Source organism: Lepidochelys olivacea (assembly GCF_965140295.1).
Source record: "Lepidochelys olivacea isolate rLepOli2 genome assembly, chromosome: 2".
NCBI lineage: Eukaryota > Metazoa > Chordata > Testudines > Cheloniidae > Lepidochelys > Lepidochelys olivacea.
This window is the reverse complement of record NC_140412.1, coordinates 227,148,844-227,437,201: the sequence shown is the minus strand read 5'-3', so window position 1 is coordinate 227,437,201 and position 288,358 is coordinate 227,148,844. Positions and strand designations below refer to the sequence as shown.

General features: G+C 43.6%; 1 long non-coding RNA gene across 1 annotated transcript; it reads right to left on the bottom strand.

The window, feature by feature from the left end:
- Positions 1 to 69,753: 69,753 nt before the first annotated feature.
- Positions 69,754 to 252,848, bottom strand: LOC311516726. The gene is made up of 4 exons (XR_014710494.1): positions 252,773 to 252,848; positions 73,536 to 73,871; positions 72,720 to 72,858; positions 69,754 to 69,975 (listed from the first exon to the last, which is right to left on the bottom strand). It is a non-coding gene; the product is annotated as an uncharacterized lncRNA (long non-coding RNA).
- Between the last annotated feature and the right edge of the window lie 35,510 nt (positions 252,849 to 288,358).

Sequence of the window (288,358 nt, the reverse complement as noted above, 5' to 3'; positions counted from 1 at the left end):
CCAGCCTTAAACTGGGCACAGCCCCTCGTCCCTGAGGTACTATCCCTTTCTGCTCTCTGAGCCGCTGGAGAAGAGACAAGATCTGGCCTGCCTTCCTTGCCTTCTCCCAAAGGAAACCAAAGCCTTCAATTTGGTCTTCTTACCCACTCCCAACTCCCTTCTTCAGGGACCACTGCAGGAGACCTTCCCACCCCACAGCTTTACGCTGCAGTTCCCCGTCTAACTCTGCCCTCCCTGAATTCTCCCTGACCCTTGATAGTCTAGGTGCAGCCCTGCCCCCTTAATTGGCTCAGTTGGGAGCAGCTGCTCTGGCATAGGGCTGCTGAATTTATTTCGAACAGAGGGGGCCAGCCATCTTGTGACTGCAAGTTTGTCAAACCAGCACCATTCACAATCCCTAAATTCACTTTTAAGAGAGTAAAACGTGTAAAAGAATGTGCTACAGCATCTTCATTTGCATTAATGTCATTAGCTACTTAAACAGCTCCCTCGCTAAGTGCTCTGATGGAGCACAGGAAATGTCTCCGTCAAGAGCTACAATAAGCAGTTGGGAATAAAAGCTATACAAGCAAATTGTACCTTTCTAGTGTGTTTAAACAAGACATAAAACATTAATCTGAAACCTGTATTCAGGACAAGGAATATATATTATTGATGCTTGTAATGTACACTAAAAACTTCTAGCACTGTATAAATGCCTTAAAATTAATTTATAATAATATCCTCCCTTTAATGCACACCTGTAATTCTTATAAGTGTAAATGGAAATTATCTGTGCATAGCAAAAGGAAAACTGCTCTCCCAGTAGGCCTGGGTGCCCCAAAGGTCCTGAACACACTTAACTCTCATTAAAAAGAAAAGGAGTACTTGTGGCACCTTAGAGACTAACCAATTTATTAGAGCATAAGCTTTCGTGAGCTACAGCTCACTTCATCAGATGCATATCGTGGAAACTGCAGCATACTTTATATATACACAGAGAATATGAAACAACAGCAACAGGTGATCTTCCTGATAACACCATCCTGGCCACTATGGATGTAGAAGCCCTCTACACCAACATTCCACACAAAGATGGACTACAGGCCGTCAAGAACACTATCCCCGATAATGTCACGGCTAACCTGGTGGCTGAACTTTGTGACTTTGTGCTTACCCATAACTATTTCACATTTGGGGACAATGTATACCTTCAGATCAGCGGCACTGCTATGGGTACCCGCATGGCCCCACAGTATGCCAACATTTTTATGGCTGATTTAGAACAACGCTTCCTCAGCTCTCGTCCCCTAAAGCCCCTACTCTACTTGCGCTATACTGATGACATCTTCATCATCTGGACCCATGGAAAAGAAGCCCTTGAGGAATTCCACCATGATTTCAACAATTTCCATCCCACCACCAACCTCACCCTGGTCCAGTCCACACAAGAGATCCACTTCCTGGACACTACAGTGCTAATAAACAATGGTCACATAAACACCACCCTATACCGGAAACCTACTGACCGCTATTCCTACCTGCATGCCTCCAGCTTTCACCCTGACCACACCACACGATCCATCGTCTACAGCCAAGCTCTGCGATACAACCGCATTTCCTCCAACCCCTCAGACAGAGACAAACACCTACAAGATCTCTGTCAAGCTTTCTTACAACTACAATACCCACCTGCAGAAGTAAAGAAACAGATTGATAGAACCAGAAGAGTTCCCAGAAGTTACCTACTACAGGACAGGCCTAACAAAGAAAATAACAGAACGCCACTAGCCGTCACCTTCAGCCCCCAACTAAAACCCCTCCAACGCATTATTAAGGATCTACAACCTATCCTAAAGGATGACCCAACACTCTCACAAATCTTGGGAGACAGGCCAGTCCTTGCCTACAGACAGCCCCGCAATCTGAAGCAAATACTCACCAACAACCACATACCACACAACAGAACCACTAACCCAGGAACTTATCCTTGCAACAAAGCCCGTTGCCAATTGTGCCCACATATCTATTCAGGGGACACCATCACAGGGCCTAATAACATCAGCCACACTATCAGAGGCTCGTTCACCTGCACATCCACCAATGTGATATATGCCATCATGTGCCAGCAATGCCCCTCTGCCATGTACATTGGTCAAACTGGACAGTCTCTACGTAAAAGAATAAATGGACACAAATCAGATGTCAAGAATTATAACATTCATAAACCAGTCGGAGAACACTTCAATCTCTCTGGTCACGCAATCACAGACATGAAGGTCTCTATCTTAAAACAAAAAAACTTCAAATCCAGACTCCAGCGAGAAACTGCTGAATTGGAATTCATTTGCAAATTGGATACTATTAATTTAGGCTTAAATAGAGACTGGGAGTGGCTAAGTCATTATGCAAGGTAGCCTGTTTCCTCTTGTTTTTTCCAACCCCCCCCCCCCGCCAGATGTTCTGGTTTAACTTGGATTTAAACTTGAAGAGTGGTCAGTTTGGATGAGCTATTACCAGCAGGAGAGTGAGTTTGTGTGTGTATGGGGGTGGGGGGATGTGAGAAAACCTGGATTTGTGCAGGAAATAGCCCAACTTGATTGTCATGCACATTGTGTAAAGAGTTGTCACTTTGGATGGGCTATCACCAGCAGGAGAGTGAATTTGTGTGGGGGGGTGGAGGGTGAGAAAACCTGGATTTGTGCTGGAAATGGCCCACCTGATGATCACTTTAGATAAGCTATTACCAGCAGGACAGTGGGGTGGGAGGAGGTATTGTTTCATATTCTCTGTGTATATATAAAGTCTGCTGCAGTTTCCACGATATGCATCTGATGAAGTGAGCTATAGCTCATGAAAGCTTATGCTCTAATAAATTGGTTAGTCTCTAAGGTGCCACAAGTACTCCTTTTCTTTTTGCGAATACAGACTAACACGGCTGTTACTCTGAAATCTTAACTCTCATTGACTTCCATGGAAATTGTAATGTGCTAAGCACTCTCAGGAGGTGTTCAGTACTTCACAGGATTGGGCCTGTCGAGGCTGAGACAATGGGAGTTGCAGGCACGCAGCACTTTTAAAGTTCAGGCTGTTGTTGTCCTTGATGATTAAAGCTGGCAAACAGAGTGAGTCATCCTCTCTAGAAATATTCTATGCTGTATTCTTGATACTATCCCCATTTTTTAGGCATGTATGAGACATATGTGCCATTGTTGCCTGATCATGCAGGACATTGCGCTGCTTTAGTTAAACGTGGGAAAAGAAGCTCCATGTGGAGCGCTACAAAATAGCCAGTAATGCAATGGACAGAAATGTAGTGGTAGTACCTAGAATGCAGATAGTAAAGCCATCTTTCACATTGGGCTTGGGCCTCTCTTCTTATGTACATGCAGTAGTGCTAACAGGAAAACTGAAGTATCTCGTGAAGAAAATATTTGTCAATATACGATGACAGGCTAAGTTGAACCTTGCTTTAATATATTATTTTTTTTAAACAGGGAACATTGAAATTTCTTATGTATTGATTTCAGTCACGTGGTATAGAGACTGGGTAGTTCCTACACAAACACGCCAAGCTTTACTTCCAAGGGCAGGGGGATTTGTCCTTAGTTTGGACTAAGGCTGTTGCATAATCACAGTTAACTCACGTGATTAACTTAAAAAAATTAATCTTGATTAATCACATTTTTAATCACACTGTTAAAACAATAGAATACCAATTGAATTTTATTATATACTTTTGGGTGTTTTTCTACATTTTCAAATATATTGATTTAAATTACAACACAGAATACAAAGGTACAGTGCTCACTTTATGTTATTATTTTTATTACAAATATTTGCACTGTAAAAATGATAAACAAAAGAAATAATATTTTTCAATTCACCTAATACAAGTACTATAATGCAATCTCTTTATTGCGAAAGTGCAACTTACAAATGTAGAATTTTTTTGTTACATAACTGCACTCAAAAACAAAACAGTGTAAAACTTTGGAGCCTACAAGCCCACTCAGTCCTACTTCTTGTTCAACCAATTGCTAAGACAAACAAGTTTGTTTACATTTATGGGACATGATGCTGCCCACTTCTTATTTACAATGTCTCCTGAAAGTGACACTAATTTCAAAAAGTATGTGTTAATTAAATTTTTACTGAACTCCTTGGGGGAGAATAGTATGTCTCCTGCTCTGTTTTACCCACATTTTACAATGTATTTCACATTATAGCAGTCTCAGATAATGACCCAGCACATGTTGTTCGTTTTAAGAACACTTTCACTGCAGATTTGACAAAATGCAAAGAATGTACCAATGTGAGATTTCTAAAGATAGCTACAGCCCAGGTTTAAGCTACAGGTTTAAGAGTGTGAAGTGCCTTCCAAAATCTGAGAAGGACAAGGTGTGGAGCATGCTTTCAGAAGTCTTAAAAGAGGAACACTCCAATGTGCAAACTACAGAACCCGAACCACCAAAAAAGAAAATCAGTCTTCTGCTGGTGGCATCTAACTTAGATGTTTAACATGAACATGCATTGGTCTGCACTCTTTGGATCGTTATCGAGCAGAACCCATCATCAGCATGGACACAAGTCCTTTGGAATGGTGTTGGAAGATGAATGGACATATGAATCTTTAGTGCATCTGGCACGTAAATATCTTGCGAAGCCGGCTACAACAGTGCCATGCAAATGTCTGTTCTCACTTTCAGGTGACATTGTAAACAAGTAGCAGGCAGCATTATCTTCTGTGAATGTAAACAAACTTGTTTATCTGAGTGACTGAACAAGAAGTAGGACTGAATGGACTTGTAGGCTCTAAAGTTTCACATTGTTTTATTTTTGAATGCAGGCTTTTTTGTACATAATTCTACATTTGTAAGTTCAACTTTCATGATAAAGAGATTGCATTACAGTACTTGTATGAGGTGAATTGAAAAATACTATTTCTTTTGTTCTTTGCAGTGCAACTATTTGTAATAAAAAATAAAGTGAGCACTGTACACTTTGTGTTCTGTGTTGTAATTGAAATTAGTATATTTTAAAATGCAGAAAACGTCCAAAATATAAATAAATGGTATTCTATTTAACAGTGTGATTAATCGCGTGATTAATTTTTTTAATTGCTTGACAGCCCTAGTTTGGACATTTCAGTATAAAATCTGACTGTAAGCACAAACTATAGTTCTCTTTCTTAAGAGATGCAATGATGAATCTGGCTCTCACTCATCACTGTGTCTTTCCAGAAGGAACAGCAACAACTACGTTTGCAGAACTCGGGCTAAATTCTCTTCTCATTTACTCTGCTGAGACTCCATGGTGGTGCACTGTCATAACCCAGAGGAGAATCTGGTCCCTTGTTCCCAGTGTCTTTTCCCAAAAGCCTATGTCAGGATGGCAGTGTTGCCTCTTTCTCTCTCTGATGCTTGGTTGTGGTGGATTTTTACACTCAAATTCTTTTGGAATCAGGCTGTTGCTTCTAGGATGCCATGCACTCTATGAAGTCTACGACTTTTAAGGCCTCATGCCCTCCGCTGTCCTTCACCCAATCTATCTGTCCTACCATTCCTTTTATGAGCCCAAGCAAAAACCAAATGAAGTCAACTGAGGACTTCCCATTGACTTCAAAGGCCAGTGGATCAGGGCCTAAATGCAGCAGTTTACATTTCTGGAAAAGTTTATTGAGCTAAAGAGATTGCAAGAACAACAAAATGTCAGGTCAGATTACTTGTGCTGAACAGTTTAGGATTGTGCTCCTGCTGCTTTTCTTTTAAAAACAGGCATCTAAAGCTGACCTAGGCAAAGAAAGGGAGGAATTTTGTGCTCCATTCCCCAGAGAGCTCTTCTCAAGACTCTACATTTTATTCATTAGTGGTGGCAAAGATAGTTAACATTTAGTTGATATATGCAGGCAGGAAAGCAGTGGCATACACAAAGAAGCATCAGGATGTTTTACTGCTAGGGATTGGGAGGTTTGAGGTTTTTAATTATTACTTTGTATCAGGGATTGCAATGTAAATGTCATCAACAAAAAATGATTATATCACTCTTTTCTCCTTGTAAATTGGTACAAATGTGATCAATTGCTGGTTTGGAAAAATGCCTTTACTGCAACCAGAGGAGTTAGCAGTGGTGTTGGTGTAGCGAAGAACTGTGATATAGATGCTCATAAAACTAGAAATCTAAACAGCCTCAAAGCTTTATAAATTACAATTTCTGATCAAGTTTAATGCACAACATATTTCATGCTCTCTGCTCCATTTCTCTGTTAACACACTTTTATGCTGACTAGATGAAGCTGCAGATACAGTAATGGTTATGGCACATTCTAAGGATATTCTCTGTAGCTAACTTCAAAGCTCTTCTAGTGCAGCCATAAACCAAAAACTTAATGCTAATGGAAGTTTTCAGCCTTTTGCCAAGGTTAATTTGATATTTTTGCAAAACACCAAATCATAAGGAAACTCTGAGTTAACTGCCCATTAATACAGGCCTGCTTTTTCCTCAGGACTAATTCTGCAGGCCTTACTCAGTCTCTTCCTAATTAAATCTCCCTTTGGGCCAAATTCTGAGATCCTTACTTATTGAGGTATTTTTTTCCAAACTCAGTCCTTTCTCAGGCAAAACTCCCAGGTCTGGATTGTCCCTCCTCAGATCTGTTAATAGATGCCAGTTTCTGTGCATGAGTCTCCCTCTTCCTGCAGGTCTGGGAGGCATGGGACCCAGGGAAGTGTACATCTTTTCTCCTTTTTCCCATGAAAAGATAGTACAACGGGGGAAAAATTATTGCACTATCTGCAGAGTCCCCTCCCTTGAGGATCTGGAGAGCAGCTGCAGGCAGTACAAATTCCTGACAGCACAGCTCCAGCAGAACCTCACTGTTGAGGGACTAGGGATGAGACAAGAACTGGTGGAAAGGCACAGAGGCTCAATGTGGACAGCAGTGGCCTCCCACAGATCTGTACCAATCCTGCAGATTTGGGGACAACCCTTTCCTCCCCACTCCCAGTGGAATGAAAAGGGAGGCTCTGTGAGATTTTCCTTCTCAAAGTCCCCTCTTATGGATGTTGCCATGCGATGGGATGATCAAGACCCCAATTTTACCTGATTAGGCATTGAGAGAGGACTGCAGGATTTGGCTCTCAATTATAAAACAAATGGCATCCTTGAAAGGTTACGGACTTCAGGTATATATACACATAGGTGCTGAACTAGGGGTGCTCGGGGTGTTACCGCACCCCTGGCTGGAAGTGGCTTCCATCAGATACAGTGTTTACAGTTTGGTTCAATGGATCTCAGCACCCCCGCTACACAAATTGTTCCAGCACTCCTGTATATACAAGAAAGTCAATGCAATCATAGAGAACCTTTAATATTATCTACCAGCCACCACTTCCAAGTGAACATCATTGTTTTTACTGAAAAATATTTAATGTAAAAAGAAAATTTACAAAATAAGAGAAAAATCCCATAAACAGAGGAAAGGGAGAGAGAGAGAGAGAGAGAGAGAGAGAGAGCGGGGAGAGAGGAAGGAGGGGGAATAGAAGAGAAGATCTCCCATATGGTAAAAGGAAATGAAGTTCTAGACCTTGACTAGTTGACCACATTGTTCACTTTCTCTCTTTTGTACCCATCCTGAAGTGCACCTGATCAATTTGTATGACAATTAAAAAATAAAACCAGGGTCCAAATTCAACCCTACTGAAATGTCACTGCCACGGGTGGTGGTAGATGTACACCACGGTTTAATGCGGCATCAGATATCTTCAAACATGTTGATTCCATTTAGTCTTTTATAAGCCACTCACTCCAAGACTGTCAGCTCACTGAGGGCCTGATGCAGAGTCCAATTAACTCAATGAAAAGACTTCAGTGGGCTTTGGATCAGGGCCTAAGTCGTCTGTCTGTCTAGGGAGCTGAAGACCTTCCCTACACTTAGACACTGTCTTTGACTTGGCCACCAAGGACAAGGAGAACTGCTGGAAATATCCCTCAGCAGAATGCATGGGCCAAATTCTGCTTTTTTCTTCACTAGTATAACTATCTGGATTACCTCTTTTTCCACCTCAGTAACAGTCCCCACAGAGAACATGGACCCTCTGTCTCCAATTGCACTGATCATGATACAGCTGTAAATGTTGAAATCCTATTTAGTTCCAGCCGTGCCATCCAGCACTCTAAGTGCTGTGACCAGTACTTACTGGGGAATTGTCTAGTGCAGTGGTTCTCAAAGCCAGTCCGCCGTTTGATCAGGGAAAGCCCCTGGTGGGCCGGGCCAGTTTGTTTAACTGCCACGTCCACAGGTTCGGCTGATCGCGGCTCCCACTGGCTGCAGTTCGCCGCTCCAGGCCAGTGGGGTCTGCGGGAAGCGGTGCGGGCCAAGGGACATGCTGGCCGCCCTTCCTGCAGCCCCCATTGCCCTGGAGCGGCGAACCGCGGCCAGTGGGAGCTGCGATTGGCCCAACCTGGGGACGTGGCAGATAAACAAACCGGTCCAGCCCACCAGGGACTTTCCCTGAACAAGCAGTGGACTGGCTTTGAGAACCACTGGTCTAGTGGGCAGAGTATGGTACTAGGAGTCTGGCTAGGGGGGTACTTTTCCTAGGTTGGATTTTTTTTTCATTGACTTGTTGTGACCTTGGGCATGTCACAATCTCTATGCCTCAGTCTTCCCATCTCCAAAAGGGAATAATGACAGATATATGACAGATTGTATCTCCCACAATGCACCATGGTCTCTACTCTTAGAGGGGGGGTGGTGCATCCTGGGAGATGTAGTCCAGCTGGGGAGCCTCACACATAAAGGAGACTGGGGACATAAGGCAAATTGAACTACAACTCCTATCAAGCACTGTAGCACCATATCTAAATCAAAATATTTTGGTTTTCAGGCATTGTTTTTTAACCAAAAAAAAAAATCAAAATTTTCCACAGAAAACAGACACTTCAGCAAAAAAATTGAAAACCCAATTTTGCACAGTTTTGATGGAAAAATTTAGACCACTCCACTCCCGACTGAATCAAATTCATCAAGAGAAAAATCATTTCTCTTCTGCATTCTGGTAGGCCTTTTACTCAGGATGTATAGTGAGGGCTGACTCCCACTTTACTCAACAGCAATTTGCCTGGGTAAGAGATGAAGAGAATAATGAAGGCTAGATTGCACCATTTAGCTCCAACTCTACATTGGGGGGCAGCATGGGGTTGCACCCTTACACAGAGAGCAATAGAATCTATTCAGAAATCTTGCAGTGCTCCCCAATGCTCAGGAAAAAGGCAAATATAGTGCCCATCTTTAAAAAGGGGGAAGGAGGAGAATCCGGGGAACTACAGACCGGTCAGCCTCACCTCAGTCCCTGGAAAAATCGCAGGGCAGGTCTTCAAGGAATCCATTCTGAAGCACTTGGAGGAGAGGAAGGTGATCAGGAACAGTCAACATGGATTCACCAAGGGCAAATCATGCCTGACCAACCTGATTGCCTTCTATGATGAGATAACTGGCTCTGTGGATATGGGGAAAGCGGTGGACATGCTTTTAATACGGTCTCCCACAGTATCCTTGCCAGCTAGTTAAAAAAGTATGGATTGGATGAATGGACTATAAGGTGGATAGAAAGCTGGCTAGATTGTCGGGCTCAATGAGTAGTGATCAACAGCTCGATGTCCAGTTGGCAGCCAGTATCAAGCAGAGTGCCCAACAGGCCTGTCCTGGGGCCAGTTTTGTTCAACATCTTCATTAATGATCTGGCTGATGGGATGGATTGCACCATCAGCAAGTTCACAGATGATACTAAACCGGGAAGAGAGGTAGATATGCTGGAGGGTAGGGATAGGGTCCAGAGTGACCTAGACAAACTCGAGGATTGGGCCAAAAGAAATCTGATGAGTTTTAACAAGGACAAGTACAGAGTCCTGCACATATGCCAGAAGAATCCCATGCACTGCTACAGGCTGGGGACCAACTGGTTAAGTGGCAGTTCTGCAGAAAAGGATCTGGGGATTACAGTGGATGAGAAGCTGGATATGAGTCAACAGTGTGCCCTTGGTGCCATATTGGGCTGCATTAGTAGGATTATTCCCCTCTATTCAGCACTGGTGAGGCCACATCTGAAGTATTGCATCCAGGTTTGGGTCCCCCCACTACAGAAAGGATGTGGACAAATTGGACAGAGTCCAGCGGAGGGCAACAAAAATGATTAGGGGTCTGGGGCACATGACTTATGAGGAAAGGCTGAGGGAACTGGGCTTATTTAGGCTGCAGAAGAGAAGAGTGAGGGGGGATTTGATAGCAGCCTTCAACTACCTGAAGGGGGGTTCCAAAGAGGATGGAGCTCGGCTGTTCTCAGTGGTGGCAGAGGACAGAACAAGGAGCAATGGTCTCAAGTTGCAGTGGGGGAGGTCGAGGTTGGATATTAGGAAAAACTATTTCACTAGGAGGATTACCTAGGGAGGTGGGGGAATCTCCATCCTTAGAGGTTTTTAAGGCCCGGCTTGACAAAGCCCTGCCTGGGATGATTTAGTTGGTGTTAGTCCTGCTTTGAGCAGCGTGTTGACTAGATGACATCCTGAGGTCTCTTCCAACCCTAATCTTCTATGATTCTAAAACCCTTTGTGGGGAAAAGTATACTGGCCTGATTCTGTCTGACCCTTACATGGGCGTATATACATGCAGGGGGAGAAAGGAAGCCAAAATCTCCTTTGCCTTGTGGAACCTGTGTAAAGGACGGGCAGAATTGCTGTCTGTAAACTAAGGGATTGCTCCCTCACAGTTACATGATGATCCAAAGGGACAGAGATGAGACAGCCCTTTCTCTTCTCCATCCCACCGCCTATACAGCTGGCTAGCTTTGTTGGCTGGCTTGTGGGTGATTTAGCCCTTGTTTAACCCTTATTTTCTGTTTTATAGAGCTGCTTTGTAATGACAACATTTAGGCTTCTGATTTTATCTTTTCCCCTATGAAAAATATTCAAGATAAATGGGTGCCAGCAATATCATATTTCTATACACTTATTCTAAAATCCTTAATACTGGAGAAGATGAGTCATATGATCTATCAGTCTTAAACAGGCAAGCCTTTCTGTCTGTCACTTTTGATCAGAGAAAGCATGCTTCCAGTACTACTACAGGCCAATAAAACATACCGTTTTAATTTTAGTAGTTGCTGGGAAAAAATCCATAAACTGGGGCTGATCTGCCTGTGGCATAAGGAAGTAGAGGGACTACACCTTTTATTTCTCTTCCCAACATGTACACACAACATGAAAAAAAAAAAAAAAGGTTTTGCAGTAAGCCTCTTAGAGAAAGTAGATCCTTGCCATTTACTTAAGGAAACAGTTTAGACTCGTGCTGAGATGTTTTATTTATTGATTTGTGCACTTATATTATACAATGCAATAACTCAGGTGTATTGTATCTGGCTATTATTGCTGGGAATCCATGCCAGAGACCTGGAGATTCTGTAATAAAGCACATGGATTTCATGTTGCATTTGACAGCATGGTAGTCTCCAGGAAGCTAGAATAATAATTAATAATTAACAAATGACCATTCATTTACAAGGTAATGAAATCAGTCTGAGCCTGCTTCTCCCACAGAGATGCAGGCACTGTTCCTACCACCATTAGCTCTTTCAGTTGGCTATAAAGACATTTCAAACATGTGATCACATTTAAAACATGGACTGCAATTTCTTTTTTCTCTGTTCAGATTTTGTATTTGGTCAGTAAATGGCATTAATGAATGAGCCTTTTTGAGATTTCTGATTACCAGCTGTCCCTGGAGTGGGTTTTTTGTTTTGCCAAATTTTATTGTTCATAAAATAGACACTGGTCTAGTGATTTTGTCTACTCTCAATACTATTCTTCTTTCTGGTGTATCTTGTATTAGCCATTGAGACAGCCCTATCTGTAAATACATTTGAGATCAGTTTCTGTAGTGTTGGCTCTGCCCTGGATTGCTCTCTCTCATCATTCTCTGCAGCTGTGTTGGAGTGGTGTAGTTTTACCAGGCTGAAGCGACACTTCTTCACCAGTAGCATTTCAGTTTTGGCTCAGATAATGCATGTGTAATTCCCAGATTTGTTTTTCACAGCTGTAGCTTCCATTGGGAACCTTTAAAAGTGTAGAGCAGGGATTGGCAACCTTTGGCACGTGGCCCATCAAGGAAAGCCGTTGGTGGGCCAGGACAGTTTGTTTGCCTGCAGCATCCGCAGGTTCAGCCGATCGCAGCTCCCACTGGCCGAGGGACGTGCTGGCCGCCGCTTCCCGCAGCCCCCATTGGCCTGGAACAGCAAACCGCGGCCAGTGGGAGCTGCAATCGGCCAAACCTGTGGACATTGCAGGTAAACAAACCGGCCCGGCCCAACAGGGGCTTTCCCTGAACAAGTGGTGCCCCTAGTTTGAGAACCTCTGAGCTAGCTTTTCCTAACCAAGCACAACTATTCTTAAGGTGAAAGCATTACAGAGAAATCATATGAAAAAATCATATGAAAACAATATAAGAGCCTACACAAATGCTAATAAGCTTACCAGCGATCACCCCAACAAGGGCTCTGGTAGGAGTCAGTCCTTCAAACCCCACAAAAGGGTTTTTCTGTGGATACAAGCTCATTGGCTTATAACACACTTGCGAGCCACTTCTTTATATAATTTGGCCCTCTGATCTTGTCCTCATGTAATAGGTGATAAGCAGACAAAAGGCCCCTCCTCATGGCAAAGCTTCAAATGACTTGTTCTTGCATAAACAGAAGGATACATTTGCACACACCTCCCCTGAGGGATTTCCAGGGAAACCCACTTAACTTTAAAAGTTCATTCTTATTTGAAACATTGTTTCAAATTGTCCTTTGAAGTGCGTAACACTTCTTGGTGTTTACATCAGTCATATATTCCATATAGAGACGTTACATATAATCCCTCAATAATAAAGAAACATTTATTAATACAATGAACTCCTAAGAAGATGATGGACTCTTCCATCAAGTTCAATGGATGAGCTACATGAGCTAGTCATCAGTTTTTGTAGGTCCTGAGATGAGAACAAAAACCAGTTTCGGACCTCCAGCCACACAAGTGAAGACAATTGTAGATGAATGTGCACTGAAGACCATAGATTGGCCTTGATAGTGTCCTTGTAATTTTTTTTTTTTTGGTGTGCCCCTAAAATGAGTTTGAGTTTCCCATTCTCAGTAAAAGATAGTCTTTGGTATTTTACTATCAAACATATGGCCCATATGACCACTCCATCTCAGCTGCACTCTAACTATAAATGCTTCAATGGGGTGTTTGGAACCAAATCATGCCATTTAATTCCCATTATCCACTGTAGACATCGTAGGTGGAATTGGTACAAGAGTTTTATGTGGTATCGATAAGTAGTCAACATATTGCAGTCACAGGAGTGTGATAGCAATGGCACAGTAAAAATTAATTTTTGTTTGTAGTCTGACACCATGTTCATTCCAGAGAAATCACTGAAATATACTGAAGGCATCACTGGCTGCATCAGTGCACTCTGAATTGTTGTTCTCAATCATTGCATCTCATAAAACGACACTGCCTAGGTAGCAAAAATTTGTCAATGACCTTGAGTGGCATGTAGTCAATGGACACAACTGGAATAGTTGCAATACTTCCCAGTTGAGGCTGGACCATAACTGCTGTGGCGTTGATCATTAAACCAAAACTTTTTGCTGCACATGCAAAGCAGTCAGTGAGCAACTGAATGTCCTTGAGGTTATGGACCAGTAAAGCAAAACCATCAAACAGTGATTTGCAAACAACTGTCTTCATACAAACATAGTGAAAGAGACCATCACTGCCCTGAAGAATTTACAGTCTAAATAGATATGACAGGCAAATGATGGCTGCTGTTATATCCGGACCCAGCAGAGAAGGAGAAAGACACAGAGGAAGCTGATAGTATCACAGCTGATGGCTGTGTTTCTACCTTTATTGTTCAGGCAACAACACTGAAACCAACAAGAAAGTGAGGTTTTGTGCTTGGAAGGGGGCATTGCTAAAATATTTAAAGGGACAGGACATCACATTCCTCCACCCTACTTTAAAAAACTTCCCAAATAGATAGATAATCATTTACATGGCTAACATGAAACACTATATAATCTAACTAAAAATTGTGGGTGGACTACCTCAGACTCTCAAATTGCAAGGGATTATTCTGCCCTGGATTAGCAACTCACTAACTAATTAATTTATAAATTCAAGTGCACAATTGGTTTTCACACTTTCTTGGAATATCATGGTGATGGAGATGTGACAGTGTTCTGAACAATAGGAACACTAGAGGTAAGGAATCAACTGGATCTGGTACCAAAGTTTCTTCCACCAAGTTGTAAAATTAGGATTTATAATGGAAGGAGATTCAATTGGAAGAACAAAAGGTCTTACTGGAACATCCCTGGAGTCTAGTGCCTGCTGTACCTGCAATGTGTCCATATGTTATTTCCATAAAATGCCATTGGTCATTTTAACACAGACAAAACAGGTTCCATGCATTTTACAAGTAATCCAGGTACCCATTTCCACAACTATAGTTGTGAGTCCAAACTAAGTCTCCTACTTGAAAAAAAGGATGACAAGTCTTACATCAATCAGTTTTCATATCTTGGGATTTGTTCCAAGTGAGACAACATCAGGACATAGAAGGTACTCAAAAGATCACTTCAAGAAAAGAGTTGCATGTGACTGCTGGGTAGTGGCATGAGTTGCATTCCCACAGACAAGCAAGAAATGATTCAGTTTCTTTTGAGAGCTAACAAATCTATTTTCAGTCATCAGGAAATGCTTAGGTTTTTGTCCAAAGCGTTCTGCTAGTCCATTTGTAGCAGGATGGTATGAGGCCAAACATATGCGCTGAATTCCATATGAAGCTAGGAACCTCGGAAATTCTTCAGAGCAGAATTGAGGTCTATTGTCACTCACTAATGGTAAAAGTAAACTAAATTGGCTAAACACGGTACGGAGATGTTCAATGCTCTTGGCAGCTGTAGTAGAAGTCATTCTGAAAATTTCTGGCCATTTTTGAATGGGATTCAACTACAACCAAAAACATATAACCTTCTAAAGGTCTAGCAGAATCAACATGAATACGTGTCCACGGAGTCGGAGGCCACGAGCAAGGGTATACGTGAGCTGGGCCACGACCATGCTAATTTGCTGACACATAGTACAGGACTTCCTTTTTCTCTCAATGTCTTTGTCAAGCCCTCATCACCAGGCATGATGCTGGGCTATGGCCTTCCGTACAATGCCAAAATGACCTTTGTGAAGAGCTTCCAAAACCTTACTGAAGTGATTTCAGAATGATCACTCACATTGCCCATACAATGCAACCTTAAATTACAGATAATTCAGGTTGACGTGACATCAGCCAAGTAAACTAGGGATTCTTATAATCCAACACTGTACCTTGTAGTACGATTATCTTCACAAAAGAAACCACATCATCCTTAGTGGTTTATTTGTTGATATCTATGATAGTGATGGGTAACCCATCCATCCAACTGAGATAGAATACTTCATCCAACATTTCTTTGGATTAACAGGAGCTTGGGCATGGCAGGCACAACAGCCCATCAGCATTCCTAAGTCCCTTTATGGAATAGAATAGTATAGGAATGAGCTGAAAGAAGCGATGCCCGTCGTTGCATATGAGTAACAGCTAATGATAGAATTTCATGTTTTGGTCCAAAAAACTGAAAGTAACAGGCAATGATCCATCAGCAAGCTAAAATGTCTACCACTAAGACAGGTACAGAATTTCTGAATTCCAAAGATAATGCTGACAGCTTCTTGGTCTATTTACACCAGACAAGCCAAACCCATGGGAAGAAAAAAACCCTGCAGAAATTGGGCTTAATTGGCTTGTGAGTTGCTTGTTGGCTAGTTTTTGTCTTGTAGCTGCTTTTTTTTTTGATTGGCTCCCAGCAAGCAGGGGCAAGGGGAAGGAGAGAGTCATGGGTTCACAGCGGGCCCACAATCCCAGACTGCATGCCAGGAGGATCTAGTTACATAGAGAGTTGGGGTTCTTAGGGATTGGCTTGTTATGAAATGGGACTACCTTGATTTTTGGCTTATTGTGAAAGCCGGGGTGCTTGTTTACTGTGTGAAAGTTGGCAACTGTGATTTACACACAGTTCTTCTCAGAAGTGGTGAGTGTTTGTGATGCAAAGACAAGAAGATTATATATATACACATACACACACACACACACACACACACACACACAGAGAGAGAGAGAGAGAGAGAAGGTGGAAGTTGCCATACAAACTGTAAGAGGCTAATTAATTAAGATGAGCTATCATATCATATGATGCTGATAATAGCTCATCTTAATTAGCCTCTTACAGTTTGTATGGCAACTTCCACCTTCTCTCTCTCTCTGTGTGTGTATATCTATATAAATAAAATCTTCTTACTATATGTTCCATTCTATGCATCCGATGAAGTGGGCTGTAGCCCACGAAAGCTTATGCTCAAATAAATTTGTTAGTCTCTAAGGTGCCACAAGTACTCCTGTTCTTTTTGTGGATACAGACTAAGACAGCTGCTACTCTGAAACCTGTCAATATATTTTCAGTCCATGATCTTCCAAATGTTGCAAGACAGCAACCAAATTCTGAAGAAGATTATCTTGACTCTTTCTCATAACAAGATCATCATCCAAAAAGCACTTAATTCCATTCAGTGCCTTCAGAATCTCATCCCTGGTTTTCTGGAACAGTGCAGGTGCTGATGTGGTACTCAAAGGCAACATGTAACAAAATAAGCTTTTTTTTTTTTGGACTGGAAGATATTTACATGTGCCAGGTCAATCTCCATTTGTAAGTATGCAATGAGCAAATACTATCTTCCTCTAAGAGTAGTGAACAAATCTTCAATATGAAGTAGTGGATACTGGTCTGAAAATAAAACTGCAGCATCACTGTGAAATCTCCAGAAGTTTTGACTGAGCCATCCTTCTTTATCACTGGTAGTGATGGGTATAGCCCACTCACTATGTGAAACCAGTGACAAGACTCATGTGGTCACTAAATTGGCCAAATTAACTTCTATCAGAGGCTTCCAAGCATAAGGCACAACTTTGCGCTTGCAATATTTTGGCTGGCTGTCAGACATAACAGTGAGCTTCACTGACATATTGCTCATCTGTCCAAGTTCTTTTTCAAAACCCTTGAAGCATCTGTCCAGTATTTCTTGAAGATTTTGAAATGCTTTCATGATCACTGTGATCTCGGTCCAATTCACCTTGAGCTTCTCAAGCTAAGATTTGCCAAATAATGTTGGATGCTTTTCTTCAGTCACGTACAAGGATAAAATGACCAATTATCCTTCTAATTGACCTTTCACCTGGAGTATCCTGTGACGTTGCACTCTATATACAGTCTTCCTGTATACGTGTATGCTGGTAAGTGGGTAATGAAGTCTTACAGTGACATGTGATCATGTCACCTGAGCTGGAATCCATCTTTAACCTGGTGCTTTCCATTGAGAAGGAGGGGTTGGGAACCCAGAGAGGGACGAAGGATTCCTGCTTTATGCAAAAGATATATAAGTGGGTGGAACAGAACAAAGAGAGGTAGCCATCATGAGAAATCTCCTAGCTACCACCTGAGCTGGAACAAGGGCTGTACCAGGGGAAAGGATTGTGCTCAGACTAGAAAGGTGTCCGGTCTGTGAAAGAAACTTATTGAAACATCTCTAAGGGTGAGATTTTATCTGTATTCAGTTTTTATTACTGTACTAGACTTAGACTTACGTGTTTTATTTTGCTTGGTAATTCACTTTGTTCTGTCAGTTACTACTTGGAGCCACTTAAATCCTACTTTCTGTATTTAATAAAATCACTTTTTACTTATTAATTAACCCAGATTATGTATTAATACCTGGGGGGGAAACAGCTGTGCATCTCTCTCTATCAGTGTTATAGAGGGCAAACAATTTATGAGTTTACCCTGTATAAGCTTTATACAGGGTAAAACAGATTTCTTGGGGGTTTGGTCCCCATTGGGAGTTGGGCATCTGAGTGTCAAAGACAGGAACACATCTGTAAGATGCTTTCAGTTAAGCCTACAGCTGTTAGGGGACGTGGTTCAGACCTGGGTCTGGATTTGCAGCAAGCTAGTGGGTCTGGCTCAAACCAGGCAGGGCACTGAAGTCCTAAGCCGACAGGACAGGAAAGCAGGAGCAGAAGTAGTCTTGGCACATCAGGTGGCAGTCCCATGGGGGTTTCTGTGATCCAACCCATCACATATCCCTATTGGGAATTTCTCTGGTATAGGTCTTCAATACTACAGAGGTTTCCTCTAGAGTAACCTGTGACAAAGTCTGGTGATAGGTAGATGAAGTAATCCGTGAGACAGCAGCTCCAGTATCAAGCTCCACACTTGGAGGAATGCCTTTGATCAAGGGTGTGACCCAGATGCCATCTGACTCCAGCTTCTGGCAACATTTGTAGTCCTAGATCTTGGTCAGTGTCTGCAGAGCTCTTGTCTTTGTCCACATTATGAATTCCCAACTTCCATCCTTTGTTAGGTTCAATCTTCATTGGTGTCTTCTTGGATGGACAGTTACTCTCTGTTGCTGGTCACTGAGCTGAGAGACAGGTCATGGCAATGTGTCCATTCTTCTGGCACTGTTTGAGATAACCTGGTGTGCCCAGCGATCCTTCTCAGCATGCCTAGTTTGTGCACAATGGACCCTGGAAATTCCTTTCTTTTACATGGTCCTCTGTCTCACTGATGCAGGAGGTGAACTTCTAGGTTCACACTAAATTCTGGAGAATCCTTCTGTGGTTTCCATGACAACAGCCACCTCAACAGCCTTGTTGAATGTAAGCGCTGATACAGTCAGCAACTTTTTCTAGACCTGGTCATTGGGTAATCCAGAGACAAATTAGTCAGGCAGGGCATTGCTTAATCTTTGTCAGAATTGATAAAGGTCTGACAACTTCTTTAGATCAGCAACAAACTGTGCTACAAACTCTGCACTTCTCTGTTGTTGTTGATGGAACCGTTATCGTTCTGCTATCAGTGGGGCAGAAAAAATTTCCTTCATTGCTGCAATAATGGCAGCATACATATCCGTGCCAGACACAGTAGGTTACATAGCAGTGCATACGCCATCACTGTCAACGAGGTTGAAACTCATTATCCATCTGGAGTGGTGTTGCAGGTTACAAATTGCTCAAAATATTTGACGTACTCCACTCGTGATTCGTGGGTTTCATTAAACTCATCAACACTGCCCAGAAAAGTTGCCATTTCACTGCTCTCCTGCCTCCTGGATGTCTTCTTGCTATCTGGACTTGATCTGCCTCTTCTGGTTGTGTGCCAACACTGCAGATGGCAGAATTCTTCCTTTGGGTGTACTTGGGCTCCCTCTGCTGGCTGTAGACCCTCAGTGCAGGCTAAGGTGTTTGGGCGATTCATGAGGTCAGCCAAGATGGCAGCTTACTTGCCCCTAACTGCTTATTTGTAGTAGCTCCAGGAAGCCGCCTATTCCTGTATTCTGTTTTTAGTTGCCTACTCTCCTCTCTTTAGCTAGCTGCCTCTCACTGTCCCAGCAGCAAAAAGCAGCAGTCTGTCCCCTTGTGTCTCTAGTGAACTTTTTTCCTCTTGTTTTTCCTCTTCAGACAGAGGCAGTGCTGGACACTCATGGGCAGAGGTGGTGCTAGCCCATTGGGGGCTGAAAGCAGGAATAATCTCCCCTCCCCCAGCACATAATAGAAAAGTGACTAGGGGGGCACCTTGAGCTGCTTGGAGCCCTCACCAATTGCTTACTTTGCTCATATGGTAGAAATCCTTCATCGCCAGTGTTATATCTGGACCCCACAGAGAAGAAACTAAGCACAGACACAGAGGGTGCTGACAGAAACACTGCTGTCTGCTGTGTTGGTAAACTTCATTGTTCCTGCAGCAAAACAGAAACCAACATGAAAAGGAGGGTTTAGAGCTGGGGAGGGGGAGTGCTCAAACATTTAAATGGACAGGACATCACAGCTTTAAACTTGGGTGAAGATAAAAGGGAAAACCAGGAGCAATGTCATAATAGGGGTCTACTGTAGACCGCCAAATCAGGAGGAGGTGGATAAGGCATGTCTAGAACACATAACAGAAATATCCAAAACACAAATCACATGCAAGCTAGTAATGGAGGACTTTAATTACCCAGACATCTGTTGGAAAAGTAATACAGCAAAACATAAAACCACCAATAAGTTCTAGGGATGTGATGGGAACACCTTGTTGTTTCAGAAGGTGGAGGAAGTAACCATAGGGGCAGCCATTTCAGACTTCAGACTAACAGGGAAGAATTGGTTGCAAATCTGAACGCTGAAGTCAATTAGGATGAAAATCTTCAAAAATAATAGATTTCATGATTCAAAGGAAAGGAAGGAGTGGGAGCTGCAGAATAAGGACAATTGACTTAAAAAAAAGGGAACTTTACCTACCAGTTCTGAGTTTGTCAAGAGCCCATGGAAAGAAAATCTAAGCGAAAAAGGAATTCAGGAGAAGTGGCAGTTTCTCAAAGAGACAATATTAAAGGCAAAACAGCAAATTATCCCAATGCAAAGGAAAGATAGGAAGAATAGCAAGAGACTAGAACAGCTGCATCAAGAGCTCTTTAATGACCTAAGAATCAAAAAGGAATGGCAAAATTACTAAGGATGAATACAAAATAATTGTGCAAGAGGGTAGGGACAAAATCAGAAAGGGTAAGACACAAAATGAGTTACACCTAGCAAGGGACATAAAGAGGCAATAAGAAGAGGATCTATACATACATTAAAAGCACAAGAATGACAAAGGAAAGTGTATCACTTCTACTTAGAGGGGAAGAAGTGCACCACATGACACCAAGAAGGCTGAGGTGTTTAAACATATTTTGCTTCAGTCTTCACTGAAAAGGTAAATTGTGAGCAGATGCTTAACAAAATTAATATTAACAAGGGGGAAGAAACAAAAGCCAAAATAGTGAAAAACAAGTTAAAGAATATTTAGATGTTAGATGTATTCAAGTCAGCAGGGCCGGACGAAATTCACTTTAGGGTATTTAAGGCACTAGCTCAAGCAATCTCAGAACCATTAGCGATAATTTTTGAGAATTCATAGAGCTCTGGTGAGATCCTAGAGAATTAGTGAAGAGCAAACATAGTACGTGTCTTAAATAAGGAGAACAAAGAGGACCTGGGGAATTATATACCACTCAAGCTAACTTAGATACCTGCAAAGATATTGGAAGTAATTATTAAACAATCAATTTGTAAGCACCTAGAGGATAATCAGGTGATAAGTAATACCCCACATGGATTTGTCAAGGATGAATCACATCAACCTAATGTTGCCGGCACCCAGTGCCAGAGGCAAGCAACAGCAGGGGTTCGTTGCCCAGTGTGCATCACCCAATAAAAACAATGGGGTGGAGAAGCAAAAAAGTTTATTTGAAGCTTCAAAGAAGGTACAGGGAGAATAGAATCTCAAATCCTGCACGCAGAGCAGGAAGTTACACAGGCTTTTATACATCCTTTCTTCAGCATACTTATCCAATAGCAAGCTGACTTAAGTATCCATATAGCCAGCCAATCCAGTTACCAGCTAGTTCCCTTGTTCTCTGTACCATCTATTAAACTATAGATATAAAGCTGCTTTGTTCAGCATTGTTCTGCCATATCTGCCCTGTTTGGCCTTGTTAGTTTCAGGCAGTCTGATTTTGCAACATATTGTTGCAAAAACCCCAGCATAACTGCTGCGAGTGCCACTGGGTGCGGGGGCCAAGGACACTTGGGTCTAGTGCGAGGGGGCTTCATCGACACTCGTGGTCTTCCATCCCCTCAAGTTACCTAGTGGCCATGCCCAGTATCCCCAACAACTCCCTTCTTTGAGAACACTCAACAGCCTTGGCTCTGAGTTTTCTCACTTGGGCTACTTATTTCTTTACAATAGGACTTTGCATAAGCACTTTATGATAGCCCTGAAGAGAATGACTTATTAACTTTTGCAAAAGGGTCCTAACACATGATACTGCACAGCATAATACCATTAATACAAGCAATACAGAAAAGAGAAGTTTCAATAACAGGCTAAATAAACCACCAAGCCAAGACGACAAACCCCAGCCTGAAAACAAAGCTTGTTAAAGTAGCAACATGGTGCGCAAGCGAAACAAAGGAGTTATGCTCCCGATATGCACAGTTTGGAAATAACAATACAGAGAATAACAATGTTACCCAATTAATTATTACCAGAGTCTTCCCAACCCATCTCCAGTACCTGGGTGGGCCCATTTTGGCATTAAGGTGCCCGCTATTTGTGTCTCTTAAACAGTAGCTTTAGCCCGAGATCATAATTAGATGAGGAGTCAGCAGGTTGGACAGTCCACTGTTCTGCTGAGGAGGGGGCGGGTACTGCCTTTAGATGGGAGTGATGAATCCAGTTCTTGTGTCCCTCGACCTTTGCTGCCATGTGGGAAACCAGCAGGACGGTGTGGGGTCCCTTCCACTTCTCTTGGAGAGGCTTGTCCTTCCAGGTACGAACAAGCATGGAGTCACCGGGCTGTAAGGAGTGGACGGGAGAGTCCAAGGGGAGAGGCTGGGAATCCTTGGTATACCTGTGAAGAGAACAGCAGACAGGGAACACATATACTGAGACAAAAAACCATTACCCAACTCCCATTCCCCTGACAGAACCGGGGTGCCATTCATAGGCCATGCCCTTCCAAACATAATTTCAAAGGGACTAAGCCCTAATCTACCCTTTGGGAGAACACAGATACGGAGTAGGACGAGGGGCAAAGCATCAGGCCACCACAGGGAGGCTTCTTGGCACACTTTTGAGAGATGCCGTTTAAGGGTCTGATTGGTCTGCTCCACTACCCCACTGGCTTGCGGTCTCCAGGGCGTATGGCATTTCCAGGGGATCTGTAAGGCATTTGAGATGCTTTGAATGATTTTTGATGTGAAGTGTTTCCCGTTGTCAGATTCCATCCACTGGGGGAGTCCAAAGCGAGGAATGATCTCCTTAACAAACTTGAGGGCCACTGTTCTGGCAGTGCAGTTACTGCAGGGGAAGGCTTCTGGCCATCCGCTAAATCGATCCACTATGACAAGGAGATATTTGAGCCCTTGGGTCCGGGGAAACTCGGTAAAGTCTATTTGCCAACCCGTCCGGGGCCTGGAGTGGGTTCCAGGGCAGCTGGTGGCACTGGATGTCCTGGTCGGGGGTTATTCTTTGGCAGACTAAACAGTCAGCTTGTACCTGGGTAGCCAGGGGTCGCAGTCCAGAAGTTAGGAAGTATTTTCCCATCAGTTGGGTAAGTGCTTCCCTGCCAGCGTGAGTGGTCTGGTGCAGTTTCTGCAATACTGGCCGGATCAGGCCCTTTGGTAGAAGGACCTTCCCTTCCGGGGAATGGAGCCATCCCTTCTTTTCCTGAAGACCGAGTTTGTCAGCTAATTTTTTTTTTTTTACTAGAGTACTGAGGAGTTGGAAGCTCCCCCACTGATGGGATAAGGGCATTCTCAGTCTGGGGGGATGTCAGGGTGGCAGCACGCTTCGCCTCTCTGTCTGCCTAGCATTACCCCGGCCACATTTTGATCCTCCCTCTGATGGGCTTTACAGTGTATCACCGCCATTTCTGAGGGGAGTTGCACTGCTTCTAGAAGCCGGAGAACTTGGGGCCCGTACTTCACTGGAGAGCCTTGAGCTGTCAGCATTCCCGTCTGCTTCCACAGGCCAGCATGAGCATGCAGCACACCAAAAGCATATTTTGAATCAGTAAAAATATTGACTCGCTTCCCTTTTGACAGTTCAGGTGCACGGATCAGGGCTACTAGTGTGGCAAGCTGGGTGCCAAGCGGGTGCTGTGTGAGAGGGTGGAGGGGACCTGATCTCTGTCCTGCCAGATCAAGGCTGCCGTGTGGTCCTGGAGCTGAATGTTTTTCAGCAGGGGAAGATGTTGGGTTATAGGGCTCTGCTGGCCCCAGAGCAGGTCTTATATGCACAGAAGCAATTCACTGGCTGGCAACCCCTTGTGACTAGATGCAGGTTTGCTGGAGTCTTCCGTTTAGTCACCTCCTCCTCTTGGCTGCCTCCGTGTGGGTCTTCTGAGACCTAACCCTCTAGCCAGGTCACTTAAAGGTTCAGTCCCAAAAGAAACACACCCTTCAACAACAGCCCCATGTTAACACAAACAAAACATCTTTCACCCTGCTGGGCTCAACTCACTTAATTCCACTTGTGGAACACCAGGCCCCAGAACTGCTCCACTAGAGCCTGGGTAACCCAGGTAGTTATTAAAAAGAAAAGGAGGACTTGTGGCACCTTAGAGACTAACCAATTTATTTGAGCATAAGCTCACGAAAGCTTATGCTCAAATAAATTGGTTAGTCTCTAAGGTGCCACAAGTCCTCCTTTTCTTTTTGTGGATACAGACGAACACGGCTGCTACTCTGAAACCAGGTAGTTATTGACTCTCTCTTTAAGCCAGATGTCCCCAGCTCTCCTCCTGGAGGAGGCTGCACTTCAACCTGCTTCTCTCTCAGCTGGCCTCACTTAGCAGCCTTCTCCTGCTAGTGGCTGACCTGCTAGGAGGGAGGCAGCAGCATTTATGTTGGTCCCCTTTGGTGAGAGGTGAGCCTTGCCCTGCCCTCTCAGCAAGGCTCCTGGCTCTGGGCTCTGAAAGAGACAGGGGCAGGATCTTTTCCCTACCATCACTTATTCCCCGGTCTGGTTCCCCTCTATCAGTAACTCCGAGGTGTATATTTAAAAAAAACAAAACAAAAAAAAAAAAACCCACACACACACTTGATGTGACAGCTCAGGTCCCTCCACAGTTCCCCACTCACTTCTTCCCTCTCCCTGCCTCTGGGCCACTCAACCCACCTCTCTGTGATCACATGCCCCTCTGCAGTTTTACAGAGGAATTCTGAACTCACCCAGGGTGAAAGTAAGTTGAGTGACTTACCAGTACGCTGGGGCCAGCTCTGGCCCCAGAAGGGGCAGGGTCTAGGGCGGAAGGGGCGGGGCTCAGGGGGTCAGAGCCAGCCCCAGCCCACCCTGTAAGGTAAGTGCCACCCCCCCACCCCCTCTTCTACCGCCCCAGCCCTTTAAATAGCCGCCGGAGCCCTGGAGTAGTGGCGGTGGGACTCTAGCGGCTATTTAAAGGGCCAGGGCAGTAGAAGCAGGGGAGCCCCGGGCTCTTTAAATAGCTGCCAGAGCCCTGCAGCCACAATCCAAGGGCTCCAGCAGCGGGGCTCTGGAGGCAATTTAAAGGGCCTGGGGCTCCAGCCACTGCAAGGAGCCCCAGGCCCTTTAAATTGCCTCCTGGGGAAGCTGGGCTGCCCCAGTACAGCGCACTGGTTCTTGCCGGTATGCCGTACCAGGGCATACCAGCTTAGTTTCACCTCTGAACTCACCATCCATGATGTCTGGTGGCAGCTGGGTTGGGTGCGTGTTGCCTTGGGGAGGGTGAAGTGGTATATTTGAGAGGGGTGGAGATATCTCCTAAGTGTATCCTTGCAATAGCATATGCTTTAATCTAAAATTTGCACTGTGGGAGTTTTTAGAAGAAAGCATATGTGTCCTTGTGCTTTCAAGATGGGGAGCTTGTTAGAACACAGTTCACTGGAGCTACTGTTCTGCATAATCACCAGTGTGGGGTTAGGGCTTGGACCAGTCTGAGACATGGCTGCTATTTGGAGGCCTTGCTGCTTCCCCTGGGTGTCTTAGGCAGCTCACTGTCTAGCACAGCAGTTTTCAAACTTTTGCCCCACCTAACTCCCTTCATGGATCCTACCCTAGGCTACTTAGGCACTGTTGAAAATTGTATCCATACTAATTTAAACCAGCTGAGGATCTGACTGTATTGTATATACATTTATACTGTGCTCCTCAGTTGGATAACTGAGCTTTTATCAGCTAAAAGCAGCCCAGTATTAACCTGATAATGACAGTGATCTAGCTCTCATCCAAAATTTCAAGTTGGCTTGAGGACTTAATCCAGCTGAAGATCAATCTTAAACACTCCAGCAACCAACCCACTGTACAGATACCTGGAGAAGCTTTTGAATTAATTTTAATTGGCTTTTGGGGAGGTACTGTAGTTCAAATGAGCAATGCTTGGTAACTTCTTGATGAGAAGGTGTCAGTGGGAGAAATGAACACAACTGTGCTACAGAATATTACCAGTCAAACACTATTTCATTTCCTCTGTCACTGGTAGGAATTTGGGCAGACTTCTGGTGTCCTTGACATTGGGACCAAGTTAACAAGATATCTAAAAGCCTTGCTATCCCATTATTATAATACAGTTATCAGATGGGCTGAAATACGTTGTTGTAACTGAGAAAATGTTCTTTTTTTGTAAAAACAAAATCAATAATTTACAACACATCTTAAAATACAGGGAACTTATTATCCTGGATTCAGTTCTATAGTTCAGGTTCTTACACTGCACCCATCACAGGAGTATCTGAGCATCTAAAATAAGATTAAATGAAGTGTAACAGCTGAGTAGTCTTTATCCTATTTATTTTCCTTTAAAGATGAATATTCTGGCAGCAAATGTTCCCCCAATTAAAGCAGTTGGTTTCTCTGTTAAATCAATTCCTCCCTGAATAACTGCACAAAAATAATTGCTGCTTTTATTGTTGGTCCCAAATATAAACTATGGCCAATGTTTAAACCCAGGTGCCTAAAGTTAGGCACCTAAATCAACACCAAGGACTCTAAATGGAAGTGGGCAGATGTGCTGAGAACCTGCAGGCCTTATTGACTTCAGTATCTGTTACAGATACTGAGGCCAAATTGTTACAATCTCAAAACATTTATTTTGGCACCTAACCTTAGACTCACAGTTTTGAAAGCTTTGATCTGTACACCTTGTAATGATGCTACTAAGTTTGACCAGGATGATGTTCCTTTACATTAAAAGTTTCAGCTTGTGCCAATTAGAGAGAGCTTTGCTATTACTCTGACCTGTGACAGCAAGGTTCCATGTGACACATATTAATGCCACCTTCTCTTAGCCTTGTGAAAAAATATGCATGCAGTCTTGCCCCCAGTGAAGACAATGAGAAAATTCCTATTGATTTCAATGGGGCCAGGATTTCATCCTTTGTGTATGGAAAGTGACTTGATTCTGTCTGATAGTACGTAGGTCTGAAACTGGGAATCCAAGTGGATCTCTACCAGAGTGATGAGTTTTGTGGTTCCTCTGTACAAGCTACAAGAGGTTAGCCGAGGATGTAGGTCTGTCAAGAAACACCATTGCTTCTCATGTAATCTAGATACTTAGTTTTATGTAAAGAACTTACATTAAACGCTGTGATTGATTTGTTTAAAAATGATTCAGAGCTAGAGCCAATAGGTTTTTAAACCAAAAAGACATGAGTCTAAGCAAGTGTACATCAGATAATAAAAGTTTAAGTATTAAAGGTCTGTAACATCTAGGGCAGAGGTGGCCAAACCATGGCTTGTGAGCCACATATGGCTCTTTTACAGCTAAAGTGCAGCTTGCTGAGCCCCCCCCCCCGACATCTCCCCCCATTCTCCACCAACCATACTGCAGGGGGGAGCTTGGGACCTCTGCCAAAGTGGTGGTGCGGTAGGGGCTTCTGCCCAGCAGGGAGGGGAGTCTTGGGGCTTCAACTCCATAAGGTGTGCCTGCCAGGGCTTGGGGCTTCAGCAGGAGCAGGGCTGAAGCCCTGAGTCCTGGCAGGTGCTTCCCCTGGGGCTGACGCCTTGGGCCCTGGCAGATGTGTCCCGGCTCTCAAACTTCTGAAAATTGTTGTATGTGGCTCGGAGGGTCAGTAAGTTTGGCCACTCCTAATCTAGGTGCCAATTCTACTTAGCAGCATCCCTTTAATCGCCAGCATCATTTTAATGGAATAATGGAAGTAGGATAGTCATTGTTAGCTCAAAATGTGTGGTGGAGGAAGGAGAAGATGAGGTTTATCTGTCTAGAAGATTCTTCAGTCATTTAGAGTGGATCTATTTTTCCCTCCTAGAGAAACCAGTGATATGTTGATACTTTGGGCCAAATTCAGCTCTCCTATAAACTTGTCAGTGTCAAGGTTCCTCCCCCATTCTGAACTCTAGGGTACAGATGTGGGGACCTGCATGAAAAACCTCCTAAGCTTATCTTTACCAGCTTAGGTCAAAACTTCCCCAAGGTACAAAATATTCCACCTGTTGTCCTTGGATTGGCCGCTACCACCACCAAACTAATACTGGTTACTGGGGAAGAGCTGTTTGGATGCGTCTTTCCCCCCCAAAATACTTCCCAAAACCTTGCACCCCACTTCCTGGACAAGGTTTGGTAAAAAGCCTCACCAATTTGCCTAGGTGACTACAGACCCAGACCCTTGGATCTTAAGAACAATGAACAATCCTCCCAACACTTGCACCCCCCCTTTCCTGGGAAATGTTGGATAAAAAGCCTCACCAATTTGCATAGGTGACCACAGACCCAAACCCTTGGATCTGAGAACAATGAAAAAGCATTCAGTTTCTTACAAGAAGACTTTTAATAAAAATAGAAGTAAATAGAAATAAAGAAATCCCCCCTGTAAAATCAGGATGGTAGATATCTTACAGGGTAATTAGATTCAAAAACATAGAGAACCCCTCTAGGCAAAACCTTAAGTTACTAAAAAGATACACAGACAGAAATAGTTATTCTATTCAGCACAATTCTTTTCTCAGCCATTTAAAGAAATCATAATCTAACACATACCTAGCTAGATTACTTACTAAAAGTTCTAAGACTCCATTCCTGGTCTATCCCCAGCAGAAACCAGCATATAGACAGACACACAGACCCTTTGTTTCTCTCCCTCCTCCCAGCTTTTGAAAGTATCTTGTCTCCTCATTGGTCATTTTGGTCAGGTGCCAGCGAGGTTACCTTTAGCTTCTTAACCCTTTACAGGTGAGAGGAGCTTTCCCCTGGCCAGGAGGGATTTCAAAGGGGTTTACCCTTCCCTTTATATTTATGACAGTCAGTTTCAGTGACTTCAGTACAGCTATGTCCACTTATGCCCCAGGGCTATGAGTGTGGCCCTCTCACATTCCTTTGAGATTTGGAACCCTTTCCAGAATCAATCATAGATCTCTTGACCATGAGTTCATGAAAAAAATCTTTTTCTCTAAGCAATACCTGTGCAATCATGTTTCCTCCTCAGACAATGTTGCCATATATTGGTGGTAGAAGAGGAAGTGTGGTCAAAGCAGCCAGGAAATGCACTGATTTAACTCATCCCATGGAAGCTTTAGCTAGTGAGGCTTTGCCCGAACCCCATATTGGGATTTAAGCTACCTACCCAAAGAAGGGTGACACTATTGGGCAAAGGGCAGCAACCCATATGCCCTAAAATGAATCACTTTGATACAAATTATCCTTCAGTGGGTCAGCTTTGTATCTCCTTGTACCAGCAAGAGCTAACCTAGCCCCTAATATCAATCAGACTCTCAAAGGCAGCAATGGAAATTGCACCCCTGAACATACTCTAGGATCTTAGAAGACAAAAGCATTACAGGGTACAGATAATAGGCACTGGAGATAGAGACCTAGATGAGCTGTGTCATGTAGGAATATAATTTTCAAAAGCACCTAAATAATTTAGGAGCCTAAGACCCATTTTCTAAATGGAGTTAGGCATTTTTGTAGCCAACGGGGGTTAGGCTTCTAAGTGCCAAGTCACTTTTGAAAATGGGACAGAGGCACCTTTGAAATGTTTGCCCTAGAGATGGAAGTTTGTGCATCTTCATGCAATTGACAGCTACATAGTAAAGCACACACTTAGCGCAGCCTATTTTTCCTAAACCTGAACTGAAGGTTTACATGGAATTTAAGTGGTGCATCAAACTTAGGACTGGCCTTCTGGCCAACAGGGAAATTTACCTCTGAGTCTATCTTCCCTATACCATGCATATCACAGGTCACTCAGTCTCTTTCCATTAGTAAATATTAGCTGCTAGTATTCTTTTTCTAATTCTTTTGGGGAGTGTATTGTTCATTTCCAACAAATTCAGCATATTTGTTTAGATTTTAAGACCCAATTTAGCATAGGTTCACTGTTTTTCAACTGTATTGAAGACAATAGTACATCCTAAATTTCCCTACTTTATTCTCATGTTTATTGCAGAAGTTCTTGCTTCTGTTTTCCCTTATGGGATTGTTAGTTTTTACAGTTTCTAAGACTACTGAATAGCTGCTTAATTGAGTTTTCTAGGCAATAGCTTTCATTAATGTAACAGAAATATTATTGATACAGCCCATCCTCCCTAGTAGTAGTTATATCTCACTCTCCTTCTCTCTCCAGGTAGATTTTCTGACTCACTCACTCTATACTAATTTGACTGTATTTACAACATACATTCTGCTCATAACCAGAAATGACTGTTAAAATAACCACCTGCAATGTGAGGAGAATGAACAACCTTTATAGAAAGAATACAGTAATATATCTTAAGTAGAACTGGGTGATCTATTCATAGAGTGACTGAGTTGATTAATCTAGAAATTTTTTCTTTTTGCTAATTTGTAAATATACTTTGATTATTTTATGACTGTCAATTCCAGATTGTTCAATGAACACTGCAAACAAGTATATTTCCAGTTGTTCTCCAATTATTTCACTTTCTTCAACTGTTTCATTTTTGTGATCCAATTTTTCATTTAAGTTGCTGCAGAATTTCCTGTCTGTTACAACAGAATCTTAGCATGGAATTTAGGTTCAGCATCCCACAGAGTACTTGGCCTTATACATCTAATGTACATCAGATGTGTGTGTGTATATATACACACACACACAGTGTATACACACACAATTTTATTTTCATCCATTCACACACACACACACACACACACACTAAAAGCTGTGTTATCCAGCACTTTATCAACTGGAAAGCTTTAACAACAGACATTTCTGTATCTGTACCTCCCAGTACAAATCTTCAATCTAGTAACCAGCCCAGGATGTTATACAATTGCACATTCTGCACTCTACTTTTATGCAAAAGAGGCAGAAGACAAGCAAGCAAGCTGATATCAGAGATTCATTCAAAAAAAGCAGCTTCCAAGATGTGTCATAGCCTTGGTCTACACTAGGAGTTGAGCTCGAATTTAGCAGCGTTAAATCGATTTAACCCTGCAACCGTCCACATGACGAAGCCCTTTTTTTCCCCCCGACTTAAAAGGCTCTTAAAATCGATTTCCTTACTCCACCCCCGACAAGGGGATTAGCACTGAAATTGGCCTTGCTGAGTCAAATTTGGGGTACTGTGGACACAATTAGACAGTATTGACCTCCAGGAGCTATCCCAGAATGCTCCATTGTGACTGCTCTGGACAGCGCTCTCAACTCAGATGCACTGGCCAGGTACACAGGAAAAGGCCCGCTAACTTTTGAATTTCAATTTCCTGTTTGGCCAGCGTGGCAAGCTGCAGGTGACCATGCAGAGCTCATCAGCAGAGGTGACCATGATGGAGTCCCAGAATCGGAAAAGAGCTCCAGCATGGACTGAATGGGAGGTACGGGATCTGATTGCTGTATGGGGAGAGGAATCCGTGCTATCAGAACTACGTTCCAGTTTTCAAAATGCCAAAACATTTGTCAAAATCTCCCAGGGCATGAAGGACAGAGGCCATAACAGGGACCCGAAGCAGTGCCGCGTGAAACTTAAGGAGCCTACCAGAAAACCAGAGAGGCGAATGGCTGCTCCGGGTCAGAGCCCAGAACATGCCACTTCTATGATGAGCTGCATGCCATTTTAGGGGGTTCAGCACCACTACCCCAGCCATGTTGTTTGACTCCTTCAATGGAGATGGAGGCAACATAGAAACAGGTTTTGGGGATGAGGAAGATGATGATGAGGTTGTAGATAGCTCACCGCAAGCAAGCGGAGAAACCGGTTTTCCCGACAGCCAGGAACTGTTTCTCACCCTGGACCTGGAGCCAGTACCCCCCGAACCCACCCAAGGCTGCCTCCTGGACCCGACAGGCAGAGAAGGGACCTCTGGTGAGTGTACCTTTTAAAATACTATACATGGTTTAAAAGCAACCATGTTTAATGATTAATTTGCCCTGGCATTCACGGCTCTCCTGGATGTACTCCCAAAACCTTTGCAAAAGGTTTCTGGGGAGGGCAGCCTGATTCTGTCCACCATGGTAGGACATTTTACCACTCCAGGCCAGTAGCACATACTCTGGAATCATTGTAGAACAAAGCATTGCAGTGTATGTTTGCTGGCGTTCAAACAACATCCGTTCTTTATCTCTGTGTTATCCGCAGGAGAGCGATATCATTCATGGTCACCTGGTTGAAATAGGGTGCTTTTCTTAAGGGGACATTCAGAGGTGCCCGTTCCTGCTGGGCTGTTTGCCTGTGGCTGAGCAGAAATGTTCCCCGCTGTTAGCCAAGGGGAGGGGGGAGGGATGAGGGGCTAGCCACATGGTGGGGGAGGCAAAATGCAACCTTGGAACGAAAGCACATGTGCTACATATGTAATGTTAACAGCAAGGTTTACCGTGAAAGAGTGTACCCATTGTTCTATAAAATGTGCCTTTTTAAATACCACTGTCCCCTTTTTTTTCCCCTCCACCAGCTGCATGTGTTTCAAGGATCACAGGATCTTCTCCTTCCCAGAGGCTAGCGAAGATTAGAAGGCAAAAAATACACTCGCAATGAAATGTTCTCCGAGCTCATGCTGTCCTCCCACACTGACAGAGCACAGACGAATGCATGGAGGCAGACAATGTCAGAGTGCAGGAAAGCACAAAATGACCGGGAGGAGAGGTGGTGGGCTGAAGAGAGGGCTGAAGCTGAAAGGTGGCTGCAGCTTGATGAGAGGAGGCAGGATTCAATGCTGAGGCTGCTGGAGGGTCAAACTAATATACTCCAGCATATGGTTGAGCTGCAGGAAAGGCAGCTGGAGCACAGACCACCACTACAGCCCCTGTGTAACCAACCACCCTCCTCCCCAAGTTCCATAGCCTCCTCACTCAGACACCCAAGAACGCGGTGGGGGGGCCTCCGGCCACCCAGCCACTCCATCCCAGAGGATTGCCCAAGTAACACAAGGCTGGCATTCAATAAGTTTTAAACTTTTAAAGTGCTGTGTGGCCTTCTCCTTTCCTCCTCCACCACCCCTCCTGGTGCTTCTCTCCTCCACCACCCCTCCCAGGCTACCTTGGTAGTTATCCCCCTATTTGTGTGATGAATTAATAAAGAATGCATGAATGTGAAGCAACAATGACTTTATTGCCTCTGCAAGTGGTGACTGAAGGGAGGAGGGGAGGATGGTTAGCTTACAGGGAAGTAGAGTGAACCAAGGGGCGGGGGGTTTCATCAAGGAGAAACAAACAGAACTTTCACACCGTAGCCTGGCCAGTCATGAAACTGGTTTTCAAAGCTTCTCTGATGCGCACCATGCCCTCCTGTGCTCTTCTAACCGCCCTGGTGTCTGGCTGCGTGTAACCAGCAGCCAGGTGATTTGCCTCAACCTCCCACCCTGCCATAAATGTCTCCCCCTTACTCTCACAGATAATATGGAGTGCACAGCAAGCAGTAATAACAGTGGGAATATTGGTTTTACTGAGGTCTAACAGAGTCAGTAAACTGCGCCAGCATGCTTTTAAACATCCAAATGCATATTCTACCACCATTCTGCACTTGCTCAGCCTGTAGTTGAACAGCTCCTGACTACTGTCCAGGCTGCCTGTATATGACTTCATGAGCCATGGCATTAAGGGGTAGGCTGGGTCCCCAAGGATAACTATAGGCATTTCAACATCCCCAATGGTTATTTTCTGGTCTGGGAATAAAGTCCCTTCCTGCAGCTTTTGAAACAGACCAGAGTTCCTGAAGATGCGAGCGTCATGTACTTTTCCCAGCCATCCCACCTTGTTGTTGGTGAAACATCCCTTGTGATCCACCAGTGCTTGCAGCACTATTGAAAAGTATCCCTTGAGGTTTATGTACTCGCCAGCTTGGTGCCAAGATAGGGATATGGGTTCTGTCTATAGCCCCACCACAGTTAGGGAATCCCATTGCAGCAAAGCCATCCACTATGACCTGCACATTTCCCACGGTCACTACCCTTGATATCAGCAGATCTTTGATTGCGTTGGCTACTTGCATCACAGCAGCCCCCACAGTAGATTTGCCCACTCCAAATTGATTCCCGACTGACCAGTAGCTGTCTGGCGGCGTTGCAAGCTTCCACAGGGCTAGTGCCACTCGCTTCTCAACTGTGAGGGCTGCTCTCATCTTGGTATTCTTGCGCCTCAGGGCAGGGGAAAGCACATCACAAAGTTCCATAAAAGTGCCCTTATGCATGCAAAACTTTCGCAGCCACTGGGAATCATCCCAGACCTGCAACACTATGTGGTCCCACCAGTCTGTGCTTGTTTCCCGAGCCCAGAATCGGCGTTCCACAGCATGAACCTGCCCCATTAGCACCATGATGCCCACATTGCCAGGGCCCGTACTTTGAGAGAAGTCTGTGTCCATGTCCTCATCACTCTCGTCACCGCGCTGACGTCGCCTACTCGCCCGGTTTCGCTTTGCCAGGTTCTGGTGCTGCATATACTGCTGGATAATACGTGTGGTGTTTAATGTGCTCCTAATTGCCAAAGTGATCTGAGCGGGCTCCATGCTTGCCTTGGTATGGCATCTGCCCAGAAAAAAGGTGCGGAACGATTTTCTGCCGTTGCTGTGACAGAGGGAGGGGTGACTGACGAAATTTGGCTTACAGGGTTAGCTTACAGGGAATTAAAATCAACAAAGGGGGTGCCTTTGTGAGAAACAGAATGGCCCCCTCAAGGATGGAACTCAAAACCTCAACAATAGAACTCAAAACTGGGTTTAGCAAGCTGTTGATTTCACAGAGGGAGGGAGGAGACAATGAATACAAAACAAATCTGGTCTATTTCTTGTTTTGATCCACTTCATCTACCTTTATACATCTTGCTGGCAGCAGACTTTGCAGTACGACCACTAGCCACCATCATCTCCTGGGAGCTTGGCAGAAGACGGTACAGTATGACTGCTGGCCATCGTCTTCTGATGGCTACAGATTAAAAGACAGTGCACTGCTGGTAGGACTGAATCGCTATGAAACAAAACTTAAAAGGGAAATGACTTGGCTGAATCACTCCCATGTTTGCCCAGGCACCCCTGACCTCATCTAGGTCGGTTAAAAGAGCACCCTGGACTACATCAACAACGGCTACCAGTCATACTGCACTGTCTGCTGCCAAAAGGCAATAAACTGTTGCTGTGTAGCAATGCAGTACCACGTTTGCCAGTACCCAGGAGACATACGGTGATGGTTAGCTGAGCGGGCTCCATGCTTGCCGTAGTATGGCGTCTGCACAGGTAACTCAAGAAAAAAGGTGCAAAACAATGGTCTGTCCTTGCTTTCATGGAGGGAGGGAGGGAAGGGGGGCCTGACGATATGTACCCAGAACCACCTGCGACAATGTTTTAGCCCCATCAGGCACTGGGATTTCTACCCAAAATTCAAATGGGTGGCGGAGACTGCAGGAACAGTGGGATAGCTACCCACAGTGCAACGCTCCAGAAGTCGACAGTTGCCTTGGTACTGTGGATGCTCTCCACCAACTACGTGCACTTAGAGCATTTGTGTGGGGACACGCACAATCGGCTGTATAAAAACGCTTTCTACAAAACCGACTTCTATAAATTCGACCTAATTTCGTAGTGTAGACATACCCAAAGGGTCATTACAGGTTCAGCCCAATCACCTACATCTTCTACATCTACAGTGATAATTGATGTTGATGATCCTGAGGCACTGCAAGATCCTGAAGTGGCTTCTGATTCAAAGAAAGATTAAATTATGTTCAGCATAGTTTTAGTGTTAAGTGTATTTTTAGTGATCTGGGTGTACGCCATGCGCTGCCCATAGTGATATCAAGTGTCATAAGGTAACCCACTGTATAGAAAACTTTACCCGTATACGCCTAAGTGCTTTAAGAAACAAACCACTCTGCAGTGCAGTACTACTACTAGACTGGCGAGTCCCTCTATACTATTTTATACTCTATTCGTTTTATTGTATTCTAATTCTTTGAAAATTGGTATTCCATTGGTAATTATAACTCTTAGTTAACCGGAATTTTTTATTAACCGGCACACACACATACACCCCTATTCCCTCAGCATGCCAGATAACACAGCTTTTACTGTATAACTATATATAACATGCAGCATCCTACAAGTATTCCTTAAATCTAAATACTAACTACATTGTTATAACTCTCATGTCTAACATGTCTGCCAGCTTCACGCCTCTCTCTTGGTTAATGGAATACTCAATTGAATAAAATATTCAAAATAAAAACTCAGCTCCAGAAGGTAGTCACTAATTATAATACAGAAAAGCTTTTCAAAAAGAGACAAAAGAGAGTCATGTGAACTGCATAACAGTGACTCAACAGAACAATGGAGCATAAAAGAATTAAAGACATGACATAAAATAAAATCAGAGACCTAGCACTTTATTTCCTTTGATACAATCTAAATGCCAATGCATTTCTTCTCTGAGAGATCAAATTGTGTTTGCAACGGCCAGGAAAAACAAAGTAGCAGGAGAGCAAAGTAACATATTTACTAGCCAGAAGAGTCAGATAGATGAGAAGTTCTTGCATTATTTTCAATAATTAAGGAAGATCCTGACCTGAGGACACACGTGACTCTCACATGAAGACTTCTATCATAACTAAAAACTGGATCATAACAAAAAAACAAACCCCTATGATAGATATTCATTATGGGTAAACATTCCAGATAGCAGTATCACAGCTAGTTACAATGCCATGAGATAATGATTTCTTAAAATATGCTAGTTCTCTTATCAAACCAAATCTTATTACTACTGACCTTACAAACCCAACAGGTCAATCAGCCTGTTCTAATGAGAGGCAGCATGCTCCAGACTAGCTGAGGACTCCTGGGGTACAGTCCCAGTTCTGCCACTGGTTTGCTGTGTGATCTTGGGCAAGTCACTTCACCTTGTAGCCCAGTGGGCCAGCTTACCTCTATTATATTCACTGCTTTGCATTATAGTCTGCTTTATTATATTCAGCAGTAATGCAAGGAACCTACAGGCTTGTATCCTGTAAGACGTTGGCTTCAGCAGTTAGCATGAGGCTTGAGGCTTATGAACTTTGGCATAGATAAACTTAGATAACTCATAAGTTTTGGGAACTGAAAGTAGAATGTAGGGTGATTTTGGCCATAATGACATCAGCCAACCACAGAACATGAACTGATACCAGCTTCTGGAAGGTTTTGGATGGAACATCCAACCACAAGAGTGCCATGGCAACAAACTGACGTATATGATAATGGGGTGAAATCATAAATACACTAACCTATAGAAACCACCTTAACATTGGTAAGGGGAGGAAATATAAATAAGGAAGAGGGGAGAAACCCCTACTGAATATGCATTAGGCATGGTAACGTCAATGTAACATATAATAAAAGTGGCATCCCAGAACAGTAGAGGAGAGAGATGTCGCCCTTGGGAGGGGCCAGAGATGGCCACTTGTGACAGTGATGAGGAAGATAATGGATAACATTTCAGGTTGTTCTTCAAGGGATGGTGTGAGTATGGATGTTTAGATGTACTGTATGTAATATTTCGATCTATCTTACTGAGTTAGAGTATGTATGACACTGTTAAATGTATTAATAAATTTGTAAATGTAGGAGAGTTCCTATAGTGTGAGTGTTGCACCTGTGCACATTGGGGTTCCCAACTATATAATAATTTTAATATGGGCTTGATCTTGGGACAAGAACCTGTCAACCCTCAAAGTGATAACTGGGAATTTTTATTCATAATCTATAGATCAGGCTACAACCTCTCTGTGCCTCTGTTTCCCCTCCCACCTCTTGTCTATTTAGAATGTAAGGTCTTCAGGGCAGGGACTGTCTCCTACTAGTGTTTGTACAATAACTAGTACAATGCCCAGCTGAGACTGAGGCCTCAAGGTGCTACCATAATATAAATGGTTAATCACAACGGGCCTGATTCAAAGCTCACTGAAATCAATGGAAAAACTCTGTTGACTTCAGTGGGATTTGAATCAGGATTGACATTGAGATAGGGATGTAGCTACATAAAGAAATAAGCAGTATGGAAGTTAATGAAAACTGTGAATCATCTGAACTGGATTCCAACAGGCTCTACCATTCTGGCTCTGTTTCAGAGGTTTCACAAGCTAATCCAGACTAATACTCCTCAAATCAAAAGGAAGATGATATAGGTTTGTGCATAGCCTCTGAAAAAAAGCGTTAATACTACTTGTGTTTTTATATTTGCAAGTGATCAGTTTTGCAGAAATTTTAAAGATCTGTGAACATAAACCAAGAAAAACAACTTTATAAGTAATTTCTCCTTGAAAAACATGAGGGTCCTCTTGACTCTTCACTCACTTTTGTCGACATACCCATCAGTGCAAAATGGATGTAAAAATACCTTAGGTCGTAATAGGAAGGTTTTTCCACCCACTGTGCCCAGGATCATGGGGATGGTAAGCACAACTCAATTTTAAAGGGGGGTTGTTTTTGTTTTTGTTTTTGTTTTTTAACTGGAAACCCAGACAAATCGAATGGTTATCGACATCTCTAGTGAATAAGTGGTTTGTGAGTCAAAATAGTTGAATGGTAGAAGGAGTCAATAGATAATACTAAGAAAGGTCACAAAGCACAGATCGATAATCATCATGAGCCACACGCTCCGAACATTGATTCTAGTGAAACATGATGCTCTATATAATGCAACTTTCAATACGACCACAAAAGAGGATTTAAAATGTGTGCGTGCAAACTGTTCACATGCTTCCTTGTAATAATCTGAGAGGTGATTATCTTTGTAACTTCTTCCAAGAATTCTCAGAGAGACAATATGGGTGAGGTAATATCTTTTACTGGACCAACTTCTGTGAGTGAAAGAAACTTTTGAGCTAGCTTGTCTCTTTCTCCAGAACAGAAGTTGGTCCAACAAAAAAAAAAAAAATATTGCTTCACCCACCCTCTCTCTCATATCCTGGGACCAGCATGGCTGCAACAACACTGCAAACAATAGTCCTCATCTATATTTGTAACACACAGAAACGTAATTCTCAAATAATTCAGCATTTGAGTCTGCCAACCTTACTCCCCTTAAATTGTTTGATAGATTTTCCACATAAGCTCCAATTCAGCAAATTATTAAAACATGTTCTTAAATCCATCTTCAGCAAAGTACTTAAGCATGTCAATGGGAATTAAGTATATGCTTAAGTGCTTACCGAATAGGGATGGACTTCCGAGTCAGAGCCATAGTAGGGTATACTGGAGGGTGAATAAAGTGTGCTTTGCAGAACCTTGCCCATAATTAGCTATGTTAAAACATTTTTTTAAAATTCCCATATCCAAACCCCCCCCCACTTAGATAAATAACACAGTCCCAGCTATCTGAAGATGTAGAATTTATAAAAACAGCCATAGTATTCTATGTTAGGAGACAGAGTAACAGCCGTGTTAGTCTGTATCCGCAAAAAGAAAAGGAGTACTTGTGGCACTTCATCAGATGAAGTGAGCTGTAGCTCACGAAAGCTCATGCTCAAATAAATTGGTTAGTCTCTAAGGTGCCACAAGTACTCCTTTTCTTTTTATGTTAGGAGAAGGTCCGTTATTTATGTGATCAGCTTTTCAAGACATCTTTAAAGCTATTGTAACTTGTTCCTCCTCCTGAGGCTCCTAAATCCAAATATGAGGTCTGTGGTAATTAGTCTTAACTTTCTCTTGTATAAAATTGCCAACCTTTCTCTAATATGGCTGTACACACAACACCACTTTTTTACAAGGCTAAAAAGATGCCTTTTTCTGCACATTTCTTATATATTTATGAAACCTTTATTAGATTGTCGTCTTTGGGAAGAAAAGAATTAATGTATAATTGCATTGACAGCCCAATAGCAACAAAAAAGATGGAAGTAGGGGGACATAATCAGCTACCAAGCAGAACCAATTCAGTTCTATGAATGGAATGGATTTATCTCAGAACAGTTTATTTAACATAAAGATTGAGCAACTTGTGTGAGGTGTGGCTATTGGCACTTTCCTGAGGTCAGAGTGAACCTGCCTCTCCTGACCTCACACCTACCCCTCACTTCCCCTCCTCTTCCCTACTCACCCTCTCTCCCCCACTACCCATCTCACACCTGCTCCTGCCCTTCCTCTCTGCCCCCTCCTCACACCTGTCCCACACACTCCATTCTACACCCTCCTAGGCACAGGTGGCTGGAGAAAACTGTCAGACCCTGCTCTCCAGAGTGTGTGCGGGATTGGAGAGTGAGCCCAGCCTACCTTATCTACCCAACAGCAGCGGCTCCTGTCCCATGAGTCTGAGCCAGCTCCTCACTCCAGCCCATTAGCTGTCACTGCAGATTTGCTGTGGCAGGCTCCTCTGAATGTGGGTTTATTAGACAGGTGGGAAGGGGGTTGGGGTAGTCTGAGTTTGGATGGATTTAAGCAGGAGCTGGGAGTTTGGTGGAGGTTGAGGGGAGGTGGGTGGGAGCTGTGGGAGAAGTTGTGGGGGGTTGGGTAAGAGGCTGGGATCATAGGCAGTTGTGGAGTGGCGCAGGTAGCCACAGCTGGCAGTGGATAAGTCTGGTTCCCTCCTCCACAGTCCCATCCTCCTCTGTCTCACTCCCTCCAGCCCCAGTTCTGCTCAGTGGCACCAGGGAGGGACAGACCAAGGAGGAGGATGACTCACTGGGTGCTGGCTGCACTTAGGCCAGATTGTCCCCACAGCACCATGCTGGGTCCCTTGGACACTCCAGGCTTGTCCAGCTGCTGGGCTGTGCATGCAGGTGGCATGACAGCTCTGATTTTGAGCCCCATCTAGCCCTACCTACAGGCTGCTTATGCCCCTCAGACCTCTCCCACCTACAGCATCTCCGCAATGGACATTTCAGGGAGGAGAGTGAGCCTCAGAGAGAGCCAGTGGGAGAGGGTAAGGAGGGAAATTTTCAGTAGTAAACCCATTTATATAGAAATCTGCTCCCCTAGGCAGCTGCCCAGCTTGCCTATGCCTAGAGCAGCACATGGTAACCACCAGCCTATTGGGTATTCTGGGATGCATTTCAGTCTTTTCTGTTGAAGCTGTCCCACTTTGAATAAATCTTCACTGGAACTGGGATTGAAACCCAGGTGTCCCCCCACCCCCATCCCAGATGAATGCCCTAACCACTGGGTGATAGAGTGAGAATGACTCTTCCTTTGGATCCATGACTATTCAGGTATTTATATAAAGTGGAACAGCTTCAAGAGGAGAGATTGTCTTCAAGCATGCCTTACGCATGCCAGCTTTCAGTAAGCCTCTGAGACCTCTTTGCTCTCACTTGGTTTCAAAGGGGATTTTATAAGTAGAGTTCTTGTAAAATCAGGCCATATAGTAATAACCTAGGCTATACCACCTTTCAGTAATAATAACCCATGTGATATTTTGATCACCATAAGACATACATAAATGAAATAAAACATTGTATTAAATTGCTAAAGAACATAATTAAAAGATTTGATGTACTGGACATAGAGTTCAAAGTATTTCCTAATAAATACAGTACCAAGCATCCCATGAGGCAAAATGTCATGAAAATGGCGAGATTGTGATGATAAATTCTCCTATATTTTGACACTTTACTACCAAATATAAAATAATAATATCAGAACCAATACGTCTGCATAGAAAGACTAGGCAACTAGGGCTCGGTGTTGTCATGACAATACACAAGATTCCTTATTAAATTCTGGGTGGGAACTGTTGTGCTCTTCTTCTAATTTGGAATCACATCACCAACACTGAGTGACCTTTATTTAAAACAGAAACAGTATTATTTTTAAATTTTCAGGGGTTATGGTATCAAACATGGTACCAATCATGCCAAAGGCATACAACGAATTCTAAAGGTGTAAGGATCGCAGCTGTCCAATCAAAACACAGCACATGAAAAACATGTTGTGATTTGATTTTGCAAATTTATTGTCGACTTTATGATTCATTGTTTTAACTAAAGGCATTTCACAAAATAGCTGATGAGAAAACACTTCCTGGAATCTACTGATTAGTGGTAGGAGAGGTCGAAAACCTCAAAGCACCTTGGGAGAAGGCAAGATGATGAAGAAGAGGCCTTGACGATGTGACCACAAGCTGCCTGTTTAGTTTTCAGAGTATATCATGCATATCATCTTGTCGGAGGCTAGGACCTTTGTTGTGATGCAAGAACAATAAGTTAGAAGATGGAGTTTGTGACATAGGTGCCTCTTTGTGGTTCTTATAAATCTAAATAAAATAAGGTTACAGTAGTAGAGAGAAGTCCTTTTAAGATTTTTCTATTTTTAACTTCACAAACCTACCCAATAACAAAATATTTATCCACAAGGAAAGGTTTTAGTGTGATGGTAGCCATGTCAGCAAACAGCTGTCTGGTGTCAGAGTCACTGAAAGTAATGGAAGATAGTGGCCATTCTGAAAAAGGGTGAAAGTTTGTGAGACTGCTTTAGGAACTCATGCTATTCAATAAAAACACTAATCACAAGGTTTGGCATCTCTGAATCAATTAAGTTTCCTCAGTGAACTGAGAGGAGAATTTGCCCCCATATATTTTTAAAACAATTCCATTAGCCATTTTACTAATTATACCCTGGATCATTAAAACATAATTAAAAAAAAAAACTAAAGGGCCTTTGAATCTTTTATATATTTGTTTCTCTGGTTCTTTCAAAGAAGAGAGAGACTTGTCAGTTTCACTATTGTGGAAGGTCAGTTTCTCTTTGAGTCCCACGAGCTGTTACAATTGGGTTACAAACACTTCAGTGCAATATTGGAAAACAATTTGTTTGGATTGAATTTTGTATTAATTTCAAGAAAGCATTTCTGTTTATATTAGGTTTCTGAAACTTCCCTCCCCCACCCCCAACAGAACCTAAATTTAGAACTCAAGTTATCTGACGGTACTCCTTTCAAGAATATAACAGAAAATCTTCACAGGAACTTTGATTGGAGGTTCAAAAAAGTACAGACAGATGGTTCTGGTCTATTAGCTTTGTTCTGTGTTTTGCAACTGTATACGGAACAAGATCTGAATACACGCTTTAGAGTTGAACAAATGGAAGGTGACACACTGTTGGAAGGTGTGGTCTCGTTTACAGTCAGTTTATACTGCATTTTTGTAGCACCACATTTGACTTTATGGTTTCCTGTGGTTGTCAATTTCAGTCCTGCTGTCAGCAAGAGTAATTGCTTAGTGCAGAAAAACATTTTAAAAAGTTTAACTTTGTCTTCTTGTTCTGTTAGTATATGCATTCCTACAGACCAACTGTATGAGGATATAAACATATCCTGTGCTTACAATAACCAAAATAGTTTGTTGACAAGACAGACCAAGATCAGCTGCGCAACTCCAAGAAACTATAATAAAGGGAAGAAGGGATTCTTTGGAAACAATACATTTTCTACTTCCTTTTCTTTCATAATATTTCCTGTTGTTGAAACTGGAATTGTTGATTGCATTTTTCTGTCATTAAAAACGGGCTTGATTGGAAGTTGTGCTGAGTCTGCTACAGGCCTAAACCATGACAACCCTTGGTGGAGGTTCTGCGGAAGAAATCTCCATAAGAAACTCTTCACAATGAGACCTACTCATGGAGGAAAGGGGCTTTGCCCCAACCTCTGGAAGTCAGTAGGATAGATTCCTTGAGACCATTGTAGACATTATGAATCTTGGATCATCCACGTAGAGGCCTTGAGCCTCCACACCACCTTGTCACCCAGTGGGGCCTAATTTTCTGCTGGTATAATTCCATTACATTTGAATTACTACCTGGCAATTCCCAAAGCCTCCCCATGCTCCCAAACCATACCACAGAAGAGCCCCTGCCTCCCAAGATTGTATTGCTCTTCCCAAGGAATTTCCCAAGGCAGTGGTTCTTCAGTCCCACCTGTTCCCCATCCTGTGTAGTCATCACCCTTTCCTGTGTAACTTTGAGACCAATGGAGAGGCCTTCACAGGGTCTGGTGCAAAGATGATGCTGTGGAGGCAACTGAGCTCACCTGCACTGCTGAAATGGGAATAGATTCACGTGCAGAAGGGTCTCACCATGGGCAGAGCTAGAAGACATGACCTGAGCCACCATTTTCAACCAGAACTGTCTGACTCACAGGAAGATACAACAACCTCCTGCTTTCAGAGTCCTGGGAATGGGTTCAAGTGAATGTAAGTAAAAGTTGGTGCTTTCCCGACCTCTTTGTCCCTATTTATTGTTGGAAGCAGTAAGAGTGCTCACATGGGACCCAAGCCTGTGAGGTACGCCCTGAAAAGCTAGGCGAACCTTTCAGCACCTTCAGCTCCCACTGGAAGCCAAAAGGCCTCTGTCACCTTTAGAGAATGTGCTCAGCATCTTGAAAGATCAAGCTCATACAGAGCAGAAAATGGAAAAGGGTAAAAAAAAGTGAGCTCATGTGAGTGCTGTTCTTGGAAACAGAGCCTGCAAAAGATAAGTGTGCCGTTTCTTCACTCTGGTTTTGAGCTTTCCAGCCATACATATGGAACATATTCCAAGACTTTTGTGTATTTTGCAATCTGATGGTTGTGCTGTGAAGGCTGAAATGTGTTTCCTTTTCAGAAATGTGAAATAAAGTAGCCTTTGCCTGCAGCAAGGTTCTGAGGCAGACTTTGATACTCTACATCTGCACAACACTGGGAAGTGAATTAGCCAGGAAAATGCTTCTATAAAAATATTCAGCTCCCTGCTTATCATGTAGAGTCTGCTGGACTGTTGGGGTTTCATGGATGGTTTGTTTTCACTAATGTATTTAATTTTAGTTGCTAAACAGAACTGCAGTGATGTGTAACTGAGTGTTGATAACCGCTAAACAAACCCAGTTGTAGACTGCAGGTTAAAACCATGAAGTGCCGCATTCTCACGTGCGGCTGAACTCTGTTCACAGAGGATGGAAGAGCGGGGGCAGGGCAAAAGTTGGCTTTATGTCACCTGTGCTCCCCCAATCCTCAGAGCAACTTCAAAGCTCTTTAAGTTGCTTTCATGTTCTCCCAGCCCAGCTATTGGGGCATCCAGGGCAAATGAAGACAAAACGAAAACATAACTTCTGTGGCTTTTCCTCTGACAATCTAGCCGTAATCATTATTTCATAGCCTCCAATATTCAGGGTTGCATTTGAAGGGACATTCAGTATTTCTATTTTGCTGGCACCATTTTTGTGCTCAGGAGGCAGCCATTTTGGCACCTTCTTTTATTATGCAGCTTTTGAGTCACCCAAAGGGTAAAACAACATTGTCACCACTAACAGGGTCCTAACATACTAGATCATAGCAATCATTGGAGGATGGCTGTGGAGAGTGAGGATCGGGGCTAGATTCTGATGGGCTGCTATGCCCTTTGAATGAGATCACTTTATGCCCCAGCTCCCAAAGGAACACAACTGAGTCCTCAGCACCTAAAATTCTATTTATCAACTCACAGTTTTTTATATGAAATGGGTTAAAATGGAATGAGGGCGAGATGGTTTATCTTATCACAAGTTCTTTTTAAAATTTAATCTCATTTCCTATCACAGGTATGGTGGAGACTTTTTCAAATATTTCAGGCTTTTAGCTACTAAGGCAGCTAAAGCCTGGATATCTCCCATACTCTTCCCTCCATCAGCTGCCTCAGACCACCCTAAACCTCCTCTGTTAGGACAAGAACCTGAACAAGGATCTCTAATTCATCTTTCTACAATCATAGAAGGGTTCTTCAAAGCAGCCTAACTGCTTCTCTAACTGCTTTCTAGATATAGCATAAACACAATGCAGCTTTTTTTTTAAACAATAGCCAGGTAAAAAGAGCAGCAAGGACTGGTTTGGATATGAAATTTCATGTCATGCCAGAATTCCCCAACGGTAACGTAATACGTACAAGATACAAACAAATTAACCAAAGAGGTTGGGAATTTCTGAGTATTTTCAAGAAAAATAATCTTTGGACTTAGTTAACATGGAGTTTCACAATGGCCAGAACGGTGTATCATGATTTTCCAAGAGCCAAACTTGCCACAGCGGAGCAGTTTTTCCAAGCTCTACAAGTGGGTGAACAAGAAGGTAGTGACTGGAACCAGACCCAAGATCAGCATAAGCAAGGGGTCTGGTTTTGTGTTTGGACCTGATGGCACCAAAATCTCATGAACTGTTCATTTCCAAAATGCTGAACATCTCAAGAGATCAGCTGTTCCTACAAAATCTCCACCATCTTGCCTGAAATAGTGTGAGAACATCTGTTCCGCCAAGATTATAGGCACAATTTGAACCCAAATAAATCAAAATTGTTGGTTTGGCTTCAGTTATGGGGATGTAGCACAGCAGAGCACTCACCGGCATGGCACCTCCTGCTGGTTAGTCCGGGAATTAGCTCTTTCAGCCTCAGAGCACCTCCTGCTGGCCAGTGTCTCACTTGCTGCCACCTGCTTCTCCCTTTCTTCAGGAATCACCCTTTAGTTCAGGCCCCACATCCCTCCTGGCCCACGGTGCCCCTTCTCTGGGGTACTGCCCCGCAGCAGTGCTCCCACACTAAGGGATCCTCCCCTCCCTGGGGGAACCCCCAATTCCCTAAAGCCCACCTTGCCTCAGTGATCATCAACTGCCAGTCTTCATCTAGCCCCTTTTCTCAGGGGAAAACTATAGTCTGAAATGGCTGCTTATCATTGGCAGGGGGTTTGAACCTCCTGCCTTTTTCTAGCCTGGCTGCACTGCTGCAGCCTCAGTACCACCACAGGCCATTTTAGCCTGACCTCAGCCTGGGGACTTGCCTGGCTAGAGCTCCCCAGCTCTACCTGTCCTTACCCAGCACTGCTCTGTTTGAACACTTCTCTAGCCAGGTCCTTCCCACTCCACTAGAGTGAGCCTCCCCCTGCCTAGCTCCTAGCCCTTTCATCAGGGCCAGCTGGACCTTAATTGGGTGTGGCCACACCTGCAGTTGCCTACCCAACCAACCTCCCTTGGCTGCTTTCAGCCCCAGCCCTCTCCAAGGGCCGTCTTTTAACCCTTTCCGAGCCGGAGCAGGGTGACCTCCCTGCTACAGGGGATATGAACTGTTTGCAAACAACCAACAAGTCTACAACCATTCATAGAAAACATTCAGAGAAAAAGTGGCAAAGAGTCCTGTGGCACCTTATAGACTAATAGACGTATTGGAGCATAAGCTTTCGTGGGTGAATACCCACTTCGTCGGATGCATGTAGTGGAAATTTCCAGAGGCAGGTATAAATATGCAAGCAACATAATTGCTTGCATATTTATACCTGCCTCTGGAAATTTCCACTACATGCATCCAACGAACTAGGTATTCGCCCACGAAAGCTTATGCTCCAATGTGTCTATCTGTAAGGTGCCACAGGACTCTTTGCTGCTTTTACAGATCCAGACTAACACGGCTACCCCTCTGATTCAGATAAAACTGCTACTACACACAAAACAAATCCCAAGCTATCCAGGGACAACTCATGAACAGAAATAGAGGCAAAATTCCCTGTGAATTTGTCATTTGGCTCCAGTTAGCAATAGGACAGCACTCTAGTTATGGCTGCTTTGCTCTTTTCAGTCAGGGGAATCCCACAATCTGTTTCATACAGGCCCCAGATTCCTCAGGTTAAATCTGTTGCATGATCTGCAGCCTGGAAGGCTTAAATACTCACCTCTTCTCCCCAGGAAACAAACATATAATCAAATCTCATGCTTTAGGGAATAAGCCGTTGTTTCCAGGGTCTGCAAGGAATATTTTCAATATGTACAACATTGCACAAATTGAGGTATTTGACTTTCCTCTGACACATCGGGCAAGAGCCACTGCTGGCTACAGAATACCAGACTCGATGAATCAGTGTTCTGATCTGGTAAACCCAATGTTGTTACATTCCGAGGTCTGCAACTGTCTCTCTAGTTTACAGTCTAAATGCCAAGGAAAGCAAGAAGGATTAAGAAGAAATACTGACAGCTAATGTAAAAGGTATGTGTGATATTAAGTGTGTTGAAAACTGCACTTCACCACCTTTCAACATCAGGAGTCATCACTAAATTATAAGGAGGGGATATCCCATGCATAAGACCTCACTTTAGGGTCTGACTGTCTGCTGTGGGTAAATATAAGTCTAGCTTTGCAAATGAGCAGCCTCTGTGAATTTACTATAGCTCCAGAGTTTTGTTTGTTTGTTTGCAGGCCAGTGACCAGGCTCTAATTATAGAACCAAAAAAAGTAATGCAATTAATGTTCAGTTTGAAGACTTCCCACACAGTGCTGCAAATGAGTGCAAAGGGTTCTACCACAGCAACAGGAATGCAGTTCTAGAAATACCATGGCTAGGAATCAGCTCTGTCACACCACTAACAACCCAAGGTGCTGGGAGACAGTAATCTCTACCAAATTAGATTTCACTCCATCATTAGCCCTTGAGCACAAATTCTGTAATCTAGCCGGACAAGCTATGGGAGCCTGGTATAGACGCTGCTGCTGGATTGTCACATGCAAGATGAAGGGCTTGGAATATTTTTACCAGACTGGCCGTGTGGTTTGTCCTTGTCATAAGCAGTGAAAACCCAAAGCTGAGTTTTCAGATTCTAAATATACTGGAAACTGCCAAGGCAACAAATAAGATTTTCCAGTCAATAGCCATTTGGTGTTTATTCCTGTGATCAATTTGAGAGCTGGAAGGGTAATTCAGACTTGTCACAGTTGTGCTTAGAAGTAACCAAGAAAAGGATTGGTTTATGTCAGAAACAAGGCCACTTAAACTGACAGCATCTCAGAACTACCACTAAGGTGCAGATAGACAATGCTGGAATTACAAGGAAAAAGGGGGCCAGGAGAAGAATAGTCTTTACTCAATATGGATGGTCCTGGAGGCAACATGGAGTGAGCTACCAGGATATCCCTTGGCCAGCTCCTGTGCTAGCATCCTCTGCACTGCCGACCCAAGCCAAGTCCCGCTGCAGGAGTACTGTCTTCTCCCCTCTGCCCTTATCCCCGCCCCCCCCACCTTCTTCCCTGCCACCTCCCCATCCCCAACTGCCTCCTCCTATCCCTACCATTACCCCACATTTCTCCCCTCCCTCCTCCATTACCAAGATGGCTTCCAACCATCCTTTGAAGTAAATTTAATCTTCCCCCACCCCTCTTTTTTTTTTTTTGCAGTTGGGGAAGGTTGGTGTGACACATGCAGTGCTGTGGACATACGGGATATTCAAGACTGTTGAATCAACATAGGGTGGCTAGTTATTATATTCCTGGTCCAATGAGGGAGCTAAACAACACTTCATGCAGAAGATAAAGTTACTTTGGGGGTGTTTGAGTAATTAATGCAAATTCCTAATGCAGGTAATGAGACTGTGGAAGTTTCGCCCCCTGAGGAAAGAGCATGTACTGGTTTGACCGGTCCAAGAGGCCTGGCATACAAAGAAATTGACATGGTATAAAGTGACCACTCTAACCTAGGGACAAGAATTACTCACACTCACTCCAAGAACTGACATGAAACTGTGGCCAAGTGACACAGCTTCTGTAGAAAGAGCCTGAAGTATTTTGTTCCAATCAGGGTTTCCCTGTGGCTGATGGGTGACTGTCTGATAAGCTAGACCTGCATGGAGGCTGTTTATATGTTTTCTCTGTCATCCTTTAGCTCTGAACAAATAGTGCTTTGCTTTCTGAAGGCTAGTTGTCACTGGTGAACCCGGTCATTGCCCATGCGAAAACAGGATGGTAGGTGCTGAACTATATTCAGACCTGCTGAGATAATCAGTGAATTGCAAGAGTCTGTAGCCTACGTCTCCAGGGAGATATAGTAAAATCCTGCCTAAGAAAGGTGACAGGTAAGAGGCCTGGCATCAAGGAGGCCATGAAGGGCGTCAGAGGTGTAGTAGGTAAGTCTCCCCTCATCTTTTGCTACTGTGGTGTTGGAAGGTGGACTCATTACTGCTGCTCTCTGTGGCTTACCATTAAAAATGTGCCAGAGGGCAAAGTGCTTCAGGGAAGCCACAAGCCTTTCATGAGCTAAGGTTTCACAAGTGACCTCTTCCATTTGTGGAACCTTCCCTTAAAGGATGCTGGCTGTGACATCAGTGGAGCCACATTGATTTACACCAGCAAAGCAGTCTGCCTCCCCTCTAAGAGTGCTGTGGATAGGCTGTTGTCCCACCCACACGGAGTGCTACCAATGGGGGAAGAACGTAGGAGCTGCCTGCAAGTGAGGAGATGGCATGGTTTCCCTCACAGCACCTCCAGAAGGTTTGATGGCACAGCCACCAACTTTCTGCCAAGGGAGAATTGAGAAGAATTACCTTCAAACTTGAAAGAGTCATTTTTTAACTGGATAAAGGGACCAATATTGAGAAACAAAACAGTCTCTTCCTCTAGGGGCCTGATTCTCCACTGCCCTTTGCCTTGTGTAAAAATTTAAAAATGCTGGTAAAGATGGGATGTGAGGTGATGGGAAAAGCGCACACTGTGAAACCATGGTGACTATTCCAGAGATTTGATTACTGGATTCAGACCTCTCACATTTTTGCATCCTGAACATACACATGCAGAGATATTCTCTTATACCTAAGCTGCAGTACCACCTGGCTTGAATATTAGGGCAGGTCTATACTACAGCGGGGATGGACGCTCTGAGATCAATCCACTGGCGGTCAATTTAGCGAGTCGAGTCTAGTCAAGACCCACCAAATCGACTGCAGATCGCTCTCCTGTACTCTACCCGCGACGAGAAGAGTAAGGTACGTCAACGGGAGATTTTCTTCCGTCAACCCCTGCGGTGTAGACCCCACAGTAACTCAACCTAAGGCACATCAACTCCAGCTACATGAATAATGTAGCTGGAGTTGCGTAGCGTAGGTCAACTTACGGCGGTAGCGTAGACATAGCCACAGACAACATCTAGCTGTTCATATTGTCTAAGATAAGAGTACATTCTTTTGGTATCCACAAGTAGCAATTATTTTATTGCTTGCGAGACTGGCCAGGCAGAGACCAGTAATTCGGTTTCCTGGAGGATTTTGAGATTTTCAAATTTGGTTTCATTCTAATTCAGCACAAACTCCCAAAGTTTCAAAATCCTCCCTGAAACGGAATTATTGTTCTTTGCCCAGCTCTACTGGGAGTCCTGGCAGGCTCCCCAGTGCAGGAGCCCATGGGAACCCAGCTGCCAAGAAGCCATGCATAGGTGCCGACTCCATGGGTGCTCCTGGGAACAAGCACCCATGGAAGAACATAGGGGGTGCTCAGCATCCACGAGCCATAGTTTTGTACCTGAGGTCTGCTCACAGGGCATGTCCTAGCCCCAGATGGAGCTTGAGTGTAGAATGTGATAAGTTCTGTGCTCCTAACATCTTGGGGCAGGGAGTTTAAGGGTGATTAAGATAACAAAAGGCTTGTCATTAAATTAAGGATTATTAGATGATCCTGAAAGCATTACCAGACACTCCAGTTAAAAGATAGAAAACAAAAGGGTAGGAATAAATAGTTCATTTTCAGAATGGAAAAAAGTAAATAATGGTGTCCCCCCAGGGCCTGTACTTGAACAGTGTTGTTCAACATATTCATAAATTATCTGCAATAAAGAGGTAAACAGTAAGATGGCAAAATTTACAGATGATACAAAAATTACTCAAGTTACATCCAGAGCTAACTGCAAAATGTTATAAAGAGAACTGACAAAACTGGGTGACTTGGCAGCAAAATGGCAGATGTTTAATAAATACAAAGTAATGCACATGACAAAATATAATCCCGGCTATACATCCAAAACTTGGGGGTCTAAATGAGCTGTTACCCATCAAGAAAGAGATTTTGGAGTCATTTGCAGTATTCTGGAAGCATAGTGCTTCCAGAGTACTGCAAATTTATCAAGAATCCTTTTAATTGTGCCTGTATCATCCTGAACTGCAGAACATTCATTCTCCAGCTTCAGAAGACATAAAAATTATCTCTAGTCATCAATGGGACAGACCCAACTGAATAACTTAGCTGTCCTTAACATGCATGAGGACCATACCAGGGAACTAGATGTAGATAAGGTTGCTGACAGTTATCCAGAAAGCTACAATGAGGTGTAATGTCTTTAAACTGGGATGTTAGTGAAGACCGCTAGTAGGTGATTGCAATGATTTTAATTAGGGCTGTCCATGCTGATGACACTCATTCAAAAAAAAATGATATGTTAATTAAATTTGTGAATGAACTCCTTGAGGGATAATTGTATGTCTCCTGCTCTGTTTTACCCACTTTCTATCATATATTTCATGTTATATTGATCTCGGATGATGACCCAGCACATGTTGTTCGTTTTAAGAACACTTTCACTGCAGATTTGACAAAAAGCAAAGAAGGTACCAATGTGAGATTTCTAAAGATAGCTACAGCACTTGACCCAAGGTTTAAGAATCTGAAGCGCCTTCCAAAATCTGAGGGATGAGGTGTGGATCATACTTTCAGAAGTCTAAAAGGAGCAACACTCCAATGCGAAAAACTACAGAACCAGGAAAAGCAACCTTCTGCTGGTGGCATCTGACTCAGATGCTTAAAACGAACATGGATTGGTCCACACTGCTTTGGAACATTATCGAACAGAATCCATTACTGGCGTGGACACATCCTCTCGAATGGTGGTTGAAGCATGAGCAGATGTATGAATCTTTAGTGCATCTGGCATGTAAAATCTTGCAACCCTGGCTACAGCAGTGCCAAGCGAATGCCTATCCTCACTTTCAGATGACATTGTAAACAAGAAGCAGGCAGCATTATCTCCTGCAAATGTAAACAAACAGGTTTGTATGAGCGATTGGCTGAATAAGAAGTAGGACTGAGTGGACTTATAGGCTCTAAAGTTTTACATTGTTTTATTTCTGAATACACACACACAGCTGCATCAGCAAGCCTTCCAGCCTGGGCTGACAGACTCAGGCTCATGCTACTGTAACCCTTCTGCCCGTCAGAGTTGGCAGCAACAAGGGCCGGGTTCAATATCTAGGGGTTCCATTCCAATAACACAATGCAAACCGGCTCGAGCCCCCACCCAGTGACCTGGGAAAAATATATACCACCCCCGCTGGGCGCCTCCAAGAGGCAATACTTCCCCTCTCGCAAGCACATAGTCTGAGTGTAGCAAAAGTCTTTTAATAACAGAGAGAAACAATGTGGCATTATGTTGGGGAAACACCACCAACAGGATTCATAACACAACCCATGAGCAAAAACAACCCCACCCCAGGCAAATTGGGGCATGCCCTTTTCCCTTTGGTTCTTGAGTCCAGCAACCCCAAATCACCCAAAGTCCCAAAAGTCCAATGCCCCAAAAGTCTCTGTCCCTGGTCAGGGCAGCCCCAGAGTTCGAAAGTTTATCGGCGGAGCTTTACCTCCCAACCTGGGTGGAAATGGGACGGGGGTAAGAGGCACCTTACGTGATCTGAAGCTGACCGCCCCATAGCTCCATAGCGGCGCCCCGCCAGCCGCCCCACGAACTCCTTCGCTCAGCTGCGCTCCGCTCCGCCAGCCGCCCCACAAACTCCTTCGCTCAGCTGCCCCACGAACTCAGCTCCACGGCCCACAAGCAGCTCCTGCCATCCACACACTGCTCCGCTTCGAACTGCTTCACCAGCCGTCCCGCAAACTGCTCCACAATATATCTTCAGGCTCCCCCACTACTTAACACAACACTCAGTGATTTCAGCTCTTAGGTGAATTCAGCTTATAGTAGGGGAGCCCCAGTGCTGGTGCACTGTCAGCCCAAAGTGAGCTCAGCAGCCTATAACTAGACTTCTAATGAAATCAAAATTAGCTCTGATATTCCACAGTGGAGAGAGGAGGAAGTGCAATCAGCATGTAAGGCCCTCACCAAGGGGCCCATGCCACCAAGTACTACTACTTGTCCCCAGCCTCTCTCCATTCACACAGTTTTGGAACCCATGACCCTTGCCTAGCGAGTGCTACTTAGTTGATGGTGAATCCCTCCATCATAACAAAAGGCCACGTACAGTTCCAAGCACAGTTCCCATAATCAGGGTAATAACAATTTATTCTTCCTGCCCCAATAACAGAGACACTGGGGATCCCACAGCAGCCAAAGTGACCATTTGGGCAGCTATGGTCTCATTCTAGGCGTGGTGGGTGTGCCTATGCAAATGAGATCGGCCCCTGAAGTTCTTTTCCACAACTTGCCACACCTCACCACCAGATGTCAGGGTGGAGCTCATCCTGACACTGCTTACACTACCATGCTAAAAAAGAGATATATAGATGTTGCTGCTTGGGCTAGAGATCAGGCTCTGAAGCCTAAGGACAGGGATGGACATCAGAGCTTGAGCTCCAGTCCGAGCTGCAACTACAAAGCACTTGCTTCTACGGTGCTATTTTTGGAGTGTAAGCCCAAGATTGTCAACATGGGCTGGCTTGCTGCCACAGGTTGTATACACACACCCATAGTTATGTATTTTAAAGAAAGGGTTCAGAGTAACAGCCGTGTTAGTCTGTATTCGCAAAAAGAAAAGGAGTACTTGTGGCACCTTAGAGACGAACCAATTTATTTGAGCATAAGCTTTCATGAGCTACAGCTCACTTCATCGGATGCATACTATGGAAACTGCAGAAGACATATCAAACAAAGGGGTACTCAGGGTAGGACTCTAAGGAATGCTGAGGTATGCAGCAGCACCACCACCATGCTTGATAACTCAATACCGAAATTCTACTTCTCATGCTTCCCAGAAGTATCTACAAACCACCTCCTAGTCTACCTTTGAATCCTTCTGTGGAACAACCCATGGGTTCATGCTGTTTTTAGTCATTTCACGATCACCTTCTGTTTCCCCTACTTATGGTATGTTCTTGTTGTCTCCTCTTATACACGTTAAATTGTAGGCCCAAATGAGATAGGGATCCTGTTTTTGTTCCATGTTTGTACAGTACCTAGCTAAATGAGGCCCTGATCCCTGACTGGGGATAGTGAAGTCCAAATAAATAATAATGGAGGGGAAACAATGTGACACATGGCAATCTGTGTGCATAAGGTAATGATGAACAAAGAGTACTCTCCATTGAACAATCCAAACCATGCCATACATGAGGTAAGGCAAAAGCACTAATCTCAATCTCTCAGTTAATGGTTAAATGACATTAAGATACCAATGTAAAGAAGATGGAACACACATCCCATCATAGGAAACAGGATTTTAAAAGTAAATAAAAACAAATGATTGATGACCCTGATTCTCAAGCGATAAGAATGAAAGTAATAAAAATAGGACAGTGAAACAAGTTATACAGAACAAATGACTTTGATATTAGTTTGTAAAATAAATAACTTTCCAATAAAAATTGGAAACTGGAAAAAATGTGCATTTTTCACCCATAGCTCAGAAATCACATAAATGCCAAGTGACATGACAGTTGCTGAAATAAATGCTCTTTTTTATGAACAGTAGAATAGTAAAGCAAACAAAATAGATGCATAAAATGGGTAAATTTCCAGTGTATTAGTTACTGCTGCCTCTTAGCTGCAGTAAATTACAGACTTATTTTTTTAAAAAAAAAAGGAGTACTTGTGGCACCTTAGAGACTAACCAATTTATTAGAGCATAAGCTTTCGTGAGCTACAGCTCACGGATTTTTATAATTTTTGTGTGTGTTCAAGAATACATTTCTGGGGCTGTTCTCCTCCCCCTTTCTTCATGACTTCATTTTTTGGTAATTTATATTCTTCTTCAATGTCTATAAATAAGAGGTGACCAAGTCCTTTTTCGTATGAGAGAAAAGGGCTGAAACTCAGAAGAAACAATTTATCATCTGTTTTTTAAAAACTTTCTTTGCATAATTTCTGTATCTCAGCACACACCATTTCCACAAAACAGGCACTGAAGAGATGAACCACAAAGTTCCCTCTCCCAAGCCAACACACCTCAAATAGTTTCCTACATTTTTCTCTCTCTTCATGCTATGAACTAGAACTATGTTCTGATTACTTACTGCCACTTACCCTTATAAATAAGGGATGTGGAATGATCAAGACAGAGTGGACCTGAAACATTAGTTGACCCTCCTCCCAACAGAGAACAAGAAAATGGTGAGGTGAATTTAAAACCAAATGGAGTAAGAAAAGTTTGCAGAGGAGAACATTCATCACTGACTCTGATTACATCCATACTGTACCATCCCCAAAGAAAAGCAAGCAGGAGAACAGATAAGTGACACCCTGTAAATCAAAGGGCCTGAACTTCCATTGCCCCAACACCTTGTGTAATCATTAATACCAGTGCAAGGAGTTACCATTATTGGTAGCATTTCACATACTATTTGCACTGGTGTAAGAGACAACACAAGGCGCAGGGCAATGGAGAATCAGGTCCAAAATGTTTCAGTTTTTTTGTTATCAGTATATTTGTATTGAATTTCAAGGGTATGATTGTTTTCTGGTGACTCAAATAACATTTCCTGAGGAGGTGGCTTTGAAGGGGAAGACAGTGCTTGTGTACTTTGTCCTCCTCTAGTGGTAGCTAGACCAGGCAGACATTGATGACCGTGCTACAGCCTTGACTAAAAGAGAGGTGTGTTTTAGCTCAGGCAATAGAGGCTTGTGTATTTAGCACAAGAGGGCCCAGGTTTGATCCCAACTGCTGATGACTGGGGTCTGTCAGCGTTAGACTTGGAGGCCTTCCCTCCCCCCCCGCCCCCATGTGTTGGTGTGTTTCTTTGAATGTGCGAGATAAATGATTGTACATTCAGGTCAATCCATCAATATCTTTCTCCCATTTTTGTGTTGCTACTATTCTTTTAAACAAAGCCAACAAGGAAATCAAATGCTAAAAGTTATTTCAATGTTTCATTGGAAATCATCATTCCACAAGAGAGTCAGAAATTACAGTTATTCACATTAGCATTTGCAAGATGAACCCTATGGTATTTCAAAAGTGACTTTTGCTGTTGTATCTAAGTTCTTTGTTCCTTTCACTTACCTCCCTGTCTATGCTCCATATTCCTGCCCTCCAGTTCCCTCCTTCTCCGCCTCATAGCTAGTTCTTCCTTACCTCTGACTTTCTACTCTACTTTGTGGTACCCCCTTCCTCAGGACATGACTAGAAGTGGCCGAAAAAAATTGTCAAAATATTTTTCATGGAAATTTTTCATTTTGACTGAAATTCAACTACAAAATAAAAACTGAAACGCTTTTGGTAAAAATTTTCAGTGTTTATTTTTTTTTAAACTCACCAATACCAATTTCTGGGGAAAAAATAAAACCAAATAGGTTTCAGTTTTTCACTGAAAAACAAATTTTTTGTTGATTTTTTTTTTAATTCCCATGAAAATTTATTGACATTTTTCTACCAGCTCTCTGCATTGATCCTTTTAACACTCACCATGCTCACTCATCTACTTTAATCTTAAAAAGAAGCAGAGCCAGGAGTATGGATTTGATTAATACACATTTTAACTGGAGAGAATAAATAATACGTAGATTTTATGGAATGCTTTTCATCAGTAGATCTCAATGCACTTTACAAAAGAAGGCCAGTATCATTTTCCAGAAGGGGAAACTGAGGCAAAAAGTTTAAGCACCTTGCCTAAGGTCATCTAGCAACCACTAGCAGAGCCAGACCTAGATCTTCTAAGCCCCACTCCAGTGCTCAGTTCACTAGGCCACACTGCTCAGTCTGACTTTGATGTTTGTTTTCAGATTCACATCCAAATCTCAGCTTCCCCAAAGTTTGGGAGCTGTACAGATTAGGTATCACAGTGCAGCTCATTCTACAGATTGAACTGCATAGCTCTGCAGTTCAGACTTCTACTAGTGTTAACATTATATAGGCTTGGAAGGATTGGATTTGTATTGGTAATGTTGATTTCACCATACACAAAACAAACAAAAACTCCATAGGAAATCAAAATTTACAGATAGGTAAAAGAAAAATACTGCTTGAGAACTTAAGAGTTTGATTTAAGGATATTTACTCTGTGTATTTTGACATGTGATGTTGACAATTTATGTTTTAATGGTTATAAAACTCTGAATTTTTGAATCAACATCTGTCATTAATTATTGTCTGACACCTCCCCCTGTAGATAATTAAGTAATTGTCTGACACTTCCACCAACTGAAGACATGTACATAGATAAAATAGAAAAAAATACTTAAACCCCATAATTTCACACAAGTATGCAAGTCAAATCAATACTTTTAAATGCTTAAAAATAAATGTCCATAAAAATCAAAATCAAATTCTGTTCAAGCCTATTAATATTCCATGCCAAACTATAGTGTCAACATACTGTACCATACCCACTGCACCTAATCAGAACTGATTCGCCACATCATTGTTTGTCTTCCTAATGTATCCACAAGAGCTACTGGAATTAAGTAGGACAGTGTCTTATTGTGAAGTTTAACTTATCTATTTAGAAATTAAATATGGTGTCTCATTCAAGAAGAAAATTATTGGTTCACCTATAGCTGCGACTGCTTCAAAGAAGCTTCCTGAAGAGCGATAGCCAGTGTAGATTCAACAGAAAGGAAAGTGAAAGCTCATCCTGGCTTTAGCGGTTATAGGGTTCCCAAAAGGCAGCATCACAGAAGATTCATTTGTATTACAGTCAGTCAATAAGACTGTCTTTTCAATTAAGGAAAATTAGGAAGTAAACAGGAGGCTAACTTTTTTTTTTAGTGTCTTCATGGTATAATTATTATTGGCTCCACTCTTCTGCCATACACTGGTTTTCACAGTGGAAAGCTAGGAGGTTTAAAATAGTTGTGTGAGTGAGACAGAGTGAGAGAGAGCACACACATGAATGTATGTATTTAGGATCTCATTCTGCATTCTTCACACCCCCAATCGGGGATGCATGAGGAGTACAGAATCAGCTCCAAAAATAGTTATTGAATTGAAGAGGGGAAAGGAAAGGAAGAATTCCCTTGCCTCTGGTGGAATTAAATATTGTAACCAGAGATGCTTTTTATTATTGGCTGTTGAAGATACTCGGCCAGAGTCATGGGTATGCTCCGGCTGCCTTGTGGCACTCTGGCAACACAAAGCAGGCATAAACACACTGTAACTGGCCAGTTAAGATAGGGCTTATGGCTACTTTTCAGAACAGCACAAAGCAGCTAGTACATAGCAGAGACTCTGACCCAATAATAAAACTCTGCCCAGTGTAGCACCTTCCATCTGAGGATCTCAAAGCTCCTCACAAACGTTAAGGAACAAACCACCACATTTCACCTAGAGGATGAAAAGTACCATCCCCATTTTACAGAGGCGGAAACTAAGGTACAGAGTAGTCCCATAGGAAGAGTGTGTCAAAGGGAGGAAAATAATCTAAGATTCTTACCACAAGGCAGCTGGTATAGTCATCTACACATGTAAACAGTGAGTATAAAATACTGTCAAGTCATTCTACACCCATTTTGCACAGGAATAAGGTCCCAATTCAGCAGAGCACACAGGCATAGTGTTGAAGTTAGGCATATGCTTAAATGCCTTTGATTTCCATATTACCCCACCCACCTTGTCTCATTGATTTCAATGGCATTTGGTTATGCGATTAAATTAATCTATTTGGTTCATTGTTGGGGCCTAAATGACTACACATGGTGTAAGGTCCTGTTCTTTAAGCACAAGACAAACCTTCCTCCCATATACTTTTGAAGAACATTTTTTCCCCTTGTGCAGCGTACCAGATTACAACAATCTGTTATGGTCTATATGATCAAAACCAATTCCTGGGTGAAAAAAACAAACAAACCAGACATCCGTTTATACCTCCTTCTGCCAACAGCTCAGCACAAACCACAAGGCATATGCTTACGTGTAATGTCTTTTTGCCTAGTATTTTACTTTGGGGAGTTAGAGTGCACTAACCCAGGTCTTGGTCAGTGTCAGAAGGTAGATTTGCAATAAAAGACCTGCAACATGGCCACAGCTGGCCCAGGTCAATTTACTCAGGCTTGCTGGGCTAAAACTTGCAGTGTAGACATTCAAGCTCGGGGTCCGAGACCCACCCCAATCACTGGGTCTCGGACCCCGGGCTCCAGTCTGAGCCCAAAGGTCTACGCTGCAATTTTTAGCCCCACAGCCCAAGGCCTGCGAGTCCAAATCAATTAAGCCAGACTCCAAGACTCATTGCTGGGGTTTTCTATTGCAGTATAAATGTATCCTGAATGTCAATGAGAGAGATACTGACAATTCTCTGTAAATTAGGAAAAAGGAAACTCTGGAAAAGCTCAGTGAGCCCAAACAGCCCACAGAGATAACCAAAGCAGAACAATTATGGAGTTTCAGAAAGTTCTGAAAGTTACCTCTCTTCCCTACTAAAAAAAAAAGTTTCCTACCTTTGCTGAAAGTCTGCTCACTTCTTAGCGGACCTAATAATCTTTTCTGGACCCCACTACTTTTTTCAAATGTCATGAGTTTTGTGACTTCTCTAGAAAGGCCTCTTACCTGGCCTGGGTGAATATTATCTGAACTGAATTAAACCACCAAACCATTTGGGATTTATCCAGTATGGATTAATGCACAGTAACTCAAGCCCTATTAGAGCTTGCTACTTAACTCATTTTGTTCTATGCCTTTTATATTAAATTCAAAATATGCATTTTTTCAAAGCAGTCCAGATAATAAAAGGGAAGAATTTCTAGAATCATGATATATTTCATGAATTCAATACCAGTATGAATGAGATTTTTAATTAAAATAGAGAGTATGTCAAACTTTAAAGATATTTCCCCCTTCATTTTTGTCTGGTTTGACTGCTAATTACAGTTGCTACATGAACAATCTTCCTCACCACGTAACAAGTACAGTGTGAGAAGCAACCTTGTAAAGCTTTCCCATGTTCTCTAACTATAACCTGATTTGAAGGGTCCACTTTTAAGGGTAAGTTAGTTCACCAGACCCATTCAGTCTTTTGCTTGTGCTGAGCCTCCCAGCTAGTTAGGCTATGTTCACAGTACGGACCTTACAGGGACACAGCTGTACTGCTGCAGCAGCACCACTGTAAGGTCCCCCATGTAGCCGCTCTCCTGCTGGCATAATTAAACCATCCGCAATGAACGGCGAGGAGAGCGTCTCCCACCGACGTAGCGCAGTCCACGCCAGTGCCTTTGTCGGTGAAACTTATGTCAGTCGGGGCGGGGGGGTGTCACACTCCTGACCAACAAAAGTTTTGCCAACAAAGGGCTAGCATAAACAAAGTTTCAGTGTCAATGGGGCTGTTGGATCATGGAGGTGGTTTTTCTCCTAGGGTAGGATAGAAACTCAAATGAGACTGATATTCACTTCACGAGCACCAATTACAACCATCAGATGGTAACAACTTTTCAGTCATTATTGACTTGGACTAAAACCTGAACCCCATCTATTAATGAAAGCTGGGTATCCCTGAGACATTCAGCCTTCCTTCAGAAATCAATCAATTTAATGTTTAGTGGTTTGAGCTTTCTTTCTTGCTCTTCCCCTCCTTTGTTCTGGTTTGTTACTATCTTACTGATCAGGGAGGCATGAACACAAACAACATAGACTCTCATAGAACAATGGGGGTTTCGTCTGTTTCATTTAAGTTCTGCTTTCAGTCTTTGTAAATACATCCAGCCTTTCTAAATGTGAAAGCAAACAGTATCAGTGACTAAAATTAATGGAGATTAGAAAAAACATCTTTTTCTTTTGTTCTACGGCTGCAGGAAGGTTGTGCTTTATTTCCTCCTGATAGCTGGCTATCAATCATGCATGAGTCACGAAATGCTTTCATCGATATGACTGTCAATCATCAGACAAACTGGATATAGGAACTTACAGATCCAGCACAGAATTGATTCCCAGTGGTATTAAATTCATTGGAGGTTTCAAGCACTGTTACAAGCTGCATTATCAAAATCCCTTTTTCCCCCCCCTTCTTTCAGCTCAGATGACTGTTGCTTATTCTATTGTCTGCAGAAAATGTAGGTGGAATTACAGGCTCTGGTCACTTACCCTTCCTACTTGTAATGATTTTTTTTTTGTACATCTTTTAATTAGCTGTCCTGTCATCCCCAGCTATCCATCATTCATTTCATTTCTCCAGATTTTACAGTCCAACTCTGAAGCTAGACAGCAAAGAAGCTTCTTGATGGGTAGCTTCATAAAATTTATGATTCAGGATCTACTAATAATGTCTCTCAGGTCATCATTACTAGGATTTACAAGTATCAAAGATTTTAGAGGTGAATCCACTGCCAAAAGATATAGTTGTTTGTATGTCTGTTTGTATATAATATGACATCTCAGCCTTCTCTGCAATTCTTTGGTAGTAAAAGACATAAAAGATTTGCATACAATGAGTGAGCTTAACAAATTCACTAGCTCTGCTTCCATTATTTATTCTCATCATAGTTAAAGCCTTTAAAAGTCTTCCAAGTTTCATCTGCAGTTAAAAAAAAAAAAAACTAGAAGAGGCAAAAAAAAACTTTTCAAGCAACAGATTCTACTCTAGAGATATCTAATGTAACCCCAGTGATTTAAGATTTATAGGACTATCAGTTTGCCAGAAGATTCAAAATATAGGCTCTGAAAATTTCCAACTTATTTAATTCACTGCTGAATGGTAATAGATGTTCCTGAGGAAGTATTTAGGAAAAACTTAATATCCCCTTTATGAATAGGATACATTGTTCAGCAATTGGACTCCGTTTTAAAAGGGAGAAGGCAGCCTCAGACAATTCTATCTTGTACAGAGAAGCCTTTTAAATATGAACTTTGAAACTGAATAAAAACTGCAAAATGGAGCAATTTTAGCACTTCTGGAATAATCCGCTCAAAGTGATATTCTGTCTGGGGTAGTGTTGCCCTGCCCCCCACCTTTTTTGTTAATCAAAAAAAAGGTGGGGTGTGAAGGAAAGAAAGAAAACTGTTCCATTTCCAGAACCCGATTCAATGGAAATAGCAAATTAAATCATCCCACTTTATGTGGTTGTTTGATTACGTGGAACAGTGGTATCATAGTGAAACTCTGTAAAAGCAAACAAAGGAGGGCTGTCCATAAGTAGTTGTAAAGAAACAGTTCATTACAACTCTTTCATAGCTATTCTAAATGCCTGATCCAATCAACTTTTTTATAATCAGAAGATTATCTAGTTTCATTTGTCTGCTTTAGGGATGATCCTGAGAGGTGCTTGTGCCTTTAATTTTACTTACAATTATATCTTGATTTACAATTTTAAAACTGTATTGTAACCTCCAAAAATAAACCAGGTAAGGAAATGACCACCTTAGATTTCAGTTCCTCAGCTCAGATCCTGCAGTCATCTCTGCACAAGCAGGCCCTCGAGTCCATACAGAGACCTACTGATTTCCATGGGAGGCATTAACATTTGCCTGCATGAGCATAAAGATTGTTCTGTTAAGATCTGATGGTAGAAGTGGAACAGAAAAAAAAAATCTATTTCCCGTAATACATAGCAAGGAAGGTGTGCACAAAAGATGCTAAAAGTGACCCCCCAAAAAGGGCTTCCTCCCACCTCCCTTAAAAACACTTATTTAAAGAAAGCCTGAACTTGTACAGGTCCTGTCTCTCCCCGCCCATCCCCACCCCGCTTTTTCTTTAAGTTTAGAAATTCAGGTTCTATCTAGCCTGCAAGACTACTGTCACTGGGGAACTAATCAAATGATACCACAAGACCCAAGAGAGTGTAATTAGGGAATTTTTAGCCAGACTGTTCAGAGTTCTCTATTTTCTGTTTGCTGTTAACACTTATTGAACTTCAATGACTAAATTAACATTTTGAATAAAGAGAAAACTTGGTTAAAGGTTCAAACCCTCCCCCCCACTACAATTTGGATGTCGGAGCTCACAAAAATACATCCTCACAGACCCTCAACAAGTCTTCCCACAAAGCCAGGCAAGACCAGAGCTGACATATTGACACATTGAAGCAGAACCACCTCCCATCCCACTCAGCCATCAAAAGAAACACAAAACAAAACTCAGCAAGAACTTTGGCAAATGAGCCTTGCTAAAAACTGGGTGGAGGTTGGTGACACTAGAGGGATTTTCCAGTTGCTAAGAAACCCCAAGCCAGAAAGAGATTTGGAGGGGTTTTAGGTTCCCTAGTGACAGTTTTGCATAACTCCACTGTGCTCTTGCTGATGAGAGGGAGGACAGCTCATGTGCTTGCCCCTGAAAGAAGAAAGGAGACAAACATGGGGCTGGTTTGAAGAAGAGGGAAATGCAGCCACTAACAGCTGTTGGTAGCTATTGAAACAGAAACCATGTTTGAATGATTTCCCATAGTTTCTAAACAGAGAGTAAGTCAAGTTCTTGCTGATGTTGATTTGCAGTACAATAGTCCTTAGAGGACTCAGTGATTCCAGCATATAATTTTACATAGGAAACCACCCTGCCCACTCTCCCACATGCTCTATTTATATATTTTCTTTTGATTATTTCTTCACATTTAATGTTTAAGGACTCCTACCCTGTGCTGTCAGTGCTTTTTGCCAAACTACAAATGCATATTACCTTAGGAAACAGTCTCAATAAAACACCACCTATCCTTTTAAAAAAAAATACAGTAAAGCTGACTGACTTTTACAGGTGCTCAATACCCTGTGATAACAAAGAAATCCATTAATCTCTTGGCTCATCCACCCTAAATGTCTGAGAGAAAAAAAGGATGATCTTTGCATCATACATGAAAGATTAACAAATTCTGGTTCTGTCTGACCAAGGAAGGAAGCTACTTCCAAAACCAAGGCCATCTCCTGGAGAATGCCCTGCCAAAAAGACCTTCCCAGTGCGTTGGTTCCAGCTTTGGTGCATATGCTGAGTGCAATTGTGATTAAAAAAGGTGGCGAGCCTTTTGGTGCACTAGATCCATGTACAAACAATGCTTTTGACCCAGAAAGATCCCAAAGGCCTTTTCAAACTGTTATGTACTCTATGAAATATGCAAATGGGGCCCAATTCTGATCACAGTTATGCCAACATAGATACAGAGGAGTCAGTGGATTTATTCTAGATTTACACTATCCCAGGGCAGCGGTTCTTCACCCTGGATTCTTCTCTGCACCGGTCCTCATAGCCTCCTGTGGCAAGTTCAGCACCAAGGGCTTTCTTTACAGTGTTCTAGACAAGTCCTTGTGCCTCCACAACATGAGGCTTTTACCTTCTCCCAAGGCACAGGGTGAGAAGGGAGAGATCTCACTTCCCTGTAATCCTGAGCTTCTTTGCTCCTTCCTTCTGGCCTTCCCCCTCTTCTTCCTGCCTCTCATTTAACTGTCCTCAGCTGAGGAGCTGAATCACCTTGTGAATTGGTTAATTATCTCCTCAGTTTCACCCAGGTGGGGATACTTGCCAAGTTTACAGAACAGTGAGTCAACCTTACACTGCTGAGGTCTGATCTACACTAGACTGGTTTAACTACGTTGGTCAGGGGTGTGAAAAATCCACATCCCTAAGCTGTGCTGCTATGCCGACCCAAGTCTCCACATAGACAGTGCTAGGTCAATGGAAGAATTATTCTGTCCACCAAGCTACTGCCTCTCAGGGAGGTGGATTACCTATGCCAGTGGGAAAACCCTTTCTCTCAGCACAGGTAGTGTCTACACTGAAATGCTACAGGAGCGCTGAGCACTGTAGCATTTTTAGTGTAGACAAGCCCTCAGTGTCACATACACTGACTTCAGTGAGAACAGAATCTGGCCCATCAAATGTATATATTTTATATACTTAGTACATGTGTTTAACGATACATATTGCTTTGTCTAAAAATGTCTACACTTCATATACACAAGGAAATGCATTTGTAATGTTGGTTTAAAATTAAATCCATCTAATTTTAATTTACTATAAATGTATCACTGTGGTGAAAAACAAGCCATTCAATATATAAAAAGCAATGTAACAGCCTAAAATACTGTGGGGTTTAAAGCAGGATCCTCTTTATCCTGAAAGAAATAATTTAAAGAAACAGCACAGCAATTATCAAAAATTGAACAGACAAATAAAAATGTATAAGAAGTTGTAAGAGAAAAGGAAAGAGATGGTGGTGCAGTCTAACGGCATTGCTCATTTCAGCAGTGTGTTAGCAGGGAATAAGATCAAGATTTTTCCAAGGCCAAAAAGTAGCAAACTCAAAGAAGGACAATAAATAGCAGTAGCATTTGGTGTCACCTTTTGCAGGCAGCTGTTGATATTAATTTGTTTATGGCCCTGAAATATCATGGCTACCGGTATCTCATAGAAATGCCCTAGAGTCTCTGGTGAAGAATGTAGATTGGCTAGATCTGGCTATTATAGGCCAGGCAATCAGCCAGCCTGACACAGGGATGTCATTCTTTGAAATACTCCTGTCAGGGGCAGTGCTTATAGATATGTCTCAAAAGCTATACAGTATGTTACTCTGAAAAAGTAGATCTAGGCAATTGGCCTTCACTTGCTTATGAGGCTCTTTGTGATTCTATTAAGTTAGTCTGGAAAGTAATTTGTTTCTTCTCTTATTGCTCTATCAACGATGTTGTCCAGAAGTCTCTTATAAAAGCACATTTTAATCTGTATTTAAGATCCATTGTGACCTTTTGAATTCTGTGAATGAATCCCATAGAATAGATTCTATTTGCAGTCAAGGTGTCAGTGAAGTCTCCTGCCCTACCCCTTTCCTTTCAGTATCTTTTGGCTTGGAGTAATACCATCTCTGTAGAGCTTAGGTAAATATGTCCTGATTTTCTCCAACAGCACATTTCCTTTTCCCCAGTATATTCCAAAATGAGAAAAATTCCTCATCTTTCCTGTTACTAATATTTAGTATTAAGATCAATAGGAAAAACAAGGAATACTCTCATTCATTTCTCTGCTTTGGGGTTTTACCCAAACTAGTAAGTGGTTCTGTCAACACCTACCCTGTAACCAGGGGTGCTTCTGTGCTGTGCAGCTTTGGCTCAGAGCCCTGAAACCAGCAGCCTGCTCACAGCACGATGGCAACCCTGGCTGCCACCAGCCTGGTTACTGCTTGCAGGGAGTAACAGCCAACAGCCCTATCAATCCCGAGTCTCCTCGGAACCATCTCCCCTACAGCGTCCAGTCCCTCTAGTTGGATACTCACAGAAGTTCCTAAGTTTGCTGCCTCCAAAGAGACAGAACACACAGCAGCCTGTGAGTTTAGCTGAAAACTTTGCCCTTCAGTAAATATACAACACTGGCTTTGTAATAAAACAAGAGAGATTTATGTGATAACAAGATAGACAAGTTACAAGTAAAACAAAACAAAACTCACTTTCTAGTCACTAAAACTTAATTTCAGCAAGTTACAATCTTTGTCTAAGCAGGTTTCTCACTTGCATTAATGCCAGCAACTCTTGCCTTCCAGGACTCAGCATTTCAAAGGCTTGAAGGATGTATTGCCCTATCATTCCCTCAGTGATGGATGCCAAAATGGCCTTCTGCCATTGCTTATATTTCCTAAAGTCTGTTGTGTCTGTTTCAAGAGCAATGATGGCTTCTTGGGGGTTCAGGCTCCATCCCCTGTTGTGATTGTTAAGCGCGTTTCCCCATCATTCATTTAGCTTAATGGCTTTGTTTCTCTTACACGTAGATATACTTTTCACTGTCCTCTGAGGTATTACCTGACTCAAGTTACTTCGGAGACGCAAGAAAACGGGCAAAACAACATTCCTTTGTCTAGGACCGGTTGAGGTTATGCACTTCTGGCAAAATATCTTTTAAGAACAGATTTCCAGCACACATCTATAATTCTTTATACACCACCCGTGCACACATCATACGATAACATTAATGACTTGCATAATGGTTCACATATGACACCTTACATGGCACCTTTTAGAGAAAGATTATGACAGCAGCATAATGGGGCAATGAATGCGTCAGGCCTGACGAGAGTTATGGTATGGGGTGCCCTCTGCCACTTGGCACGGAGGGACTCCTTTGGTCACACTGCCCCCCTTAGTCATCTCATTGGAGTTGCTGTTATGGCAGCTGAACTCATGACAACGAGACTCATCCTCTTCAGAAAGCAGACAATGGACGTTGGGAAGTATCACCAGAGACCTTTTGTACAAAGCAAAAGTCAGAGATTAGTCCCCTCAAGTGGGGGGCAGGGGAATACAAGGCTGAGGAGAAGCAGTGCTGTAGTTTGGGAGTGGCAGCCGGGGGGCTCTGAGTTGCATGGAGAGCTCACCCAGAACTCTAAGCTTATCCTCCACAAACTCCAGTCCCTGCTGTGGAGACTGGTCTGGCAGGGGGAAAAAAGATGCTTGGATGTATTTTGTTCGGGAGATAGAATTTCACAATCCATGTAGAGTATTAACCCATAATAAGGCCTTATTATGCATGTAACGTGGCGGGACTCACCCCTGCAGTGCCTCCTGCTGGTCATCCTTGGGAATTAGCTCTTCCAGCCTCCGGAGCGCCTTCTGCAGGCCGGTGTCCCGCTCGCCGCTGGTCCCCGTGTCCCTCCCGGACCACCATACCCCTTTACCCGGGCTGCTGCCCCCTGCAGTACCCCACAGATTTGGGTCTCCCCTCCCCAGGGAACCTCCACCCTCTATCCCCACCTCGCCTCAGTCTATGGCCAGTGCCAATTCTCAACTAGCCCCCGTTCCCTGGGGTTGACTGAATGTGAATGCCACTCACTATAAGCAAGGGCGGTTTGGATCTGTTGCCTCTGCCTACCCCTTGGGCTACCCTCTACAACCCCAGTACCTATTTGGCCTTCTACTAGGCCTGCAGCCTGGGGGGTTTCCGGGCCAGAGCTCCCCAACTCCTCTGGCCTTCCCCCAGCCCATTTCCACCTCAGGTACTATGGTATGCTCCCCAGCAGCCAGGCCTATCTCCCTCTACAGATGGAGGGAACTCTCTCAGTGCCTGGCCCTAAGCCCTTTTATAAGGGCCAGCTGTGGTCTGCTTGGGGCGTAGACACAGCTGAGGTTGCCTCCTAATCAGTCCAGCTTTTCCCCTGCCCCAGCCCTCTCCCAGAGCTGTTTTAAGCCCTTCCAGGCAGGAGTAGGTGACCACCCCGCTACACCCCACCCCCTCTAAACCTCCATCCCTGGGGGTAGAGAGGCCTATTGGCATGGGCTCCTCGAAATTAGCCCTCCAGGGTCACCCCTCCAGGCTCACACACTTTTTCTCTGAGGCCTCCCAGGCTCGGGCCATCTCCCAGGCCTGGGCTTCTGCCTTCTGCTACAATGCAGTATGCTGAGTGCCCCTCCCAAGATCCATTTAAGTCAATGGAAGTTATGAGAGGGGGTGTTCAGCACCTGGCAAGAGACACTTGACACTTTTCAATATTAGACTCCTAGATCCCTTCTGCATGGTGCACAAATCAGGGACAAAGCCATAGACTGTAAGCTCTGTGGAGTAGGGGCTGTCTCTTTGTTATAAGTTTCCATAATGCCCAGTGCAATTGGGCTGGGGCCTCTATATGCTACAACAATACAAATATTAACGAAAGAACATGTACACAGTGTTGCTGTAATCGTGTTGGTCCCAGGATATTAGTGCAAGGTGGGTGAGATAATATCTTTCATTGGACCAACTTCTGATAGTGAGAAAGACAAACCTTCGAGCTACACAGAGCTCTTCTGCAGGTCACCTGAAGAACTGAAGAAGAGCTCCGTGTAAGCTTGAAAGCTGGTCTCCCTCACCATCAGAAGGTGGTCCAATTAAACATATTACATTACCCAACTAACAGACATGACAGTCTATGATTTATTAAACTGAATCCTCTAAAAGTCCATCTGGTATTATTTGAAAACAATGGCTTAGATCCACTGAAGTTGATGCAAGTCTGCTGATTCCAGCTGAGGTTCTTTCCCAGTGCATTGATTTTACTTTTCCTGTCTGCAGTCGCTTGCACACAGAGAAAGCCAAGTTGCTGAATACCAATCTGTGTGTAAAAAAGATAAGTATTACACATGCATTGCCAGATTGTAAAGCCTATAGGAGCATAAATAGCTTATGGATATCGTCCTTTCTGGAAATGATTAAACATTTGGAATATCAAACAGGACTGAGAATCAGTTGAACTCTCCACACTCAAAAAGCTTTATCTTAACTTTGTCTACTGGTAATTCAGTTCTTATTTGTATTGTTTTTTCCAATCACACTATGGAAGAAATGTGCTGAAACTTCAACCCCTATATCATATGTAGCTTAAGAGGAAGCTGGGTGCTGTCGAACAGTGGCCATACAAAAGAATAGGACTTCTTCCAAGGTTTTCCTTTTTCAATCCCAATGAGTTGGTTTGATCAGACATTCTTTTTTAATGCATGTCTTCCTTTAAGGGACTGAAAAGGTTATGACTATTCAGACATTCAGTCCTGGTTCACTCTAAAGCTGAATAAATAAGTAAGTATAGCGTTTTATTATCGCCTTTTCTATCATCCTCATCACCTTACCTGATCACTCTTGTTACAGTGTGTATGGTAACACCCATTGTTTCATGTTCTCTGTGTATATAAAATCTCCCCACTGTATTTTCCACTGCATGCATCTGATGAAGTGAGCTGTAGCTCACGAAAGCTTATGCGCTAATAAATTTGTTAGTCTCTAAGGTGCCACAAGTACTCCTTTTCTTTTTGCGGATACAGACTAACACGACTGCTACTCTGAAACCTCTCATTATCTTTGAAATTAAAACAGATATGAAAAACAGACATTTCAAGGACAAATAATTCTTTAAAGTGGCCTGTGTTGTCCAACCATGATAGCAATTGTTCAATTCCTGTAATTCACAAATAATGAACAAAAAAGAAAACTGCAGGAGAAATTTTCTATCTGTTCAATTAAAAGAAGTTGAGTCAGAATTAACTGACAGAAAAGGAATGTTACTAATGTGTGTGGGTGAACAAACAAACAACAGAAAGTGGCACGAACAGCAGAATTTTCAGGGTCTTGAGGATGGAGATCAAGGCATGGAATACAAATAACTTGTACTTAAAATATTTCTAAACTGCTTATAAACAATTTACATTGAATCTGCATTTTAGTCACAGTTGCAAGAAAAAATATGGAGGCTATGTGCTGTATTCTTTCTGAATAGGAGAGGAAAATAATTACTATATGCTTGTCCACAATATACAGAATCAGATTTTCAAAAAGAAAAGGAGTACTTGTGGCACCTTAGAGACTAAGGTGCCACAAGTACTCCTTTTCTTTTTGCGAATACAGACTAACACAGCTGTTACTCTGAAACCAGATTTTCAAAGGAGTTTCAGATAAACTGCTGAACTTGGGCCTCAAATTCTGTATAAGCATCTTTTAATGCTTACATTTTTGGATGCAGAAACCTTGATTTGTGTGTGCACCATGTCCATGTTAGAACACTAGCAGTCACTCTTTCCGAGATCTGGTTAATTCTCTATTATTTCAGCAACCAACTTAGAAGAATGAAGTATTTGGCAATAAGTGTACAACGCAAACTCACACATACCGTCTTATTGTTAATATCAGGGGCAAAGATTGGGGGAGGGCGGGCATTGCCCCCCCAAACCAGAGGAAATACAAGGGGGGCAAGCAGGTCATGTGCCTCCCCTTCACCCCCGATTTCTGCCTTCCATTTAGCACAGAGGTTTTCAGACTGTGAGGCAGGAGCTCCCTAGCAGCTTAGCCTATTGCTATAAGTAGAGCAGAGAAGGGATGTGGCTCAAGAGTGGAGAAGAAGCAGAAGCTGAGTTTGGAAAGCCCAGGGGAATGAGCACCTCATCAGACTCAAGACACATGTAGAGTTGGGTGACATTTTTCAGCCAAAGCTCTATCTTGGTGCAAAATGCAGATTCCCCAGCACTGAAATGGTTTGTAAATTCATGTCAGTTTCATCAACTTGTTTCAACTGGGGAAAAAAATTCCCAAAAGATGAAGTGGCTTATTTCAAGAGTTTTGAATCAGAGTTTCCTCTGAGTTTGTTTCAGATTTCCTTCAGTTTAATTTTTTTAAACAAATAAAAATATTAAAATGCTCACAATTGAAACAAAACATTGTTTGACCCCAAACAATTTTTCCAATTTCTTGGAATTGCCAGGGAACCCAAAAGTCAGTTCTTCACGCAGCTCTAGACACATGGTCCTTGAGCCATGTAACCACATCTCCCTCCTCATCACCCCAGTGACATGCTTCTTGCCTTAAATTTCAGAACATGATGATGGAGCCCTGAGGTTTCCCAGTCCTCCTACCTTTTTTGTTTGTTTGTTTATATCCATGTATTCTTAGAGACCCCACATTACAGCAATTTCCATCCTGCCCAAGAAGGACTAGCTGCAACTTCCTCTCGGGATCCATTACCGCAGCTCATGCACCCACCACAGGGATTGCCACTAGAGTCTATGAATTGGTCATAGATAAGGGGTGACATTCTAGATCCACTGAAGTCAATGTCAAAACTCTCCTTGACTTTAGTGGGGCAAGGGTTTTCCCCATAGGATATTTTATTGAGTAAAACTAACATTCACTTAAGAGAGGGTATATAACAAGTCCTCTCTGTTACATCAGAATTAATTATGTTCCCCATGTCTTTAAGCTTTTAAATCGGTCTATAGATTTTATATCCCAGCAGCAAAGACTCCTTGGTCCAAAAAGTGATTTACCTTTTAACGTTCTGAAATCAAAATGAAGAGGTATTGATGAAATACTCACTTCCAATGAACAATATGTTGATTTACACTTTAAAACACCAGTCTCAAAAATCCAAGGCTTTTATTTATGTTCCCGTTGGTGATTTTCATATCACTGAGATCACAGCAACAGATAGCCACAGTACCCTTGTGTCAATAGCCTGTGCAAAGAAAAATCATAGTTTTAAACCATTGCTGATGTTTACATGATATGGCAAATTTACAAAGCACTCACACACCTACTACTGTTTTTAAGAATTTCTGGTCACACACCATGTTTGTCAGGAGAGTAAACAAACTAGCTAATGGTTGAGAAATATCAAATCTTCCCAAGCCAAATCTTTTGATTTGCATGAAATCAATGACTTGCTAGAATGATTCATGAGGCTGTGTGACAAATTTTTACTGCATCCTATAAACACTCTATAGGCCATGAAAAGCACAGTAGAAAGTACTTATTTAAAATTCTAAATTTTTGCTTTTGGTACCTTGCTGTATAAATGACGCATTTGTCCACTGATAAAACAGATTTATGTAAAGCAGAGCTAATGTCTGCAAAAACCCTAACTCTTCTGCATACATTGATTAGAAACTAGGAAATTGATCTTGATTAAGCACCAAGGTTTTCCATACTGGCTAGCTTTAGGTTGTTAAGTCATTAGTGTCCTTCTGTGACAGGACAATTTTTTAAACAGCACACAAATGCCAGGATATAATGTAACACTCTTAGCAAATGTTGTTGCATGAGCACTGATCACTAAAACACTGTGTGAAGCATTCTGAAGAGCTCTAAATATGCATAAAAACAGTCCAGATTAATTAAAGTAACTCAATTCACCTAAATACATGGTAGCTGTTCAAACAATCTGGCCTCTCTGCGGGCAAGTATTATTTTTATCAGCACCTTTCAACAGTTACAATTAACGTTCTCTCCATCTGTCTGCTTTCCTGGATTAAGAGCATCTTATCCTTTGTCTACATGATCATTAGAGAGACAAGGTGGGTGAGGAAATATATTTTATTGGATCAACTTCTGTTGGTGAGAGAGACAAGCTTTTCAGCTAACAGAGCTCTTCTTCAGGTCTGGGAATCATCTTTGAGGGAGTGTATTTCCAGCGGAGTCCTGCAGGGATGGGTTCTTGGCCCGACACTATTTTATATTTTTATCAATGACCTGAAAGGAAACATAAAATCATCACAGATAAAGATTGCAGGTAACAAAAATTGGGAGAGTGGTAAATAGCAAAGAGGATAAGGCAATGATGCTGAGATCGCTTTATAAACTGGGCACAAGCAAACAATATGCATTTTAATCAGATCTAAATGTAAATAAATGCATTCAAGAACAACGAATGTAGCCTATACATACAGGACAGGGGAAACTATCTTGGGAAGCAGTGACTCAAACAGATATGGTGGTTATGGTGGATAATCAGCTGAACATGAGCTCTCAGTGTGATGCTGTGGCCAAACTATGATTCTGGGATGCATAAACAGGAGAATCCCAAGTAGGAGAAGAGAGGTTATCTTACTTTTGTATCTGGCACTGGTGTGACTGCTGCTGGAATACTTCATCAGGTTCTGGTGCCCATAATTCAAGGAAGATGTTAATAAATTGGAGAGGTTCAGAGAAGGGCTACGAGAATGATTAAAGGATTAGAAAACCTGCCTTATAGAGTTGGACGCAAGAAGCTCAATCTATTTAGCTTAATAAAGAGAAGGTTAAAGGGTGACTTGGTTACAGTTTATAAGTAACTACATGGGAAACAAATATTTAATAATGGGCTATTCAATCTAGTAGAGAAAGGTATCAGATCCTCCACTGACTGGAAGTTGAAGCTAGACAAATTCTGGCTGGAAATAAGATGTAAATTTTTAACTGTGAGGAGTAATTAACCATTGGAATAATTTACCAAGAATCATGGGTGGATTCTGCGTCCCTCACAATTGTTAAATCAAGATTGGCTGTTTTTCTAAAAGAAATGCTCTAGCAATTATTTTGGGGGAAGTTCTATGGCTCGTGTTGTACAGGAGGTCAGACAAGATTATCACAATGGTCCCTTCTCGCTTTAGGATTTAAAGAATTACTTCATTATAGTAATCTGGGGTTGGGTTTCCTGGTAGGGAATTGAACCCAGAACTACTGGCTATAAAACCATAAGACTCTACTACTTATGCTGAAATACCAGGGACCAGAGTCACCAATGGACTTAGGTACGTAACTCCAACATTTGGGCACCACTGACATTCACCAAACCACCACTCATCTTCTGCCTTACCCTGAAGGTGCTTAAATCCCCATGGATGCCTAAATTTTCATTCATGGGCATACACAAAGCTGCCTAAGTCCTGATACCACCCCACAGTTAATGAACTGCTAAGAGCCCTCACTCACACTGAAGTCCCGGCAGGATTTTCAAACTAGGTATTTCCCACCTAATTCCCAAGCAGTAGCTAATCCAGTAGGGGTGCTCAGGGCATACTTAACCCATACAAAAGACAGTGTCAAGGTTCCTTCCCCACTCTGAACTCTAGGGTACAGACGTGGGGACCTGCATGAAAGCCTCCTAAGCTTACTTTTACCAGCTTAGGTTAAAACTTCCCCAAGGTACAAATTAATTTTACCCTTTGCCCTTGGAATTTCCACTGCCACCACCAAATTTTAACTGGGTTTACTGGGAAATGTAGTTTGGACACATCTTTCCCCCCAAAATCCTCCCAACCCTTGCACCCCACTTCCTGGGGAAGGTTTGGTAAAAATCCTCACCAATTTGCATAGGTGACCACAGACCCAAACCCTTGGATCTTAGGGCGATGAAAAAGCATTCAGTTTTCTTACAAGAAGACTTTTAATAGAAGTAAAGGAATCACCTCTGTAAAATCAGGATGGTAGATACCTTACAGGGGAACTAGATTCAAAACATAGAGAATCCCTCTAGGCAAAACCTTAAGTTACAAAAAAGACACACAGACAGGAATAGTCATTCTTTTCAGCACAGCTCTTTTCTCAGCCATTTAAAGAAATCATATACACACACATACCTAGCTAGATTACTTACTAAAAGTTCTAAGACTCCATTCCTGTTCTGTCCCTGGTAAAAGCAGCATACAGACAGATACAGACCCTTTGTTTTTCTCCCTCCTCCCAGCTTTTGAAAGTATCTTGTCTCCTCATTGGTCATTTTCGTCACGTGCCAGAGAGATTATCTTTAGCTTCTTAACCCTTTACAGGTGAGACGATTTTTTCCTCTGGCCAGGAGGGATTTTAAAGGGGTTTACCCTTCCCTTTATATTTATGACAGACAGCAACTGGTGAGCAGCTTAGGAATGTTGGGGGCTGGCTATTATAGATGTGTGTGTGTCAGTGAGTGTCAGAATACCCAATAGTCCAGTGGTTGGGATATTCACCTGGGATGTGGGAAACCTGTATTTGAATCTTCCCCCACTCTATGTGATTTAGAGCTAGGATTTAAACCAAGTTCTCCCCTACCCCAGGTGAGAGCCCTAGCCACCAGGCTAGAGAAAGCAAGAGACTGAGTCTTTAGCCCATTGAATATTGAACATTTTGTCTAAATGCTACAATCTGGTCATAAGTACAGTGCTTCTGTCTGAGGTAGAGAATAACCTATTTTTTCTCTATACTCTAGTTTTCATAGAATTATAGAATATCGGGGTTGGAAGGGACCTCAGGAGGTCATATAGCCCAACCCCCTGCTCAAAGCAAGACCAATCCCCAACTAAATCATCCTAGCCAGGGCTTTGTCAAGCCTGACCTTAGAAACTTCTAAGGAAGGAGATTCCACCACCTCCCTAGGTAACACATTCCAGTGCTTCACCACCCTCCTAGCAAAAAACCTTTTCCTAATATCCAACCTAAACCTCCCCCATTGCAACTTGAGACCATTACTCCTTGTTCTGTCATCTGCTACCACTGAGAACAGTCAAGGTCCATCCTCTTTGGAACCCCCTTTCAGGTAGTTGAAAGCAGCTATCAAATCCCCCCTCATTCTTCTCTTCCGCAGACTACACAATCCCAGTTCCCTCAGTCTCTCCTCATAAGTCATGTGTTCCAGTCCCCTAATTATTTTTGTTGCCCTCCGCTGGATGTTTTTCAATTTTTCCACATCCTTCTTGTAGTGTGGGGCCCAAAATTGGAGGCCTCACCAATGTCGAATAGAGGGGAACGATCACATCCCTCGATCTGCTGGCAATGCCCCTACTTATACAGCCCAAAATGCCATTGGCCTTCTTAGCAACAAGAGCACAATGTTGACTCACATCCAGCTTCTCATCCACTGTAACCCCTAGGTCCTTTTCTGCAGAACTGCTGCCTAGCCATTCGGTCCCTAGTCTGTAGCGGTGCATGGGATTCTTCCGTCCTAAGTGCAGGACTCTGCACTTGTCCTTGTTGAACCTCATCAGATTTCTTTTGGCCCAATCCTCTAATTTGTCTAGGGCCCTCTGTATTCTATCCCTACCCTCCAGCGTATCTACCTCTCCTCCCAGTTTAGTGTCATCTGCAAACTTGCTGAGGGTGCAATCCACGCCATCCTCCAGATCATTCATGAAGATATTGAACAAAACCGGCCCCAGAACTGACCCTTGGGGCACTCCGCGTGATACCAGCTGCCAACTAGATATGGAGCCATTGATCACTACCCATTGAGCCTGACAATCTAGCCAGCTTTTTATCCACCTTATAGTCCATTCATCCAGCCCATACTTTTTTAACTTGCTGCCAAGAATACTGTGGGAGACCATATCAAAAGCTTTGCTAAAGTCAAGGAAGAACACATCAACTGCTTTCCCTCATCCACAGAGCCAGTTATCTCATCATAGAAGGCAATTAGATTAGTCAGGCATGACTTGCCCTTGGTGAACCCATGCTGACTGTTCCTGATCACTTTCCTCTCCTCTAAGTGTTTCAGAATTGATTCCTTGAGGACCTGCTCCATGATTTTTCCAGGGACTGAGGTGAGGCTGACTGACCTGTAGTTCCCCGGATCCTCCTTCTTCCCTTTTTTAAAGATGCGCACTACATTAGCCTTTTTCCCGTCATCCGGGACCTCCCCCGATCGCCATGAGTTTTCAGAGATAATGGCCAATGGCTCTGCAATCACGTGTGCCAACTCCTTTAGCACTCTCGGATGCAGTGCATCCAGCCCCATGGACTTGTGCTCGTCCAGCTTTTCTATATATGCTGGTTCCATGGTGTAATGGTTAGCACTCTGAATCCAGTGATCTGAGTTCAAATCTCAGTGGGACCTTGTTTGTGGAAGAGATAGCTCAGTGGTTTGAGCATTGGCCTGCTAAACCCAGGGTTGTGAGTTCAATCCTTGAGGGGGCCATTTAGGAATCTGGGACAAAAATTGGGGATTGGTCCTGCTTTGACCAGGGGGTTGGACTAGATGACCTCCTGAGGTCCCTTCCAACCCTGATATTCTATGATCTTATTGAATACGTCCAGAGCTCTCCCAGTCAAGTAGTTTTAGAGTCCCTTCCCTGACCCCCAGAGAGTTCGAGTCTATGGTAGAGCCACTGCGTTTGCATCTACTTCCCTGTCCAATCTGTTTGACACTCAAAAAATAACTTTGCTCTGCAGCTGTTTCCTGTATGTGCTTGTTGATTCTTAGGGTATGGAGGGCTTTAAATGCATTCTATACACCTACCCAGGCTTCCAGTTGCCTGCAATGAGTTTATTCTACTGAAAAGATTAGGAGTTATGACATGAGACCATAGCTGTCACTTAGAATATAACAAAAACAATGATGACCATGTGTGGATGGGTGAGTAGAGAACTAGATGGATTGGGGAGCGAGGGAGGATATATGGTTGGATGACAGTATGTGTGGGTAGGTGGGTGAGTGAGTGAGAATATGTCCTGTTTGCTTACATTGCCTTAGTTATGGTGTCACAAATGATGTCTCATTTTGACAAGCTGGTCACTGCCAGCAGCAGTCTCAGAAATGCTAACTGTAATTAAAACCTTTATTTTCTACAACACTTCAGATTTTATATGCTAAAATGGGCTGCTGACTGAATTTAAAGGGCCAGCTCTTGCTCTGGTATTCACAAGCCTCCTACTGCAGCCTGCTGAGGTCTCTACATATCAGAAAATAAAATATGAACCTAAGAATCTTAGTCTGAACAAAATGGGTGCATTTTTCCTCTAGCCAGGATGGAATATTAGATCTGCATTTTATTATAGCCATAGGACAGGGATGTGCACAGGACATTTGTTTTTATTATGACATTTGGATTGATGTATATTTGTAAATAGCAAAATTAGAGGCAGTAGTAGACAAAGAAGGAAAATATGTCACTTTTTAAAATTATGTGCCTTTCAGTGCCTCTCTGAGATACTACGACATTCTCAAGGTATCTTTTTTCAACAACAAATTTAGGGACAAATTGTGCAAGATAATGTTGCTATAAAGATGCAACTCTTTAAAGACACTCTATCATAAACTGAAAATCCCAGCATTGCTGGAGAACATCCTGTTCCATGAGCTGTTAGAATTAGGGCCAGACTCCTGCAGCCCTGCTAAAAAACCATTTGCTCCATACCGATCTCCCTTCTCTTTTGCTCCTGCCATTCACAAATGTCATCCGAGATTTATCAAGATGAGGTAGATGAGGTAATATCTTTTATTGAATCAACTTCCGTTGGTGAGAGAGACAATCTTTTGTGCCACACAGAGCTCTTCTGCAGGTATGGGAAAGGAACGCCCAGCATCACAGCAAAATGCATGATGGAACAGATTGTTTAGCATAGGTAAAGAGGCCTGTGGCATCTTACAGACTAACAGACGTATTGGACCATAAGCTTTCATGGGTGAATGCCCACTTCATCAGACGCATGTAGTGGAAATTTCCAGAGGCAGGTATAAATATGCAAGTAAGAAACAGGCTAAGGATAACGAGGTTAGTTCACTCAGGGAGGATAAGGCCCTCTTCTAGCAGTTGAGGTGTGAACACCAAGGGAGAAGAAACTGCTTTTGTAGTTGGCTAGCCATTCACAGTCTTTGTTTAAACCTGTGCTGATGGTGTCAAGTTTGCAAATGAACTGAAGCTCAGCAGTTTCTCTTTGAAGTCTGGTCTGAAGTTTTTTTGCTGCAGGATGGCTACCTTTAAATCTGCTAGTGTGTGTCCAGGGAGGTTGAAGTGCTCTTCTACAGGTTTTTGTATATTGCCATTCCTAATGTCTGATTTGTGTCCATTTATCCTTTTATGTAGGAACTGTCCAGTTTGGCCGATGTACATAGCAGAGGGGCACATGATGGCGTATATTACATTGGTGGACGTGCAGGTGAATGAACCGGTGATGGTGTGGCTGATCTGGTTAGGTCCTGTGATGGTGTTGCTGGTGTAGATACCATCAGCTCAGGATTAAACAAAGACTGTGAATGGCTAGCCAATTACAAAAGCAGTTTCTCCTCCCTGGGTGTTCACACCTCAACTGCTAGAGGAGAGCCTCATCCTCCCTGAGTGAACTAACCTCGTTATCCCTAGTCTGATTCTTGCTTGCATATTTATACCTGCCTCTGGAAATTTCCACTACATGCATCTGACGAAGTGGGTTTTCACCCACGAAAGCTTATGCTCCAATACATCTGTTAGTCTATAAGGTGCCACAGGACTCTTTGCTGCTTTTACAGATCCAGACTAACACAGCTACCCCTCTGATACATAGCTTAGGTAGTGTTAAGGAAAAGTTAGTATATGTGACTCCATTTTGGGTTTGGGGCCCACCATTGTCTAAAAGCAAGCACATCATGCACCAGGTGGAGTGTTCCTTAGATACTCTATTCCTGTGAAAACCCTCCTCCTTGTTTCCAGCTTGTCTCGACTCCCGGTTTCTGTTCTTTCTCTGTTCCTAACTCCCTGCCTCCTGGCCTTGTGATGTGGGCCTCCCATTCTGATAAGAAAAGTTACTGATGCATTGCTTTAGGGCTATGTTGTGTAGCTGAAGTAATGGTTTAGCACGGAGAATGTACCTAGCAGGGATAGGTGGTAGATAAGGAAAGGGTTTGTCTATTGGCTAAGGTTTCCAATGCATGAGGGCTACATGCTGTGCTAAAAGGTATATAATCTTTATATAACCTGCATTCGGGGTCCCCTTCTAGCTAGCAGGGGGGCACCACGCTCGAGCGTAATAAACTTAATATCTTTGAGAACTCTGCAGTTGTGGACTTTGTTCGTGTGCCTCAGCCTAGACTCGAACTGCGCGTGACCTATCAGGTATAATTCGCAACAGTAGTTAGCATAGATTGTGAGGGACCATTCAAGGTAGTGTGACCCATTAACACCTCTGCAGTCATAGGACAAAAGGAAGGAGTTAGTGGGTTACAGATTGTTCTAATGAGCCATAAATACAGTGTCTCTATTTAGTCCATGATTTTTAGTGTCTAGCAAATCAATGAATTTAAGCTCCCAGGCTTGAACACTTTTGAAAGTGTTGTGCAGGTTTCTTTTGAGGATGAGGACTGATAGGTCAGATATAGAGTGATCACTTTGTGAAAAGTGTTCACCCACAGGTAATGTGGTGTTTTTGTCTTATTATTTTCCTGTGTGAGTTCATTCAAGAGCATAGTGATTGTCTGGTTTCATCTATAATAGTTGTTGGGACGGTTAGTGCACTGGATGAGGTACACCACATGTTGTGCTAGGCATGTGTAGGACCCGTTGATCTTGAAAGGGGTGCTGTGGGGAATGCTGATCATTGTAGCCGTGGGGATATGTCTGCATGTTTTGCATCTGTTGTTCTGGCAGGGTTTGGTGGCACTCTGAGGTGGGGTATCCTGGTTTATGGAGAGTCTGCTTCTGATGATGAGCTTGGAGAGTTCGGGGGATTGTTTGAAGGCCAGAAGTGGGGTTTCAGGAAGCATTTCTTTCAGGATGGGATCCCCCTCGAGTATGATTTGTTGTTTGATGATACCCCATATGGGTTCCAGTGTAGGATGACAGATGACAACTAGGAGTGAACAATGAGAGGGGGCTTTATTTCTATACTGAAGTGGGTTCTCTGGGGGTATTTGGGTGGCATATTCCATGTTGCTATCTACTTCTCTGGTGGAGTGTTCTTGTTTGGTGAAGGTGGTTTTGAGTATGTTAAGGAGTACACCCCAGGCTTTGTCTTCAGAGAATGTTCTGTGGAATGTGAGTGCCTGGCTGTAGATAAACAGATTTCTTAGTGTGTTTGGCGTGGTTACTGGATCTGTGAAGGTAAGTATGGTGATCTGGGGGTTTCTTGTATATGGTTCTCTTTAGGGTTCCATTGTTCAAGGTGATTGTGGCATCCAGGAAGTTGATGCTGGTGTGGGTGCATTCAAGAGAGAGTTTAATGGATAGGGAATAGTTGATGAAGTTGTGGTGGAAATCTATGAGGGAGTTTAAGCTGTCTGTCCAGAGGATGAAAATGTCATTCATGTATCTCAGGTATATCATTAGTTTTGTGGTAATAAAAGACAAAAACACCCTATGACCTGTGGGTGAACAACCCCCTGTGTCTCTAATATCCTGGGACCAACATGGCTGCAACTACGCTGCAATTATGATTTATCATCCAACAATACACCTGGCACAGGTGGATATCTCCTTTAAAAGGTCCCTAGAGTTCTGACTCACCACTTCTCTCTCTCAATAAAGGGGGTCTAAAATATTTGTCTTCAGGTGAGCAAGTCAAGAATCATGGGTAATAGTGAACAATTTTGCTACCTAGCACTCACATATGGGTTTGGTGACTTGTCTTCGTCTATCCCTTGATGCGAGGTTGATGTCTGCCAAGGGGGTTCATTGGTGGGTTTTTAAGTGGTTGAGGAGCCCAATTCGTTCCCTACAGATTTTCCCACAGAAGTGACAGGTGTAATCTTGGAGGAGACATAGTTATTGGCTGCCCTTTCTTTCCTCCTTTGTCGCTTCTCAGTCTCATGAGAACATCTGTTCTCCTCAAAGTGAGTTGTGTCTTGGTGTATGGTGTGGCACTACTGTGTTCTGTTCTGCACCGAGTCCTCCCAGTTTGTTGGAATGATGCCTCCCTTTTTCACATGTACTTTCACTATGTCTTTGAAGTGCTTCCACTGCACTCTGTGAACCCTTCTTCCCTGACAGACCTGAGAGAAGAGTACATGCTTTGGGAGCAAAGTGTCAGCCATATGTACACAGTGACCGGCCCAGTGGATTTGGTGTTTCATGACCTGCGCTTCTATACTGCTGATGTTGGCTACAGAGAGAATGCTCATGTTAGTGCGTCGGACTTCCCAGCTAATCCTAAAAATCCTCCTGAGGCAGTGCTATTGGAACCACTCCAGCTGCTTGAGAGGTCATCTGTAGGTTACCCAGGTCTTACGCCCTAGAGAAGGGTGGGGATGACAACTTGTAAACCAAGATCTTGATGCCTGTTTGCAGATCCCTATCATGGAAGACTCGTTTGAGTAGTCTTCCAAAAGGTGTGCTGGCACAGCGGATCCTGTATTCCATTTCTGTGTCAATGCTGGCTGTTTAGGAGAGGTGGCTGCCAAGGTATGGAAAATGGTTCACATTTTCCAGGGATTCTCCACTGATGGTGATTTGTGTAGTGTGAAGAGTAGTTTGTGCAGGTGATGCCATCTGGACCTGGTGTCTGTGTGATGGCACACCAGATTTCCTCAGAAGATGGGGGATCAGCATTGCTAACCGTTGTGGAATAGACTAGATGGTGTCTTCAGAGGCTGTGGATTCGCAGTTTAGCAGGCTCTCAAAGTGCTCCTTCCAGCTTTGTTTAATGGCGACACTGTCCTTGAGGAGGGTGGAGCCATCCTGGGAATGTAAGCAGGTTGGGCCTTTGGAGCTTGGCCCATATATAGCTTTTATTGCTTGAAAGAAGCTTATGTTATCCTGGTCTACGAAACCCTGGATCTTAGAGTCCATCTCTTGCCACCACTTATTTTTTATGTCACCTCGCCTCCTTTGGACTTCAGCTTTGAGCAGGTGATAAGTTTTTGTTGGTTAGAGGAATCATTTTTCCAGTTACAGAATGCAGTTCTTTTCTGTTGAACTAATGCTAGGATTTTCTTATTATTTTTGTCAAACCAGTCTTGGTGCCGACGAGTGGAATATCCTACAGTTTCAGCCCATGCACTGTAAATGGTATTTTTAAGTTGATCCCAGTGCTATTGAATGTCAATGATATTATCAAGCAAGTTAGAGTTTTTCAGATCAGTGTTGCTGGAACATCTCACAGCTAGCTTGGTCTTGAAGTGCTTTGATGTTATACTGCTTTCATTTAGTCTTTGGCTGTTTGTGGTGGAGCGAGCTGCAGGTGACTTGTACCATGAAATCAAAATGCAAGATAATCAAAATTGCTCATCAACTAAGTTTTGCGGGACAGCTCTACTTTTAGACTTGGATGAGCTATGGCATGAGAGTCACATGCACTAGACGTAGAAAACAGAGCTGTACTCCCTGATGGCTAAGTCTCAAATAATGTAACTGAGTTGCAAAAGGGATGCAGAAGTTCGGTAGGTAGTATCTCCGAGCAGAGATACTCAGCTTGCCTCTTCATGGCGCAATTCCTCTCATGGATAATACAAGTCAAAAACCAAGACAGGAAAAGAAAAATACATCTGCTGTGGATAAGGAAAAAAATATAGCCAAGATGCAAGAACTCTGGGTTGGTCAGGCAATGGCTAGAGAAGGTGATACTGACCAAGAGAGGTTGATTGAAGGATGGCTTTTGCATGGCTGAGCTGCAGTGGCCTGACAGCAGCATTAGAAGAAAAAAATCTCTCCAGGACAACAGTAGCATTAATTGGATCATTCTTGTGCAAAAGAAGACTGCACAAAAGATAATGCTGTGAAGAGGAAATTGGAAGCCAGAGTGAAGAAGCTGTGACAAAGTAGACAAATCCTAATCCCAGACACTCCCAGATGTGCAGAGTCTTGTAGGTCTCTGCTCCTTCCATAGAAGGTTTATTCACAGATTTGCCAATATTGTACAACCAAAGATTGGCCAAGAAAGGGGACCCAACCGAGCACGACCTAGCATTTTCAGAAGTTGAAAGGCCCTTGCAACTGATCCTGTTTTAGGATTGGTCTATGCTAGAATTTACTTCAGTATAATTTGTCACTCAGGGCTGTGATTGCTGCTGTTAGTGAAATATATAAATAGTGAAGCTTGCATAATTTGTTCTTTGTTAAATTATTTCTTTTCTTTCTGTCTGGAGAGAAGTCATTCAGGATGTCAACATTTTAATCTCCATTGGGATAATGGGCAGAGCCAAGATGGGGGAGGGGAGTGTTCTTAGACTGGAAGGTCTTAATAGCTGGTTTTTGAGCTATACACAATCACCAACCACGTTAAAGCTGATGGGCACCCTTCTTTCAGACAATGGAAGGAGCAAATGAATATCTCTTTATGTAATGATAGCTGGAAACACTAGGAATTCACCACCTTGGCAATGAGCCACATGGCAAGCCCTACCAGAAGCTAAACTGCTTGGGCTGAGGACTGGATGCAAATTACAGGGGCTAGGGGATTGATTGGTTGCAGCTATGTGTGTTTGTGTGAGAGAGAGGCAGAAAGACAGCAGGAAGGCAACCAAGAGAAGCATAATGAGAGTGGCCCTGAGAAATAGCAGAGAGACAGAGCTGGTGTGGCCACAGAACCAGCTGGAAAAGCAGGCTTGGAAATTGCCAGCAAAGAAGTTGCCTGCTATTGTTTTTTTCTCCTGTGTTTGGGAATTTGTGTATATTTTTTAAAATGAAATAAGCATGCAAAGAAATATCCAACTAATATCCAGCATGATCCTGAATATTGAATAACCATGCAGGCCTAACACTGATAGCAACGACAGACAGAAAAAACAAATTGCTGTTGGAGGAACTCTGGTTTGTATTGACAATACAGCAGAGAAAAGACAGAACCAGGCAGACGAATGCATCCTCCACCTTACAGTCTGGTTCATTAAGAAATACCAGAGAGGAAAATAAGCAAGTTCTTTATGTTGCACAAAACCACAAAAGATCCATGAAGTCTGTTGATGGTAAAATTCCTTCAAATCTGGATTAGAGACACAGTTTTGTTTGAAGACAAAACTATAGTGTTATTAGCCCTTGGACAGTGCGTAGAGCATTGGAGTAAGGATATAATAATTGTCTTTTTAAAGACACTATATCATAACCTAAGAATGCCAGCCCTGTTCAGGATTTGTTTAGTGAAGCAGTCATTAAGAATTTGGAGCAGGCTGTGGAGCTGTACAGGAGACCATTTACCCTGAGTAGAGCTGGTTGGGAATTTTTCTACAAAACATGTTTTCCACTGGAAAATACCAATTCATCAAAACTGAAACTTTTCATGGAAACGTATTACCTTTGACAGGAATATTTCTCAGAAGTGTCTTCTCCAATAAAATTTCTGGTCAGAATATGGTGGGTTAGGAGGACAGTTAGAGTCTCAAAAGTAGCCAGGCGGTTAGGCTGCTGACCTAGGATATGGGTGACTTACGTTTGAGTTTACCTGATTTAAAACAGGGGTTTAAACCCAGCTCTACCAAATGAGATCCCTAGCCACTGGAATATTGGCTAGTCTGAGGTCAGTCTCAGTTGTGTGTGTTTCTCCATGAAAAAATTTGAAAGGTCTTAATTTTCATTCCAAAAGCAAAACAAAATGTTGAAACCTCAACATTTTCCATGAGCTGGAGTTCTTGTTTATCAGCCTGTCCTAACCTGCATGTGTGTACCTGGATTTACTTCCTCCAGACACTAAAGGAGAAGTTTGGGCCTCAGGAGGGATTGTTCTTCAAGAGGCACAAATACTACCCCTGTTTTCTTGTGCTCTTGTTACCCCAGAATTAGGCATTTCTGTGTGTACCCCACAATTTGACAGTACTGCAATAAGCAATTTTGTTTGTTCAGTCACTGCCAGCTGAAAACCAAACATCACATAAGTAGGAAAATCTTAGGCCTTGAGAGGCAAGGCCATATAAATGCATGTTTGCAGTTCTGCTATCAGAAGGGGAGGATGGACTAAGAAGTGAATGTAGTGTGAAAATAGAAGGAATGTTTGGATGGCCAATTTTGGTCTTGAGTGCCACTGACACCTTTGATATGTAAGTTTTATTTTGTTGTTATGACTAGAAATGTTTTGATAAGAGATGAGTAGTTTTGCTGAAATTAGGAGAATTGGTAACCCACTAGGGGTTACGATGGTGACCCACTAGGAGCCACTGTAGGTTATGTGCTTTGTTTGGAGTTAGCTATAAAAGATTAGGCGAAAGAATTTGCTTTGGAGCAGTCCAAGGAAGCTTTCTTTGGCCAAGGATCTGGCAGCTAAATTCCCTAGCGCCTAGATGGAAGGCAGGCAGCTGAAGCCTGGCAACTGATCCCTCAAAATCATCTTTTGACTTTAGGTAGATATAAATGTTTTGAAATGCTCTAAACCTACTGTGACAGTGCGTGTGTGTGTGTGTGTCTGCTTAAGAGCTTATAAAAAAGTAGTTTTAGATGAAAGCACTCTGGTTTGTATCAATTATATAGCAGACGGATGAGCTATGTCCCCCTTGATTTATTCTTGACACTGCCTGAAGAGAAACAGTTAAGTTACCACTGCTTTGGGTTCTGAAAACCCTAGGTAACACTCTGGGTGAATCCAAATGCTACAACAGCTGCTGGAGGATGCACACTGCTCCCACTAACATGCCCAGCCAGCTATGTGAACCAGGGGAAAGAGGAGGCAGGGACTTGGCCTCATCTCCTTCAGAGTGTCTTGTGCTCACTGGGGCATCCATCCCTCTGCTCCCCCAAGCAGAGACAAAGCTGTTGTGTGTTGAAGTAGCTAAGAGAGGGAAAGGCTTGTTGCATCCTCCTTGCAAGGGCCAAGAAATGACTGACATTCGTGTTTAACAAAACAAGGATGGCAAGTTTATTTTGATAAATATAAGGAGTCCCACCCTAGAACAAGGGCTCATCAACATATTCCTGCTGAGGGCATGCTCACTGGTTGACATGCAAATATCATTCGACCCAGGGGTGATGCCCAAGAGGCCAGTATTGTAGGTGAGAAGATACTAAAATATTCTAGTAGCATTTCAACATGTTCAGCGAATGTTTGGCTGAAAGTATTGCCTGCTGAGCCTCTCTGTTTTAGCATTATTCTCCAAGCTGTGGAGCTCACCTTGAACATTTGGAGAATGTTTCATCAGAAGCTGTAGTAGAACTACAAGTCGATATTATGCAGTTCCATTCAAGATACCATACTCATTCTGCCAATAATGTTTTCTAGAGGGTTAATGTTTTCTTTCATTTTAAAACCTGTTAATTTTACCATGTTACTTACAAGTCAAGTCATTGTTTATAATTGGGAACATGCACTTCACAGAAAATCTACTGCTCCAGCAGTTTACAGTTTAGCAGTGTTGGCAAAGTTACTATTTTGTTGTCCTGCTGCAGGGTTCCACTACTTATTTTATAGTGTTTTTCAGCAAATCCTGCTTCATATCATAGTGTTGCCAAAAAATCCCTTGCAGATGCCTGTTATGTTTATGGCACTATAAATCTGAATATTTGAATTTATGGTGGCCCAGGGCTGTGCTTTTTTATTGTTATAGATCGGAACTTGCTTGCATTGAGTGTGACTTTGTAAGTTTGCATCAATCTGCTTCAGCAGTTCAAGTTTCAGTATTGAGTCTTACTTCTCTGTGCACCAAATTCTGGATCCATTATTCACTTGTTACATTTGGAATTTTGTCTTTTGCCTTTCTTCAGGGCTTTACTACACTGAGAGTTTGCTAGAGTAAGGACTGAGTAATATCTGAATAAGGACCTTAGGATTTAGATCTATTACAACAGGGCAATGAACTTTAGACATATTTAACAGATATCTCCAGCTTTACTATTCATTCTGTGCATAGTGCAGCTTGCAGCCTTTGTTTCCAAGGGAAAAACTCAGGGGGCTGTCTGGAATAACCAGTTGTCAGAAGTAGATTGGTTATCCCACTGGATGTGCTCAGACTGTTAACCTTAAAATCAATGTACTATGAATTGTGAGTATTTCACTCAGCCCTTGCACAATTACATTTGAAATGTGAGGGTTTTATATTTCATTTGAATTTGTGAAAATGATCCAGTTTCACTTTTTAAAAAACGTGAAATTTTATTTGGCTTTTTAATAGAAAAAAAAGGAACAATTTTGAGTGAAAACAGGTCAATATTCATTCGAAAATGGTTGTGATTTTGAACAAAAATCCTGGTGTATACTTCATTTTGCAAGCATAGCGATGTTGGTTAGGAGTACAAAGTAAAAAAAAAACCCACCACCCCCATCACCCTACACCAGCAAAAGCCCTAGTATAGGCATGCTATACCATCAAAGAAGTCCTTTTGCCCGTATAGCTTCTTTCATCTGGAGAAGGGGTGTGAACTATACTGGTAAAGAGTCTTTTTATCAGTGTGTAAGTTGTGTCTCTAAAAAGGTATAGAAGAGTTGGTTCACTGGCTGATGCACCCTCTCATGGCTGGGCACGACATAGCAGACTCTCCTCCACTAGTGCTCCCTGCCCGCAGCTGCTTTAGTCCTGTGGTGGTCTGTCTTTTCTTGTGACTCTGCCCTCCAGGCTCATCTTTTTAGTCCCAGTCTTTCTGGTGTAAACAGAGTCCAATAAACAAAACTTGAACAAACATAACTCTTTGTCCCTATCCAGGCTCACTCCTCTGCAGAGTCTTCACCCCTTTCTGGGCTCTTGTCCTCCCACTCTTGGGCAGAGTGATGCTTCCCCAGGCTTTGTCCTTGGAGCCCCAACTCCAAACTCAATAGTCCTTCTCCCTTTTGTGTCAGGGCATTTCTGTACCACCTTTTTCTGTAGACAGGTAGGGAAATCTGGGTCCTCCCTCCCCTCTGGGTTCCCATCCAGGGACCCAGGGTAAGCAGCTAAAGTCTGCTCACTCAGACACCTCACTGCCTTCCTGGACTTCTTCCCAAATTGACCTTCCTTCAGGCTCTTTTCTATAGTACTTCCCTGGGTTCACAGTATGTCTGCCTCTCTTTAGGACTCTCTCTCTCTAACAACCAGAGTAAAACTGTGGAGCTTTCCCTGAAGCCCCCCTTCCCATCTTGGCTTCCTCCCTTTATGCTCACCACCCAGCTCTCTCCCAACTGAGCTTCATCTTCAGTTGGGCCTGGCTTACCATCCCGGTGCAACCAGGTGCATTAACTATGCTCTGTCTTCAGTTAACTCTTTCATTAACTGTGTGGAGTACATACCCCATCACAGAGTGTTTGCCATTATAACTCTACTAGTACAGCTATATTGGCAAGCCCTTTCTAGTGCAGGCAAGTTCAGAGGTCTATAGTACATCAGAAAAGAAAGGTCAAATATATGGTATTTTTCTTGTCAAGTGAAAGTAAATAAAAGCATCATTGTCCAATGTTTCTTCCTGGAGATCCAGGAGGATTCAGAGATCCAATAAGGCCCCAAGCTTGAAAAAATCTGTTTACAAAACTCAGGCATATCCCATCAGACATGGGACCAGATAGCACCTCTATCTTCACTGTTGGTTCCCCATCCAACCAACATACCTCCACTGAATTTCAGCCAATTTGATTTTATCCAAGCCCTGATCTTGGTCAAGCACATGGTCCAGATCCTACTGAAAAGGCAGGTAGACCTGAGCATCACCAGTGTAAAGATGGCTCAAGAGCCAAAATACTCTGACTACACGATCACTTCTGGCCCTACATAGACCTTAAGCTGGAAGGGAAACAAAATAGACTCTGCACTAATCCATGCAAGAAATCTCTCTCAGAAATGAGCAAGTATGCAGTATCATTTCCAGTGGAGACAATGGAGCCACACAACCTCAGCTCCTTCTCCATCTGGCCAGAGTTCACAGATGTGTCAGCCTTTCATGGACAAAGATATCAAGGATTTCTCAGAGATCTAAAAATACCAGTATGGAGTCCGACCTCCTTCCAATCAACGGAAGTAGAATAGATCTGCATAGTATCTCTACTATACCATATATTTGAAACCATGCTACCAAGAGTGGATCCAGTTCCCCCCCAACACACACTATATTTTACAGCCATATAGGGCAGGACTTCAAGTCATAGGACACAACCTGTAGCTTCACCAACACCTATCAAACCCTAGAAAGAGAGAGACTAGCTGAATAACAGCCAGAAGTGACAGGACATTTTCCCCCTCCAGTTATAGACTTGCTATCATGGAGGCAGCCTAGCTGTTACAGCTGGTCTAGGGGCCACACATCAAGGACAGTAGTTGGTGAGCAGGGGTCAGAGAACTCTCTAAAGCCGGGTTCAATAAGCAAGGGTCAGGGTCAGGATGGAGTAAGAGACCAGACATCAGGAGACGAGATGAGGTCTGGAGTCGCAGCAGGCCAGAAGTCTGTGTGGTTGTCCAGACAACTTCTTGGGGCACCCGCCAGGGTTAAATATGGTGCTTGGCCAATCAGAGAGCCCCAAGGTACTGTCACTCTTGGTCTCTTGGGTGGTACTTCCTGTAGCACCTACTCACCACAATGCTCCCTGGCTGTGGCTCTGCTTGGCCTCCCAGTAGCACTGTAGGAATATCAGCTGTCCCTGGCCCTACAGATCCACGTTCTAATCCAAAAATGCTTACAGAAGGGTCGGATTAAATTCATTTTAGGATACTTCAGGAACTAGCTGAAGCAATCTCACAAGTATTACAATTATCTTTGAAAACTCATGGAGGATGAAAGAGGTTCCAGAGGACTGGGTATGGGTGAATGCACTACCTACCATAAAAGTGAAACAAAGAGGACCTGAGGAGTTATAGACCAGTCAGCCTAACTTCAATACCAGGAAAAATACGGAAACAAATTATTAAACAATTGTGATGTCCCACTCAGGTTACCCAAAAACTGCAACCCACTGTGTTAGAGCTCTGCCTCACCCAGCGCAGCTTTGCTGCTGCTAAAGCAATGTGTCAGTGCCCTGACACACCAGTTTGTCTGCCTGGCCAGCTAACGCTTCAGGACTCTGCCAGCCCATACCTTGCCTTGCAGATAACAATGAGTGAACCCCCAATTCCTGAGTTCCCCAGAGATGTTTTCCTGGGGTGTCCAGTCCTTCTGACTGAACACTCATGGAAGTTATTAAGTTCACTGCCTCCAAAGAGACAGAACACGCATCAGGCTGGTAAGTTAACTGAAGACCCACACGTCACTTCAATATAATAGCACTGAAAAGTTTTTAAACAAACAGGAATAAACAGAGCATGAGTTTAAGTGATTTCAAATAAAAGTGAAAGAGATATAAAGGTTATAAACAAAACAAAATTCACTTTCTAGTGACTAAAACTTAACGTCAGCAAGTTACAATCTTTGTCTAAGCAGGTTTCTCACATATAATCAGTTCCCTTAGTCGAAGGATCCATCTTTCTCAGATTTCAAGAGCTCTGGTCTTGTGTCCCTCAGGTGACGGATGCTAAAATAGCTTTTCTGTTTCTGCTTATATCTCCCAAAGTCCATTGTCTTTGTTTGAAGAGCCAGGATGGCTTCCTGGAGGTACAGCCTCCATCCCCACTCAGAATTATTAAGTGGTCATCTCCCCCACTTGCTAGTTTGAGAGCTTTGTTTAGCTTCTATTTAAATATACTTCCATTGTTTCTGGTCTCACCTTGATCAATTTACATTAGAGACAGGTGAAACAACATTCCTTTCTCTAGGACCGGCTGAGCTTTTGCACTGCTTGCTTTTAAAACTTATTTCCAAGAGAATTAAGGAGTTCCATCAAAAAATGTGGCCCTCAATTTCCCTTTGAATAAGATGTAAAAAATCTCAATACAATTTGGAAATTGAAGAGAGTAGATATGTTCCTAAGTCTTTCAAGTGATTCTTGAAGTTTCAGGAAGCAGCAACAGTAGCTTTTAGTTTCTCTCTCTGTTTCTAACTACAATAAATTAAACCACATCAATTGTTTTTTAACCTCAAAATTATAAAAAAAAGGTCATGATAAAAACTTAGAAAAATATCAGTTATTCTTACAAGACCTTAGAGTTCAAGATGCTGCACATGAGAGCAGAAAAAGCTTACAGTGCAAAATTATGGAAATTATACCCTTTTGCCTTGTCCATACCGTACACTTTGTATCAGCTATCTTTAAAATCATAGGTTGTTCAGAATTTGCTTATATTTTTCCTTGTCTGCAGCCTGTTGCAGCCCTAATTTCTAGAAAAATAATAATAATAAAAGTGCCAATTTAAATCTCATAAGAAAAACATGCCATGGAAAGTGTTAGGAACCAAAAAAAATCAGTAAGTGTTCTGCTTTTGTTGTGCTTTTCTTTTCAGTGAAAGGTATCTACTAAATAGAAAATCTTTCAGGGTGAAGTCCTCCATTCATCCACAGAATAGGTGCAACAAGAGCAGTAAGTGTCACATGCAGCCCCACCATTGTGCCTCAGTCCTAACCTTAAGAGACTGCCTATGGGGGATGAGAAGCTAATATGGAGCAATGGGTACTGTAACCAGTGCAGGAACTGGACTAAGACCAGCAACTCATTTTACATAGCTCACATTCTGGAGGTAACAACTTCCAGTCACTGGTGACCTGAACTACTGCCATAGAGGAGAAAGAACATAAGAATGGCCATATTGGGTCAGACCAGTAGTTCATCTAGCCCAGTATCCTGTCTTCCAACAGTGGCCAATACCAGATGATTCAGAGGAAATGAACAGAACAGGGCAATTATTGAGTGATCCATTCCCTGTCATGAACTCCCAGCTTCTGGCAGTTAAAGGCTTAGGACACCCAGAACATGGGGTTACATCCCTGTCATTTGCAAAATCTTGAACTCTAAAGTCTCTTGCAAGAATTACTTATCTTTCTCTGTTTTTATCATGATTTTTTTTTATAATTTTTATGTTAAAAACGAATTCCACAAGTTGAGTTTAACACTTCCTTGAGCCATCCATTGTCTCAGTATAGTTTATTTTAACACCACTATTTACATTGCTCCCATCTCTCTCATTCCCCAGAAACAAATCTAGTGTAGCAATCTTCATTTTTCACTTCCGTAGCCTTTCTTGGTACCTTTCCACATGCTTATTTCTAGTTATTTCTAACTTTAAAATTGTATTCCCTGTTATCACAGTGTGAAAAGTGTCTCTCTTATAATTTTGAAGAGTTTTATTATGCTATCTTGACATCTTTTCTCTGTGGAAAAAAAGTACCCTTAATCTTTCTTTTCAAATTAGATTCTTTGGAACTTTTATCATGAGCTCTTCCCCTTGGTAGGTAACTAGTACTGCACAAAATGCTGCATATGGAGCCTGACAAGTGCCTTATATTTTGTTTTGTATTCTGTCTTCCTATTAATGCAACCCAGTGTCTTTGTTTTCTACTACTGTTGCGTACTGGACAGATGATTGCTCTCATTTTCCTTAAGAACCACCCCAGAGGATTTTCATATTCTCTGACATTCTTCCTCTCCCAGACTTATTTTGTATTTCTTAATATTGATATATATTTAACCTCTATTGCCACGCCATAACCACTTAAGAAGCAAAATGCTTTTGAATCTCTGTGCATTGCTCCTCGTATCTGCTCTGTCTCCAGTTTTAGCACCATCTGTAACTTGGACATCTTCCACTGAATTCTCTGCGGTCCCAGTTTCTGATGGTGCAGCAAGGAGCGTGGGCTCGGAGCATGAGTGGCACAAAGGAACTGTTTGTGGCTTGCTGATTCTCAGACTTGTTCTACATGTTTCTGGTCACAATGTAGCATAGAGCAGCCTTGGAGTTGCTCTAAGTTATGCTAGCTGGCTCCCAAAGAAAGTACCAAGAATACTTTTTACCACTCCTATTCTTGAAAAGCTCCCTATGCTGGGGGCTGTAGGCAATGAGGGATCTCATGTAGGAGCTGGCTATGTCTACCAGGTGGCGTGATCTGTCCACTTTCCAGCCCTTCTAGGATTGTAGAGCATCACAAAGAAGCCAGAAGAGGAGGATCTGGCTCTTATTTTCAATTGACCAATCCAAACCATGCATGTTACATACACAATAAAGGAAAAAATGATTGAGATAATTCTCATCTACTAAAAAATAAGTTTAGAATAAAAATGCCTTAAGATTGTGCTTGCTGCCAGGGAATGCTTTGATCATTTACAATTTAGGCCCTCGTTTTTTTAAGTGGTTATTCTTCCCAATTTTCCATCTACCACATCTTTTTAAACTATGTGTCCTATTCCATGGCTTGTTAGCATAATCATTAATCTGTTAAGAGGAATTCTGACAAATGCCTTTTGAAATGTTAACTATAGCGTCATCACTTTAAGATGAAGGGGACCTGGATATTCCATGAAACTTTGCACTGTGGAAGTCTCAGATTCCCACTCAGACAATCTTTGGGGACTACCTATTCATATTCCCTCCACAAGTAAAGACATCTCTGGGATTGTTTTATTTTGGGGTTGGTCTTTTTTCAGACATCATCTTTGACCATAAATGAAAAAGGATTGTTCCCTCCTTCTTCCCTACCCCATGTCCAAGTCACATGTTGGATACAAGATTAATTCATTTCTGGAATTCTGGATGAAATGTCAGTAACCTAATGCACAGGAAACAAATGGAAGTGAAGCCATGAAGTGCTTAATAGTTACTAGAATACACCACTTGCAAGCAAACTAATAATCATCATACCAGTTTCAAAAAAGTGTAGCACTCACTATTCAAATTAATAGACTTATTTCCATGTGTATATGTCGGGGGCGGGAGAGGGGGAGAGCTATAAAAATTGCTAATTAAATGCTGAGTTAGGCCTACTCACAAAAATCAATGAAAACATTTAATTTTCAATATTTTAGAAACATTTTGATTATATAACTGTAAAAGATATAAATATACATACCCTCAATAAATAAATAGCCTTTCATTAAAGTGTTTTTTCCCCTTTGCTCCACCATTATTAAGAATAATGTAATACATAATCCCTGTGTGGTTAACGAGAAGTCACAAACAAACAGCACTTTAAATGGAATGCTAATTTCCAGCAGAAAAGGGACACTTCCAATTTAAATATAAGCTTTTCACATGAGGATTATTAGCTGTGTTTTAATCTACAATAGTCGGGTTAAAAATATCCAATTTCCTTTTTTGTCCTGTGAGTTTACCAGCATTTCTTCAACCATTAGCAAGAGTAATAGCAATTAGTGACACCACTTCACAGCTCACAGCAATTTCAGTTTCAGCCATGCAGGTTTCATGTTTAATGAATCCAAACCCAACTAGGAAGACATGAAATAGAAAATGTAATAATGAAAGAGGAATGGCAATAATACCCCATTACCCACCAAAGATAGATATGATAGGCCTGATGCTTGGAACTCCCTGGGCTTGGCACAGGACCAGACGGAAGGGAGTGGGGAGTAGGCAAATTGGCATTATACCACCTTACCAGGTCTCCCTCAATCCTGGGAGCAGTAGGGGATCAGTTTTGCCCTTTGCACCATTTAAAAAGGAGCCTCTGGGCTTATCTAAATTAGTCCAGCTGGTAGGAGCCCCTAAGAGGGCATTATGCAGCTGGAGAGCGTCAAAGCAAGATGCTCCATAGGGGCAGGGTTTGGAGAGGGCATCATAGCTGTATGGCAACTTTACATCATGTGCAGATTTATACACACTGGGCAAATTCACAGCTGGCTGATTAACCAATTTTCCAGCTCCTTTCACTGGAGGTGCGAAGAAGTGGGCAGGAGAGGCAGAATCTGGTTGTGTGTGTTTAATCCTGAAAAATCTTTACTCACATGCATGGCCCTGACTCATGCTTATAGGTTTACTGAAGTCAGTGTGATTAGATATGTGAATAAGAATCACTCACATGGCAGTAGGTGCTTGCTGAAAATGTTAGTTTTGATTTGTTAAATATTTCACTCCAAAGTGTGCCACTTGATGCTGTCTTTTTCTAAGACTATTAATAGGCTTCTGTTAATTTTCAGGTTTTATTTCCAATAAAAAAAATCTTCTTTTGGAAAAAAGCATTGTGTTTTAATCTGGGATACTATCTCGATAGGGCAAGACCCAGTTGCCCAGGCAACAAACAGATTGCAGACTCTGGTGGACCTACAGGTTCAACAATCCCATGCTTACCTCCCACTGCAGCTCATTGAGAGCTCAATACCAGGACCTCCCTATACCTCCCCACACACAATATTCTATTTGGCATCAGGGATAAGTGCACTACCCCAACCACGCCACTCTAACGGACATTAAAGACAACCACAGCTTCACATACACTGGTCTAGTCATGTAGCTGAAATGGATATGAAAGTTCTTTCCCCTTAACAAATTAAGAGAACAGAATTTATGAAGTTGTATTAGTTTTTAATGTATTTGTTTTAAAATTGCACAGGGTTTTCCTCTTTTTTTGCACTGATTACGTTATAAAATAAAATTCCATTATTCATCCTTATTAGTTCACAATATATGCTGCCAAGTGCTCAGCAGTTCTGAGAGCAACCAATTACCTGATACTGCACAATCATAGAACTGGAAGGAACCTCGAGAAGTCATCTAGTCCAGACCCCTGCACTTGTGGCAGGACTGATTATCTAGACCATCCCCGACAGGCGTTTGTCTAACCTGCTCTTAAAAATCTCAAATAATGGAGATTCCACAACCTCCCTAGGCAATTTATTCCAGTGCTTAACCACCCTGACAGTTAGGAACTTTTTTCCTAATGTCCAGCCTAAACCTCCTTTGCTACAATTTAAGCCCATTGCTTTTTGTCCTATACTCAGAGGTTAAGAAAAACAATTTTTCTTCCTCCACCTTGTAACACCCTTTTACATACTTGAAAACTGTTATGTCCCCTCTGAGTCATCTCTTTTCCAGACTAAAGAAACCCAATTTTTTCAATCTTCCCTCATAGGTCATGTTTTCTAGACCTTTAATCATTTTTGTTGCTCCTTCTCTGGACTCTCTTCAATTTTTCCACATCCTTCCTGAAATGTGGCGCCCAGAACTGGACACAATACTCCAGTTGAAGTCTAATCAGAGCAGAGTAGAGCAGAAGAATTACTTCTGGTGTCTTGCTTACAACACTCCTTGTAATACATCCCAGATGTATTGATGTTTGTTTTGGCAACAGTGTCACACTGTTGACTCATATTTAGCTTGTGGTCCACTATGGCCCCCAGATCCCTTTCCACAGTACTCCTTCCTAGGCAGTCATTTCCCATTTTGTATGTATTGTGGCAGAGCTCCGACCTTGTCCCTGTGGGTCCCGCATTTTCAGGCGGCTTATGCTAGCTTCAGAGGCTCACTGCAACCCTCCATGTAGCCCTTCTTTCTTTAGGGCCAGGAATACAGTCTACTGATCCCTTTTCATCATAAGCCAGCAAGGAGGTTGGTGAGAGAACTCCCACAGTCTCTGCTGCTCCTACAGCCTCATGCCAAAACAGTTTAGCCTCCTGTCCTGAGAGGGGCCTATTTTCCCCTCCCAGGAGATGTTTCTGTAGTGGTGGGTTGGGAGGAACCCAGGCCCACCCTCTACTCCAGGTTCTGGCCCAGGGACCCTAATGGTAGCAGCTGTTGGCAGCCAACCTTTCACTGCCAGAGTTGCTACATTTCCCTGGGCCACTTCCCCACAGTTCTCCTGTTTCTTCCTTTTTCACTCTTACCTTAGGGCTCCCCTACCAATGACTTGGGGGTGTTTTCATTAAACCAGCCCTTCAACCACACTTCCTCTCCTCTACCTGACTGGAGTGAGCCCTTTTATAGTATCAGAGGGGCCTTAATTAGAGTCAGGTGGTCACATTAGCTTAATGACCTCACCTGACTCTTTGCAGGTTAATTGGAGTCAGGTGTTCTCATTAGCCTGGGGCAGTCCATGCTCTGGTCAGTAAGGGAACAGAAAACGGTTCATCCAGGGGCCAGTAGACCCGCCTTCTGCTCCTCTGCTGAACCCAACTGGCCTGGAGGCAGACTGCTGCTCCTGGGCCTTAGGCTCTTGCTCCTGCTGCTGCCACCGCTCCAGCTGCTCCCTTGGCTGGGCCAGACACCACCCATCCCCCTTCTCTGTGCAACCCTTCTGCCAGGCCGAGTTGATAGCAGCAAGGGCCGGGTTCAGTACACAGGGGTTCCCTTTCATCAAAGCAAATGCAAAACTGGCTTGAGCCCCCACCCAGTGACCTGGGAAAATCTTACACACACCCCTGGGCGCCTCAAAGAGGCAATACTTCCCCTCTCACAAGCACAGAGTCTCGGTGTAGCAGAGAATCTTTAATAACATGAGGTAAACGACAACAGCATTAAATTGGGAAAACACCACAACTAGGGTTCATCAACCAAACCATGAGCAAAGACCCACCCCAGCAAATTGGGCCACGTCCTTTCCCTTGGGTTCTTGAGTCCCACAACCCAAACGTCTCGAGTCCAGCAATCCAAAAATCACCCAAAGTCCAAAAAGTCCAACAACCCCAAAAGTCCACCCCCAGAGTTCAAAAGTTTATCTGCAGAGTGTTACTCCCCAGTCTGGGTAAAATGTGCGTGTGGGGGGGGAGAAGAGGTAAGAGGCATGTCAAGGTTCCTTCCCCACTCTGAACTCTAGGGTACAGATGTGGGGACCTACATGAAAGCCTCCTAAGCTTACTTTTACCAGCTTACGTTAAAACTTCCCCAAGGTACAAATTAATTTTATCCTTTGCCCTTGGATTTCCACTGCCACCACCAAACTTTATCTGGGTTTACTGGGAAACGTAGTTTGGACACGTCTTTCCCCCCAAAATCCTCCCAACCCTTGCACCCCCCTTCCTGGGGTAGGTTTGGTAAAAATCCTCACCAATTTGCATAGGTGTCCACAGACCCAAACCCTTGGATCTTAGAACAATGAAAAAGCATTCAGTTTTCTTACAAGAAGACTTTTAATAGAAGTAAAGGAATCACCTCTGTAAAATCAGGATGGTAGATACCTTACAGTGTAATTAGATTCAAAACATAGAGAATCCCTCTAGGCAAAACCTTAAGTTACAAAAAAGACACACAGACAGGAATAGTCATTCTATTCAGCACAGCTCTTTTCTCAGCCATTTAAAGAAATCATATACACACACATACCTAGCTAGATTACTTACTAAAAGTTCTAAGACTCCATTCCTGTTCTGTCCCCGGTAAAAGCAGCATACAGAGAGATACAGACCCTTTGTTTTTCTCCCTCCTCCCAGCTTTTGAAAGTATCTCGTCTCCTAACTGGTCATTTTGGTCAGGTGCCAACGAGGTTACCTTTAGCTTCTTAACCCTTTACAGGTGAGAGGAGTTTTTTTTCTGGTTAGGAGGGATTTTAAAGGGGTTTACACTTCCCTTTATATTTATGACACACCCCCTCAAATCTCAGCTAGGGTGAAATGCTGGCTGGGATTTCTTCCTGGAGCTCTAGGAAAAACAGAGTTAATAAGACCTCTAAATATACTACCAAGTACATAAAGACTAACAATATTTTTCACATCTCAAGGACGATTTTAACCAGTTGATTCTGGGAAACTTTCATGGGAGAGTGCATCAGCCACTTTGTTAGAAGCTTCTGAGATGTGTTGGATGTCAAAATCAAAATCTTGGAGAGCTAAACTCCACCGAAGAAGTTTTTTGTTATTTCCCATGGCAGTATGAAGCCACTTTAGTGCAGCATGGTCGGTTTGCAGGTGGAAACGCCGTCCCCAAACATATGGGCGTAGCTTTTCCAGGGCATAGACAATGGCATAACATTCTTTTTCAGTGACTGACCAGTTGCTTTCCCTCTCAGACAGTTTTTTGCTGAGAAACACTACAGGGTGGAGTTCTTGATCAGGTCCTTTCTGCATTAAAACTGCTCCCACACCACGCTTGGACGCATCTGTGGTTACTAGGAACAGTTTGTCAAAGTCTGGGGCCCTTAGTACAGGGTCAGACATGAGTGTCGCTTTAAGGTGGTTAAAGGCCTTCTGACACTCTTCGGTCCACTGAACAGCATTTGGCTTTTTCTTTTTGGTTAGGTCTGTCAGTGGGGCGGCGATTTGGCTGTATTGCGGTACAAATCGTCTGTATTAACCGGCCAAGCCTAAGAAGGATTGAACCTGTTTCTTTGACTTTGGGACAGGCCACTTTTGGATAGCATCCACTTTGGCCTGTAGGGGGCTGATAGTTCCTTGACCCACCTGGTGTCCAAGGTAAGTCACTCTGTTTAGGCCTATTTGATACTTCTTAGCCTTAACAGTTAGTCCTGCCTCCCTTATGCGCTCAAGGACTTTTTGTAGATGTTCCAGGTGGTCTGCCCAGGAATCCGAAAATATGGCCACATCGTCAAGGTAGGCGACTGCATATTCTCCTAATCCCGCTAGGAGACCATCTACAAGTCTTTGGAAGGTGGCAGGTGCATTTCGCAGCCCGAAAGGGAGGACATTAAATTCATACAGCCCGAGATGTGTGGTGAAGGCTGACCTTTCCTTGGCGGATTCATCTAGCGGTACCTGCTAGTACCCCTTGGTTAAGTCCAAGGTAGAGATGAACTGGGCCCGTCCCAGTTTCTCTAATAGTTCATCTGTGCGTGGCATTGGATAGTTGCCTGTGCGAGTTACAGCATTTAGCTTACGGTAGTCCACGCAAAAAAGTATCTCCCCATTTGGTTTGGGAACTAGAACCACTGGAGATGCCCATGCACTTCCAGAGGGGCGGTTTACACCCATCTGTAACATATCCTGGATCTCCCGTTCTATAGCAGTTTTAGCTTGAGGAGACACCCGGTAAGGTTGGACTCTAATTGGGTGAGCATTACCTGTGTCAATAGAGTGGTATGCCCGTTCAGTCAGTCCTGGGGTGGCTGAGAACGTTGGCGCGTAGCTAGTGCACAGCTCCTTGATCTGCTGTCGCTGCATACACCCAAGGGTTATGGAGAGGTTCACCTCTTCCACACCACCAGCACTTTTCCCTTCATAGTAGACCCCTTCAGGCCACTCAGTGTCGTCTCCTCCCTGGGCTGTAAACTGACAAACATTTAATTCTCTGGAATAAAAGGGCTTTAGAGAATTAATATGGTACACCTTAGGCTTTTGGTTGGAGGTGGGGAATGCTATGAGATAATTAACAGCTCCCAGGCGCTCCTGGACCGTGAATGGCCCTTCCCATGGTGCTTCCATTTTATGGGCCTGGAGCGCCTTTAAGACCATGACCTGGTCCCCTACTTTGAAGGAACACTCTCTGACATGCTTATCATACCAGGCTTTTTGCTCTTTTTGAGCATCCTGTAAGTTTTCTTTAGCAAGGGCTAAAGAGGTTCGGAGGGTGTTTTGTAGGTTGGTTACAAAGTCCAGAATGTTAGTTCCTGGAGAAGGTGTAAATCCCTCCCATTGCTGCTTCACCAACTGCAATGGCCCCTTAACCTCACGGCCATATACAAGTTCAAATGGGGAAAACCCTAAACTGGGATGTGGTACAGCTCTGTAGGCAAAGAACAACTGCTGCAACACTAGGTCCCAATCATTGGAGTGCTCATTTACGAATTTACGTATCATGACCCTCATAGTCCCATTAAATTTCTCCACCATGCCATTTGTTTGATGGTGGTAAGGAGTGGCAACCAAGTGATTTACCCCATGAGCTTCCCAGAGGTTTTCCATAGTTCCTGTCAGGAAATTAGTCCCTGCATCTGTAAGGATGTTGGAGGGCCAACCTACCCTGGCAAAAATGTCTGCTAGTGCCTGGCACACACTTTTAGCCCTGGTGTTGCTTAGAGCTACTGCTTCTGGCCATCGGGTGGCAAAATCCATGAAAGTCAGTATGTACTGCTTTCCTCTGGGTGTCTTTTTCGGAAAAGGACCCAGAATATCCACAGCTACTCGCTGAAATGGAACTTCAATGATGGGGAGTGGCTGGAGAGGGGCTTTGACCTGGTCTTGGGGTTTTCCCACTCTTTGGCATACTTCACAAGACCGGACATAGATAGAAACATCCTTGCCCATTCCCTCCCAGTGGAATGACACCCCTAAATGGTCTTTGGTCCTGTTCACCCCAGCATGGCCACTAGAGTGATTGTGGGCTAAGCTAAAGAGCTTGGCCCGGTATTTAGTTGGAACTACCAACTGTCTCTGAGGATGCCAGTCTTCCTGGTGTCCACCAGAAAGAGTTTCCTTGTATAAAAGTCCTCTTTCTACAACAAACCTGGATCGATTAGAAGAGCTGAGAGGCGGTGGGTTGCTCCGTGCCACCGTCCAAGCTCTCTGGAGGCTTTCATCTGCTTCCTGTTCGGTCTGGAACTGTTCCCTTGATGCTGGAGACATCAGTTCCTCACTGGATTGTGGACCTATGCTTGGTCCCTCTGGAAGCGATGTAGGGGATGGGGCTGTTTCCGTTGACTGTGAACCGCTCTCCGCTGGGACACTCTGTTGGGGTTCAGGCTCTGGCTGAGCTTCTTGTGTAGGGTTATGGGCTGCTGCCGGTTCAGGTTCAGTGGGGCCCTCTGGTGTTGAGGTTGTAAGTACTGGATTCAGTGCTGGCAGTGGGTCTGGTGCTGGTTGTTCTGCTGGTTCTGGGACTGGTTCCATCTGGGTCTCTGGGACTGGATACACTACTGCTGTTGCAGACGTTGGCCTGGGGTCCGGGTCCATCACCTCTGACCGGGTCCTGATAGAAGTTTCCGGAACAGAGCTAGGCCTCATGGCTTGTTTAGCCTGGCTGCGGGTGACCATTCCCACCCTCTTGGCCCGCTTCACATGATTGGCCAAGTCTTCTCCCAACAGCATGGGGATGGGATAATCATCATAGACTGTAAAAGTCCACGTTCCTGACCAGTCCTGGTGCGGGACAGGCAACTTGAAAGAGTTGGACTTGAAGGGTTGAATCCTCACTTGGATCTCTGGGTTGATTAAATTGGGGTCCACTAGGGAAGCATTGATAGCTGACACTTGTGCTCCGGTGTCCCTCCACGTGGTGACCTTCTTCCCGCCCACACTCACAGTTTCCCTCCACTCCAAGGATATCTGGGAGGTATCTGGGCCTGCGGATCTTTGGTGTGATTCCGGTGCAATGAACTAATCTGTTGGGGTTCTTGGGGCAGTTGGCCTTTACATGCCCCAGCTCATTATATTTAAAACATCGTCCAGCTGACGGGTCACTGGGGCGAGGTGGGTTGCTGGAGAATGGGGTGGTGGGACAATAATGTGTCTGGAGGGTTCTTTGGGAGGTAGGTGGGGCCTTGGGCAGCCCCCGGTAATAGGGTGTGGTCTGGGGTTGTCCCTTCTGGTCTCTGCTCCAACTGCGACCAGTTTTCTTCTTCTCTGCCACCTCCACCCATCTGGCTCTAATCTCTCCTGCCTCGATTACAGTTTTGGGCTTCCCACCTAGGATCTATCTTTCCTCAGGAACACCCTCTAAGAATTGTTCCATTTCCATTAGGAAGGGCAAATTTACTGGAGATTCAACACTTGCTTCTGATATCCAGGCATCCCAATGTTTCACAATGTGGTAGGCATGTCAGGTAAATGACACGTCTGGTTTCCACCTTAGGGCTCTGAACCTCTGACAACAATGCTAAGATGTTATCCGCATTCTGACTCTCGCCTTGGATTTAAACAGTTCATACTTGTTCATGTGTTCTTTAGGCATTTCAGCCGCCACCTCAGCTAAGGGTCCACTGAGCTGCAGCCTCAGCTCTACCATGTATTGGTCGGTAGAGATGCTGTACCCAAGACAGGCCCTTTCGAAGTTTTCTAAGAAGGCCTCCGTATCATCACCTGCCTTGAAGGTGGGGAACTTTCTGGGATGGGAAGTGGTACCTGGAGAAGGATTGCTAGGGTTTGTTGGTATATTCTGCTGAGCCTTTACCTTCTCCTCCTCCACATGCTTCCTTACCTCCATTTCCCTCCTGTGGGCAGCCTCCTGTACCTCCTTCTCCAGCTGCATGAGTTCTATCTGTCTTTCATGTTCCTTTTGTTTTTCCTCAGCCTGAAATCTGGCTAATTCCAGCTTTTGTTGAGCCGTGGATTCTGTCATCCTAACCTCTGTTTTTAACTAACTTTACACCTGAGGTTTAGAAATAAACAAACAAACTTGGCTGTAAAATTTTGCTGTGCTGGAATAGGATACCTATTCTCTGATACTGATTGTCAGCCTACAGAAAAAGACAATTCCCTTTGTCTCTGCTCTGGCCCCAAATCAAAGCAAAAAACCTCCAACTACTTGGAAACCTGCTTACCAGCAGCCCAAAGGAAAAAAAAATCCTTTTCAAACCTGTGCTCCTTGTAAAAAAAAAAAATCAAAATCCTAAAAAAAACACCCCTGCCACTTTTGTCTCCAGGCAAATGGGTAGAACACCCCCCCTATTTACTTTTAGGGGGGGAAACACCTCTGGTTTGCGAAGACTGTGAATTTCCCTACAGGAGGTTAACTACTCTGCCCCCAGGCAAAGAAAACCTGCAATTCACAGAGATAATCCCCTTTTGTCTCTGCTCTGGCCCCAAAGCAGAGAAAAAACTAGTTGCTTTCAGTTGGACCTCCTTTCCAGCAGCCCCAAAGGGAAAAAAATATTTCCTTTTTAAAATCTGTTTTTCTGGTTCAAAAATTTTCAAAATTGATCTCAAAAGGATTTCAGGTTAATCCCACCACTCTGCCACCATGTCAAGGTTCCTTCCCCACTCTGAACTCTAGGGTACAGATGTGGGGACCTGCATGAAAACCTCCTAAGCTTACTTTTACCAGCTTAGGTTAAAACTTCCCCAAGGTACAAATTAATTTTACCTTTTGCCCTTGGATTTCCACTGCCACCACCAAACTTTATCTGGGTTTACTGGGAAATGTAGTTTGGACACATCCTTCCCCCCAAAATCCTCCCAACCCTTGCACCCCCCTTCCTGGGGTAGGTTTGGTAAAAATCCTCACCAATTTGCATAGGTGACCACAGACCCAAACCCTTGGATCTTAGAATAATGAAAAAGCATTCAGTTTTCTTACAGGAAGACTTTTAATAGAAGTAAAGGAATCACCTCTGTAAAATCAGGATGGTAGATACCTTACAGGGGAATTAGATTCAAAACATAGAGAATCCCTCTAGGCAAAACTTCCCTCCTCCCAGCTTTTGAAAGTATCTTGTCTCCTCATTGGTCATTTTGGTCAGGTGCCAGCGAGGTTACCTTTAGCTTCTTAACCCTTTACAGGTGAGAGGATTTTTCCTCTGGCCAGGAGGGATTTTAAAGGGGTTTACCCTTCCCTTTATATTTATGACAGGGCACCTTACGTGACCTGAAGCTGACTGCCCCACAGCTCCACAGGGCTCCACCAGCCGTCCCACGAACGGCTCCGCTCCACCAGCTGTCCCACGAACTCCTCCTGCTGTCCCACGAACTCCTCCACCAGCCCATCCACGAACGGCTCCACTGTGCTCTAGATCTTCAGGCTCCCCACTACTTGACACAGTGCTCAGTGATTTCAGCTCTTAGTAATTTTAGCTCTTTAGTGATTTCAGCTTGTAGTAGTGGGAGCCGATGATGCCATGGAGGGCTAGGCCCTAGTCGAGGGGAAGCGGGGCAAGCAGAAGGCTCGAGCTCCGCTCCTTTCCACCGATGCGGAAGCCCCCCGGAAGACCAGAAAGGGGGGCACTGATGCCGAGCCCTCTGCCTTGCCCGCAGGCGCGTGCCATCCCCCGGTACCAGCTGGGGAAAACATGGCAGCACGGGAGGGCAGTACCGTCCCTTCATTGGAGTCCCTTCCCTCCAAGGCCCCCGATGGAGCCCCTCCTGCCTAGTTACCATCCGGAACCCCTGTGAGCCCCGGGGCGAGCGTCGCTTCGGGCTCTGGTGGAGAGACCTCTGGGGTGGTGGAAGGAGAGCTCCCCTCCATCTATGAGGAAATCGAGGCCCTGGGTCTGACCCTGGTCACCCAGGGGGAAGACGAGCCTCTGCTAGCGGGCCTTGATCTGAGTGACCTCACCTCGGCCCCGCCTTCTCCATGCTCCCTCCCCTAACCGCTGCTTCTGCTCCCGCCTCCAAGGGTTCCCTGGGCTCTTCCATCTACCCGGCTGCGGGTGGCACCCTGCTGTTGGCCGCCATGTCTACCGAGGCGACTGCCAGCGCCATGCGGCTGGGACCCGAGCCCCACGGGCTGTCCCTCGTGGGCATGGGGCGACTGACCTCCTTCCCGGGCGGAGACCCCACTGAAGATGCCATGGCTACTACGCCGGCCATGGTGCCGGAGCCCAGAGTCACGGAGGGTCCCCTTCCCCGCCCCCAGCTCTCTGAGCTCAATTGAGAGAGGCCATTTCCCATCGGCCTGGCTACTGGGGCCCAGGATCCTGCCTTTGCCCCTCTCCCTGACTCTGCACCCGACCCCTGCCTTGCCCCTACTCTGGATCCCTGCCCTGCCCCTGAAGTCAACCCCATCCCTGCCCCCTCCACCTCCCATGATATCATTGCCGCCCCTGGGGCCATCATCTCCTTGTTCCTAGATAGCCCCCAGGGAGCGGCCTTTGTATTTCCCAGTTCCGACTCACCAGGGGCTGCTATCTTCCCTCTGCCGCCTCTAATCGAGCCAGGGTTTGAGGGGGGCTGCGTGGCGCCGGCCCATTGGACGCCACATCGGGGGTCCGCCCCTTGCCTGCATGTTTCGGTGGGCCACAGGGTTGTGTCAGTGGTCCCTCCGGAGGAAAGCCGGGGGCTAGTGACCCCGGCCCCCCATACGCTGCGAGAGGAGCTACGGGAGTTCCTTGAGGACGTCCGGGGCTCCTGTAACAAGGTGCAGCTCGCTCTCCAGCGATGGAGGGACTTCCATCAAATCCTCCGGGCCGCATGGGGGAGGGTAAAAGGACCGGGAAGCAGGCTGCCGCGGCCTACCAACATGTCCGCCTCTTCCATGACTCCTTACTCACCTAAGGGGTAGATCACTGATTGTTGTGCGCCCCGTTGGGAGCCACGAGCATCTCTGCCGGCGAGGATCCCCCCAAGCCTCCTCATGGCACCTCTCACCATTGCAGCGTTGAACACCCGGGGCTGTAGGATGGGTGTCCGAAGGTGCCCGGTGCTCTCCTTCCTTCGCGGGGGGGTACTCTGTGGTTTTCCTTCAGGGAACCCATACAAATCTGGCCGCCAAAGACAACTGGCAGCTGGAATGGGGGGACAAGGTCTACTTTAGCCATCTCACTGTTCGTACGGCTGGAGTGGCGACCCTGTTCTCCCCCGATCTACGGCCCGAGGTGCTGGGGGTCGCCGAGGCTGTGCCGGGTCACCTGCTGCACCTCCGGGTCCATATGGAGAGGCTCGTGGTCAACCTTGTTAATGTCTATGCCCCGACATCGGGCCCGGAGCGGCTGCATTTCTTTCAGCAGGCGTCCGCCTTCCTTGGTGCCTTGGATCCTCGTGAGTGCCTGGTCCTGGGCGGGGACTTTAATACTACCCTTGAGGAGCAGGACCACTCGGGGACCGAGCAGTGCCCGGCCGCCGCGGACGTTCTCCAGGAGATAGTCGACCATCACTCCCTGGTGGACGTCTGGTGCAACCACCACCCAGACGATGTCTCGACGTTCACCTTTGTCCAGGAGGAGGCCCATTGGTCGCGCCACTCCCGGTTGGACCGCATCTACTTATCATGTTTCCACCTTTCGCGGGCCCACTCCTCTAGCATCCGGCCGGCCCCGATCTCAATCATTTAGCCACCATGACGGCCTCTCTCTGTGCAGAGAGGCCGGAGCTGGCCTATTGGAATTTTAATAGCTTGTTGGAGAATATGGGCTTTGTGGCATCCTTCTGGGAGTTCTGGCTGGCCTGGCAAGGGCAGCGGCGTGCCTTTCCCTCGGCACGGCGGTGATGGGACCTGGGGAAGGCGCGCGCCCAGCTCTTCTGCCATGACTACATCCAGGGCACCAGCGGATGGAGGGATGCAGTGATAGGGCAGTTGGAACAGGAGGTCTTAGAACTGGAGAGGCGTCTGACCACCAGCCCCAAGGATCCATCCCTCTGTGGGGTGTGCCGGGAGAAGTGGGAGGAGCTCCAGGCCCTCGAGGACCATCATGCCCAGGGTTCCTTTGTTCAATCCCGCAATCTGCCTCCTTTGGAAGATGGATCGTGGCTCCCGCTTCTTCTATGCCCTGGAGAAAAAGAAGGGGGCCAAGAAGCACATCACCTGCCTCCTAGCAGAGGACAGCACCCCCCTCACGGATCTGGCGGAGATGTGTGAGAGGGCCCGGGCCTTCTACGCAGGCCTTTTCTCTCTGGATCCGACCGATCCTAATGCTTGCAGAGTGCTCTGGGACGAACGCCCGACGGTCAGCGCGGTCAACCGAGACCAGCTAGAGCTGCCCCTCACTCTGGCAGAGTTCTTGGAAGCCCTCCACCGCATGCCCACCAATAAATCTCCGGGCATGGACAGGCTGACTGTGGAGTTCTACCGCGTGTTCTGGGACATCCTCGGCCCAGACCTAGTCACCGTCTGGGCCGAGTCTTTGCAGGGCGAGGTCCTCCCTCTTTCGTGCAGGCAAGCTGTGCTTGCCTTATTGACGAAGAATAAATCCGTGATTTACAAAATTGGTGTCCCGTCTTGCTCCTCAGCACAGACTACAAGGTCATAGCGAAAGCCATCTCACTGCGGCTAGGGTCCATGCTGGCGGATGTGATCCACCCAGACCAGACCCACACCATCCCGGGCTGCACCATCTTCGACAACCTGTATCTGGTCCAGGACCTCTTGGAACTCTGGTGTAGGGATGGTCTGTCGTGCACCCTCCTGTCCCTGGCTCAGGAGAAGGCATTCGACAGGGTGGACCACGGGTATCTCCTGAGCACTCTGCGAGCGTTTGGCTTTGGACCCCAGTTTGTGGGTTTTCTCCGGGTGCTGTACACCTCTGCAGAGTGTCCGGTCAGGCTCAACTGGACCCTGACAGAACCGGTCAGCTTTGGGCAAGGAGTATGGCGGGGTGCCCCCTGTCGGGCCAGCTGTACACTCTGGCGATCGAGTCCTTCCTCTGTCTCCTCTGCAGGAGGTTGACGGGGTTGGCGCTGCGGGAGCCAGAGCTGCAGCTGGTCCTGTCGGCGTATGCCAACAATGTGCTCCTCATGGTCCAGGACCCAGGTGACTTGGAGCGGGTGGAGGCTTGCCAGGCCATCTACTCGGCAGCCTCCTCAACCCAGGTCAACTGGGTCAAGAGCTCTGGCTTGATGGTAGGGGACTGGTGGCAGGCAAGCTCCCTCCGACCTGCGCTTCAGACCATCCGGTGGAGCGCGGGTCCACTGCTCTATCTCAGCGTTTACCTTTCTGCCACGCATCCCTCTCCGCCAGAGAACTGGCATGGTTTAGAGGGCAGGGTCGTATAGCGGCTCTGGAGATGGACAGGACTACTCCGGTGCCTCTCCCTTTGAAGGAGGGCACTGGTGCTTAATCAACTAGTCCTGTCCATGTTCTGATACCAGCTCAACACCCTGGTCCCGGCCCCGGATTTCCTGGCCAAACTCCAGCCATCGATTCTGGAGTTCTTCTCGTCAGGACTGCACTGGGTCTCTGCAGGGGTTCTCCATCTACCCCTGGAGGAGGGAGGGCAGGGCCTGAAGTGTCTCCACACTCAGGTCCATGTTTTCCGCCTCCAGGCCCTGCAGAAGCTCCTTTATGGTGCAGGTAGTCCTGCATGGAGCGTACTGGCGTATGCCTTCCTGTGCCACTTCCGAGGTCTCTGATATGATTGGCAGCTCCTTTATCTCCATCTGAGAGGTCTTCCGCGAGACCTCTCTGGGCTGCCGGTCTTCTACCAGGACCTCCTCCAGACCTGGAAACTGTTCACAGCGATCAGGTCCATGGCGGCCTCTGTGGGGGAAGATCTCCTCACGGAGCCCCTGCTACGCAACCCCCAGCTCCGTGTGCAGGTGGCAGAGTCCCCCTCGGTGCACCAGAGGTTGGTCCTGGCGGAAGTCACGAGAGTCAGAGACCTCCTGGACTATGACCGGGGAGACTGGCTGGATCCCCTGATGCTCGCTCAGCACATGGAGCTCTCCAGACTTCGTACTCCCCTGCACATACTTCAGGAGATAAGGGCCGCTTTGCCGCCTGCTGCTCAGGTTTACCTCGACCGGGTCCTAAGAGAGGGCATGCCCCGCCCACCCCCACCCCAGGCCCTCCAGACCTTTTCAACGGGCCCCTGCCCCGTGGCCCAACCGACCCCCCCTGCCCCTTCACCATGAGCCAGCTACACGAGCTGCAGCCAGTCCATTTTCGGACCGCGCCAAGGAAACATCTATACACACTTGTGCTCCACACCCTTCACATCCTCACCCTCGCATCCTGCCCTGACACAAAGGGGTGGGACCTCCTGCCACCTCTAGAGGGTGAGGAGCCCTGGTGGGCCGGCCTATATGCCACCCTGGTCCCGAGACCCACCGGGGATATCAGTTGGCGGCTCCTTCACGGGCATGTACTTAGCGTGGTTCACCCCAATCCCAGACACCTGCCTCTTTTGCGGTGTGAGGGAAACCCTGGCGCACATATACCTGGAGTGCGCCAGGCTGCAGCCCCTATTCCGGCTCCTCACCAATATTTTGTTCAGATTTTGGTTACACTTTTCCCCTCACCTCCCTTATCTATGCACTCCCTATCCATGGCCCCACTAAGTCACGGGACCTCCTGGTCAACCTCCTTTTGGCCCTGGCTAAAGTGGCCATCTATAAAACCAGGGTGAGGAGGTTGGCCGATGGAGTTTCCTGTGACTGTGGGGCCTATTTCTGATCCTCCGTCTGTTCACGTATCCGGGCAGAGTTCCTCTGGGCGGCATCCACTGACTCCCTTGATGCCTTTGAGGAGCAGTGGGCGCTGTCTGGTTCCCTTCATTTGACCCTTTGACCGCACTCCTGTCCCTGTTGTTCATTAGTTGTCCCCTGTAATTATTTGTTTTTCCCGGTCCTGTGGACCCCCCCTCTTAGGCTGGGGTGGGGGATCCTTTACACACCCACTTCCTGGATCCCAATAACGCTACTCTGCTATACCCAACTGGCCTGGGTCTATCACAGTATGCAATTGATTGTGCCTTCCTAAATGGAGTACTTTGCATTTGTCCTTATTGAATTTCATCCTATTTACTTCAGACCATTTCTCCAGTTTGTCCAAATCATTTTGAATTTTAATCCTATCCTCTGAAGCACTTACAACCCCTCCCAGCTTGGTATTGCCCGCAAACTTTATAAGTGTACTCTCTATACCATTATCTAAATCATTGATGAAGATATTGAACAGATCCGAACCCAGAACTGATCCTTGCGGGACCCCACTCATTATGCCCTTCCATCATGACTGTGAACCACTGATAACTACTCTCTGGGAGTGGTTCTGCAACCAGTTTTGCACCCATCTTATAAGTAGCTCCATCTAGGTTGCATTTCCCTAGTTTGTTTATGAGAAGGTCATGCAAGACAGTATCAAAAGCTTTACTAAAGTCAAGATATACCTTGCCTACCACTTCCCCCCTAACCACAAGGCTTGTTACCCTGTGAAAGAAAGATATCAGGTTGGTTTGACGTGATTTCTTTTTGAAAAATCCATGCTGACTGTTACTTATCACCTTATTATCTTCTAGATGTTTGCAAATTCATTGCTTAATTATTTGCACCATTATCTTTCTGGGTACAGCAGTTAAGATGACTGGTCTATAATTCCCTGGGTTGTTCTGATTTTCCTTTTTATAGATGGGCAAATATATTTGCCCTTTTCCAGTCTTCTGGAATCTCTCCCATCTTCCATGACTTCTCAAAGATAATCACTAATGGCTCAGATATCTCCTCAGTCAGCTCCTTGAGTATTCTAAGACGCATTTCATCAGGCCCTGGTGACCTGAAGATATCTGATTTGTCCAAGTAATTTTAAACTTGTTGTCATAAATATAAAGGGAAGGGTAACCACCTTTCTGTATACAGAAAGTGCTATAAAATCCCTCCTGGCCAGAGGCAAAACCCTTTCACCTGTAAAGGGTTAAGAAGCTAAGGTAACCTCGCTGGCACCTGACCCAAAATGACCAATGAGAGGACAAGATACTTTCAAATCTGGAGTGGGGGGAACAAAAAGTTAGTCTGTCTGTGTGATGCTTTTGCCAGGACAGATCAGGAATGCAGACTTAAAATTCCTGTTAAGTTAGTAAGTAATCTAGCTAGAAATGCATTAATTTCCTTTTGCTTAATGGCTGGTAAAATAAGCTGTGCTGGATGGAATGCATATTCCTGTTTTTGTGTCTTTTTGTAACTTAAGATTTGGCCTAGAGGGATTCTCTCTGTTTTGAATCTGATTACCCGGTAAGGTATTTACCATCCTGATTTTACAGAAATGATTCTTTTACCTTTTCTTTAATTAAAATTCTTCTTTTAAGAACCTGATTGATTTTTCATTGTTCTTAAGATCCAAGGGTTTGGGTCTGTGTTCACCTATACAAATTGGTGAGGATTTTTATCAAGCCTTCCCCAGGAGAGGGGGTGTAGGGCTTGGGGGGATATTTTGGGGGGAAAGACATCTCCAAGTGGGCTCTTTCCCTGTTCTTTGTTTAAAACGCTTGGTGATGGCAGCGTACGGTTCAAGGACAAGGCAAAGTTTGTACCTTGGGGAAGTTTTTAACCTAAGCTGGTAAGAATAAGCTTGGGGGGGGGGTCTTTCATGCACGTCTCCACCTCTGTGCCCTAGAGTTCAGGGTAGGGAAGGAACCTTGACACTTGTTCTTTCCCTATTTTAGCCTCTTCTAAACTTACTTCATTTTCACTGGCATTCAGTACATTAGATGTCCAATCACCACCAACCTTCTTGGTAAAAATCAAAACAAAGAAGTTATTAAGCACCTCTGCTATTTCCACATTTTCTGTTATTATTTTTCCCCCCTCATTGAGTTACGGGCCTACCCTGTCCTTGGTCTTCCTCTTGCTTCTAATGTATTTGTAGAATGTTTTCTTGTTACCCTTTTATGTCTCTGGCTAGTTTGATCTTGTTTTGTGCCTTGGCCTTTCTAATTGTGTCTCTTCTTACTGCTGTTATTTATTTATATTCATCCTTTGTAATTTGACCTAGTTTCCACTTTTTGTATGACTCTTTTTTTTTTATTTTTAGATCATTGAAGATCTCCTGGTTAAGCCAGCATGGTCTCTTGCCATACTTCCTATCTTTTCTACACAGTGGGATAGTTTCCTTTTGTGTCCTTAATAATGTCTCTTTGAAAAACTGCCAGCTGTTTTCTATTGTTTTTCCCCTTAGACTTGCTTCCCATGGGATCTTACCTACCAACTCCCTGAGTTCGCTAAAGTCTACCTTCTTGAAATCCATTGTCTTTATTTTGCTGTTCTCCCTCCTACCATTCCTTAGAATCATGAACTCTTTCACCCAAGCTGTCCTCCACTTTCAAATTCACAACAAGTTCCTCCCTATTTGTCAAAATCAAACCTAGAACAGCCTCTCCCCTTATAGCTCTCTCCACCTTCTGAAATAAAAAATTGTCTCCAATACATTCCAATAACTTATTGGATAATCTGTGCCCTGCTGTGTTATTTTCCCAACAGATGTCTGGGTAGTTGAAGTCCCACATCACCACCATTCCTGTACTTTGGGTGATCTTGTTAGTTGTTTAAAAAAAGCCTCGCCCCCCTCTTCTTCCTGGTTATGTGGTCGGTAGTAGACCCCTACCATGACATCACCCTTGTTTTGTTACCCCTTTTATCCCTACCCAGGGAACAAAGGCTCAAACAATCCTCAGACACACAATCCCAACTGAACCAGTAACTGAAATAATTGAAAGTAACTGAAATAATCTGAAAGAGAAAGAAAAATACGAAGAGCCAAATAAATTCACTCACCCCAAAGTTAGTACTTGCACCTTGTTTGTTCAGCAGGGGGATCTCCTTATCCCGCTCTCAAACTCCACTGTTCGCGGTCCCCTATCCACTAGTTTGCGGTCCCCTCTCTCACAACTCTTAGTATCATTAAAAACAAAATTAACAGGTACAGTGACAATGTTATATTTCTAACATGTACCGCAATCACCACATGATTTCTACCAGGTCAAGAAAAAGCAGGGCCATGTAGAGCACTGCAACACACTACTTTGGCCCATTTTTAAAATGGTCTGTTAAAGTTACCCTGAGCCGTATAGCTTTGTGCTCAGCAATTCTATTAGCCCTGTATCTGGATGTTCAAAGTCAACAGACAGCCACTCCATCTCCACCCCTGTGAATACTTTCCCCCCTTTGTTTCACATATATTATGCAGGACACAGCAGATAGGTATAACCATTGGGGTATTTTTCTCACTGAAATCCAATCTTGTCAGTAAACTGCCACCGGCAACCCTTCCATCTTCCAAAAGCATATTCAACTGTCATTCTGCACCTGCTGAGATGGTAGCTGAATCATTCCTTGGTGCTGTCGAGGTGACCAGCGTATAGCTTCATGAGCCAGGGGAGCAAGGAGTAGGCTGGGTCCCCCTGGATCACTACTGGCATTTCAACATTCCTAATGGTAATGCACTGGTTGGGGGGAAAAGTCCCTGCTTGCAGCTCTCTCAACGGGCCTGTGTTCTTAAAGATGCAAGTGTCCTGCACCTTCCCTGACCAGCCAACACTGATGTCAGTGAAGCATCCCCTGTGATCCACCAGCACTTGCATAACCACAGAACAGTAGCCCTTTCTGTTAATGTACTCAGTGGAAAGGTGGTCTGGTGCCAAGATAGGAATGTGTGTTCTGTCTATCACTCCACCACAGTTCAGGAACAGATTTGCTGCAAATCTATCCACTATGTCCTGCACATTGCAAAGAGTCACAACCCACATAGGAGGTGATTAATGGCTCTGCAGACTGCATCACAGCAACCTCTGTGGTGAATTTCCCTACTCCAAATTGATTCTCAAACTGGTGTTGCAAGTTTCCACAGTGTGATCGCCACTTACTTCTCCACTGTCAGTTCAGTTCTAATTTTGGTGTCCCTGTGCTGGAGAGCTGGGGTGAGCTCTGCACACAGATCCAAGAACTCAACCTTATGCATCCAAAAGTTATGCAGCCATTGCTCATCATCCCAAACCTGCACTACCATAGGATCTCACTGGTCAGTGTTTGTTTCTCGGGCCCAGAAGTGGCCTCCACCATCTGCAGCTGCTCTGTGAATGCCAACAACAACCTTGAATCGATTCTCTCTATGTCCCAAAGTAATCTGTCCTCCAAGGAATCATCATGTTCCCCACTCATTTGATTCTTTTTTCAACTCTGCAAATACTTCAGGATCATTCACCCTGTGCTTGCAATGCTCATGTCAATAGTGCAGAGCTGTGCAGGCTTCATGGTTCTTTCAGAGAAGGTTGACAGTGAGGAGGGAAATGCGGGTTTGTGGGAGTTTGGGGGGAAAAAGTGAAAAACTGTGGGGTACAGATAACATTATGGGATGGAGACAGTTGCAAACCAGGAAGTTGACTCCATGCTCACAGTCAACTTGGTACGATTAGTTTCGGCCAAAACATCCCAAAAGCCATGTGCTGGATGGTGGTGAGTTGCACAATGGGATATCTATCCAGAGTGCACTGCACTCTGTATCAATACAAGCACTCCTGATGAGTATGCACACTGCCAACACAAGGAGCCAAATATGCATGCTCATAAGCAATGTACAAACTACGGCAGCTGTATGCTGACATAACTTGAGTCGGCATACGTTTGCAGTGTAGGTGTGGCCATAGTGATCAGCTTTTGTCTGGTCTTAGGCAGATAGTGTTGGCCGACTATGCTTATCATGCAGCTTTAGAATTGCCAGGGGCTCTTCCTTTGCCACAACCCAATGGCCCCCTACCCTTAGGGAGTCCCCTGAGAAGGTAGATCAGCACTGTGTATTGCTAACGCTGTTGCAAGCATCACAAAGCATTTTGGGGAGGGCAAAAGGTGTGTGAGTGGAGAGTGGAGTGGCAACGGCCACAGCAGAGCTACCGCCAGGCCCATGAGAGTCCTGTACCAATGCTGCCTGGACCAGAGGCATCACCGGTTCTGCCGAGTCCCGAACAGATCGACCTGGGGAGTCCCCCACCTTTGGGAGAGCAGATGGGCCACTTCCGGGTGGAGGGACTACTCGTGTTGTGAGGAAAAGTTCCTGCTCAAACAATCTGCCCTCTCATTCCAGGAGCCCAGTAGGTGGAAGGCCTTCAGGTGGATATTGTGGGCTATACAGAAGTCCCACAGCCTGAGGGCTTCGTAGCAGAGGGCAGAGGTTCAGGCCCCGCCTTGCCTGTTGATATAGAACACTGAGGCTGTGTTGTCCATGAGGACCGTGACTATCTTGCCCTCCAGGTACGAGCAGAAGGCCATACACGCCAGCTGCACCGCCCTGACCTCCTTGACGTTTATATGTAAGGTCAGGTCTTGAGCCGACCACAGGCCTTGGGTCTGAAAGTTCCTCACATGGGCCCCCCAACCCAGGTCCGACGCATCGGACACCAGCTCTAATGATGGGGCCCTGTCCCTGAACGGGACCCCTTGGAGCATGTTGTTTGGGGATGACCACCACCGTAGGGAGGTGATCACAGAGTCCAGATGGTGAGGACCTTGTCCATCCTGTCCATGGCCTGGGAGAACTTCGAGGCCAACCAGAGCTGGAGGGGCCTCATCCTGAGTCTGGCGTGATGGACCGCATCTGTGCACACTGATATGTGACCCAAGAGTTGTAGGCAAACCCTGGCTGTTGTCACCGGGAACCTTGTGACCAAGTCAATGAGACCTTTCAGGGTCTTGAATCTGTCTGGCAGGAGAGAGGCCCTGGCACTATACAGGAATGCCCAGATAAACTCTATGTGTTGGACAGGGACTAACATGGACTTGGTGTTGTTTACCAACAGGCCCAAGGTGGTGCACGTGGACAGGAGGAGCGCCACGTGATCCCTCACCTGTGACCAGGAGGTGCCTTAGACAAGTCAATCGTCCAGATAGGGAAATATCTGGACCCCGCCCCCGCCCCCATCTGAGGTAGGCCGCCACCACCGACATGCATTTTGTAAACACCCTGGGGGCAAAGGACAGACCAAATGGGAGGACCGTGAATTGGTAATTATTCTGTCCCACCACAAAATGGAGGAAGCGCTTGTGCCCCTCGAATATGTGGATGTGGAAGTACGCGTCCTGTAGATCAAGGGCAGCATACCAGTCCCCGGGATCCAGGGAGGGCATCATGGAGGCCAAGACCATGCGGAACTTGAGTTTCACCATGTACTGGTTCAGACCTTGGAGGTCCAGGATGTGCCTGAACCCCCCTTTGGTCTTTGGGATAAGGAAATAACAGGAGTAATACCCCTTGCCTATGAACTCCCTCATACACCGCCTCTATCATTCCTAGACCTGGGAGCCACCCCACCTCCTGCTCGAGCAGAGCTTCGTGCGAGGGGTTCCCTAAGGGGGGAGGGGGTTGTTGGGCGGGGAGGAAATAAACCAGACGGTGTAACCCCGGGAGACGGTGTTGAGGACCCATCGGTCCGAGGTTAGCCACGACCATTCCGGGAGGAAAGCACACAACCAGTTGGAGAAGGGAAGCTTTATTGGGAGTGGATCCCTGGTGAGGTGCCCCGAGCATCCTGTCAAAAAAGGCTTTTCCCTGCCTGCTTGCCCTTGGAGGACCCAGGCTGGGGGACAGGCCGAGACTGCCTCTGAGGGTGTCTCCTATAGTCCCGCTGCTTCTTGTGGGCAGCCTCATACTTCAAGAGGGCGGCCTGGGTGGGAGTCTGCTGCGGCTTGAACTTAGGTTTTGCTGGAGCTGGGACATAGAGGCCAAGAGTCTGGAGGGTCGTTCGGGAGTCTTTCATACCATGCAGCCTTGGATCTGTTTCCTCCACAAACAGAGCTTTCCCATCAAATGGGAGATCCTGCATGGAAGACTGCGCCTCGCTGGACAGCCCAGAGAGCAGGAGCCATGATGCCCATCTCATGGACACTGCAGAGGCCATTGATTGTGTGTCCACAGCATCCAAGGCTGCCTGCAGGGACGCCCTAGCAGCCACTGCCCCTTCCTCCACTAGCACCTTGAACTCTTCCCTATCGCGCTCCTGGAGGGAGTCCTCAAACTTGGGCAGGGAGCCCCACAGATTGAATTCGTACCAGCCCAGGAGAGCCTGATGGTTTGCCACTTGTAACTGGAAGCTCGAAGATGAATAAACTTTCCTTCTGAAAGAGTCCAGTCTCCAAGAGTCTTTGTTCTTTGGGGTCGGGGCTGGCTGACCTTGCCATTCCCTGCGGTTGACTGACTCAACCACCAAGGAGTTGGGCCCCAGGTGGGTACACAAGTACTCATGACCCTTAGTGCGTATAAAGTACTTGCATTCTGCCTTCTTAGAGATGGGGGCCAACAAGGCCGGTGTTTGCCACAGGACATTTGAAATCTTAGCCACCCCTTCATGGAGAGGCAAGGCCACCCCACCTGGTGCCGATGGGGACAACACATTAAACAGGGAGTCTGAGGGCTCCTCCATCTCCTCTGCCTGGAGGTGGAGGCTTGCTGCCACCCTCTTTAAGAGTTCTTGGTGGGCCCTGAAATCCTCCTGCAGGACAGAGGGGGGCGGTGCCGCAATCGCCTCCTCTGGGCAAGGCAAAAAAGTCGGTGCGGTACCCTGGGTGTTGGCCGGCACTGGAGGGTCCACCACCTGGTCGGACTCCGGGCACAGTGCCAAGGACACACGTCCCACTGCCTCCTTTCTCGGGGGTCTGGAGAGGGAGGCCGACGTTGCCTCCGAAGCTCTGGCCACCGAGCGAGCTCCCGCCGGGGACTGCGCTGGAGGCCACGGTGCCCACTGGTACCATTGGGCCGGCCATGACGCTAGGTGCCACTGCACCTGCTGTGGCACCGGCAGGGCCGGCTGTTCGGGTTGGCTGGTCCGGGGCATCGAAGGACGGCTACAAATGGAGACTGGGCTGGAGTAGGATCCGCTGCTGTCTCTGGACCAGGAGGAGCAGCGGTGCCGGGATCGACGATGGCCACGGGACCACGATCTCGACGTGGAGGACTGGTACCGGCAGTAACAGCTGCTCCACAAATGACCTCAACAGGCAGACCCACAACAGCGAAACACCAGCGATCGACGCCCGGGCAATGTCTTGGAGGAGACTTGGAGCAGGAGTCTGAGCGGGAACGGCATCGACAACCGTGCCATAATCGACCGCGGTACCCTCTCCGAGACGAGGGCCAATGGCAACACCTGCCACGGTCCCGCAGACATTCGCTCCTTGAGGATGAGTGGTGCTGTGAGTGCCTGCGGTCCGGAACCCAGCCAGCCAGTCTGGTCGGCGTAGAGGGCGATTCACCTGGACTCTGCCCCGAGCAGCATCGGGAACATTCCCTCGACCGAGACCAGTACCGGGCCGGATGCGACTGAAGAGATCCCAGTGGCAGGTTGCCTCTGGAGCGCGGGGCTGACATTGGCGGCGCTCCAGGCACCAGCATGGACATAACGTTCCAGGCCACCTGGAGGGCTTCAGGCATGGATGGCATCCTGAGAGGCCTGTTCCAAAGGGGCCAGGCTACTCCGCTCAACTTGAGTCGGAGGCCTGGGCCCGGTGGGGATCAAGGACTGCCTGACATGGGCCTAGCTTCTGTCCCAGACTTCCCTCAGTGCCGCTGCAAAGAGAGAGTCTTCCTGGCCCTCTTGGCATGCCCCGTGGACAGGGAGCGGTGCCGACTGGTCGATGGCACCAGAGGGTCACCATGTACTGATGCCATGGTGCCAGGTACTGGTTCAGAGCAGCGTGCCGGGGTCAGGGTCAGCACCGACTCCATCAGGATGGCCCATAGCCTAACCGTCTCTCTTTTGGTCCGAGGCTTAAACGACTTGCAAATCTTGCACCTTTCACTGATATAGGTTTCTCCCAAGCAGTGCAAACAGTCTGTGTGCGGGTCACTTCTTGGGATAGAACGCCTACAAGAGCTGCACGACTTAAACCCCGGGGTGCGGGGCATGCCCTGGTCTGGGCTCACTGACTAACTAAACAGCTAACTAACTACAGATTCTAATGCTGAATGAACAAACAGTTCTGGGGATGAGCTACAGCAAAGCTGGAGCAGAGCAGTTCTGATGCACCTTCAGTGGCGGCAAGAAGGAACTGAGGGTGGGAAGAGAGAGCAGCTCCCCTTACACTGGCTCCAGGTAGGCGCCACTCCAAGGGTTTGCGGGGGAGGGGGGCTCCCCTCTACGGGTACTTCTAGGGGGGAAACTTCCGATACTGGTGCACGTGGTGAGCACGCACACCTATTGTGGAATACACATGAGCAATCACTCGAAGAAGAGAGAATGTTGTTTTTCCCTACCCAGTGAGCATGTGAGACTGATGGAAAGCTAATTAATTGTAACTGTGGCCCCCTCTCACACATAGACAGGGCTGAGGCTTTGTAGAAAGGACTAAGGTTTGGATTTGGTCTGGTTTGTACCCAGCCAATGGTAGCCTCTCTTTTAATGGAAATTGCATGTTCAAAGTCATGGCACTGCAGTTGTGGCTAAAAGGCTATTGCACACCTGAGCTGCATTAGATAAGGGAGAGAGTCTACAGGAAGGGAGGCCTAATAAGCTTCCAAAGGATGAGTAAGTCATTAATAACATCCCATTTAGACAAACATTTTCACCAAATAAAACTGTTAGGTACTTAAAGTATTCTAGTCTTTTCAAAATATGATACAGCCCCCATCCCAGATGGCTCACAGGGTGGATAATGCAATACAAAGCCTTGGGGTCACTGGCTCAATGAAGTCCCAGGCTAGAAAAGTCTGAAAGTCATTATGATTTGACGGGTGGTTTTTTTGTTGCTCTCAGTCCAGTTCCTCATACTTAGGGACAAGTATCAACAGCCCCAACGAAAACCACATATTTCTATTAATTGGCACTCTCATGGGCAGTCACAGCACTGAGGTCTGGAACTGAACAGTTCCCTCACTTCCAGAAGTGCTCCCTCCAGGGCATTGCTGACAATGGGACAGTGTTGGGGCAGCAGGAGGAAACTTGCATAGCCACTGCCTCTGCGCTGCATGTGTTCTGTAAATAAGGAGAGCCTCATTCTCCAGCACTGTTGGCCTTTCACAAGCGCTCAGAACTCCCTTTAGAATATTTGTGATCGCTAAAGCAATTCTTTCCTCAATAGTTTTGTTGTTACGTGGCATTTTAATAAACACCTCACAGAAATCTACAGGGATGGGGGAAATCAGATTACTAGGAGAATAGGGTTTTCCACAAATTTTACTTTATTATCTAGAAGATTTATTGACGAACTCCCCCCCCCCCGCTTCAAAAAAAAAAATCTCATTCCTTCCAGATGTGAATAAAGGGTCCTGTTCTGCCCTCAACGACACCTTTGGAATTCCATTAAATTCAAAGGAACTGCATGAGTTTAGAGGGGCAGAATCTGACCCAGAATCTGTAGTCTGCTGCCTTGTGACATACACAGTGGAGAAATAGAATAGATAGTAATGGGAGCATCATACATTCAACCAGCTGATTATTAACTCCAAAGCCTAGTTGAGTAAAATATCCAAGACATAAGCAGCCAACTTATACTATTGCAATTTAAGCCAATTTATTATACTATAAAATATGTTTTTAAAATTACTTTTTTTCATCATTTGCTTATTTTTTAATATGTTCCTCTCATAGCTGGGTGAATGCTGCAAAAGAAGTGTTCATGCAGATTGCAAACAGCTGTTTGAATCAAACATGTCTGAGCCACATTATTCAGGAGTATTCATGCGAACGGGTTATTATATGCCCTAGGGTCTGAGAAATTGCAGTTTTCTGTCCCAAAACCTATATTCATAAATGGGAAAGGTATTTGTATATGAACAAGAGTTTTCACTATTCGCCACTTGTTATTCTCCTGTTTAAAGTTTTCAGTCTTCAAATCAGGTATACAAGTCAATCTTATAGAACTTAAGTAGCCAATCACACAACAAAGTAATGAATACTCCTCACGAATACCCCCATTGAAACCAGTTAGTTCAAAATTATTTGTCCAAAATATTCAGAAAATAATTGTTAAATATTTGCAGAACATGGCCATACTGAGTCAGACCAATGGTCCATGTAGGCCAATATACTGTGTTCTGTCAGTGGTCAGTATCAGATGCATCAGAAGAAATTAACAGAATAGGGCAATTTCAAATGATCCATCCCCTGTCACCCAGTTCCAGCTCTGGCAGGCAGAGATTTAGGGACACCTAGCATGTTTGCTTGCCTCTTAGCTAATAGCTATTGGTGGACCTATCCTCCATGAAATTATCTAATTCTTCTTTGAAACCAGTTATACTTTTGGCCTACACAACATCCCATGGCAACAAGGTCCACAGGCTGACTGTATTCTGTGAAGTATTTCCTTTTGTTTGTTTTAAACATGCTGCCTATTGATTTCCTTGGGTGATCCCTGGTTCTTGTGTTATATGAAGGGGTAAATAACACTTCCTTATTCACTATCTCCATACCATTCATGGTTTTATAGACCTTTACCATATCCTCCCTCTCCACAAGCCCTAAGTCATCTCTTTCCTAAATTGAACAGTGCCAGTCTTTTTAATTTCTCCTGATATGGAAGCTGTTCCATACCCCTCGTTATTTTTTGTTGCTCTTCTCTATACCTTTTCCAATTCTTATATATTTTGAGATTGAGCAACCAGAACTGCATGTAGTATTGAAGGTGCAAGTGTACTATGGATTTATATATTGGCATTATGCTATTTTCTGTCTTCTCATCTATCCCTTTCCTAATGGTTCCTAACATTCTGCTAGCTTTTTGACTGCCACCATTATCACTGAGCAGATGTTTTCAGAGAAGTATCCACAATGACTCCAAGATCTCATTCTTGAGTGGTAACAGCTAACATACAACCTATTATTTGGTATGTATAGTTAGGATTATGTTTTCCAATGTGCATTACTTTGAATTTAAAAACGCTGAATTCCATCTCCCATTTTATTGCCCAGCCACTCAATATAGTGAGACCCCTTTGTAACTCTTCGAAGTCAGCTCTGGACTTAACTACCTTGAGTAATTTTGTATCCTATGCCAATTTTGAAATGTCACTGTTTACCCCTTTTTCCAGATATTTAGGAATACGTTGAATAGCACTCATCCCAGTACAGATCTTTGAAGGACGCTGCTATTTACGTCTCTCCACTGTTAAAATTCACCATTTATTCTTACCTTTTGTTTCCTATCTTTTAACCAATTACTGATCCATGAAAGGACCTTCCCTCTTATCCCATGGCTGGTTATTTTGCTTAAGAGCCTTTAGCGAGGGACTTTTTCAAAGAATTTCTGAAAGTCCAAGTACAGTCTACCAACTGGATCACCCTTGTCTACATCCTTGTTGACACCTTCAGAGAAATCTAATAGATTCGTAAAGGGAAATCATGACTCACCCAAAGCCACATTGACTCTTCCCCACTGTATTGTTCATGTAGGTGTCTGATAAATCTGTTCTTTTCTATAGTCTCAACCAATTTGCCTAGTACTGGAGTTAGACTGACCGGCTTGTAATTGCCAGGATCACCTCTAGAACTCTCTTTTTTTTTAAACCGTGTTCATTAGCTTTCTAACAGTCATCTGGTACAGAGGCTGATTTAAGCAATAGGTTACATACAGAGGTGAAAGTAAGCCAGTACAGCATACCGGCAAGAGCCGGTGCACCGTACTGGGGCAGCCCAGCTTCCCCAGGGGGCAATTTAAAGGGCCTGGGGCTCCCAGCAGTAGCTGGGAGCCCCAGGCCCTTTAAATTGCCTCCAGAGCCCCGCTGCTGGAGCCCTGGGGTAGCAGGTACAGGGCTCTGGCAGCTATTTAAAGGACCTGGGGCTCCCCTGCTCCTACCGCCCAGGCCCTTTAAATAGCCACTGGAGCCCTGTTGCCGCTACTCCAGAACTCCGGCGGCTATTTAAAGGACTGGGGTGGTAGAAGCAGGGGAGCCACGGGCCCTTTAAATAGCCTCCAGAGCCCTGGAGTAGCGGGGCCTCCAGGGGCTATTTAAAGGGCTGGGGCTTCAGCTACCTCTGCCGCCCCGGTCCTTTAAATAGCCGCCGGAGCCCCACCACTTCCCCAGGGCTCCAGTGGCTATTTAAAGGGCCAAGGTGGTAGAAGAGGGGAGCCCTGGGCCCTTTAAATAGCCCCCCCAGAGCCCCGGGCTGCTGCTGCTACCCCATGGGGGGGGTACTTACCTTACAGGGTGGGCTGGGGCTGGCTTTGACCCCCTCAACCCCGCCCCTTCTGCCCTAGGCCCCACCCCTTCCGGGGGCCAGAGCTGGCCCCAGAGTACCAGTAAGTCACTCGACTTACTTTCACCCCGGTTACATACCACAGTTAGTAATGTTGCAATTTCATATCTGAGTTCCTTCGAAACTCTTGGATGAATACCATCTGGTTCTGGTGACTTATTACTGTTCAATTTATCAATTTGTTCCAAAACCTCCTCTATCAATACCTCAGTCTGGGACAGTTCCTCAAATTTGCCACCTAAAAAGAATGGCTCAGATGTGAAGACCTCCCCCAAATCCTCTGTAGAGAAAACTGATGCAAAGATCTCATTTAGCTTCTCTACAACTGCCTTGTCTTCCTTGGGATCAGTTCATGAAAAATTTATGAATAGGCTAAATTTGTTGGATCATTTATCCACAAGTATCTTATCGTTGAAAGATAAACCACTTTTAAGGCATGAGCCGTTATTCCAGTTGCTCTGCTGAAATACCACATGAAAGACAATTTCATGAGATTTTTGGCAAAAAACAGATTGGATATTGCTGTGGATGCTGGATTTGACCATGTCACCAAGTATAAGTGTTCACCCTGGTCAGCGCAGACTCATTATTGGACCATACAAAGTGAATACCCTCAGTGCCCGAGTTTCTGGCCCATTTATGTCTGGAACAGTATGATAAACTGCTGACAAACTACCATTTCTTCCATATAAATACACACACAAATACACAAGCATATGCACATATTAAGGGCCAGAATCTCTGGCCCGTTAAGTCTGCTTTATGTTGCTCTGGCCGCACAAGCCGACTTACACCTGACATAATTGGCTAATGGAAAAATAGGAGAATATGAGAGCACAGAGTTGGTGTAATGGTTCTTATACAACCCCCCTTCTAGCCTCTGGCCTAGAGGTTTGGCTGGAGGAGAGGGGGTGGGAATATGGCCTCTGTGACTGGTTGATCGCTAGCTGGTGAAAAGGCTACTGTGGAGTTTGGTGTTGGCAGCTGACAAAAGATAGAGCATCCTACAGGCTGTTCTCTCCTATGCTGTGTATGAGCCTGGCATCCTACCATCCCATGATTGGGGAACGCCAACAGCAACTTAGTATCACCTTTTCTACCATCCCCACCCCAACTCGTAGCAAGTATAATTCAGCTGGTTTCGAGAATGAGCCTAAACAGTTTTGTTAAACAATGATTTTTTATCAGTTGTCAAATTCCTTCCATAAAATGTAATCCTCAAAAATAATCTGATTACTTTTAGGCCCAAATGGAACACAGACTACTTTGTTAATTTTCAAGCTCAACATACAGATCCCAAGCAAGACTGATTATGGTAACTGGCTGTGTAAGCTTTTGCCGTCCATCCCATATTCATAACATAAAAGTAAATCTAAAAGTAATCTACAAGCTTTTACTGTTGTGAGAAAGCAATAAGTCATTTGTAATAAATTCTTTTCCCAAACTATCAATAAGAACAGTGACATGGTATTCTCCAAACAATTGCTGCAAGCAATCCTTCAAACATATAGCTTGAGATGTTTGAGAAGTTAGAGAATCTGGCTCAAAGAAAAAACAATCATGATTTCTCTTTGTGGGGTGTGAATAGTAAATCAAAGGGAATATTATTAGAGTGGCAGGTGAATTATCTGCACCTACCATTGATTCAGGTTTTGTTAGCAGCCGAACAGAACATAATCAATGGAAAAAAACAGAGTAAAGAGACTTGAGAGAAGCACCCTTGGTGTAGTGTAAATCATTTATTGCAGGTGAAGACACTTGAAATCAGATAAATAAGAGAAAGCTGGGGGATAGAGACTGGCTGAAGCAGGAAAGGGAGCTGAGCCTACAGAACTGTATTTCTGGGCATTTATAAAAATGCGCTTTAGGGATTACTTTAAGAAACAATCATTTGTCACTAACTTACTGTATCAGCGTTCACTCACTAACTTGCTTTTAGAGAACATTTACTCCCATTTGTCCACTGCAGTGAAATTCACCCCTGTGCAAGACCTTGACATCACTTGGGGTGAAATCCTCCCATGCAACTAAGCGGTGAGGTTCTACAGAGGAACTGCCCCCAGGCAGTCTCAGAATGGTAGTGGAGCCACTCCACAGAGGCTATTGCATCCCAAAGCTGAAGCAGCTCCTGCAATACCAATGTACACCTGTTATCAGGGGTGCTGGAACAATTTTTACAGTAAGAGTACCGATGATGGAAACCATGTATTCACTTTTTGTTATTACTATTTCAAACCAGGGGGTGCAGCAGCAACCCCAGCTCCCCTAGTTCCAACACCACTGCCTGTTATCACTCTGTATGCCGAAGATGGTTTACAGATATGTTTTCATTCTCTGGCTTTGAAACAGCGGCAATCCAAAGCCAGTGTCAACCTGCATGATTCAGATTCATTATGACTCTTGCTATACTTGATATTTTACACAACCCCCCAGCTCCTAGAGACAAGGGATTATGTGAGACAGAAACTTCTAGCCCTCACAAATGCAGAGAAAAGTTGGAAAATGCCTTTTGGATGTTGAGCCTGGGAACAAACAAAAAACTCAAGGCTTTTTATTTTAAATGTTTGTTTTAAATGTCATTATTTGTAGGGTCCTAACATGATCATAGTAATTCACATACAGTTTTAATTTTTAATGTTTGTGGTTGGCAATATTGATGAGTGCAAACAGTTTGTAACCCTCCCATCCCCGCCCCCCGGAGTGAATTTGCTAGTGGGACAGTCACGTGGGCAGATCTGTTAAAAGAATTGCTATTTATTCATACAGAAACATGTGAAGTCACTGTTAAGGTTCTGCAGTAGAGTGGAAGTTTGATAAAGTTTGGGTACATATTACTTGGGGTCGCTGTTGGAGAGAGAAGTTAAAGCGCTATGGAACATGCTATCACCAATGTTGTAAACAATATGAAGGTGGTAAGGAATATACAATTCTTTCCCTTTAGCTTATTCCCACTCCTTTAAAGATTTTAGTGGTTGGGGTATGCTCTGCCTCGGGCCTTGTCTGCAGATCCTTTGTTGGGAGACTCCCCTCATGAAGAAGCCGCATAAGTCAACAGAAGGAGTTATGCTGCTATGGCTATACTACCTCCATGAGCAACATCAGCTAATGCTGACAGAAGCACACTTTGGGCCACATAATTGTATCTACGCCAGGGGATTTGCTGGCATAGTTTTGTCTCCCAGAGGATGCAGTTTTGTCACACCCCTGGCTGACACAGATATACCAGCAAAACTTTGCTGTGTAGACCATGCCTTAAACCTAACTGCTTCCAAACAGTTTTTGTTGGTAATATGCAGGAGATCTAACTAACAAACACTCAGTACAGCTGGATCTCCCTGCTTCAGTAGATGGGTTCTAGTTCTTTGAATCCTCCCTGTCAACACTGTCCTTTAGTGCTACTGGGAAGAGAAAACCCTCATTTATCTTTTGTCCTCCCCTCCACCCCCAACTTAGCCAGGAATTCACAGTGAGATTTTGAGAGTATCTTGTGTGTACAGTAAGTTAGCTAATCTGTTCTTCAATTTTAGTCATACAGAACTGCAGCAGTCACTCTCCAAAGAAAGCCTCTTCCAATGTTTAGATCATCTGGAAGTCTTTGGAACATGGAAACAAGCTCACATTAGCGTACAAATGTTAGTCAACAATTTAGTTGTCCATGTAAAATCTTAATACCAATGTGCTTCATGGACACTGCAGTACTGAATGGTCTCATTGATCTAGGACATTATTCCTTCAGTTATTCTGATGGCTTCATTAGATTTTGAAATCCCAAAGTAATTCCTTTTGTATGTGAAGTGACAACGCTTCTGGCTCCCTCTACTAAGTCATTTCGTGCTTTCCCTACTCACAAGTTACACATCCTGATTGCTGTGTTACACTATCAATATATTTAGTATGTAGGGTTGCCAGTTTTGGTTGGAGGTATTCCTTGAGGTTTCCTCACATGACAATCTTTAATTAAAGATTACTTTTTAGTTCCTGGAGGGTTGGCAACCCTATTAATATGATTTTCATGAGCAAAAACTTGACTTTTCCCTTAGTAAAAGTTTGTTCTCCAAGGGGTGCTTCCTCTAGCTAGGAGGAGGAGAAAGTTAGTTTAAATAGAAAAATGAATAAGATCCCTTGTCTCTTATCATTCTTGCTTTCAACTGAATGCCCCCTTCATATACATGTTTAATTTTTAAACTTATTGAGCACCATCCATGTGGTTATCTCTGAACAGAGCATGCAGGAGACCTGATCACTACTCCTTCTACAAAGGGGTTACAATTACACAGGTTTAAACATTAAACTTTTTAAAACAAAGTTTTACTGTAGATTAAGGGGAAGATGATTGTAGGAACTGCTTTGGGAAGTATTATTTAGCACACCACTAGTACTATACTGGATGTAATCATTAAGACCTCTAAGGAGAACATGTCATTATGATTTCCATGAGAATGGGTTACATCTTGTGCCAGCACAAGAGCTTTTTAGGAGAACTCAACCAGTAAGGCCTGGTCTACACTTCAAACATATACTGGCACAGCCATGCCAATCAGAGGTGTGAACAACCACACCCCCTACCAACATCGCTATGCAACAGAACCTCCAGTGGAGATGCACCCATACTGACAGAAGAATACTCCTGACAGCATAGGCAATGCCGTTTGGAGAAGTGGTGTTCCTAGATCAGCAGAAAGACTCCTTCTGTCAGCACACACTGGGGGGTTATGCCTAAGGCAGTCAAGTTACTAGAGATGGGAAACACATCCACCATAATGCTATACCGTCATGGTTGGCAGACTCAACCAGGCATGGAAATTGTGACAGGTACCATTTTGAGAGAGACCAAGCCAACCCACATGGAACTAGGATGAAAAGAAGGTACACTTAATTCTTAAAGCAGCTTCACATTCGTAATACCACAGAGCAGCTCAGGTTCTTACAGTATCATCCATCTATTGCCAGTGCTTGCAATCATAACCACAAGAAGTTTCAGAATACACTCTCAACATACCACTATTTTCCCTTTGAGTTATTACTGACAAGAGGAGCTGCTGAAGCAGGAGCAGAAAATTTAATTTCTCCTCTCACTGGAATTTTATTGGGTAGGGGCCTCACTGGATAGTAGTAACAAAAAGATAGAAAAATAAAAAAGTTTGCTGGTTCCCACTCACATACAGACTGTGTTATTACTTTCTGGTTGGATTGTAATAGCTTTTGGACATCTGTATGTTGTAGTACAAGATGTAGTACATTATTGTTTGTGACACCCCACAAATGCCAATTTACTAGACTGCAGATTGCTCCAAGTCCAATAAATCTTAGCAAAACCATCTAGAGTGGTGAAGCCCCACTCCCACACCTAGCCCCTATTCTTTTTGTGGAGCAGATTTTTTTCAGTTCAGTTATTGTACCACTTTCTATCAATCAGGGATATTGCATTTTTCTATTATATAACAATGGAGAAAGATTCTAGTAATATTGTATCCCTTTTCTCCCATATAACATAGCAAGTCACATGGAAAACAATCAGTTTACGTGATTAACAAAATTTGAACATTCACAGATTAATCTTACCTCATTGGTTAACTATACTGCAGTTATCTTATGTGAAAGCTGTAAGTTAGATCTGTTCCTTCACAGAGGCCTCTAGAATGCAGTAGGCTTAATTTTATTCTCTCTTACACTGTTTTCCTACCTGTTTGAGACCATAGCAGGCTGGCAGGGCTCCCACTAGCTCTAAATAAGAATGACACATTCTTTGTAGAGTTAGTGTAACTTTCAAGTGATGGTGAGTGGCCAGGGCTTTAGGGAGGTGCTCTTTCTGCACGTTATAAATCTCAGTAGTCACCTCAATGGGGCTAGTTTCATTAACAAAAAAGATAACTCCACCATAACATTTTACAAACCCCAGCCTAAACTCTTCCCAATATTTAGCCTCTCCTAACATACTGACTCTCAGAAACTGCCTATCCAGTACACTAGGGCCCCCTGCCATCTCCTTTATGTTGATGATGCAGTTTAATGAGCCACACCTGCCCCCAGTGAACCAACAGTAATTAACCTGTAGCTTCTGCGGGGGTACAACCTGCTATCAGGAAATCACACCAGGAAAATCCTACCATCCTGTAGCATCAATTCAGGCACTCTTGACTTACATCTGTGTGTCTGAGAGTGGAATCAGGGCCAATGAGCCAAATTTAGAGGAGAATCTTCGTCTAAGCAAAACAAGAAGCAAAACTTTCACTTAACTGAAATAGTCTTGTGTGTAACTCAACCTATTTCTCCCCAGGCCCTTTCCACCTGCATGTATAATTTTCTTCTCTGTATTCTCAAGACTGCCAAGCTGTTCCCATCATGCACATCTGCCATTACACCTTTATAAAAGGTGCATAGCCCCTGTGTGTGCTTTATAAAGCACACATTAGCAATGCAAAGTTTATTTTATATATATATATATATATATATATGCACAAACCTCAGTTCCTCTGTTTTTAGCTATAGAATTTCCCCTGGAAAACTAGTAAACTACTAAAAATCAGGACCATATGACCAAAAGCAATTTGTGGTATCTACGTTCAACTGTTTTGGAGCTAAGCCTTTTGGTTTGCTTGTTTTGGCTCAACAGGAAAATATCCTGGAGGTAAAAGCCAATCCAAACTTTCCAGACAAATTCCACAGTAAGCTAAGACCTGGTGGGTTGGCTGCCCTGTGTGCCAACACAACAGGGATTCACCTGGGAACCTCGAGAGCTAAAGCGTGAGCCTAGGCTCTGTAGCTATGGGCTACACTAGCATACACTCCTCAGTGGTTACACTGATATAGGAGATTTCAGGCAAATTAGCTGTTTTGTGTAAATTAGCAGGGTCATCAAAACTGGATTTATAATAGAAATTTTAACTTGGAAGCAACAAAAGTGCCTGATTATAACTTTTCTTAACCCAGGATCAGAGTAACTCTACTCAAGACAGAGTAATTATATAGGTTTAAAACTAGTATAGGTGATAAAGAGAATCAGGCTCACACATCTCTACATAATTGAGGCTGTGAACCAAACAGCTAATCAAAATGCAAACATACTCAGAGATTATTTCTCAGTAAAAGGGCTTATCTGTTCATTAGAAGACTAGGAGGATATCAGGATTTCCTCCCTTGGAGTTTTATTCTTCCTTATCTTTTAACTCACCATTCCATTCATTACCTAAAACTTAAAAACATGTATTTCACTATAATAATTTCCTTACATAGGCCATCCTCACACCAAACCTCAAATCCTGTATCTTTTAAAAAACTTAATTTTATATTTCATTCTTTTCTGTCCCAATCAAGTATCCCACTTTAACTGTCCCCAAAATATACATTAACCAAAATTCTCTCCATTACCCTCCCAATTCCATTTCAGGACTATATTCATGGACAATGCAGAAAAATGTTAGAGGAAAAAAAGGAAAACTGCCACCAACTATACTAATTGGTAGAGCTGGCTACAAAATAGAATTTCTGTCCCTTGGAAAATTCTGAGGTTTCAGAGAAGAAATTGTCCTGATTCAGGACACAAAGTAAAAACCTCAGCATTTTCACAGGACAGAAATTCTGAAAAACTCCAATCTGTTCCCTGTGGGCAGAAAGTCAAATCGACAAGAACCTTCCAGGGAGCCACTATTTAGGTTTTCCTGACAGAAAATCCATTTTAAAAAAATTTTTTTTGCCAAATTGAAATTTTCCCTTGGAAAATTGTGATTTTTCAAAAGGGGAATTTTCCATTGGAAAATTATGTGGATGGAAAACTCCCAACTAGCTCTACTAATTAGCAGTCTCATTACTGAGTGAGCACAAAGACTTAAATACATTGGCCTTGAATGGACACTAGAAATCAGCACTGAATCATGATCTTGAGACATACCCACTCTATGGATAAATAGATAATTTCAGTTCCCAGCACTGTCAAGAGAATATTATTTTTACAATCACACAAAGAGAGAGAGAATAAAAAGAAAAAAATTATAATATGACTTTTTCTAAGGAAGATTTGTTTAAATCTTCTTTCTTCTGTTCCCTCATGCTGAGCTCAACTATCAGCTTAATTGCTGAGCGCTCAATCGCCACAGTCTCTGAGCCACTTCTTCGCAGATCCAACAGCAGAAATCTGGCCAAACTGCAGAAATATAAGAAATGAAGCTATGGACAAGGAAGTGGATGGTTTGAGAGAAAAGAAATCTTTGTACGTTAATATAAAAATTATTTTGCCACTCAGAAGTAAGTATGGCTGGAAAACAGATTTGCCATCCCCAGGGAAATTCCTACGTTTCAAAATTTGTGTTCATGCTAAATCATAACAAAAACTCAAAGTTTTGAAATTTGTCATGGGATGGAAATGCTGAAAAAAGTCAATTTGGAAACATCTTCAAAACTCTATAACATAAAAGTAGAAACCAAACAAAACACAAAAGTCAAAACAATTTGTTTTGACTTGTTTTTCTGTTGAAAATTTTCATCAAGATAGATAAAAATGTTAAATTAAATGTTTCAATTATGACAAAACTGTTCACAAACATTTTGACCAGCTCTACCTATAAGTCAGTAATGATCATTCCTTTCTGTGATAAACCAGAACCCAAACTGGAAGAAGTAATTTGTCCTTGTCCTCTTGGGGTACATCTACACACAAAGCCACAGCCCACAGCAGTGAGTCTCAGAGCCCAGGTCTACAGACGTAGTAGGCTTGTGGGACTCACACTATGGTGCTAAAAGTGGCTATGTAGATGTTTGGGCTCAGACTGGAGTTTGGGCTCTGAAGCCAACCTGCCCATTTCTCTAGCAGGAGCAGCAGGAGCTCCCTAAAAGTGGGAGTAGGGGGCCACCAGCGCCCAAACTGTGACCCTGCCACCCCACACCGCTTCTTCTCCCCACGCCCCATGCCTTGCACCACACCTTCTCCCTGAGGCCCTGCCCCAACGCCGCCTCTTCCCTCGAGGCCCCCCCCCCGTTGCTCCTCTCCACCCTTCCCCACATCGCTCACCCTTACTGCCTTACTGCATAGCCCTCCCACTTTTAAAAGTGATGGGGCCATGGCCCCCTTTCCCCTCCTGTTCCAGAGCCCCTTCTCCCTAGGCTTCAGGGCCCATGTCCCAGCACAGCTATTTTTAACACCATAGCTCAAGCCCCAGGAGCTGGAGTCTGTTGACCCAGTGTTGGGATTGAGACATATGCAGCCCGGTCTAGCGGTCAGAGCCAGAATCAAAGTCCAGATGGACTGAACAGAGACACTGTATTTATGGATTATAACAACAATCTTAGAGACTAACAAATTTATTTGAGCATAAGCTTTCGTGGGCTAAAACCCAACCCACCCACGAAAGCTTATACTCAAATAAATTTGTTAGTCTCTAAGGTGCCCAAAGTACTCCTCATTCTTTTTGCTGATACAGACTAACACAGCTACAACTCTGAAACCTAACAACAATCTGCAACCTGCTTTTTGTCCTATGACTGTAGAGGTGTTAATGGGCCATTCTGCCTTGAATGGTTCCTTACAATATGTGCTAACTACTTATGTTAAAATTTTGCTTAGACTCTGGGAGCACCTTTCCCAGATCTGAAGAAGAGCTCTGGGTGGCTCGAAAGCTTGTCTCTTTCACCAACACAAAGTGGTCCAATGAAAGATATTACCTCTCCCACCTTGTCTCTCATGGTGTGCCGATGGTAGGATTTTGTTAGAATCATAGAATATCAGAGTTGGAAGGGACCTCAGGAGATCATCTAGTCCAACCCCCTGCTCAAAGCAGGACCAATCCCCAATTTTTTTTGCCCCAGATTCCTAAATGGCCCCCTCAAGGAGTGAACTCACAACCCTGGGTTTAGCAGGCTAATGCTCAAACCACTGAGCTATCCCTCCCCATTTAGGGGTAGCAAAGGATCATTTTGCAGGTCTGTCTAAAAAATATTAAGGTGGCCATACTCACCCCACTCTCTCTGGGGCTGGGCATCTCGGGAATATTTTAATGGAATTTTATTAGGCATTTTATGATAAGTGTGCTTGTACCTCAGCACACAATTTCTGGATTACTGTGATGAAGCTTTATGAAGTTTGTTATGCATGGTCCAGAAACTGGTTATGTACCTAATACACAGCTTATGAATTACTGTGATGAAGTTCTATTTTAACACATGTAATAAAACCCATATATGTAGCCTTGTGTGCAAATTAAAGAGTTTATTTTAAACACATATGAAAATAATAATTAATATAAAACCTGATAGGCAGACCAGTTGCCAGCAAGACATTTAAAAAAAGCGCATATTAAGAAATCAAACAAACGGAAGTACAAAACAGTCAAACTATGTATACTGCCACCATAACAGTTTAACTGTTGCAGTGTGGCCCCTGTCCTACTGTTTTTCTTGGCCCCTCTGGTGTGTTTCATACATGTGGTTCGTTGTTGAAGAGGAGTGGATGAATATACAGGGTACACATGACTGTTCTGTGTAGTGTTCATTGCTTGGGCCATGGACCAGTCAACCCCGGATTTGTACAAAGGCTGCATAGGCTGTTCCTTCTCCAATCCTCTTTCTATATGCCACACTCAACTGCATTCTAGTCTGGGGTGACATCCTGGCCCCACTGAAGTCAACGGGAGTTGTGCCTCCATAGTTACATTTTTCTTGCGGTTGCTGCAGATGACTCTCATGTGTTTACTTAAATGGACCTCACTGTATAACTCACCAACTAGCTATAATCAACACGAATTGACATTTTTAGTACGTTTTCTGCCAAAGATAAAATTAAAAAGTATTATTATATGGCTTAATTAGCGATAAACTTTACTCAGTGTATTTAACTGTCTGCAGGGTGCAAACCAAACTCTCTCACAGAGAGCGGCTTGAAACAAAATTAGCCTGCAGAGATCTTTTTCCATTAAATCACAATGGCTCTCAGTCTCTCTCTGCTACTGTAGCTCAACTGAATTACTGGAAACAATGGATCCTGAGAATGAAAGAAAAATGATTGGTGAGAATAGAGGCTGAGAGAATTGAAATAAAAACTTCCAGTGGGGAGGACTGAGTGCAACTGCATGTCTTTGCATATTTCCCCAAGGACAAAGGTAACAAATGGTTTTGGCAGGAAGGAGACGTGTTAAGGCAGCAAAATAAAAGGGTCATGTATCAAACCAAATTGTGTTGACTTTGAGTTGTGTTAAATCTTTACATGATCTTGTTTTTCTTTGCAAAGCTTTTTATTTTTTAAAGAAGCTCGGGGATGCTACCCTTTTTTGTTTCTTTGGTAGTAATTATAGCCACTCTATATAGACATTTTTGCATTTTTACACACATACATCATGTGTATACATTTAAACACTTGTAGAAACAAAAACAACCCAACCAAGTTAAAAGAATGTTAAGATTACAAAGTCTAGCACTCAGAACAGGAAATGGCAGAATTAGAGTTGTTTGCATGACTTTAATTCAGCCTCTTTGTGCATATACATTATGATACAATCCTTAATTACATGAGCACATGCTGTTTTTTTCCACGGGACCCCTGCCTCATTCAGTGAATGAAATGGCCTGCTGGGTAAATGCAGCTTTGTATCTGGTGGAGATTTCACAGAAAAACCACCACCTTAAGAAGACAATGAGAGTCAGGCCCACTAGGGGAGCACAAAAACAAGACAAAAGATTTGAAAAATGAATGCAAAATAAGTACATGAATAGAGAGAGAGAGAGAGAGAGGGAGAGAGAAAGAGAGAGAGGAAAAAGCAAATTGGGAGGGGCCTGCAGAGTGAGACAGTGAAAGGACAGAGAAAATGGACAGAACAGGAGATAGCAGGAACTGTAATGGGACATGTTACAAAGGGGGATGTGGTAGGTGGCATCCATTCACTAAGGCATTGCAAGAGAGTGCAGTTCTAATAGCCGAAAGGCTCAGGACAATGGGTTAGGATTTGTGGAAAGCTGTGGACTGCAGCAAGAAATAAGGAGAGACCTTTACATCAGGGTATCTGCAATTTTTTTCAGAGCCACAATTTTCACTTGTCCCTGAATTTTGCAGGGTTTTTTGGTGGATTTTGCAACATCTCTCAACAAAACTTTAGAGTCCCCCTCAGGCTGGTGGTCCCAGCATCAGCTTGCCAAGCTCCATAAGATTTTACAAATGGAGTGGGGCTTTATTAGACTCTGCTGAAAGCTTTAGTAGGTGCTCACCAAGCATGTCCAGCAGCAGCTTTCCACTACTCTTAGGTAAATGCAAGGACACTTTTTTTCATTCATTGTCTAACATGCTTCTGCTTAAACACAGCACCCTAACATCCTTGCATCAAGTAGAAAAGTTCCCCTTACTAGTACATTCCAAAAAGGCTCTGGAGCATCTGAAGAAGTGAGCTGTAGCTCACGAAAGTTTATGCTCAAATAAATTTGTTAGTCTCTAAGGTGCCACAAATACTCCTTTTCTTTTTGTGAATACAGACTAACACGGCTGTTACTCTGAAACCTTTCCCTTTTCAGTTTTCCTTAGAGATCCCAAAAAGAAAAAGAGCAATTTTGAGCCCTGGGGCCCAATTTCCCCACCACAGGATCAAAGGAATTATTTGCATCCTGTGGTGGGTGAATTAGGCCCCATATAATCTAGTTTTATGTAAATAAAGGAATACAATACACAGTGGTAGGCTGACAATATCACCCAAGCTTTGCTACTTATTAGTGGCATACAGTCTGCTTCCTGTATTTAAAGCATTCTCTTTTACCAGAGTTCATTATTCTCAATGAGCATTAGAGTCTTATCCGCTGTGATAGGGAAACCACAGAGGATAAAAGAGATTTAGACATGTACAGAGCAGCTGGGTCTAATATTCTCATCAGACTTCGCTGTTTGAAGATAAACCCAGCCCAATAGTTACCATATGGACAAATAAGGACCAATCTTCAGGTCACCTACTGTTCAATTAAAAGGAATTTGGAGTTAAAGACACTCTCAGTATGTGTGAGGGCCAGGCCTGCATTCTGCATTTACATAGAATTAACATAGACACAAAGCGGTTAGTCTGACAAAACTTAAGTTTTACAATCCGCTTTCACGCTGATTGGGTAATATCTGCAGTCATATTGCCTGCTCACACCCAAGATGCTTATTCCCTTTTAACCCCATTCTGTACTGCCTCTGCTCTTCTACTCTCATGCAGGAACCATTCGTATCTTCATGGTTCACAATCTGCACCCTGAAGCATCTCTTGCATTTGAGGAGCTGATGCCATGGTGTTTTTGGAGATCAGCAACTTTGGTTCTTTATGTGTAAGACATTCTGGGAACTTCATCTGAAGACAGAATGAACTGAGCAGAGAGAAAAGTTATTTGTAGGTGGGAAACTGAGGTGAGGGAAGGAACATAACTGTAAGGGGGGGGAGGTAAGAAAGTTGGATACAAGGGAAAGGGGACTTATTGTCCATACTGGGACTGGAAGAGATGTCTTTAAATTACGGCTGTCGATTAATCTGAGTTAACTCCCTCGATTAAGTCAAAAAAATTAATCGTGATTTAAATAATTAATTGTGATTAATCGCAGTTTTCATCACACTGTAAAACAATAGAATACCAATTGAAATGTATTAAATATTTTGGATGTTTTTTTCTTTTCTGTGTTGTAATTAAAATCAAAGTGTATATTATTTTTGATTGCAAATATTTGCACTGTAAAAATGATAAACAAAAGAAATAGTATTTTTCAATTCACCTCATACAAGTACAGTAATGCAATCTCTTGGTCATGAAAATGCAATTTACAAATGCAGATTTTTTTTGTTACATAACTGCACTCAAAAACAAAACAATATAAAACTTCAGAGCCTACAAGTCCACTCAGTCCTACTTCTTGTTCAGTCAATCACTAAGACAAACAAGTTTGTTTACATTTACAGGAAATAATGCTGCCTTCTTATTATTTACAATGTCACCAGAAAGTGAGAACAGACATTTGCATGGCACTTTTCTAGCTGGCATCACAAGGTATTTACGTGCCAGATATACTAAACATTCATATGCCCCTTCATGCTTCGGCCACCATTCCAGAGGACATGCTTCCATGCTGATGACGCTCGTTAAAAAAATGCATTAAATTTTTAACTGAACTCCTTGGGAAAGAATTGTATGGCCCCTGCTCTGTTTTACCCACCACTGATGACCCAGCACATGTTGTTCATTGTAAGAACACTTTCACTGCAGATTTGACAAAACGCAAAGAAGGTACCAATGTGAGATTTCTAAAGATAGCTACAGTACTCAACCCAAGGTTTAAGAATCTGAAGTGCTTTCCAAAATCTGAGAGGGACGGGGTGTGGCTCATGCTTTCAGAAGTCTTAAAAGAGCAACACTTTGATGCAGAAACTACAGAACCCGAACCACCAAAAAAGAAAATCAACTTTCTGCTCGTGGCATGTGACTCAGATAATGAAAATGAACTGCTTTTGAACATTATCAAGCAGAACCCATCATCAGCATGGACACATGTCCCCTGGAATGATGGTTGAAGCATGAAGGGACATGTGAATCTTTAGCGTATCTGGCATCTAAATATCTTGTGACGCCGGCTAAAACAGTGCCATGCAAATGCCTGTTCTCACTTTCATCGTAAACAAGAAGCAGGCAGCATTATCTCCTTCAAATGTAAACAAACTTCTTTATCTGAGTGATTGGCTGAACAAGAAGTGGACTTTCAGGCTCTAAAATTTTACATTGTTTTATTTTTTAATCCATTTTTTGTACATAATTCTATATTTATAAGTTCAACTTTCATGATAAAGAGACTGCACTATAGTAGTTGTATTAGGTGAATTGAAAAATACTATTTCTTTTGTTTTTTTACAGTGTAAATACTTGTAATCAAAAATAAATATGAAGTGAGCATTGTACACTTTGTATTCTGTGTTGTAACTGAAATCAATATATTTTAAAATGTAGAAAACAACAAAAATATTTAAATAAATGGTATTCTATTATGGTTTAACAGTTCAATTAATTGTGCAATTAATCACGATTAATTTTTTTAGCCATTTGACAGCCCTACTTTAAATGAAAACATGGAGGGATGGAACAGGGATAAGTTTAGAAGCAATGTTTTTGCGTGGAAAAGTGCAGAACAGGACTTTATCAGTGGGAGTGAAGGAGTTGTGGAAGAGAACCTACATAAAAGGAGAGAAGATGAGAGGGAAAAGTGAAAAAGAGAAGAAGAAGGAAGAAAATTATGAATCAGGCAGAACTGGTTTGGGCAGCTGAAACCCACAGAAGTTTACATGGCCCTGTAAATACAGACTCAGAGTCAAGTTTAAGCAAGGGTGAAAGTAAGTTAAAGGATTTACCAGTATGCCGGAGTCCTGAGCAGGAGGCGTGGCTTCAACCTGAAGAGGCGTGGTCTCAACCGGAATAGGCGTGGCCTTAAATCCCCAGGCCCTTTAAATCTTGATTTAAAGGGCCCGGGGCTCCAGCTGCGGTAGTGGCGGCTGGGAGCCCGGGGCCCTTTTAACCACCCCCGAGCTACCAGAGGCGGCTGGGAGCCCCGGGGCTAAGGGGCGATTTAAAGGGCCCAGGGCTCCAGCTGCCGCTACTGCAGCGGAGCCCCAGGCCCTTTAAATCACTGAGGAGCCCTGGGGACTCCAGCTGCCACTGCTACCCCGGGACTCTGGGCTCTGGCAGAGCTTTAAAGGGCCTGGGGCTCTGCTGTGGTAGCGGCTGCCGGAGCCCCGAGCCCTTTAAATCCCCACCTGAGCCCTGCTTTGGGCCCTGCTGCCAGAGCCCTGAGCTCCATCAGCTCCATCGGCTACTGCCCCGGCCCTTTAAATCCCCTCTGGAGCCCCGCCGCCACTACCCTAGGGCTTTAAATTGCCATCTGGGAAAGCCGGTCCCAGTACGGCGCACCGTACCAGGGCGTACCAGCTTAATTTTACCTCTGAGTTTAAGTCCAACTACCACCATCACTGTCCATACCCAAATTCTTCTGACTCAGGTCAACAAGCCGTCAGGACCCATGTCCAAAGACCCACACAGGGGGCCCTAGGTCTGAGCCTGAGTGCCAGTAGAATCCATGTCCAAGTCTGTCATTTTGCAGTCTGGATGCAGCTCAAGCCTCAGTCCCCAGACTCATGCCCAGAGATACCACCAGTGCTATCCCCCAAGCTCCTGGCTCTGTGTTTCTCAATTTTTCTACCCTAAAACTTCCCAGGAAATGGAAGTCATGCCATTTGGTTCAAGTACAATTCAAATGAAGCTGCTTAGTGTTTAATTCTTTCTTTCCATGCTGGAAACACATTTAACAATCTCTTGTATTAGCTATGGCCACCTATAGGGAGAAACCCTACAACAAGCGTGCTGCTACCTGGCCAAAGGAACACAGCTGAATTCTGGTAAATCTCTAGTGCAAAGAGAGCAAGATAGTTGACTTCAGTAAGGGTGCATCTACACTTCTAACTGTACCTGGATACATGTGTGTCGTTATGCTATAACCCCCTAACGTCCACTCCTGAAGCTCAGAAGGATGTTCCTAAAGGACAGACTAGTGAGTAAAAGCTAGCACGCATGAGGTCTGTGGGTACAAATATGCCTCTGCTGTCCAAAGTTCAACTTTCTTAGAGGAAGGGAGGCTAGAGCTCTTAGCCAGGATGAGTCATTCCTGCATATGGAGAGACCGCACAGGCAATGGGAGCGCGCACAGAGGGAACAGGATCATGCATTCCTGCAGTCCCTAGTCCAACTAGTGGCACTGGCCTGGCTGCTGCTCCTCTCTGGGAATAATCACCACCTTTTCCTCCAGCTGTCACCCAGGCTGCTGCCTACATGGTGGATCCCATCGGCGCCGTCTCCATGGGTGCTCCAGGATTCAAGCACCCATGGGAAAAAAATAGTGGGTGCTCAGCACGCAGGAGCCAGAGAGTGAGTGTGGAAATGGGATGAGTTCTGTGCTGCTACCAGCTTCTGCCCTTGGGGCAGGGAGTTTGTTTCTAAACAGAGGCAGGGTGATTAAGATAACAAAAGGCTTGTCATTAAATTGAATTAAGGATCATTAGACGATCCTGAAAGCATTCCCAGGCACTCCAATTAAAAGAGAGGAAACAAAGGGTAGGAATAAATGGTCCATTTTCAGAATGGAGAGAGGTAAATAGTGGTGTGCCCAAGGACCTGTACTAGGACCAATGCTGTTCAACATTCACAAATGATCTGCAAAAAGGGGTAAACAGTGAGGTGGCAAAGTTTGAAGATGATACAAAATTACTCAAGATAGTTACGTCCAAAACCGACTGCGAAGATTCATAGATACTAAGGTCAGAAGGGACCATTCTGATCATCCAGTCCAACTTCCTGCACAACGCAGGCCACAGAATCTCACCCACCCACTCCTGTGAAAAACCTCACCTATGTCTGAACTATTGATGTCTTCAAATCGTGGTTTAAAGATTTCAAGGAGCAGAGAATCCTTACAAAAGGATCTCACAAAACTGGGTGAAGGCAACAAAATGGCAGATGAAATTCAGTGTTAAATGCAAAGTAACGTACATGGCAAAATATAATCCCAACTACACATACAAAGTGATGGTGCCTAAATTAGCTGTAACCCATCAAGAAAGAGTCTTGGAGTCATTTGCAGTACTCTGGAAGCACTATGTTTCCGGAGTACTGCACATGTACCAGAATCCTTCTCACTCTGCCTGTATCATCCTGAACTCATTCTTCAGCATCAGAAGACTTAAAAATTATCTCCAGTCATCAATGGGACAGACGCAACTGAATAATGTAGCTGTCCTTAACGTGCATCAAAACAATACCAGGGAACTAGATGTGAATAAGATTGTTAACAGTTTCACCCGGGAAGCTACAGTAAGACGTAATGTCTTTAAACTGGGACATTAGTAAAGACAGCTTGTAGATGATTGCAATGATTTTAATATACTGTAATTCATAATAATGTAATTATGTAGTTCATAACAATTTAATCATTATTAAAATAATAAAGATAGCAATGATAGACACATTCAGTAATTAGACTATGAAAGAAGTGTATAAATATGCTGAAAATAGCCTCCCCCCAAAACTGGCAGAGTGTCCCTTTCCCCTCCTCCAAACACACACACCTCTTCCAAAGCAACCGCCAGCAAAAACAAGAGTCAGTGCCTGTGGTGCATCCTATCACCACCTCACAGGGTGCAACAGGCTGGATGCCCAGCATAACATCCTCTGCAGGTACCCCAAAGCTCTCTTGGGATCCCGCCAGAGCATTCAGAAGGGCAACAATTAGCCTGATTCAGTCCCTGTAGCCCAAGCTGTGTTCATTCCCCAAACCTCATCCAGGAGACATTCCCATTTGCCCCCACCCCGCACAATATTCTGCAGCTGTTCCCCTCTTCTCAGGGAGAGGGGGAGGGGAAAGGCAAAGAGCTGTGTCCACAGATGTTAATGTTTGCCCACTTCTCAGGGAATTTGACTCTTGTTATTTTTGGTTCATTTGTTCCTTTTACACACCATTTTAGCTCTATGTTTAATGTATGTATGTAAATAAAAATTACTGTTCACTTCACTTGTGAGCACCTTGTTTTCTGAGCATGATCAATGAGATACTTCCCAGAGGTTTGGGCTGGGGCAGTAGAAATCACAGCACATGACTGATTTCTTAAAGGACTAGTGCCATGGAAATTCAAAGAATTGCATCCTTTCCATAACACTTTCCCTCCCTCTGCTATGAATTGGCTAATGCTTAAAAAAAAAAAAGCATTCATGATAATGAAGTAAGCTTTGAAATAACTGTTGCTGTCCAGAGCACCGGAATGAAAAACAGAAGACAATTTAACTGTAATGTCTTTTGGGTTTTGTTAATGATTTAAGTGATAATACACACAAGGGAAACAAAACTAAATGAATGCTGAAGATCTCTGACCCTGAGCAGTGCTTTTACAACCCCTCCCCCCAACTCCAACCAGTCACCTCTGGAAACCATGGGAGTAATCATGCATAGCTCCTGATAAGTGCTGTCAGTAATGGTGTCAGAAAACGTTGTGAAGAAGGAATGTACAAAGTCCCTTCCAAACCTTAAGAGCTTTTTAAAAATTACTCTAACAATGCTTAAATACACCCCATAAAGCAAGCTGAAACAGAACACCTAACAAAAACATTGTTCAATGAAGCCCTTAAAGTGCATTAAAACTCTCCTCAGCATAAAACAATGACCCAAATTGTTAGCCTTGATGGTCCTCCTCAAATTGTCTGCTTTCAGTTAGTACATTAATGTCGGCAGCAGGGGATCAAAATCCACTGAGGTATTGCACAACGAAAGTGTGTTGCAATGTTCTATTGAGCTTTTCCAGCAGCACCATAGCATCACGATAGTGTCCTTCAGCACAGTCACAAGTCATCTTAGAGTTCCATGATGTAGAAGCATGCAATATCATGAATTTTCCTGGCCTGCTGGGAACCAGGATCTCTGTGCACATGGGTGGGATCTGGCTGCCTGTACAGGCTTTGAAAAACACACCTTTCCTGTGCCCACTCACTGTGGAAGTAGTCCCCTTTAGCTTCACATATGTTGTGCAAGGCACAGCATGCCACAATAATCTGAGACACTTTGGCCACATTAGCATCCACACTGGGCTGAGGATATTACCAATGGGCTTTCAGCCACCCAAAGGTGCATGACATCACCATTCTGCAGTTATTTAGTCTTTAGTTGAATTCCCTTTTTCTTGGGTCACCAATATCACGGTACAGCTTCATGAGCCATGATAGGAGCAGGTATGTGGGGTCTGTGACCATGAGTGCTTGGGGGAGCCCTCACTGAAAATGCCCAGGTCAGGGCAGGCTGCAAGAGGGGCAGATATTCCCAAAACTGGTGGTTAACGCTGAAGTTAAACTCACCAACTAGTCACAAACTGTACTTCCAATCCCCCAGACTGGTTATCAAGAAGCAAATAAATAAATAGATAGACAAATCACACAGACTCTTTATTATATTCCAGTTCTCTGGCTCCCAATCAGCACCTAGGTCCTGTAAAGTGAGAAGTTATTTAAAATCTGCTCACTATACAAAATGTTCTTCTGACCCTGAAGGGCCAGACACATTGCCAGGTCAATATTAGGTTGGATCTTGCCCAAAATAGCACACTGCCAGCCAATCCTTTAGCATCTAAAACTAAAGGTTTATGATAAGGAATAAAGAAAGAACAAGATGAGAGTTTTTAAATGGTAAAGCAGTCAAATATATACAGAGACTTCAAATTCCATATATCAGGTTCTTAGCAGTATTGATGAGTTTGCTGGTTTGAAAGTTCCACAGCTTGGATGAGTCATTCAGTCCTTTGTTCAGAGCTTCATTTGTAGAAAAGTTACTCCAGAGGTAGAAATCAGGAATGAAGACAAAATGGAGATGATGCCTTTTATATTCTTTTGCCATGCAGCTTGTACTTCCTTTGTCCCAAACCCAAACTTCACAGTACATGGCATGGAAAAGCCTTAGAGTTCTCTATCCACAGGCATACCATTTGCTTTGCTGACTCAGAAGGTGTATCCCTGGTTCCTTTCAATGGGTTCATTGTACAACTGATGACCCTTGATGGACCACTGAACAGGCTAGGCAGTGCTGATACCAAACTGTCTGGGGGAATCACCCAGAAACACAGCACAAGTTTGGAAATACAGATATACCATATATATATCTGTAACTCACAATACAAAGGTGATACAAACATATAAACAAGATTATCATACTTGACAAATTATAACATTTTTGCAGCATATCTGGTCAGATTCCTTGCAATTTTATAATATTGATATCAACAGTATCATAAAGTGTCTCCCCTATTCCATCAGCATCACAGCGTCCCCCCCAAGAAAAATGTTGGCACAGAAATATAGTACTGTCATTTCAGGGGAATAAAGTCCCTTCTTCCCCTTTCCTCTCACCTCCGTGGTACAACCCCAACCTCCTGAGCACACTGGCATAATGGACTTTTCCTGTGTGTCCAACATTCATGTTCATGAACCTACCTCAGTGGTCCACTAAGCCTTAGAGAGCCAGCGAATAGTAACCATTTTGGTTCATGTATTCACATTCTTCTTTTGGTGGGCAAATCATAGGGATGTGTATTTCATCGATGGCCCACACATAGTTCAGAAACCCCATCCTCTGAAATCCCACAATAATCTCAGAGACTTGGGTTATGAAAACCACGCTTGGGTACATCACAGTATTGATAAACCTGTGCAACCATCCCCCTCACAGTTGACTTCCCATCCCCAAACTGGTTTGCAACTGGCAGGTAGTTGTCAGGTGTTGCTAGCTTCCAAAAGGCAATAGTCACCCTCTTCCACACTGGTACCAGTTTCTGAATTGAGATGTCTGGTGCTAGAGGGTTGGTACAAGCTCCTCACACAACTCAATGAAGGTCTACTCCCTCAGTCTGAATTTCTGAAGCCTCTGGTCATTCTCCCAGGTTTCCAAGAAGATGTGGTCCCACTGCAACATACTGGTTCTCAGGACCAGAATCCACCCATGGGCATATCACTGCAATCCCAGCACTCATCACATCTGTTCCTTGGGACCACAGTGGATATTCATTCCCCCTCTGGGTCAGCTGTCTTCACAGTCTCAATTTTTTCTGGATCATTTCTCTTCAGTATCCAGTGCTGCACTGCATGAACATTTGCCCAGTGAGCAGTAGCATAACCACATCAACATATACTTGCCATGTCTCCTACGCAGTTTAGCAGAAGGGCGAGTGACTGGGCGCTGCCATCAACAAATGTGGGAAAATGATATACAGTACTAGCAACATGCAGCAAAGAGGTTCCCAGAGCATCTCCTCTGATGCAGAGAACTCTGCACCTCTGAAATGTCCCTTGTCACATACTGAAAAGCAGCAGTGTAGACGTAGGTATATGCCTGTTCACAGCATGTATCTGTGCTCAGCTCTGCACATGTGGACACACTGCAGGGGTACATGTGTTAGCGGTACAGGAACAGGTACCCAGGGAAGTATGCAAGTGTAGCTATAGCCTCAAACTGCAAGAAATGATCATGGATACAATGAAATCTTGAAGAAAGTTGCAGCATTGGAGATCCACTGGACCACAAATCAGTGCAGCGAGTCAAGCAACTTAAAATCTACCACCACCAGGTCAGTATCAGGGCCGGGCCCTGGGTGGCCAGTGGGCCCTGGTCAGCTGCTTAGGAGATAAATAGTGGGGTCAGGAGTGAGCTGGGTCCAAATGCCAGGAAGTCAGAATCTGATGCCAGATGGCAGGCAGATGGTAGCGTTGGAGTAAAGCAAAGTCAGGATGCCAGGAAATTGGAGTCAGGCACCAAGTTTCAGGTGGTAGGAAAATAACAGTTGAGGACAAACCATCAGAAAATGGATTCTAGGGTGTATAGTAAGCAGGTCTGAAGCAGAAGCAAGCAGGCTGTGTTGTTGCTCACGATGGCTTCCTGGTTTAAATACTAGCAATCAGTGGACTGTGAGGGGCCACCACTCAGGCCTTACTGGGCAGTACTTCCTGCCAAGCCTAGCTTCACTCGGCCCTACAGCAGAAGCTCAGGTCCAGCAATTGTTAACCAAGGTCTCCAATACAGCGCCATAAAGACACTCAAGCACAAGTTTGGAAACACCAGCTCCATAGAGGTGAGTCCCACGGATTCGGGTTTACAAAGCTGTGTAGACCGACCCTGGGAGACCTGACTTACCAACCAAAATGGAGAAAAACTGGGTTTTAAATAATTTTATCCAATAAATTTAAAGAGAGACACAGTAATGAAGGCTGCAACTGACAGCTCTATATTGATAGAAAATGTACAGGTTAATTGTTAATTTTAGAAAAAAGCCGCTATCATTTTCAAGGCAGCATCCAAGGCAGAGGATTTGAATGTAACTGAAGCTTATAACAGGGTCTAATCCAAAAACTACAAGAGAAAGTAAATCCCCATGGTAGCGCTAGTTCCGACTTTCTCAGAAGATACTTAGAAAGTCCATGTGGTATAATGTGCTGTTCTACTGCTTATAAGTGGCAAGGACTTGTTATGTTTTCTATTTGCCTTTAATTCTACCTTTCAAATTAAAAAAATAAAGATAAGAAATAATATTCTTCCTTGGACTAATTTTTCTTTTTTATTCCTGAAAGGATTCTTAAGGGCTTTCATAGTTGAGTATAATAACTCATTTTTAAAAGCCTCGTATTTCTGTGGACAAGGTATGTTTTATGTTGGTTATGTCAACTGAAAAAATTGCTAAGGCAATGGCAGGTAAGGAACATGAAGGTGAAGTTCCTTAGCAAGAAGATCTTTCAAACAACTCTCACCCCAAAGTGTTTTTTGATGTCTATAAGCCCAGATCCTGCAAAAACTTATGCACATCCTTAGCTTTAGTCTCATGAACACTCTTCTTGAATTCAATGTATCTTTCATGTGAGTAAAATTAACCACAAAAGAAAGAGTTAGCAGGAATGGGGCCAGAGCAATTACTCATCTGGGATTAAGGAAAATAGACATTAGATATTCCTTTCCCATGAAAAACTGTGATTTTTAATGAGTAATTGAGTGTGCTGTAAATTCTCAGAAAACATTGTATACTGTGATGTAGTCTGGTTCTAAGGCAGGAATTGCAATGAATATATTGCGTGTAATTCCTGTGCAAAACAGTTATTTTAAATCTGCAATTCTCTCTTTTCTTCCGAAGCTTTGAGTACGCTGAAAATTTACCTTCTGGATGTCAGACAATGGGGCTGCCAAACCAGAATGGAAAAGGTGAAACCAAATGTTGTTCTGAACTATTTCAGGAACTAGGGTTGAACTAGGGCTCAGCCATGGCTTCTGAAATGGTGCTGAATATGGTGTGACTCTGCACTTGCAGTTAACCCATTTTCCTGGTGTGGAAAAGACTTAAGCCTCTGGGCTGTTGCATGCAGACACTTTCTGAGATTAAAAATCATTGTGGCTGTGACACGGTGTCTCACAGGTGGTTGATTACTCTGTGTCAGCAGCTCTTGTCAGGCCTGACATACTCACTACACTTAACACACTATTGTCACCATCTGTATCTAAAAGGTGTCAGGTCAGATATCATTGGAAAACTGATCACTCACTATCATTAATATTCTTGTATGATTTATGTACGGCGTGAGTACAACGAGTTATGGATATATGCTAGAATTATGTTCTTAAATGTGTTTGGCGCACAATGCATAAGCCCGATCAGCCCTAGAAAAAGAGATGGTGCTAGGGGAACTGACTGTAAAACATTGTCTGAATAAAAGTATGTTCTTTTATTGCTGTCTCAGAAAAAGATTTACTCCCACATTGGTGGAGGCAACAGGGAGGTTTTAAGTTTTGTTGTTAGATTCCCTAAATTGAAACCTTTGGAGCCAGCTGGAATCATGACTCTCCATCGGTTTCTACTGAAACTAGCAAAACAGACTCTGAGTTCTGTACTTGGAGATTATCCTACCACCTAAATCTAGCAAGCTGTTCACAGTAAATTGTGTGTTTGTACTGGCCACTATTCAGTTCCATTACTCAAATGGAGCATATTACAGCACCTCTGTCTAATAAGCAAAATTAATGTGTTGAAGAGGGTAGTGTTTTCATAAATTCCTTATCTTCTGCCAAGGGATTTTGTTGGAAAAAATATAAAAGGATTTTAGAGTTTATCTGAAAGAGAGAGAGAAGCTCTGGGGATCCAATTTAATGCTTTTAGTTTGTCTCCCCAGTCTAGTGTGTGGAAGGAGTTCTGCTTTGGCTATGGGGATATTTAGTGTTCTAAATCTGTGAGCATGCATTGGATAAAGGCAGAATAATCCTTTTGTGCAAATATGGCTAATGAAATAGATAATCATAGTACATCAGTAAGCTGTCCTGTTGAAATAGCTGTTGCTTTTGGCATTTGACTGTAAGTTTGCTTTTTATTAAAAACAACAAACAAAGCAATAAAGCTTTAGAATAAGATTTTTCTCTGATACGCAGCCCATAGATGGTAATCCCATTTTGACAGCTGGCCAGGTAACTCTCTTCTTCTTCACATGGCTACTCTTAGGCTGGTAAATACTTTTACTGATATATAAATAAAAGCTGCATCCACATCTTTTCAGTGGCTATAGGATGAGCTCAAACTTTCAAGGCAAGAGCTCTTTGTTGCAAGCACTGTCTTTCTTATTGTTAGAATATAGATATTTAGGCCTGCCTGTGAAGGCCTATACTTTAAGAACTTGGGTGTATTTTTATCACTTAGCTAGTTACAGGGGTATAAAAACAAAGAATCAAAATCACAGTCCACCTGTGTAGGGGCCTTCTCTCACTAGGATAGTCTGAGGCCTTGTTCTTAGGCTAAGGCCTTTGGCTAAGCAGCAGGGGCAGCCAGAAACTGGGAAGTATATGGTCACATCCTCACATACCAAACCAGTCACATTGAAATAAAGTGGTATTGGGTTGTTAGGAATACAATCCTGTCCTGATAGTGCCTATCACTACCAGATAAAGAAACAGATCTTAGGATGGTTAACGAACACTTAGTTTTATAGCATCCAGTCTGGCAAGAAATCACTTATCAGTGGTTGTGGTTGTGAAACCCTCATTTCTGTATGTTTTATCTTTATAGCCCCCACTTTTCTATTGTTAATTTGTCTGGTTCTCTAATTGTTTCTGCCTGCTATATAATTAATTTTGCTAGGTGTAAGTTAATTAGGGTAGTGGGATATTATTAGTTAGATAATTATGTTACAATATGTTAGGATTGGTTAGTTAAATTTCAGTAAGATGATTGGTTAAGGTATAGCTGAGAATATTACTGTATAAACTGGGGTCAAACAGGAAGTGGAAGGGAAATTGGATCATGTTTGCTAAGTGCGGGGGGGACGGGAACAGGAACAGGGAATAAGGAATGGGGAACAGGGACACAGGCAAGGCTCTGCAGCATCAGAGCTGGGAAGGGGGACATGGGGTAAACACTCCGTGGCATCAGAGCTGGGGAGGGGAACATGGGGTAAATGCTCTGCAGCGTCAGAGCTGGGAACGGAACACGGGGGAACAGACTTTATCGGCGTATAGAGATAAGCCCGAAATATGCTTGCTTGGAAACTAACCACAATAAACATTGCATTGTCTACGCTTCAGACTTCTGGTCTTTTGCTGCTTGCTGTCTGTGTATAAGAATCAGGGAAGGGGGTGAAGGGAAAGCCCTCTAACATCTTGGTGCCGTGACTTGGATGCATCATACTGGACAGGTAAGTAGAAGCCACATAAGTCCCTTTCCCCAACAGTCTGTGCAGCTATGGCAGGCTCTCATGATGGTAGCTGTGGGTCCTTGCAAGCTGGGGTAATGGTCTTTTTGGATAAGTGGATACGGAAGAATCAGGGCCCATTCCAGGTGTGGGGGTCAACCTGGGATGAGATTAAGAAGGAAATGGGAGCAGTGTTAGGGGACCCAGTGGGATGGGGGCTAGCTGAGGAGCCCACCCTCTGTGGTAAATGGGTAGTGGAAGGAGGTCCGTGACCATGGGGACAGGATGCCTTCCAGGGAAAGGAGGCACTTAAGTCCACTTGTAAGAGGTTTGAAGTAAAGGCAGCATTATGGGAAGCTGCCAGTAATCTTTCAAGTTTGGTGATATTCCAGCAAAGACTACTAGAGGATTGTAAATTAAAGTTAAGGGTTGTTAAAGATGATTTGACTTGTTTTCCCACCTCCCTTTCCTGGAGGGCCATAATCTGAGTCTTCTTGCTTACAAGTAGCTTGTTTGCTGACCAGGTATATTTATTATTTGCAGCTCCTTTGTCCTGCCATTTATGGGCAGTTCTCTCCTTCTCCTATCAGCTAAGTAATTTGCACCCACACAGAGGCTTTCTGGCTTGCTTTTGGATCCAAAGCTATTAGCAGCTCAGAGACTTTGTGTTTAAAGGGACACAATTAACTTGCACCAGAGTTCTGATTACTTTTCACTTTTAACTCCTGCTTCTAAAACACACAAACATCTGAAAAAGAAAACACAGCCTATTGTGGCTCCTTTGGAGCCCTAATAGGATTTTAATTAAGTAGCATGTTTTGTTTGCATTTCTTTTACCCCTTCTACAATATACTCTGCACATGTTCTGGGAAAATGCACACCCCCTCCACAGTTCAACTATACCACATTATATTAGCCCAGTGGTTCCCAAACTTGTTCCGCTGCTTGTGCAGGGAAAGCCCCTTTCGAGCCGGGCCAGTTTGTTTACCTGCTGCATCCGCAGGTTCGGCCGATCGCGGCTCCCAGTGGGCGCAGTTCGCTGCTCCAGGCCAATGGGAGCTGCTGGAAGCGGTGGCCAGTATGTCCCTCAGCCTGCGCCACTTCCAGCAGCTCCCATTGGCCTGGAGCAGTGAACTGTGGTCACTGGGAGCCGCAATTGGCAGAACCTGCGGTTGCGGCAGGTAAACAAACTGGCCCAGCCCGCCAGGGGCTTTCCCTGCACAAGCGGCGGAACAAGTTTGGGAACCACTGTATTAGCCACATCGACTTTCACACAAGGTGTAACTGCCTCTCCCATGCCCAGAGTTCTCATGCACCCCCACCAAAGCAACAGTCTGGATCACCCAAGAGCCACCCAAGGCTCAGTGTTCCCATCATTGCTCCCCTTTTCCTTCTCTTTTTTCCTGTGCACACATGAAAAAAAGATCCAGATGTCTCCCCCATCCCCTGACCCTGGCCGCCTCCCACCACAGACATGACTTTGGTCTTTATTTAAAAACATATTAAACTTTATAAAGTATTGAGGTACCTTAAGGATTAAATGCTAAATACCAAACAACACTAGTTCCCTGTGTCTGGCAAAAAGTGTCTGTCAGTTTTGCAACTTTGAATGAAAGATTCAAATGGATTTAGTGCCATTATTTAAAAACCAAACCAAACCAATTCATCTTAAACCTACAAACAGGATTTTACAAACCATGAGCATTGCTTTCGGTCCTTTAAACCTTACATAATTACACAAAAAGATTCACACACAAAAATTCTCTTTTGCCCAACACCCCTTGCACTGCTGTTATTATATTTTACACAACTGTACCCAGATTACACTCCCATCTTGTACAGTCAGAAACAGTCAAGGTAAGCTCCAATAAAACCTCCTTACGTTCCTTTAGTGACTTTGATTAACTCAGCCAACAGTCGAATAATATAGATCAGAGTATCTGGCTGCTTTCTGCCTGCACCAGTCCTTTACAGACCATTTCAGTGGGAAAAGGGCCCATTTTCCCTCAGAATAGCTATGAAAGCTCCTGGGGACAAAAACATAGTGGTGGTAGTAGCCACCTCACCTCCTTGTGTAATTTGTTTAACTACCAGGGTTCCACCCAATGTGATTGTTCCAAGTTGCACAAATAATTACATTTATATCACTGGGTTTTATCATCAAACCAAAAACTTCCCTCTTATAACACCACAACTGTTACTCTCTAAAATCTTCACAACCGTTACCTTTTAACATTTCCACAACTCCCAACCAAATTAAGCAAACTGAGGGGGAAGGAGAAGAGAGAGAAAGAAAGAAAGAAAGAAAGAAAGAAAGAAAGAAAGAAAGAAAGAAAGAAAGAAAGAAAGAAAAGGATATAGTGACCTTGGGGTGAAAGACTTTGTATCCGTAGTCTCCCAGTTCCCTCCTTTCTATGTGTATGTCTATTTCTCATCGTTCTCTCTAGTCTTAGATGGAAACACCTTGTTTGTCACCTTTTCAAACCAGTCTCTACCCTCCCCTCTAGCAAGGCAATAAATCCAATTTTACAAGTTGCCATTACAGCACGTCTTTTATTTGCCTTTTAACAAAAAACAGATATTAAAATGCAGTGATGTTTAAAACCTGAGTGGGATGCAGTGCATCTATCAGAACATCTTCACTTATAGGTTACAACCTAACGTCTGTTTAAAGAAATGCAATTAGTTTCTGGAGGTCTAAAGTCAAATACATTGTCTTAGAAAGTAGCTTTAAAGCAAGCCACAAAGCTCTGTACTTGGTAATTTAAATTACTGACCATTCAATTTATGAGCATTCCCAGCAATAAAATTCAGTCTGAACTTAATAATGGCACATTTTATGTGACAAAGATGACAATTACAATCTATAGTTACTGCAGTCATCTTTTGGTCTAAGGAAAGATGACAGTATTAATTATACACACTTGCCATTTGTCAGACTTAACTTGGCAGGCGATTGCGTTCAGAACCATCTCCAGCTTGACTTCTACATTTTCCATTTTCTAATCCGCAGGAACAAAGATAATTAGAATAGAGAAAAATTAGTGGCTTTCTTTTTTCACTAGTTTAAGGATGTACCTCACTACTATGATATGGTGGTACAGGTACAGTACAGAACTCAAGCCATAATAAGGGTATGCCACTCTGGTTAACCTGTTGGCATTTACGTTACGCAAACCCTGTTAAGAAGGCATTGTATAACTTATTCATTTGAATTTGCATGGAGCTGAAATTTGACAGATGTTCTCTCAGTCCACATACAATTGTCATGTATTTTATACATTTTACTATTTTTGGTCAATATGGGACTCTGTTTTCCATGATTGTTGAATCATAGAATCATAGAAGATTAAGGTTGGAAGAGACTTCAGGAGGTCATCTAGTCCAACCCCCTGCTCAAAGCAGGACCAGCACCAACTAAATCATCCCAGCCAGGGCTTTGTCAAGCCAGGCCTTAAAAACCTCTAAGGATGGAGATTCCACCACCTCCCTAGTGAAATAGTGTTTCCTAATATCCAACCTAGACCTCCCTCACTGCAACTTGAGACCATTGCTCCTTGTTCTATCATCTGCCACCACTGAGAACATAGCTCCATTCTCTTTGGAACCCCCCTTCATGTAGTTGAAGGCTGCTATCAAATCCCTCCTCACTCTTCTCTTCTGTAGACTAAACAAGCCCAGTTCCCTCAGCCTCTCCTCATAAATCATTCCATAAGTGCTGTAGAAATTAAAATGTATTTACTTTCATAAAAATGTGAGGCTTACCCTAGACAGAAATAAAATGTTTTTAAATAAGTTAATTATATTTTTATTTCTCTTCATTTTTTCATTATTTAGTTATTTTGGTTTAGAAACTTAAAAAGAACATATCTCCAAATCTCTAGGTTTCTTTGCCATCAATTAGAAATAAAATCTTATGTCCCTATTCAAGAGAGCATCTCTACATAGGAAAGCAGCTAAGCACCGCTTACCAGAAGCCTAAGTCCCGATGAAGTCAAATAGATTAAGATCAAATTCCTAAGTAGAGATGGACTTAAGTATGTGCATTAATGCTTTCCTGAATTGGAGTCTAAATCAGTGAAAACATTCCAGTTTCCCTCAATAGCTAAACACCAGTGACCAAAAAGAAAAAATGAGACATGTCTCTCCCAGCCACCTCAACCCTTTCCAAATGCCTGTTCAAAAGGAGGGGTTTTGAACTATGCCCAGATGATCAAGAAATGCAAGCTATTTTGGACCAGAGCAAGAGGGGGGAGGGGAAAGGGAGAAACAGAAAAGAGATGGAGCAAATTCCAAAGTCAAGAGGCCTTCACAAAAATGGCAGCTCTTTGTCTCTGATATACCAATAGAGACCCAACTCAAGTGCCTTCTCTGATCACAGCTGCAGCAATATGCCAGAGGGAAATAACTTGGTCTCTCAGGTAAACAGGTTCTTGGCTTTTTAGTGCTTTAAAGGTTAAAACCAACCCTTAGACTCCAGGAGGCCAGTACAGATCATGGAGCACTGGTGTCATGTGTTCGTGGTGCAATTCTACTTACATATGCTGACTGCTGCATTCTACCTCACCACACCAATTCTCACCTCAAAATCAGAGTTGTGGGTACCTGCCCTTCAGCTCCTCTTCTGCACTGGCATTGGGAATACTGGGAATTGTCACACCCTCATATAGTCAGAAAACACTAACCACTTTTTCCACTGAAAGCATCCGATGAAGTGAGCTGTAGCTCACAAAAGCTTATGCTCAAATAAATTGATTAGTTTCTAGGGTGCCACAAGTACTCCTTTTCTTTTTGCGAATACAGACTAACGGCTGCTACTCTGAAAACTAACCACTTTGTTGTCCCTGATTAGGTGACCAGCAGCTGCTCTGCCTGTTCGCTGCTGATGGCCCTTCTTCTGCTACAGTGCAGGAGAGCCTGGCCCTGAGCTATTAGAGGTGCTTTGTTTCAAATAAGATTTTAACCTGAAGTCCTGTCTTCCCATCTGTAACAGCTCTCAATAAACAGTGCTACAGCATCTGCAGTAACTGCCCATGCCACCACAGTATACAGTAATGATGCTGCTGTAGTTCAGGTCATTACTGCTTAGTACTGGAATATTTTTAAGGGGGCTATTCATGTAGGGAGAAACTCATTGCTGTGCAGAGAACCAATAGAAACCCTACACACCACTCAAGTCAGCTCTCAAAATATAGCTTGACACCAATGTAAGTGCTCCCTTGATCTTTTGCTGACCTTCTGCACAGAGGTGGATTTCACCCATAATGAAGAGAGGTTGTCAGCTAGGGCTAAAACTTCACATTACTGTGATAGATTTAAAAATCCAATTGATTTTGGGAACTGAAATGTGAATTCCAAGAGGCATAAACTGAGGCAGAAGTCCCTTGAAATTAAAATTCTCTATGCTGCACTGAGCTCCCCTTCTCATGACATCTTCTTATTTATAATCTAAAACAAACACTCATTTTGTTTTCTATGCAGGGGGAGTAATTTGAAAGAATTAGAAGCTTAACTGATGGGCTGCTTTTTGGCTATATGCACTTGGGTCATACTCACGGATTCCTGGAAGGGTAGGGGCTTTCTAGGGCTGCAGCCTAGGAGGGATAAAGAACAGTTCCTCTCTCCTTGGACCCCAGAAGTTTCCAGAACCTGGCCTAGTTGATTTGGTTGAGTGCTAGGTAGAGGATTTGCATCCTGTAAATTAGATTTTAAAATCCAAATGTTTGTGTATTTCAACATCACATGTGTCCTGGCCTTGAAAAGTAAAAGACAACACAGTTATAGGTGGAAGATTTATTTATTCAACTCCCAAGCTCATGTGGAATAGGAGTTTTGTCATATTAAATAGCAACAAAGTTTCGCCACTACTTTTCTAGACTAGATTCTATTAAATTTTTGACAAAAAGTGTAGCAGAAAACCTGAGCTGTGTAATTTAGGTCCTACTTTTTATCTGGTTCTCTTCTCTGCTTCCATTATTGCAGTTGCACAATTCCATGTGAAATTATTTTTAAAAGTCTAATCCAGTTTTAGAGATAGTGAAAGTGTCAGAGAGATTCCCTAGACTGAAAACAGAATATAGCCCAAACTGGTAGAATGTCTTGAAATGAAATGATTGTTTTAAGTACACACACAATTTTTGAGTTATTGTTTTTAAATGGGTGTACTGCCTAGCACTGATAATTGTAGCTGAGATTTTTCGGTCCGTGTTTAGTTACAAACAGAGGATTGCCCAGACCACACCCTCATATAGTCAGACCACATTGGAGGCCATTTTGAAAATTTTGGTGTTAGTACTGAACGTATGTTGCATGCTGATGGTAAGGATATGGACCCCAAAGTTAACAAGCTGCTCCAAGGGTACAGTTCACTGGGTAATAAAGTAAAAGATTTAAGGGTGAAAAAGCAAGGACAAGTCCAGCACTTGAAGTAGAACAATTTAAGAGCAGTTAACTCAATAACCTCACATACCCTTTATTTACAGATTATAGGGCTGGGAACATTTGACCACTCTAGTAATCTGACTGGCAGGCTGGATATCTCTTAAGTGCTTTATAGTGGTTGTGGCATACAGGCTAAATCATGCACATCAAAAAAAAATCCACTTCCTTCACATCCCTGTTGATGAAGTCTATAGAGTTTTTACTTGAAGGATCCCTCACTCTTTCAGCTGAGGGTCTGTACCAGCTTCTGACAGCATAGATCCAAACAAACCCCACTGCACCCCTGGCCTGGAAACTTCATCCTAGGAGTGATTAGGGCAACAAAGTTATTGCAACCTGCCTTCTACTAGGAGCCGAAGAGGACAGCTGCCCGCAAGAAGGTGCTGGGGAGAGCTCCCAGGGCTTGCTGGGAACTTCTTGTTAAAATTCTATCACCAAACCAACTGGAGGTTTGGGTTGATTTTCCTACTTTGGATGTATTTACACATCTCCAGATAATGCAGTGAAAAGAAAAAAAAGCCATTTATGTGTTTTGTAGCATGGTTAAAATAGTAAAAAAGGACTTAGCCGATGTAGCATTCATACAAGGTTCATGCACTTGGCAACATTCAGGGCACACCCGGAGTGTTGTGTAGGAGCAGTGCACACACGGCTCCTCTCAAGGGCATGAACCTTGGAATCTCGCCCAGATGACATGAACCGTGGGAAGCCTCCCAGGACTGGGCTCAAGGAATGCGGTAGATAGAAATTGGTAAATAAGAATGTTAAACAAAGCCAGTGTATTCCTTTTATCTGTTGGAGAATGTAATGCGCGGTGGGGGAGAAAGAATAAAGGAGAGGGTGGAAAGCTGACAGGAGCAGCCCGTTGGCAGCTTGCTTACTTGCTTAAAGCTTTGTGCTGTCTTGTATTTGAACGGCAACAAGCCTAGATCATTATTTCAGTTTTTAATAATTTCTATTTAGATAGAAATAATCAAATCCTCTGGTTCACTAATCACCCACAATTTTTTTTGAAATCAATGGAATTTGTTTAAGGACTACAGCCGAACATTTAAAACCTGGGTGCCTAAAGGCAGTCTTTACATCTGTATTTATGCACTTTTCGGAAGGGTTGATGATCACCCAGAAATCCCATTGAAATCAATGGTGCCCCAATTCAGCAAAGCACTGGAGCACGTGGCTAACTGTAAGCATGTGCATAAGTCCCATTGGTTTCAGTGGGCCTTGAATCTTTTTCTGCTTTTTCTGAATCAGGATCTGAGAGCTACAGTTGCTCAGAACTAAAGATGAACAATTAATGCATTTTCTGATGTAGGGGCCAAACCAAAAAAAAATGGCCAAATTTGACATCAAAACACCATTTAAAATCAAAACTATTTAAAATTAAAAAGTTTAATCAAAAGAGCAAGAAACTTGAAATATAAGATATTTAATTTTCTCCTGACTTTTACATCTGTAGCCTTTTACAGTGTTAGTTGACAAGTCATAAAAAAAATAGCATAATTAGGCAAAGTTGACCATTGTTGTTTTCTTCATACGCCCAGTGCTGAAGACTTATTACTACAAGTTTTCTTCTGATAGAAAACTAGGTCTTGAGGTAAAAGCCTTCTGAAGAATCTAAGGAACTCTATGAATCTAGCTTATTTGTATCCTGTGGAAATAAATTATTGGGGAGTTTTTATTAGCAGCACCGCATTTGTGTAGTTGAAGATTCTATTTTGTAGTCTTCCTGTGATGTCTCCTAGTTTTTTAAAAAGTGCTGATCAGAAATATTGTAACCTCACAAACTGAGGGAAGCATGCTGAAGTCATTCGACAGAGGTTGCACCCGTGTGTGTCATTCAACATGTCACTTAGAAGAGCTGGATTTAAAACACAGATGGAAAGATATAATTTGATTGTTAGCTGCACCATGTCACATAAAACAAATCATGTTCAGAGGCTTTAAACTTTCTTATTATAACAAAAAATGACTTGTGTTTCAATGTTATGAGTGAGCATGGCATCCTACAGGCAAGGGACTGATGGCACTAGCTTGGGCCAGGCGTCAGAGAAACAAGACCTGTAATGTTTCCCCACTCATTTCTCAAATTTGATTCCCCATACCCTTTTCTTGTTCTAATCCAATCTAATCTAATCTAATCCTTTGACTAAACCCCTTAATATCTTGAGCACTGAAACCAGACTTCAAAGTCTTCAGGTGCTACAGCTCTCTCCACAGCTACACTGACCGCAGCCAGCTTCCCTGTTACACCCTTTATTATCATGATTTAGTCTCCAATACTGTAATAAATAAATTTGTTAGTCTCTAAGGTGCCACAAGTACTCCTTGTTCTTTCTCCTATACAAGATGATTTTAGGTCTCTGGATTCTACATTTTTTTTCTTTCTAATTTCATGTTGTCCCGTGAAGTCTAGTGGCTACACAAACAAAAACTCATGTTTCAATGTTATGAGTTTCAAAGGTGTTTGGACCTTAGCCAAAACCCACTGATAGCCAGCAATCAGTAAAAGTATAGACCGAGATTCACTGAATTCCATTCCATTGAAGACACAACCTGAAGCATGAGCATAACTGAACTGGAACGACTACCATGCTTTAAGACAGAGGTTTTCAACCTGTGGTCCGTGGACCTCAAGGGCTTTGCAGACTATGTCTAAGGGGTCTGCGAAAGGTGACCATGAAAATAAAGTTTCAGATTCCAGAAAAGACATTCTGTTTTTCTGATCAATCAGAAGTATGTGAATACCCCCATCTACAAGTCAAAACCCAGAAGTGTCATTACCTTAGAAGCCAACAGTTTAATGCCCTTTCTCAGTGTGCCAAGTCTGTGCAACATTTATAGTTGAATTCTGTTCAGTCAGTTTTCAGTCTAATTATTAGACTGAAAACTGACTGAACAGAATTCAACTATCTGTTCAGTCAGTTTTCAGTCTAATTATTAGACTGAAAACTGACTGGACAGAATTCAACTATGTATATAGACAATAGACTGCCAAAGGCGTCCGCACCTCCATTTGAAATTTCCAAAGTGTTTTGTAAATGAAAAGGTTAAAAACCACTGCTTTAAGCATCTTGCTGACTTGGGGCCTAATGGAAACCTGTTCCTTTGAATGCCTTTGGGTAAAAAAGGAACCGTATTTCCATAGAAAACAAAAGGACTTCCTGGAGAAAGAGACACATTCTGTCCTTACTAGCCTGCACTAACAAGGGAATCCAGCAAAACTGAAGAGAGACAATGCTGATAAGCTGTGGAGGAACTCAAGGATCCGTGGCACACAAGATTTTTATATGATAGCATGGTGCTTTGTCACATAAGGTTCTTGTTGTCTACTAATATCTTTAGCAATGTTACTCTTAAGACAAGTCATTTGTGTTCTGCTATCTTTTATTACTGAACACCTGTGACAAGGTCGGGCCAGATGGCTATAGGAGAGTAATAGAAGGCAGATACATTAGCCCCAGGCTAAGTAGGCCCCTTTTCCCTGGGTAAGGTAACAGGGAAGGTTGCAGAACAATCAGGAACATTCTGGAGACAATTAAGACAGGCTGATTAGAACACCTGCAGCCAATCAAGAAGCAGCTAGAATCAATTAAGGCAGGCTTATCAGGGCACCTGGGTTTTAAAAAGGAGCTCACTTCAGTTTGTGGTGTGCGTGTGAGGAGCTGGGAGCAAGAGGCATTAGGAGCTGAGAGTGAGAACGCGGACGGTTGGAGGACTGAGGTGTACAAGCATTATCAGACACCAGGAGGATGGTCCTATGGTGACGATAAAGAAGGTGTTGGGAGGAGGCCATGGGGAAGTAGCCCAGGGAGTTGTAGCTGTCGCACAGCTGTTCCAGGAAGCACTCTAGACAGCTGCATTCCACAGGGCCCTGGGCTTGAACCTGGAGTAGAGGGCGGGCCCGGGTTCCCCCAAATCCTCCCAACTCCTGGTCAGACACAGGAGGAGTCAACCTGGACTGTGAATTCAGGAAAACGGCCAAGCTGGGGGCTGCCGTGAAGCTCCAAGGTGAGCAAATCTGCCAATAAGTGCAAGACCCACCAGGTAGTGCAGGAACTTTGTCGCAACTGGTGTCAGTAGTGGGATCTGGCATCCACAGTGCGGCGAAAGAAGGAGGGTGTTTGGAAGGGGAAAAAAAGGGAAGAGGGTCTATTTTTATTTTTTTCACCACAATGGAGGAGGTAGTGCAGGCACTGATACAAGCTACGGCTGCCCAGCAGGAGGCTACTCGTGTCCAAGCAGCCGCCCAACAGGAGGCAGTGCGGCTGTAGCAAGAGACTAATTGCCTGCTGATAGACCAGGCTGCTCAAGGCCGGGCTATGTTGTAGGAACTGGTAAACCAGGTAAAGGCCCTTACGGAGCTGAACTGTGGCTGCAGAAAATGACTGCAGAAAATTGGCTGCAGAAAATGACGCGGGAGGATGATGTAGAGGCATACCTCCTGGCCTTTGAGAGGACAGTCTGGCATCCTCGCTCCATTCCTGTGTGAGAAGGCCCAGAAGGCCTACTATGATTTGCCTGAAGAGGCTGCGGCAGACTACCCCCAGCTGAAAGCAGAGATCCTGGCCAGATCTGGGGTAACGACCGTGGTGCAGGCCCAGCGATATCATGAGTGGAGGTACCAGGAAAACAAAACCTCATGGTCCCAATTATATGACCTCATCCATCTTGCACGAAAGTGATTACGAACCGAGTCCCGGAGTCCAGAGGAGATACTAGAGGTTCTGGTCATCAACTGGTACATGAGAGGACTACCGCCAGACTTTCGCACCTGGGTAAGCCAGAACGAACCTTCCACCTACAACAAGGTTGTCACGCTGGTAGACTGCCCAAACCAAGAGACCGGGGAATGCCGAGGGCTCCATACAGATGTTACACCTGCGGGGAGTAGGGACACATAGCTGCACAGTGTCCCAATGCCGAGGAGCCTATGCAGTGTAACCTGGGGAACTGGGCAGACCCATGCTCCTTAATCCACCTTGTGGAGATCTTTGCCTGAGTGGGGCTACCAAAGGAGATATTAACAGACCAAGGTACCCCATTTATGTCGAAGCTAATGAAGAACCTCTGTACGCTGCTCCATATACATACCCTGAGAACTTCAGTCTATCATCCGCAGACCGATGGGCTGGTAGAAAGGTTTAACCGAACCCTCAAGGCAATGATAAGGAAAGTGGTAAGTTGAGACGGGAAGGATTGGGACACCCTACTACCCTACCTTATGTTTGCAATCCGGGAGGTACCTCAGGCCTGAACTGGGTTTTCTCCCTTTGAATTATTATTCGGACGCCACCCCCATGGCATACTAGATATTGCAAAAGAAATCTGGGAAGAGGAACCTAATGAGGGGAGAAATATAATTGACCATGTGTTGCAGATGCGAGAACGGATAGCCCGGGTCACCCCTATTGTACGGGAACATTTGGAAAAGGCGCAGGAGGCCCAGCAAACCCATTACAATCGCCAGGTGAAAGTCCGACAGTTCCAACCAGGGAATCGGGTGATGGTATTGGTACCCATGGCAGAAAGCAAGCTTTTGACCCAATGGTAGGGGCCCTATGAGGTGCTTGAACCCGTGGGGAAAGTAACCTACAAGGTGCGGCAGCCAGGACACCGGAAACAAGAACAAATTTATCACATTAACCTCTTAAAGCCTTGGCACCAACGAGAGGCGTGTGTAGTGGCCCAAGAGACCTGATCCAGGGAAATAATATGCAGGAGCAGATCAGGATATCCACTGATCTGACACCAAACCAGAAAAAGGATGTAACTGAGATGAGCAACCGATACCAGGACGTGTTTTCAACCAAACCAGGCCGGACCACCGGAGCATATCACCACATTATCACAGACCCTGGGGCAAAGGTAACTTTAAGGCCCTATCGGGTCCCAGCAGCAAAAAGGGAGGAGATCAAGGCAGAGGTAAAAAGGATGTTGGAGCTGGGAGTCATTGAAGAGTCCCACAGTCAGTGTTTAAGCCCGATTGTGTTGGTGCCCAAACCCGATGGCACCACTAGGTTTTGTAATGACTTTCACCGGCTGAATGAGATATCCAAATTCGATGCATACCCCACCCCCCTTTCGATGAGTTAGTTGACTGCCTGGGCAATGCCCGATTTTTGACCACTCTTGATTTAACAAAGGGATACTGGCAGATTCCCCTTGCCAAAGATGTGAAAGAAAAGACGGCATTCTCCACACCAGAGGGTCTGTTTCAATATACTGTTCTTCCTTTTGGACTGCATGGGGCACCTGCCACCTTCCAGCGTCTTATGGACAAGCTCCTATGGCCCCATTCCAGTTATGCAGCGGCATACCTGGATGATGTGATTATTCACACCCCTGACTGGGAAACCCACTTAGGAAAGGTGGAAGCGGTTCTGGAGATGCTAAGACAGGCTGGTCTCACAGCCAACCCAGCCAAGTGTGCTATAGGGCTAGCTGAGGCTAAATACTTTGGCTACATTGTAGGAAGGGGCATGGTCAAACCCCAAATAAACAAACTAGAAGCTATCTAAAATTGGCCCCGGCCAAATAGGAACAAGCAAGTCCGGGCATTCCTGGGTGTGGTGGGGCAGTACCGACGATTTATTCCCCATTTTGTTACCAGAGCGAGTCCCCTGACAGACCTGATAAAAGCCCGGGGTCCAGACCTGGTGAAGTGGACAGATGCCACAAAGAAAGCATTCATGGATCTACAGACAGCCCTCTGCAATAAACACCTGCTTATAGCCCCAAACTTCAACAAAGAATTCTTTTTACAACAGATGCATCTGAAGTAGGATTGGGAGCTGTTCTATCGCATATGGTCAGAGATGAAAAACACCCAATCCTCTACCTCAGCAGGAAACTCCTCCTGAGACAGCAGAAGTATGCCGTGGTTGAAAGAGAGTGCCTCGCTGTGAAATGGGCCATGGAAACACTACGTATTTACCTTCTGGGACAACGGTTTACCCTTGTGACCGATCATGCACCCCTCCAGTGGATGCAGCGAAATAAAGAGAAGAACTCAAGGGTGACCAGATGGTTCCTGTCCCTACAACCTTTCCAATTCACCATACAACACCGGGCTGGAAGCCACCATGGCAATGCAGATGGCATGTCACGACTACACTGCCTGATGTCCCAAGTTGCCCAACCCTGTAGTGTTGAGCAGAGGTGGGGGATATATGACAGGGTCAGGCCAGATGGCTATAGGAGAGTAATAGAAGGCAGATACATTAGCCCCAGGCTAAGTAGGCCCCTTTTCCCTGGGTAAGGTAACAGGGAAGGTTGCAGAACAATCAGGAACATTCTGGAGACAATTAAGACAGGCTGATTAGAACACCTGCAGCCAATCAAGAAGCTGCTAGAATCAATTAAGGCAGGCTAATCAGGGCACCTGGGTTTTAAAAAGGAGCTCACTTCAGTCTGTGGTGTGTGTGTGAAGAGCTGGGAGCAAGAGGCACTAGGAGCTGAGAGTGAGAACGCAGACTGTTGGAGGACTGAGGTGTACAAGCATTATCAGACAACAGGAGGAAGGTCCTATGGTGAGGATAAAGAAGGTGTTGGGAGGAGGCCATGGGGAAGTAGCCCAGGGAGTTGTAGCTGTTGCACAGCTGTTCCAGGAGGCACTCTAGACAGCTGCATTCCACAGGGCCCTGGGCTGGAACCTGGAGTAGAGGGCGGGCCCAGGTTCCCCCGAAATCGTCCCAACTCCTAGTCAGACACAGGAGGAGTCGACTTGGGCTGTGAATTCAGAAAAACAGCCAAGCTGATGGCGGCCGTGAAGCTCCAAGGTGAGCAAATCCGCCAATAAGCGCAAGACCCACCAAGGTAGCGCAGGAACTTTGTCACAACACCCTAGATGTATAAGGGCAGAGTAAGATGTATAAATAATTACTCCTACCTCAGATGAGCATGTCCACTGGCTCAGTGAGAAAACAGTTTAAGCTACTTATCACAGGAATCTTGGTTTGAGACTCAGGTGTAGTAACGTGCTGGACACGTGAGCCCAGTCCTACACAGGCATATATCTGGGGAAACTTCATTAAACTCAGGGTAGTTATTCTGGATTTATACCTTTGTAACAGGGAGCAGACATGGTCCGTTGCCTGGGGAACCTCAGTCATGGACTGAAACAGCTGGCCATCAGCTGGCAAAAACAAGCAGTTTTGTAAATGTCTTAGCTCCTATGTCAGCCAGTATCTTCAACAAACTACCCCAGTTACAGCTCCCTGTGCTGTTTTTAAAATAATTGGGGAGGTCTTGTGACCAATGGGAGATCTTACAGAAATAAGTTTCATTTTTTCAATCCCTTCCAGTATTTCTTGGAATTATTTCTTTTAGTCAGAGCTCTCTAACTGGAAAAAATATGATAAAACCATTGGCTTTGGGAATTCAATTGCCTTCATGGAGGACTGAACATACTGTATGAGGCTGATTAAAATATAGATATGCAGGAAAAAAGCTGCACTGTGTCTAAAAGAACATGTAGCTTTGGAAGTCTTTGGGGGTGTTTTAATCTTAGTTAGAATGCTTTTGATGGATCAAATTTTGAAAGTTTGATAGCAGTTAAATCAATTTAGTTTTTCTCTCTGGCTTATAGTCCTATGGGGGCATTCACTAAAAGTATATGTGCAGCTTGTTATTCTTGAATGTGCATGTAGTGAATGAAAGCCAGGGAATTGCAGCTTTTGAAGTACTGAGTAATATGGATATATATTTCATCTTTGTTGGTGGCAGATGACAAAAACTGACAGATTTCTCTGGCTCCTCTAATTTGGATGCAGTTTGCAAGTCAGGTCATCCAAGGCAGAGGTGGTGCTAGCCCTTTGAGGGCCCAAAGCAGGAATATTTCGCCCCCCCCCCAACACATAATAAAAAGCAAATAGGGGGCACCCTTGAGCTGCTCCGGGACTTAAGCAATTGCTTAGTCTGCTTATGCTTAGCAGAGGCTATACTCCATGGTTCATATTTGGGGATGATTTGCACTATCAGAGATAGGGGTGCAGGTAGGACAACAGATATTAACCTGTAGTTCTCCACTAACTTTCAGTATGTTTAATTAAAGAATTGCTTTACTTGGACTGCGGGATCATCCTGCACTGCTCGCAGTGTGAGTTACAAAAAAAACGAAGGTAAACTCTAGAGCATAGGATTCAGTTCCAGTGTCTCCACTTCAAGTCCCATGTTGATTAGCACTGTTAGTAACTCTGTTCCTGCAGCTCTAACCCCTGAGTTTATTTTTTTTAAATAAATAAATAAAAGGACAAAGAAGCAAATGCTGGAGGGGAAAAGACTTTTCTTTAACCCAATTATACATAAACGATTTCACAGGCAAAAATCTGTGTGAAGAATTTTGGAGGTTGTTTTTTTTTAAAAATACAGGCCTTCAAGTTACCGGATACCTTATTTATATTAGATTGTGTAGCTGTGATTTTCTTTTTTTCAGGGCAGAGTGGGGATATCGAGTGGATAGAAATGTGTTCTATCTGATGTAATAATTCTTCCTGGTTGATTTTGGAAGTATTATTTATTGTGGGCAAAAATATTCAAAGTCCCAATGGACTTGGATGCTCATGAAAATTTTACCCTGTATCTCTACTTTCATGTTTTTTGCAGTACCACAATGAGATGTGTTTTGGAAGGTATGTTCAAAAATGACAATGGACCCCAATGTTCCATAATTAAAAATCTACAATCTTCTAATATCACTTTACAGACTAATATCACTTTACAGAATTACAGCGTAGTAGATAAAATCTAAGGAAGAATTTTCCTCCTTCACTGGACAGAGAACAGCCCTTCAAAAATATAGTGGATTGGTAAGCAGAAGCCTTGCACTGTAAGTAACTGTGCAGTATTTTTTGTTTTGTTTTTACCAACTTCAAGGAATGAAAAGCTTACAGGACTCAATAGCCTGGCACACCACTGGCAAGACAGAAATACTAAATAATAAACTATTTTATCTGCAGTATTCACCATTTAAAAGTTAGCATTTCCCAAGTTGTTACAAAGTACGTCCAGTCCTAAATGTGGGGAGAGAATGGGGTCTCTTAGCTACTATGTTTATCTGTTGGTAAAGGCTGACTTTTTAATGTGGACCAATAGAATTGTCTCCAAGGTTATTCCTGCCTCCCTCCCCTAACCTTGTAAACACAGCAAAGCACTGCACATGCTAGTTATAACATACCAGTGTGTGTATATATAGATATATTTCCTCTTATTTTCCCAAGGCCATTAACAGATTTGGCCTGGATCCAACTCCCATTGATGCCAACAGAGTCTCTAAGGTGCCACAAGTCCTCCTTTTCTTTTTGCGAATACAGACTAACACGGCTGTTACTCTGAAACCAGAGAATTTCTTATGGGCTTCAATTGGATTGGGTCCCATAATCTGAAAGTATGTTTGAAGCACACCAGGTCTCAGAAGCAACTGCAGGAGGACAGGCAGCTGCAGCTGGCAGAAATCCAAGGGCAGAACTAAAACCTCTCTCCCAATCGATTTCCTTAGTACTGGAAGCAAAGCTGGCAGAGAGGTGATAGGCAGCACCTCCACCTCCCCATTCCCCTCAGGGACAACCCAGCAGTCAGCAGAGGGACTAATGAACCAGGAGAAAGGAACTTGAGGGCCTGGGAGAAGGGAGGTCTAATGAATGGTTGTGAGAAGTGGGACTGGTTGAAGTATGTAGCACCTAACCTACATTGCATAATTTAGGCAAAATGAATGCATTCATTTTGGCTTTTTTTCTCTTCCAGTGTTGGCATATCTGCCCTGGGTATTCTTTTATAGTGTTCACCCCCTACCAACATAGCTCTGCTGGCATATAGTGCGGGAGGATCTCAGTCCTTACCCACTCCCTCTCTGGGAAAGCTAGAGCTTCCAGCACCGTCTCTATCAGCCTAAGGGCTTGTCTACATGTAGAGGGGTGCAGGTCAGTATAACCGAGTCACTCAGGGGTGTTATGCCAATGTAAGTTTGTAGAGTAGACCTGGCCTAACTCTTCTCAATCACATGCTGGAAGCTGATTTACAGCTGCTGCCCCTATGAAGCTGCTCCTGTAGGGAGGGGAAGATGGTTCCTTTTGTCCTGTCTCAACTCTAGTTCACCTGCACTAGCAGGATATGGACCATAATTTATCCCTATGTTTTATTATTCTCAAATTCACAGTTCACTCTCATAATTATCACACAGCAAAATATCTTTTACTGGACTTGTATGTGGCATTCGCGTTATTACTTTTCTTGGCAGTAATGGAAAACTATTTTAATTTAGCCAGCGTCAGATACTAAAAGTGCTATCTGACTATAGGGCTGGCATAAGATGAATATTTCTTGAATTTACTGGAAAAATAATTACCCTATAGTATTTAGCATTCATTCATAGCGTAAAGGAAACAACTGTTTCTCAAAATTGCTTCTCTTTTATTGATTAAATTAAACGTATGGACATTCCTGTTCAGAAAATGAGCAAATTAAAATAATTGTGACAACAATATTATAGGTCAAAACCAAAACTTTATTTCATAGCTAGGGGAAATTGCTTTTCCAGTGACATAGCCGGACTTTCAATTCCTAATGGTTTAGAAGGATTTCATATCTGACCGTTCGTATATACTTTGAAAATGGCCAAATTACAAAGTGCATGGAATGTCAACTTTTGCACTTTGAGTAATCATATTGTATTCTATTAAAGATATCTAATTTTTTCTCTACATTTTAAACTTCTTATGTTGTTGAAAGGCAAGGTAAGAGAGGGTTAACTTATAATCTGAGGGAATAATGAGAGATCAAGCATCCAAAGAAATAAAATTACAGCAAGCTTTAAAATAGTGAAAATAGTACATGAACAGACTTGGACCATTTCAAGGTGAAAGCAAAGCACCCTCTTAAATCTTCTATATTGGTTCAGTATAACAGCCATTCTGGGTCACAGCACTCCTGTTTTCCAAGCAGAGAGACATTAAATGTATAAATATTTCAGAACAACAGTATCCTTTGTCTGTCAAATCCCCAACATCTCAGGACTTCGTGACCAGAGCAATTGCATACAAGATTCAATGAGTGAAATCCTGGTTTGATTGACATCTATGGGAGAATACCTCTGTTCCACGTGGTACAACTTTCTTCTGGGTTCCATCCCACCAGCCAGGTCTACAAACTCTAGTGGCACTAACCCGGCGCACGCGCTCTCTCTCATATAACTGAAAAATTGCATCGCTTGAGTGTACACCTATATGGTATTCAATCTCTGCACTGAAAAAAAAGCATATATCTAAAGAGACAACAGAAGGAGCATCATTAAGAGAGGCACTTGCTGCCCTGCTTTCTCTTCCAGCTGCATCAGAATCAAACAAAATATTGTTTATATTATGATATATAAATAATTAGTGGTTGAAATTAAGCATGTTAGAAAAATTGTATTGCAATATTTAGATTATTATTATGCATCTTTTATCAAGCATAATATTTTGACAATACTCTGAATTGCATTTGGATATTTAACAGGTTGCTATTATTATTAACAAAATGATGGTGAACAGCACTCTCCAAAATTTCAGCAGAAGTAGTTTGGGTACCAGAATGTGCTGAGATTTATTTTTAACTTTAAAATGTTTATGATTTGCTCTGTAAGCCACTACCATTAGAAAGCACTTAAAGAATTTTCAGCCAGCTAGCCTATAAAGTCACTGGCTCAGATTAACACACCTGATACTGTAATTTTGAAGAGAGTGGCTCTTTCAGGGTATGTAGCTGACTGCCCTTAGATTGTTCTGTTTTATGTTAGATTGTTCATTTTAAAAACTCTGTCTTTATTAAGGGTTTTTAAAGACATATATTGTACTACAGCCAATTCACATTTTCAGAGACGCACAGGGGTCTACATTGCTGTCATTATTCCCTCTTCTACAGAGAATCATAGAAATGTAGAGCGGGAAAGGACCTTAAGACGTCATCCTGAACCCCTTTGATGAGGCAAGATCAAGTATAGACCATCTCTGACCAGTGTTTTTCTAACCTCTTGTTAAAAATCTCTAATGACAGGGAGTTTCCCTTAGAAGCCTATTCCAGACATTAATAGTTATAGTTAGAAAGTTTGTTCTAATATTGAACCTAAATCTGCCTTGCCACACATTACTTCTTGTCCTACTTTCAGCGGACATGGAGAATGACTGATCAACTATGTTAAGGGCTATTACAAACAAGATGGTGCAGACTTATCAGGTCCCCTCCTCATTCTTCTTTTCTCAAAACTAAACATGCCCTGTTTTTAACCTTTTTCTCATAGGTCAAGTTTTCTAAACCTTTTATCATTTTTGTTGTTCTCCTCTGGACTCTCCAATTTGTCCACATCTTTCCTAAAGAGTGGTCTCCAGAACTGGACACAATACTCCATCTAAGGCATCACCAATGCCAAGTAGAACAGGACATTTACCTCATGTGTCTTACATACAACTCTCCTGTTAATACACCCCAGAATGATATTAGCCTTTTTCACAACTGCATCACATTGTTGGCTCATATTCAATTTGTGATCCATTATAACCCCCAAATCCTTTTCTTCAGTACTACCGCCTACCCAGTAATTCTCCATTTGTAATTGTGTATTTCATTTTTCCTTCTTAAGCAAACTACTTTGCACTTTGTTGAATTTTATCTTGTTGATTTCAGACCAATTCTCCAATTTGTCACAGTCATTTTGAATTCTAATCCTGTCCTCCAAAGTGTTTGCAACCCCCCGCCCCCAGCTTGGTGTCATTCACAGATTTTATCAGCACACTCTCCACTGCATTATCCAAGTTATTAATGAAAACATTAACTAGTACCAGACACAGGATCAACCCTGCAGGACCCCACTGGATACACCCTCCTAGTCTGACAGCAAGCCATTGATAACTACTGGTTGAAAGACTAGACTCAGTGAGTTGTGCACTCACCTTATCGGAGGCGCCAACTTCCCCTCTGCCCCGATGGGTGCTTGACCCCCCACACACACCCCGGCCCTGCCCTTGACCTACCCCCATTCTACCCCTTCCCCAAAGTCCCCACCCTGCCTTTTCCCACCCCAGCCCCCCCTTCCTGCCCCCATTCCACCAAGTCCCCGCCCCTGCCCTGCCTCTTCTCCGCCTCCTCTCTGAGTGTTCCACATCCCCACTCCTTCCCTTCCCTCCTGGAAAGTCCTAAGTGCCGCCAAACAGCTGTTAAGCGGCGGGAAGCACTGGGAGGGAGGCAGCGGAGCGGGGAAGCAGCACAACTGGGGGAGAAGGAGACAAGGAGAGGGGAGCTTAGCTGCCGGTGGGTGCGGAGCACCCACTAATTGTTCCCCAAGGGTGCTCCAGCCCCAGAGCACTCATGGAGTCGGCGCCTATGCACCTTATAGTAATGTCATCTAGACCACATTGCTCTAGTTTGCTTATAAGACCCTCATGTGGAACTGTGTCAGTAGCCTTACTAAAATAAAACATATACACAATACAGTATTTTCCTAATAGTGTGTTCACTCCCATTCTGTTAGAGGGATTAGGAGGCAGAGGAGGGAAAGACAACTCTTTTAAACATACAACCGATTATTGCAAAAGGAAACCTTTTATAATCCTGCAGTTCACTGTCGTAGCATTGTCATTTAACAGTTTCTCCCAGTCCTATTTTACTATTAGTATCTCCATATTACACAGCACCTTTATAGTTAGAGACCGAACACTAAGCTGCTCATAAAACTATGATTTATATTATGAGGGTGTTTAAACCTTGTTATGGGTTAAGTTAAAACCTCATTTAAGCTAATGTGTGATGTACCCTTCCTTTAAGATTGCTACAAGAGACAGTTAAGGGGACATACCTAAAACAAGGCATTACACAGTCTTCCTAGAAACTAGCATCATGTGGGCAGAGGGTTCCACTGGCTATTATTCTGACCAGGGGAGTGTCTATAGTATGGAATTTGTTTCTTGTCTGGCCCCCACTAAACTGAGAGGAAGGAGACTCAGAGGCAGCAAGAAAGCCAGGCAGTAGTCTGTAATCACAGTGTGACCCTTGGAGAGGCCTACAGGGAGCTTTTAGGTCTGAAGCTTGCTAAAGAGGCTTGGGGCTGTAAACAAAGAAGCTTTCCCCTGGTTTTGAGTCCTTCTGTGTTCACAGAAGCAGGACTTTGCACATTCCTTGCAAATAAACAAGGCTACATCAAAAGTAAATACTAGACTCCATCATCAGTTTATGACAAAATGGGCTTGTCATTAAAGCCTGGATTTAATCACCTCTCAGTTTCAGGAAGTTTAGATATGGATCTGAACTTTGCAGCCCAGGCTGCATGGTCTGTAATTTAAATGTAGGCTGAAAGATAATGTTGGAAATGTGACCAACATGGACCTTTACACATAGGTTTTGTGATAGCGAATGAACATAAACTGCAATCCGAGCTGCAATTAGAGCTGAGCAAATAATTGATTTTCTAGTTTTGGTTTATTTCTAATAAAGTTGAATTTTTTTCCCCCTTGACAAAGCAAAAACAACAACAAAAAAGAACACCAATCGGTTTGGGTCAAATGATACGTTTCATATGTAGATTTGAATCAACATTTTCTACATCTTTCGTTTAGAAAATGCCAGTTAGTTTCAAGAATTCATTTGAGTTTTGAAAATGTTGAAACAAACCATTTTGATATTTCCAAATTTTTATTTTCTGTGGAAAATATTGTCCGAATTTAACCCAAATTTACAAACAGTTTAGACACCCCCAAAAACGCATTTTTGGGGGAAAAAAGTCACCCAACACGAGGTGTAATTACCACCACTACATAATTTTTCATCACTCGGGGTAAATTTTGTGAGTACTTTTGTATTCACATTCTTGAGCTAAGTAAAATTATTATTCTGGTCAGAGCCACTGTACCCAGGACCATAAAAGTTGTCTTCTACATAAATTGGCTGGAGAGCCTAATGTGTGTGAATAAAGTCCTCCATCAGTAAGATGAAAATCTACAGTTGGAGTAATTTGGAAGTTCGTTAAAGAATTTTTAATTCCTGATCTCCTCCAAATATGTTAGCCAAAACTTAGCTCAGTTTTAAGTGACTGTTTTTAGTAGAGTAATACTCCTTTTCTTATTCTTAATACTCTGTTGTACAAAGCCATTTCCTGTATCATAATACATATTGGAAATATTCATACAATTATTTAAGTGAAAGTTTTGCTTCTCCCCCATTCCTATAAACCATGCCAGTTTTGGATCCAACATAATTGTACCCAATTTGCTCAAGTGGAAGCTAATTTCAACAGGTTCCTGTTCCTAACAGGCATTGCAATGCAAATGAAGCCAATGGGACTGTCTCTATTGACTTCAGTAGGAATTGGATCAGACCTAATATCACTGGTGCATCTACTAGCTGGGCTACATTAGGTCTGCAAAGTTGTTTTTTAAAGATACCATGAAGTTTACTGCAATTTTGTTGTGGGGAATTTCAAACGTACAAAAGTGTGCTTTTACATTAACTTTTGTGAAATCATTGAAAACATGCTCTGCAACTTATGAGATTGGCCCATGCAATCTTCCTGATCTTCATTCAGAAATCAGAGTATACACATCTTCCCCATCCACCTGCTTTGGCATGTATTCAGCAAATTAACTTTACTAACTGTCAATATTCAAATGTTTGACTGTCCACCAAGTGGTCATTTTGAAATCACTAAATAAGTATGACTTTCAAAGTGCAAATCTTAGGCCAAACATACAAATTCAAAATTCACATTACTTGATAACTTAGATATAGTTAACAGTAAAGAAACAGGAACAACATGGCTTACATAAATAACCCAAATCATGAATTGCAAAGTTTGAGTACGTACAGTGAGTTGCTATGAATGAGCAACAGACCACAGATGAAATACATGAATAATTCTAAGTAATAACTACTTTGCAGAAATTTGCTACTTGTTCATAGGCAATTTGTGACCAATAAAGAGATGAAATGCCAAATAAATTAATCTTTATGAATTGTTCCTCTAGCTTGAGTAATGACACCGGACCAGGTCAGTGGGCTTGGCCTGTTGATTATCGAAGGAGACAAGAGACAGGTCTTGCAGCTCCTGCAGCCTTGTCTAATATGGATCTGTTTTACCTTGGTTGTACATCTGTGGCTTCCTTCAGGGCAAGACTTAACTTTGTTTCTATTTTTTTTTAGTTTGGTTGGTAGGTTTTACATTGTTTATTTGCTGTTGGGTAGGTCGCAGTGGGGGCTTTTGCTAGACTCCTTGATTTTGATGGACAAGTTACTTTATTTCATGTAATTTTGTTTTTAAGGCTTCCAGTGGCCTTTGGGCACATGTGCTCAAAAATTACAATGCATTAGTACTACTATACTGTATTCTAAAAATGTCATCAGAACCCAGTGTGAAATGTGTGACATTAATGTCATCCAGCATATTATAAAGTGTACAAAGTTATTAACGGAAGACCTATAACTAATGTTATAGACTAGACTGAAAAAAGCAGAGAAAACAAAAAATGAAATTGAACTCCAGTAGGGAAAAAAAGTTAGCCTAATATTTTTGAAACCTCAAATAAGGTTCAGTTCTGGTTTCTTTCTATGATGTCACAAAGCAGATAATTCAAAGATAATGTTGCTGTTGAAATGGGCTCTTTATGATAACAGAGATTATCTTTTGAACATAGATATTTCACTACTGTTACTAAAGTACTCTTTCCACTTGAATAGTGGTATTCTTCATTCTCGGTCTTCTAATTGAAAGTCAATGTAGTGTAAATAGCTGCACAATGTCTTATTATTAGGCCCAAGGAACCAAACCTGTTTAGAAACAACTGTAGACTTTTCCCAACTGCCTGTGTGTTTTTATTTTCTATGTATATGGAATACATGACAGTGTGACAGGGCATAAAGGCATGGGTTGAGATGAATGTATTACTCTCCTTTAACTATTCTTTTATCTGATGGTTTATCAATCGCTACCATTACAGATTCTTCCTTTCTAAGGGCCTGATCCTGCTGAACACCCTCTTACTGTCAACAGGTATTGATGGCACACAACACCATATAATATAATATTCAGGCATCTTGCAAGATTTGGCTCAAAGTATGCAAACTTGTTTTCTTAATTTTTCTTCTTCAAGACAGATTTTTACAAGGAATTCAATATTTCAACCATTTTTGATACATTATTAATTTTGTCTTCCATTTATTAAATCAACCAGCCTGTTTTCTCTCTAGTACTTTCCCCTCTTTCATATTCTCCTTAACTCCTCTGGTGATCATTAACTCCTTCTCCTATTTTGCTAATCTTCTCTTTTCTCTCCAAGCCTTAACTGAATATTTGCATTTGTTTGCCTTCTCCAGTTTCCATTAGAGTTATTCTTTAAAAATCATGGAATCTTTGAGCAATCCCTCATGAACTCACATTTGCTTTTTTAAAAAAATTGGTTGCTTTTCACGTGAATTTTAGTCTGTTTGCTTTAATTCTGTTTTCTTTTAACATTTCCCAGGATTACCCACAAAGGTGAATTTTAATATACCCTCCCATTGCACTCACTGTAATTCTCCAAAATATGCTTTCCTGAAATCTAAAACTAAGATATTCTTCTATACACCCAAGTATCCTCTTTGATTATGTTGGTTTGGCTGTATTTGTTACCCAACAGATATTTATGTAAAAATCATCCATGATTTCTAGGTCCTGTGGCTCACAGAACTTAGAGAAGCAGTTCATTGTTTTTCCTCTCACTGTTATCCATGCCCAGGGTTTGGTGGCAATTGCTCACAGTAATTTCTGCTTTGTATCCTTATCTAAAGGATTTCTCCACTTTGGCTTTGTAAATATTTGACATGTATCACATCATCTTCCACCCACCCTCTGATTTCTATATTCCACATTTGTTGCTGTACAGATCCTTGCCATAAGGTGGAAGTAAAGTGACACTCAATCAGGAAAGAGAAACAATGTCATGTCACTTATGTGTCCAATCAGCAGATCTCAGATTTCAAATTCTGAATATCAAATACTTTAAAAAAAACTTCTTGCAAATGAAAACCAAAAACCATTACTCTCAGAAAATAATTTTAAATTATGACTACATTTGAGGACAAAAGAAATGTAATTGTCATGAGTAGTTGTTTTACATTAGCAACTAGAGGACCCAACCAAAATCTGCACAGATTAGATGCTGCACAGACAACCAAAGGGTGAAATCTTAGCACCACTGAATCAGAGATGGGTTTCAGAGACGAATACTTACTTCATCGAGATGCTTCAATGTTGATAAGCTTCACAATGAAGCAATTGCAAACAGTTATGCAGTAGGGATTTCCAATAAATATGCTTTATTGGAAGGCCAGTTATCTACCATAAAGGAAAGTTTACAGCTCTGAGATCAAAGGAAGTAGAGCATGAGATCAGTCATGAAGGAGGTTGGAAGATGCAATTTTGAGGGATTTAAAAAAAAACCTAAATTCTCCCATATCAACTTTTGATGAAGGAACACGACTTGCAAAAGACCATTCAAGATGGAAGTCCATTCTACATGACACCACTGCTGCATTATAGCCAAGTGAAACTACTGCTGGGTATTGAATGGAACCAGGGCCTAAGAACTTGCTATCTAAATAAACAAGACAGTCGAATGGTGGGAGGGGAAATAGATAAAATTATTCATTGTGTAATATTCTTCCAGCTTTAATACATACACTGACACAAAGTCACCACAGTTATTTCATGTTCTAAGTAAAGAGAAAACCTGTAGAATCTCATATCCATATGTGATCATTGTTGTAAATGTTAACTTTAAAGAAGACTGCTTTACAAGAGATTTCACTTTGCATACTTGTAGCCATTTTTACTTTTCAGTGTTTGACAGGGAATCTAGTGAACAAATATTTTCAAAAGGCATCAAAAGCAAATAATATTTTCAGCAATTGCTCTCAAGTTAATTTTAATAATAATTTTTAATCATTTTTCTTTTGGGATAAGAGACCTTGAGAGACCAAGTCAAATGTGTAGTAAAGTGATCTTGTGATTGGGTTACTATATGTAGCAAATCCATCTGAACATATTCCAAGTGCTTATTCTGTAATCTGACAACTTCAGAGTTTTTATGGAGAAATATTATGCAAGCAGAGTGCAGAGTCCAATATTACATTAAATGCTTACATCAATTATCCAGTGCTCTTAGGCAACAACAAGAAATAGGAGGCAAAGCAGAAAGTTACAAGCTGCATTTTATTGATCTTACCTTGCTAGTTCAGTAGGTGTTAAATATCGCAATGCAGAATCCGTTTTACTGGACTCAGATGGGAATTACACTATTACTTGTCAAGGCAATAATGGAAAACTCTGATTTAGCCATTGTCCAATATTAAAAATGATACTTGATGCCAGAGCTGACATAATATAAATGTTCACTGGGTTTGCCAGAAACAAAGTACACTAGCTCAAGATTTTGGTGTTCGTTCATGCTTTGTTATGTACATCTCTCTCCTACACTTGCTTGTCCTGACTGATACCGGGCCACAGCAAAAGTGGCATAGCATGACACGTAAACAGACTGCTTTTTTCAATGCTTTTAGACCAATTCAATAAAAGATCATTACGATGAACTCTGTCACAGTCAGTCAGTGAACTGGCAAAAATAGTGGTTGCTTAACAGAGCTAGTCTTTAAATAAGGGTGAAACAGGGGAACATTAGGGGACATTTTGGGGTGTTTGTTTTTTGTTTTTTTTAAAAGAGGAGACTTGGCCTTCTAAGCGTGGCCTCTTCTACGAGTTTCACTGTATTGTACAATTCTGTCAAAGCGTTGTGGAAAATATTGAGATAATTAAATATTCAAACCCATAGTCAAACTGTTATAATATTTGACTCCAGGAAAAAAAAAAAACCTGAACTTTTCAACATGCTTTAGCACTGAATTGCTAGCCAAAAAAAATCATGTATCCAAGAGGTTTGTCAGGTATGGAAAATGTAGAGCAAAGTTCACTAATTACCGTAAGCTACAAGCAAAGCTAATGGCCCGTGATCATGAACTTTCATGCCACAGTGAAAAATGATGATTTCTAAACTAGAAAAGGTGAGATGACATGAGTGAATTTAATATTGAAGAGTCGGAGCAGCATGCTCTGCCCTCCAACACCAGTATAAATGATGGTATTCCAATAGAAGCCTGCAGTGTACAGGGACATTTGTGGCTGTAAATCAAGAATCTTGAAGGTAAAATTAGCTTGATATTTATAAACTGATGTAAGACATGGCCGGGGGAGGAGGCTTAGGTGGCTCAGTGGCATTATCAGGTCACCTCTGAAGACCTGGGCTTAAATCATGATTTAGGACACAAATTAAAATATGTTAATGTCACACTCCTGGGTCACTGACAGGAACCTCCTGCTGCTGTTAAATCTGCAGGACCCCTGCCCACATAAATGGGAGTCTTCTCAATACTAAACTGAGCCAAACAGTGTCTGCATTCAAAGAAGTCTGGGGCTCCTGGTTCCCCACTCCTGAAGTCCTTTCAGAATAGTACCCAATTCAGTACCCCGGGAAGGGTGGAGGGTTGTAGCACAGATGCTTAATGGCTCAACTTGGGGCTTTGCCCTAAGGAAGGTCATTCAGCAACTCCCCATGCCTTCAAGGAGGTGGCTGGCCGCAGTATACTCACTGGGCAGGAAAGGTTTGGCAGTTTCCCTAAAGTTCTCCAGGAGTTCCTCTTGGGAGCTGTAGACCTACCGTCTGTTCTCTCCCAGAGCTGCCCACCAATTGCCTGGAACTTCCTGCTTTTAAATCCTTATTCCTCGCCTGTCAAGACGGGCACAGATGGAGAGGCAGGGCCAGTTTTGCCATAGCAGCTCTTTAACCTCTTTTTCTACACACCCCATAACACTCCATCCCCTGCTCAGAATCGGGGTAAGGATGAAAGAGTCATATGCAAAGGAAGTGTGATGAGGGGTATATTAGGGATGCCCCTGGGGCCTGTCAACTGAGACTCTGAACAGAACCCACAGTAGTTGTTCACATCCTTGTGGATGATAGATCAATAAAAATGGGCTGTAATTTGGTTGAAGGTTTTCCTTTCTCCCCAGGTGTCCTGAAGATGTGTCATGACTGGGTCAGAGGTTGTCTGACCTAGTGGTCAGAGCAGAAGTTGGGAGCCAAGAGGCAGGGTGGGTCTGGATACCAGGAGACCAGAATATGAGACAAGTCAGAGAGCAGATCAAAAGTCAGGTGCCAAGCAGAGAGAGATTATGAGGAGATCAGAGTGTGAGACAGGCCAAAGAGTGGACTGGGAGTCAGGGTCAAGAAGAAGGCCAGGTTAGGACACCAGGATGTCAGAGTCAGGCAGTAGGAGCAGGTAGGATAAAGGAAGCAGTCCTAAGCATGGAAAACCTACTTGCACAGACAACTTCCTGTTCCTTTGCTTGGTTTAAATAGAATCAGGCAACCAGTCAGAACCTTCAGGTTTTGCCAGTTAGATCCCAGGACTGGAATCATCTGCAAAAGTTGATCTTCAAGTTGTGACAAGTGTTAGCAGGTGGTGGGTCTGAACATACTAGTTCCTAAGAGCCGTGTAGACCAGGGTTTGAGACCCAAGATTCCCGACAGCATGGTACCTCAAGGGCTATATATTGTGGGGACAAGAAATTAGGGTCTGACTTTGTTGATCTGTTAGTCTTGCTCAGTATGATAGATCCATTCAACCCAAAGACCAAAACAAGGCCACTGATTCAGTAATTGGGGTTCCCACAGTTTGCCATTTTGATCAAAGTTGACTGGAGGCCTGGCTAAGCGGGGGATTGGCCCATTGTTCCCATACAAAGTCAGTAGTTCAGGAAAGAATGTCACCCCCTATAAGGTTGTCAAGGCCTGAGGAGTTGGGTGGTGGGTTTCTGCACCCTGCAGGAACTTCCTCTGGGTCAGCTTGCTAGCCTACCTCAACCAATTCACTATGGCCAGCTTTTGTCTCCAACTTCCAGAGAGGCTGACCTTGTCACAGGCCCTCTCCCACATTCAGCTAAGGCTTCTTGAAAAACACTGCCAATCTCTTTCTACTATGACAGGGTATACGAAGGAAGGTATGCTAACCCAAAGAGAAGGTTTGCCAGCGTTAGTGTATATTTTGTGTCAGGTATGGATTCACGCCTCCCTGCCTACACTGGAGCAAAACCATCTCCCCAGCCTTTCCTTCCTGTCCACCTAACCGCTCCTGGCAGAAGTGTCCCAGCTGTCCACATACACCTGGGGCTGTAGAGGCACTGTGATCTGTCTTAGGGGCAGATGAAATTCAATGTTAAGTGAAAATTAATGCATTGTAAAACATAATACTAATTGTACATATAAAACAAGAGGATCTAAATTAGCTGTTACCACTCTTGGAGTCATTGTAGATAGTTTTCTGAAAACATCTGCTCAAGGTGTTGCAAAAGTCAGAAAAGCTAATAGAATGTTAGGAACCATTAGGAAACGGATAGATAATAAGAAAATATCACAATGATGCTGTATAAATCCATGGTATGCCTGCACCTTGAATACTGAATGTAGTTCTGGTCATGTCATCTCAAAAAATAAGTTAGAATTAGAAAAATTATAGAGAAGGGCAACAAAAATTATTAGGGATATGGAAAAGCTTCCATATGAGGAGAGATTAAAGACTGGGACTGCTCAGTTTAAAAAAGATGACTAAGGGGGGATATGATAGAGGTCCATAAAATCATGAATGGTGTGAATAAAGGAAATAGGGAAGTGTTATTTGCCCCTTCATATAGCACACAAACCAGGGGTCACCCAATGAAATTAATAGGCAGCAGGTTTAAAACTAATATAAGGAAGTACTTCTTCATACAATGCATAGTCATCCTGTGGAACTCATTGCCACACAATGTTGTCAAGCTCAAAAGTATAAGTGGGTCCAAAAAAGCATTAGATAAGTTCATGGAGGGTAGGCGCATCAATGGCCATTAGCCAAGATGGTCAGGGGCACAACCGCACAGTTTGGGTATCCCTAAACCTCTGCCTGCCAGAAGCTGGGAGTGGACAACAGGGGGTGGATCACTCAATTTCCCTGTTTTGTTCTTTTCCCCTAAAGTATCTGGCACTGGCCCCTGTCGGAAGACAGGATACTGGGCTTCACGGACCATTGGTCTGACCCAGTTGGTCATTTTTATGTTCTCCAGAAAGAACTACAAACTTCTAAGAAGTCCTTTAGGAGCTTCCAGTTGGTCTTCCCAGTGCATCTTACAGAACTCCTGGTTTTGTCTGAGAAAGTCCCTTCCTAGATTACTGCAGCTTCCCTGGGCCATTCCTTAGCTCTGCTACTTGACACCCCCACGTCTGACTCCAGAGTCCCACTATTGTTTGTGTTTGTAGGTGGTATCATTAGGACTTCAATTTCCAAAATCTCAGGACAAACATTAAAAATCATGATTTCCTCTCCCTGGCACTCTCTTCCCTTCTAGACCTCTTACCACCCATCTTCCTTCTGGCAAAGAGAAACATCAATGAGGGTGATTTAATAATCTTATATAATGTTTCTGTGCTAAACTTGTTCACATTCTCTGCTATCTGTTATTCTGTAACTGTCATTAAAAATAAGTAAGGATTTACTATTTTTAAATCCATGGTTCTGATTCTACTGCCAATTGAAGTCGACCACCTTCCATGCGAGTAGGATCAGGCCCCAGACTTGCATTTCTGGCAAAGGTTTTGCTCTTTAATGCACCAAAAGCCAAAGTACTCCACGGAGGAGGGACATGAGATGAATTTTCAATTATATCAATATACTACTGCCTGTCAAAGTTCAATCAACTGACCTCCTATATGCATTCGTGTGCTTATCTGATGAAAGTCTGAAGGCAGATGGTTTGGCATTTTGTTTCCTTTGGTAAAAACAAAATATATATTTTTGGTAATTCGTGTGTGACAGTATTTTTGTTTATTTCTAAAAAGATGTTCTAAGAACATTTCAATGTGTTTTATACTGTAGATAGCTAGATCCCAACTCTAGCCCTATAGGCAAACCCCTTAAAATCAATGACCTTGTCTTACTATCTTCTACCAAATGAACAATATACTAAGAACAGCAAAGAGCTGCCACTTGCCCTACAGGGTGCAGGGGATGTCCTGTATTCTCCACCTGCCCTGAACATGCATAAGGGGCTATGGATCTTCTCTGTCCCTGCTCAATAAAACAAAGGACAGAAGGAAAGCCTCTCTGTTCTCACTACATGGTAGGGTACATTAGGCATGCTCTCTATCTCAAAATAGAGATGAGGACATTAAAAACATGGCAGGATGCACTATTAAAATTAACATTGAAAGAGAAAGGGTGAATTATAAAGCCCTGTTCAAGCCCACAAAGTCAGGATCAACTAATCTGGCATATTATGCATGATCAATTGAGTCAACAATAAACCATCCAAGCACTGGGTAAAACACAAAACAAGACTGTACCCAAATATAGCTACTTGTAGTAATTGTTGGGTTCAAACAAATAGGTCACTAAAAATAAAATGAAAAAAAAAAATCACCCCATTCATCCCGACCATCTTAGCAACATTGGACAAGTTTTTTAAGTTCCTGTCAATGAAGCCCTCTCCCCTTCATTCATAATCAGGAATTTATTCCTAGGAACTATCAAAATGGCTGTTGGAAAGAGCTGAAATTATTCAATTTGGACGGCTGTTGTGTGTCCTATTCAAAATCCTACCAAGAGATATGTAATAATTTAAATATTGAAAACATGATATCTTTATATTATTTACAAGTCAAACATTGTACTGTGAAATCTGGATTCTAGACGACTCTAGTGAGACCTTTAACCATATTTGAGGAGTTGACCTAAGAGCAAGTTGGAGCAAAACATTTAAATTTAAGGTATATATAATTTTGATTGAAAGAGACGTTGATAAGAAGACAACCAAGATGAAAAGATGGGAGAGGGATTTGGACAAACACATTGATCTGGATGAGTGGGCCCCCTGGGGAAGGGAATATACATCTCAATTTGTGTAGCTCAAAAAGAAGTTTAATAACTTTACAGTAGTCCCTCAGGAATGGAGATTGTTCATAGCTCTGAACAAAAAGTTATTTGTTGTTCTTTCAAAAGTTTACAACTGAACTTTGACTTAATACAGCTTTGAAACTTTAGTATGCCAAAGAAAAATGCTGCTTTCCCTTTATTTTTTTAGTAGTTTATGTTTAACACAGCACTGTACTGTGTTTGCTTCTTTTGGGGGGAGGGAAGGGGTGTCTGCTCCTGCCTCATTGCGTACTTCCAGTTCCAAATGAGAGGTGTGCCTGACTGCTGAGTTCATAACTCTGGTGTTCTACTGTACTATACAGACTGCATTTGACTCCAGTTATGATCAACGTATTTTTGTGAATAAGGAGGTACTCTGTTGAAGAGATTGCAGGGAAAGGGGAACAAACTTGCATAAGTGGTGGTTGTGTCCAGCAGTTAGACAGTTTTGTAAGGAAATTAAAAAGATTCATCTTATGACAAAATGCAGGCTTCCTAGAGATCCCCCAACTTGCTTACTTAATGCATCAGTGAAGATTTACACTTTGCAGAGAATGCCAAATTAATTTCTTTTTTGTTGTTAGCAGCTACACTTTGTATTGTTTAATAAAATTACGACAGATGGCATATGACTCCAGTTAAGATCCATCATATTTTTGCTAATAAGGAGGTGCTCTATTGGAGAGTGTAGCAAAGCGTCAACTCACCAGTGCAGCGCCTCCTGCTGGTCATCTGGGAATTAACTCTTTTCCCGCTTACAGAGCACCCTCTGCAGGCCAGTGTGTCGCCTGCCACTGGCCCTGTGTCCCTCCTGGATTCCAGTGCCCTTTACCCTGGGGTTCTGCCCCAGCAGTATCCCCACACTCTGGGTCTCCCCTCCCAAGGGAACCCCCAGCCCTCTAAACCCATTTTGCCTCAGTGGCTACTGCCAATCATCCTCTAACCCCCTCTCACTGGGGCAGACTGCAGTGTAATGGCCACTCTTCATTGGCAAGGGGTTAGGACCAGCTGCCTTTGCCTATTCCTGGGCTGTGCCTCTGTAGCCCCAGTACCTTTCATAGACCTTCAACAAGGCCTGCAGCCTGGGATTTTACCAGGGATTTTTACTTGTCCCAACTGCAGCCCTCTCCAGGGAGAAGGGTGACTGTTGACAGGAAGGGAGAAGGGCCAATTGGGAGGATAGGACTGTGACGCACAGAGATGGGCTCCAGACCCAAACTTTCCCATAGTTCAGAGAAGTTCAGGGCTAGGTGTCAGGCTCATGAGTGACGACAGACAGAACTAGTGGCAGGGGCTTGGGAGCAAGGAATTGAAGCCATGGGTCAAAGCCGGAGTCTGAAGGCAAGCCAAGGGTCAGAGCCAGAGATGGGGTCAGGAATTGTGCCAAGGGTCCAGGTATCAGGGTCAGTATTGCGACTGTGGGGTGAGGGAGGGTCAATCAGGAGTCAGGATCCAAGTCAGAGCCAAGCTCAATACCAGGAGATCCAAAGCAAGGCAGTCATAGGATCCACATTGATGCCGAGACACTTGCTGGTATGCCCTATGGGCTTATATAGGATCACTGAGATTGGTGTCAGTTGGATCACCTGAGGCAGAACTTCCCATGGAATGCAACCTAGGCAAACTGTGGGTCACAGGGAGTGGTCCGATTACAGCTGCTGTTGGGTAGCAGTGTAGGGATTTGGGTTGGCTAGTAGCCTTACAGGCCGAGATTCAAGTACTGCTGGTTCATCCTGATTTATCTCACTAAATATTTATCTCACTAAATAAGGCCAGCCACTATGTTCAGATCTAAGTTCCGAACTGGATGTCCCCAAAGTTTGGGCGTGTTTATATCCAGAGTTTTGGCTCATCTCTAGTGCCAACTTGACAACAAGTCTGAGGGATGACATTTGCCTTCACCATTCTTATTGGGGTTCCCAATTGCTGAGATCACATTCACAATCAACCTCTAGCCCTGTGCGCTAAACATGTGTCAGATCAAAGCTTAGTCCAGATCTAATTACAACCAACAAAATAGTGACTTATTGAAAAATGTGTTCTTTTCTACAGTTTTTAATATCTCATTATGATTTGACATGGATACTTCAGCTATGGAGAAATCATTCAGTAACGCTAAAACAGCATGAAATGGTACTAATCCAGGGAGATATGTTATCTGGAAAGAATAAAGATATAATAAATACCCAGGTAAAAGTCTGCATTTTAATATCTTTCACTTGGAGTCTCATCAAAAATTTCAATAATGCTCCAAATATTTCTTTGAGCATCAGTGTAGCATCTGTCCTTTTCTTTACTATAGTTTAAATGTTTAAAACCACATATGGCAATGCTAATAACAGGTCTAAAGGTAAATGTTGGACATTCATTGCTCAGATGTGGAAGTGATTGCATGGGGTTACCCCAAGTCGCTCCTTGTCTGCTATCTACTCTGTCACAGTAGCCATCGACGTGACAAAGAAAAAAGTGCATCTAGAGAAGCAGACTGCCTTTGCCTCTGTAGACCTGCCCTAATTTAGCAGGAAGAGAAAAAAAGACTGAGTTATCCAAAGGCACCACAGCACTTAGAAGTTATACAGGTATATGGTTACTGCCACTGCTATTGGTATCATCAGTGCCATTGTTACATTTTCACACACGGTTATTGCTAATTGCACTATTCCCTTTGGCACATATGTTTCAGGAAGATATTGGGTCAGATTCTTTTCTGAGTTAGTGGTAAAAGTCTAGAGTAATTTTATTTACCCCCAATTTCCCTTATTAAAAACACTGAAGTACTCCTTGTCACTGATCCAAGATACTTAGAGAGGCTGGGGCGAGGGGAGGTGTATGAAGGCCAAAAGTGGGGATTCAGGAAAGATTTCTTTCAGGATAGGGTTGAGTATGGGCTGCAGTTGTTTGACGATCTCCAAGCTCATCATCAGAAGCAAGCTCCCCTGAGTCTAGGCCGCACCAACTGAGAATGGCACCAGACCCTGCTAGAAAAACAGATCCAAAACCCGTAGACATAAACACCCCACACAACACACCTTTCAAGATCCATGGATCCTATACATGCCTATCACAACATATAGTGTATCTCATCTAATGCACTAAATGTCCAAAAACTATGTAGTTGAAACTAGACAATCACTATACTCTTGAATGAACTCATGATGGAAAATGACAAGGCAAAAACACCCCATCACCTGCGGGTGAATACTTTTCACAAAATGATCACTCGATATTGACCTATCAGCTCTCATCCTCAAAGGAAACCTGCGCAACACTTTCAAAAGATGAGCCCGCAAGTTTAAATTCATAACACCGCTAGACTCTGAAAATCATGGATTGAACAGACACTGGATTTATGGCTTATTACAACAATCTAACACATAATCCCCTCTTTTTGTCCTATGACTGCAGAGGTGTTAAGAGGCCACTATAACTTGAATGGTCCCTTTCAATATGTGCTAACTATCTATACTAAACAATCTGTTCCACCCTGAATTTTGCTGTGATGCTGGGAGTTCCTTTCCCAGACCAGAAGAAGAGCTCTGTGTGGCTCAAAAGTTTCTCTCTCTCTCTCTCTCTCCCTCTGTCACCCCAACAGAAGTTGGTCCAATAAAAGTTATTACCTCACCCAGCTTGTCTCTCTAATATCCCAGGACTGACACGGCTACAACTACATTGAATACAACAGTTATCATAGTGAAAGGTTAACATTGATGTACCTTAAGGTTCAGTATTAGGTCCAGTGTTTATTAATGATCTGGAAAGGGATATAAGTAGTAAGGTAGAAAGTTTTGCATATGATAAAGATATTTAGATTAGCCAGAACCAGAGATGAATAGGCAACACAATGGCAAATAAAGTTCAATGTTGATAAATACTACATAATGCACACTGACGGGAATAAATTAAACTACTCATACAGTTAATTTAGAGCCTTGTAAGGTGTATCGGCTCAGGAAAGGGAACAGGACATCATTGTAGACAGCTCAGGGAAGAGCTCTGCTTCAATGTGCCTCCATATACAAATAAGCAAACAGTGTTAGAGATGAAGATGAAGAATAATACAGAATATATTATAATGACTTTCTAAAAATCAGTTGTGTGGCCTCGTCCAGAATACTAGGTGCAATACTGAGTACCCCATCTCAGAAAGGATATTACAGATTGTTCAAAGGGTGACAAGTAACAAAGTTCATGACAAAACTTTCCGATGAAGAGAGATTGCAAAGACTGGGACTGTTTATCTTTAAAAAGAGACAAATAGAGGAATCATGATAGAAATATCCAAAATAATGAATGGTATAAAGAGCTGAGATGAGGAACTCTTGTTCTCCATGTCTTGTAGCACAAGAACAAGAACAAGCATTAAAGGAAGTTAAAAAGGAGGGGACTCAAAATTGATAAAAGGAAATATTTATTTGAACAACATGTGATTAGACTTTGGAACTCACAACCACAAGAAGTTGTTTAGGCTATCAACTCAGCAAGATTCAAAAAGAATTTGGATATCAAGAATATCCAGTAATCATAAAGTCAGAATGGATATTGAGTCTCATGTTCAGAGTTTAAGCCAATCTCGAACTATTAAATATAAGAATGAGAGCTAATGTGTTTGTGGAGGGGGAGGGGGGAATTATCCTAATCTGCATACAGTGGTGCTCTTACACATCTGGTACTGGCCATTATCAGAGACAGAAACCAGCACTAGATGGCCCATGGATCCAATTCAGTATGGCAATTCCTATGTGGCTCTGTTTTTAATCAAACCAACACCTATATTCTTATGTAACAAGGTGTCCTTTAATGTCAGATTCACTTTGTATTTTTCCTTCCTTTGGATACAGATATACTGGTTAAGGGTCAGCACAATGCTGTTATTTACATTGTCATTACTGATTCCTGAAGGATCTGAGTGAAACTGGAAAACACTCCATTAGATGGAGGAAAATAATTTTCTGTGTGTCTGTACGTTGCTTTGTCATTTCAAATGCCTATCAGTCATACAGCCTGTCCCAGATCTAGTTGAGCTCCCTCTGTTGGGCACTCACCAGACAGCTGTGAGGGGACCTGGTTGTTTTACACCTCCAGAGTCTGAACTGAGTCTGCCCCTGATACCTAGTACACCCTCAGCAGGCAGATCTTCTATGTAGCACTTATTCCTGAGAGGTGAGACCCTGCAGTCCAACTGCTCAGCTCCTTGGACAAGTGCTGACTCTTCAGACTACTCCATAGCTTAAACACACTCTCTCCCAGAACTCCAGCAAGGTGGGTGCTGTGGGTTTACATTTTACCTCTTCAGGGACTCATGATAGTTACAGACAACAGACACACAGAGAAGCTTTGCACAGGCTTCTAAAGAATCATAATTTGGAAAACAACAAACACCCTGAATGTAACGCACCTGACCCTACCTCACCATTCCCTTGAGAATCCATCTGTGTTCAGGGATGCGGGGTTTCTCCTGGCTCATCAGGCTCCTGCAATAGCTTCTTTCAGCTTGAGCTGGTGACAGTTGCTATAGGCCCCAAACATAGCAGCTCCTGCCTTTTTATAACCTTTTGTCAGGTGACTCCTTGATCAGCATCCTCAAGTGATCATAAACCACTACCAGATGTCTTCATTGCCAAGAGACCTCTCCACTAGCAAACCAAGTTTTCCTGGATAGGAGCCAGCCTTGTGTCTTGATGTGTTTGGTTTTGAATAGAGGACCACCAACATTTAACCACCATGTATTGTTACCTCTGGGCCTCTGACAGTTGGAATTTCAGCCCCCAAATCACACAACCTAAAGATTCTCTAATCCATCTTGTAAATTCCAAAGGTAGAGTATAATGCTGTATATATTATAAACCTTTGGAATTTACTATATAGGTTATTCCTACAGCTGGTTAAAAATTTTCCAATGGAATGATTTTCTGTTGGGAAATTCCATTTTGTTGAAATCAAAACTTTCCGTGAAAATGTGCTGAATTCAGTGAAATTTATTCTGAAAATGTTGGGGGTGGTTTCAAAACAGATGTTTGTTATTCAACTTCACCTTTAAAATCAAGAGGCAGAGTATCCTGGCTAAGCTGATCTTTGGCAAGATGTTTCTTTCTGAAGTTTGTTCTGGATTTCGCTGGGTTTAATGAAACAGACAGACAAAGTAACCAATTTATGATCAGCCACAATGCTATTTTCAACACTGCAGTTGTCATTCATGTCTCTCAAAACCACACTTCAACATTTCGCAAAACAAGTACATATGTATAGCCACAATCCTCTACTGCATGTGTTATGTTGGCAACATTTTTAATCTAGCAGTTAGTTTCAAATTGGTGCTGTAATTCCTACAGCAGAATGGCCATAGTACACTTTCCCAAAACCTTTAATGCACAGTGCTATATATTTCCTAATGATCTCTTCCTAAAGATTTGTTCAGCTGGCCAGTTGAAACTCTGCCCAATGGACTAACTGACATACTATGTAGTTGACTATTGGTGGACTTGTCCTTGGAGATGTGAAAAATCTCTCCAAGCCTTATCCCTTTGGGTATGCATTACTCTTCTGCCAACATATGTGTAATAGTGTGAAATAGCTATTTACCAAAAGAAGAACCTGCAAGGAGGAGCAGAATAATGAAGGTCAGCCGCCGGCCACCATTTGATGGATGCTTTGCTGGTAACTATGTTTCCCTGGCAAAAAAATCAATCTAGAATCTTGTGCGCTACATTTTTATTCCAGGCCTGTGGAGCTGAGGGATTCATTACATATTGGCATTGTATCATCAGCCATTTTAGACAGAGTCACTTTCCTTGGAGCATCCAACCTATTTCCGTTTGTGCTGCTGAAGACTCGCCATGTTCTTTCACATGCACAGCAACCTTTTCATTCTGGGGAGTTAATTTCTAATAACCATAAAGAGGGAACTGCGTGATTAAAAAGACAAACTACTCCATCAGAAATGCGTTTGTTTCAGGCTTTTCAGCACTGAGGCTCTTTGTGTTAAAAGGCCCTGAAAACAAGTTCTGGTATTTTTCCTCTAAAATAGCATTTCAAAACTGGGAATACCATCTGTCCACCTTTAGACCCTCCTGCTGACTCCAGTGTGACAGATGGTACAAACAGCCTGGCTTATATTTGTTGGATCAATATAAGGGACAAAATACCCGCCAGATTGCTGATGACTTACATGTTGCATATTCTGGCAATAGATGACTTAGCAACAGTGGCACTCCCCTTAGGGAAAATTACTGAGAAAGATCATTTTCTGAGTTGTTTTAGTCAAACACTATAATGTGGTTTACATTTTTCCTTTTTGGCTTGGTACATTTTCTTCCCTCCAAATCAAATTTTCCTGCAGTTGAGATTACACTAGCGTCAAGCCTCAATTCCTTCTGCTTGATCTCAGCTTTCTTCTATTGGACTCAGTATTTATTCTCCATTCCCAGACTGGATCTCATCTGCTACACTTTTAATCTTCTCTGTGACTCTATTTTGTGCAGTTAGGAGGACACATTCAGTAGTTCCCATCCTCACTCATTTCTTCCCCCCCCCCAATTACTTTATCTAAGCATCTAAACAATAGACCTTGAAAACTTCACAATGTGTCTTGAATATATGTAAAAGTGGATGTGAAAGAGAAACTGGGTTTTTCAGAGTGTTCAGGAATATAGCTGGCAGCTGCAGACACTACCCAGATTTAAGAATACATCTTTCAGAGCTCAGGCAGACTGATATCACTCCAGGAAAGTCAGAAATGTAACTGGTGAAAAGGAAGAACAGCAAAGGTGCATACCTTCTCCCAGTTACTTTGCTGGCAGTACATATTAGTAGAGCACAGAAGAAGAACATGGGAGAGACCAAGTTTCACCAATGATCAACCTAGAGAAATCACAGGAAAATAATGTGAGATAACCCATCTAACCCAGGGCTCAATCCTGCACAGTGCTGAGCACTGTCTGAAAGATTCTGAGTGCTCTCAACTCTGAATAACTTCAAAGGGAGTTTGAGGTGTGTGGCAACCGATGGGACTACATTCTTGATCAACATCCCTGTTTCTAGTGCTCCAGAAGGTGGTAAAAAAAGCCTCCCAATGTCCCTGGAACAAAATGTTTCCAAAAACCTACATTTAACAATAATTTGCATTACTGCACATCTGTGGACACATGCAAGAATTACCATGGTTAAATATCTAATCCTGGGATTTCAGCCTTTAAGGTGTTCTCACACTCACACACACTGAGGTGGGCAGGGAACCCAAGACCTATATGAGGGAGCCCACCTCTGATGTGGAGAACTGCCAGACCACTGCTGTCTCTTCATTCCTGGATTGCAATGCAGTGCTATTCCACAGCAAGCTGCCTGCTGGTGACAGAGTGTGCAGGGAACAGTGCAGCCCTGGAGGGGTGAGAGCGTGAATGGGAACATCGATACAGACATACACACACACACACACACACACACACACTTGTAATGGCCATGAATAAAATCAGGCTTGTATTAGAAGAATACAATAACCATCAGAGGAATGAGGTTCTGGAAGCCTCACAACAAGAGGAATGGGGGCAAGCAACCTAACTTGTTTGAAAATGGAGCTTGATAAGTCTATGAACAGGATTATTTAGCGGGGTTGCCTGTGATAGCAGGAACAGGATTCGATGACCCAGGACATCCTTTTCAGTCCCATGTCCCAAAGTATCAGCAGTGCAGGTGGTCTGAGGACAGCTTAGGGTATGGAAAGTGAAAAAAAAGTAGTAAATGGGTGAGAGAGAGGTGGGAGAGAATACAGGGAGAGAGAAGGCAGATGAGCACCAGGGGACAGAAAAAGAGAAGGGAGGACAGGGAAAGGAAGAGAACAGAGAGAAGTGATCAAAGAGAACTACAGACAGAACAGGGGAGAAGAAAGAAAAAAGTAGTAATGTGGGGATGAGGGGAGAAAAGAAAAACTATTAGACAAGAATGAAAAAAAGACACTACAGAAAACGGACCAAAAAACTGAGATGCAGCGAACAAGACAACACATGACAGGAGGACACGTTTTGATGGTGGGGCAGGGACAGGTGTCCCAATCGCCCCAGCAGAGCGGGGAGTTAATTGGACTTAGTCTTCAAGATAGCTCTCCTGTCCAAGCACAGTGCCATTCCAGATTAAATCTGTGGTGGGCAGTTGCTGGTTAAAACATGTTTTCCCTCCAGTCTTTCCCCACTTGTTTCTTAAAATTAAAAATAAATGATTCAGCTATAGTGCCATAAGTGTGGTTCAACAGACACTAATTGAAGGGCCAACAGCATACTCACTGCCCAAAATGTTTCATTCTCCTCAACACTGTACAGTTTGCAGAAAATAAACATGTATTTTCTTTACCATTGTTTGAGGAAGTCATTTGCAACAAGCACAGGGGGGAATGTAATAGAAAGACCCTTCTCATCTTAATGAGCAGACTCCACCATCTGGACTTCCTGGACGATTCAGTGCTTTAACTTATTTAGCTTACACCAGACATCCAAAAAACAAATAAAAATATCAAGCAGAGAAGTTTCCTAGTAGTGTGAGCAGCTGTCCTGAATCATCGCTGTGCAGGATGCTATAGTGAGCCCTGTCTGTGTGCTCAGTAGATTTATCATATATTCCAAGGGTTTGATTGTGCCATTTAGGCCCAACCCATAGAATAAGTTGTTACAAAGCTGCACAAGTCTATAGGGAACAGCACAAGCCATTCTGATTCGTATTTGCCAGAACTCAGCAGAATTTGGCAGAATGCTTTTTGGGGGATACAGCTTACCCTTCAATGTGACTGGCCAGCAGGCATGTAGGGGGCATAGTTATGCCCTTCTCTTTCCTCATTCTGTCTGGACCACTATGGATATGTCTCTATTTCAAGCTGGGGGTGGATAATTCCCAGTTCAAGGAGACATACCCCTGCTAGTTAGCTAGAATGTAGCCACCATGTCAGGAGAGGCTAGCCACTCCGAGTGCAAGTCCCTCACAAATGTTAGGTACATAGCTGGGTGGCTAGTCCGTCCCACAGATTGAGCCACTGCAGCTATATTCTATTTATAAGAACATATAAGAACAGCCATACTGGGTCCATCTAGTCCAGTATCCTGTCTTTTGACAGCGGCCAATGCCAGGTGCCCTGAGGGAATGAACAGACCAGGTAATAATCAAGTGATCCATCCCCTGTCACCTATTCCCACCATCTGGCAAACAGAGGCTAGGGACACCATCCCTACCCATCATGGCTAATAGCCATTTATGGACCTATCTTTCATAAATTTATCTAGTTCTCTTTTTAACCCTGTTACAGTCTTGGCCTTCACAACATCCTCTGGCCACAGGTTAACTGTGTGTTGTGTGAAGAAATACTTCCTTTTGTTCATTTTAAACCTGCTGCCTATTCATTTCATTTGGTGACCCCTAGTTCTTGTGTTACAAAAAGGAGTAAATAACGCTTCCTTATTTACTTTCTCCATACCAGTCATGATTTGATAGACCTCTATCATATCCCCCCTTAATCATTTCATTTCCAGGCTGAAAAGTCCCAGTCTTATCAATCTCTCCTCATACGGAAGCTGTTCCGTACCCTTAATCATTTTTGTTGCCCTTTCTGAATCTTTTCCAATTCCAATACATCTTTTTATGAATGAGGCGACCACATCTACACGCAGTATTCAAGATGTGGGCATACCATGAATTTATATACAGGCAATATATTTTCTGTCTTGTTATTTATCCCTTTCTTAACAATTCCCAACATTTCATTAGCTTTTTTGACCACTGCTGCACATTGAGTGGATGTTTTCAGAGAACTATCCACAATGATGCCAAGATCTCTCTCGAGTGGTAACAGCTAATTTAGACTCTATCATTTTATATGTATAGTTTTATATGTATAGTTATGTTTTCCAGTGTGCAATTCCTTTGCATTTATCAACATTGAATTTCATCTGCCATTTTGTTGCCCAGTCACCCAGTTTTGAGAAATCCTTTTGTAGCTCTTCACAGTCTGCCTGGGACTTAACTATCTTGAGCAGCTTTGTATCATCTGCAAATTTTGCCACCTCACTTTTTACAGATCATTTATGAATATGTTGAATAGGACTAGTCCCAGTACATCCCCCTGGGGGACACCACTATTTATCTCTCTCCATTCTGAAAACTGACCATTTATTCCTACCCTTTGTTTCCTATCTTTTAACCAGTTACCAATCCATGAGAGGACCTTCCTTGTTATCCCATCACAGCTTACTTTGCTTAAGAGCCTTCGGTGAGGGACCTTGACAAAGGCTTTCTGAAAATCTAAGTACACTATATCCATTGGTTCCCCCTTGTCCACATGCTTGTTGACCCCCTCGGAGAATTCTAGTAGATTGCTGAGGCCTCTGCAAAAACCATGTTGACTCTTCCCCAACAAATTATGTTCATCTGTGTGTCTGACAATTCTGTTCTTTACTATAGTTTCAACCAATTTGCCCATTACTGAAGTAGGCTTACCGGCCTGTAATTGCCAGGATCACATTAGCTGTCCTCCAGTCATTTGGTACAGAAACTCTTTTAAATGATAGGTTAAAAACCAGTTAGTAGATCTGCAATTTCACATTTGAGCTCCTTCAGAACTCTTGGGTGAATACCATCTGGTCCTGGTTACTTATTACTGTTTAATTTATCAATTTGTTCCAAAACCTCCTCTAATGACACATCAAATTGGGACAGATTTGTCATGCTCAGGTTTGGGAATCTCCCTCACATCCTCAGCTGTAAAGACCAATGCAAAGAATTCATTTAGTTTCTCCAGAATGGCTTTATTGTCCTTGAGTGCTCCTTTAGCATCTTGATCATCCAGTGGTCTCACTGGTTGTTTAGCAGGCTTCCTGCTTCTGATGTACTTAAAAAAAAATTTTGCTATTACTTTTTGAGTTTTGGCTAGCTGTTCTTCATATTATTTTTTGGTCTTCCTAATAATATTTTTACACTTCACTTTCCAGAGTTCACCTTTCGATTTTCCTCACTAGGATTTAACTTCCACTTTTTAAAGGATGCCTTTTTGCCTCTCACTGCTTCTGTTATTTTGTTGTTTAGCCACGGTGGCATTTTTTGGTCCTCTTGCTAGGTTTTTTAATTTCGGGTCTACATTTAAATTGAGTCTCTACCATGGTGTCTTTAAAAGGTTTCCATGCAGCTTGCAGGGATTTTACTTTTGGCACTGTATCTTTTAATTTCTGTTTAACTAACTTCCTCATTTGTGTGTAGTTCCCCTTTCTGAAATTAAATGCTACCCTGTTGGGCTGCTATGGAGTTATCCCCACCACAGGGATGTTAAATTTAATTATATTATGGTCACTATTACCAAGCGGTCCAGATATATTCACCTCTTGGAATATAAGCACCTTTAGCATGCTAGCTTGATAAGACCTAGTTCCACTATGTGTCCTGGGAATCACACCCTCTGCTCCAAGTGTGGACATATGCTCTTTGCCTGCAGGCAAGTACGGCCAGAACACAGGGCTGCATTTAGACCTGGCCCTTGTGCAGACTATGAAAGTGGAGGAAATTTCTTTCCCTCTGTGCAACCATGTCAGGGAAATGCAGAATCTGGCCCTAACTGAGTTAGCAGGAGGGATTTTCTTTCAAAGTTTTCTTGTGATTGGCTTTCACACTGGAGTAGGGCTTAACTCCTGGATTTCTGATAACTGGAGTTGGTTAAAAATTTTGATGGAACATTTTTCCTTTGGAAAATGCCAGTTAGTCAAAATCAGAACTGCCCATGGGAACACAGATATTGACAAAATTTCATTTAAAAAAAATGAAATGAAACTGTGATAGGGAGGCCCATCACAGAAGCATATCAATAAAGCTGAAATGTTCCATTTTTACCAAATCAAAACGGAACATTTCACATTTGGGTTTCAAATTGACTTTGCTTCAGATTATAAATATAAAATTTAAAAGTCAAAATCAGAACGAAATATTTCAGCTTTAACAAAGCATTTAGGTAAACTAAACACTTTTTTTTAAAAAAAAATAATTTTGCAAAGGAAATTGTTTGTTTTTGTTCTGATTAAGAATTAAAACAAATTTCAAAATCATGGCATTTCCCATGAAATGGATATTCTGGTTCCCACACAGCTTTACTGATAACATTATTGATTGGGTATATTCAAATAGATACTGGCTTTCTGGGGACGATTTCAGTGTTGCCAATTCTCACAATTTTGTGACAAGTCTCAGGATATCTGATGTTTGTTTTAAAGCCCCACCTCCTGGAGCCATGTGATCTAAAGAGAATCTCAGCTTTCATTTAATAAAAAGAGTAAGTTTCTTGCCTTCATGGTTGCAGAGAAAAGCTTGAAACTATGACCCAAGTACACCCTAAAAGCACAAAACCTGAAAGGCAAATAAAAAGAACCCAGAATTTATTGTTTCAAAATACCTAACTCATGATTTTTGAATGCTTTGGGTTGGCAATACCGTTAATTAGAGGTCATAACCCTGCCCATGCCAGGAATGGACAAAGGTATAGATCCAGGCCAGGAAACAGATATTATAGTCCTACTCTCTAACAGTCTTTACAGTCAGTTTTCAAGCCCAGGTGGTGGAGTATCACCACAGCTCCCTCCTTGCCATTTTGACATTCTAGAGTCTACATCACAGAAAATCCTCCTAGCATAACTGACAGCTTCTTCTCACTAGAGGTCTGTGATTGAAAACAGTAGTAATTCTGTACGCCACCATTACCATACACTGACAGCACTTTGAAATGATCCGTGCATGGAAGGGTGACCACCTTTGTTGGATGGAAATAAGGGAAAACCACATGAAAAATAGGGGACAATGCTTTATTTTAAGGGACATTTATGGGGAATTCCATTTCCCTTAGCTTATCATTTGTTTGTCTCAAGTATATATTTCTACTGTCCTCAAATATACAATTCAATTACATAAGCTTCAATGGAAAATACAGTGGAGAAATTTTATATACACAGAGAACATGAAACAATGGGTGTTACCATGCACACTGTAACAAGAGTGATCGAGTACGGTGAGCTATTACCAGCTTGATGAATTCCACAATGATTTCAATAATTTCCATCCCACCATCAACCTCAGCCTGGACCAGTCCACACAAGAGATCCACTTCCTGGACACAACAGTGCTAATAAGCGATGGTCACATAACCACCACCCTATACTGGAAACCTACTGACCGCTATACTTACCTACATGCCTCCAGCTTTCATCCAGACCACACCACACAATCCATTGTCTACAGCCAAGCTCTACGATACAACCGCAGTACAAAACAAAAAAGACAAAGAGCGTACAACCTAATTATTACTGAGTATATGATTGGAATGGATTGCATTCATTTTGTCCTTAACACTGTCTGTTCCATTGATATAAAATGTTGTTGGTGTGTGTCTGAGTTTTATTTCCTTGAACATGACAATGAGACGGATAGTGCTGACTAAACACAGGCACCATACAGGTAGGAGCCCATGTACTTGGGTGACTCTGATGGGATCCCCGGGGTAAAACTGTGGGACTGCTCTGCTCCCTTAACTCTCCAACCTGAGCTGTCTCTCACAATTCTATGCCAACGACAAGCAGCAAAGCCCTCCAGGCGCTGTGATCACTCAGCCATTAGCATGTGGAGACCCAGGCCCAGATAAATTGAATGACGGCTCTCTAAGCCACTCTTGAATTATACAGAGAGAGGCACCAGCAAATCACCCCAGCCTTGCATCCCAGAAATGTACTATCTTTCACTGCTCAAGACTCCCTGGCACTATGCAAACTCATTAATTAGTTCAGTACTCCAACAAAGGGTAGTGGACATACAACAGCTGAGATTCCCCAAGCACTTCAACCAAAAATACATCATTTTAGATAAAATATAAGACAGATTTATTAGCTTCAGAAAGATAATTTTAAGTGATTATAAGTAGCAGGCACAGAGATCAAAGTTAGTTACATAAGAAATAAAAATAAAATCACAGTCTAAATTCCACAGATGAAGCAAGATTTGAATTAAGCAGTTTCTCACCCCCACTGGATGTTTCAGGCAGTTTACAGTTCTTATTTCGCAGGTGAAATTTCCTTCTCAGCCTGGGACCACTCTCCCCAATTCAAAGTCTTTGTCTTCCAAATGATCTTCCAGGTGTTGAAATGGGGGAGGAGAGAGGCCAAGTGGTGATGTCATTGACCCTCATTTATATTTTCTCTCCAGGTGCTAGCAAGATCCATCAAAGCCTGTCTGGCCAATGATAGTTGCTCCTTTGTTGCCAGTGAAAGGCCAGGTGTGGGCATCTCCCAACTTCACAACATATTTCAGTAACACACACATAGCAAAACTTCATAACTTCGAATATAGTGGTAACACACATAATACAGGATAGTCTTGTTCTGTTGAACATTACTATTTAAAGGATACCTCACAAGACACACTTTGTACAAAACATATCATAATCATATTATGGTGATGAATATGGGATTCCAAGGTGCTATTTTGAGGTACAGAGTGTCACAATGACCACCTGTCCCTTATTTCAAGAGACTGCCCCTTAGTTCATTGATTTGTCCCTTGGGGTGACCACCCATCTCTTATTTTCCCACCACATATAATTAGAACAGGATTTAACGGAGACCACGAATTTTGCAAATTCCAAGAGGGATTGGATATTTATATGGGTAACATGAAATTTTAGAGTTATATTTCTCGATAAAAAAGGAAGTTTGGAACTGTTATTTCATGCTTCAGAGTTTAAATTAATCCCTAACTATTAAGGGCCTGGATGAGACCTTCATTGGAGGACAGATTATCCTTCATTTACCTGCTATGGAATTTCTTTCACCTTCCTCTGAAACATCTTCTGCTAGCCACTGTTAGTGACAGGATATTAGACTAAATGGACCATGTGTCTGATCCACTGCAGTTCCTATATTCTTATTTATGCACACACACCTATGGGTGGAACAGGGGACACCTCAAGACACACCAAATAATGCATACACTTGATTTCACCAAGAAAACAAATGTGTGCATGTTATCAACAGATTAGAATAATGACCCTAACATTGTCTCTTCTGGATAGTTGAAGAGCTTTGGCTTGATTCTCTACTGCTTTGTTTCCCGTTAATCATTGACATTAGTTTCAAACGGATCTAAAATACAACCGTTGGTGTGAATGGAAAATCCTGATTTGGCAGCATTTTGTACATATATAAATGACGACACAAGCTGCAAAGCAATGAGGAATCATGCCCAGTGCCTCCAGACTAAATCCCTCTGTACTAAAACTACAATTTAACCCAAGGGCTCATACCCAAATACAATAAGCAATTCTTTTGCAAGGAGACATTAAGGCACTATTTCATATTCATGCCCAGAGATCACAGAATTAGTGACTCATTGCATAACAAGAAATAATTATTTGACCATGTCTTTTGCTTCAAAATGCACCAGAGCCTCTCCAGATGGGTAAATGTTGATAAAAGTAGTTCTCATGGGTCAGCACAGAAATATCAAGTCTAATCCATGGACTATAAACACAGTAAATTAAAGAAACATATAATGGGGATGTAAAGAAAGAGAGGGAGGGGAGGGATATAGCTCATGCAGACACCCAACTTTCAAAAGCTTGTAGAGTTATTAAATTCAAGGAACTTTTTTTAGAGCATTGTAGTGCACTTTGCAATAATTATTGCATATATCTGAAACCTTAGACGGTCTAAAGAGACAAAAAGAAAAGGAGTACTTGTGGCACCTCAGCCCTGGTCTACACTAGGACTTTAGGTCGAATTTAGCAGCGTTAAATCGATGTAAACCTGCACCGGTCCACACAATGAAGCCCTTTATTTCGACTTAAAGGGCTCTTAAAATCGATTTCCTTACTCCACCCCTGACAAGTGGATTAGCGCTTAAATCGGCCTTGCCGGCTCGAATTTGGGGTACTGTGGACACAATTCGATGGTATTGGCCTCCGGGAGCTATCCCAGAGTGCTCCATTATGACCGCTCTGGACAGCACTCTCAACTCAGATGCACTGGCCAGGTAGACAGGAAAAGAACCGCGAACTTTTGAATCTCATTTCCTGTTTGGCCAGCGTGGCAAGCTGCAGGTGACCATACAGAGCTCATCAGCACAGGTGACCATGATGGAGTCCCAGAATCGCAAAAGAGCTCCAGCATGGACCGAACGGGAGGTACAGGATCTGATCGCTGTTTGGGGAGAGGAATCCGTGCTATCAGAACTCCGTTCCAGTTTTCGAAATGCCAAAACCTTTGTCAAAATCTCCCAGGGCATGAAGGACAGAGGCCATAACAGGGACCCAAAGCAGTGCCGCGTGAAACTGAAGGAGCTGAGGCAAGCCTACCAGAAAACCAGAGAGGCGAACAGCCGCTCTGGGTCAGAGCCCCAAACATGCCGCTTCTATGATGAGCTGCATGCCATTTTAGGGGGTTCAGCCACCACTACCCCAGCCATGTTGTTTGACTCCTTCAATGGAGATGGAGGCAATACGGAAGCAGGTTTTGGGCACGAAGAAGATGAGGAGGAGGAGGAGGTTGTAGATAGCTCACAGCAAGCAAGCGGAGAAACCGGTTTTCCCGACAGCCAGGAACTGTTTCTCACCCTAGACCTGGAGCCAGTACCCCCCCGAACCCACCCAAGGCTGCCTCCTGGACCCAGCAGGTGGAGAAGGGACCTCTGGTGAGTGTACCTTTTAAAATACTATACATGGTTTAAAAGCAAGCATGTGAAAGGATTACTTTGCCCTGGCATTTGCGGTTCTCCTAGATGTAGTCCTAAAGCCTTTGCAAAAGGTTTCTGGGGAGGGCAGCCTTATTGCGTCCTTCATGGTAGGACACTTTACCACTCCAGGCCAGTAACACGTACTCGGGAATCATTGTAGAACAAAGCATTGCAGTGTATGTTTGCTGGCATTCAAACAACATCCGTTCTTTATCTCTCTGTGTTATCCTCAGCAGAGTGAGATATAATTCATGGTCACCTGGTTGAAATAGAGTGCTTTTCTTCAGGGGACACTCAGAGGAGCCCATTCCTGCTGGGCTGTTTGCCTGTGGCTAAACAGAAATGTTCCCTGCTGTTAGCCACAGGGAGGGGGGAAGGTTGAGGGGGTAGTCACGCGGTGGGAGGAGGCAAAATGCGACCTTGTAACGAAAGCACATGTGCTATGTATGTAATATTAACAGCAAGGTTTACCCTGAAAGAGTGTAGCCACTGTTTTATAAAATGTGTCTTTTTAAATACCGCTGTCCCTTTTTTTTTCTCCACCAGCTGCATGTGTTTCAATGATCACAGGATCTTCTCCTTCCCAGAGACTAGTGAAGCTTAGAAAGAAAAAAAAAAAAACGCACTCGCGATGAAATGTTCTCCGAGCTCATGCTGTCCTCCCACACTGAAAGAGCACAGACGAATGCATGGAGGCAAATAATGTCAGAGGGCAGGAAAGCACAAAATGACCGGGAGGAGAGGTGGCGGGCTGAAGAGAGTAAGTGGCGGGCTGAAGAGAGGGCTGAAGCTCAAATGTGGCGGCAGCGTGATGAGAGGAGGCAGGATTCAATGCTGAGGCTGCTGCAGGACCAAACCAGTATGCTCCAGTGTATGGTTGAGCTGCAGCAAAGGCAGCTGGAGCACAGACTGCCACTGCAGCCCCTCTGTAACCAACCGCCCTCCTCCCCAAGTTCCATAGCCTCCACACCCAGACGCCCAAGAACGTGGTGGGGGGGCCTCCGGCCAACCAGCCACTCCACCACAGAGGATTGCCCAAAAAAAAGAAGGCTGTCATTCAATAAATTTTAAAGTTGTAAACTTTTAAAGTGCTGTGCTTAAAGTGCTGTGTGGCATTTTCCTTTCCTCCTCCACCACCCCTCCTGGGCTACCTTGGTAGTCATCCCCCTATTTGTGTGATGAATGAATAAAGAATGCATGAATGTGAAGCAACAATGACTTTATTGCCTCTGCAAGCGGTGATTGAAGGGAGGAGGGGCGGGTGGTTTGCTTACAGGGAAGTAGAGTGAACCAAGGGGTGGGGGGTTTCATCAAGGAGAAACAAACAGAACTTTCACACCGTAGCCTGGCCAGTCATGAAACTGGTTTTCAAAGCTTCTCTGATGCGTACCGCGCCCTCCTGTGCTCTTCTAACCGCCCTGGTGTCTGGCTGCACGTAACCAGCAGCCAGGCGATTTGCCTCAACCTCCCACCCCGACATAAACGTCTCCCCCTTACTCTCACAGATATTGTGGAGCACACAGCAAGCAGTAATAACAGTGGGAATATTGGTTTCTCTGAGGTCTAAGCGAGTCAGTAAACTGCGCCAGCGCGCCTTTAAACGTCCAAATGCACATTCTACCACCATTCTGCACTTGCTCAGCCTGTAGTTGAACAGCTCCTGACTACTGTCCAGGCTGCCTGTGTACGGCTTCATGAGCCATGGCATTAAGGGGTAGGCTGGGTCCCCAAGGATACATATAGGCATTTCAACATCCCCAACAGTTATTTTCTGGTCTGGGAATAAAGTCCCTTCCTGCAGCTTTTGAAACAGACCAGAGTTCCTGAAGATGTGAGCATCATGCACCTTTCCCGGCCATCCCACGTTGATGTTGGTGAAACGTCCCTTCTGATCCACCAGAGCTTGCAGCACTATCGAAAAGTACCCCTTGCGGTTTATGTACTCGGCGGCTTGGTGCTCCGGTGCCAAGATAGGGATATGGGTTCCGTCTATAGCCCCACCACAGTTAGGGAATCCCATTGCAGCAAAGCCATCCACTATGACCTGCACATTTCCCAGGGTCACTACCCTTGATATCAGCAGATCTTTGATTGCGTGGGCTACTTGCATCACAGCAGCCCCCACAGTAGATTTGCCCACTCCAAATTGATTCCCAACTGACAGGTAGCTGTCTGGCGTTGCAAGCTTCCACAGGGCTATCGCCACTCGCTTCTCAACTGTGAGGGCTGCTCTCATCTTGGTATTCATGCGCTTCAGGGCAGGGGAAAGCAAGTCACAAAGTTCCATGAAAGTGCCCTTACGCATGCGAAAGTTTCGCAGCCACTGGGAATCGTCCCAGACCTGCAACACTATGCGGTCCCACCAGTCTGTGCTTGTTTCCCGAGCCCGGAATCGGCGTTCCACAGCATGAACCTGCCCCATTAGCACCATGATGCATGCATTGGCAGGGCCCATGCTTTCAGAGAAATCTGTGTCCATGTCCTGATCACTCACGTGACCGCGCTGACGTTGCCTCCTCGCCCGGTATCGCTTTGCCAGGTTCTGGTGCTGCATATACTGCTGGATAATGCGTGTGGTGTTTAATGTGCTCCTAATTGCCAAAGTGAGCTGAGCGGCCTCCATGCTTCCCTTGGTATGGCGTCCGCACAGAAAAAAGGCGCGGAACGATTGTCTGCTGTTGCTCTGACGGAGGGAGGGGCGACTGACGACACGGCTTACAGGGTTGGCTTCAGGGAGCTAAAATCAACAAAGGGGGTGTCTTTACATCAAGGAGTATTTCAGGCAGGACTTCACGGAGGGTTCCAATAAGAAATGGTGCATGTAAGTTATCGTTCTTATTGGAACAAGGAGGTTAGCCTGGCCTCTGATTGATACATGGCTAGATTTACCTCGCTGCACCTTCTCTGTGAGTGACTGCAGTGTGACCTAGAGGAATGAGTCCCCTAGACAGGGGAGGAGGCAAATGAGTACAAAACAAATCTGGTCTATTTCTTGTTTTGACCCACTCCATCTATCTTTTACATCTTTGGCTGGCAGCAGACGGTGCAGAAGGACTGCATGCCATCCACATCTCATGGCTGCTCGGCAGAAGATGGTACAGTACGACTGCTAGCCATCCTCATCTCTTGCCTGCCTGGCAGAAGATGGTACAATACGACTACTAGCAATCCTCATCTCTTGCCTGCCTGGCAGAAGATGGTACAGTACGACTGCTAGCAGTCCGTATCACCTGCCCGCTCACCATAAGACGGTTCAATAGGACTGACTGCAGGAGTAAAGAGAATGACCTGGTCAAGTCACTCCAAATTTAGTCCCTGCGCCCATGTCTGCCCAGGCGCTCCCAGCCGACGTGGCCAGGAGCACCTCGGACACGACGAGGACGACTACCAGTCGTATTGCACCGTCTGCTGCCAGAAGGCAATGGGTTGCTGCTACTGTGTAGCAAAGCCGTACCGCGTCTGCCAGCACCCAGGAGACATAGGGTGACGGTTACCTGAGCGGGCTCCATTCTTGCCGTGGTATGGCGTCTGCACAGGTAACTCAGGAAAAAAGGCGCGAAATGATTGTCTGCCCTTGCTTTCACTGAGGGAGGGAGGGAACGGGGGCCTGACGATACGTACCCCGAACCACCCGCGACAATGTTTTAGCCCCATCAGAGTGCTCCATTGTGACTGCTCTGGACAGCACTCTCAGATGCCCGATTGTTTGCCGTTGCTCTGACGCCGGGAGGGGCGACTGAGGACACGGCTTACAGGGTTGGCTTCAGGGAACTAAAATCAACAAAGGGGGTGTCTTTACATCAAGGAGTATTTCAGGCAGGACTTCACGGAGGGTTCCAATAAGAAATGGTGCACCTAAGTTATCGTTCTTATTGGAACAAGAAGGTTAGCCTGGCCTCTGATTGATACATGGCTAGATTTACCTCGCTGCACCTTCTCTGTGAGTGACTGCAGTGTGACCTAGAAGAATGAGTCCCCTAGACAGGGGAGGGGGGGAAGCAAATGAGTACAAAACAAATCTGGTCTATTTCTTGTTTTGATCCACTCCATCTATCTTTTACATCTTTGGCTGGCAGCAGACGGTGCAGAAGGACTGCATGCCATCCACATCTCATGGCTGCTCGGCAGAAGATGGTACAGTATGACTGCTAGCAGTCCGTATCGCCTGCCCGCTCACCATAAGACGGTTCAATAGGACTGACTGCAGGACTAAAGAGAATGACCTGGTCAAGTCACTCCAAATTTAGTCCCTGCACCCATGTCTGCCCAGGCGCTCCCAGCCGACATGGCCAGGAGCACCTCGGACATGATGATGACGGCTACCAGTCGTACTGTACCGTCTGCTACCACAAGGCAAGGGGTTGCTGCTACTGTGTAGCAATGCCGTACCGCGTCTGCCAGCACCCAGGAGACATAGGGTGACGGTTACCTGAGCGGGCTCCATGCTTGCCGTGGTATGACGTCTGCACAGGTAACTCAGGAAAAAAGGCGCAAAACGATTGTCTGCCCTTGCTTTCACGGAGGGAGGGAGGGAACGGGGGCCTGACGATATGTACCCAGAACCACCCGCGACAGTGTTTTAGCCCCATCAGGCATTGGGATCTCAACCCAGAATTCCAATGGGCAGCGGAGACTGCGGGAACTGTGGGATAGCTACCCACAGTGCAACGCTCCGGAAGTCGACTCTAGCCTTGGTACTGTGGAAGCGCTCCGCCGAGTTAATGCACTTAATGCACTTAGAGCATTTTCTGTGGGGACACACACACTCGAATATATAAAACCGATTTCTAAAAAACCGACTTCTATAAATTCGACCTTATTCCGTAGTGTAGACATACCCTTAGAGACTAACCAATTTATTTGAGCATAAGCTTTCGTGAGCTACAGCTCACTTCAATGGATGTTAGTCTCTAAGGTGCCACAAGTACTCCTTTTCTTTTTGCGAATACAGACTAACACGGCTGTTACTCTGAAACCTGTCTAAAGAGACAGTTTGTATCCCCAATACAATTAATTACCCCATTTTAATTTCCAAGTGATAGAAAGCAGTTTCATTTACTCATTTTATTTTTTAAATGTTTTGAGAGCTTGCTGGTGTTAGCACTTTTGAACTATATGTGTGGCTCAGCATTTCTGCAGGTTAATCATGTCCTGAAGGTGACAGAATTTCCTTTTCATTTCCAAAATTACATATGCATTATTGCAAATGAGTTCTGCCATAAAGGAATTCATAATGAAAACATCAGAGGGAATTAAAGTGCTTCTTAGAATACTTGAGCTTGCTCCCTTAATATGAGGGCAGAAAGAATTGAGTCATTATGTTCCCATATGGCATTTGGGATTGAATGGGCAGCCCCTTCTCAACATGATGTGTTTTTTTCCTTAAAGTATTTTTACTAGGGGGTCAGATCTAGGGGCAGACAATCCATACTGGTTAATTGAAGTCCCCAAGTAATGTCTTAATTCAAGTTTAAAGTCTTCATGCACAAAGACAGCAGGTCATTGTTAAGTAGCAAGAGAAGCAGAAAGATTAAAAATGTACACAATGAATGACTTTAAGATGAAAGTGGAAGAACATAAGCATTTTTTACTTTAAAATAATTTCAGCAATTTATTTTTTGGCTTTTCAGAATTCTGTCTTCTCCTATCCACACATTTGACTTTGTTTCACACTCATTGGTGGAAAGGTATCTGAAACTAACAGATACAGTAATATTTATCATAGGATCCAATCGTGCCATTGTTTTGTGCATGTTTCATATTGAAGACAAGGGGAAGTTAGAGTGTAATATTTATTTGTACTCCAGTAACACCTAGACCAGACAAGAACTGCATAGTGCGAGGTGCTGCAGTCCATTAGGGCTACTAGAGATATATTTTCCTTATTTTGGCACATTGTATGTCAAGCATTGTAGTTTATTCTATTTATTGTCCAGAACACCTGTAAAATACAATATAAGCAGAGTTCATTTTTTCTTCTTTGGTTTTCTTAAGGGTTTTCCAAACTTATTCAAAGACTATTTTTATTTAAATAATTTAAGTTGAAAAACTTCCTACGCTTATATATTTCAAGACATTAGGATGTAAAGTTAATGACTGAAATGCATCTTAATCACATCGAGTGTTTTAAAATATTCAAAACCTAATTTTAACTGATTACAGGATATCAAACATTTGTTGTATGATCACCGTTTGATCATGGTTCAGTTTCCTAATCTACTAGAATGCATATTGATGGGAGATTTTTTTGGGGAGGGGACAGAGGGGAAGGTTGGTTGTACACAGAATATTTTGTTATACCTGTTCTGTCCTTTTAAGTGTTTAAGCAACACTCCTCCCTAATGCTAAATCGTACTTTCATGTTGGTTTCATGAATAAAGTCACCACGGCAGACAACTGCGGGGAGCCATGCCTGCGGACAGTCGGCATCAGCAAAATATCTCATAGCCCACAATCAGATTACCCTGATGGGCCGCAGGTTGCCCGCCATTGGACTAGTCAGAGGTCAGTGCCATTTGGATGACATCCTTGTTACAGGAAAGTATCAAGATGATCTTCAAAATTTGGTTGCTGCCTTGCAACGTTTGGAAGACCATGGACTGAGAATATATTAAAACAAAAGTGAGCATTTCAGAATTTTCAGTTGAATACCTTGGGCATGTAATTAATGCCACAGGCTTAAGGAAATTGTCAGAGAAAGAGAAGGTGGTTCTTCAAGCGCTCCTGCGAGAGAACATGTCACAATTATATTCATTCTGAAGGCTGCTTAAATATTATGGTAAATTTCTGCCTAATCTGGCTACAGTATTGGTATCTTTACATGAACAAGCAACGAAAACATGAAAATAGAGAGCGTGATTGTACATTTTAAAAAGCAAAAGTAACTGTTGACAGGGGCTGAAGTTCCTGTACACTTTGATGCCTGACTACCATTGCAATTGGCTTGTGATGCTGCACGCTATAGAGTGAGTGCAATTCTTTCCCACATTTTTCCTGATGACATGGAGAAACCAATTGCCTTTGCTGAGAAGAGCTTTGTGCAAACAGAGCAAGAAGTTCTTATTATCTTTGGAATTCAGAAATTCCGTACCTATTTGTTTGGCAACACTTTACCTTGCTGGAAGATCATTGACAGTTACTTCCAATTTTTTGGAACAAAACATGGAAATCCATCATTAGCAGCTGCTCATGTGCAATGACGGGCATTGCTATTTTCAGCTCAATCCTCTACTATTCATTCCATAAAGGGACTCAGCATGGCAATGCAGATGGACTGGCAGGCCTGGCATGCCCAAGCTCCTCTCAACTGAAAGAAACTTCAGACAAAGTGTTATATCTCAATTTGATGGATAGGTTACCCATAACTACCACAGACATCAACAAAAAAATTTGCTGCAGGTGATGCGCTTTCTCTCATTAAGGGAATAGTTTTACAGGGTGAAGTGTTGGATCAAAATCTCCAGTTTACAGAATTCATGTCAGAATACCATGAATTATTTGTGAATCATGGCTGCATCTAATGGGGAATCAGAGTGATCTTTCTGAAACCACTTCCAATCTCAGGGTTTGGAAGTTCTTACGAAGATCATTTTGGCATTGTGCAGATGAAGACCATTGCCCAGAATCATGTGTCATAAATATAAAGGGAAGGGTAAACCCCTTTGAAATCCCTCCTGGCCAGGGGAAAGCTCCTCTCACCTGTAAAGGGTTAAGAAGCTAAAGGTAACCTCGCTGGCACCTGACCAAAATGACCAATGAGGAGACAAGATACTTTCAAAAGCTGGGAGGAGGGAGAGAAACAAAGGGTTTGTGTGTCTGTCTGTAGTCGTCTTGGCCGGGGACAGAACAGGAATGGAGTCTTAGAACTTTTAGTAAGTAATCTAGCTAGGTATGTGTTAGATTATGATTTCTTTAAATGGCTGAGAAAAGAATTGTGCTGAATAGAATAACTATTTCTGTCTGTGTATCTTTTTTGTAACTTAAGGTTTTGCCTAGAGGGGTTCTCTATGTTTTTGAATCTAATTACCCTGTAAGATATATACCATCCTGATTTTACAGGGGGAATTTCTTTATTTCTATTTACTTCTATTTTTTATTAAAAGTCTTCTTGTAAAACACTGAATGCTTTTTCATTGTTCTCAGATCCAAGGGTTTGGGTCTGTGGTCACCTATGCAAATTGGTGAGGCTTTTTATCCAACATTTCCCAGGAAAGGGGGAGTGCAAGTGTTGGGAGGATTGTTCATTGTTCTTAAGATCCAAGGGTCTGGGTCTGTAGTCACCTAGGCAAATTGGTGAGGCTTTTTACCAAACCTTGTCCAGGAAGTGGGGTGCAAGGTTTTGGGAAGTATTTTGGGGGGAAGGACGCGTCCAAACAGCTCTTCCCCAGTAACCAGTATTAGTTTGGTGGTGGTAGCGGCCATTCCAAGGATAACGGGGGTAATATTTTGTACCTTGGGGAAGTTTTGACCTAAGCTGGTAAAGATAAGCTTAGGAGGTTTTTCATGCAGGTCCCCACATCTGTACCCTAGAGTTCAGAGTGGGGGAGGAACCTTGACATGGTGGCACAGTGGTGGGATTAACCTGAAATCATTTTGAGATCCAGTTGAGATTTTTTGAACTAGAAATACAGATTTTAAAAAGGAATTTTTAGGAAGTCCAGAAGGCAGCTTTGAAACTGAAAGCAGCTTGGTTTCTCTCTGCTTTGTGGCCAAGCAGAGACAAAAGGGGATTATCTTGTGAATTGCAGGTTTTCTTTGCCTGGAGGCAGGGTACTTAACTCCTGCAGGGAAATTCACAGTCTTCCAACCCAGAGGTTTTTTTTTTTTTTTTCTTTTCTTCCTAAAAGTAAATAGGGGGTGTGTGCTCTACCCATTTGCCTGGAGACAAAAGTGGCAGGATTTTTTTTAGGATTTTGATTTTTTTTTTTACAAGGAGCACAGGTTTGAAAAGAAATTTTTTTCTTCTTTGGGCTGGGTAAGCAGGTTTCCAAGTAGTTGGAGGTTTTTTGCTTTAATTTGGGCCCAGAGCAGAGACAAGGGAATTGTCTTTTTCTGTAGGCTGACAATCACTATCAGAGAATAGGTATTCTATTCCAGCACAGCAAAATTTTACAGCCAAGTTTTGTTTGTTTATTTCTAAACCTCGGGTGTAAAGTTAGTTAAAAACAGAGAGGTTAGAATGGCCAAATCCTCGGCTCGACTACAGCTGGAATTAGCCAAATTTCAGGCTGAGGAAAAACAAAGGGAACATGAAAGACAGATAGAACTCATGCAGCTGAAGAAGGAACAAGCAAGGGAGGCAGAACAACACCAAGAGGCTGCCCACAAGAGGGAAATGGAGGCAAGGAAGCATGTGGAGGAGGAGAGGGAAAAAGAGAGGAAGCATGTGGAGGAGGAGAAGGAAAAAGAGAGGAAGCATGTGGAGGAGATGGAGAGGATAAAGGCCCAGCAGAATATACCAACAAACCCTAGCAATCCTTCTCCAGGTACCACTTCCCATCCCAGAAAGTTCCCCACCTACAAGGCAGGTGATGATACTGAGGCCTTCTTAGAAAACTTCGAAAGGGCCTGCCTTGGGTACAACATCTCTACTGACCAATACATGGTAGAGCTGAGGCCGCAGCTCAGTGGACCCTTAGCTGAGGTGGCAGCTGAAATGCCTAAAGAACACATGAACAAGTATGAACTGTTTAAATCCAAGGCGAGAGTCAGAATGGGGATAACACCCGAGCAGTCTCGTCGGAGGTTCAGAGCCCTAAGGTGGAAACCAGACATGTCATTTACCCGACATGCCTACCACATTGTAAAACATTGGGATGCCTGGATATCAGGAGCAAGTGTTGAATCTCCAGTAAATTTGCCCTTCCTAATGCAAATGGAACAATTCTTAGAGGGTGTTCCTGAGGAAAGATACATCCTAGATGGGAAACCCAAAACTGTAATTGAGGCAGGAGAGATTGGAGCCAGATGGGTGGAGGTGGCAGAGAAGAAGAAAACTGGTCGCAGTTGGAGCGGAGACCAGAAGGGACCACCCCAGACCACACCCTATTACCGGGGGCCGCCCAAAGCCCCACCTACCTCCCAAAGAACCCTCCAGACCCCTTATCGTCCCACCACCCCGTTCTCCAGCAACCCTCCTCGCCCCAGTGACCCGTCAGCTGGACGATGTTTTAAGTGTAACGAGCTGGGGCATGTAAAGGCCAACTGCCCCAAGAACCCCAACAGATTACAGTTCATTGCACCGGAATCACACCAGAGGTCCACAGGCCCAGATACCTCCCAGATACCCTTGGAGCGGAGGGAAACTGTGAGTGTGGGCGGGAAGAAGGTCACCGCGTGGAGGGACACCGGAGCACAAGTGTCAGCTATCCATGCTTCCTTAGTGGACCCCAATTTAATCAACCCAGAGATCCAAGTGACGATTCAACCCTTCAAGTCCAACTCTTTCAATTTGCCTACAGCCAAGTTGCCTGTCCAGTACAAGGGCTGGTCAGGAATGTGGACTTTTGCAGTCTATGATGATTATCCCATCCCCATGCTGTTGGGGGAAGACTTGGCCAATCATGTGAAGCAGGCCAAGAGGGTGGGAATGGTCACCCGCAACCAGGCTAAACAAGCCGTGAGGCCTAGCTCTGTTCTGGAAACTTCTATCAGGACCCAGTCAGAGGTGATGGACCTGGACCCCAGGCCAATGTCTGCAACAGCAGTGGTGGATCCAGTCCCAGAGACCCAGACGGAACCAGTCCCAGAACCGGAACCAGCCGAACAACCAACACCAGACCCCGTGTCAGCACTGAATCCAGTACTTGCAACCTCAACACCAGAGGGCCCCACCGAACCTGAACTGGCAGCAGCCGATAACCCTACACAAGAGGCTCAGCCGGAGCCTGAATCCCAACATAGTACACCAGCGGAGAGCGGTTCACAGTCAACAGAAACAGCTCCATCCCCTATATCGCTTCCAGAGGGACCAAGCCTAGGTCCACAATCCCATGAGGAACTGATGTCTCCAGCATCAAGGGAACAGTTCCAGACCGAACAAGAAGCAGATGAAAGCCTCCAGAGAGCTTGGACGGCGGCACGGAGCAACCCACCGCCTCTCAGCTCTTCTAATCGATCCAGAGAATTAAAGGTTTGTCAGTTTACAGCCCAGGGAGGAGACGACGCTGAGTGGCCTGAAGGTGTCTACTACGAAGGGAAATGTGCTGGTGGTGTGGAAGAGGTGAACCTCTCCATGACCCTTGGGCGTATGCAGCGACAGCAGATCCAGGAGCTGTGCACTAGCTACGCGCCAACGTTCTCAGCCACCCCAGGACTGACTGAACGGGCATACCACTCCATTGACACAGGTAATGCTCACCCAATTAGGGTCCAACCTTACCGGGTGTCTCCTCAAGCTAAAACTGCTATAGAACGGGAGATCCAGGATATGTTACAGATGGGTGTAATCCGCCCCTCTGAAAGTGCATGGGCATCTCCAGTGGTTCTAGTTCCCAAACCAGATGGGGAAATACGTTTTTGCGTGGACTACCGTAAGCTAAATGCTGTAACTCGCCCAGACAACTATCCCATGCCACGCACAGATGAACTATTAGAGAAACTGGGAAGGGCCCAGTTCATCTCTACCTTGGACTTAACCAAGGGGTACTGGCAGGTACCGCTAGATGAATCTGCCAAGGAAAGGTCAGCCTTCATCACACATCTCGGGCTGTATGAATTTAATGTACTCCCTTTCGGGCTGCGAAATGCACCCGCCACTTTCCAAAGACTTGTAGATGGTCTCCTAGCGGGATTAGGAGAATATGCAGTCGCCTACCTTGACGATGTGGCCATATTTTCGGATTCCTGGGCAGACCACCTGGAACATCTACAAAAAGTCCTTGAGCGCATAAGGGAGGCAGGACGAACTGTTAAGGCTAAGAAGTGTCAAATAGGCCTAAACAGAGTGACTTACCTTGGACACCAGGTGGGTCAAGGAACTATCAGCCCCCTACAGGCCAAAGTGGATGCTATCCAAAAGTGGCCTGTCCCAAAGTCAAAGAAACAGGTTCAATCCTTCTTAGGCTTGGCCGGTTATTACAGACGATTTGTACCGCACTACAGCCAAATCGCTGCCCCACTGACAGACCTAACCAAAAAGAAACAGCCAAATGCTGTTCAGTGGACCGGAAAGTGTCAGAAGGCCTTTAACAAGCTTAAAGCGACACTCATGTCTGACCCTGTACTAAGGGCCCCAGACTTTGACAAACCGTTCCTAGTAACCACAGATGCATCCGAGCGTGGTGTGGGAGCAGTTTTAATGCAGAAAGGACCTGATCAAGAATTCCACCCTGTAGTGTTTCTCAGCAAAAAACTGTCTGAGAGGGAAAGCAACTGGTCAGTCACTGAAAAAGAATGTTATGCCATTGTCTACGCTCTGGAAAAGCTACGCCCATATGTTTGGGGACGGCGTTTCCACCTGCAAACCGACCATGCTGCACTAAAGTGGCTTCACACCGTCAAAGAAACTAACAGAAAACTTCTTCGGTGGAGTTTAGCTCTCCAAGATTTTGATTTCGACATCCAACACATCTCAGGAGCTTCTAACAAAGTGGCTGATGCACTCTCCCGTGAAAGTTTCCCAGAATCAACTGGTTAAAATCGTCCTTGAGATGTGGAAAATATTGTTAGTCTTTATGTACTTGGTAGTATATTTAGAGATGCATGTGTCTTATTAACTCTGTTTTCCTAGAGCTCCAGGAAGAAATCCCAGCCAGTGTTTCACCCTAGCTGAGATTTGGGGGGCGTGTCATAAATATAAAGGGAAGGGTAAACCCCTTTGAAATCCCTCCTGGCCAGGGGAAAGCTCCTCTCACCTGTAAAGGGTTAAGAAGCTAAAGGTAACCTCGCTGGCACCTGACCAAAATGACCAATGAGGAGACAAGATACTTTCAAAAGCTGGGAGGAGGGAGAGAAACAAAGGGTTTGTGTGTCTGTCTGTAGTCGTCTTGGCCGGGGACAGAACAGGAATGGAGTCTTAGAACTTTTAGTAAGTAATCTAGCTAGGTATGTGTTAGATTATGATTTCTTTAAATGGCTGAGAAAAGAATTGTGCTGAATAGAATAACTATTTCTGTCTGTGTATCTTTTTTGTAACTTAAGGTTTTGCCTAGAGGGGTTCTCTATGTTTTTGAATCTAATTACCCTGTAAGATATATACCATCCTGATTTTACAGGGGGAATTTCTTTATTTCTATTTACTTCTATTTTTTATTAAAAGTCTTCTTGTAAAACACTGAATGCTTTTTCATTGTTCTCAGATCCAAGGGTTTGGGTCTGTGGTCACCTATGCAAATTGGTGAGGCTTTTTATCCAACATTTCCCAGGAAAGGGGGAGTGCAAGTGTTGGGAGGATTGTTCATTGTTCTTAAGATCCAAGGGTCTGGGTCTGTAGTCACCTAGGCAAATTGGTGAGGCTTTTTACCAAACCTTGTCCAGGAAGTGGGGTGCAAGGTTTTGGGAAGTATTTTGGGGGGAAGGACGCGTCCAAACAGCTCTTCCCCAGTAACCAGTATTAGTTTGGTGGTGGTAGCGGCCATTCCAAGGATAACGGGGGTAATATTTTGTACCTTGGGGAAGTTTTGACCTAAGCTGGTAAAGATAAGCTTAGAAGGTTTTTCATGCAGGTCCCCACATCTGTACCCTAGAGTTCAGAGTGGGGGAGGAACCTTGACATCATGTCTGGGGATCGACAAAGTCATTGAGAGAAAGGCGAAGTGCTGTACTATATGTTAAAGTCAGCATGATCCTGGCCCAGCTCATCTACACGCTTGGTCATGGCCTCAGACTCCTTGGACACATTCACATGGACTTTGTTGGACCTTTAGATGATTATATTTTGGGTTGTATTCAATGCCTATTCAAAATGGCCAGAAGTTTTTGGAATGACCACTTGATAGCTTTGTACCTTATTATGTCAATTTGGTTTATGGTTACAGTTGATGAGTTGCAATGGACCTCAATTCTGAAGAATTTCAGCAGTTCCTAGCTTCAAATGGAATACAGCACATATGCTCTGCTCCCTACCATCCTTCTACAAATGGACTAGCAGAATGCTTTGTACAAATGCTTAAGCATGCCTTAAAAGCTAACAAGTCTGTTTTGAGTCACTTGCAAATCTTTTCTTGAAGTAATCTTTGTATACCTGTTGGGACCTGCTATGTCCTGAGGTTGCCTTACATGAGCCAAATCTATGTGAACTGATCAACAACGTGAGACTCATCATCATTCTTTTCAAGTCAGAGACAATGTGAACTTGCAACTACAGTTGTGGAGTAAAATGGCTACCCGAAGAATTTATAAAATGCACAGGACCTGTTTTGTTTGTGGTAAAGCTATCCAATAGTGTTTTATAGAAATGACATGGACCAGTTGCAGCCCTGACAAGTACTGGAGTCTGGGGATGTGCCCATATGACTTCTGTTCCTCCAATCAAACCTCCTTCATTACAACTCCTAATTTTGACAACTTGTTTACTCCTGGGGAAATTCTGCACCAAAAATTTAAAATTTCTAAGCACCATATTTTCAAATTCTGCAAAATTCTGCATAATTTTATTTGTCAAAACAATATATCATACCAGTTTCAATTATTTTTGGTCATTTATTACAGACATACTTGCTGACAGGTATTTTGAAACAAAAAAAGATTCAGAAAATGTTTTTTGACGAATAGATTCCTTAGTAGGCATATTAATACAGAACTCTGAGTAATTCATTTAAACTACAATACAGAACCATATTTCCCATACCCCCTCAGAAGCAGTGCAAAGGGTTGGGGGAGTCAGGGGTAACAGAGGAACTGAGGTAGACAGAAATAATTGCTGGGGAGGAGCCTGGGTGTGAACTTGGAGGGTTGTCATGTATGGGTGGGAAAAGTATGGAACAGGTTTGTTTGTTTTTTGGGGCGGAGGGGATTGTTAGGGAGAGTCCCTCATGCAGACCCTGGCTGACCCTGAGCCTCTCCCATTCAGTCATGCACATGTGTCCCTCCACCTCCACTCAGAAACCCACTCCCCCCATCCCCATGTGTCTCTCTGCCCCCACTCAGCCCTCCCCCATTCCTATATATGCCCTGCACACCTCTCTCCCCTGTGGCCCTGAGCCTCCACTCCCATTCAGTCCCTACCCCAGTCTGTCCTCCCCACACTAGCCCTTATGAACCCCTGTCTGACCCCCAAGCACCTCACGCTATCTGTCTCTCCATAGCCTGTCTCCTGACTTGGCCCTACAGGCACTGTGAAGAAGGCTCTGCAGGCTCTCTCTCTTCCCTAGCTGGCTGGGAGCAGCTGCTGTGTTCTATGGCCACAGTGCCCTCTGGTGGACAAAAGGAGGAGCTGCAGCAACTTTTCAGCAGAAGCTTTTTTCCTGTGCAAAAAATTAAAAATCTGTGGCTCACTAATTATGCGTGTATACAGTGGTGCAGAATTCCCCTAAGAGTACCTGCTGGAAGAAACTTTGATACCAGACCCAGTTGATTCTGTACCCCAAACTGTTCCCATTATCCAAGATACTACTGCACCATCACCACCACACTATCCCAAGAGTGCAAAAACCAGGTGTACACCTGAACTGATAAGGTGTTTAGTTACTGAGGTCCTAGTCCAGGGCAGAATAATCTTTTGCAATTTGAGAGTCCACTAATCCACCCACAACTTTTATTTAAGTTATACAGTGTTTTATGTTAGCCATGTAAATGATAATGTATATATATTTGGGATTTTTTTAAATGGGGAGGGGGAATATAATGTCCTGCCCCTTTAAATATTTGAGCACTCCCCAGTGCAAAGCCTCACTTTTGTGTTGGTTTCAGTTTTGCTGCTACAACAACAAAGTCTCCACAGCAGACAGACAGTTAGAGGGAGCTGATAGGATTATAGCTGTCTACTTCTCTGCTGGGTCCAGCTATAACAATACCTTTCTGGTTCTGGATCTTACATTGACCAACCCAGTCCAGTGGGGTGAGACAGAACCCTGAGACTAAGACTATGTTAACTGTCCTGACTCTTAAGAGTTTTAGCACAAAAAATGCTGACTGGCTAACAATTGATGGGCAGGTTTGTATAACAGTATCAGAGCCAGTTGTATTTGTAACTGTTCTTTTGAACCCGTCTTTTCTTCCTGCTAAAATGAATTCCTTGCTCTGTGTCTCCATTTTTTTCCTCTGATGCAGCTCTTTAGTTGTGCTTTAAATTTTACTCACTGCCACCTCCCCTGTGACAGAATGCTTTTTTCAAAAATGCACTTGCTTGTACCAGTCTCTGGGGTTCCAGAGTGACCCAGGATCCGGTCCACTGGCTGCTGCAGTAACTCCAAGGAAGTGGACTAGCAACTGCCACCTGGAAGTGTCCTTGGAATTAATCTTCCCTATTCTTGAAATTGCTTGTAGTTGTGATTCAGTGGAAAGGTAACCAAATGTGGCTACAGATGACTTCCCTAGCCTCAGAATCCATAGCCCAGTATGTATGGGGTTTCAGAATAACCAGCAAAGCCATAAAGATCAACTGCCATGTGTCTGAGCCCACCTGGGATGTGTGTTGTCTCTAAATACATCAGCTAGCACTGTAATGTCTCATATGGAGAAGTCAAACACCAGTTAAGTTACAAAAGTGGGATGAAGCAACATTAGCTTTAAAAAAAATAGAAGACAGAGAGAGGGGCACATGCAGACAGTCAGAGAAAGGGGAGACTGCTCCTCTTTCCTCTTGTAATTTCAAGAATCACCACCACCATTATTATTGATTGTTTGTATTAACATAGCATCCAGGAGCCCTACCTCTTGAATGTTTTGAAGCTTTATTGTAGCCACAAAACAGGATATAGCTTCTCCAACAGGCCTGATTCTCCATGGCCTCCCACGTTGCTTGGTCTTTTACACCTGTGCTAAGTGGGTGTAAAATGCTACCATTCTGATTGAACAGAAGAATCAGACCTAAGATAACAGTCACTTGAGGGATCACAGTTACTAAGGTAGTTCAGTCTCTGGTTCATTTGAACCTTGGTTTGTGCTGAGACTGCTTACAAGAGTGCCAAATCAGTACCAACTGTTCTGTAGGTATCTTAATTCCTAGTATAGTAGATAGTGCATATGAGTCACCACAATATAAGGATTTTCATTCACTGTTGACTCCATCTGAATTGAGCCTGGTGACTTAAAAGTCAAAGGCCATGTTTTTGTTTATGTATCCCTTTTGCCAGGTGAAGTCAGCAGCAACAAGGGCCAGGTTCAATATCTAAGGGTTCCTTCTCAACAAGGACACAACAGCAGGCTCAAACTCCCACCCAGTAACCTGGGAAAATTACACACCACCCTCTGGGCACCTCTAAGAGGCAATTCTTTCCCTCTCACAAGCACAGAGTCTGGGTGTAGAAAAGAAACTTAAAGGGGGTGGAAAGTAACCCGGCATTAACTTGGGGAAACACTGCAAGCAGGATTCATAAGCAAAAAACCCATGGGCAAAACACACTACTCAACATACTCTGGGGTGGGTCTTTTGGGGTTCTTAAGTCCAACAACCAAAAGTTTCTTTAACGTGCTTCTCCCTCCACTGCACCACATTCACAGTTGTGTCCCTGGTCAGTGCAGACCCAGAGGGAAGAGAAAGCACCTTGCTCGTTCCTCCAGCCACTCACTGCTCCAACAGCTGCTTGCTCCAGCTGCTCAGGGTCCCACCACTTACCACAGCTTTCAGTGATTTCTGCTGTTAGTCAGGGAGCCTCTCTTACCAGAGACACCATCCCATAGCAGATCTAATGCTTAGACCTGGGTTTCAGTTCCATTAAGCTGCAACACAAGACCCTCAACTGAATCTTAGTCAGCTCTGCAGTTTCCCCTCTCCACTGTGGAACGTCAAATGGTGTCTAGGACTCTTTGGCCAAGCCCACACCACCAGATACAAAACACCCATCCCTATCTACTTGGTTTTGGCACCCCTAGCCCCTGCTTAACAAGCACAGTTCAGTTGAGGATGAACCCCTCAGTCAGTGCATGCCAAGCACAGTTCTGTTGCCATTGATTCACACAACAAGGATAGCAACCCTTTATTACCCCTGCATCCAATACAAAGTGACTTGCAATCCAACATCCACCAAAAATGATAATTTGGGCAAAGCAGCTCCATCCTGCTGCTCACCTACGCAGATTGGGGGTGTTCATGCAAACAAAGGCAGCTCCTAGAGTCCTCTTCCCCAGCTCATCACTAGTTTTCAGGGGAGAGCTCATCCAGTCTCGGCTTACATATCCTGAGCTTTCTGGCTCCATTTCCCCACCTCCCATCAATCTAAAAAACATTATTCCTCTTTCCAACAGCATTTCTTGTCTGTGTCTGCTAAATAAATTGTTGCATTTACCTTTAGGACTATATTTGTGCTTGCTTCTAGGCCCTGACTTTCAAGCACCAGCTCTAAACTGCTATGACCTAGCTCTTTTTCTGGATATGAAATTGTAGTTTAGCTTTGACCATAACACTTGCTCATTTTGAGCAAGTTATGTTCTTTCCTCAAGTTCAGTCATTTATCAGTCCAGTCATTAAGGATCTTGGAGCCAACTGTGAAGTCGGCATTTTAAGGGTCAGTACATAGACACTTTAAAAGTTATTTATATAGAATATTCACTACCAATTAGTTGCTTTAAGTCCTTATACCTTTAGTAAATAACCGTTTCTAGTAGTATGCTGCATCAAGAGGTACAAGATTTGCACAAATATGCCTTTTGATACATATTTATATTACATAGCTATAGGAATGTATACTTTCTGGTAATGGAGTGGCTGTGATACAGAAGGGGAAAGTAGGATGCACAAAATTACTGTCCATAAATTAAATTGAACTAATTATATTCAAGTTTCTGGTGGAGATCTCACATTCCCTCATAGGCTACAACTAGCATAATTTTGAAGGCAATATTTTCCCCTTGTACCTGCAAAGTGGCCTCCAACCCAGTCTTTTGGGTTGGGTTCCCGCTTCATCTTCCTAACCTTGGTATTTATTTCATTGCTGTTTTTGTTTGTCTTATTTACCAGGGGAATTGATTTTGTTTGGCGGGGGGGGGGGGGGGAGAAGGAGCAATGGGTTTGCCACTGATCTGCCATCATTTGTTGTTTTTTCCTTATGGGCATCATAGAAGAAGTGGGCCTTTGAAACTAGTTTAGAGACTAGATAAGGGAGGGCATTACATGTATAAGGGGGGGGCGGTGCTGGGAGGAATAAAAGAGGGGCAAGCTCCTCCAAGTTTGTGTTTGCTTGGTGCCAGTGGATAAGTGCAAAGAAAACTTAATCAAGAACTGGACCCATTTGTGTAGACATGGGTAGTAGTAAAGTCTGTAATGAATTATTTGAACAGGAAAATTTAGGTGGCAAGAGTTAAGGTTGTGCATTAAAAATGTGGGAGGTTGCAAACAATGCAAGGTGGCAAAGGGGGTGATATACACTATATCTGTTAAGGGGTAGAAGGGTTCCAAGAAGCAGAAGGAAACATGGTGTCATTAGCATGGCAGGGGGACATAACAGTGCTGTCTGGAGGGAGGTGGAAGTTGTATATTCATCCAAAACAATTTTACTGTTAACTCTTAATATTCTTATTTGGAGGTATTACTGTTGATTTTCCTTGTCTTGCCACTTGACATTTTAGTATGGCACATGCCCTGTCTTCCAACAATTTCAGTGGCACCCAGTGCTGACTACAGTTCTGAAGTTCAGGACCTTCAGCATGAATACAATGCACTGAGACAGTTCCCTCATGCTCTTCTATGAAACTAACATGTTCCTTTCATTTATGTGCTGATGGAGGCTGTTTCTTTACAAAGATGGTGGTGTCTTAAGTTAACATTTGTAGAGTTACTGCACTTTACATATTCAAAAGAGAAGGATTCCTTCTACTCATGTTTGAAATATGCACTCTCTCAATGGGATACAAAACCAGTGAAATACAATTTCATTGTGAAGAAGGAAGTGAGTGAGTGACAGAATATTTTGGAAGGGTCACATAAAATTAAAATGAGAGCCAATTGCAATGGGCATCTATTACAGAACCCAGTACTGAATGAAATATTTTTGGTCTCTGTCTTGATCTTCTTGAACATACAGGGAGGCTGAACCTCTCTGAACAGCCAGACATGACCCTGCCCATGCTCCACCTCCCACTCCTGCTTCCTGCTCTTCCCCTGTAGCCCAGGCTGGGGCTAGGGCAACCTGGCCTGCAACCTGGGGCGGCTGGGGCCAGTATTCAGGCTGCCTGGCACTGGTAGCTCAGCTCAGCACTGCTCAGCTCACCCACTGCTCAGCACTCCAGGGCTGGAGGGTGCTGGGACCATGCTGCCCAGCACTCTGGGACTAGGGGCGCTCGGGCAGGGGCTAGCTTCCCCCAACTGGCAGTTCACATGTCGCCCATGCTTTTGGGCGGCCTTAAGTATGCCTGTGTTAAAATATAGCAGAAGACAAAAATGACAAAACTTCCTTATCCAAACAGTAAAGAGAAGGCAACATGGATATGCTACATCTTCCATCCATCCTGGGTTTCACCCCTGAACTGTAGTAAATCATTTAATTCAAACCCCTCACAAAAATCTTCCTTAAAAACAAAAATTGGACCATGTAGAGTGATTGTCACATATTGAAAACTGGCTGACAGATCATAAGGAATGGACTATTTATTTATAGTGCATTGCCACCCAGAAGCCTCATTCAGGATTGAAACCTCATCATGCTAGGTGCTGTACACAGACAGAGCAAGATGCAGTCTCTGCTGCAAGAAAAGGTAACACATCTAGAGGCAGTTGTCCAGAAATATGTAATTTAAGTTTAAGTTTTATACTTATTCTTCCCTTCATTTATAGCTGTCAGTGATTTTTGAGAAGGGGAGATGAAATTTGCCAAAAAACTGTTTGATCCTGTAAGACAATATTAGAAACAATTAAAAAAATAAAGTATTTTTCAAAATGTGTCTTAATGTCAAGCACACACAAAACATGGCTTTAAAGAGATATTTCTACTAACTTGATTCCAGAATTTCCATTTGTCCTTGTTGGCTGAACTCACACTCAATTCTTCACTTTCTAGTCTAGTTTCCTAATGATTTGAGTAACTTATGATGAATCCATGAGTTATAAAGATCAGATATGCCATTATTATAGTAGAAACGCTTTTTATCTGGATGGTTGCTTTCTAATTATTGCAAAGAAGTTTCAGCTTTGTAAAGCTTATTTTGAAATGGATTCTTTGGTACTTCTATAAATTTTGCTCATTTAAAAAAAGATAGGAGTTTGCTCATGTGGATAGCGTAATTTCAATAGTAGACACCAGTGTGGCACACCCAGTAAAGTATACATCCAATAAAATGAAAGGAAAGCAGGAAAAAAAAATACTGAAGAAATTAAGCTTAGCAGTTCTAATTCCCAATCTGCATTTGAAAGAAGTTTTACAACAAAAAAGCTCCCCATAAAATACTACTAAACAGTTTGTAAAAAGGCCATGTGGAGGAGATCTGGATAAAACATGAAAACAGTATAACCACCACTAATTATTCATTTAGAGGCTGCAAATCAAGCCTTAAAAAATAAAAACCATCTTCTCCTCAGGCTGCAGGATGAATTGGATTGACAGCAGAATAAAAAAATGACATGAACAGCTCTGGAGCTGTCATTTCTGATTTAGGACTATATACAATTACGACAAAACATTTAAAAAAGAATATGTAGGCTCAAAGTCTTTGAATAATCACGTGTTCTCTAATACTGGTTGAGAACTACAGATGTATTTTTTAAGTCAGCTCTTATAAGTACTGTATGAACCATTTTTTAAAAGTAGGGCTTTGAATAAAATTTCTCTCAACCTATTGGAATGGAATTTAGAAACATATGGAATTAGAGTACAACAAAACAGACTATTTTAGAACTGCTACACTGTCTCCTAACTTCACTGAAATCCATTATCATCTCTTAGAGTAAGATTTTGCCTTCAGTTATGCCCATGCAGCTCACACGAAGGCAAACATTTCTGAAGGGTACAGCCTCAAGCCATTGGAATTGTGGCGGAGTCAGAACTAACTGCAGGCAAAAATTTACTTGTCCTACAGTCAGGTACTTATTGGTGCAATTAAGCAGATGTGTCTGTAAACTAAAGCCAAGGAACATATACCAAATGGCCAAAATTATTCTTAGTGTAATTCCTTTGACTTCACTGGAATTATACCAGGCATAAACGGGGCCCCAAAATCATCTGCTTCACTTAGCACACAAATCCACTGCAGATGAGATTCCAAGCAGCCACCTCTCAACTCTTGATCTGCTTTATCTTGATCTTCCTGTTCATTGTTTTTTAAATCTATAGCCCCACCTCTTTCCCACATATTAGACAACTTATACTCATTTATACCAATTTGTTGTAGAATTTACATGATTAGGGGTCTGGAACACATGACTTATGAGGAGAGACGGAGGGAACTGGGATTGTTTAGTCTACGGAAGAGAAGAATGAGGAGGGATTTAATAGCTGCTTTTAACTACCTGAAAGGTGGATCCAAAGAGGATGGATCTAGACTATTCTCAGTGACAGCAGATGACAGGACAAGGAGTAATGGTCTCAAGTTGCAGTGGGGGAGATTTAGGTTGAATATTAGGAAAAACTTTTTCACTAGGAGGGTGGTGAAACACTGGAATGCATTACCTAGGGAGGTGGTGGTTAGAAGTTTTTAAGGTCAGGCTTGACAAAGCCTGGCTGGGATGATTTAGTTGGGACTGGTCCTGCTCTGGGCAGGGGGTTGGACTAGTTGGCCTCCAGAGGTCCCTTCCAACTCTGATATTCTATGATTCTATGTCTAGACATTAAGATTCATGTGTTTTTGGGGTGGGGGTTTGTTTGTTTGTTTTTAGAACACACACACACTGATGTTAACCCCAATGTCCTGGCTAGATTACAATATGGGTATGTGCATTTTACCTATCTAAAACTTCACCTGCAGTGTCAACTGGATATGTAATTGTATTTTACTCTATTCTAAATTTCCTTGCTGACACACACTGTGAAACAGTTGCTAAGTTCCACCCTGGGAGGTAGTTATATTGCAGTGTTGGGTTACTTTATCTCATAGACCTAATTCACAGTGAGTACTGAGAGTTTTAAAAAGTCAATGTTTGTAAAGACCTTGGAGATCCTTAGATACAAAGGCCATTACGGGAGCATAGTGTAGTATTATCAGTTTGAGGATAAGGGCACAGGCACATAGCTGTGCATCCTGGAGATGGTGTAGATGGGGGAAAACTTTGGATTCCTCAATCTGGAGGTGCTGTTCCAACAAGGAGGACTGCTGGGAAGAGATGGGTGTCCGCCTAATCAAGAGGAGGAAAAAGCATCCTGCCAACCTAGTCAGGAGTGCTTTAAACTAGGTTCAAAGGGGGTAAGTGACAAAAGCCTACAGGTAGGTATAAAAAAGGTGATCTTAACAGAGAGCTAAATGTTGGGTGGGAGAAATGAAAAGTTACAATAGGCTCATAGGAGCAACAAGACAAAATAGTAGGTGAATCTGCTCAACATTCTAGATGTCTATACACAAACGCAAGGAGTATTAGCATGTAAGCTAAACTACTATTTCATTGGCATCACAGAGACTTGGTAGGATAATCTCAAGACCAATATTCCAGTCATGAAAGGTTACTCAGTAAAGACAGGTGGGGAAAGGAGGAGGTGTTGCATTGTACATTAAGAACAAACACACTTGTTCTGAGATCTGGTCTGCCACTCGCCTACTTCTAGTTGAAAGTCACTGGGTGAAGGTAAAAGGAAAAAACCCAATACAGGTGCTTTGTCATGTAGGGGATCTGCTGTACACCATCAAATTAGGAGGAGGAGTTGGAGGAGGCATTTCTACAACTGAAATATCCAAAACACAAGACCCAGTAGTAATGGGAACTACCCAAACATCTGCTGTAAACATAGTACAGCAGAAGAAAAAAAGTGCCTACTATGTGCTTGGAATGAAAAAGGAATAACCTTTTGTTTCAGAAGGTTGATGTGGTAACCAGGGGGACAGCCATTTTAGACTTGATTCTGACTAGCAAGGAAGAATTGGTTGTGATTCTGAAGGTTGAGATCAATTTGGGTGAAAATAATCATGAACTGATAGATTTCATGACTCAAAGGAAAGAAAGGAGTGAGAGCAGAAGAATAAAGACAATGGACTTAAAAAAAAGGAGACTAACAAATTCATAGAGCTGGTAGACAGGGTCCCATGGGAAGAAAATCAAAGGGAAAAGGAGTTCAGGAGAGCTGGAAGTTTCTCAAGAGACAATATTAAAGGCACTTTCCTTCCAGATATGAAGGGAAGATAGGAAGAATATTAATAGGCAAATATGGCTTCATCAGGAGTTCTTGTTAACCTTAATAACGAACAAAAAATCAAAAAGGAATCTAACAAAAAGTGGAAACATGGACAAATTGAAAGGTAAAGAAATTGTAACCAGATACTTAGCATAATATGAACAAGGAGTAAGGATTGCAAGCCAAAATAGGGAAAGAACAGTGTGATGTGGTATACACACCCCACACTGGGCCCAAAGGAGTTAAAAGACAATATGGGGCCCAGGTACCCCCACCCCTCTGGGCCTACTAAGCATGGTGTCTACTGGAGGAACAGGTTAAAAGGGAGCTCAGAAGCCCAGGCAACGGGTGGTGTGCAGGCTACAGGAAAGCGGAATCATTCTTCAGAAAGCAAGACAGAGGCAACCACAGAGCTTGTACAGCCAACAGGCAATGCTTTCTCTAGCCACTCCCTGAGAGCCAGCAGGTCCTGCAGGGCCCTGCTTCTTTGGGCTTTGTTGTTGTAGTAAAGTGATTGACAGTTTGGACTATAAGGGCCATGCCCCAAACTGAAGCAACTTATTGGTAGAAAATAGCCCAGAGAGGTGAACTGGGGCTTACTGCAAGGAGGACCCTGCCTAAGTTTCTTTCCACAGGGCCCTGGACTGGGACCTGGTGGAGAGGGAGGGCCCAAGTCCCCCTACCACGTCCCTTAAGGGCAGAAGCCCACATGCAATTGGAAGGCTGAAGATTCCTGACTTTGTCAGGAACAGATAGTGCACCTGCCTTCTGACCCCTTGCCCTTCTGTCAGGGAAGCAGCAATAACTACAAGGCTGTCCAGCCCTCCAATCCCCATATCACAGACAGGCTAAAGACTATTTAGGTAAGTTAGCAAGGCCTGACAAAATTCATCCTACAAACTTATAAAACAATCTCTGAGAGCTTATGGAGGATGGGTGAAGTCCCAGAGGGCTGGGAAAAGGGCAAAAAAACAAGTATCTATCTTCATAAAGGGGGAAAAACAAGGACTTAGGCTGACGTGTCTGTAATTCCCCAACTTCAATACCTGGAAAGATACTGGAACAAATTATTAAGCAATTACTGTATAAGCACTTAGAGGATAGTAGGATCATCAAGGACAAACACACCAAACCAAGCTAATTTCTTTCTTTAACTGGCTTACTGGATAATGGGGAAGCTGCAGACATGATATATCTTGATTTTAGTAAGGCTTTTGACACAATCCAATGTGAAATTCTCAGAAGCAAACTAGGGAAAGGCAGTCTAGATGAAACTACTATGAGGTGGGTGCATAATTGGTTGAAAGTCCATACCGAAGAGTAGTTATCAATGTTTCATTGTCAAACTCGGGGGCTCTCTCTTGTGGCATCTGGCAGAGATCGGTCTTGAGTCCAGTACTATTCAATATTTCCATTAATGACTTGATAATGGTGTGGAGAGGATGACACCAAGCTGGGAAGGGTTTCTAGCACTTTGGGGGAAGAGGATTAGAATTCAAAATAAGCTTGACTAATTAGGGAATTGGTCTAAAAACAAGATGGAATTCAATAAGCACAAGCACAAAAATACTACATTTAGGAATGAAAAATCAAATCCACAAATACAAAATGGGAAGTAACTGGCTAGGTGGCTATTACTGCTGAAGAGGATCTGCAGGAGAGTGGGGTGGGGGGAGAGAAAGCCTTTTGAAGTGATAAACACCCATTTTTTTCATGATCTGTGTGTATAAAAACATCCTCACTGCATTTTCCACTTTTATGCATCCGATGAAGTGAGCTGTAGCTCACGAAAGCTTATGCTCAAATAAATTGGTTAGTCTTTAAGGTGCCACAAGTACTCCTTTTCTTTTTGGGGTTATAGTGGATCACAAATTGAATGAGTCAACAATGTGATGCAGTTGTGGAGGGGGGAAAAAAAGAGGCTAATATTCTTAGGTGTATTAACAGGAATGTTGCACGTAAGACACAGGAGATAGTTTTCCCATTCTACTAGGCACAAGTGAGGCCTCAGCTGGAGTACTTTGTCCAGTTCTGGATGTCACACAAAGAAAGATGTGAACAAATTGGAGGAAGTCCAGAGGAGAGCCACAAAAGTGATAAAAGGTTTAGAAAAAAAACTGACCTATGAGGAAAGATTAAGGAAAATGGGCCTGTTTAGTTTTGAGAAAAGACGACTATCAGGTCCCTCCTCAGTCGTAAGTACTTATAAGACTGGCCACACAAGGTCGGACCATTGGTCCATCTAGCCCAGCATCCTGTCTTCTCACACTGACCACTGTTAGATGTCTCAACGGCAATGAGCAGAACAGGACAATTTATTGAGTGATCCATCCAACCCTTCTGGCAGTCAGAAGTTTAGGGATACCTGGGGAATAGGGTTGCATCCCTGACCATCTTGGCCAATAGCCATTGATGGACCCATCCTCCATGAACTTAGCTAATTCTTTTTTGAACCCATTTACACTTTTGGTCTTCACAACATTCCCTAGCAATATGTTCCACAGGTTGACTGTGCATTATGTGAAATACTTCTGTTTGTTTTAAACCTACTTCCTATTAATTTCATCAGGTGATCTCTGGTTCTTGTGTTATGTGAAGGGATAAATAGCACTTTCTTCTTTTCTCCATACTATTCATGATTTCATAGACTTCTGGCATATCCCCCTTCGTTGTCTCTTTTCTAAGATGAACAGTCCATCTTTTTATTCTCTCCTCAGATGGAAGTTGTTCTGTCCCTCTAATCCTATTTGTTTTCCTTCTCTGCACCTTTTCCAAATCTAATACCTTTTTTGACTTGGGACAACCAAAACTGCACACAATATTCAAGGTGTGGTCCTGCCATGGTTTTATATAGTTGCATTGTGCTAATTTTCGGTCCTAGGTGACCATCTGGTCCTGGTGGCTTCTTACTGTTTAATTTATCAATTTGTTCCAAACAGTCCTCTATTGACACTTCAGTCTGGGACAGTTCCTCAGATTTGTCACCAGAAAAATGGCTCAGGTGTGGGACTCTGTCATGCTGCAAAAAAAATTAAGCTTCTCCGCAAAGGCTGTGTCTTTCTTGAGCTCCTTGATTGTCCAGTGGCCCCAGTGATTGCTATGCAAGGCTTCCTGCTTCTGGTGGACTTAAAAATATTACTGTTAGTTTCTGTGAATTTTGCTGGTTGCTCTTCAAATTTTTTTGGCCTGCCTAATTATACTTTTACATTTGACTTCCCAGGTTTATATTTCTTCCTATTTTCCTCGGTAGGATTTGACTTCCAATTTTTGAAAGATTTCTTTGTCTCTAACCCACTCTTCTACTCTGTTTAGCCATATTGGTATTTTTTTGGTCCCTTTACTGTTTATCATTAGTTTAAGGTATACTTATAGTTTAAGCTTCTATTAGTGTATTGTTTAAAAGCTTCCATGCATCTTGCAAGCATTTCACTATTGTGACTATTCCTTTTAATTTCCATTTAAGTAGCTGCTTATTTGTGTAGTTCCCTTTATTTTCAGTTAAGCCCACCACAGTAGCATTTCTTTGGTACTTTTCTCCCTACAAGGATGTTAAAATTTAACTACATTATGGTTACTATTACTAAGTGATTCAGCTATATTCACCTCTTGGACCAGATCCTGTTTGCCACATAGGGTTCCAGGACTAGCTGCTCCAAGAAGTAGTCATTAATGATGTCTAGAAATTCTCTCTCTGCATCCCATCCTGAGGTGCAATATTCCCAGTCACTACAGGGATAGTTGAGATCCCCCATTATTATTGGGTTGTTTGTTTTTGTAGTCTCTAATCAGCCTAAGCATTTCGTAATCACTCTCACCATGCTGGTCAGGTGGTCATTAGTATATTCTTACTGCTATACTCTTATTTCTGAATGGAATTTTTGTCCAAGGAGATTCTATGGTACTGTTTGATTCATTTAAGATTTTTACTATATATGACTCTGCATTCTTTCACAGTGCGCCACTCCCCCACTAGCATGTTTATGAAGAATGGGTGACAGAAGATTCTGATTAGACATACTATAGCACAATCTAGTATGCTAATAGTTTATTTGCACTCTAAAATACTGCCGTTAGCTGAGATACTGCAATCTGGCAAGATCATGCAATGCTTCTGGAATCTAATGAGGTCAACCCTCTTCCACATTAAGAAGTCATTCTGCTTGAGTGCAAGTTCTGTATTGTTCTGAGCACTTCTCAGCTATATGCAGTCTTATTTATACAGCTTAAAGTTCACCCCTATTCTCTTCTAAGAGTTCATATACCCTATAGAAGTGGTGTGACAAAGTTCCTGCTCTACCTTGGTGGGTCTTGCACTTATTGGCGGATTTGCTCGCCTTGGAGCTTCATGGCAGCCCTCAGCTTGGCTGTTTTTATGAATTCACAGTCCAGGTCGACTCCTCCTGTGTCTGACCAGGAGTTGAGAGGATTTGGGGGGAACCCGGGCCCGCCCTCTACTCCGGGTTCCAGCCCAGGGCCCTGTGGAATGCAGCTGTCTAGAGTGCCTCTTGGAACAGCTGTGTAACAGCTACAACTCCCTGGGCTACTTCCCCAGGGCCTCCTCCCAACACCTTCTTTATCCTCATCACAGGACCTTCCTCCTGGTGTCTGATAATGCTTGTACACCTCAGTCCTCCAACAGTCCGTGTTCTCACTCTCAGCTCCTAGCGCCTCTTCCTCCCAGCTCCTCACATGCACACCACAGACTGAAGGGAGCTCCTTTTTAAAACCCAGGTGCCCTGATTAGCCTGCCTTCATTGATTCAAGCAGCTCCTTGATTGGCTGCAGGTGTTCTAATCAGCCTGTCTTAATTGTCTCCTGATTGTTCTGGAACATTCCCTGCTCCCTTACCCCGGGAAAAGGGACCTCCTTCGCTTGCTGCTACTCTATTTGCTTTCTATTCTCTCCTAAAGCCCCCTGGCCTGGGCTTTCCTTACTTTTTGACCCTGCTTCAGGTCCCCCCCCCCCCCGTGACTGGGCCAGACACTTTTTCTTAGTTTTGTTTTTTTTGCTGTTTTTTACTGCCATTTGAGTGCTGGTCGGCTGCCAGCTTGCTGCCAAGCCCCCCCACGCCTGCTTTCGGACACTGCTGTTGCTCCAGCTGAAACCCCCAGAGGAGGGGGGGAGGACTGCTGACCCGCTCCCCGGAGGAGGGGAGTGGAAGCCCCCAGACCCAACCGTTTTGCTGTTTGTTTATGGTCCTGTACCGAGCCATGAAGAATTTTCTTCTCTCTGCAACATTCCGGGGCTGCTGAAAGCCCCGCTGTTCAAAGCTACAAAACCCAGAAGAGAAGGCAGCCGACAGAAAAAACCGCCCAGGGAAGCTACAAATCATCGTGGAGGGGGCCATAAGACTGAGTAACTTTTGAACTGTACTCGCGTGTGGGGGGAATTTGACCGTTTTAATTGCATTTGTAGGGGCACAGGGGGTGTGGCACGGAGCTGCCCCCGATCCATCGGTGCCCCCCACAACACCACTACAATAGTCACGGCCCCCCTGCCGTCCAGCTCTGCTGGCAACTTGCCATCTGCCTCTGGATTTAGCTGCTTGCTCTGAATTCTGCTGTCCGTCCCAGACACAACAGCTGACCAAACAAGACTCTTTGGACAAACGCGCGTGGGTCCATGTTCCCCCACCCTCCCCGGACTGCCCACCCCACAGTTTGCCCCTATTACCTAACCCCAACTCCTGTTTCCTCCCCCTGTCCAGTTTGACCCATTTGCCCCCCACCCACCCACCTGCAGCCCAACAGGGAGAAGCTGTTAATCTGCTTCCCCCTCTCCCCTCCTCCCTCTGGTGTCTCCCCGTCTCTCCCTGCTCACGATGGCGGGGAATGAGAGGGGTGAGGCCCCTCTAACAACCTCAGCTGCCCCTCTCCCACCTACCCCCCTGCCCAACCCCCAAGCCTCCCCCCCCCACCACTGCTGCCAAAACACCTGCCACCACCGCCGCTGGGGCATTGGCAGCAGGAAGCACTGGGGCGACTACTGCCACTGCTACGCCCACCGTCCCCCCCAGATTCTAGGAGAGCCCCCCAAGTTGGCCGGAAAGGCCAGGGTGTGAAGAAGGGAAAGGGCACCTCTACAACCACCAGGTCCTCAATGGCAGGGGCTGCCCCCACCGCTGTGGCCTCGTCATCGACCATGGCGTCTCTCCCCGCTGTTGCCTCTACCAGCTCTGCGAGCGTCCCTCCCCTGGCCCCCAGGGCGTATGCCCGGGCGGTAGCAGCCCCCCCACTGCCTGCTGCCTCGTCATCTCACCCACCCACCGCCTCCTCTACCATCAATAGCGGCCGGGGCCCCTTCCCCACCATGACCAGGAAGCATGGCGTCCATTGCCTCCTGGTGCCCTCCTCGCCTCACGTGGAGACATACGTGCAGGCGCTGGCGAGGGTGGTAGGACCCACGGCTATTGTGGCGGCCTCCAAAATGTACAGGAAGGTCGTCTTTTTCTTAGCAGTGGAGGCTGCCGCCCAGGAGGCAGTGGAGAAGGGCCTGGCGGTGGGGGGGGTGTTCGTTCCCCTGGAACCGCTAGAGGACCTTGGCGTCCGCCTAGTCCTGACCTCTGTCCCTCCTTTTCTACCCAATGCCATCCTGTTACCCGCTCTCTCCACCCTGGGGAAACCCGTTTGTCATCAGCCCTCTCCCGTTGGGCTGCAAGGACCCCATCCTCTGTCACATCCTTTCGTTCCGCTGGCAAGTGCGGCTTCTACTGCCGCAGCCAGCATGTGATGGAGAGGTGCTCGAGGGGTCCTTCCTAGTCCCCTACCAGGGAGCCCGCTATCGGGTCTTTTACTCCACGGGAGAGGCCCGGTGCTACCTCTGCCGATCAGCGGGGCATGTCCAAAGAGACTGCCCCTTGACCTGGCGGGAAGGGGCACCCGAGACCCGGCAGGACATCAGCTCCATCGTTGCCGATGCCCCTGGCCACCAGGTACCTGAAACCACCTCTCCTCCTGCTCGATCCACTGCTGCTCCTGCCCGGGCCCAAGAGACACCTCCCCTACAAGGCTCAGAAGAGCGAGGGAGCCCCGCCCTTGCTGTTAACAATCCAACAGAGCCTATGAAGGAGGATGCAGCAAAGATATTACTGGACATAGGAGAGGGCCTGCCCCAAGGAGAACTGCCCCCCGCTCATGCTGCCTCACCATTACCCCCCCAGGCCCCTGAACCATCACCTCTGCCCCCCGACACGACCCCTGCTAACCAGCCCCCAGACAATGCTATGGAGGGCTGGACCCTAGTCCAGGGAAAGCGAGGCAAGCGGAAGGCTCGAGCTCCGCTGCACCCATCCGATGCGGAGGCCCCCTGGGAGACCAGGAAGGGAGGCACTGACACTGAGCCTTCCGCTATACCCACGAGTGAGATCCATCCACCGGTGTCGGGAGGGGAAGACAAAATAGCACTGGAAGGTAGAATCTCCCCTCCACAGAAGACCCTCCCCTCTGAGATCCCTGAGGAAGCCCCTTCTGCCTGACTATCACCCAAACTCCCCGCGAACCCGAAGCGACTGTCATAGCGGGCGCCAGAGGGAAGACCTCCAGGCTGGCAGAAGACGACCTCTCCTCCATGTACGAGGAGATCGAGGCCCTAGGTTTGAGCCTGGTCACCTAGGGAGAGAACCTACTGCTGGCTGGCCTCGATCTGGGCAACCTTACCCTAGTCCCCCTTTCCCCATGCTCCCTCCCCATAACTGCCTTCCCGGGCAGGCACCCTGCAGAAGGTGGTCCACCATCTGATGCCATGGCTGCCAAATCCACCACAGAGCCTGCGCCTAGCATCACTGGGAGCCCCCTCCCCACCCCCTTAACCCTCGAATCTGTTCGGGAGGCACCACCTCAGCTGCTTGCCTCCCGAAGCCCAGAGCCTCGCCTCTGACCCCGCCCCCACCCCTGTCCCTGCCCAATCCACCTCTTCCTGCAATGCTATTGCCGCCCCTGGAGTTATTTCTTTCCCATTTTTTTGCGGATTCCCCCTAGGAGCAGCCTTTGCATTTTCCTGCCGCAACCCATTAGGAACTGCAGTTTTCCCTCCGCCATCCCTTTCTACCCCAAGGCTTGAGACAGACCTAATAACTTTAGCCGGTCAGACGCCCCGTCAGTGGTCCGCACCCTGCCTGCCTGCCTCAGTGGACCACGAGGCTGCACCAAGAGCCCCACTAGGGAATAACCTGGAAATCGCAACCCCACCCCCCCATGAGCTGCGAAAAGCATTGCGGGAGTTTTTAAGACGACATCTGTGGCTCCTGCAACAGGGTACAGCTGGCTCTCCAGCTATGGGGGGACTTTGATCAACTCCTCCAGGCCACAAGGGCCCTTATAAAGGAGGGTAGAGGGACAGGAAAGCACGGTGCCGCAGCCTATGGGCAGGCCCGCAGTTTCCATGATGATTTACTCACTTACGGGATGGGTCATGGATTGTTGTGTGACCCGCCAGGGGCCGTGAACACCCTTGCCAACAAGGAACCCCCACCCCCCCAGCCCTTCGCATGATGCCTCATTATCGCAACTTTGAACACCAGGGGCTGCAGGATGGCTCTCTGCTGTTCCCAGGTGCTCTCTTACCTTCAGGAAGGGGGGTACTCTGGTTTTCCTGCAGGAGACCCATACGGATCCAACTGCCAAGGACAGCTGGCGGCTGGAGTGGGGGGACGTGGTCTGCTTTAGCCACTTCACGATTCAACAAGCTGGAATGCGACCCTGTTCTCCCTCAACCTATGGCCCGAAGTGCTAGCGGTCACTGAGGCCGTGCCGGGCCACCTGCTGCATCTCCGAGTCTGTATGGAGGGGCTCGTGGTCAACCTCGTTAACATCTATGCCCCGACAACAAGCCCGAAGCGGCCGCAATTCTATCAGCGGGTGTCCGACTTCCTCAGCACCCTAGATTCTCACGAGTGCCTAATCCTGGGAGGGAACTTTACCACCACCCTCAAGGAACAGGACCGCTCAGGGGCCGAGCTGAGCCTGGCCGCCACGAACATTCTTCGAGGAATAGTCAAACATCACTCCCTAGTGGACGTCTGGCGTGACCATCACCCAGATGACACTTCCAAGTTCACCTTTGTCCGGGTGGAAGCTCATCGGTCACAGCACTCTCGGTTGGACCGTATTTATTTATCCCGTTTCCATCTTTCACAAGCCTACTCCAACATTTGGCCGGCCCCATTTTCCAACCATTATCTAGCCACCATAACAGCCTCCCTCCGTGCAGAGAGGCTGGGGCCAGCCTATTGGCATTTTAACAGCCTGTTAGAGGATGAGGGCTTCGTAACGTTCTGATGGGAGTTCTGGCTGGCCTGGCGAGAGCAGCGGCGTGCCTTTCCCTCGGCACGGCAATGGTGGGATCTAGGGAAGGTGTGCACCAAGCTCTTCTGCCGTGACTACACCTGGGGCACCAGCCAATGGAGAAATGCGGCAATAGAGCAGTTGGAATGGGAGGTCTTAGAGCTAGAGAGGCATCTGGCTGCCAGCCCTGAGGACCCGTTCCTCTGCGGAGCGTGCCGGGAGAAGCGGGAGGAGCCCGAGGTGCCTTTGTTCGATCCCGCATCCGCCTCCTTCGGGAGATGGATCGTGGCTCCCATTTCTTCTACGCCCTGGAGAAAATGAGGGGGGGCCAAGAAACACGTCACCTGCCTTCTAGCAGAAGACGGCACCCCCCTCATGGATCCGGTGGAGATGTGTGGGAGGGCCCATAACTTCTACACAAGCCTTTTCTCCCCGGATCCAACTGATCCTGGTGCTTGCAGGGTGCTCTGGGAGGAACTCCCTATGGTCAGCGCGGGCGACCGAGACCGACTAGAGCTGCCTCTCACCCTGGCCAAGTTCTCGGAAGCCCTCCATTGCATGCCCACCAATAAATTTCCAGGCATGGACGGGCTGACTGTGGACTTCTGCCATGTGTTCTGGGACATCCTTGGCCCAGACCTAGCCACTGTCTGGGCCGAGTCTTTGCAGGGCGGGGTCCTCCCTCTTTCGTGCAGGTGAGCGGTGCTTGCCTTGTTGCCAAAGAAGGGGGATCTCCACGATTTACAAGATTGGCGTCCCATCTCGCTCCTTAGCATGGACTACAAAATCGTAGCGAAAGCAATCTCGCTGCGGCTAGGGTCTGTGCTGGCGGACGTGATCCACCCAGACCAGACCTACACTGTCCCGGGCCACAGCATTTTTGACAACCTATTTCTAGTCAGAGACCTTTTGGAACTTGGGCGTAGAGACAGTCTGTTGTTCGCCCTCCTGTCTCTTGATCAGGAGAAGGCGTTCAATAGAGTGGACCATGGGTACCTCCTGGGCACTCTGCAGGCGTTCGGATTTGGACCTCAGTTTGTGAGTTTTCTCCGGGTGCTATACGCTTCCGCAGAGTGTCTGGTTAGGCTCAACTGGACCCTGACCGAACCAGTCAGCTTTGGGTGAGGAGTACGGCAGGGGTGCCCCCTCTCGGGCCAGCTGTATGCTCTGGCGATCGAGCCCTTCCTGTCTCCTCCGAAGGAGGTTGACAGGGTTGGTGCTGCGGGAGCCAGAGCTGCGGCTGGTCCTGTCGGTGTACACCGATGACGTCCTCCTCATGGTCCAGGACCCGGGCGACTTGGCGTGGGTGGAGGCTTGCCAGGCCATCTATTCAGCAGCCTCCTCCGTCTGGGTCAAGAGCTCTGGCTTGGCAGTAGGGGACTGGCGGCAAGTGCGCTCCCTCCCACCTGCGCTTCAGACCATCCGGTGGAGCGTGGGTCCGCTCCTCTACCTCAGCGTTTACCTTTCTGCCACGCAGAAACTGCCGGAGAACTGGCAAAATTTAGAAGGCGGGGTGATAGAGTGGCTCCGGAAATGGACGAGGATACTCCGATGTCTCTCCCTCCGAGGGAGAGCATTGGTGCTTAACCAACTAGTCCTGTCCATGCTCTGGTACCGGCTTGACACCTCGGTCCTGGCCCTGGGTTTCCTGACCAACCTCCAGACACCGATTCTAGAGTTCTTTTGGTCAGGAATGCACTGGGCCCCTGTTGGGGTTCTTCATCTACCCCTGAAGGAAGGAGGGCAGGGCCTGAAGTGTCTGCACACTCAGGTCCATGTCTTCCGCCTCCAGGCCCTCTATAGTGCAGGTAGTTAGACATGGAGCATACTGGCACACGCCTTCCTGTGCCACTTCCAAGGGCTCCGATACGACCAGCAGCTCTTTTATCTCTGTCCGAGAGGTTTTCCGCAAGACCTCTCCGGGCTGCCGGTCTTCTACCAGGACCTCCTCCAGACCTGGAAACTGTTTTCAATGACCAGGTCTGTGGCAGCCGCCATGGGAGCAGATCTCCTAGCGGAGCCCCTGCTACACAACCCCCAGCTCCGCGTGCAGGTAGCGGAGTCCCGCTTGGTGCACCAGAGTTTGATTCTGGCGGAAGTCACAAGAGTCAGAGACCTCCTGGACTACGACCAGGGAGACTGGCTGGACCCCCTGATGCTCACTCGGTGCATGGGGCTCTCCAGACCTCATACCCCCCGGTGCGTACTTCAGGACGTGAAGGCCGCTTTGACGCCCACTGCTCGGGCTTATCTCAACCTAGCCCTGTGCGAAGGCACACCCTGCCCACCCTCTACCCCAGGCTTTTCAATTGGGCCCCTACCCCATAGATCCCAACAAACCCCTCACCCTTTCACTGCGAGCTGGCTGCACGAACTGCAGCTGGTCAGCTTCCAAACCATGCCAAGGAAACATCTATACACACTCACGCTTCACACCCTTCATGCCCTCACCCTGGTGTCCTGCCCCGATACAAAGTGGCAGGACCTCCTGCCACCTTTGGAGGGTGAGCAGCCCCGGTGGGCCAGCCTGTATTCCACCTTGGTCCCGAGGCCCATCGGGGACATCAGCTGGCGGCTCCTTCATGGAGCTGTGAACACAGGCATGTTTTTGACGCGGTTCACCCCCATCCCAGATACTTGCCCTTTTTGCAACGTGAGGGAAACCCTGGCACACGTATATTTAGAGTGTGCCAGGCTGCAGCCCCTTTTCCAGTTCCTCATGAATATTTTATTACGCTTTTGGCTGCACTTTTCCCCTCACCTTTTTATCTACACACTCCCCATTCGACCCCACAAAGTTGTGGGATCTCCTGGTTAACCTCCTCCTAGCCCTAGCTAAAACAGCCATCTATAAAACCAGAGAGAGGAGGTTGGCTGATGACGTTTCCTGCGACTGTGGAGCCTTTTTCCAATCCTCAGTACATTCACATATCCAGGTGGAGTTCCTCTGGGCAGCGTCCACTGACTCCCTCAACGCCTTTGAGGAGCAGTGGGCGCTGTCCGAAGTTCTCTGCTCAGTGACCCTGTCCGGTTCCCTCCGTCTGACCTTTGATTAAGGGGAAGAGTGAGAGACCCCAGCCATTGCCGCTGTGGATACCATCATCACCACCACCTAAGAGGGGTCCTTTCACACGTGGGTGCACGTCCCTCCCCCCCCCCCAAAACTGCCCACCCTGCAGCCTTGCCCACCTTGTAGGGCACTCTCAGAAGAGGAATACTTGGTGACACTGGGTGTGGCACTAGGTAACTCAAGGGGGTGGAAGACCATAAGTGTCGAGGAAGCCCCCCGCTCTGGGCCCAGGCAAGCCTGAACATTTCTCTCCCCTGAAAGCTGCTGTATTATACATTGCGTTTGCTCTTGTTTTGTTGCACAGTTTTGTTTTATCCTTTTTGGTGATTTTTTGTAAGTATGTTATGCAAATAAAATTTTCTCCTGCTTTAAGAAAAAATAAAATTACCCTCCTATAGCCATCTGGCCCGACCCTGTCATAGTGGACAGAACAAAGCATACACACTATGCCATTTTTTAGTGATTTTTACCAAAAAAAGTTCCTGGGTTTTATAAAAATCTTTAAAAAAACCACAAATTTTCCTGGAGGCAATTGGTATTGGAGAATCAGAATGGGTGCTACAATGGCATTGGATATCTGCAATATATTCCAATAGGAGCATGAAGAGGACTACCAACTGTTAGACAAAATCAGTCACTTGGGAGAGGGAGACATTTTCTTTACAAGAAACCAGACTGTCAGGTTTGGTGACTGATCCTTATGTTACAGGATATAACAAACTTAACGTGAATTTGAACTATTAATAGATTAACTAAAAACTAAAAATTATTTTATGATGGGTAAAAAAAAAGTGAGACAGTCAGGCTGGACAGCTGCAGGAGAGAGTCTGGGAAAACAGGTATGCTAGCCCTAGAATGCTAAAGGCCCTTTTTCCTACAAGCTGGGAATGGGTTACTTCAGGTCAATTCAGAACACCCAAGTCCAATTAAGGGCTGCCTGAAACCTGTTAAAATTGCTCTCCTGGTGAGAAACTGCTGCAAGTCTGGAGGCACCAGGGTGATAGAATCATAGAAGATTAGGGTTGGAAGAGACCTCAGGAGGTCATCAGTCAATCCCCTGCTCAAAGCAGGACCAACCCCAACTAAATCATCCCAGCCAAGGCTTTGTCAAGCTGGGCCTTAAAAACCTCTAAGGATGGAGATTCCACCACCTCCCTAGGTAACCCATTCCAGTGCTTCACCACCCTCTTAGTGAAATAATGTTTCCTAATATCCAACCTAGACCTCCCCCACTGCAACTTGAGACAATTGCTCCTTGTTCTGTCATCAGCTACCACTGAGAACAGCTGAGCGCCATCCTCTTTGGAACCCCCCACCCCACCCCCTAGGTAGTTGAAGGCTGCTGTCAAAACCCCTCTCACTGTTCTCTTCGGCAGACTATATCCCAGTTCTCTCAGCCTCTCCTCATAAGTCATGTGCCCCAGCCCCCTAATCATTTTCCTTGCCCTCTGCTGGACACTCTCCAATTTGTCTACATGGATTGGCTTCTCCAGTGTGAGAGACTGTGCTCCTCCCCATAGGGGAGACACCCAAAACCCAGTGCCTGTTTAGGGGAAGGACTAACACCTGCCCCAGTGAGGGAAAGTCATTCCCTTTTCATTTTGGTGCTTTATAGACTTTTCCCCCTTTGTTTGGTAGAGGAGCACTCCTCAGGCCTGCCCAGAGGTCTGCCAGGAAGGCTCTGAGAAACAAACCCTGAAGAGGGGAGACAGACATGCTCCAGAATGGAGGCTGATTTACCCCAGGCCCTGTCCCTGCCAGAGGGAGCGCTAAGCCTAGTAAGACAGAAAGGGTGCCTTGCCACAGAAGCTGCAAAGATTGTGAAAAAATGGACTTCACTTTGCACAACCAGTGAAAACTGTGGTTCCCAAGTGAACATAAGAAGCTAAATGACTGAAATACAAAGTAAACCATAAAGACAGAAAACTAAGGCAAATGAGTGGCAGAGACCATATTACAACTACATCTATTTCAAGTCACTCACAGTATCATACCAAGTTGTGCCACCAAAGAAGTTGCTTTCAATGGCATGCATGATAAGCCATCATTTCACTTAAATGTATTGCTGTTAGTACAAACTGCAAATAAATACATGTAGCCCTGCTATTTTGGATGTTCCAGATCGAAAGACCTGTTCTAACACTGGGCTCTAAACAGGCCTACCCCAACTGTGAGCTTAATTGGTGAAAAGCAGGTAAAGGTTCATGAATTGTCAGTGACCTGTTATATAAAATAGTTTGAGAGATGATATAAGGAGGAGACAGAAAGATTGAATAAATTTAAACACAGAGGGTCATCTTGGGACTATGTTATCGTAACTGGTAAACTAAAGGGATAGAGAACCAGAAATAAATAGACCAGAATTGGCGTTTCGGAAATTAGACCTATTGGTAGGCAAAAAAGGAGACGATGGATCATTACATCTATCTCCCCTATCTGTGGCCCTTAAAAAGAGGCTTGGGAAGCTGGGGAGGGAGGATTTCCACTACCACTGCGAATACCGCTACTAAGGTATTTTTCATTGTGACACCCTGAGCTTGGCACACAGTGGGAAACACCTGGCTATCACTGCGGCACCAGTGAGGACCCCTGCCTGATACATGTGGAATCCTGCTTGGTCTGCCCCTTCCCATCCCCAACTGTCTTCCTCTTATCCTATTGCTCATGCTCTCAGCTCTCCACCTGATCCTGAGACCAACTGCACAGCACCGGCATGAAGTAGTGAGATGGCCCATCCAACTCTGCTGGCTTCAGAGGGACCAGTGAGAGAGAGGAGCCTAACCGGACCTAACCAGCTGACCAGGGAGGTGAGCTGGAATCCAGATCAACAGCTGCCGTGGCCAACCTGCCAGCACAAAGTATCTGTCCATGACTGACCAGCCACCCTGTATCCAGACAGCAAAAGCATCAACAAAGAGGGCCACAGATGGGGAGATAGATGTAATGATACATCGTCTCCTTGTTTTGCCTACCAATAGGTCTAATTTCCGAAGAGCCAATTCTGATCTATTTATTTCCTCACTGTTTTCTATCCTCTCTTCTTCCCCTTGTGCCTGTCTGTTCTGTTAAATGCAGGAAAGTGGAACTCATTCCCAACCCAGAAGTGAACAGCAGATCTAACAGTTTATTATGATAAGCACTCCTTGGTGGTGAATAAAGATTTTAACCAATGAGCTCTCTCTCTGAAAAGGGAACTTTGATAAGTTTTAATTAGGTTTGTTTTGCATAATCACTCACTCTGTTTCAACACTTTTTGCCTCTTCCTTTTGTGCATCTCAAATCAATAAATTTCCAACCTGTGGCATGAATTTTCTAGAGTGTTTTTGTGATACTAAGCAGGCCATGGTCTATGTACTCAAAGTCTAGAACCAATTTTAATTGTTTTACAGTGCCAGTGTCATGTTAGCATCTTTGACTAGCTGGGCCCATTTATTCCATTAAAATGAACACAGTAGAACCCTAAGATCCCAAAGGTCTTCCTACTCAGGTGCCTAAGACTTGAGCATCTTGTGAGGCATCTGATTGGCTTGGGAGAGCAACCAGCTGCAGTCCTGCACATAGTTGGGACCACCCAAACATGTGAGCTGAGCCCAGGGAGACAGTGTCAAGGAGAAGGGAGTTGAATGCAAGGAGTCAGCTTCCATAAACGGCCAGATTCAGCCCCTCTTTTGCTTTTAAAGGGAAGAAGAGACGGTTCACTGGTCCCCAGCTGAGACAGAGCCACTATGGCTGGAGGAACTCTTCCACTCTTAGGGTGCTAAACACACAAGAAAAATGCATTTATGAAGATGCAGCTGGAGGACAAAGCTCTGATGATGATGCAGAAATGGAGTTCTTTACTGGGTCTCTTAAGTGTAGAAAAGAAATCTGGGTTCAGAGACGCTAGAAATAAATGAACAAAAAGTAGATAGAGCTGAGTGCATCAGGATGACAGCCAGTGTAAGTGGAAAGATTAGCGAGTACCTGGTATTAAAATTGTTAAAGCTTATTCATAGAGCAGGCTGGCACAAAAAAAGCTCATGTATTTCCTCTTAAAAATCTCTGGTAGGCAAACAAAAAAACGCAGCCTGGTGAACCTTAGGCTGTATGTCCACACTGCAAATCGGAAGTGTGACTGCAGCTCAGGTAAACACACTTAGGCTAGCTTTAATCGAACTAGCTTACTACTAGCAATAAAGATAGGGCAGCATGATCTGTGCAAGCCCACCTAGTGCCCTGGGTACCTACTTGTGTTGCTAACCCATGCTGAACCCCATACTACTGCATCTTCACTGCTAGTTTTCATGAGCTAGCACAGGTATGCTTACCCATGCTTCAATCATACCCCTGACTGAAGTGCAGACAGCCTTAGAGGTAGGCATTCCAAGCCCTTTCCCGCACATAGCAACTTGGGAAAGTACAACTCAGCTATTAAACTTTCATTTGAGGAAAAAAAAAGCCATCACCAGGAGGAGACATCTTAAAGCCAGCTTCTCAAAAGCATCAGGATTGTGCTACTACCCTGAATTAAGTTTCTTAAAATTTATAATTGATATTTGTCTGTTTACACAAGGAGCACTCATATGACTGCTGCTTACTGTGACAAATACCATATGATTATTTGAGAGGTACAATTGGAAAGGCATATATAATTTTTGATTCAGTATTCTAAATCAAGTTGGTGGAGAAGAGAGTCGCATTTGAAGTTTAAATTCCGTACAAGCTGTTAAGCTGCAAGTGGTGAAATCCAAAAAGGAACATTTAAAAGGCAAGCTTTGCTGAAAGATAGAATCTTTTCAACCCTGCCATTGAATAGCTAACACAATCCCCCAGGTAGATCCCAGCAAACAAATTCCATTGAGAAGACAACAATGAGACTAACAAACATACATCAAGAATCTGGTAAATAAGATTTGCTAAGTCCACCTCAGAGGATTCAGGAAGAGGATCATTCTGTTCTCACAGCAGAGCTGTTTTTAAATGCAAGGAACATTTCCCTTGTGGTAGTCATGGAAGTTTGACTTATACCCTGTAGAAAAACTCCCAGTTTACCAGAATTGAGTCAATAAGATACAGCTCCAAGTAGGGATTGGGTGGGAGCTGCCTCGTGAAGATTGGTTGTGGGATTGTGCATCAAGAAGATACCTGTACACCAGAGAACTTGGGGAAGAACTGTATGATCTCAGGCTCACCTTCTTTTAGGTGATCACAGGCTGCTCTCCCTAGTGAGTACAGCCTGCTCTACAACTCTGGCTGCTCCTCCTCCTCTCTACCCACTTTGGGCAAGCTACACCACTGGAGAGCATGAAGGAAGCATCTCAGTGCTGTTCTGTGTTCAGATAAGAGTTGTCCATGTACCTTACACAGCACATGCAGGACTGACTCACTCCCCTGTCAAGAGCCAGGAACAAATCAGCCTGGTTTTTTAGTACAGAGTTTAAAAAAAAATCTGAGTTTTCATCCCACAGAAAATTCTAGTATTTCAACATTTGTTTCCATCCTAAAAAAAAGGACAAATATTTGTAACACCTCAACATTCCAGCATCAAAACATTTTTGCTTTGCTCAACATTAATCTGTAGACTCCTGAACTACCACAGTGCCTCACGTAATTTGGGTACCTCATGCCTGCATTCTCCTCTACATGCTGGAGTCTCAGCAGGATGACGTCTTGCATGATGGACCATGATCATGGAACTCCTATGTCATCTCAGAACAGTTCAAACAGAAGGGAGACTACAGTGTTTAATGGGAGATGTAGTCCAGCCCATCAAAGAAAATGGGAGCACATACATGCGGTGGCTCAAGTGGATGCAGATTAAAGTCAAACTGATCCAAAAAACAAAGTGTTGCAATTCAGTATGACAAACTAAACATTTTGACTCAGGTCAACCAATAAGAAATGTTTTTATGTTGAAAAATAAAGATGTTGGCAAAAATCAAAATTTTACCATGCAAAATTTCATTTTTGTGAAAACTGCATTGTTGGTTGAGAGAATATTACTGATCAGCTCTAGTTCTCAGTATACAACAATGCTCACTTGTTAGGATGGTGTAATGTCCTGGTTCCTTATGTATGAATCTGTGAGCCTTCCAGTGGCTACCCCATGCAGGGGATAAGGCACCTGATACTGCTTCAACTAAAGGAAGTCTTTTTGCTCAAGTGGTAGTCAGTGGTTTTGGAACTGAAGCACCAGGGTTCTAGTCCCAGCTTCCCAAAGAACCCTGTATATGCGAGTTTCCTAACTGCGCCTGTTTGCAATTCATATTTATTACTACAGGCCAAAGTTTCTGGAAACTGTATTGAATGTAAAATCTTGTAATCAGTTAATATTTTCATTTTCACCATTTGCTTAAAAAAAACAGTAAATGTAAAATTTCTGCTCTTGTATGAGCTCTGACACAGCTCTAGCTTTGTGATTTAAAATAAGAGTTTTAGCATGCCCATTTCCCAAAGTCTTCTTGGTGTTGTATGTTTTACTCCTTTTCCAGAGAAGATTTCCATACCATATGGATGTGTTTTGTTCTTGATCCAGTAACGCCCCCCTTTGGATTCCAGAGCACAGGGGCAGTTGGGAAATAAACGTGTGGACAGACGGGATCTAACCTCATTCTCCCTACTTTCCCAAAACCCTCAATGACAGTGCAGTGTATATGAATTGGGTAGTATCCCTTTAAATAATTTGTGAGCCCTCTAGTGGGCCTTATCATCTATGTTTCAGAAGCCACCAGAGCAGCAGCGTATATATGTAGCTAGGGCTTGCAAATTCTATGTAGTTAGTAAACAGTTATTTGAACTCTGCTGTTATACACAAAACATCAAGGGACCCCTGGACAAAAGTAAAGGGCACAACACTGCTATTTGCTTGGAATAATGTTTAACCCCATGCTTTATGTCCAAAAATCCAAAGAGAACTGCAGAGAGAGAAGTTATATGTGCCAAGTGCTTTTAAAGAAAAAAAGCTATGGTTTTCTGATGAGCTTAATACCTAAAGACAGAGGGCATAGAGAAGGATATACACAGAGCTGTCCCTAGGGTATGGCGGATTGGGGCAACTGCCCCGTGCTTTGGGGGGGCCCTGTGGGCCAGCACAGTTGGTCCCAGAAGTGATGGATTTGTCATTTCTGCCCCAGGCCCTGCACTCCCCCCACCCCCCAAGGATGGCCCTGGATATACAATTCATATGTGCAAACATATACAAAAAAATACATTAGAAGAAAATAGTCAAGGTTACAAAGTCAAGCTCTCAAAAGCTAGGAAATGCCAGCACTAAAACTGCATATGCAACCTTATTTCAGTCCCCTTGTGTGTATGCATTATCATAGAATATCAGGGTTGGAAGGGACCTCAGGAGGTCATCTAGTCCAACCCCCTGCCCAGAGCAGGACCAATCCCCAATTAAATCATCCCAGCCAGGGCTTTATCAAGCCTGACCTTAAAAACTTCTAAGGAAGGAGATTCCACCACTTCCCTAGGTAACGCATTCCAGTGTTTCACCACCCTCCTCGTGAAAAAGATTTTCCTAATATCCAACCTAAATCTCCCCCACTGCAACTTGAGACCATTACTCCTTGTTCTGTCATATGAGAACAGCCTAGAGCCATCCTCTTTGGAACCCCCTTTCAGGTAGTTGAAAGCAGCTATCAAATCCCCCCTCATTCTTCTCTTCTGTAGACTAAACATCCCCAGTTCCCTCAGCCTCTCCTCATAACTCATGTGTTCCAGTCCCCTAATCATTTTTGTTGCCCTCCGCTGGACTCTTTCCCATTTTTCCACATCCTTCTTATAGCGTGGGGCCCAAAACTGGACACAGTACTCCAGATGAGGCCTCACCAGTGTCGAACAGAGGGGAACGATCACGTCCCTCGATCTGCTGGCAATGCCCCTACTTATACACCCCAAAATGCCTTTGGCCTTCTTGGCAACAATGGAACACTGTTGACTCATATCCAGCTTCTCGTCCACTGTCACCCCTAGGTCCTTTTCCGCAGAACTGCTGCCTAGCCATTCGGTCCCTAGTCTGTAGCTGTGCATTGGGTTCTTCTGTCCTAAGTGCAGGACCCTGCACTTGTCCTTGTTGAACCTCATCAGATTTCTTTTGGCCCAATCCTCCAATTTGTCTAGGTCCCTCTGTATCCTATCCCTGCCCTCCAGCATATCTACCACTCCTCCCAGTTTAGTATCATCCGTAAATTTGCTGAGAGTGCAAACTACACCATCCTCCAGATCATTTATGAAGATATTGAATAAAACCGGCCCCAGGACCAACCCCGGGGCACTCCACTTGACACCGGCTGCCAACTAGACATGGAGCCATTGATCACTACCCATTGAGCCCGACAATGTAGCCACCTTTCTACCCACCTTATAGTGCATTCATCCAGCCCATACTTCTTTAACTTGCTGACAAGAATACTGTGGGAGACCGTGTCAAAAGCTTTGCTAAAGTCAAGATACAATACATCCACTGCTTTCCCTTCATCCACAGAACCAGTAATCTCATCATAGAAGGCGATTAGATTAGTCAGGCATGACCTTCCCTTGGTGAATCCATGCTGACTGTTTCTGATCACTTTCCTCTCCTCTAAGTGCTTCAGAATTGATTCCTTGAGGACCTGCTCCATGATTTTTCCAGGGACTGAGGTGAGGCTGACTGGCCTGTAGTTCCCAGAATCCTCCTCCTTCCCCTTTTTAAAGATGGGCACTACATTAGCCTTTTTTCAGTAGTCTGGGACTTCCCCCCGATCGCCATGAGTTTTCAAAGATAATGGCCAATGGCTCTGCAATCACATGCGCCAACTCCTTTAGCACTCTTGGATGCAATGCATCTGGCCCCATGGACTTGTGCACGCCCAGCTTTTCTAAATAGTCCCGAACCCCTTCTTTCTCCATTATGATATGGTCTTTAAAATACAAACCCTAGCATTATAACTGGCTCCATGGAGGAGATGCAGGAGTTTCCTGCAGGATCTAAAATCACTGGGGGGAGATAATTATCTGAAATCCCTAGACAAGTGTCAAGTCTGAAGCAGCCTCATCTCCCTGCATGAAATTGTGTATACTAGTTTGATCTGGTTGGAGGAACCTGAAAAACTAAAAAAACATAAAAGGGACCAGCCTGGTGACAGCATGGTACACTAAGGTCTGCACATAAGTGGTTTGTTTTAAAGATATGTTTTCCTCACTAATGCTTTTGTTTTGTACAAATACTTTCCTTAATGAAGGCTGGCTGATCACTGGTTAGCCCTGTCACTGCCCAAGGAACAGGACAGCCAGTGGTGAACTAAACGCCAACTTGCTAAAGTGACCACAGTGACTTGCCACCTAAATCCCCAGTCTCGAAGGAGAGTCTCAAGACTCTGCCACAAAAATGTTGACAGCTAGAGGCTCAAGACCTGAGTGGGGAGCCCTCAGGGAGCCCACAAAGGGAACAGAGGTGCAATTATCTCAGGAACTGTGCTAGTCATTTAAAAACTTGGTGAAATACCATTCACAGTGGTACAGAGTTTCAGATAATACGAATAAAGTCTCTGAATTGGTAAATATAGTCCATTAATAAATGTACTGAATAGTATTCGACCAGCTGTCACAGTGATGTACACTGGATTGAAATACTTTAATTACAGTCTTATCTTTTTCAGTAGGAAACTCAGATGTGAGAAACGAATCAGTGGTTCCAGCAGGGGGACACCTCAGGAAGGGGAAAGTAAAAGAAGCAGCATTACAGGCTTGTACCATTTGGTTTTATATGGCATAACAACTGAGCATTGACCTGGTGTAGTTATTTTACTGCTGCTGCAATTGGAGGGGGGAGAATTCAAGATAATTGAACATTTAAGTATTTTTGAGGCAACATGCAGCTATTTACAGGAGCAGTTTGTGTGTCACAGGGTTGTATATTTTTGTCTATTAGAATTGGGTTGTCTGCTTTTCTTACATCAAAGTACACATGGCTTGAGGGACCAGTTTATTTTTGTATTTTATTTAACCAAATAGTCACAGTACTACTTAACAAAATAGCTAATTAGATCTTTTTCCTTTGATGACAAATTTAGAGCATATTACTTGTCATTTTTTCCTGTATTTATAGCAATATTGCTATTGTAGCTTGCCTACATACTGAAGGGCATGTTCTCAACAAACAAGAGTCATTGCACAAGGAAAATAAAGTAGTTGACAAGCATAAGAATGGTCTGTTCTATGGGTATTATAATCATGCATCTCATAAAAAGTACAACTGCACAAGCTTTTAAAAAAAAAATCACCTGAAACTGAATGCCTGCCTGCCTGCCATCTCCAACTGCCACATAGTTCCCTGCTTGAAAGCTACAGAGATCCACTGATCACTTGACACTGTATAAGGGCCAAATCCTCAGCTGGTGTAAATCAGTACAACTCCAGATCTATGCCAATTTATAAGAGCTGAAGATCTGACCCAAATACTTTCTTCTATAAGGAGAAAGGAGGGTGGCAGCATTTTTGCCTTCCTCTCTGAAGAGAAATCTGTTTCTAACACAATGTTATTTTCCTATGGCAGTAAAACACTGGTATAAATGCAGAGCTCCTTCCATTTTAACCAGCTTGTTTTGATTTTTTGCAAGGATGGAGGCAAAAAGTAAAGAAATCAAAAAGGAAATTAAAATTTCAGCTTTAGTTTGTGATACCTTGTTAAGGTTGGAGCAGTGCAGTCGGCCAATTCCACCCAGAAGAAAGTGGCAGATTTTCCACTCTAATCAGCATCATTAGTTGATGGGATGTAAAAGAATAGTAACTGCTATATAATACTTTTACATTAAAAAAAGACATAATATGCATGCAGAAGGGGTAAACATGCTGTATACCCGTATTATCAGATAAATTGCAGAAAACAAATGCATTATTCATGACAAAATGTAGTTGAATAATGGGTCTTCAAATTCATATTGCTTTCTCCTGCTGGTATTTAAACTAATCTCTATGTGTGAAGTGTGGTTTCACAAGGTTTCCTAAGTAATTTTAAATACCTCTGTAAAATTGGACTAAGGCAAATATTTTCCTTCAGAATGGTTCAGTGTTGAATCAATGGAGTTATGCAGATGAACACCAGCTGAAAAGCTACCTCACGTGCACCTAAAAGATGTGGTTTATGATCCAATACTCAAGTGCAGTTTCAGCTACAGGTAGATCAAGTATTCGGTTTAATACCCAGTCACTATGTTTTGATCACTCATAACCGTGCATCTTCTCATTAAGGAACCCAGGGCAAACCCCTATGGCATTAATGAATCAAATGCACAGAGGTGAACATAGACTCCTGTATTTTTGCCTCCAGGCATCAGATGATATCAAGCATCATTGTGTAAAAGCATGTGCACACAGCATACTTTCTTCTAAGTGGATTCAGTGTCTGCATTTTTCTTTCACCAAATGTCCTTTTCCTCCATCTTTTCAGCACACCTCCTAAAAATAAAATGTCTCTTGATCATTATCCTGCTGCAAAAATGACAATTCAGCTTGTGACCGATATGGTCTTCAACAAAAATACAACAGGACTTTCTGTATCAACTGCTTGTTTATTACAGGACGGTCTCAAGTGTATTAGAAGTCACGAGTTTCATTTCTACAAATGTGAAAGGTCATTAACTATTCCAAAATTAAAATCTTCATATACAAGTCCTTCAGTAGCCTCCTTTTTCCTTGATACAGCAGACAATATAGAAGACCTCAGAATAGCCTCCTGTTTTCTCACACACAACCTCCCCCACCCCTTTCCAAAACATTCTCCTTGGGGTAAATTTCAGCCCAAAAAGAAAGTCTGAGGAAAAATCTTCAGTCCAATGCCATCCTCTTCAATGGAGCTATGAACTTCAAAAGTCTATTTGGGAAATTTAAAATACTACAATTATTTAAAACAGACAATGTCTTTAAAATAAACCTCAGGAAACAGAGGTTTTAAAAACCCTGCTTATTGCCACTAAGGCTGCATAGTAGAATCATGAAGTCAAATGCAAAAGTTAGGGTTCCAGCAACATCAAGGGCTAGACTGGGGCCCATATGAATAAGAAGTTTACAATCTTTGGCTTATACCAATCCATGTAATTCAAGTCAGTGTTCCAGTTTACACCAGCCAAGACTTGTGGCCATGGTGAGCAGTTGCTAGCTCAAGTGATCTTGGGGGAGTCACTGCTCACCCATATGTGGTAAGTGGGTTGTAGTCTTGGCATAAACCAACCTCTTTCAAAGATTCCAAGGACAGAAGGGACCATTGTGACCATCTAGTCTGAATAACAGAGGTCATAGAGTTCCCCCAAAATAATTCCTAGAGCTCATCTTTTAGAAAAAAGCATCCAATCTTGATTTAAAATTTGGCAGTAAGAGAATCCACCACAGCCCTTGGTAAATTGCTCCAATCGCTAATTGCTCCGACAGCTAAAAACTTACACCTTATTTCCAATCTGAATTTGTCTACCTTCAACTTCCAGCCATTGGTCAGTCAGTGTTATACCTGTCTCTGCTAGACTGGAGAGCCCTTTATTAAATGTTTGTTCCCCATGTTGATACTTACACTCTGTAAGTAACTCACACCTTAACCTTCTCTTCATTAATCTAACTAGATTTTGCTCCTTGAGTCTATCACTATAAAGCATATTTCTAATCCTTTATTCATTCTTGGGGCTCTTCTCTAAACTCTCCCCAATCAATCAACATCTTTCTTGAACTGTGGGCACCAGAACTGGACACAGTATTCCAGCAGTGGTGGCACCAGTGCCAAACATAGAGGTAAAATAACCTCTCTGCTCCTACTTGAGATTCCCCTTTTCTGCATCCCAGGATCTCATTAGCTGTTTTGGCCACTGTGAGCTCATGTTCAATTTATTATCCACCAGGATCCCCAAATAATTTCTCTAGAGTCACTGCAGCCCAAGATAGAATCCTGCATCCTGTAACTATGGCCTACATTCTTTGTTCCCAGATGTATGCATTTACATTTAGCCATATTAAAAACAGGTGTTTGCTTGAGCCCAGATTACCAAGTAATCCAGATCGCTCTGAATTAGTGACCTGTCCTCTTCATTATTTACTACTCCCTCAATATTTGAGTCACCCGCAAACTTTGTTTTCTTCCATATCATTGTTTAAAATATTATATAGCATAGGGCTAAGAGCCAATCCCCACCTGAAACACATCCGCTCAACAATTCCCTTTCCACAATTACATTTTGAGACCGATAAATTAGCCAGTTTTTAATCCACTGAATCTGTGCCATGTTAGTTTTAATTATTTTCATCAAAATGTCCCCCAGTACCAAGCCAAACAATTTACAAAAGTCTGTCAACAGTTACCTTTATCAACCAAACTTGTAATCTCCCTCCAAAAAGTGTGTGTGTATATATATCACATTAGTTTGATGTGATCTATTTTTCATAAATCCATGTTGATTTGCATTAATTACATTACCCACCTTTAATTCTTTATTAAAAATCGAGTCCCATGTGAGCCATTTCATTATCTTGCCCAGGATTGATGTCTGGCTGACAAACCTATAATTACCCAGGTCATCCCATTTACCCTTTGTAAAAATTGGCATAACATTAGCTTTCTTCTGGTCTTCTGCAACTTCCCCAGTGCTCCAAGACTTATTGAAATATCACCATTAAAAGTCTAGTGGGTTCCTCAACTAGCTCTCGGAATGGTCTTGGATGCAAGTTATCTAGACTTGCAGATTTTAAAATGTCTAACATTAGCAGCTCCAGAAATACAAGTGGAATGGAAAGAATGTTACCACCACCATATGATGAAGCTATGTCATCAATTCCCCCTCCCCCCATACAGAACTAATATTGATCACTTCTGCCTTTTCTGCATTATTATTGACAAGTCTACTATTTCTCTCTAGAAAGGGATCAGTATCATGGTCAGGATTCTTTTTGTTCCTAATAAATTTTAAAAACTCCTTTTTCCTATCCTTACCTATACTGGGCACAGACTTGGTCTTGTGTTCATTAGGTTCCCTTATCAATTTTCTATAATTCCTAACCTCTGATTTAGATTAATTACTATCAACTTCCCCTTTGTTATGTGAAGTTTGGTTGTTGGCTTTTATTTTTTATACAAAGCAGCCTTTGTAACCTTTGGGTGGGCTAGAGTTCACTTCATTGTCCTTCTCCAGTACCTTAAAAAAAAAACCCAATTCCCTCAGAAAATTAGCTGGAGACCCAGAATTCAATCTTTAAGGATCTTCAGCAAGGATTGTCACCTCCCCACATTCAAGGAACTAAAGAAATGAATTTAATTAACAACTTTATAAAAATCTTATGATAAAGAAACAAACTATTATTATTATTAGCTACTTAAAGTTCACAACATAACATGGCTATTTTATAATCCACTTACATTATATAGTTACAGATAAACAAATCTAAACAGGTCAGTCCCCACAAAGAACAGTGAGAACAAACTCAGTTTCCAAAAGCTTAGGTTGAGTTCACCTGAGTCTCAGTTAGTCTTTGATAACCAAATCTATACAGTTTGCCGAGTCTAAAACATCTTTCCTCCACTGACTTATAGGAGTCTTCAGTTAGAATCCATGTTGACTCTCACTGTTAGCCAGTTAGCTAATGGACTAGCCAACCACTCAGTTAATATATTTTTTTAAACTGCTACCAAAAAATATAACTAAACTGAGAACAGCAAAATATAAATGACTACTCCATTTAAAGAAAAGTTGATGACTCATAGGAGCAGAAACAATTTAACTAAAACAGTTTGGCTAAAATCAAAACATTCAAAGTATACAATTAAAATAGAAAAAATTATTTTCCCTCCCCATTTCCCCTTGCTCTAATTAACACTGCCCACGCTCCCTGTTGGAGGGTTAACAATATCACTAACCTGCTGGAAAATGCTTCAGTTCAGGACAACTGCCTACTTTCCGCTCCAGGACTCAGCTTTCCCCAGGACTCACCCGGGGCACACAGCCCTTTATAAAGCAGCTGCCCTGGCTGCTCACCCTCATAAAGTCTCACCTCAGCAACAGGGAACCTATAGGAGCATACCCAAAACTACCACACCCAATTCTAGAAGCTTCTGGATGTGAAGGGCTAAATCTGCCTAGTAACAATGACCCAGGCACAACTCACTCCTCCCCCCAGCTTGGATCTCTTAAAGAGATATTTCCCTATTAAGCACACAGGTTACACCTTCACTTCCCCTCTAAATCAGGTTGGGTTTTTAACCAATATGGCCTTCTTCCTCAGCTGCGGCATTGTGGCTTTTTAAGCATCCAGTAAGTTGTTCTTAAATGATTGCCAATTATCCATCACATTTTCTGTGATTAAATTCTTTCTGCCAGATGGTTTGGCTCATAGTTGTTTTCAGGTTTATGAAATTGGCCCTATTAAAGCACCAATTATATATGTCACTGGTCTGGATTTTATTCTACTTGCACATTATAAACATTATGACCACTTGTAGCTAAGCTACCTTTAACTTTTAGTTCTGTGATCAGTTCCTCTTTACCTGTTAAGACAAGGTCCAATAAAGAATTCCCCTGTGTTGGCTGCAGTATTTTTTGAGTTAGGAAACTGTCCTCTATAATATTTAGAAGTTCCAATGACATTTTAGTCCTGGCAGCATGAGACTGTCAGTGTATGTCACTCAAACTGAAGTCCCCCATCATCACACAGCCTTTTTCCTATACACTCGAGACAGGTGCCTAAGGAGGCAATTATCCTGTTCCCTAGTGTGATTTGATGGTCAATAGCAGACACCAACTAATATCTATCTTGTGCTCTATCTGTTAGGACGCTGATCCATAAGTATTCCAGACCATTTTCTTCCAAGTTATCAGTGATGATTTTTGACACTATACCACTTCCCCTCCTCTTTTGCCCACTCAGTCCTTCCTAAATAAGTTATAACCATTTATTTTAACATTCTAATCATGCATATCATCCCATCGGGTTTCAGTAATACCAACTAGATCAAATTTATGATAAATGACCACCTCGCACCCAGCACTGCTGCCGCCCCGCTCCCAGCTCTGCTGCTGCTCCACACCTGGGGCTTTGCTCCCAGCCTCAGCTCTGGGTGGTTTGGGGGGTGGACAGATGTAAGGGGGCTGGCTTTCAGAACCCCCACTATTAAAAATGTTCCAGCACCACTGGAGCTGTGGAGCTGGCCCTTGTGGCAAGAGCAGTGCACAGAGCGACTGGCTGCCCCTCCCCCTAGGAGCTGCAGGAACATGCCGGTCAGAGCTGGGTAGTGAGCCTGCCAGCCCTGCCAACCCTCCTCTCACACACACACACACACCCCCCCGCCCCAGCACGGGTCCCGGGCTGTGCGCTGCTGCCCGCCTCCCCCTAGCACCGCAGGGGTCCTGGGCCATACACCCCCAGGAGCCACAGCACACACACAGCCCCCCCAGCCCAAGTTTTAGTTAGAAGTATATAGTAAAAGTCATGGACAGGACACAGGCCATGAATTTTTGTTTATTGCCCATGACCTGTCCATGACTTTTACTAATAATACCCGTGACTAAAACAGCATTATTTATAGGCAATTCAAGAATTTCTTCTCTTTGTGTCCTTTATTTCCTTGATTAATTTTGCTCTCAGCAACTTGATTTTGTGCTGAGGATCTTCCCCGCTTTTATCCTCCCCTTTTGCAATTAATTTAACCCCCTTTTGACTACTGTAGCCGGCCTGTCTCCAAGGAGATTGGTTCCCCTTCTACTGAGGTGGAGACTATCCAAACTATTCATCATTCTCTTTCCACAGAAGGTAGACCAATGTTCCACAGAATCAAGACCCTACACCACTTACCTAGCCAGCATTTTACTTCCAGAATGTTCTGGCTTCAGGCTTCCATCACTCGAGGGTCAGAAAGGATTTCAGAGAAAATCTCTTGGACATGCTTCTTCTTCAGCATACTTCCAAGTTCCCTGATGTCATCTATTATCTGTGAGATAACCCATAACACAGTATCACTAGTGCCAATACAAGCCATCAGCAATGGCTCCTTGTATGTTGACTTCAGAATCCTGTCCACTCTTAAAGTGTCATCTCGTGTCTTGGCTCTGGGAAGGTAGCACACTGTCTTATTGTCTGGCTGTCCCTTGCAGAGTGTTCTTTTGATTCTTCTGAGTATTGAATCTCCAACAAGGATTGTCTGTCTTCCTTGGGCAGTTGGAGAATTCTTTGCAGGCAATGGCTGATTTTCTTACTTGTTGGGCAGAGCTGTCATCCACAGGTGTGTCCCAGGCATCTCTCCATTCCCTGGCACCTGCTGGATCTTGAGAGGTATCTTCCATAGTTCCCATGTTGAGGACCTGGTGTTGATTTGAAACTTCTAGCTGTCTGGAATTCCTTCTATTCTCTCTAGTGGCCACAGCATTTCTATCCTCATTTGTCTCTAGTCATGTAGCATGTCACTGTGACCTCTTGCCTCTGCCAGTTATGAACCACCAGGCCTCCTCTCTGACTTTCTCTATCTCCAATTCCTTGGTGGCCAGTCCCATTCTTTCTTGAAGCAGGGATATTTTTGTTTCCCAAACCTAGCTTTCTAGGAATTCCTCAGCTTCTCTGATTCCCAGTAGCATCTCAACTTGCCCCTCCAAAACAAGAATATTTTCCTCCAGTACAGCCACCAACTTGCACTTCATGCACAGGAAATCTCTTCTGGATTTAGGCATGAAAGAGAACATGGCACATCTGGTGCAGATCACCACCACTGTTCCATCACTGGCCATCTTGCTATCACGCATAGTGCTGTACCTGGAAGGGAGGCATCTCACACTCACGCTCCCTCAATTCCTTCTGAAATTCTCCTATTAGCTGCCTCTGTTCACAGCTCTAAAGCTCACCTATCTAGTGACATTTTATACCAAGTCTTCCCTGCTTAGTTCAGCTCAGCTCCACCCCTCATCACCAGGAAGTGATTAACCACTCAGAGACTTCAGGCAGCTGGGCTTTGCACATCTATGGTATTTTCTGCTCTGTCAAAATGTATACCTTAAAGTATACAGACAGATTAACGTGCTGTTGGAATCTTGATTTTTTTTCATTAGCTGAGTCTTGGCAATTTCAAACTGTGCTATCTTTAATGTTGCATTTTGTTTGGAACGCTTCCATTTCTCACACACAAAACAAGTCTTCCTCTACACATCAAGAGTAAAAACAAAGAGCAAAATAGACATGATTATCCTCCTCTGGGAACTGTCATATGGAATGTTACAAAACTTCACACTCATCTGTTTTCAGTTGGCCTGCACTTGCTCAGAGCCTTTGATAGGGGCCATAATTTATACCTAGAGAGAAAAAACTAGCTCAGATGTACAAAAAAGGCTTCACACTCCCAGGATTTAAATTGAACTTTTTCTCATCATAGATATGTCTCCTTAGAAAGATATCCTCGGCCTAACCCCGCTGTAAGTGGTACCCAGGAATAAATAGATAAAAGTCACTTAAATTAGACCTTTATCTAGTGATACCAGCTAGTTTTTTCTGCATGAAGGACCCCAGTAGGTGTACAAGGACTGATGTAACAACCTTATCCTGGAAAGCTTTGTCAATGCTCATTTAACTGAAATTGCTCCACGTTTAACAACCTGTTATTTTTTATTATTATTATTTTAAGTTGTTTGTGAAGTATGCTGGTTGTTTTAAGTTATTTGTGAAGTAGGACTATGACTGCTGTCCCTTGGGAGGGTCGTGAGAATGTAGCATCTATTTCATAGAGGCCAGCTATTGGATTACTGCAGTAATCCATATGTGGGACTACACCTGAAATGCATTCAGAAACTAAAGCAGTGACTAGAGCTGGTTGGGAAAATGTCAAATAAACTTCTTTCAGCAGAATTTGCCAATTTGTTGAAACCAAAATGCTTCTAGGGACTATCAATTTGGACAAAACTCCACCAAAAACCAGGCAGGTTTCTGACAGAGCCATGCCTAACAGACAGGTTTTATACATTGCGCCATTTCCTGCCAGCTCACTTGATGGGCTGCTGCTAAGCCTGGGCTTCCAGGCTCCCAGTTCCTCGACAGGCTGTAATCCAGGGCTTCCAGGCTCTGAGACAGCCCTGGCCTGCCTCAGAGCCAGGGCCATCAGTAGAGCTAGGCAGAGATCAATAATTGCATTTAATGGGGAATTTCTACGGTTTTGGTTTTCATTCCAAATCAGAACTAAATCAAATTTTGAAATCTCAAAACCCTCTTCAAAATGGAATTACTACTCTCTGCCCAGCCCTAGCCGCAACAAAAGTGGCAGCCCACTGGTTAAAGAGTATATCTCACCAGCAGCACATAACCCAGTGGTCCATGATCTTCACTGGCTGACTGTTGGTTTTTGGATGGAATTTACAACTAGGTGCCCAACTGTCAGGCACCTGCAATGGGAGTTAAGTGACTTACTCACTTAGGCACCTAGTGGCGTTTACAAACGTGCTTAATGTCATGTTTAGGCACCTAATGACCTTTTTAAACCTGATGGCTGGTGGCCATTTGAGACACTCTCTTTCCTTACACCATACTACAGCAGCTGAAGTCAGCAGAAAGGCTCAGGCTGGATCTGTTGACTTTTAGGGTACACTGCAAAGAACAACCATTTGCCAGGGCTTAGGGGAACGGCTCAGGGTTTAGGTGGGTTATGGTATCTGAATGGCTGTTTTGTAACTGTGGGCTTGTGTTGCTGGGTGGGAATCCTTAATAGGGATTGTTTTTAAATAATTGTTCAGGCATCTAGAGTTGGACATAACCCTAATCTTTTGGTATTTGAAACAAAAATCAAGTAAATATGCTAGTGATTAAAATTTTTGAATAAATATTCACATGGAGCATATATAGATGTTCAGAAAATGGTTTGACAAAACTTTGGCTTCATCCTTTTGGTCTAACTGCTCAGGCAATTTCCTCCAGTTGTGCATGCAACAATACTTGTAACTGACACAGCTCCAAGTCCACTAATCCATGCATATCGTTCTAGAAAATGTACTGATCTACAGTTCTCCCCAATGTGAAAAGTGAAGGAGCATAAATGAGGTGATGGCAAAAGAAAAAAAAAAGAGGGCAGTTACCAAGTTCCTTGGACTATTCCAAAAGTTTAAAAAAGTGAGGTGGAGGGGCCCTGGGCCCATCCTCCTGGTGTTATGCAAGAGACAAGAGAAATACAAGACTGATGGAATTATTGTTACTGAGTTGGAACTATTTTGGCTGAAGGGAATTGTGCATTCAGTGAGGTCATCTCTGAGAGACAGCAATAGCTGGCAATTAAAACTGTGAAGGAAGAGGAATGGTTTTAAACAGAAACATCTCTGAGGGATAAATTGTGGGTGTACTGAGGTTCCAGCACATAACAGCGACTGGAGCCAGTCTCCCACAGCTAAGAAGAATAGGTCAAATTTATGCCTGTGGAAACTTCATGAGAGTTGGGCCAAAGATGACATTGGCTCAGTGAGTTAAGAAAAAAGGGGAAATAGAGGATTTGCTTACTTTGTTTTGAGTGCCAAAAAACACACCGGCTGCATGGGTGAGGAGTCTGATGAAGTGGGACTCTGGCCAAACTACGGAACAGCAGGAGGTGCTAGACCAATATTATCCCCAACAAGCAAGTAGGCAGGAAGAAGGAAGAGAGGGACAGGGAGTTAGAGGAGCCCTCTTTTTCTCCATCCTCTCCTCACCAGCCAGAGTAGCTAGTCACATAAGAACATATTGGATCAGATCCTGAATGCGCCTCCTCTCCTGAATGCGCCTCCCTGCTCTGCTTCTCTGCCCACCCCTCACTTCCCACGAATTAGCTGTTCGCGTGGGAAGCCTGAGAAGGCTGAGAAGCAAGCGACGGCTTTGCGCTCAGGCCCAGGGAGGCGGAGGCGGAGGTGAGCTGGGGCGGGGAGAAGTTCCTCTGTGCTCCCCCCCCGCCAGTTACCTGCTGCAGCGCTGGCAGCCCTCCTCATGCTCCCCTGCCCCAGCTCACCTCTGCTCCACCTCTCTGAGCCTGAGCGTGAAGCTGCCACTTGCTTTTCTGCCCTCCCAGGCTTCCCACGTGAACAGCTGATTTGCGGGAAGCAGGGGGTGGGGGCGGAGAAGCAGAGGGGGGCGGAGTGTAACTTGGGGCAGAGGTGAGCTGGCGCCAGAGGCAGGGAGCTGCCGGTGGGTGCTCTGCACCCAACAGATTTTCCCCGTGGGTGCTCCAGTCTTGGAGCACCCATGGAGTTGGCACCTAAGGCGCCACTTTTGGCCGGTTGTTAAATTTAGAAGCCCTTTTAGAACTGGTTGTCCCTCGCGAACCAGCTCCAGCTCACCACTGCTTCAGAGGGAATGAACAGAACAGGGTAATTATTGAGTCTTTCATTCCCTTGGCAGTCAGAGGTTTAGGGACACCCCGGGAATGTAGTTGCATCCCTGACCATCTTGGCTAATAGCCATTGAGAAACCTACCCTCCATTAACTTATCTAATTCTTTTTTGAACCCAGTTACACTTTTGGCCCTCACAACATCCCCTGACAACTTGTTCTACAGGTTGACTGTGTCTTGTGTGAAGAAGTACGTCCTTTTGTTTGTTTTAAACCCACTGCCTATTAATGTCATTGGGTAACCCTGGGTGAAGGGGTAAATAACACTTCCTTATTCACTTCCTCCACACCATTCATGATTTTATAGACCTCTATTATATCCCCCTTAGTCATCTCTTTTTCAAGCTGAAAAGTCCCACTCTTTTTAATCTCTCCTCATATGAAAGTAGTTCCATATACCTAATAATTTTGTTGCCATTGTCTGTGCCTTTTCCAATTCTAATATATCTTTTTCCCGATGGGACAACCAGAACTGCACACAGTATTCAAGGTTTGGGGGTACCATGGATTTATATAGTGGCATTATTATCTATCTGTCTTATTACCTATCCCTTTCTTAATGCTTACCAACATCCTGTTAGCTTTTTTGACTACCACTGCACAATGAGCAGATGTTTTTCAGATGACTATCCACGATGACTCGAAGATCTCTTTTTTGATCATCATTTTGTATGGATAGTTGGGGAAATGTTTTTCTAATATGTATTACTTTGCATTAATCAACATTCTATTTAATTTGCCATTTTGTGGCCCAGTAACCCAGTTTAGTGAGATCCCTTTGTGACTCTTCACAGTCAGCTTTGGACTTACCTATCTTGAGTAATTTTGAATCCTCTGCAAATTTTGCCACCTCACTGTTTACCCCTTTTTTCAGATCATTTATGAATATGTTGAACAGCCCTGGTCCCAGTATAGGTCCCTGGGGGACACCACTATTTACCTCTCTCCATTCTGAAAACTGATAATTTATTCCTACCCTTTGTTTCCTCTCTTTTAACAAGTTAGTGGTCTGTGAGAGGATCTTCCCTCTTGTCTCACAACTGCTTACTTTGCTTACGAGCCTTTGGTGAGAGACTTGTCCACATGTTTGTTGACCTCCTCAAAGAATTCTAATAGATTGGAGAGGCATGACTTTCCATTACAAAAGCCGGGGTGGCTCTTCCCCAACAAGAGAATTGTGTTCATTTAAGTGTCTGGTTATTCTCTTCTTTACTATAGTTTCAACTAATTTGCCTGGTACTGAAGTTAGGCTTACTAACCTGTAATTGCCAGAATCACCGCTGGAATTTTTTTTAAAAATTGGCATCACATTAGCTATTCTCCAGTCAGCTGGTACAGAAGCTGATTTAAATGATGTGTTACATACCACAGTTAGTCATTCTGCAAATTTCATATTCTTCATATTTGAGTTCCTTGAGAACACATATTTGGCTAATGGTTTCATGTTTGAATGCCTTCACATACAAGGGGAGAGTAAACCACTTCACCAAAAGAAGTGAAATAACTTACTTCTCCCTCAAACCCAGGATAAAACAGGGGAGAAATCGTGAATGAATACAATTAATTCTCTGGCCTGATCTTGAAGCAGTACAACTACATACCACATCTGAGACACGTTGTGAGGTTACCATCTCTAGGCTATAATGTCTCACCCACCACTGCCAGTGCCCAACTATACTAATCATTACCCATTGCTCCATTCCTCAACCACAGCATCATAAGGTTAAAACAGACAAGGGAGAGTACTATATAAAGACAAGGTGCTGTGACCTGTTTAATACTTTGCTACTGGAGTGTCTTAAAATAAATGATGTGATCAAGCCATCTTTACTATAACACTATTTGAAAACAGAGAGAATCCATTTAAGGATTCCCCTAGTGGGTCAGGAATTACTCTATGAAGACATATAATGCTGTATTTGGTGGAAGGATTGGTATATAATAAAGTTTCTATCTTTAAAAATGCATTGCCCCTTCAGGTCATTTTTTGTTTGTCTTTGTTTTGGAGATTTGTTTTGTTGCTTTCTTATGTGAAGGGGTTGTTCCTCAGATCTGATGAGAGCTGAAAAGCAATTTTTTAAAATAAATGTTGGTTCCAAAATTAGTCTGAGGATTCAGTTAACACCTACTAACCTAGTACTTTGTATTGAGAAATTCCACCTGGGGTAAGCAATAGGTACGAAAGCCTTTGATTGCAGTTACTGAGGAATGCTCAAAGTTGGGATAATCAACCTATTAGGCATTATGTTTACAGAATGGTAGAATGGGGACTTTAAGAAAGGGAGCTCAGAGAATCTCCAGAGGATTCTATTCGAAGTGTACAACAAAATGTCCAAGACAAGGACACTGAAGAAGTGCAGGGAAGTGGCAAGGTGTCTGACATACTGGAAAGTCAGTAGTACAGAATGGAATGTAAGAAAGGAGAAAAGGACTGCCCCATGACGCAGCACTAGTGACAATTCACAGTGTGTCTGGAGACAGCACATCCCTGACGTCTCGCTGCTAGAAGATACAGTAATGGTGACATGAAGTAGAATCCTGGCACCAAGGGCCTGATCCAATTCCCATTAAAGGCAGTGGGAGGACTAGCTCTCCTACTGAATATGGTATATTTCACAGTCCCACATCTTATTATTTGTGCATGCAAACAAATTACAATAGCTTCTCCCAGAAAGGAAGAGGATAAAAAAAAACAGTGTAAAAATCAGGTTGCTATGTGAAGTAGTAGTTGCCACATAAACCTCTGCCCTTATAGAAACACATTCAGGTCAGTGTCACAACTCAGGGATACCATGTGAAGTAAGTGGCAGGAATAGCAGTACATATGTCACATTTATCATGGAGGTTTAATAAAGTGGTTTTCATAGAGGTTGTACTTTGTTTTGAAGTTATTCATTGTTCAATATGTACAATACTGTGACGTTTCTCAGGGTGCCCAGGACTGTGAATCACCTTGCTACTCTCCGGCCTCAAGCGAGAGGGAGAATTACTTGTGCTTAACATGGCGCCATCACCCTGACATCTCCAGTTAGCCACCCAAACAATCTCCTCTGGGCTATGCCAGTCCTTACTTTGCCTTGTAGGTTAACAATAGGTGCATCCCAGTCCCTGACCCTTTTGAAGTATCCCCCTATAGTATTCAGTCCCTTATCCACTGAATACCCACAGTTTGCAAATTAATTTCAGTTCTGCAGTTTCTCGTTGGAGTCTGGTTTTGATTTTTTTTGTTGAAGAATTGCCACTTTTAAGTATGTTATTGAATGTCCAGGGAGATTAAAGCATTCTCCTACTGGTTTTCAAATGTTATAATTCTTGATGTCTGATTTGTGTCGATTTATTCTTTTGGCGTAGAGACTGTCCAGTTTGGCCAATGTACATGGCAGAGAGGCAGCATTCAAAAACCAGTAGGAGAACACTTCAATCTCCCTGGACGCTTCAAAAACAGACTTAAAAAAAAAATTTGCAAACTGGACACCATCAAATTAGGCCTGAATAAAGACTGGGAGTGGATGGGTCACTACAAAAACTAATTTCCCTCTGCTGATACTCACACCTTCTTGTCAACTGTTTGAAATGGGCCACCATGATTGCATTGGCCTCATTAGCACTACAAAAGTGCTCCCTCCCTTGGTATTCACCCCTTCTTGTCAACTGTTGAGAATAAGCCACTTCCACCTTAATTGAATTGGCACGTTAGCACTGACCCCCTACACACACGCACTTGGTAAGGCAACACCCATCTTTTCATGTACTGTGTAGTTCTACCTGCTCACTGTATTTTCCACTCCATACATCTGATGAAGTGGGTTTTAGCCCATGTCAAGGTTCCTCCCCACTCTGAACTCTAGGGTACAGATGTGGGGACCTGCATGAAAACCTTCTAAGCTTACTTTTACCAGCTTAGGTTAAAACTTCCCCAAGGTACAAATTAATTTTATCTTTTGTCCTTGGAATAACCACTGCCACCACCAAACTCTAACTAGGTTTACTGGGAAACGTAGTTTGGACACGTCTTTCTCCCCAAAATCCTCCCAACCCTTGCACCCCACTTCCTGGGAAAGGTTTGGTAAAAATCCTCACCAATTTGCATAGGTGACCATAGACCCAAACCCTTGGATCTGAGAACAATGAAAAAGCATTCAGTTTTCTTACTAGAAGACTTTTAATAGAAATAGAAGTAAATAGGAGTAAAGGAATCACCCCTGTAAAATCAGGATGGTAGGTACCTTACAGGGTAATTAGATTCAAAACATAGAGAATCCCTCTAGGCAAAACCTTAAGTTACAAAAAAGACACACAGACAGAAATAGTCATTCTATTCAGCACAATTCTTTTCTCAGCCATTTAAAGAAATCATAATCTAACGCATATCTAGCTAGATTACTTACTAAAAGTTCTAAAACTCCATTCCTGTTCTATCCCCGGCAAAGCAGCATACAGACAGAGAGACACAGACCCGTTTGTTTCTCTCCCTCCTCCCAGCTTTTGAAAGTATCTTGTCTCCTCATTGGTCATTTTGGTCAGGTGCCAGCGAGGTTACCTTTAGCTTCTTAACCCTTTACAGCTGAGAGGATTTTTCCTCTGGCCAGAAGGGATTTTAAAAGGGTTTACCCTTCCCTTTATATTTATGACAGCCCACGAAAGTTTATGCCCAAATACATTTATTAGTCTCTAAGGTGCCACAAGGACTCCTCATTGTTTTTGCTGATACAGACTAACACAGCTACCCCTCTGAAACCTGTTACAGAATAGTGAACCCTTTGCTAGCTGACACCAATGGGCCTCTGTGTCACAAATACATATATGGCAGATCAGATGGTTAGTGTCCACCCTGTCTACCCAGCCCCACCAACAACAGTGTAATTGTTTCCCCTTTAGATACCTCACAAAATTAACAGAACACACCCCTTAAAAAAACAGTGTGTTGCTTGCAATGGTAAAAAGGGCTACCAAGTTAAGTTTTACTGAGACACTGCTTTTATTATAAGTACTATAAGTATTACATTATATAGCTAAAATGAAAATGTAAAGAAAACCATTAACATAAGGATTCTGTTATTAAATGCAATCAACATTCCGTCAAATTAGTTTTATTGTAGGTTTCTATAAAGGCTAAAAGTTCAGAAAAGCTGCTTAAATATTGGTATTGAAATGAAGTGTGGCATCTATTCCAGCAGAATTTGAAAGTGACTGTAGAGGATCAGATAACTCAAGGATTTGGGAATTTGGATACAGAGCCTTTTGCCTCTCAGGTCATTGATTCAGATCCAGCCCTAGTCATTGCACTCTGATAGATATTTCCGTCTGAGGGCTGCATAGTTGCCACACTTGTTAACAATCTCCATAGAGAGTCCAAAGAGTGAGTGGGAATGAAGACTAAATTGAGCTCCTAAAAGTGTCCCTCTTTCAGAACTGATTGCTGACGTATTGCAGCCAGTCATAGATGGAGGGATGATGTTGCAATACTTGAACAGCTGCTGCCTGTTCTGTCTATGTTCTCTAGCTAATTAGGCTTCGTTCTCCAGGGCTGTCATAGGCAGGTACATTGTCTTTTTTAAAATTTTTGAATAAAAATCACAAACATTCTTTACATTGCTTCAAAATTACACTATGCAAGTGTTGCTAGCATATGAAGGAACAGGCACTTCTGTATGCCTAATAGCAAGATGTCTTTCAACTTTAGTAGACCTAAAGTAGAATTTCTCCATGTTAAAATGAGGAAACCTAGCAGGAGAGATTAAAAAGCATCTACTCAGTAAGAAATACCAGGAGTCATCACCATCTGGCCAGATCCAATTATTATACAATCAAGGAATCTCCTGCTAGCAGCACGACAGGGAAAATTCTTAAGAGGGCCGCTCTTTACCATTTATAACCACAGCAGGGAATAAGTGTGATATACGATTGGCATTGTGTGCCAAATCCGGAAGTGCATACTTTGGTTTAGATACATTCATTATGCCAGATCGAGAGAGATACATCTGTGTAGAGTAACTTACTTTAATGAAGAAAAACAGCAGATTTTCCAAGTTTGATTGGGGCACATGAACCATGCACAGCATTTTACCCCCCTTAAATTGATCACAAGAGCTCCTAATGTCAACTTTGCTGTAAACTGTTTCTTTCAAACAAGAGAAGCTTCACTGTTTGTAGGAGTTTCCTGCAAAATGAGTTGTGGCATGCTGGCCCTTCGACCCCATCCATTCCACATGAATTTCAGAAACTCTTATTTTAATTCCATCCCATTAGTATCAGACAAATTTTCACATGGAGCAGAATGGCTGCAAAAATACCACACTATGAAAATGTCTAGTTGTCAACATTTATCCAGCATCTGGCGTGATAATTTTGGAAGCACAGGAACAGTAGACCCACCTACGAACATATTTTCAGTGGCAGCTTGAGTGTGGATGGATAAGGAGAAAAGAATGACTGTTGCTCTTTAAGTTGCCAGAATATTTTTCATAAACTGAAGCCTGCAGAACAAAGCAGAAGAAGAAAGGCACAGTCCATCCGTATATTTGATAACACCTATCTCAAAACAAGGGCTTATTGTATTGGTACTACTACAACACTGTAATAAACAGATCTGAAATTATTCAGATTTTTTACATTGAGTGCTTCATCTGACATCGTTTGATTGTGTCAGCCTGATGTTGTAATTTGTTTAATAGATTTCATTCTATTATGATACCAAGTTAAAAGCCTTCAAAATTATAATCCTTTCCCATTTAGAAATACAGTGCCTTGCACCCAACAGCAGCCTTTCTAGCTATCATTCCTTCCCTCTCCAGACAGACGTCACCTCTGCTGTAAAAGGCTGCTAGTATAGTAATTCTATTGCCTTCCCACTCAGATAGACACTACATAAAGCAGCAGTGTTTTTGTCATAAGCTAATTGAATATGCAAAAAGCCAAAATTGCTTCAAATTGCCACCTCCACACTTGAACTGTGTTTTAAGGAAGCAAATTAAGGTCAAACAGACAAAATCCAGATGACTCAAAAGCAAGTTGGAGCCAGCAGTGTGACAGGTCATTGAATTTTAAATCCTCATCAGATTTTCCTAGAATTATAACAAGTTCTAGGAAAAGAGCTTGGTACAGTCAGTATGGTAGAACTGGATTTATATTGCCAGCTGATATGCTCATAAATACAATTCAAAGGCTAAAATTTTCAAAAACACCTTCATGACTTCGGACCCTACGTCTAATTGAAAATCAGTGGAACTTGGCTGTTTTTGAAAAATTTGCCTAAAATCTTTAGTGGTGATCAATTTCATCATATCCTTGTATGGTCCCCTGTGCATCCACGCTCAGCAGTTATAGCTGACTGGAGTTAGACGGCTCTTGGTCCCTGCGGGTTCTACTATGGAAAGAATCTGGGAACTGATCTTTTTGCACAAGGTTTCTAAGTTGCAGAAGTCCCTTCCAAAAGCGGTTCACTGTGGTCGATTTGGAGACTAGTGAAAGCTGTTATTTCAGTTAGTCTTTACTACTATTACACTTTTGTGTTCTTTCCCCTTGCTTTTATGTCTGCTGCACATCTGCTATAGGGTTTGACCTGCATTGTATTGCTATTTTAGCTTTTTTTTTTCTTTAAATGTTTGGCATCATTTTTATTGTAAAAGGCTTAGACACCATGCAATAGCTGCCTTGCTTGTGAAATATGAGGTGAGATATTATGTGGGAGAGCAATACTAAGTTTGGAAACAGAATTGGACTCTGTGTCCTGGTAGTCTCCATTGGCCTAGGTAGGAGACATGATGTGGTGGGTAACTCATTCTCCCTAGGAAGGATTGTCATGGCCCATTCATGTTTCTCCAAACCAATTGAAATGTCCTGAGACGTTCAGGATCAGTTCAATAATCTGGACTGCTGTTTGGGCCAGTTTTTTTCTGAACTGGTTCTGCTATCTCTGTGGGCCAGTCCTGAAACCAACGATTATAAGGAATCCCAATAATATCCTTTGCTTATGTTATATGTATTTGAAATTACAAAATATGGAGAGGAAAATGAAAATGCTTATCCTTGTTTAGGCCCGGCAGTCCTTCCTTCTCCCTTTCCTCTACAAGTGCAGCAGGTGCTTAAAGAACAATAATTTTAAAAAAAAAGCACATCCTTCTCTTGCTAGGATAGAACGCTCAGCTTTCCAGCCTCTATCCACAAACTCTTTCTGCCCGTCACTAGACCTGGGCTAAATAGAAGCAAGTTGCTGTCTCTCTGCTACAGATGCATTCTGCTTTTGCACTTACATAATAGCCAAACAAGTGTCACTTCTGCTGTCTCCAGACAACAGAGAAGAAGATGAATGGGGTCAGGGTGAAATCTAGATGGGGTAAGAAAAGAGAAGGATGGCATATGTCAAATAGGAAAAGGAGTGCAAAGACTTCGATGTGGTTCAGCTGAGCATGAGTAAGTAATGAAGTCTTTGGGTATTGCCCTAAACTTTTTGAGATTCATGCGTGGGAGAAAAGAAAGAATCAAAGCCTTGATTGTTGGTTGGGAAAGGATTGCAAATACCAGAGCTGAGTGTCAAAGCTCTCAGAGATTACCAAGACTATCAGCGCAACAATCAATACATATCTTGTTCTTCAGCAGCAGGGAAAGACAGAAAAAAATCAACTCTTATCCAGCTTCTTAGCACACATACAATTTCAGAAAATGCTCTCCCTCAAAACCAGAAAATCGTACTGAGAGAAATTATTTTTGATTCCCCATTCCTTCTGTTAGCACAGTGTTTTGAGTCTGACAGACAGGAGTAGCATGTTTAGACTAAAACACATATGTTAAATGGACCCCAGAATCTCTCCCCTATTTTATGTCACTGAGTAAGTCAAGGAGCAGAGCACACAGGTGAAATGTAGCTTAATCCTTCAGTATTTTCCCTCTTCTTTTGGAATTCAAAGATATGGCGAATTAGGAGGTCAAAAATCTCAGAGAGTGAGGCTGTCCTTCAAGTAATTTGAAATCATGAGAAAAATGCTTTCACAAGCAACAGATCACAAAGCTCAAGTAATTATTAATTAGAGATAATTCACATATTTCAATATATTTGTGAGTTATCCTCCTAACTGCATAAATTAGGTACATAAAAATATTGAATAACTTCCTTCTCTCTGTTTTGTAATACTTAGAATGTAAGCTCTTCAGAGCAGGGACTTTGCCTTCTTGTGTTACTAGAAAGCACCTAGACATTGTGTACCATATCTAAAACAAACGCCTATGAAATAACAACAAAAACTGGGCCCTTAGTGGCTGTAGCTAATTACAACAATGCATTCTACTTTACTGGGGGTGAAGATCAAGAAAAGGGGACTGCTCATTTTATGGGAAAAAAGTGTTCAGAACCATTTTTCCCCACTGGAATTGATATGTCCCACGTGACAGGGTGCACAATAGATCTTTTGGTGCTCTCTGAAAAGGACCCTGCAGATCTGTCACGCACCCCTAATGGTGTCCCTAGCTGGAAGTCCTGCTGAACCAAACAGCAGCCTAAGGTTTGGGGGTTAATTTCCAGGCAGGGTTCGCAATCAGTTCAGGAAGGTGGGAGCTAGTAAAGTCCTGCTGAACCTATGTGAGTTCAGTGCCTTAAAGGGAAGTGAGGTTACTCCCAGAGGCAAGGAGGAATGTAGTTGTGTTGACCTGACTTGACCAGAAGGCAGGTGACAGGAAGTAGAGGAACTAACATATATGGTTTGTATGTTGTAGAAGTTTTGAGCATACATAGAATGTAAACTAGTAATTCTACAACTTAGTTTCCAAATCTACAACATTTATAGAAACACATGATGTAACAAATCTGCAGCTAAATTACATTTCAATTTTTAAGTTTAAGTGTTTTGGGGGATTTAAAAGCCTCCCCCACTTTTTAGTTTGTAAGTCAAGGGGGACTTTTCTGCTGTCCGTTTTGCACCTGTGTGACACATTTGCACAGGGAGTATGTGGAATATTGTAGACTAAAATACATATTGACATATTATAAAAACTAGTTTGTTAGTCACAGGAAAGTTTAACTCCACACATCTCAGTTCTACAAAGCTTTCATGTTCCCCAGAAACTCCCTTGCCTCTGGTTGATGAGACAGTATTGCAGACTAATTACACCTCGAAAATATATATGTAATTTACATAGAGGCAAAATCTGGAAAGATGATACAGAAGATAAAGAACTCATGGCTGGCATATTTGAAACTCTGTGTAATCCCCAACATCTCTTAAATCGATGGATAAGATTATTCAGCAATCAGAAAATCTCTAACAGCTGGGAGCTGTCTAAAAATACTGCATTTTCTTTGAGTGAACTGTCAAAGTTGTAGAATTAATAATAAGACATGCTAGATGTATTTCTTTTAAGTCCTTGGCCAATTTAATAAACATCTGACATGGGTACTAGTACTGGGTTTATTTTGTTTTACATTTGAGCTATTCTGAAGGAAGGCCTGTCTTGTGACTTTTCAGCTCATTTCAGTCCTTTATGTTAATCAACTGACCAGAAGGAGCAAGAAACATTTCCTTTTCTTATTTCAGTTTGATGTTTCCTATTCTCCATTGTTAGAGTAACAAACCTCAGCATTCTGAAATTTACATGCAATGGTTTATGGAATGTGGATCTTAACTGAATCCAAAATCTTGTTTGACTGCTTCTGCGTAGATAGATGTTTATCTTCCCTATTGCCATCTGTCATATACTTGAACCATAACATTTGGAGCCAGACTTGACTCCAAACTTTCCCAACCTTCATGGCTATTTGGATTCAGAATTCTTGCTCATGTTCCTACGTAGTTCCAAAAGCATAAAATGCTCACAGAATAATACTGTGCCTGAAAAAGATTTTCAAATGATTTTAACAGAGTCAAGTGCTCACATCCTCGTCAATGAGATTTGGGGTGTCTAAATCACTCAAACTCCTTTGAAAATGCCAACCAGGAAACATAATGTGGATAAAAACCGTGCTACAGTCAGATGTTAGGCAAATATTTCCTTCTCATGTCTGGCCATGATGATTACTTCCTCCAGCACACCATCAGTTCCTTTACCATGTGTTGCTGTAGCTGTGTTGGTCCCAGGATATTACTTCACCCGCCTTGTCTCTCTAAGTTAAAAGCTTTCAAAATTATAATCCTTTCCTTTACCATATCATTCATGTACATTTGCAATCTCATTTCTCTATTCAGCTGTTGTTTATCAAGACTAATGATGGGATCCAGTCAGATACAAGAAAATAATTCCCTAAAGGGTTCGCATCGGCAGCCAGTTCTGGTTGAGGATTGCCTGTGAACCTCAAGATGGCATTCTTTATTGGTTTAATAGCTAACAAGATACAGTCCCTAGAATAAACCATGAGGGTGAAGCAAAAATAAATATACATTGGCCTGAGAATAGTGGAGGAATTATAAAACCTTTATTTATTTTACCACCATAGGCCTTAACTCAGAAAACTAATTAAGCATGTGCCTATCTTTAGGCATGTGTGGAATCCACTGTCAGTGTCATCAGTAGGACTATTATGTTTAAAGCGAGGCATATGCCTAAGTCACTATTGGTATAAGGGTCATACATATTCAGTGAAATTCACCAGTCCTCTGACGCAATTGGCCAGCATTGATGTACTGCTTCAAGCCTGTAGACATGATGGCCTGAAGCCTTTCCAAGTGAAGAGTTCTCTATTGCCACCTGCTGGCGAGAGGGAAGAAGAGCAGCCCAGAGCTGCTTTAAGGACAGCAGATGGCGTGGGCTCCTCTCGGAAGGAAATGCTCTGCTGGCATCTATTGGAGAGCAAGGGGAATTGACTGAATGGGCCAGGCCTTATTTGCATTCTAGTTATGTGACATCTGGGGGCATTTGGGTTAAAATACAGTTAAATGTTGAGTTTGGGGGCAATAAAATTGTTTGTTGAGAAATACAAGGACAAGACATCAACACTGAGTGTACCTGGGGTTACCTGAGATTGTCTCAGTTGGGTGAAGCAGCCCGGGCAGAGCTAAGGGAGGGAGAGAGAGGAAAAAAGTCCCAACCTTCTGGTGAGAGTTCCTGTCTAGTGGTGAGGACTCTGCAAAGGGTCCTATACAACACTGGTACTTCTCTAAAGAACTGACTTGAGGCTGCTGCAGAATGGTGGACAGCCCAAAGCTGTGGGTGGCTCCAAGGTCATGGACAGTGCTGAGCAGCATTGACAGCTTTGAGACAAAGGATGGTTTGGAGCAGCGGTGGCTGGAGCAGAACTGAGGTATCTTGGGCAGAAGCCTACCTACATGACTCTGGTCTGGTGCAGGCCTCACTACCCAGCAATTAAAGATGAAATCACACCAGCTGGCATAGGAGGTAGAGCCTGGAGGCAGCACAATGACCTGCCAGCCTCCTTGGACTTCTGTCACAACCCAATGATCCCCTCCGTCAGGGGGGTCCCCTGGGGAGGCAGATCAGCATTGTATGTTGATAACGCTGTTGCAGGCATTGCAAAGTATTTTGGGCAGGGTTAAAGGTGTGAGTGTAAGTGAAAGGTTCCTTTGCAGGTTGTACAAGGTCGAAGAGGGAGGGGGAGAGAAGAGAATGGGTTAACTCAGTGCTTCAGTTCAACCTAAAGATAAGACACTGGCCCCAGTCCAAGGTCACTGCGCTCAAACAAACTCTCTGCAGTTAAGAAGCCTGCTGCTGCGTCCGTATCTCACCCAACCCCAGCTAACTGTGAGAAAAAAGAAACAAGCCGGACAGGACTGCAGAGAGCGCAAAAATTAGGAGACAGCAAAGACCAGCGAGGGGGAAAACAAAGTCTTGCATCTCTAAAGTCAGTTTCTTTTGGGAAAGCTGAGGAAGCCACGGAAGGCTGGTTTGAACTGGTACACAGAGCTTGGGGAACAAAGGTCCCAGAAGGAGATACCCCCAAAAGACCCCAGGGACTTAAAAACCTCCCGGGAGCTGAGGCAAATTGGAGATCAAAAGCAGACCCTGGGCGACCCCTGCACGGGACAAGAACTCCCGTCCACCCCTCCCCCTCTTCTTCTTACATTATACCCAGGCTTGGCCAGCCTCGGATAGTGCGGGTGTGAGTATGAAAGTGGATTAGGGCTTGGGGCACTAACGCTTTCTTCCTTCCTCTAAGTGACATGGGGAACCCCCCAGCACTCTCCGCTGTTATTTTATTATTTTAAAACTTTAAAACTTAGACCCTTGGCGTGTTCCGTCATGTCCTCCCCTAACCATCCTGCGGCCTCAGCCTGATCACCTGACACCTCAGACAGATTGGTAACTGAAATCTGTCACACTTCTCCAACCCAGGATACCTAAAGTGAGTGGGAAACTGTGGAGGAGGGAAATGGCCAGAATGCACCAGCCACTCAGAGTTGCCAGGATGACCGAGGTTGGGACTAGTGTTAAGATCCCCTAGGGGGTGGAGTCTTACCTCATATAATTTGTTGATTAACTACTGGTTTTCCCATGTTTATTCTGTTTGTCCTTCCTTCCCTCCCAACTCCTCGAAATAGACTTCTCTTTGTTTTAAACCCCTCAGCTCAGTACTTGTGAGTAGGGAAGTCTGTGTAAAAAGTCTGTGAAAATTCATAAAATGTCACAATAACCTATAATAATAAATGCTGTTGGGAAAAGGTACACAAAGGAAACAGAAGGACTGAATTAGTCTAAACAAAAAGGCCTGCTGATATAAGAAAAGGATTCTGTTAAGATCATGCCCGGTAAACAAGAAAATAGGGGTCTAGAAGTTAATGAACCAAAACAGGATACTGCGCCTAATGTGTGGACAAAATAATGAAAGAATAGGCTATTCCACCCATCACTCTCTTTTGGGGTCCTTAAAGAAAAAGACCTTGTGGGGGGGGGAATACAGAAGAACAGATGGAGGCTACATCATAATGGCTAATGCCCCTGCTGTTTCCTAGGACCCCAGGTCTTCAATGTCCTGATCCTGAAAGATGTCCTGACCAGACTGGCCCAGAGAGAAGGACCCAGATGACATTGCCACCCCTACCAGCTCCAACTCAATCCTAAAATGAAACAGGATTGGAATTTAACAACAGCAACAACCAAGAACCACTCCAGCCCATCTCAACTAACTCCTCTTTTCCCCAAAAGGACAGTTATTACCATCTCTGATACCACTCAGAGACTGCCAAACCAAGGGGGTTATTCTTCTAAAAACTCTCTCCAGCTAAAGGGAAAGGGAACAAGGGATGTTGTTAAAATGAAGGCATTATTTAATTTTTTACATTTCAAATATTTTAACTGTTTTTCCTTATGCAGGGCTGTCCCTAGGGGTGGGATGGGGCCTGGGACATAGGCACCAAGTTTCTAATCTGCTGGGGGGTGCTCCCCCTGGCTCTGCCCAGGCCCCGCCCCCAGTTCCCCCAAGATCCCACCCCTGTCCTGCTTCTTCCCATCCCCACTCCACCCCACCTCTTCCCTGCTTCTTCCCACCCCTGCCCCACCTCTTCCCTGCCTAGTTCCATCCCCTCCCCCAAGTGCACTGTGCCCTTGCTCCTCTCCCCTCCCACCAGCACCTCCTGACACCACAAAACATCTGATCCACAGCAGGCAGTAGGTACTGAGAGGGAGGGGAAGGCACTGGGGTGGGGCTCCTCCTCACACCCCTACCCGCCTGTCTGCCTGCCATTCGCCTCCCCGTTCACCTCCTTATCCCGCTCGCCCACCTGCCTCACCTCCCCATTCACCTCCTCACCCCGCTCACCCAGCTGACTCCCACCTCCTCATGATAAAGCATGGAGCCCCGCAAAGCACGGAGCCCAGGTCAGTAGCCCTGATTCACCGTACCCAAGGGACAGTTCTGTCCTTATGTTTAATAAAAGGTGAAAAGGAAGTCTGATAATGTGTTTGTCATGCTACTAAGCAGGCAGAGGTCTCTGTATACCAAACTCTGGGCCTCGTTTAACACTGTTTAATGTTGGACAGTGACTTGGTTATGTTAATAACTTTGGCCAATTTATTCCATCTAAATTAATACAACATACCCAGGTGGTAGATATAGATTCCTAGATTTCTGGGTGGGGGCTCGAGCCAATGATACTTAAGACTTTAAGGAAAATCCTAGAAAACTGAACTCAGCCCTTTCTGCTGGTGCCAACACCTAGCTGGCGCCAACACCTAGCAGAAGGGTTCCATTTAAACACCTTAAGATGGTATGAGCATGGATGTAAGTTGCAGAAGCAGCTCCTGCATCAAGGGAGAGACATGACAATGTCATTCTGGAGCCACCTCAGTCTGTGTACACACAGAATGGGAGGGAGGGATGAGTCAACTGTGTGATCTCTTAGGTTTTAAATTAAAACTAAGAAGAAAACTCGTTAAATTGACACAAACATTTTGTAAAATTCCCCCCCCATGTGCATTTTTTGTCTTGCTCAAAATTTGAAATGTCAACAGAACAACTGAAATGTTGAATTTTGGCCAACTCTATTACTAATCTGACATATCTACTCAAAAAATGACAATTGCTTGGACACAATCATGCAGAAGTAAATCTAACAACCTAACCCTTCCAATCTCAATTTCTCTGTTTTTTGGAGTCTATAATTTGAAAAGCCCTAGGTAACTAGAAGTTTCTAAAGATGTATTTTGTTAGCATGCACTGTAAAGAAACAGCATGGAAAAAACCAGTATTGTACAAAAACAATAGGAGAAAAAAATCCCTGAAATATCTCATTTAACCTTCTTGATATCCTGAGAAGTTCTCCTAATGGTAGAAACAGAGGCACTGACTTTCTAATTTCCTGGGGTGCTCGACCCTTGCTCTGCCCCAAGCCCCGCTCCCACTCCACCTCTTCCCCCCAAGGCCTCACACCCACCCCATCTCTTCCTGCCCCATTCGAGCCCCGCGCACACCCCACCTTCGCTCTCCCCCAGCACCTCTTGAATGCCGCTGAACAGCTGATCACCAGCAGGTGGGAGGCGCTGTGGGGGAGGGGGAGGAGCTGATCTGCGGGGCTGCTGGTGGGTGCTGAGCCCCCACTATTTTTTCCCATGGGTGCTCAAGCCCCAAAGCACCCACAGAGTCAGCACCTATGAGTGGAAAAGGTTTGCAGCCAGTCAGAGGGTTTAGTACACAGATTAAAAGTTATATGTAGTCTATGGATCCTCAGGAAAACCAGCTCCATACTTGTGAATCTTGGGCAAGACAGGCATCCCAGCTGTGCCGCAGCAGCATGGCTCATCCAGCTGGTTACCTGTGCAATAACAAGGCTGCTGTGTTCTAATGACATACATTACGGTTGATGTAAAAAGGCAGCGTCAAACCCAGATGGTAGGTTGAATTTTCCAGGCTTGTAATTGAAAAAAAAAATCAAACTTAATCTGGAAGTTATTTACAGAGAATAAATATGGGGGAGGTTTTCAAGGGCACAAAAGGTAGGAGTCAGGCCCTATTAAACTCACTGCCCTTTGAAGATCTTCCCTATTGAACCCAAACTGATGCTATTTTTCAAATAAAAGAAGAAAAACTGCTCATGTGGCAGACCAAAGATAAACATACACTTTTTAAAAGTGCTCAAGCATCTAGTTCTAGCTTCTGCCTCAAGAGCAACACCTGGATATTTCTCAGAGTGGAGGATTTTTTCTAGGAACTTAGTGTTCTACCTGTATTTATCATGAAGCACAGAACAAGCACTGTTAACGTTCACTTTGAGCAAAAGAGCAGCTTCGATAGGATCTACACTCATTCGACTTTTCTCTGCACTCCAAATACTGTTCATCATGCTCAACACTTGTACCAGTGAGGAGGGCTTTAAACTAGGTTCACCGGGGGAAGGAGACCAAAGCCCTGAGGTAACGGACGCTCAGCGAGTTATCTCAAGTGCCTATACGCAAATGCAAGAAGCCTGGGAAACAAACAGGGAGAACTGGAAGTCCTGGCACAGTCAAGGAATTATGATGTGATTGGAATAACAGAGACGTGGTGGGATAATTCACATGGCTGGAGTACTGTCATGGATGGATATAAGCTGTTCAGAAAGGACAGGCAAAGCAGAAAGGTGGGGCAGCTGTATTGTATGTAAGAGAGCAGTATGACTGCTCAGAACTCCAGTATGAAACTGCAGAAAAACCTGAGAGTCTCTGGATTAAGTTTAGAAGGGTGAGCAACAAGGGTGATGTCGTGGTGGGAGTCTGCTATAGACCACCTGACCAGGAGGATGAGGTTACTAGATCACAGGCCCTGGTTCTCATGGGGGACTTCAATCACCCCGATATCTGCTAGGAGAGCAATACAGCGGTGCACAGACAATCCAGGAAGTTTTTGGAAAGTGTAGGGGACAATTTCCTGGTGCAAGTGCTGGAGGAACCAACTAGGGGCAGGGCTCTTCTTGACCTGCTGCTCACAAACAGGGAAGAATTAGTAGGGGAAGCAAAAGTGGATGGGAACCTGGGAGGCAGTGACCATGAGATGGTTGAGTTCAGGATCCTGACACAGGGAAGAAAGGTAAGCAGCAGGATACGGACCCTGGACTTCAGAAAAGCAGACTTTGACTCCCTCAGGGAACTGTTGGGCAGGATCCCCTGGGAGAATAACATGAGGGGGAAAGGAGTCCCGGAGAGCTGGTTGTGTTTGAAAGAATCCTTATTGAGGGTGCAGGAACAAACCATCCAGATGTGCAGATATATTAGGCGACCAGCTTGGCTTAACAGTGAAATCCTTGCTGATCTTAAACACAAAAGAGAATCTTACCAGAAGTGGAAGATTGGACAAGTGACCAGGGAGGAGTATAATATTATTGCTCAGGCATGCAGGAGTGAAATCAGGAAGGCCAAATCACACTTGGAGTTGCAGCTAGCAAGGGATGTTAAAAGTAACAAGAAGGGTTTCTTCAAGTATGTTAGCAGCAAGAAGAAGGTCAAGGAAAGTGTGGGCCCCTTACTGAATGGGGTAGGCAACCTAGTGACAGAAGGTGTGGAAAAAGCTAATGTACTCTATGCTTTTTTTGCCTCTGTCTTCACGAACAAGGTCAGCTCCCAGACTACTGCACTGGGCAGCACAGCATGGGGAGGAGGTGACCAGCCCTCTGTGGAGAAAGAAGTGGTTCGGGACTATTTAGAAAAGCTGGACAAGCACAAGTCCATGGGGCCAGATGTGCTGCATCCGAGGGTGCTAAAAGAGTTGGCAGAGGTGACTGTAGAGCCATTGGCCATTATCTTTGAAAACTCATGGCGATCGGGGGAGGTCCCCGACAACTGGAAAAAGGCTAATGTAGTGCCCATCTTTAAAAAAGGGAAGAAGGAGGATCCGGGGAACTACAGGCCAGTCAGCCTCACCTCAGTCCCTGGAAAAATCATGGAGCAGGTCCTCAAGGAATCAATTCTGAAGCACTTAGAGGAGAGGAAAGTGATCAGGAACAGTCAGCATGGATTCACCAAGGACAAGTCATGCCTGACCAACCTAATTGCCTTCTATGACGAGATAACTGGCTCTGTGGATGAGGGGAAAGCAGTGGACGTGTTGTTCCTTGACTTTAGCAAAGCTTTTGACACGGTCTCCCAAAGTATTCTTGCCGGTAAGTTAAAGAAGTATGGGCTGGATGAATGGATTATAAGGTGGATAGAAAGCTAGCTAGATCATCGGGCTCAACAGGTAGTGATCAATGGCTCCATGTCTAGTTGGCAGCCGGTATCAAGTGGAGTGCCCCAAGGGTCGGTCCTGGTGCCGTTTTTGTTCAATATTTTCATAAATGATCTGGAGGATGGCGTGGATTGCTCCCTCAGCAAGTTTGCAGAGGACACTAAACTGGGAGGAGAGATAGATACGCTGAAGGGTAGGGATAGGATACAGAGGGCCCTTGACAAATTAGAGGATTGGGCCAAAAGAAATCTGATGAGGTTCAACAAGGACAAGTGCAGAGTCCTGCACTTAGGATGGAAGAATTCCATGCACTGCTACAGACTAGGGACCGAGTGGCTAGGCAGCAGTTCTGCAGAAAAGGACATAGGGGTTACAGTGGATGAGAAGCTGAATATGAGTCAACAGTGTGCCCTTGTTGCCAAGAAAGCTAATGGCATTTGGGGCTGTTTAAGTAGGAGCATTGCCAGCAATTGAGGGATGTGCTCATTCCCCTCTATTTGGCATTGGTGAGGCCTCATCTGGAGTACTGTGTCCAGTTTTGGGCCCCACAATTCAAGAAGGATGTGGAAAAATTGGAAAGAGTCCAGCAGAGGGCAACAAAAATGATTAGGGGCTGGAGCACATGACTTATGAGGAGAGGCTGAAGGAACTGGGATTATTTAGTCTGCAAAAGAGAAGAATGGCGGGGAGAGGGGGATTTGATAGCTGCTTTCAACTGCCTGAAAGGGGGTTCCAAAGTGGTTGGATCTAGACTGTTCTCAGTGGTAGCAGATGACAGAACAAGGAATAATGGTCTCAAGTTGCAGTGGGGGAGATTTAGGTTGGATATTAGGAAAAACTTTTTCACTAGGAGGGTGGTGAAGCACTGGAAAGGGTTACTAGGGAGGTGGTGGAATCTTCTTCCTTAGAGGTTTTTAAGGTCAGGCTTGAGAAAGCCCTGGCTGGGATGATTAAATTGGGGATTGGTCCTGCTTTGAGCAAGGGGTTGGACTAGATGACCTCTTGGGGTCCCTTCTAACCCTGATATTCTATGATTGCTGGTTTCTGGTAAACACAGAACACGTTCTTTTTGGTGCTGCAATACATCTTAAAGATTGAGACATTAATAATTGAAAAATGGCACTTTCAGGTGTCTCAAAAGTTGTTCCTTGGACACCAGGACATCCTAAGAAAAAGTGGAACTGACTTGGTAAAACCTGAAGAAGGGCTCTGCATAGCTCAAAAGCTTGTCTCTGTCACCAACAGAAGTTGGTCCAATAACAGATATTACTTCACCCACCTTGTCACTCTGGTAAAACTGGGGCATCTGGTCACTTTAACAGAGGCCCTCAATGTGATTTTTCAAACTCACTTTTTAGAGTTGAACCTCACTTTGAACGCTATTAGAAAACTAAAGATAGGCTCCAACTAAAACCTTTGGTGTTTCTGTTAAAAACAGAACCTGGATCCAAATCATCCCTAATATTTGTGAAATATAAACCTGGCCTCTTTGGATGTGATGAGATACCTGAGGCTGGGACTTAATGAAACCCCCTACTCAGCAGGAAGGCCAATTACCTTCTAGACAAAGACTTTGGCTGTTATACTTAGTTCATGTATTTCTTTTATAACAAAGGGCCATATCTGCGTTCTAACTCCTTACAGATTTGAAGAAAGTCTTGTCTTGTAGCAAAAAATGGTTTTCAGTGAATTGAAAACAAGGGAATTCTGGAGTTTTCTAGTGCATTAGCACCGACTACATATGATCGTATCTGTTTTGTGTTTCTTAAAGCAGTGAGGGAAACATCAGTTGAGATTACAGAAATTAGATTGGTTTAAATGAATTATAGGGCACCAAAGATGAAATTTTGATTTCCCCTCACATCATATTGCACTCTATTACTCCAAGGAAACTACAAATATCCGTAATTAAAGTCTGCTTGGTGACATTTATGTGATTAAATGTAAAAGCATGAATTTAATGCTGCCACTGAGTTCGCAACAGCTTCTCAAATGACAGACATATACATCTCATTCTTAAGCTTTACAGTGCTGAGATGTTCCCGACACAACCTGCTCATCACAGGAAAAAAAGAGAATGATCGGAGTGATATAAATAGGACCTGAACGGAAGGGAAGGGACCTGAATCAGTGCAGTTTTCTTTGTTACAATATGAGAAAAATCACCTAATAAATATTGCATTTCTGCAATAAGATGTGAGGAGAACACTAAGGGGCCAATTCTGGATCCCTAATTAGGATGAGTAGTGTGTGTTCACAAAAAAGAGTTTGATTGAAGGTACACACACATGCATCTGCCAGGTCCTTCCCTGACCATGTCTTTCCCCCCGAACCACCTTTAAAGTAGGGTTTCTTCACTGTAGAGAGAGCTCTGAAGAAAAAGTAATACAGCCCTCAACTGTATTTCATATCTTCTTTAATCTAGGAGTCTGGTGAATCCTACCCTGACAGGACACTGCCAGGTCCTTCCCTCTCATGTAGGGCCTGATCCAAAGTCAGTGGGAGTCTTTCCAATGACTTCTTCAGTGAGCTTTGTATTAACCTCTGTGATCTGGAGTGTGTTAGTAATGTTGATTTAATTGATCAACTTAATTTAATTTATTTAATTAATTTTAATTCATTACTATTAATAATAACAATTACTTATTAATATTAATTAGTATGGGTTTAGGCTCACCAATCTGTTTGATCAGAAGATATAGTTCTCGTCCCAAATCAGGCTCCACAGAATTTATAAGGGACCCTTGGGTGTATGACAGGAAGCTCACACTGAGACAGATATAGTCATAAAGACTTTTTATTAAAATCAATGAAATAGTAAGCAAATGGTAAAAATAGTTAGAATTACAAAGTTACAATTGTATTACTGATATTCAAGAGATACATATGGTAATACAATATTATGTGCTGCAAAACTTTGGTTAATACTCACACCCTGTTTTGATAACCTGGTGGGTACAATTTTGAAAAAACCCCTATGCCATTCTTGGTTGTTTATTGGTCTAGGTAAAGGTCTTAGACATAGGCGTGGGGGCTTTATGTATTTGGGTAAGAAGATGAAGGTCAACTTTACTTTTCTGGGTAAACGGTCCCAATATAGATATGCTAACTTTCCCTTATCTTAGCATACAGGTTTTTGGCCTGTAGGTCTCTTGCATTACAGCCAAATTTATTTTTAATATAAATCTATAAACCTATTACAATACATCAAATGCTTAAACAAAAGAAAAGATATATCTATGCAAGCAAGCAGGGCTACACCCCATAGGCCCTTGGACCCACAGACAGCACTGTGCAAAGTCCAGGGTGTACTGGAGTAAGCTGATCCATATAGGGCTGCCCCTAGCATGAGACCCGAATACAAGAGACTTTGTATTGCACATTGTGTATATAGCATACATTTCTTTCAATGCATGCTTTAAATAGTACATTAGAACTCATTACTTAATTTATAAGGGACCGTGACTATTAGCAGCTAGGATGGCTATGACCTTTAGGAAAATAGTACAGCAAATGTTACTGCCAAGAGCACACAGTTATTTTATGAATATAATCTTAAGGGAATAAAATAAAACAGGTTCCTTACTTTAAGCACTGTAAAAAAGGCAACACTGACCAACACATTTTGTTTGTATGAAAGATTCACATGTACTAAAAAACTCATGTTATGATGTGGCATAACTCATTTTACATATACTAGCGCTATCTAACTACTGGAATGCAACGAGAAATCTTAAAGGACATACTCTGTAGTTTCATCATAAAATGCTAAAGTTCATGTCAAAATTTTTATGGAATGAAAAATTTAATATGAATGTTTTAACTGAAATTTAGAGTTTATGAAACTTGCTAGAAGCTAAAATTTTCTATTTCTTCACAGGTCAGGTACAGAATAGGGAACAGGAGCACAAGATTCCACCACACCACCTTCTAAAATGCCCCCCCGCCCGCTGGCCTGCAGGGAATCTACTGTAAGAGATGGGTCATATACATACGACATTTTCGTATGACAATTTTCATATTCATTCAGTCCCTGGCCTCTCTGCAGGGGCTGCAAGCAGACATTCCAATTAGGATGTCTGGATTTGTGATGTGTACATTGTAATGATGTTGTGCAGGCAAGAACAAGGATCACACTGAAGAGTGCATGGAGTCAATGCAAGCTTGCTGCTTTATTAACTACCCAGAAGTGGGGCTAGTCAGAATAACTTTGATGGAACAGTTTTCCTTTCCAAATGCAGTTCTGTTAAAATTGGAACGCTTTCAAAATCATGTAAATTTCACCATTTCATTTTGGAGAGAAAAAGAAAAGGGCGGGGGGGGAGGGCTCTGACAATGTCAAAATAACCTGTTTCTACATTATTGGAACTAAATATTTTGATTTCTCCTTTTGAAACATCTTTGTTACAAAAAAAAAGTATTTTGTATAGTATATAATATAAAACAAGTTGAAATTGCAATAAAATGTTTCAATTTTGTCAAAACTAAACATTTAAATCAATCCAAAACAACACATTGGTCAGAATTTTATTTCATGGTGAATTCCAGATTTTTGGGATTTTGTTGCTAATCAGAGCAAAACCAAGTTTCAACATCTCAGAACTCTCTGAAATAGAATTTCCATTCTCTGCACCATTCTACTATAAGTAACATAGTAGGCCACTTTCAGGTGTAGTGAGACTGACAGAAATAACTCTTACAGAAACTTTGGTGCAGCCACCTTCTGCAAGGTGCCTAATTCTTCAATAAATCCGTCCCTCTTTGCCGCTGTGATTAAATGCCTTTGATGTCATTCTGTCCACACCTCCAACACAGCAGCTCCCACTGTAGTCTTCCGAACTCCAAACTGATAAGACTGTGATAGTTCAGCCTGGCATCTCTTCTGAGAATACATTGCAAAAATTACTACATTTCCCAGGGATTTATAGGAGTCTGACTCTTTTTACCATAATTCCTTTAAACTCCCACAATCCATTTCCAAACTTCCCACAAACTATTGCTTCAGGAAGCCGTGCTAAAACTTTGGAGTAGGAAATTAGATCACAGTACAAGTGCAACCCTTGACTGTAGTGCGGTGTGTAGACATGAAGTAGGTGGCCAGCATGGATGCACTGCTCACTTGCCCTTTACACCAGAGGTGTTCCATTGGTTCACTTAGGAGCAGTATAATTCTCTACTATGGACATTTTAAATGGTCAAGGCCAGAGAAGATAGTTTGTCCTTAGAAAAAAGTTTACTGTATCTTTTATGATTAGTAGAGCTGACCAAGAAACCAAAGGTTTCCCACAAGAAATATTGTATGAAAAAAATCTTACTTCAAATTTTGGTTTTCCTATGGAAAATTCAAAACCAAGTCAAAACAGAAGTTTTTGCTTGAATTGACCCTTTGAAATGAAACAAATTTTTATTTCATTTCTACTTAGTGTCGTTTCAGATTTTCTGTTTTTAAAAAACCCAACAAAATTGAAATTGAAACTAAACCAAAAAAAAATCTCACTTCAAAATGTCAGTTTGAAGCAAACTTTTGTTTAGAAATTTCCTGTGGGAAAAAATTTAGTCAGAATTTACATTTTCCCACCAAAAAAACTGGTTTCAACAAAACCACAGTTTGGAGGGATAACTTTTCACATGACAAATGTAATTAGCGCCAGAATTTCATTGACCTCCATTAGGCTATTTTTTCCTAGGAAAGCCCTCTTCTGCTAAATTTTAGCAAGAATATAAAAATTATAAACAGATGGGTACTTTATTAATATAGTGCCTGGGTTCACTCATTTCTCCCATAACACAGAAGTAATCTCCTTTAGTTGTATGCTACTTGACCACTGGGAATCATGTAGACAGACTATAATAATTACAAATTTCAGCCATTGAAATTAAGTATGTGGTTCTTTAAGACATAAAATATCCTTAAATTAAACCATATCTACAAAGTTTGAGGGACCCAGAGGAGATGGTGTAAAATAAAGAGAGACCACAGTGACTGAAGTGCAGATTGGAGCCTGTGAAATGTACAAAATGTTGCATTCTGCAGCATACCTGGCATCTGAACACAAATGTGTGCGTCTGCTCACCACAGATTGTTGTAGCATAATGACATGGATTCTTTTTAAGCAATGGGAAGAGTCTGTGACAAAAGATTTCCCTTATCAGCATTCATGCGTCTAAGTACTCATTCAAAATTCTAGTTTGTAAACTCCAACTCTCTCACAGAAATCACTGGCCATCTGTTGTGTTTAATGAGCTTCCAATGAAAGCAATTTTGATCATTAATTGGACTTTAACATGTATATTTCGTAGCAACTAACAAGTTAAGAATTCTAAGTCTTTGTCTATACATCATTCCTTATACTTTGTATCTACATTCATCCAATTCACATATGATTTACCAAGCATCTCAGTCCCTCTGAATTATGCTCTTTTTCTCAGGTTTGATCTTTTTTCTGTTCTCACATCCCTTCTCTAATTGCTGCCAATTCAGGGATTATTTTTAGATGACAGGGAAGAACAAACAGTTTCTTTGAAAACAGCTTTGGATCACTAATGGAAGTATGTCCTTAGATGTGTAACCACTACTAACCTTCCCCACCTAAGAATGTGGAAATATAAGTGGATTTTCAGGCATATTCTGAAATGCTGAACTTCCTCAAAAAGAGGTTAGTATAATGCTATTAAATCTATATATTAACACTGGAGACAATTACAATGCGTCACCAGGTATCTGTACCATGTATGAATGTTCTTGAGCAGCATGTATAGTGTGACATTAATACTTTTATGAGATGTTCTACCCTTTAGCTTCTCTTCCGAAGTAGTTTTCATCTTCGTATATGATATAAATTGGAATTACTCTCAGGATGTATATAATTTTTGGTGCTGTTGCATAAAAAGGCCTGAAAGGGTTAGGCTTTGGTTGTTGTTTTTTTCATTAAAAAAAAAAAAGCACTTTTCCTGATTGATTATTAATATTAGAAGCATTAGCTATATCAGTGGTCTGGGGTCCAGCAGTGGTCTGCAGAACCCTTCCTGATAATCAGCAGAATGAAACATTTTGAGAACTAAACTATTCCCCTTCTGTTTTCTGGAGGACTAGAGAACTGGAAAAGAAGTTCTCTCTGTCCTCAATTGAAGGAGTGGACAAGCAAGTCTATAACAAGGAAAAATCTTCCTTCCAAGTGTGTCAAAAGTTTGAATTAACTAATTAGTAGGGGGAAACCCATTACACATAATGATAAAAATCCTTTCCTATCTCAGTTTTTCAGACTTCAATTTCTTATCTCCTGTGGGATGAAATCCAGGTGCCACTGAAATTCTGCCATTGACTTTTATGGGGCCAGAATTTCATTTCCAGTATTGTGATTACAGCTAGGGAAAGTTTCCAGCCAAAACATTTGGGGTGGGGTAGAAAATTGCAAATATGAGTCAATCAAAACACTTCGCATGTTTGTGTCAATTTTGGTGAATTATTTTGGTCCAAAAAAGCGGGGTGGGGGGAATCCCAGAAATGCTAACATGTTTCATTTTGACATCTGTAAAACAAACAGTTTTGACTTTTCTTTCTAAATCCACAAGGGGACTTAGGTACCACTGGTATGCACAAAACCAAGCTGATGGTGATTAAGGCACTCACCAGGGTGGGGGAGACTCAAGTTTGAATCCCTCCTCTAGAACAGGCAGTGGAACCCAGGTATTCCCCCTATCTTCCACCACCCACTTGTTAGGCAAGTGTCCCAATCATTGGGCCATAGTATGTAATGGGGTCATTGCTGCCTCCTCCTCCATTTTGTGAATGCCAATGGCACCTAAATCCCCTTATGAATCTAACCCTTTGCTTTTTTTTTTTTAAGGGTGAAAATGCCCAAGCACAAAACAAGATGTTCCACGGTGGGTCAAACAGTACGTTTCATTTGATCCAAAACCATTTTTTCAACTTTTCAATTTGCCAAAATTCCCCCAAAAGTTCCCCCTAAAACATTTTTTTAGATTTTTTTTCAGGACTGCCAGTGAACTGAAAAATTAGTTATTCATACAGCTTTAATCATAATCCCATTTGTCATTCTGTCAGTCCTAGAGGCCACCAACAAAAACAGGCTAGACAAGTCCTTATGAAACCAAAAATCTAGCAACATTTGTTAAAAATATTCAGGCTTTTCTATCCATCATCAAGAAAAAGAAGGTACAATTTGTAATGGTATATTGAGAACTACAATAAACTTTATTGATAAAGTACAAATTTACATTTCAAAAAAATATGCTACAGAATGGAAGGCAGAAAGAAGCCTGTACTGCATATGCGACAAATCATGCTCTCTTTATGTCAATAGCAAATTCCCACTGACTTAAATGGTGCAGGATTGGCTTTATCTATATTCCTAATGCTAATGTCAATAGAAGAGGTGCGTGCATTGAGAAAAGAATAAACCTATTAATCTAGCTGACAGAACGGTAAATAAATAACCTCCTTTTAATAAGATATCATGCCATGGACAGCTGTATTAAATGTCAATCTATTCTATATTTTTATGGAACTCTATACTGAATTGCAAATTGTGTGCAATGTTGAGAATGCTACGTTTTGACATAAAAAAATATTTTTCGTACAAAGATCGCTGTTTGATTAAAGTACACGGACTCCTAATATTTGGCTCAGCAAGAAAATTCTTATCATGTACTTTAAAAATTGTTTAGCTAGACAGCTTGAACACTGATGTCACCAGTTCTTGACTACTGTTCATCCATAGCTATTGAAAGCAAGACGGTCTGAACTGTAGGAGTCTCCTAAAGACTCGTGTCTTCAAAGTTTCTTCTCCAGTATCCACTAACTCCTGCTCTCATGCCTCGCTTACATTATATTATGGTTAAATTTTAACCTACTAATTAAACATATTGGAACAAACAAGTTATGTATCACACTGAAATAACACGTACCTTTATGTTATTTCCTTTGTTTTATAAGTATTCCATATGGTACACTTGTCTGTGTTACTTGCCTGCAGTAAATTTCAGGATATTACATACAAACAAAAATGAATGTTTCCAAAGTATTTACTCAGACAATTCTGAAAAGCCCTCAGCTTGATATGTTTAGTATTGCTGAGCAGGAAACAGTTTTCCCATCCCATGAAACACTGTCAAGATTTCAAAAAGTTTTCCCATTCCACATCAGGACAAAACCAAGACCTTTCAACATTTTTCATGAAGACCCAAAGAGAAAGAGAGAACAGCCCCAGAATAAATGTTATATTTTTAGCAGTGAAGATATTTAACCATTGGAACAATTTACCAAGAGTTGTGGTGGATCCTTCATCCATGGCAATTTTTATATCAAGATTTGATGTTTACCTCTCTGTGGGCAACTCTGAGCAGGGACAAGGGACCCCTATTCCAGGATACGTCTAACTCACTTATTACTCTTTTAACCCATAATCACTTAAATGGCAATTCACCTAAACACATATACAATTTATTTACACCTAAACCATCTCTTTGGGGATTAAAGAAGACGTCAAAAGGTAAACATGGTGAGGAAAAGGCTTGGGTGAGGTTCAATGCAGCAGTCTCTAAAGTGCAATAAACTTTACCATTACAACAAATTTATGACTCTAGTGTCCTCTTCCTGGACCTGTTGCTGTGATGCTGCTGGTGTCACTCCCCAATGTTGGGTTTGGACTCTGTGTGACAGAACCTGTTCTTCACCTACGGTTATGGCCCCCCTGAGAGGCGATGTACCCTGCTGGGTCTGGCACTTCATTCCCTCCTGACTGGCAATGTCCCCCTCTGAATCTGGCATTTCATGCCCCCTCGACAGACTTTGGGCATCCTGTTCCTCTCTCCCTGGACCAGCGCACATGACCCTGCTGCAAGAGATGGAGACTCACCCTACCACTGTTGCTCTGATGCTGCTCCAGCTGCTACTCTGGCTCTGGGCTGCTGTGCCCTCCGCAGCTCTGCCCCGACAGCCCTAGCTCACATGGAGGACAGGCCCTGGACTCTTGACACCCTCATTGGCCTACCCACCCTGTGGAATCCAGATGACTTGGAGTGCTGGCCTCTACCCGCTGAACCTGGAGACCTGTGAGTCCCCAGATCCTGACTCCTCTTCAGCACTGCCACTTTCTCATGGTAGTGGGAGAGGGCCAACCAAAAAACCCCACTAAACTTCAGCCAGAGGCCAACAGCCCCATTACACTCTTTCCCATTGAAAATTTTGCAGTAAATACTGATTTCTCACCAGACAATTACTGCAGATAACTGTTTCTAAAACAAACCATGCTTTGTGCCAGTAGTACCTTATAGTGCAGGATATGCTCATTTTAGTTACAGGACAGCTAGGTGAGAAATAGAGGCTTCTAGGAGTTCATAGTGAGGGTTCTTTGACATTCTGTTGGCTGTTGGTTCACAACTTGATAGAAAAATAGTTGATCTTTGTAATTCACACAATTATCTTTATACAGCTTCAACTTTAATTTAGTTACACACCCGCCTTTGTTGTGTCACTGTTTTGATTGTACTCCATCTTTTTTAATTGCTTTTGAGGAGGAAAAAAATCAACTT